General features: G+C 46.0%; 2 protein-coding genes, 1 long non-coding RNA gene and 1 other non-coding gene across 6 annotated transcripts in view; 3 read left to right on the forward strand and 1 right to left on the reverse strand.

The window, feature by feature from the left end:
• The first annotated feature begins 32,288 nt into the window (after nt 1-32,288).
• On the forward strand, nt 32,289-146,260 carry LOC129384962 (uncharacterized). Its single transcript, XM_055070693.2, has 10 exons — nt 32,289-32,469; nt 58,100-58,250; nt 83,801-84,002; nt 88,859-88,962; nt 94,511-94,713; nt 108,645-108,813; nt 111,885-112,166; nt 141,850-141,994; nt 143,558-143,827; nt 146,062-146,260. The coding sequence occupies exons 2-10, from the start codon at nt 58,128-58,130 to the stop codon at nt 146,178-146,180; spliced, it is 1,617 nt and encodes a 538-aa protein (XP_054926668.2). The 5' UTR covers nt 32,289-32,469; nt 58,100-58,127; the 3' UTR covers nt 146,181-146,260.
• On the forward strand, nt 54,332-54,518 carry LOC126532507 (U2 spliceosomal RNA). Its single transcript, XR_007599806.2, has one exon. It is a non-coding gene; the product is annotated as a U2 spliceosomal RNA (small nuclear RNA).
• A 15,021-nt stretch (nt 146,261-161,281) lies between the features above and the next one.
• Nucleotides 161,282-167,401, reverse strand: LOC129384740 (uncharacterized). The gene is made up of 3 exons (XR_008612390.2): nt 166,888-167,401; nt 165,751-165,831; nt 161,282-163,442 (listed from the first exon to the last, which is right to left on the reverse strand). It is a non-coding gene; the product is annotated as an uncharacterized lncRNA (long non-coding RNA).
• An 18,242-nt stretch (nt 167,402-185,643) lies between these two features.
• Nucleotides 185,644-288,358, forward strand: part of LOC126530659 (luciferin 4-monooxygenase-like) — a 110,309-nt gene continuing 7,594 nt past the window's right edge. Inside the window, exons 1-9 of one of the 3 annotated variants that reach the window (XM_055070689.2) lie at nt 185,644-185,870; nt 189,740-189,888; nt 193,737-193,938; nt 210,281-210,384; nt 215,915-216,117; nt 259,699-259,867; nt 275,566-275,847; nt 277,264-277,408; nt 283,699-283,968. In XM_055070689.2, the coding sequence (XP_054926664.2) occupies nt 189,766-189,888; nt 193,737-193,938; nt 210,281-210,384; nt 215,915-216,117; nt 259,699-259,867; nt 275,566-275,847; nt 277,264-277,408; nt 283,699-283,968 (1,498 nt within the window). In that variant the 5' untranslated portion in view covers nt 185,644-185,870; nt 189,740-189,765. Of the gene's footprint in view, nt 185,871-186,950; nt 187,050-189,739; nt 189,889-193,736; nt 193,939-210,280; nt 210,385-215,914; nt 216,118-259,698; nt 259,868-275,565; nt 275,848-277,263; nt 277,409-283,698; nt 283,969-288,358 lie in introns of those variants that run through there. The other 2 variants (XM_055070690.2, XM_055070691.2) reach the window with 2 other exon arrangements.

Genomic DNA, 288,358 nt, shown 5'->3' on the forward strand with positions numbered 1-288,358 from the left:
TGGGTACACAGCTCTTACACAGGTGTGTAATAAGTTTGATGTTGCATACTTTATAGATGGTGACCCACGGCATATTATCGGCTGACCTTACGTAATTTTTCGAAGTAGAATTATAGTCACATAATATAAACTGATCCTGGCCACGTTAAACAGCCGAACTCTTGCGAGTGAAGCCAGTTTAGCAGGACTGTTTGAAGAAGTATGTAGCATTGTTTGGTATATTATTGGACTTAGTGAGTTTAAAAGAACTGGCGAGGTTTATACCTAGTGAGGTGATGTTCTAGGAAAACTGGCCACCCTGTATACGCAATGCCTCATGACCTCGAGCTTACCGGAATCTTGGAAGAACGCCAACATAATCTTAATCCCTAAGAAAGGGGCCACCAAGGACTTGAAAAATTATACACCGATCAGGGGCCCTTTAACGTAAAACTATTCCGATATGTTTTTATTCCAATCTTCTGACGTTAAATTTGCGTAAGCAAGCGCAAGCATCGGGCGGTCACCCGCAGGGTTGTCTCATCAGACCAATCAAACGCTCTCCTCGTTCATAGGAGGTCACTTTTGTTTGCTTGAAAAACGAATATCATTGCCTACACTGAGCGGCTTATCTTATCTAATTGGCTCCCAAGATGCGAGGAGCACAGTCAAGTGGAGAGGGATTCGATGGGGCCGAGCCACTGCACTGAGAATCGAAAATCGGATGACGAGGGTGGTGCCGGCGTCGGTGATTGGTCCGCTTTCCCTTACTCAGCTTCGGTAGCTCGTCGACAATCGCGGCGGCATGCAACGAAAGATTAAGAATCACACTAAAACGGATCCTCAGCAAAGAAGAGTTGGCAGAACGAGGTCGTAAACGTGCCGAAAGTGCTCGAAAACGTTACACGGCAACGCAAAAATTTTAATACACGCAAATTAACTTATGCTATCCGGCAGGTATGAGTAGCCAGTGCCTGAGCGATCAGCGGCATCCATCTTTTATTCCTTTAGGAACGGCGCAGCCTGCGGCTATTCAGAAGAAAATTCAGTTTTGTTCGGCATATTAATGTATTTTTAACGCGTACACATCACACGGACACGGTGAGTTTTTGAGGTTTTGTGATGTCGCGTTACAAGCAGGTGAAATGGGTTCAGCCCGAAAACTCTTGACCAACAGCCGAGGACTAAAGGCGGAAAGGCCTCAAATCAGAAAGACATTTTTTCTTTTGTTCGGAGAGTTCATTCATATACAGTGTGTGCACGCCACATCAGATGGGGAGCTATAGCGGTTTTCCTGACGTCGCGTGAGAGACAGGTGAAGTGGGGGTGGTCCAAAAAAGTTTCTGACCAATCTGGGAAGGCTGATTGCAGAATTGGAATAGAAAAGTTTGGAATAGTTTTACGTTATAGCGCCCCAGCTTACTGTCCGTTGCCTACAAAGTATTTACTCAGGTAATCTCACATAGAATCAGGAACAAATTAGACTTCTGTCAACCAAAGGACCAGGCAGGATTCCGTAAATCTACTTAACAATAGACCATATTCAAACTATCAATCAGGTTATAGGGAAATGTGCGGAATATAACCAACCCTTATAGTTATAATTGATTACGGGAAAGCGCTTGATTCAGTCGAAACCTCAGCAGTCATCCAGGCATTACAGAATCAGGGCGCAGACGAGCCGTAGTTAACAATACTGAAAGATATCTATAGCGGCTCCACAGCCACCGTAGTCCTCCATAAAGAAGGCTACAAATTCCCAATAAAGAAGGGCGTCAGGCAGGGAGATACGATCTCTCCAATGCTATTCACAGTGTGTTTACAGGAGATATTCAGAGACCTGGATTGGGAAGAATTGGTGATAAGAGCTAATGGAGAATACCTTAGTAACTTTCGATTCACTGATGATATTGCTGTGCATAGTAACTCAGGTAGCCAATTGGAATGGATGTTCACTGTCCTGGAGAGGGAAAGCAGAAGGGTGGGTCTAAAAATTAATCTGCAGAAAACTACAGTAATGTTTAACAGTCTCGGAAGAGTACAGCAGTTTGCGATATGTAGCGAGGCACTGGAAGTGGTAAAGGAAAACGTCTACTTAGGGCAGGTAGTGACCGCGGATCCGGATCATGAGACTGAAGTGATCAGAAGAATAAAAATGGGCTGGTGTGCGTTTCGTAGGCATCCTCAGATCAAGAACAGCAGGTTGCCATTATCCCTCAAGAGAGAAGTTTATAACAGCTGTGTCTTACCAGTACTCACGTACGGGGCAGAAACCTGCAGGCTTAAGAAAAGGGTTCTACTTAAATTGAGGACGACGCAACGAGCTATGGAAAGAAGGATGATGGGTTTAACGTTAAGGGATAAGAAAAGAGCAGATTGGATGAGGGAGCAAACGCTGGTTAATGACATCTTAGTTGAAATCAAGAAAAGGAAATGGACATCGTCAGGACATGTAATGAGGAGGGAATATAGCCGATGGTCATTAATGGTGGCGGACTGGTTCTGAGAGAAGGGAAGCGAAGCAGGGGGCGGCAGAAAGTGAGGTGGGCGGATGAGATTAGGAAGTTTGCAGGGACAACATGGCCACAATTAGCACATGACCGGGGTAGTTGAAGTATGCGAGAGGCCTTTGCCCTGCAGTGGACGTAGCCAGGGTGATGATAATGAGGATGATGATGACTAATGGCCACGCCCTCCGCTATAGAGGACTCCCTGAGAAGAAGCAGTAAGCAGTAGGATGCCTAATCGATAAGGACATAACAGGCAAAATTGAAAAATTAAACAGGATAATAGAGAGGGTAACCATTGTCGTAATAAAAATAATAAGAGTTATCGAATAAAGGTAGTACAAGCCTACGCTGCAACCTCCAGTCATGTTGATGAGGAAATATATCAGTTTTATAAGGATGTTGTTTTAGCGACAGATTAGTGCAAACTAAGTACACTGTAGTAATGGGCGAGTTCAATGCAAAGTGAACAAAAAGTTGGCTGGTGAACAAGAAAATGACATTACGGCGTCGATTCTATGAACACTAGAGGAGAGATGGTAGCATTCGCGGAAAGGACTAAGCTGCACGTCATGAACACATTCTTCAGGAAGCTGACCAACAGAAAGTGTACATTAAAAAAATTATGGGGTTATATGTCCCAAAAACACTTTCTGATTATGAGGCACGCCGTATTGGAGGGCTCCACAAATTTCGACCATCTGGCGTTCTTTAACGTGCACCTAAATCTAAGTACATGGGTGTTTTTGCATTTTTCCCCCATCGAAATGCGGCCGCCGTGGCCGGGATACGATCGCGCGACCTCGCGCTCAACAGCCCAACACCATAGCCACTAAGCAACCACGGCGGGTCGAAAGTAGACATAGAAAAGGCCTAAGGGGAAAAAATTCAATAAATGCATATTTTTGGCAATTCCGGCAGTGTGCAGGATGTCGAAGTGTTAGGTAGGTTAAAATGCACCGATCTTATGCAAATGAGGTGTAGTATTCACCTCAATTTAAAGACATAAAGAGAAAAATTAGTCTAAAGGAAACCGACCAACCTACACGCAGTAAGGGTAAAAGCCGACCAATTCAGGCTGGTGCTTGCAAAGAAATATACATCTTTAAAACAACGAGACGAAGATGACACACAGGTAACAAATGAGACCGTAGCTAGGCTGGCTTCGGAAGCTACAATTGAAGTGGGCAGTAAGGCACGAAGAGAACCAGTAGGTAAGATCTCCCAAGTAGCGAAGGACCTAATAAAAAAAAAACATAAAATGCAAGTGTCCAAATCAATATATGAGATAGAATTCACGAAACTGTAAAAACAGAGCAATGATGCAAAACTAAGGAATATACGAAATTATAACGTAGGAAAGACTGAGGAAGCAGTAAAAGAAGGAAGCGGAGTGAAAACAGTGAGAAAGAAAATTGGAATTGAACAACCGAAGATGTATGCACTAAACATAGCCAGGGTAATTTCATAAGCAATTTTCAATATATAATAAAAGCAGCGTAAGAATTCTGTACTGTCCCGTACAGTTCTCAGAGCAGCCACGACACTTCCATTCGAAGTGCTCATATGAAACTTCCTGACGTGCAAGTCGACGGTCTTCCTGTTATATACACTGGGGCGCATTCATCTGTAATGAGCGCTGACCGTCGTAACCGCCTGAAGAAAATAACACCGGTCACGACGCCTGTCCTCCGTGCCGCCGACGGCGGAGGAGTCCGGAAATTGGAATATGTACCGCGCGCGTCTCGTTCCCCAATCGCTCCACTATCGTTCACTTGAAATCCATCGCCCACTAGCCCCACTACATTGTCCTCGGCCTGGACTTCCTCTCCGCGCATTCTTCTCTCATTGACTGTTAGCCAGTACTCGCCATCTCGACCTCCCTGTTCTGGATCCCACTGACTGTTCTGGATCCCACAGAACCACCCACATTCACCTCAGTTCCTGCGACTTCGTTCACTTTCCACCTTCGGCACTGACTTACGCTGACTTTGTGTCATTCCCACCAGTACCTAACGGTCACTGCATCGCGGTTCCCATGCAAGGCGTCTTCCTTACACACCGGCATCAGAGTACCTTATATAGTTTTACCTATTACGGCAAGTAGCGACTGCCTACCAGTGGTAAATTTTGGCTTGACGACCCAAGTGCCGCCACGCGGGATGCCTCTGGGCCAGCTTTGCTCATTTGAGGATCGCTCAGCAGTATCTATTGCAGTAGATGACAATTTGATCGACCCTCGATGCTCTACCGTCGCAGTTGGCAACTTGTACCATCGCCGACTTACAGATAATGATTGCGCCCAACACACCATCTCAGCAAGCTCATGAGCTCTGCCGCGCTTTGTTTTCATACCAGTATATTTTGGACTTTAACAATATTATTTTCGCACAAACTAAGAGCTGGTAAATAGCGCATAAATACTGGCGATGCCCCTCCTCTTCATCGCTGCCCGTATCGAGTGTCGCTGGCTGAGCGCTAAGTTGTTCACGTAGAAGTTCGCAAAATATTTGCCAAGACCATTATTTAACCGTCCTGTAGTCCGTCGACGTCACCAGTTGTGCTGGCGAAAAAGAAAGTTGACTCACGGCGATTTTGCGCGCATTAACGGCACCATAACAGGGTTGCAAAATAGGACGTGTATACGCTACGTCGCATTGATGAAACCATTGACTGCCTCCTACGGTGCTAGCTATTTCTCGTCTATTGATCTTCGCTCCGGGTACTGGCAGGTTGCCATGGACAATCTAGGGCGCGAAAAAACAGCCTTTTAAGAACTGACGTTCGTCATGAATTCAAACCGACGCATTTCGGCTATGTAACCCTCCTGCCACATTTGAACGCAAGATGGACTCCTTTCACGGTTTGAAATGGTCCAGGTGCCTGTTTCAAATGGTCCAGGTGCTCTTGGATGACGCTATGCTATTCTCTCCAACACTCGCTCCGCACCTTGAGCACCCTTCGGAGTCCTGAAGGTTTTAGCCGAGGGGTTCCACAACTCAACGCTTCCCAATGCCAACTTGGACGTCGCCAGATTACCACCCTTCGACATATTGTTGATGCAAACGGAGTGTAACCAGACCCGGGCAAAATGCATCCTGCTATGCATTTTCTTGTTCTTAAGTCCGTCAAGGATGTGCGCAGCTTTACGAGTCCTTGCTCTTACTTTCGCCGCTTCTTCGTGGCCATAGCACGCCCACTCGTTCTCGCATCTAATCTACCTTCTAACAACGCACCCCCATTCTGGCCCATTTCAGTCCTTCTTGGACTACCGAAGTATGTACTGATGCCAGCGGCCACAAAATTAGTGCAATACTACCACAACGCCAGCACGGCAACGACCGTGATATCGCTTGCGCCAGCAGGCTCCTCTCATCCTGTGAGCGCAACTATTCCGCCACTGAGCTCGAGTGTCTCGCCCTAGTTTGGGCGATTGCGAAATTCCGCCGATAGTAATATGGCTGACCCATTTCAATCTCCACGAAACATCACACGTTTTGCTGGTTGTGCTCACTGAAAGATCCTACAGGAACACTTGGTGGCTGGGTGTTACAACTCCAATAATATTCGTATTCGGTCATCTACAAATCTGACCGTCTCCACAAGGACGCGGATTGCCTGTTTCGCTACCCGGTCGACGATCCTGAAGACGCCGACATTAGTACCGCCACTTACATTTTCTCTGTGTCTGCCTTCGTTAACATCGCCGATGAGAAGTAGAGAGATCTATCGCTGCGACCACTCATCGAGCGTCTATACTCGACGCCTACCGCCGCTTCGGTTCGCCAATACGTTCTCCACGACAGCATGCTGATGCGAAAGAAATTTCTGCCTGGTGGATATGATCTTCCTCTTGTCGTGTCCAGACATCTAGAACTGGCTGTGCTCGTTGAGCTCCCTCTGCAAGGCACCTTGGAGTAATTAGGACGTACGACCGCGTCCGCTGCCGCTTCAATTGGGCCGTCGCGCTCGCTATGCAGCTGCCTGTGATTCCTGCCAGTGTCGGAAGACGCCCCAAGAACTACCAACCAGTCATCTCTATCTGATCTCCTTCCCTGTGGAACCATTGTTTTACGTTGGAATAGACCTCATCGTCCCCTTTCCTACGTCATAGTCCGGGAACAAATGTGTAGCTGCTGCAATTGATTACGCTCCCCGATACGCTATCACACGGGCTCTCCCGACCTGTTCAATTCAATTCAGTCTTTATTTTTCTCTTGAACAGAGAAGGAGACAGGACTAAAAGCTCGTAAGCTTGACAGAGGTCCTGCCCCCTTTATCAACTCGGCAGTACAGTACACAGGCAGAGATTATCGATTGTCCAAATAAACACTGAAACTAAATAACAAGACACTTTGTAAAAGGCAGCGCTATGCATTGCAGCACAAACATAGGCATTAGAAAAACAAATAATTGGTCATGGGGAAACGGAAAAATTAATAACAGGTATAGGTTTAAACTGAGTGCAGTATTACGTAATCTTGTTAAGAAAATATAGCTTAATAACATCACTTGAATGCTGAAAGGGGTCAAATAAGTCTCTGTTCAATTTATTTAATAATACTGGAACAGTATAAGAAAGAGACTGCTCGGTATAATATGCCCTAGGCGTCGGCACTAACCAAATTTCTTTGTCTAGTCTGCAGGATATGCGTGTTTTTCTGATGTTTTGCCAGATAATTAATATAATGTTCATCACCTTGTGAAGAGCGTTTATAGATCATTAAAAGTCTATAATTGTGTAAACTATAGATTGGCAGGATTTCATATTTTAAAAACAAATCATGTGTGGGGGAACAATAAGGAGCACAAGCAATGCATCTTACAGCTCTTTTTTGAAGAAGGTGAAGCTTGGATAAATTTGTGACACCCGTAGTGCCCCAAACAGTACAACAATATTGCAAAAGAGAAAGAACTAATGAGTTGTATAGCAATAGCCTTACATTTAGAGGAAGAATACCGCGCAGGCGCAACATGACACCGACAGCTGAAGACACTTTTGATCTGATATAGTCAACATGATCATTCCAAGTCAAATGCTTGGAAAATATAACGCCAAGGATTTTAACAGAATCAACAATTTCAACAGTATCAGAGCTTAAGAACACGTTCAACGGCCTAGAAATTATCTTTCCTTTCGGAAAGTACAATATTATTTTTGTCTTTTTAGAATTAATCTTCAAACAATTTGAGTTTGCCCATGTATTTAATGCACTCAGTGTTTTGATTGCTTTCTCTTCAATGTCACTTTCTGATCTCCCGGTTATGAACACCGAAGTGTCATCAGCGTAGGATACAATCTTTCCATCAGGTACACATTGTACAATATCATTTATACAGATTAAAAATAAAAGCGGTCCCAATATGCTTCCTTGGGGGACTCCTGCATAAATATTTTGTATTGAAGACAACGAATTTTTAAAGTCAACATATTGTGTTCTGTTCGACAAATAAGATTTTATAAGATCATGAGCTTTTCCTCGGACACCATAGTTTGACAGTTTATGTAGTAAAATTCTGTGGTTTATCAAGTCAAAAGCCTTAGTAAAATCTATATATATGCCTGCACCTATTTCCTTATTTTGAAACATATCTATAATGATTTCTTTTTGAGTCAGTAATGCTGTTTCAGTGGATCGATTCTTTCGAAAGCCGTGCTGAAAGTCAAGGAGCAGGTTATGTTTTTCAAAGAAAGATAGTACCCTACCGTGCATTAATTTTTCTATACCCTTCGAGAACACTGGCAGTATAGAAATTGGACGATAGTTAGGAATCAAATTCTTGTTGCCGCTTTTGAAAACCGGTATCACTCGAGCCATTTGCAGTGCCTTTGGAAATACAGCGGTAGATAATATGAGATTGTAAATGTGAGTAACAGCGGGGCATATTAGGTGAAGAACATGTTTAATGGGCACTATTTGGAGACCAGTTGCATCTACTGACTTGCTATTTTTTATATTACTTATGCACGAGAAAACTTCTGTGTAGTTCGTGGGCGCAACGAAAAGGGATGATGGACAGCTGCTTCCCTTCATGAATTCAATGTAATTTTGGCTGCACTCTACCTGACTCTGAGATGCCTGTAAAATAAAGAAATTGTTGAAAGCGTCAGCTAAACAGGTCCCATAAATTCGTTTTCCTTCATGCGGAAAGTTTTCGGAAGTATCACGGGTATTTCGTTGCAATAAGCAATTCAGTTTTCGCCAGATTACATCCGACCGCTGTTCTTCTGGGCTCCAAAATACATTTGTGAAATAGGCGTCTCGAGCCATTCTTAGTTTTGATGTTAGATTATTTCTGTACTTTTTGAATTGCCGAAGCAACTCTTCATCTTTTGATTGTACAAATTGTGCGTACAATCGGTTCTTATGCTTGACCATTTGGAGCAAGTCGGACGTCATCCAGGGTTTCCGTGCTTTTGATGACGTGGCTGTCTTTCTTAGTGGAAAATGTGCATCATATATAGCCTTGAATGTAGTGATGAAGTTAAGGTAAGCGGTATCACTACTATCTTCCTCGAAAACGTGGTTCCAGGTCTGTTGGCTAATCGCAGCAAGAAAGGATTCAAGATTTTTGTTCGTTATAGATTGTGTATAAATTATTTGCCTTTTGTAATTAACATGTACAGCCTTATCAGCTATCATGACGATTCCAAGATGATCACTAATGTCGGTATAAACTACGTCTGCAGTTACTAAATTACTGTCAACATTTGTAATGAATACATCTAATAAAGATTCACTTTCTAGAGTCACTCGCGTCGGCTTTGTTATTACGCTAAAAAAACCATTAGCAGCAATTAAATACTGGAGTTCTTTTTGGGATTGACTCAATGAAAGCATATTTATGTTAATATCGCCACCTAGGACCATATCTACAGATTGATCAGATGCGTAGCTAAAAATATTTTCAAGAAATTCAAAGAAATGATTAATGGCGCCAGATGGTGGCCTGTAAATAACGCAGAAAAGTTTGTTAGAACTTCGTAGAGTGAGCACTTCGTAATCAGCAGTTGTGGTCGTGTATTCTACGACTATTTCGCACGACAATGTTTCTCTAAGCAGAAGTGCGACGCCGCCTCCCCTTTTATCTTCGCGGCTTTGATAGAAGCACTGATAGCCGGGACGGTGAAATACAATTGATGCTGGTGTGTACCAGGTTTCAGTTAACATGATCGCAGTAAGTGACACTCCGAAAGTATCGAGTAGAACAGTTAATTCATCTTCTTTGTTTGTTAAGGATCTGACGTTTAAATGAAAAACTGACAAAACAGATTTTTTTGGTTTCACTATATGCTTAATTTCGTGTGGCTGATAACCCATGTCGAGAAACAAATTTTAGGTGTCTGCAGGTATAACTACACAATTTGAGGCAAATCATCAAACTTGGTGATCGCCATGACTGCTAAGGTATCCGTTCTGCGCACAAATATTTTACCATTCCGAGTCCATATATATTTCCACTGGCACTCCTTTTTCTTTGCATTTGCCGCACCGAACAGTTTTTTCATGGAAGGGCTCAAGTGCTCATTAATGAAGATGGGGGTTTTGGGTTCAAGTTCAATGTCCTCTGACGTTATCCTCAGCTTTCGAGCTTTCTCAAGAAAGCAGTCACGGATTGATCTGCGAACAAACTGCACCACTATATTTGGCGCTTCTGTATTCCCCGTAGTTCGGACGCGGTGACAGACCTCGATGTCTCCACTTTCAAGGGGCATCTTAATAGCCTTCGCTATATTTTTTGTGATATCCATGACATTCTCGTCTTGCGTCTTCGGAACACCTTTCACTTCAACGTTGTGACACCGCATGTGCTGTTCATTTTGTAGAAGTTTCACTTCGTGCTCTTGAACTTGAGCATGCAAAGAGTCTCGTTCCTTTTCTAGTTTTACTACGGATGTTCTTAGCTGTCCATTTTCCAATTCAACGCGGTTCACGGACGTTTTCATTTCTTCATAACTCTCGTTTATGAATCCTAGGCTGTTCTTTATGTCGCGGATGTCCTTTCTTATGTCCCTTTCGAGACTTTCCCGTAGTTCATGGAACTCTTGTTTAAGTTCTCGTTTCAATTCCTCAAAAAGTTTAACAAGTTCCTTTGACATTGCCACTGGGCAAAGGGGAAAGTAAGCTTGCAGTTCGGATGACGCAATGACAACAACAGTACACAAGAGCAAGTACAAGCGACAGTTGGTATGGTAGTTGGTATGACGCAATGACAACAACAGTACACAAGAGCAAGTACAAGCGATAGTTGGTATGCAACAGCAGCAGCAGCAGTCACGGCAAACGAAAAAGCTCCCAGGCTAGTAGGGCAAAATTTCACCAACCTGAGAATGTACAGCAAAGCGCTTAGAAAAGCTTGCGATCGCCGTGACTGCTGCTGCCAAGTAAGGCGTCGATGCGTTCTTCGCCGGCTTTTCTGCTCTCCGCCAGGAATCCACGCAGGCGCAGTACACTAGGCCAGGAAATGCCCTTGAAGTACGTGGTCCGATGATGGTCGTCGTGTCCAGCGATAGCCGAAGTCAAACCGCTCGCAGATATAGCTTGGCCGGCACCTGAGAATGTACAGCAAAGCGCTTAGAAAAGCTTGCGATCGCCGTGACTGCTGCTGCCAAGTAAGGCGTCGATGCGTTCTTCGCCGGCTTTTCTGCTCTCCGCCAGGAATCCACGCAGGCGCAGTACACTAGGCCAGGAAATGCCCTTGAAGTACGTGGTCCGATGATGGTCGTCGTGTCCAGCGATAGCCGAAGTCAAACCGCTCGCAGATATAGCTTGGCCGGCACCTGAGAATGTACAGCAAAGCGCTTAGAAAAGCTTGCGATCGCCGTGACTGCTGCTGCCAAGTAAGGCGTCGATGCGTTCTTCGCCGGCTTTTCTGCTCTCCGCCAGGAATCCACGCAGGCGCAGTACACTAGGCCAGGAAATGCCCTTGAAGTACGTGGTCCGATGATGGTCGTCGTGTCCAGCGATAGCCGAAGTCAAACCGCTCGCAGATATAGCTTGGCCGGCACCTGAGAATGTACAGCAAAGCGCTTAGAAAAGCTTGCGATCGCCGTGACCACTGGCGTCGCAGACTTTCTCTTCCATGACGTTGTATTGCTTAATAGCGTCCCGAGAAAGCTGGTTACTGACAGTGATCATAACTTGTTGTCAAAAGTTGTCACCGAAATAGTGCGCTCCAGCTCAACCCAACACAAGCTAACTGGTACCATTCTTAAACCAATGGATTGACGGAGCAGTTAAACCCTACGCTCACAGATATGCTGTCTGTGTGCGTTTCCACGGACCACCATAACTAGGACATTGCCCTTCCTAACGTCCCATTTGCGAACAATACTCGGCATGACATCGCCAGATTTTAAAGCGAAAGCTTTACTGGCCGCGAACTTGCGATTTTGCCGTGGCGGTGCTCCGGGTAGGCACATGACGTCCCAACGCGCGCACCCTAGCCGCGGATAATTCTCTCTTGCTCGTTTGGTGGCGCATGAACAGTCACTACTGTTCATGCGCCACCTTTAGCACCGAGCCACAGGTGTTCCGCCACTGCGCAGCGTCGCGCCATTCCGCCGCCGCCATTTGGTATGACGTCACACCGCGTTCTTCGTCGTTGCGCTCGCCTGCGTTCGTTTCGCCAAGCTGCGTCGCATGCCCGATAACATGTCGGATGATTGAAAAGGAGAGCTCGCGTGCGCCGCAACCACAGTTGAGGTGGCAGTATGGAAGAGGATAATTCTAATAAGCAGGAGGCCTGGAATCGACATCCTAACGAGATGAAGAGGAAAAGAATCGCCCAGATAACAGACGAAAAGCGTGCTGATCTACTGGCTAACGCTGCAATATAGCTAGACAACCAGACTAACCTGGACATGCAATCAAGTTTAACCAAGGCTAACCATGCTATGCCTTAGCTATCGCTACGTATATCCTAGCGTAGCCGAGCTAAGCCACTGCCAATTTTTATCCATTTTATCTAATATACGGTCGCTAATCCACATTGCCCCTTAATGCCGCACTTCCTCCTGCTGCTACCTCAACAAGCGAGTCTGCGCGCGACGCCATTGCCTTTGCCGACCATGCCCGTCAGCTTGCCCGTACTCAGCTGACAGCCTCGCAAACCACTCAGAAGCGTCTGTACAACATCCGCCTTCGTGACGCACAGTTTTCGTCTGGTGCCGTCGTGCTCATGTGGTTGCCCTCTCATTACGTCGGATTTTAAGAGAAGCTCCTTTCGCGTTACACGGGGCCCTACCACATGCGGCGCTGGGTGGCGCCAGTGAGGTACAAAATTGCTCCTATCCCTTCGACCACATCCTGTACTCTGGAACCTAGTGATGTCGTGCACGCCAGTAGGCTCAGAGCCTACTACATTGCTTCCGAGCGCGGCCTTTAGTTGCTCTGAGATGGCGCTTTTGCCGCCGGGCGTAATGCTACCGACCAGTATTTACATTGACGAAGAGACCAGTAGTGTGATGACGGCGGCGCCGATTAGAGGCTAGCGCCGTCTGTCGCCTCTAAGCAAAGTGCGCCGTATTTGTTTATAAATATACATGTACGTAGCTTCTGGTTTGTGTCCCTACGTAATAATATGAAGGACCATGTAAATAGTGGGAGACCAACATGAACTCATGAGGAAAGGCTTACTGGTTAGAGCATAAAGTAGAAATTGGAAGCTTGAGGAATACTTGTATGTTTAAATAAGGGAATACTACTTGTCGGCATTTGCGCCAGTAAACTTCAATCATCTTCATCATCGTCACTACTTGGCAGCGTATTGCCAAGCAAACACAGTGGAACAATGGGGCTGTGCTCTGAGGAAAATAGTTGGCAGCATGTGCTAAATTTTCCATGGAAATGTGCCTAAATGCTCAATATTACTCAGCCAGCAATGAAATGACAAACAATAAATAAATGAATTCAAGTGTACAGCAAAGGTATTATTGACTACAGTGCACAGTTGTAGATTGTTGGGCTGGATACAAGTCTCGCCGAGCAGCTGTGAATGAAGGTGGGGCTCCTTCATTTTCATGTGTAGTGCGCTCTCGGTGTACAATAATGCTCTTGGTTTCGTAGTGTATAAACGTTGCAATAAAAGCAACTATTTTCTCATGTGTTGTGTGTAGTACCCTTATTGTGTCTTGTTTCGTGAAGTCTGCTGCAGCTCTTCTGAAGGGTAATACGCAGCTACATGGCGAATTTCGTAAGTCAATGTTATAGTGAGGTTGTGTATGACATCTTGCATTCTCAATGATTTAGTGCTATAGTGCTCACGGTAAATTGCAATTTCTAAATTTAGGAGCTAGCAATTTCTCCGACCTTTCATTTGTTATGCGCAGTTACTTAAGCTGTGCTTTGTGTTCGATAACATTGTGAAAGATTGATGCTTCGAGAAGCAATTTGCCTTATGAAATTTGCCGAAATGTATAGGATCCTAATAAATTGTACAGAGTGAACGCTCATAATTTGTTTTATTTTGCTGATACAGGAAGCAATATTCTCGTATAGCCATACGCTGAAATTATTGGCCAAGATGCTCAGACAGCGGAGTTCCTGTTCCTCGTGGTAAATCGTGTACGCTATTCTCGCTATTATGAAACTAAAGGTGATTTCCTGCAAATATTATATTTTTGCAGCTCCAACATACAGACATTTTCAGATGTTTAATCATCTAACATACACTGTTTAGTATATTTGCACGGTTTGATACAATCATTTCTAGCTGGGGTGTATTGTCATGTTTACCTCCCACTCATGCATCACTCCCTGTGCTTAAAAAAATGTGAACTCACACATTTGAAGTTTTATTCGGTGACGAGAGCATGGCTGATTCAATAAATGATATTGGCTCATTTGTTTAGTCCCATGCTACAAGCCGTTATCTTGCATCACTACACCGAGTACATATACTATAGAAATTGACAATGTACTTTACCTAACTTCAACCACCTGTTGTGGCCAGCAGAATACATTATTAAACCGTGGTTTGTTTTTATATACCCCCACAGATACTGCACTTTGCACTTAAGCAGTAGTAAAGGTGGAATGTTTAGGTTTTACAACGGACAATGCCGCGCGTTGCATTACACAAATTTAAATAAACCAGGATTGTAATTTAAAATTGTGCTCCGCAACACTTTCATGCCAGATACATTTCCTATTCACATAAAAAATGATTTAGGGTCAAAGGACATTCCACCTCATTTTCGTAATCAAATTATCGGGGTGCAGATCTAAAATTCGTAATAACGCTCCTGGCTGAAATTTTATTTAAAGCAAGTTCGTGCCTGAGAAATGTTTTGGTCTATCAAGGATGTTGGCCAGCCAAGCTTTACATCGACTTTACAAATGAACATTTCATTATACTTTACCATGACAGTGGCTTACCCAATAACAGGTGTTTCTTGTCATATGCTTGTTCTGCATTTCACGTGCTTCCCTCATTCATCTTTGTAATATGCCATCCTTCGTTGTCATCAAAATTGCATTTTCGCCGTTGCAGCTTAGTAGTGAAAGATCATACATTTAAGTGGCGCAATACATTTCAAGGCGCACTCAGTCTCTTGTAGTGTTACCATATTCTTTCTTCTTTGATCATTTCTTATTTTTAACATACCTTTGTAGGAAATAGAAGTTACCTTGTACTTACAAATGTGTTTAGTGATTGCTTTTTTAGGTTATCTTTATTTATCTATATACTGTACTCTGTATTCTAGCCTGGAATAAACTTATTAACATTTAGTCTGTATTGCTTAGTATACGAGTCTGGAAGTCGTTATAACAATATATGCGCTGCCAATTCTAGAACTTTCTGGATTGTATTCGCGCACCGAAGAGGGAATGCCATATGCGCCTGTAATGACTAACATTTCGTGTGATCCACACATATAAATTTGTGTATGCCGATAGAAGCTTCAAGCTCAGCTCTCAGATGTCGTGTGTGGTCGCCGAACTTCAACATTCTGGCATATAGGAGAGTTACGCGTGGATCGCTGTAAGTGATCGCAAATCAAGGAGTGTGCAGCCGAGACTGCCTTTCATGTAGTGTCAAAAAAAGGTTGTACACACTTCCAACACCCATAAAATGAGTGTAGATATGGACTAGCACCGTAACACTCTAAATTAATTTTCGTTGGGCACCCTTCTACTAGGGTGCTATAATAGCACTCCAGGTGTAGAGCGTAGGTAACAGGACCCGTAGGGCGTCCGTCTGACGACAAACTGTTTTACGCCGTTACGGGTGCTAAAATGTTTAGTGTGTACCTAATGAAGTTTTCAAAATGTGCTCATAGCACGTGTGAAGTCCAAGTGAATTAAAGTGGAAAGTTGGGCGAGTTGGTATACATTCATACTAGGAACAGCGCGAACAAGACGACGACGGAGTGAAATCCCACAATACTTTATTTATCTTTATTTATTGGCGTCATTTCACTCCATCGTCGTCTTGTTCGCGCTGCTCCCATTATGAAGTCCAAGTAGGCAATGTCTGCCTAGAAGCTGCAGCTTAAAATGGTGCATATGGTTACGTCTAGCTGAAGCCCAATGCTATATACAATTTATTTACAGGGAAGCTAACGAAAGGCCAAAATGGCGACGCTATATCAAGCCGGCCCACGTCGTCTTCTTCCTCCTCAGTGCAGCCACACTGGGGCGGCTCTTCCGTAGCATCACCCCCGGCAGTAGAAGCACCGTCCCGTTGCTTAATCTACACATCTGCGGTGAAAGATGTGTGGCATAGCTTTAATCTTGCCACGTGAACGATGTCACTTGCAGCCTACGATGACGCTGAGAGGTCGGCGGGGATGACTTCATACGTGATAGAGGTAACTTGTCGCACCACATGGTATGGGCCAGTGTAGCGCGACAGCAGCTTTTGGAAAGGCCCACACGTCGAATGGGTGACCAGAGAAGCACCAGAGAACCCGAAGTAAAGTGCACGTCGCGATGGTGGCAATCATAGAGGCGTCTCTGATGCTCCTGTGAGGCCTCGAGATGGGTGCGGGCGAGCTGGCGCGCGTGGTCGGCGTGTGCGATCGCGTCCCGAGCGTATTCAGTGGCTGAACGTGTGGCCGAAGGCAACAAAGTGTCTAAGGGCAACGCGGGTGCTCGGCCATATAGGAGGTAGAATGGTAAATAACCGGCGGTGTTGTGACGCGATGAATAATACGCGAACGTCAAATGTGGTAAGTGAAGTTCCCAGTCGTGGTGGTCGGTCACAACATACTTCGAAAGCATGTCGGTGATGGTCCGGTTGAGGCGTTCCGTGAGGCCGTTGGCCTGGGGGGGGGTACGACGTGCTGAACTTGTGCTTTGTCGAGCAGGAGCGGAGGATGTCCTCGACGATTGCCGACAGAAAGCTGCGGCCATGGTAAGTGAGTAATTGGCGCGGAGCACCATGCACTAAAATTATGTCATAGAGCAGAAAGTCAGCAAGGTCAGTAGCGCAACTTGTCGGGAGGCTCTGGTGATTGCGTACCGCGTAGCATAATCAGTAGCGACGGCAACCCGTTTATTTCCGGAGCCCGAGAGAGGAAACGGTCGAAGTAGGTCTAGACCGACACGGAAAAAGGGCTCCGGTGGGATGTCGATCGGCTGGAGACATCCAACTGGAGGTGTGGAGGGCTTCTTCCGGCGCTGACAGGGCTCACAAGCGGCAACGTTGCGCCGCGCGGAGTGGGCGAGACCCGGCCAAAAGAATCGACGTCGTACACGGTCGTATGTGCGCGAGACGCCCAAGTGTCCAGCCAAGGGAGCGTCTTGAAGTTGTTGGAGGACAGTCGAACGCAGGTGTGATGGAATTACGAGCAGAAGGTCAAGGCCGTGTGCATCGAGGTTGCGGCGGTATAATGTCCCCTCCTTAAGGAGAAACATCCGGAGAGAGGCGCCACCAGGCGTTGACTCCAGATGGTCTATGAGGGCTCGTAATGAAGGATCGCGGCGTTGCTCGTTGCCGATTTCAAGCTACTGGGACACAGAGAAAAGGCAAGCGATGGCGTCCGCATCAGCCGGTTCGTCGAAGGGGTAGCGGGACAGACAATCTGCATCCTTGTGGAAGCATCCCGTCATATATACCACGGAAATGATATGATCTTGCAGGCGTAAGGCCAGCGAGCGAGTCGTCCCGTGGGGTCCTTAAGCGAGGATAGCCAGCAGAGCGCGTGGTGATCAGTGATGACACAGAAGGGGCGTCCGTACAAGTACGGACGAAACTTCTCAAGAGCCAACACAAGAGCGAGGCACTCGCGCTCTCTGCTTGAATAATTACGCTCGGTGGGTGATAGAAGTCGGCTGGCATAGGCTATAACGCGATCATATCCATGCTGGCGTTGTGCTAACACTGCTCCTATGCCGTGGCCACTGGCATCAGTTCGAACTTCTGTTGAGGCAGACGGGTCAAAGTGCGCCAGAACTGGAGGCGTGGTAGGAAGAGTAGCGATCTGCGAAAAAGATGCGGCATGGTCAGGTCCCCAAGAACACGGGGCGTCTTTCTTCAAGAGGTCGGTAAGGGGACGTGCGATGGTCGCAACATCCTTCACAAACCGTCGGAAATAAGAGCACAGCCCTACGAAACTACGAACGTCCTTGGTATACTTCGGAACAGGAAAGTTCGTAACGGCTCGAATTTTGTCGGATCAGGTCTCACGCCTCTGGTGTCCACGAGGTGTCCAAGGACGGTGATTTGGAGGCGAGCGAAGTGACATTTATTTATTACAAATACCTACAGCGCCCGAGTTGGGCATTATCGTAGGGGAGTTAATTACAAACATAAAAGTCAACTTCGCGAACAACGGCATCATATCATCTGTGGTACGTATTAGAAATACAATAATCGTAATTATTAAAGAAAGACAACACATCCAATACTAACAACATCCGATTATAAAATTTGTTACACAATGCATAAAATGGCACACTGGAAATATTGTCTAAAACAGATTCACATAAAGTTCTCAACGGCAGATGAAAAATTGGGTGCAGACACTATCTTATCCGGGAGCAAAGTACTCTGCAATAGTTCGCGGGAAGAATGAAAACTTAATTACATTAATACGACTTTGGTAGGCCCTTATTTTCTTGAAATTGTCGCGTCTTTTAGACTGATAATGAGGTGGTTTTAAATATATGTTCTTATCGATTCCTGTGTTACCGCTGTTAATATTGTGTAAAAGCTTTAACCTGATTATATTTCTGCGTGTGGACAGCAACTTCCATCCTAGATTTTCCCTGATTTGCGAACCTCTAATTTTGTAGTCGTAGATGCCCGTGACGAATCTTGCAGCCCTTTTCTGAACACGCTCTAACTTATCTTCAAGAACTTTTGTGAAGGGGTCCCATGCTGCGCAAGCGTATTCTAACACCGGCCTAATATTTGTAAGATACAAAGCTTCCTTCAGTGGTTTTGGCGCATACTTGAAGTTTCTGTGAAAAAGGTGCAAAAGGCGGCACGCTTTAGCGCTTGTTGCGTCAATGTGGGATGTCCAGTCTAATGCCGTAGTTAACGCGACGCCCAGGTATTTGACTTCTTCAACGCATTGTACTAAAACATTATTTATTAAGTATGAACTGGGCACCTTTTTCTTTTTGTTCGTAAATTTAACATGATAACACTTTGCTACGTTCAAATCCATTTTCCATTTAGCACACCAGGAACAAATTTTTCCGAGATCAGACTGCAACACACTCTTATGTTCGGCACAAGACACAGGATGCTACACAACGCAATCATCCGCATACAGTCTGATATTTGAAACACAGCCTTCACTTAAGTAATTGATAAATATGAGGAACAACAATGGCCCAAGGACCGACCCTTGAGGCACACCTGATAAAACATTAACCGTTCTCGACGTCGCACCGTTCACAACCACTTTTTGCTGCCGTTTATACAAATAATCTTTAATCCAACCGTAAAGTGAATCGGGGAGGCCAAGAAATGATAGTTTGTGCAACAGTAAGTTATGCGGGACATCAAACGCCTTTCGAAAATCAATAAATATAGCATCAATCTCTGTGCTATTGTTAAAGCCGAGTGCAACGTCATGTATAAATTCAGTAAGTTGAGTGGTACAGGATAATTCCATGCGAAATCCATGCTGGGTCGGGATGAAAAAATTATGGTCCTGAAGATGCTTAATAAGACCAGAGTAAATAACATGTTCTAGTGTTTTACAACAGACTGATGTCAAAGACACCGGTCTGTAATTGCTTGCCAAATCACGATGACCACTTCTAAATATAGGAGTTACATTGGCCATTTTCCAGTCATTAGGTAATTGTTGAGAATTTATTGACTTGGTAAATAATTCAACCAAGATAGGAGCAATTCTGTGGGAACAGCGTTTCAAGACGTGGTTTGATATATCATCCGGACCATGAGCAGAATGAGGATTAATGTGGCACAACAGAGCCCTAATTCCAGCCTCATTTAAAACGATGTCATGCATTTGAGGTAATTGCTCGCGTAATTCAGGTATCAGAGTATGACGACATGTTGTGAAGACGGTGTGAAAATATTCGTTACAGCAATCAGCTTTCTTTGTGTCATCAGTTAACATATCACTTTCATGCCGGAGAGCCGGAACGCCGACACTGTCTTTTCTGTTGCTTTTGACATATCGCCATGATTAGATCTTATTTTATCAGCTAGCGACGACAAGTATGTTATTTTTGCTGCCTTTAATTCTTGTTTCAAGTTTTTAGTTAGAGTTCTAAGCTTGTCATATAAGTTCTGACTTGGTGCTATCTTGAATGCCTTGTATACTCCGGCCTTCTTTCTTATGGACAGACGCAGTTCTTTGTTAATCCAAGGTTTATCCATTCTACGTCTAGATGATATCACTCTCGAGGGAATGTATTTAGCGACCAAAAACAGGATTTTGTCTCTGAACAGAGCCCATAATCTTTCTATGCTGTACTGACTGCTGTATTCCAGCAATACTGGCAGGAATAAGTGTAACTCTTCGTCTATGGCATTATAATTCCCCTGTTCATACATAAAAATCTTTCTCGGGCCATTCTTGCTAACCTGTAACTTCTTGCACACTATTGTTGCCTTTACGAACTCATGATCACTTATTCCTGGTGCTGCCGTAACGGCTTCAACTAAATCATCATTGTTGCTAAACAACAAGTACAACGTACTGTCCTTTGCTGAACCATAACGCGTTGGGAAATTTACAAACTGAGCAAGTTCATTGTTACGTGTTAGTTCAATGAAGGCCAAGTGAAGTGCCGAGGCGCTCGTCGCTACAGGATAGCGGTCACGCCATACAACGTCAGGTATGTGAAAATCGCCCCCAAGAAGGATAGTTTCCGATGATCAGACCGACAGTGATCGTGCAAGGCTGTGAAATGGTTCTAGGCTTGTTGGAGATGGTGGCCTATAAAACGATCCCACCACAAGGCTGTTACCACCAGAAACCAATATTCTGCACCAAATACATTCTGAAGAAACATCACAGTATAACGGCACACTTCTGATTCTGTCATGTACAAGAATGAACACACCTCCTCCCTGGTGATTACGGTCTTTTCGATAAGCTATGTATTTGAATGGAAATACCGCGCGATCCGATATGCCAGGGTCGAGCCACAATTCTGTTCCGATGACAATATCTGGTTGTTAAATGCGCAGAAGGCTAGAGAATACGTCTGTTTTATTCTTCAGGCTCCTACAATTGATAACGAGGACGGACAGGCGATCCGCCGAGTTTCTTCTGAGCCGCGGCGGCTCACGCTTTGTTTGCTATTGAATGTACTCCCTTACGGAATCCGTTGTATCATCGTAAACATAAGTCTTGCCCTCATAAGTCATCTTGTCGTACTTCAGCTTATATCTAGCTCCAGAGTTCTCTTCCCGCGCATAAGCAATCAGTTTGCTTCTACATCGCCGAACCTGCTGGGAGTAGCCTTTACTCAGTGATATTCTGCTCCATTTCAATTTCGAAGCCGCAGAAAGAAGACGCTGTTTGTCCTTGAATAGTCCAAACTTCACAATAATGGGCCTTGGTTTATCGTTATAATGTTTCCTCATCCTGTGAGCTCTCTCAATTGTTGTCGGTTCAATAGTAAAACACAGTTTGGCGGAGCAGACAGATATAACCTTCCGTTCCGATTCATCCCATGTTTCCTTCTCGTTCTCATCGTCTGTGCCGAAAAACAGTAAATTATTCCTACGTGAACGATTTTCGAGTTCGTCCTGATTGATCAAGACGTTTCGCATAGCTTTTGAGAGCTGGTTATTCTGCGCTTGCACTTCTCTGTCCCCAAGCGCAGACAAAACAGATAAATCCTCAGCTAATTTGGCAACTTTTGACGTTAGATTCCCAATTTTGTCGTCGATTAGCTTGTGCTCAGTTCGCAGTGTTTCTAACTGTTTAATTATTTTGTCTTGACCTGCCAATATCTTTGGTAACGAACGTATTGCTTCCATTAGTTCACGTTCTTGCTTTTCCGACAGAGGGCCAGGGTTCTCTTCGACGTCACCAGCTAATAGTAATCTTATTCTAAACAAAAAATCTAACGCACCAGTACAGAGACAGATACCTGCACGAACAAGCACAAACCGCCGTAACGACCAGGTGGGCTCCGGTACCGAGTTTTCATGCGTGCTAGTTGGCTTATAACGGTAAAAAAGACCAACCTGAAGAAAGAGCAGCTGTGAGTGTTTCGACCGCATCTCGGCACCAGAACCCAAAGGCCTTGTCTGTAGCAGGCGTTTAAATAGTCTTTCCTCGAACAGCGTGCGCCCTCGGTGACCAGTAGTGACAACTGCTTTCACGCTGGGTACTGAAGATACATCCAGATATGGCCATAACCACCAGTCAGTGATTACAGCCAGACACTGTCCTCCGGGGAAGTCGCTGATGTCGTTAGTTGTGCAGGTGTGTGTAAGCACCTGTTGTTCCTGTTGACGCTTCGTCAGTTCATGCAGGCGAGGCCACGCAGTCACTATGTTTCCATTTGGGCATGCGTTGTAGACCTCGCCACATCTTCCCAGGTGTCTTGAAACGAAACCAGTGCCGGACGCTGCTACGACGATCTGAAACAACTGAAGAAAGAGCAGCTGTGAGTGTTTCGACCGCATCTCGGCACGCAGTTCAGCTGGAGACCGGCGCGGCGGAACACGTAGAGAATCGCTGAAAGATGGTCTGGATGCGTGTCAAATGTGGGCGAATAAACGATGACATCGTCCAAATAGCACAAACAAGTAGACCACTTGAACCCCTGAAGCAAAGAGTCCATCATTCGTTCGAAGGTGGCGGGCGCGTTACAGAGACCGAAAGGCATCACCTTGAACTGATAAAGGCCGTCAGGGGTAACAAATGCAGTCTTCTCTCGGTCCATGTCGTCGACGGATATCTGCCAGTAGCCGGACCGTAAGCCGGTAGAAGAAAAATAGGTGGCACCGTAGAGGCAGTCTAGAGCGTCATCAATACGGAGCAAAGGGTACACGTCCTTTTTTGCAATTTTGTTGAGGTAGCGACAATCTACACAAAAACGCCACGCTCCTTCCTTCTTTTTGACAAGTACGACGTGAGAAGCCCAGGGACTACAGGAAGGCTCGATAATGTCCTTTGCAAGCATGTTTTTTACTTCGTGTTGGATAACAGCTCGTTCGGACGCAGAAACACGATCCGGACGTCAGTGAATAGCCTTCGCATCGCCAGTGTTTATGCGATGGGTCACGAAGGACGTTTGACCTAAGGGTCGATTGTCAGAGTAAAAAATATCGCGATAGCTTTCAAGAACGCGGCAAAGAGTTTCACCTTCAGCAGGTGTAAGGTCAGAGGAAACCATCTTCTCAATGTCGACCGTGCGATGACGCCGAGGTACGGGCTGAGCTGTGACGATCTCCCACTGTGAATGGCTCGATCTCATCGCCCTGCAAAGCGCTAATTATAACCAATGAAGTCCCCTGAGGCAGAACTTGCGCGGTTAGCGCGAAATTGACGAGGGGGAGGCAGGTGCGGTTGCCAGTAATTGTCAGCACAGTGTGCGGCACGGTCACACCACGTGTAAGTATAACTGCCGGAATTGGTGCGACCACGTAATTACCGTCAAGTACAGCTGGTGAGGATATCAAGTCGACGCGTGTCACAGAGTGAGGCGGTAGGCGAATAAAATCGTTGCAGCTCAAACGGCTTGGAGGCGGGTCCACAAGGTCGGCAAGAAGAGGCAAGTCAAGGCGAAGTTAGCCACCCGAACAGTAATGAGGGCAGAATGATTGGTAAGGAAATCCAGACCGAGAATTAGTTCGTGAGGGCAATGCTCGATGACGGTGAAGAGAACGACGGTGTGTCTCTCAGCAATGGTTGGCAGAGCACATGCCAACAAAAGTGACAGTCCCTCCGTCGGCGACTTGTACAACTTCGCTCGGGGCGGGCGTCAGAACTTTCTTGAGCCGACGGCGAAGAGCAGCACTTACAATGAACACATGCGCCCTGTTGTCAATCAACGCGCACACAGGAACATTGTCGACGAGAACGTCCAAAAGATTCTTGTTCGTGGGTAAGGTGAAGCGAGGATTTCGTGCCAATGTCGTCATTGCAGCTTCACCTTCAGAAGCTGCACTGTCTAGTTTTCCGATCGGAGGTGCGGCGAGTAGGTCGCAGAAGGAGCCCGGCGTGACGGGGGCGAACGAGATTGACGACGGGAGGGAGAAGGCGAGCGGGAGTAGCGGGGTCGTGGTAAAGGTGTCGCAGGGTCAGATGATAGAGCGGCCATAGAAGGGGCGAAGGAAAAGGATGCGCTCGAGAGGCGAGGGTGATAATCAGGAGAATAGCGCGTTGGAGAAGTCCAGCGGCTGCTGCAGTGGCGAGCGACACGTCCAATGCGTCGGCAGTTAAAACAGATCGGCTTTTCGTCCACGGTTCGGCATTCGGAGGGGTTGCGCTCTCCATAAGAGTAAGAAGAGCGCGGTGGGGACATGCGTAGAGAGAGAGGTTCCGAGCATACGGAACGAATGGATTGCAGGCCGACGTTCGACAACTCTTGACGCAGACGGCCTGGATCAAAGAGATTGTCACCGGAGAATGATCAGGTGACGGGAATGAAGGGGCCGCCGGTTGTGCCGCTTCGACCTCATGACGAATGATGCGGGTCCAGTTGTCACATCGCGACGGCTGGTGGAAGAGGTCGTCACAGAATGACGTAGCAGCTGTGTTGGGAAGTCGCGTGATGTGCTGGGGTACCCAGCGGCTTTCAGCATGCTCGAGACGGCGGCACTCCTTGAGGGTCGTATCGATGCTGGTGACGTTCGTAAACACCAGTAAATTGAAGGCGTCGTGGGCAATGCCTTTGAGGACGTTATTAACCTTATCGTCCTTAGATATGGTCGGGTCAGCCTTGGCACAAAGAGCCAAGACGTCGAGAATGTACGGCAGGTAGGACTCGGTCGACGTCTGTACACGTGTGGCAAGGGCTTTCTTGGCATTGACTTGGCGACCGAACGGATTGCCAAAAAGGTCGCGGAGCTTCTCTTTGAAGAGATCCCAACTCGAGATCTCCTCTTCGTCAGTCTGGAACCATGCAAGTGGAGCTCCGTCGAGGTAGAACAAAACGTTCGCAAGCATAATAGTCGGATCCCACCTGTGACTGGTGCAGACACGTTCGTATAAGCCAGTCGTCAACATCAGGACGGCCGACTTCGTTGAAAACACCAAACTCCCGAGGGGGGGAAATGGCGATGTAGGTAGGGGCTGCAGGCGGAGACGGTTATGTAGATGAAGTGTCGCCAGCAGGAGCCGAAGTTGCACTATCGCCGTTACGACCGCTGCGAAGCTCCATGACGGGTACGGAGAACGTCCACCTCCACCAAATTAATGTTACGTGTAGCTGAAGCCCAATGATTTATACAATTTATTTACAGGGAAGCTAAAGGAAGGCCAAAATGGCGACGCTGTTGTTGTCGTCCTGAGTGGCCGTGGCACATACACACAGTGGGGGATTGGCCAGGAATCGGTTGGTTCAATTAGGTGCATAAAAGTAATAATGATAACAAGGGAGTTAACAATTTGAGCGTTGGAGTTTAGAAGTTAATCTTATGTGTTTGGAGAAAAAGGAAACAATCAGATGAAAACCAGGTGTAAAATAATAATAATAATAATAATAATAATAATAATAATAATAATAATGAATAATAGATAAGAAATAAAAGAAAGCTATGGTTGGGAGGGAGCACGATCAATCTAACATGCAAGTCGATTGATTTCGATGAGGTAATTTTGGATTGCCAAGCAAACATTTCTATGGCTGAACCGAATAATGGAGGCTCCAAAAGATAGGATCACAGGTACTGATAAAGTTAGACCAATAGAGCGAAACGGGATTTCGAGTAGTCGTTTTCTTATAATAGATAAACGTCTGCAAGACAACAAGAAATGATCTATTGTCTCCGCCTCGCCACAGAATAAGCATAATGGTTAGGGGACCAGACCAGACCTGTTCAGGTAGAAGTTCAATGCAGGTATACGGCAGCGCAGCCTAGTGAGGGACACTTCAATTTTCCGTGTTCGGCAAAAATCTCTATTCCAACGGTGTAGGAGATGTCCGTAATCCACAGAGTTAGTAATTGCGGAGCCTGATACAGTCTGTATAATGGCACTCCTGCGAAATCTAGCAGCAGTAACATAAGCAGTCAAAGGGCAGCAAGGGAGAATCGGGCCACTTATCGATGCCGTGGCTAGAGAGTCTACAATTTCATTTATGATTAGTCCTTTATGGCCAGGCACCCAAAGCAAACGCACGCTTCTCAAGTAACCAGGTACCTGTATCGAGCCAGCCCACGGGGTCTTCTTCCTCCTCAGTGCAGGCACACTGTGGCGGCTGTTCCGTAGCAATATAAAGATGTGGCTAAAGAAGTCAAAGCAAGCAGGCGTTGTCTACAAGATACTCTGCGCTGACGGTTGCATTGTTTCCATCATCCAAAGCCGAAGTTTAGAAAAGTCCTTCAAACAACGTATGAAAAATGTCAAACTATACCGCTTCCACTGTAAATGCGGCGTGCATGGTAGCCTTTAATTACTGCATTTACTGGAGCGAAGCTTCAATAATTGCCACAAAATTGATTTGCAATAATGTATCTTACGTATACTTGGCTACTAAAACTACAAAAAATCTGCTGACCGAAGCACTGTGGGAATCAATGTAAGCGAAACTTTCCGTTCTGTTTGGCTAGGAGGACGATAATGAGTAGTGATTTCGATTGCGAATGAATAATTGCTTCAGAGTTTAATAGAATACGAGATTAGTGAGTTGATCTTAAACGTTACCTTGCATTAGCCACTGCTGTTCATCTGCATAGCGCATACAACATACAGCTAAACGTGCTTGCTTGAGGCGTTGTTGTGCAACACCTATAATAACGTACGAGAAGGTTAGCATTCTCATTGCCTCACTCAGCACGCTGTTTGATAGATCAAGTGTTAAAGTTTATCTTAATTATGCGGCTCTACGTGCCAAAAGCTCAATGTGATTATTAGGCCGGCCTTAGTGGCCGAGACTACGAATTAATGTTGACCACCTGTTTTTTTTTTACTTTGCCCCTAAAGGTAAAACAAGAGCTTTTCTGTATTTCACCCCTGTCGAAATGTGAGTGCCACGGTCGAGATCGAACCCGGGACATGGAGCAATGCCATAGCCGCGAAGCTACCACGGCGTGCACTGAAGTGGTGATTTGACGTGCGGTCGCCTCCGTAGTGACGTGACTACGCTACGGTGCGGTAAGTTGTTTGCTATAAAACATACATGGTGTTCATTTTGCTTAAGTTGCAGAAACGCTAGAGGATGTACCTTCACATAGAAATACCTCACTTTGTCCGCAATCGTTGTGGTGTCTAGTCGTAGCGTTTCCTTGCCTTCGAGCTCTGACAGAATAATGCGAAACCTTTTATTCACTCGTTTCATGACTTCGACTGACAGCCGACGTGTTCCTTTCTTCTTTTCAAACGTTTTTACTGTTTTATCACATGAGATGTCCACAAACCATTGATTTCAAAAGTAGTGGAAGGAGCTCACCCACTCTCTTTATAAAATGAAAGATGCTACTGACATTTACGGCCCCCAAATATTTATTTAGAAAAGCAGACTGGTACCTGGCGAGACCATCGAATCAAGGTATTCATGTTCAAGAGCACCGGATACATAGAATGAGCTTAATAGTGGGTCTGCTGAGACACAAACGTCGTCACTATAGGTGCAAATTCATGCCAGATAACTCCAGTAAGAACAACCACTGCAGCGGACGGCACTGCAGCCAAGCGGTATTGGGGAGAAAACAGTGTGTTTCAGTGCGACCACGCTCTTTTTCGGCAACCAAGCCACCATCCCAACGATTCCCAGGTGTCACTCATGTGCACAATACTCTACAGGGTCGTAAAAAAACCCACTTTTTTATGCGGAGAGGAACTGAAAAACGCAGTGTTTTGTAGCAGAGATGGGAAACATTGTACAAAAACGAAAATAAGGATGTTACACAAGGGATTGAATGTTATTCGTGTGAAATGTTGAGCCCCAATTGCAAATAAAAGTGTTAGCTTTTTCGTGTCCCATTGCTCTGTTTCGCGCCATTGGCGCTGACTGCAGCAGGGGAGATGTGCGAGAGATGCGAGCGGGGGAGAGCACGCGATACCACGTTGCAGGCTCAATCAATTTTAAGAAGAGCGGACACTCCCATAGAGCCCAGTGGCCAAATTGACTATAGCGCACCAAGAGGATGGTATTAACACCTTCCGGCTACGATTTTGGGCGCACGCCTTTTGAACGCCAGTTGGTACACGCCACGCCGGCACCGCTGATCGGCGCGGCATTTATTTATCTTTTTATCGCTTCTACTCCTGATCAACGGACTGCCCTGGGGCGGAAACTTTTTATTATTTAGTAAAAATGATTGCCAGCGATCATTACAAGCCTCCACCAAATCTGCCACGTGCAATTTTATAAAGAATACGCAAGACGTCGTGTGAAATGATGAAATGTTTATTTTGCTCTATATAAATGCTCGTTCCGGGCTTCTTGTGGGTTCATCCAAAGTTGTGGCACCAGGTAAGCAGTAGCCGTCGCCGTACGAAGCTCCAGTGGATGCCATCAGGAGAAAAAAAAGTAAATTACAAGCATGTATCATTTTGGTATATTGACCTTACAGGAATATTGCGTGTAGAGGCGAAATGTGCGTAAGTGGTGAATGAGCGTCATTGCAGATAAATTCACTTTTGCATAAATTTCGCCGGAACTAGACCCCTCCGAAACAATGCCATAAAATCTGAAGAAATCATCCGATTTTCAAGCATCCCTCTTTTCCCGGGCATTATTTCCTGCACTTTAGAGGGACACTAAAGCGAAACAATAAATCAGTTAGGCTATAATGAAGCATTGTTTGAGAACCCTGCAGGCAGTCATTTCAAAAATATAGTTTGATTATTAGATGACTAAATGAAGGTGAATGTATCAGTTTTCGAATTTCGCGCCGAAACGGTACGTCAACGTGACGTCAGGGATACCAAAGTATGTTTTCGCATTTGGGCCGCGTTGGCTGAATAAAGGTTCCCGAAACTCGCCATGTTTAATATTTGGTTCCTTTAGAGCACATTATAGTCAATCTGTACCGCTATATGTAATTAGTAAGCCCTAGAAGATGCCATCAAAATCCAAGACGTCACAGCCCCCAGGTGCGGGAACTTAAGTAGGCGTCGCCACCTGTATTTCGTTCTTGCACTTTTTCTGGCTTACCAAACGTCTTATCGTTGTAAGAGTGGTGTTTTTTGTGTTGTAGAACGGTAATTTACTCGTACAGGAGAAATCATTTTTCACTTTAGTGTCCCTTTAAGAGCCACATAAATGGGTGACCGCGCGTTTCCAAAACAACTTGGCCTCAGTCGATGCGATGGTACGCCAAGTAAACAGAGGTAGCTACAACACAGGCTCTCAGCCAGGCCGTGTTACACGCTTGCAGAATGCCTTCTAGTCGCACCCACGAATCAGTCGTGGGCGCAAAGCCTGTTATCAGTCCCTCAGAAGACCGAAATGTCAGGTTCTTTAGCTCCTTGGCGTTATCTTTTACGCGTCCTTCCGACGGAAGCAACACACTCACCTGTTATCACTCTCCGTAATCGGTCGTCGCGTTTTCGACACGCGTGAGTAACGAAATTAGGTATATGTTATTGTAGGGCCATAAAACGCGTCACAAACTTGTCCCAATAGAATTCAGTGCACGCAAAACTAACTCACCACGGCCGGCTGGCTTTTTTCCTAACAGCTTCAGAACCCCAGGTTGGACGAGCATGCCTCAAAAGTATCCCCAAAAGTTACGAAATACAGTAATTTTTGGGGTCAGAGAATGCGTCACGAACTTCTCCCAGTAAGAATCACTGCATGCGAAACGAAGTGCTGTACACCGCCGAGCTGCTTTTCGCTAAGTTGGCCACTACGCCGAGCGCGGCCACTGTGCTTGAAAAGTACCCCAAAAAGTAGCCGAATTGGTTACAATAATGTCTGGGGTCAGAGAAAGCGCCAAAACTTGTCCCGGTAAGATTCAGTACACGCGAAACTACGTCGTACGGCCTTGGTGCTTTTCGTCACAAAGCCAGGTGCGGCGAGCGTGCCGAAATTACCGAAAATTACCGAAATAAATTATAATAATGCTTAGGCTCATAGAAAGCGTCGCAAACATCTCCCAGTACGAGTAATTAACTGAAATTAATTATTCTGGACGGCGGAGCTGTTTTTCGATAACTCCGTAACTATATAGGTTCAGTTTTGTGCAGTAAGCTTAAATGTGCTTGAAGTGCGTCGCAGACTGTCAAACAAAATTCCCCACTTTGCTGTAGTCCAGTAGTGCAGCGGTGCCGTGTAGAAATGCAGACGCAACGCAAGAAAACGCCGGGAGCCCGACAAACGGGCTACATCCAAGATAGACGGGTTGCCGAGCAGGAGAGCTTCACACTCACAGCCGGCCTCGCTCGCTTCGGCGGCATTTCTGGCGAATGCATATATGGCGCATACGCAACAAGTTGCGTACGCTAACTTATTGCTGGTAACACAAGAAAAATGAGTCGCGAAGTATAAGTTTATTTATGCAGATCACTTTTTAGCTGTAGCGAGAAAGAATAAAAAAATAAAACGTTGTAAGTTCATTTCACAATCTTTTTTTCCCGATGCTCGCGTCAAATAGCGGATGGAGTGGAAAGTAGGCGTGACGTGTTTCCTGTTGCACGTTTTTGCTGACTGTCCCCTCTAGTTGAATTTCTTCCTCTATGGCTCAGTTGTGTGCCATTGGAGTTGTTCGCAGGCGCATGCTTTGGCAGCGCGCCCGAGAGCACTTCAGTTAGCTGAAGGGCACGCGTCATCGCGGGAGTTTCGACCAGTGCGAGAGCAAAGTTTTGTCATAGTGATGCAAAGCTCCGTTCCCTAGAACGCCACTACAATGTTGCCCTGCGCACATCACGATTGGCGGAAACTAACCGGTTGCGCTAGCGACCGTCATTATGCACACGTCTCCATCCCGTCGTTATGTCGTCGTCGTAATACTGCCTTTCCCTTTCATCGACGTCGCTCCTTCCTTGTTATTCAACCGTAATCATACAGTTGGCATTCAGTCTCGATCATGGCGCCGTTGTCGTGCCCTAGTCATCAGTGCGTCGTAGTCATGCATTAGTCGTCGTGAAGCCGTTTTCAAGCCGTCGTCGTGATTGTGCCATGGTCGTTCCGTCGTCGTCATTCCAGCTTCATTATCCCAATTTTATTACACCGTCATCTCCCCGCATTCATCGTACCGCCATCGTGGTCATACACTCGTAGTCACCCCTTTGTCCTTAGCCCGTTGTGGTGACACTGTCGCCGTTACGCATTTATCACTATTTCAGAATTATCTTCCGATTCTCATCATACCATCATCACTATACTGCCCTTGATTGCGACAATGCACATATAGTAGGCTCATGAGCATCCGAACATCAGAGAGAAAAGTAGAAGCCTAAGCGAAAACAATATAAAAATTATTTGCACTAAAATGTCACGGTGAAAGCAGGACCAAAAGGAATCAAATGATTCGGCGAGCTTTAAATGGGGAGCGAAAACGAATAGCCCGCTGGACAGCTAACGCTTACATATTTCCGTCACACACTCCGATCGTAACAATCCTGTGACTTTTTTTTTTCTATTACGCAAACAAGGCCTTTTATTTCGTCAAAACAAAGGTATCAGAGTCTCCGTTAATTGTATACTTCCTTGTTTTGCGAGTCTGTACTATGAAAAAATGTACTAGTTCTCAGTGACAAATCTGTAGTTCTCGCCGTATGTTTCCTCTTAACTTCTTGACTACACGGCGAAATACATAAATCACCAAAAACTTGCACGACACCATTCAATGGAACGCCTTAAGTGCTGCGAAAAGCAGCGGCGTTTTGCTAAATATTGTGGACGAGGACAATGACATCAAGAGGACGAAAATAAAAACAGCAAATGTCATAGTACAACGAATGCTCCACGAAGAATGGCGTGCGACCAACCCAAGAATGGAATATTTCGCGAGAGGAACCTTTTTCTGTGACCTATGTTTTAAAAGAATGTGGTGTTTATATCCGTCATGGATGAAAAATAAAATAAAATGAAACCAAGCTTGGATCTTGGACAATCATTTTATTGCAAGAGGCGAATACGATAATTCTCTGTTTCCAGGTACTACAAGGGGAAGAAGCGTTGTCTGGCGCTCCATCCCTCTGTGGGGCGTTATCGCCAAAGCTTTCTTGTTATCGTTATCAGTCCCACCAAAGCGCCGAGTAGTTGTGCGTCCACAATCAGTGCTTCTAATACTTCCAGCTCTTCGGCAGGCAAGAGCGAACTACATACGACCGACGCCTACCAGCTACCACCAGGTCCTAGATCTTTGTTTTTTTTTCTTCGTCTGCCAACAAACGTGTCCGGCTCTACGCCCGCGACCTCAATGCTCTGTGCAACCAATTGTGCCGAGACAATTGACCACTTTCCCAACAAAGGTAAGCGCTACTTTGCTTCCCAGTCGAAGGGAGCGAGAAATTAAATTGGGCGGCCATAACTGGATAACAGTATGATTGCCTAAACAATGTCTAAATGCAAATACCGCATTGTCTGCTTTTGTGCAGTTGTGGCGAAATGCTCGGTGACACCTGCCTTCACGTGTGTTCCTGTAGACGGGTGGCGTGATAATCACATACATAGGCAGGCTAGCATTGGTGCGATGATTTTTTCCCATAGTGTATACACAGCAAACTTCGTATTCGCTCTGTGTGATTTTAAGAATAATTTCTATAGCTTAAATGCAATCTTTCCAATTTCAAACTCAAGCTCTCGCAAGATAATCACGCGCGACCTGCAGATGACTGAAATTTGCCAACCTTGAGTGCTCTTAATTGCCTGGCATATTGTTGTCATCGTTAATTTCGCTGAGGGGTGGCAACGTCTAACTCGTCCGTTTGGCTATTTAAAAAAAAAGCTATTGTCAGTTTTAAAGGATGGGTTGTTAATCGAACATAGTAGCAGCAATGGGTTATGGCGCTATCCCATTCTTCGGTTGTGGTTGTGAAACCCAAGGATCCAAGAACTTTCTGCGGGATTGATGGCGCTGACGTTGAAGAGTAGCTGGCTATGTACGAACGTGTGAGTGGAATCCATAGATTGGACCCTACGCTATAACGCTAGCTAACCTGTTGTTCTATTTAAGAGGCACGGCAAAGGTGTGGTTCAAAAATCATGAAGAGGAGCTGACCAGCTGGGACCAATGTACGGACAAGTTAAGAGAGTTGTTTGGCAAACCGGCCGGTCGTAAAATTGCCGCTAAGCAGGAACTGGCCTCTCGTGCCCAATCCTCCACAGAGTCCTATGTTTCGTACATCCGGGACGTACTGGCACTTTGTCGTAAAGCCGATCATGACATGACAGAAGCTGAGAAGTGAGCGCATGTGCTCAAGTGATTTGATGACGTCGCTTTTAATCTGCTCATGTGCAAAAGTAGCTCTACAGTTGATGTTATCATCAAAGAGTGCCGGCAATTCAAGCAGGTCAAAAGCCGATGCGTCCTGCACCCATTCACCAGAATTTCCAATACGGCCGCAACGTCGATGTCTGAAGATCAGCCCGCACAACAGCATGCGTCGTCATATGAGGACGTGGTGCGAATCGTTCGACGTTATCTGAGTGCGATGGCGCCCGCAGCTCTCTGTTCGCTTAGCCCTGATGCTACGCCTATTTCAGTTCCCCTCGTGCAAGCCACCGTTCGACAGGAGCTCGAAAACTTCGGCCTAGATTCTATCTATGCTGTCACCAACCCCAGAACCAACGAACGCCCTTCTACTATTTTCGCTACACCCCGACGCTTTTCTCCGCATTATCGCAACCCGACTGAGTGGAGAACCGCGGATGGCGAGCCGATATGTTTCAACAGTCGCCGCATTGATCATGTCACCAGATACTGTCGCAACTCGTGGCCCTGAACACCTCGCACGCCGACCAACCTGAGTCGTTTTAATGGAAATTCCCGCAATGTTTCGCCCACCCCCGAGTGTAACAGCGCCGACAATCCTGCTAGGAACACGTGGTACAGCCGCTCACCATGGCCGCGCGGACGCCAGTCTCGCTCGCCGCAAATACGTAGCCCATCTTCCCGTTCGCCGCAGCCACGTTGCCTTTCGTCCCCTGTAGCTTTTGACCGCACCCTTTTCGGAAAACTAAGTGCAGCCTTTGGAGGTGGTGCTGCATTGCCACTACTGCAGCAAATTATCTGTCTGGGCCCACAAAGAGAAGTGTTATTGACGTTAAAATAAATGGCTTACCTGTCCAAGCACTCGTCGACGCTGGAGCCCACGTATCTGTGATGAGTCCTAGCCTACGTAGACGTGTAAAGAAGGTCCTCACCCCAGCAGCTGCCCGAGTGCTTCGTGTGGCCGACGGTGGCGTGCAGGTTGTAAGTGGAATGTATACTGCGCGTATAATTATGACCGGGCGCCCTACTTCTGTTCTCTTTGCTGTGATCGACAACTGCCCTCGCGACATTATCCTTGGATTGGACTTTTCATCCCATCATTCCGCTCTCATCGACTGCGCAACCGGCATTCTTCAGTTGGAACTGCCTCAAGTCGCCGACGGTGGCGTGCAGGTTGTAAGTGGAATGTATACTGCGCGTATAATTATGACCGGGCGCCCTACTTCTGTTCTCTTTGCTGTGATCGACAACTGCCCTCGCGACATTATTCTTGTATTGGACTTTTTATCCCATCATACCGCTCTCATCGACTGCGCAACCGGCGTTCTTCAGTTGGAACTGCCTCAAGTCGCCGATGCTGCGAGCACCGCTCCACCGCGCATATGTTTGCTTCAAGATGTGCGTCTGTCACCTGAGGCCGTCCCTTACGTCGCTTTGACCGCACAGCCACACATTCCCGACGATGAATATGTCCTTCGCCCCATCATCGACGTGCTTTTGAACCGGAACGTTGGTCTTCTGCATACGCTTGTGACTATAACAACATCGTTCTTCCGCTTCTGAATTTCAGCTTGTGCCCTGAAGTGCTTCCAGTCGGCATGTTCTTGGGCAGCGTTTCTAATACTTCAGAATTTGACATTGAAAGTCTAAATGCCGAGAGCGGTTTCTTAGCCCCAATTGCAGCTCACAGCTCTGGTTCCCTAATGGATGACTTGGCGAAGATGATTGCATCTGACCTCACCTTTGAACAGGTCACGGACATACGTCTCCTCCTTGAATCGTGCCTTGACATCTTTGATATCGGCGAGAAGCCTTTAGGACAAACATCTGTTCACCACCGTATCAACACTGGAAACACGAATCCTATTTGTCGGCGTCCTTATCGTATATCGAATGCTGAACGTCGAGTTATCCAAACAGAAGTGGGCAATATGCTCCGCAAAGGAGTCGTTGAACCATCAGCCAGCTTGGGCTTCGCCTGTCGTCCTTGACAAAAAAAATGATGGTACCTGGCGTTTTTGCGTCGATTATCACCATTTAAACAAGATCACCCGAAAAGACGTCTACCAACTACCGCGCATCGATGACGCCTTGGACTGCTTGCACGGAGCTAAGTACTTCTCGTCCATCAATCTTCTATCCGGCTACGTGCAGATTTCAGTTGATGAAATAGACCGCGAGATGACGGCCTTCACCACGCCGGGTAGCTTATATCAGTTCAAAGTCATGCCCTTTGGCCTCTGTATTGCTCTTTGCGACATTTGAACGTATGATGGACTCTCTTCTGCGAGGCTACAAATGGACCACCTGTCTCTGTTACCTGACGATGTTATCGTTTTTTCTCCCACATTCGGCAGCCACCTTACCCGACTCGCTGCCATTCTTGCGGTCTTCCGAAAAGCCGGCCTCCAACTGAACTCCACGAAGTGTCAATTCGAGCGCCGTCAGATTACCGTGTTGGGACACCTCGTTGACGCATCTGGTGTCCAACCATATCCGGAAAAAGTTCACGCCGTACGCAGTTTCCCTGTGCCACGTTCTGCTTCTCACGTGTGATGCCTCGTCAGCCTGTGTTCTTACTTTGGCCGTTTTGTCAAAACCTTCCCCGACGTGGCTCGGCTTTGACCGATCTTCTAAAGTAGAACACGCCGTTCTCATGTGGCCCTCAGCAAGCTCACGCTTTTGCCGCGCTCATTGGGTTTTTGACCACCCCTCCCATACTTGCCCACTTTAATCCTTGTGCACCAACCGAAGCACAAGCTTACAGAAGCGGCCACGGCATCGGCACTGTTCTCGCCCAACAGAAGAACGGTAAGGAGTGCGTGATAGCTTGCGTCAGCCACCTGGTGTCACCTGCTGAGAGAAATTACTCAGTCACTGAGCGGGAGTGCTTGGCTTCAGTTTGGGCTGTCACCAAGTTCCGATCATATCTGTACGGCGGCACGTTTTTGGTCTTTACAGACCACCACGCCCTCGGCTGGCTGTCTTCCCTCCGGGACCCCACAGGACGGCTTGGTCGCTGGGCGTTGCGGCTCCAGGAGTTTTCATTTGTTGCCATGTATAAGCCCGGACGCCTGCACAAGGACGCTGACTGCCTCTCTTGTCACCCCGTGGATCCTCCCGATCATGCAGCGCATGATCCGGTGACCTGTGGGATGGCTTTGACTGACATGACCGACATGCGCGCTGAACAACAACGCGACGCATACTTAATGTCTATCATCGCCAGAGTGCAATCTGGCAGCACCGAGGCACATACCGCATGTTCTTGCTGCATGACGGCATCCTCTACTGCCGCAGTATCAACCCTGACGGCCCTGAGTTGCTCCTTGCCTTCCTCGTCATCTGCGATCTGTCGTTCTCGAACAGCTTCACGATGCACCGACGGTGGGACACCTTGGTGTTTTGCGTACATACGACCGCGTACGACGCCGGTTCTTCTGGCCGGGTCTCTACAGCTCTGTGCGTCGTTATGTCGCAACTTGCGAATTGTATCAGCGCCGGAAGAAACATCCCATGCCGCCTGTCGGCCGACTCCATCCAATTGAAGTTCCCTCTGAATCATTCTTCTGTCTTGGCCTTGACCTGCTTGCCCTTTTCCGACGACGACTAGAGGGAGTAAGTGGATCGCTGTCGCTACTGATTACGCGACACGCTACGCGATAACAAAGGCGTTGCTGACTAGTTGCGCAACTGACGTCGCCAAGTTTCTCCTTCACGACGTCACTCTCCAGCACGGTGCACCTCGACAGTCACTTAGAGACCGTGGCTGTTCTTGTCTCGAGTTGTGGACGACCTCCTGCGCTCTTTTTCCACGGAGCGCAAGCTGTCCATCGCCTACCACCCACAAACTAACGGTCTTACGGAACGTCTCAACCGAACACTCACAGAGGTGCTGTCGATTTACGTTGCCAACGATCATCGTGACTGGGACTCCGAGCTGGCCTACGTGACATTCGCGTATAACTCGTCCCGACATGGCACCGCAGGATATTCACCCTTTCATCTTTTGTATGGTCGCGACGCCACTTTGCCCTTTGGCACCATCCTACGTTCTGTGCCTGGCGTCTCCACTGAGTACGCTCGTAAAGTCATCGATCGCGCTCACATGGCCCGCCAAGTCGCCCGATCTCGCTTATTAGCCTCGCAGTATCTGCAAAAAGAACGTTACGACCGGTGCCATCCTGATGTTCAGTTCACCCCAGGTGTTTTGGCGCTGCTTTCGTGACCATGTCGTCGGGTTGGCCTCTGCCAGAAGCTGCTCTCTCGCCACACAGGGCCTTATGAAGTCTTACGTCAAGTTAACGACGTCAAATACGACATCGCGGCGTTACAGTTTCATCCAACCTCAAGTCCGCCGCCTGTTGACGTCGTGCACGTGTCGCGGCTGAAGCCATACTTCGCTCGCAATTCTTCACCTACCATGTGCTGAGACGGCACTTCACCACCCGTAGGTGCTGTTACGGGAGGATGACAGAAGAGAGAGATAGGAAGAAGAAGATCGCGAGACGCTGGCTGCTGCGTGTGTTTGCTGGTCAGCCATCTTGACCACATTCACTTTGCTTGTATATATACTGTAAATATGTTCAGTCTATACTCCCTATATCGCCGTAACAATATGTGTAATATTTGGCTCTTCGCTGGCTATCAATCATTGTTTGGAATTACCCAAATCATTACCAGGTGGACAAACATGTGTGCTTGAGACGAACTGCTATGGTCCTGACGCGAACGTATGTGTGACGACAGCAGCAGGAAGTCGGTGAAGAAAATTGTGGGACGCCCGTCCTATGAATTCTAATCAATCCGTTCGACGCGCGCTTATGACAGGTCAGGTGAATTTACATTGGTAGTGGACGATCGCAAACATGAGAAGCACGGATTGGGACGTAATCAGCAGCAACGTGTTGTACAACTTTACGTACCTGCGGCTATGTCATCGGGTGTACATTAAAATGATTATATCATTTTGAATGAGCCCATAAAAAGCTAAACCTTTACGATTTCGGCCAATCACGAAGGTGGTACAGCGTAGCACAGTTTCTACATAGCTGTGGCTGTTCTGACAAAGGTACGAGGAAGCACGTACCATGCCGGCACCGAACTGGCCGGTATGGTTTTGACTACGACAATGGTATGGATTTCACGGAGGGGAACCCGAACTACAACGTTTTCAACAGTCATCATATCATTGCTGACAATATTATGAAAAAATAACCAGAAATTGCAGAGCACCTGCTATGTGAGTGCGGCTAGCAGAAGACACGCAGGCAACAGCTTTTCGCGTCTTTGAAGCAACAATGCACCTCAAGACACTCGTGTGATCGATACATTCCAAGCGCATAATTGAATGTTTCACTATAGTTTTTGGGGCATTTGAGTTCGTAGTATTTGCCGAGGGTTTCAAGTAGTTTATCTGAAGCAATAGTTTATGCTTTGCCTTCACTTCCTTCCTGCCTCGGATGGTAGAATAAATGGAAGACCACCGTGCTCTAACACCAGACATTGTGACATACGTGTTTTCTTTGTAGTGCAAGTGCATGTAAGAAATCGCTCCATGTCCTTGGAGAAATACCTTGACAGTCATACTTGCGGGATCGAGCAGATAGTGAACACGGCAGGTTCGTACACAGTTCTGGTTCTAAAGCACTGTCATCACTTTCAGAGACATTTTCTACCCATTACCTAAAAGGCTAGTTGAATATTTACTCAAACAAGGTTACTTTGGCGCACGCGTTAAAACTCCGGAATTTAATCTCCACCAGTCATGCAGTTTTTTTAGAATTTAGAAGTATGATTGGTTTTACGTTGCGAAACCATATTCCGGATATTTGAAGGCCTTTCGTAACTCTTATTCGTATAAGCGGCGCTGCATATCACGTTCTGAAAACTCCATCCACTTCTCCTTTGTCTCACTGTACACTCTGCATGTTAAATGAAGTAATTAAATGGTATTGCGTTTATTACAGCATCCCACTTATGTATTTCCCTAGCCTAGATATCAACTGTGGCACTTCAGCACTTGCACCCGTTTTAAGAAGGAAGCAAGGTAGGTCAGGACCATCACTACACCACAAGGAACAATACTACAGCTGGCACGCCAACCATATTAGTATACGTGCAATAGTGATAAAACAGCAGCGATAAGAAATGCCACATCTTGGAAGCGATTCTGTTAGCTATAGCTATAGTAAAATAACTACCAATGTACTCATCATATAATTGTTCACTGCTGCTGACATGCGGTTGAGGGAGACGCACCTTGCTATCGGGAATGTGGAGGCGAGATACCATAGTAAAGCAGATAAGATATAGACGTACACTCGGCCACAATATATTACGGACCATAAAATCACAGAAAAAGCTGGATATCTCAGCAACCTCACAACGAAGCCTAGTATTTGTATTTCGGGTCTCGACTAGAATATCCTAACAAAATTGTCGCATACAGTTTCACTCGCTACTGCTGCAGGCTGCTTGGGAATTGAACATTTTCTGAGATGGCCTGGTCCGTAACCTTTTGTGGTCGGGTGTACGTCGCATATACGAACGTAGCACCCGTGATACTAAGGCACGACCACTTTCTTTATATAAAAGCAAACAATTAGACTAAATTGGATTCTATGATTCACAGTAGGCGTTTTTTTAAAAAAATACATCAAATGTACAAAAAATAAATTCGGCAGATCCCATTTGCTATAAGATTCAGTTTAAGTGAACCTTTCGCTGATGTTTGCGAAGAACGCTGTTCTTGTTTAGCGATCTCTTGCAAGAAGAGACCATATCACCTCCGTGGACACATTTTCAAAGGAAACTACCACGCTCAAAGTAGGTTTGGTGGGATCAGTTGTGTACACCAGGCATTACGATGAACGAATGACGACAACGGAAGCTCCAGAATGGCATGAAGATTGCTGGAAGAAAATGATGGCATGATGAAGCTGTAATGGTGACGATCGCATGAGCGCACTGACATGGCAACACTGGAAACACTAAGAAAAATGAAGACGATGGAAATAAAACGACCGTATAATATCAACTGCCCAACGACAATGGCACGACTACCATGGGGTGATGATTCTGAAATGATGAAACCATGATGCCGTTGTTATAATGATGATGATGCTATAACGACGGTGGTACGACGATGGTGGATGAACAAATCCACAATAAAATGAGGATGATGGCATGAAGACACTGAAATGATGACAATGAACTGACCACGACGGAATTACGAAAAAAAAATTGCGACTTCGTCATGAAGACCACTACATGACGATGCTTGAGCGACAATGAAGCTACGACGTGTCTACAATAGGGTACTGTAGCTGGAATGATGTCAATGGTCTCAGCACGATGGTGTGGCGGAGTGAATGACGGTGTCGGAATAATGATTGTATGACAACAACAGATTGAAGGTGCTACAATGATTAGAATGGTACAACCATGGGGCCACCACAATGCCATGGCGATGCTGGAACGATGATTATGTAACAAAGATCGCATATGAAGAACAGCAGAACGACAGTGGGCCGACAAATTTAAATGACAATGGCGCAAAACAAAGACGGAATGGGGATGATATCATGAACGCAAATGCATGACGGCGGCATGACGAAGGATTGATGACGATGGCATAACGACTACGAAATCGCAACGATGGAGAGTCGGTGTTGAAGTTCTTATCCGCATTTACATGCAGCCCCTACTACAGCCGGCCGCCTCAATTTTCACAATGTCCAGTAATGACACACACACAAGACTAGTCAGGAGATAGCAGGGGAGATAATCTGTAAGAGTCCACCTAGTGGACATATACATTCCGTCTCCTGTTGAAGGTCTGATTCGCTGGGCTGGGCTGCCATCCACAGCAACCTGGCGCCACAGCCAATCAGCACTTCAGAAGCAAACAGAATGGACAAGTTTTATAGGTGGTCTCTTACAGAATACCTCTCCAGAAACCAGAATACTACGACGACGATGGCTCGCGGACATTATTTAAATGTCACCCATGCATTCTGATAGAGCCGCCATGATTCGCACTTTATCGGGTATTTGCAGTACCTATGGCACCAGCCACTTATCCAAAACTATAGCAAGGTGTCATCAAGGATGACAGTGGCACGACAACGATGGAGTGATGACGACTTTACTTATCATGTAAACCACGTATTGGACAAAAGCTTTTCCGCAAAGCAGCAGCAGCGGGAATGTCGGTGGAAGAGTAAAGAAAGCGTTGGTTTACAATTGTGATGAAAAAATTTATTTACATTTACAATAAATTTATGAGATAGTAACAATTAATGCTTGCAAGCGGGTAATTATGGAGAAAATACATTGATGCTGATCAAGACTACGCGTTCCCAGAGAGAGGCGGCAAGGAAGGATTGCGCCGAATATTAAGCGGCCATGGTAGACCATTATGCCGCCATGGCTGATATTACCTTTAGTGCTACATTACTGCTGGCGCCGCATGAAGCTTGTGCCACGAGTCCCTACATAGTTTGCATAACGTGACTTTACAAAAACGCGAACTCCGGAAGAGAGTCTGCGTCTGGTGGCTGGCATTGACCTATAGCGACAGTCCATCCTATAGGAAAGCACATGGAGGAAACACACAAGCGGATATATGATCAGCAAAGGTGTAGTAGGCATCGTACAATGGGACAAATGTAAGCTAAATAGTGTATGGTCAAACGCTACAGGCAGCTACTGAAAGTTCACAGTCACTTTAGCAAATGCTAAACAGTATGAAGGCAGAAGAAGCCTTGCCGCAAGTGAGATATTCATTACATTACTTGACATTTTTATTCTACGGCGTTGTCACATCCGATCAGTTCTTTTTTCTCACAAAAGGTCGTGGGTTAGGTTGCTTTAATTAACTATATATTAATTGATCCTTCCTAAATTTTCTGCATAACACCAAAGGTCGTGGGCTCGACGCGTCCATCACGATGTCAATTGGAGTCCAACTTGGAGATCTGGACGGTTCGCCCATTTACCTGTTGGGTCGTGGGCTCCAGTGCTTTAATCACTTCGCACTAGGGTTCGACTCCCACCAAGGGTCGTTGCTTTGACTGTCCGCCTTAACATTGTCAGTTGACTATAACACTGAGTTAAAATCCAACTTGGAAGTCTGACCGGTTCGCACATATCTCCAAGTGGGTTTGGCTCCCACCAAATGTGGTGGGTAAGAGTGCCTCAATTAGATACTTCCTAATTAACTTTCCCTGGATTAACCTTGTCCTAATTAGCCCCAAAGGGCGTGGCTTTGACTACCACCAAAGGTCGCGGTTCGACTGCTTCGAGTGTTTTATTTCCTGATCATCATCATCATCATCATCAGCCTGGTTACGCCCACTGCAGGGCAAAGGCCTCTCCCATACTTCTCCAACAACCCCGGTCATGTACTAATTGTGGCCATATCGTCCCTGCAAACTTCTTAATCTCGTCAGCCCACCTAACTTTCTGCCGCCCTCTGCTACGCTTCCCTTCCCTTGGAATCCATTCCGTAACTCTTACTGACCATCGGTTATCTTCTCTCCTCATTACGTGTCCTGCCCATGCCCATTTCTTTTTCTTGATTTAAACTAAGATATCATTAACTCGCGTTTGTTCCCTCACCCACTCTGCTCTTTTCTTATTCCTTAACGTTACATCTATCATTCTTCTTTCCATAGCTCGTTGCGTCGTCCTCAATTTAAGTAGAACCCTTTTCGTAAGCCTCCAGGTTTCTGCCCCGTACGTGAGTACTGGTAAGATACAGCTGTTATAAACTTTTCTCTTGAGGGATAATGGCAACCTGCTGTTCATCATCTGAGAATGCCTGCCAAACGCACCCCAGCCCATTCTTCTTCTTCTGATTATTTCAGTCTCATGATCCGGATCCGCAGTCACTACCTGTCCTAAGTAAATGTATTCCCTTACCACTTCCACTGCCTCACTACCTATTGTAAACTGTTGTTCTCTTCCGAGACTGTTAAATATTACTTTAGCTTTCTGCAGATTAATTTTTAGACCCACCCTTTGGCTTTGCCTCTCCAGGTCAGTGAGCATGCATTGCAGTTGGTCCCCTGAGTTACTAAGCAAGGCAATATCATCAGCGAATCGCAAGTTACTAAGGTATTCTCCATTAAATCTTATCCCCAATTCTTCCCAATCCAGGTCTCTGAATAGCTCCTGTAAACACGCTTTGAATATCACTGGAGAGAGCGTATCTCCCTGCCTGACGCCTTTCTTTATTGGGCTTTTGTTGCTTTCTTTAAGGAGGACTATGGTGGCTGTGGAGCCGCTATAGATACCTTTCAGTAGTTTTACATACGGCTCGTCTACATCCTGATTCCGTAATGCCTCCATGACTGCTGAGGTTTCGACAAACTCGAACGCTTTCTCGTAATGAATGAAATCTACATATATATATATATATATACATATATATATATATATATATATATATATATATATATATATATATATATATATATATATATATCATAAGAAGCCAACAGACACTGACACCAAGGACAAAATAGGGGAAATTACTTGTGCTTAATAAATGAAAGAAAGAAACGATAAATTAATGGAAATTAAAATGGATGAAAAAACAACTTGCCGCAGGTGGGAACCGAACCCACAACCTTCGCATTTCGCGGGTGATGCTCTACCAATTGAGCTACCGCGGCGCTGTTTCTCCATCCAATTTCTTGGGTATTTATGTATCCTAGTAAAACCCTGGGAGTGTTAGTAATCGGGACCCTGGGTTAACCCCCTCTCTTCTCGTTTATATATATATATATATATATATATATATATATATATATATATACATATTCCGCACATTTCTCTATAAGCTGATTGATAGCGTGAATATGGTCTATTGTTGAGTAGCCTTGACGGAATCCTGCCTGGTCCATTCCTTCACGTGAAGTTAAAGTGTTCCTGATTCTATTTGCATTTACCTTCGTAAATAGTTTGTAGGCAACTGACAGTAAGCTGATCGGTCTATAATTTTTTAAGTCTTTGGCGTCACCTTCCTTATGGATTAGGATTATGTAAGCGTTCTTCCAAGATTCCGGTACGCTCGAGGTCATGAGGCATTGCGTATACACGGTGGCCTGTGTCTGTAGAACAATGTGCCTACCATCATTCAACAAATCTGCTGTTACCTGATCTTCCCCAGCTGCCTTCCCCCTTTGCATAGCTCCCAAGGCTTTCTTTACTTCTTCTGGCGTTACCTGTGGGATTTCGAATTCCTCTAGACTAGTCTCTCTTCCATTATCGTCGCGGGTGCTACTGGTACTGTCTCTTAAGAATCATATGTATGCATCTGATTCTTGCCCATTCCTAGTTTCTTCATCAGTGCTTTAGGCTTCCTCCGTTCCTGAGAGTATGTTCAATTCTATCTATATTAGACTTCCTTATGTCAGCTGTCTTATGCTTGTTCATTAACTTCGAAAGTTCTGCCAGTTCTATTCTAGCTGTAGGGTTAGAGGCTTTCATACTTTGGCGTTTCTTGATCAGATCTTTCGCCTCCTGCGATAGCTTAGTTGTATCCTGTGCAACGGAGTTACCACCGACTTCTATTGCACACTCTTTAATGATGCCCACAAGATTGTCGTTCATTGCTTCAACACTAAGGTCCTCTTTCTGAGTAAAAGACGAATACTTGCGCTGTAGCTGGATCTGGAATTCCTCTATTTTCCCTCTTACCGCTAACTCATTGATTAGCTTCTTATGTACCAATTTCTTCCGTTTCCTCCTCAGGTCTAGGCTAATTCGAGTTCTTACCATCCTATGGTCCCTGCAGCGCACCTTGCTGAGCACGTCTACATCTTGTACGATGCCAGGGTTAGCGCAGAGTATGAGGTCTATTTCATTTCTAGTCTGGCCGTTCGTGCTCCTCCACGTCCACTTTCGGCTATCCCGCTTGCGGAACAAGTTATTCATTATCCGCATATTATTCTGCTCCGCAAACTCTACTAATAACTCTCCCTCGCTATTCCTAGTGCCTATGCCATATTCCCCCAGTGCCTTGCCTCCAGCCTGCTTTATGCCTACCTTGGCATTGAAATCGCCCATCAGTATAGTGTATTTTGTTTTCACTCTACCCATCGCCGATTCCACGTCTTCATAGAAGCTTGCGACTTCCTGGTCATCATCACTGGATGTAGGGGCGTAGACCTGTACAACCTTCATTGTGTACCTCTTATTAAGTGTAGCAACAAGTCCTGCCACCTCTCGTTAATGTTATGGAATTCCTGTAGGTTACCAGCTATATTCTTATTAATCAGGAATCCGACTCCTAGTTCTCGTCTCTCCGCTAAGCTCCGGTAGCACAGGACGTGCCCGCTGTTTAGCACTGTATATGCTTCTCTTGGTTTCCTAATTTCACTGAACCCTATTATATCCCATTTACTGCCCTCTAATTCCTCTAATAGCACTGCTAGACTCGCCTCACTAGATACCGTTCTAGCGTTAAATGTTGCCAGGTTCATATTCCAATGGCGGCTTGTCCGGAGCCAGGGATGCTGAGCAGGCTCTGCTGCGTCGCAGGTCTGACCACCGCCGTGGTCAGTTGCTTCGCAGACGCTGGGGACTGAGGGCCGGGGTTTGATTATTGGGTTCATATAGGAGGTTGTGGCCAAGTACTGCACCAGGGTAGCCAATCCTGCTCTGGTGAGGCAGTGCGTTACCGGTTCTGGTCACCGGGATCAGGCCACACTCCAGGCCTGTTTATGCAATTCTATCAACACGCAGATTTTTTTAAGCCGGCGGAAAATTGCGCGGCACCGGGATTCGAATCACGGACCTCTTGCATGCGAGGCGGGTATTCTACCTCTACGCTGCAGCTGCTTTGCACCGGTGCTTTATTTAAACTAGGCTTAACTGACATGAAATGTCATTGGTTCAACTCCCACCAAAGGTCGAGATTCCGACTCTCACAAGTTGTCGTGTGTTCGACTCTGAATGTTTCCGATTTGAAATTGGAATTCAACGTGCATATATTGCCGAACGCCCATAGCTCAGTGGTGGGTCGTGGGTTGGAGTGTCTTAATCACTTTGCCTTAATTAACATGAAAGACCCTAGGTACGTCGCTCACCAGAGGTCAGGGCTTCAACTCCCAACAAGTCCCAACGTTGTGTCGACTCGCCCTTCACGATGTCATTTGAAATCCGACTTGAGGATATGGCGGGTTCGCACAACTAATGCACATATACGTGTCTTAATTAACGTCGTATTAATTCCCACGAGAGGTAGCGCGTTGGAATCCCACCAGAGGTGCTGGGTTCGACTCTCGACGTTTGCGATGGTAATTGGAAACCACTCCCTGCAAAGGTGGTCAGTTCGAGTGCCGTAAATAAGTCTGTTTAGCTAACGGTGTCTCACTTTGCCTTAACACCACAGGTCGTACTGACGGTTCCTTGCGTTGACTTCACGCTTTCTTTTAAAGAAACTGGTGGCCTCATTCTCCCTCATTGACAATAAAGGCCACAGGTTCCACTCCCACCAAAGGTCGATGATTTCACTGCCAGGCAAGATCGTAGGTTTTAACTAATTTACCCTTAATGAACACCAAAGGTAATGAATTCTACACCCAGCAGAGGTCCAGGGGTTTGACTCTGAATTTTGGTGCTATATCGTAGTCGGCGTAACGCCGGACGTTTGATTTTGCGTCCCATGAACCGCATAAGGCTAAGTGTCATATTGAATGAATTAGCCTGGAAGGGCTACTGCAAATAAAGCTCATCAGTTGCAATGCAGCGTGGGCACACATAGTACGAGAAAGTGGCCGCGCGTTGTAGTTCTAGAATCACAAGCCTTAGACACAGTATGCGCTCAGAATGGGGCTGGTTTGCTGTTTAAAACTTGTGTAGTGTGTGGGCACGTGTGTGTTGCATCTACTGTAGGGCAGCGAAAGGGCAAGTTAGGAAGCCATTCGCGTGGACTGCCTTTATTATTAAGCCTTTTAAAAGACTTGAGGCTGACTTTCCGCGGCAATTATTATCCCTGTCATTCTCCTTGGATTGATTTCCGCTGAGCGAAATCCCTGTGACCCTGTGAACCTCAAGCTCGTCTAATTTTCTGCACATACACCACCGACAGTACAACACTGTTACACGCGTTTGATGTCGCTAGAGAGTACGCAAGAACTTCGCTCCCTGGTTAGGAAAGCAGGAAAGCTTAAATATTGCTCAATAAGCTAAACATTTTGGTAGTTCATGTACCAGGGCGATTCACAAAATAATGGCTCCAAAAAAACTATGGTAATTATAAAGCAAACGTTTGAACTAGTTATTACTTTTGCACTGATAATAATGTTACAGAATGTCCCTTGCCTCATCTTTCGACCATTTCTCGTTCCTGAGTAGTGACACAATTCGTGGATTCCAGTGCTGACGTCTGGTGGAAACAGCGGACTGTAACTGAATTTATGACGGCGGAAGGTTCTGCGCCTGTCAACATTTATCGCCGTTACAGCAGCTTATGGGGATGCCTGCATTCGTGTCAGCACCGTGCAGAGAAGGGCAAGCACTTTGATATACCAAGTTCCCGCCGCATCAAATCTCCAGGATTAGCGCCAAAGCGGACGGCCCTCGATGGCCTATGATAAGGATTATCAACATCAGGTGGATGAGTTGATTCGAGGAAATCGCAGGATCAAGCAACACGACATCGCAGCAGAACTCGCCATTTACATTGGTTCAGTGAGCTACGTCATTGAATACCTCGGTCGTTACAAGATAGTATGTGCTCGAAGGGTACGCTTCACCTACTCTTTCATGTCAGTCGTGAGTTGCCGTGGTACTGAACGAGCGCAAACCATATTGTAACGCAGGAGGTCTTTAATGATGTGGTTCAGTGAACCATTGGAAATGGTGAGTGTTGCGATCTCGTGTCGCTTGGTCCTGCGATTGCCCCAAATAAACTCGTCCATCTCATGTTGATGATCCTCATCAGAGGCCATTGCAGGCCGTCCGCTTAGGTGCTGATCCCGGAGAGTTGATGCTGCTGTATTGGTGTCTTTAACAGTCCTTGCCCACCTCCGCATGGTGTTGACGCCAGCACAGGCATCCCCGTAAGCTGAAGTCAAATGGCGACGAATGATGATGGGCGCAAAACCTTCCGCAGTCACAAATTCAATTACAGCCCGCTGTTTCAACTTCAAGTAACCACCGGATGCCATGAATTGTTCGGTTACTAAGGAAGGAGAAAATAGGAACTTGACGCAAGTGTCAATCTGTAACCTAAACATTAGCGTGTTAAAGAAAAAGTGTTCAAAATGTTCGCAGTAATATTGGTAACGTAGTGGGCATGGAGGCCCTACTTTCTGAATCGCCTTCCTAGTTGCGACATGATAAGCTAAACACTTCAAAAACGTGAACATTGAGCGCTTGAGACGTTCCTATGTCACATGAAAAAGAGCTTCGTATGAAGCAGACTCTAAAAATTTTACTACAGAGTGAGTTGCGGAAATAATAACCTACATGACATAAAACCGAAGCGTAAATGAAAAGCTGAAGAAAGGGATCACAGCGTGGGCGACAATTAAGAGCGGTAGGTAGGAGGTTATTATGAAGAGATGAAAAGGCGACGGAGTTTGAGTGTTAACCAAAGAAAAATGAGATCGTTCGCTTAAAGCAAGCGAGAACTGCTGCGGTCCTTCAATATTAAAGTCAGGTCTCTTGTAGCGCATTGGCATAATAACACGATTGCTAAAAATCAGTATTAGTGGAGGCGTCATACAGCATTTTGCCTTAACAATGTTATAAAAGTTTCTTATACATGACGTTTGGCGAAAAATATTACTGATATGGATTGTTAGCGCGGGCGAAGAGCAACGAGACTGTGAGCGATGAGTTCCACACAGACTAACGTTTTATTTTTTCATAAGACGGGGGGGTGCGAGGAAGGGCGCCAACAGCTTTGCCTGATCACGTGCATAACGTGATGTCACAGAGTGGGGCTATGAACCAGCCATTTACACGCACCCGGATAGTGGCGGATGGCGTTCACTACATCCCTCTCTCGCCAGTAAACTGCCGAGACTCTCAGGTCTAGTCGAATGGTCGCAGTGTTTCACCCCCCATTGTGTGTGCGTGGCGTTGTTATTTGGGAGGAAGTTGCAGTTGCTTCATTGGAAGCGCTGGCACGAGTCACCACAGCCGCGGAATATCCCCAGCCAGAATTCTCCGCATGAGCTGGTTTCACGCGAGCAGTAGAGACCACCTCGCGTCGAACGTGAATGCACACAGTAAACTGCGTGTTTGTCAGATGGAACACATTGAATGGCCCGTATCACCATGGCTTGAGAGGTCGCTGCAGTGAGTCACGCCGCACAAACTCATTGGTGCAAGATTAAAGTTTCGAGTTCATGTTTACGAGTACCGGCGCTGCCTGACGCAGTGGTGTAGCACAAAGCTTGCTCATGATCAAGTCGGCAGTAGCAACCGGTGTTTCAGTTCCACAGCGTGTGAAAATTTCGTCAGGCTGTAGCAGTGCGGTTCCACACACCAGTTCGGCGGCGTTTCAGCCAATGTCGGTTTTCATCGTTGTGCGAATACCAGGAAAGTCGAGGGGTAGCGGTCGTGCCCAACTATCCCCTTCTGTTCGCCATGAGAGCTGCTTTCAACGGGTGGTGGAAACGTTCAATCATGTCGTTGGTCTCATGGTGGTAGGCGATATTTCTGCTGCAAAAGGTGCCGAACAGCCGTCTTATCCTGCCGCGGTCAGCCGTAACTGTGGACGGCGCGCTGAAGCGATCCACGCAGTGGTACAGAAAAGCGTCGGCGATAGTGTCAGTGGTGATGTCAGCAATGAGCACAGCTTCAAGCCAGCCTGTAAATATGTCCACACAGGTGAGTAAATGCGACTGACATTAAAAAGTGGTAGCTGTTCGATAATGCCCAAGTGCACATGCTCAAATCGCACGTCCGGTGCTGGGAATACCGGCAGTGGCGTCATGCGGTGGCGTCAGACTTTTGAGCGCGGGCAGGCGATGCACTCGCGACCGCGGCTGGACTCCTCGAATTATACATTGCCAGATGTATCTCGCCGTCAATACTTTTTGTGTGTACCGAACACATGTGGACCGAACACAGCTAGTGCAGTGACTGGAAGACGCTATGACGAAGGCCATAGGAAACGAAAGGATGAGGGGTGTACGTGGATAAGTCGCAGCACACTCCAACTTTTAAGCAGTGCACAGGTTTCAACTTCAGAGCGGTTACTGGTGTCAGCAACTGGCTTATTTCTTGGCCTGCTTGCTGAGGTGAAACCAACTGAGTGAAATCAATTTCCCCCGGAAAGGACTGCATTGTTGACACCGCTCACATGCCGAATGTCTGTAGAGAACTCATGATTTGTAAGTCATCTGACGTAGCTCACGAGCACTAAGCTTCCTCTGTCTGATGTCAGGAGAGGCAGTGCACAAGTGAGAGGTTTGTGCTCCGTAAGCACGAAGAAATCCACGTCTTCCAGATAGTTGTGAAAATGCCGGATGACGAATTAGATGGCAAGCAGTTCTAGGCCCAAAGTGCTGTAGCGCCCTTCTGAAGGGGTCGGCTTTCTCGAGAAGAAAGATGTCGGGCGCCAGATTACGTTGCTCAGCTGCTGTAGCATTGGATCAATAGCTGCGTCTAAGGCATCGACCATGATGCACTGCGGTATGCCTGGCTGCGGCTACAAGAGCAAAGTAGCGTTTGTCAACGCCAGCTTGACCCGATGGAAAGCGTTGCAAGCTTTGTAAGTTGTAAGTGCTCCCTTTGCTGTAGTAGTCTGTGTAGAGGGTGCAACACAGCCGCGCACTAAGCTACAAAGCGGCGATAGAAGTTCACCAATCCAAGGAACTAACGGAGCTGCCGCTTAGTGTTAGTTATCGGAAATTTGCGTGCAGCTTTGACATTTTCTGGGTGGGACAGAATTGCAGCCCAAGAACGTTAGCTCGGACACACCCAGATGGAATTTTTCTGCACTGACAATGACCCCATGGGCAGAGAGACGTCGAAAAATTGTTCGCGCGCGTTCCCCGTGTTCAGATGGAATTGCGCTAGATAAAATAAGATCATACATATAAATGTAGGAAAAATTTAAACCACGTAAAACACCATCTATAAATCGCTGACAGGTCTTTCCAGAGTTGCGGAGCCCGAACGGCGTTCGAAGAAATTCAAATAGGTTGAAAGGTATTGCTGTTGTGGCCCTTAGCACGTCCGCTTGTGCCACTGGTGCATTTACGAGGTCAACCTTGGAGAAAATTTTAGCACCGCGCAAGTTCGCTGTAATGTCAAGAATGTGGCAACGGCTAGTGGTCCGGTACAATTGCTCAACTGAGTGCCCGGTAATCTCCCCACATGGTTGCAACATGCCGGTTTCGGTGTCATGTGTAGTGGACACGCCTAAAGCCTTGACGACGGCCAGATGATGCCAAGCTCGAGCATGTGATCGAACGTTTGGCGAGCCAAAGCGAGGTTCTCAGAGGACATGCGATACGTTCTGGCATGGACGCAAGCAAGTGAGGACTCCAATGAGCCAGAGCTCGGGGTCTTTTGGCCGAAACGGCGACAGCTTGAATTTGACTGCACGCCCGGTAGCTGCGTCAGCTTGGCTTGGTGTGCTCATGTTCGATCACACCACTGTTGGCTGCTAGCGCGGGCGAATAGCAGTGATACTATGAGCGATCAGTTCCAAAGACTAACTTTTTGTTCTCTCACGACAAGAGGAGGGAGGGGGGAGGACAGTGCGCCAACACACTTGCCCGGTCACGTGTATAACATGGTTTCACAGAGTGCTGCTATAATCTAGCCATGTAAACGCGCACCACTTATGGTGGCGGATGGAGTTCACTACAATGATATGACAGAGTGATCGTTGTTAAGTGTAGAGAATTTGGGAAAATCGCCTTTGGCAGATAACATCATTATTATTATTGAGCTAGAAGATTCAATGAGGCGGACATTATTATCACGAGGAATCGAAACAAACATTCAAGTAATTTTATGGAAAATAAATGGGTAAATTCTTACTTAACGTATTTAACTTCTTCGTCTTAACTGTTCGGCACCTATCGCTAATTTCAACTTAGAGCTATTGATTTCGCGCGATGATACCACATGAAATAAATTTTCAGCATGACCCCACTTCCCAGATATGATTCCTCGAAGTTTAGAACGAAATGAATGCGCGTTCCAGTCACTTTTCCGCTACAATGCATAAAAGAGCGTTTTGTCAAAAATTGAGTAGCACAGCAGTGAATTTGTAGAGTGAGTTTGATCCTGCAGTCCTTCAAAGTGGTGTAATCCTGGAAAATAATACTACGTGGATGCGCCTTGCAAACGCAGTGGCCACAATTCGTGAATACGTATATGTACCGTAAACTAATTATATAAAAAGTTCATAAGTGATTTGTTTTAATTAAATGAACGTGAGTTTTAATTTCTCATGCAATCAACGTCGACTTCTGAGCATAATCCAGCTCGAGGATTAAAATATTTTTTCTGCAACTGGCAATTTTTTTAATATTCCGAAGAACAGCAAAATACGTGTTTCGATCGGATGTTGCGTCAGCCAATAAACAGTTATTGTTTCGATTACCTTGAAAAACATCAAAACCAATGTGTTATATCATTGACACACTATTCAATGTGACGCGAACGCAAGAAAACTTTTACAAAACAAAAAGCGAACCCTTCAATATAAAACTACGCACGCGGTAGAAAAGATTTCCTGTTCTCTTTTGGCTGTGCTTAAAGAAGCTTTCACCCCCATTTATTACAAAGAAATTCTACTTGATTGCGGCTGTGACGCAAAAAAAAATTGAAATTCCTAATTCACTTATGGTAAAGAAATGGTGACTGATTACAAATATAAATTACAATGATCTGACTTTTTCGAATCTGCTTATGACTGTCAGTACATTGGACTTTTTTTTTACCAGCGCACCCGTGGAAGGAAATCAGTACGTGTGTCCACTAAAGGGTCCGGTGCGATCATCTTATTTATTTTGAACCAATGTGGACGAGGATGTGTCACTAATTATGTTTCCATAAATCGCGTGCTCACCTGGAAGTCATTATTCTCGGGCATGCGAGATAAATTTTTAGAGCAATATTATTTGTAATTTAAAACACAAATAAACTAACTTTCTTTACTAGCGAATTTCCTCGTTAGCTTCAGCGCGGTAAGTTTACTGTGGTTTTTGGCAAGGTTATCGTTCGTCACTAACAAATACCAGTCTACGTTCCATCATTCTTCAGTAAGTTTCCACAAATAATAATTGAAAAACGGTTGGCAAAATACCCAAAAGAAAGTCAGTGCCATTTCGTTCTGTGAAGGTGGATGACAAGCAAATCTTTCTATGTAGGTCCCTGAATGGAGAACTGTCTATTGCCGTGCGTCAAACGCCGTATGCGAGACGCGGCTAGTCAATCCTCCACGATGTTGAGCCTCGGAAAATAGGGAGGCACCAGGGGCGATACATAACTATGTATTGTTGCGAAAGGCTGTACGACACATTTTACTGATTAATGCCGGCACGTAGAACAGACATGCGCCTTACCACACCCCGAGGGCACAAACTGCTTCAACGCAGACAAGGTGATCGTGCATTGGTCGACGTACCGCAGTGCAGTAAAGGTTGGAGGTCACTCGAAAGCCACAAGGGGCTACACACAACAAAGGCCGCATAAGATATTCTCCCCACAAACTCCCTGTGAAATCTGGTCGTTGATCTGGACAAACAATCCAAGTTTGCGGCATGGGAGCCACATGGTCGATTCGCATTTCTTTCCGCCTCGCCGTCCAGGCGGGCAGAGCGCTTGCGGGAACGCCACGACAACGAGAGCGGAAGGAGACAAGCAAGTGATGGTAACGCAGAAAAAAAGAGGGCGGTGAGAACGAAGACATGGCCGACGCACGTAAAAGTGTAGTATTTGCTCTTATCAGCGTAACTCCTGATATGGGTTGTATTTGAACATAACATAGTAAACTTAATTTTACAACTTGGCGGAGTGCTCATAGCCTACTTCACCTCCGCCACGGGTTGGAGGTCGGTCCACTATTGCACAATCTTCGGTATCAGCACACATTCTCGATCTACACGGCTCGATAGAAGCACGCAAATTTTTTTCCAGAACATAGTCATATCGAGCTTCGATCTAAAAAAATCATTTTCTTTCATGGTACCAAATTTGTTTTCGTTGCGGTTACTCAACTGCTGTAGCACTCGCATACCTTACGGACCAGTGAAAGAAAGCGATGGATGGTGGTCAGTTTGCTGGATACGTATTTGTACACCTTCTAAAGGCTGCCGACAGCATTGACCACTGACTGCTTAACGGTAAGCAAGATGCGAAAAGTAGAAAAGCTCTTCATTTACTACAATACGCAATAAGTTACAAGATAGGTGTCAGGTTGTCCATATTTCTGATGCTTCTTTTGAGCCCGAAACGAAACGTCACACCGCCAGCGCAGTGGGCGCACTTGGCTGTGTGACGCGGTTAGCGAAAAACAGCTCGGCCGTGGCGCGCAGTGATGTTTCGCGCTTGAATGCACTGACAAGACGAGGTCGTGGCACTTTCACTGACCCCAACATTGTTGAAAATTATTTTCGGTACTTTATTTTGTTACTTATGAGGTACGTTCGCAGCACCTGAAAAATACCCCGAAAAGTAACGAAATTAGCTTCAATAATATTGGGGGTCAGAGAGAGCGCCAAAACTTATCGCAGTAAGATTTAGCACACGTGAAACTGCCCCTCAGTTTCGCGTACGCCCTGGGCGACTAGCGTACCCAAAAACTACCGAAAAAAGCTCAAATATTATTGGGGCTTATAGAAAGCGTGGCAGACATCTCCCAGTACGAGTCATAAGTTCAATTTAACTGCGCCGCGATGGCTGTGCTATTTCTAGTTAACTGCGTCGCAGGTCTAGCCTAGGTGCCGTGCCGTAAGCCTAATTGCTTGAAATGCGCCGCAGACTGTCGAACAAAATTTCTCACCTTGCCCTAGTTCATTAATGCAGTACTGCCATGTCGAAGTTCAGAAGGAACACAAGAATTCGATGGGAGCCCACCAAACCAGGCTAAATCCAAACATAGAAAAGCAGGCAGGCGGGTCGCCCAACAGCCCAACGCTCAAATGCGCAGCCAATGTCGCTCGCTTAGGCGCTGTGTCTGACGAATGACGCATGCATCTGGCTCGTCATTCGCCGATTCGCCTGTCGCTAGGCAACGGAAGTAAGCCGCAAAGTTTAATTTAATTTACACGCAGGTAATTTTACTTTTGCCGGCAAATAATAAAAAAACAATTTTTGTTAACCTCATTTCATATTCATTCATATGTTTTTTTTCGATGCTCGCGGCAGCAAACGGGCGGCTTTAATACTAGCGTGGCGCATTTCCTGTTGCCCGTTTTTGTCGAGTGTCCCCTCTTGTTTAATTTCTTTCTCTATGTCGCCAGTTTTACCACCTTCGCCATTTTCCCAAAGTATACCACCCTTCGTCACTGCGTGTAGAACTACTCATGCCTCCGACTTACCGTTGAATTCCACCTGATTATCGCCACAAAGTTAAATGCACATTCTTGCGACAACATTTCTTATTATTATTCCCTACGCACATAACGATTGGAACCGTCTTAGAGTGAAGTATGCCTACCCCAGCTTCTCTTATATTAAGCATGTGCTGAAATGTCTGCGAGTTTCCTCGTAATTTGTTTTCTCCTAATTAGAATGCATTATATGCCCAATTAGGCGAAAATCCGGCGGCGGCGGTGGCAATGGGGCGGAAACATCATGCCAAAAATGGCCAACGGGGCGAATAGTAAAAACACACAAGAAAAAAGCTCAGATTTATGTCAATTTGTAAGGCAGCTTTCTTTAAACAAAGTATATTAATACCTAGGTGAGAAACTTAGGTAAATTTCAGCCTCGGTGGGAACCGAACCCGGGCCTTAGGAATGCAAGACCAACACGCTTACCCGACTCCACGGTGGCTTTTTTATATTTATTGGACGCCACGGTGGCTCTACGGTTATTATTGACTAGATTCGTACCAAGCGCGTGCCTCTTTGCACACGTCACGTCACTGCCTCCATCACTGCCTCCCACGTGTCATTTGCATTTCGGATTTCATCCGTGCTGTGCCTACTGCAATGCACTCCGAAGCATCTCCGTAAGCGTCAGCTGTGAACCATGGTCGCCCAGGAAGCCCCCCCGAGAAGACAAAGTAAGGGAACACAAAAGAAGACGAAATAGTCATGACAGACCTACCATTAGGCATAAAATAGAAATCATTGTTCAGAAGGAAAATTGTCCTAATGTTTCGAGCCTCTTGCCAATGTGTACGCATACAACGAATCAGTAGGAAAAACGTTAATGAATGTCGACAACATCCATTGAAAACATTTCACCTAAGCGATTATAAAGGTTCCGCATTCAGTCCGTCTGCTTTATGTTTTTTTCTGATTTACTGCTAATTCTGGATAACAGGCCATGCGCGCCTGATAACGTAAAACTATTCCAAACTTTCCATTCCAATTCTGCAATCAGCCCTTCGCGATCGGTCAAAAACTTTTTTGGAAAACCTCCACTTCACCTGTCTGTCACGCGACCTCGTGAAAATCACGATAGCTCCCCATCTGATATGACGTGTACACACTGATTATGCATGATTTGATCGAACAAAAGAATAATACCATTAGCCCTCGGCTATTGGTCAAAAGTTTTCGGGCTGCGCCCACTTCACCTGCCTGTCACGGGACGCCACAAAACCGCAAAAAACTCACCGCGTCAAGGGAACGTGTACGCGTTAAAGATGCATTATTATGCCGAACAAAAATGCATTTTCTTCTGAATAGCCCCGGGGTGCCCCATTCCGAAAGAAATAGAAGATGGCTGCCTCCGATCGCTCAGGCACTGGCTACTGGCACCTGCCGGAAGGCCTGGCTTTATTTGCATATACTTCAACTTTTTGCGTGTCTGTGTAAGGTTTTTCGGACACGCTCAGCATGTTTACCACCTCATTATATCAACTCTTCTTTCCCGAGGATTAGTTTTAGCGTCAGTCTTAAGCTTCCGTTGCATGACGCCGCAATTTTCAACCAGCCACCGCCAGCTAAGTATGGCAAAGCGGACCGCTCGGAGACGCCGCCACCACCCTCTTCATCCGGTTATCGATTTTCAGTGCATTGGCTCGGTCCAATGAAACTCCTCTCCACTTGAGCGAGCTCCTCGCTTCTTTTCAACCAGTTAGATAAGACAAGCCGTTCTTTGTAGGCCATGTTATTCGTTTTTCAAGCACACAAAGTGAACGCCTATAAACGAGGAGAGCGTTTGATTGGTCTGTTCCGACAACCCTGCGGGGGAACGCCAGATGCTTGCGTCGGTGGTTACGCAAGTCTGAGGTAACGAGATAGGAATAAAAACATATTGGAATAGCTTTACTTCATAGGGCCCCGTGTTTCTTATTATATTTTGTTTCACATTCATATGGTATGTAACCCACTCCCCTCCGCAATGCATCGACGCTTGAGTGTATGTCAAATAAATAAATTCAGTCTATGGCAATGCACCCGTCTGTGTGTCCTGAACGATTTTGTAAAGTAATGAATTGCACTAATTATAAAGTGATTCAAACGACGGGCAGTGACCGGTGGCATTTTTTTATTTAATAGGCTGGTTTCAACGACTATAACTCCGAAGATGAATGCTCGCATTGAAGATAACGTCATCTACTCGCCCTACCCGAACATCGAAATTCCGGTGTGTTCATTCTACACTCTCGCAAGAGAGAGGCTGCTTCTCAATCCCGACAAGATTTCCCTGGTAAGTGCTGCATTTTTTTCTTCACATTCTTATGAAATGCATATCTGGAGTGTTTCTGTTCTGTATGACTACGGTTGGCCAAAAATAAAAGAAATCTGCAGTTTCATAAAAGAAATGAAAGATTTCGTAAACTATATAAGCTAAGAAGAAAATAGGCAGTGAAACCGAGCCGCCGTGCAATATTCTTCTGCGCTGTATTTTTGATAGTGGAAAAGGAGAAATTGTTGAGGATATGATAAGGCACCAGTGCAGGCAGGCAAGCTGGTTGATATTTTGTGATATTTTGTAAATTTAATTTGTTTATTATATTTGCATCGTCTTCAGTAGTGTGGTGAGAACTAAGGAAGTTTCGGTTACATGGTCAGGAGTGACCGTCGTGTTTCGCTAGACCTTAAAGCCACGCAGCAGCATGCTTCCAGTAACTTCTATCCTGATCGTCAGCCAGAAGATCCGCGCACACATTTTTTCAAGGGAACAGGGTATGCCCTCAACTTGCCATGTATGCAGCCTGTGTATGGGACCTTTCTTTCAGTGCCTGTGTGAAATATAACTTATACCACTCAGCTTACCAGCTTACCAGCTTACCAGAGAAAACGCGATGCGAAAACCCGGCGACATTTTTTCCCCCTCAAGCCTCAGTATGCATTGCTCGGATTCGTATTTGTCTACAACATGTGTGTTCATAGATAAATTAGTGCATTGCCCAGTTAAACAAGACAATAGGAATTCCTGTCGCCACTACAGAAATTTATGTTGTACGACAGAAGTTCGTGGTGTTTCTGTAGTTGCGACAGACATTTCTGGCGTTACGACAGAAATTCTAATGTACCAACAGAATCATCCTGTTGCGAAGACCTAGAGTTCTGAAGTCGCAACAGAAATATTCTGTCAGAACAACAAGAGTTGTGAAGTCATGACAACCGCTTTCTACCGTGACAGCGATTCCGACGTTACGACAGAAATTCTGTCGTCGCAACAGAAAGATTCTGTTGCGAGGACGGATAGTTCTGAAGCCGCAACAGAAACGTTCTGTCACGCCAGCAACAGTTCTGTAGTAGCAACAACAGCTTTCTAGAGACGTACAGCGACTCTAACGTTACGACAGCCATTCTGACGTCGCATCAGAAACATTCTGTCGCGACGGCCAAGAGTTCTGAAGCCGCAACAGAAACATTCTGTCGCGACAACAAGAGTATATGAAGTCCCAACACCAACTTTCTGTCGCAGCAGCGATTCTGACGTCGCAACAGGAACTCTCTGTCGGGACTACACATTTCCTGTGGTAGCGGTAGAAATGTGCCACTTTCTGTCGCAGCAGCATAAGTTCTGACGCCGCGACAGAAGCGCTTTCAGTCGCGAAGCTTTAAAATTGTATGTCAATTTCGCATCGGTGGTGTGCCCTGTAATTTTCTCTTGCGCGGTCATCATCATCATCATCATCAGCCTAGTTACGCCCACTGCAGGGCAAAGGCCTCTCCCATACTTCTCCAACTACCCCGGTCATGTACTAATTGTGGCCATGTTGTCCCTGCAAACGTCTTAATGTCATCCGCCCACCTAACTTTCTGCCGCCCCCTACTACGCTTTCCTTCCTTGGAATCCAGTCCGTAACCCTTAATGACCATCGGTTATCTTCCCTCCTCATTTCATGTCCGGCCCATGCCCATTTCTTTTTCTTGTTTTCAACTAAGATGTCATTTACCCGCGTTTGTTCCCTCACCCAATCTGCTCTTTTCTTATCCCTTAACGTTACACCTATCATTCTTCTTTCCATGGCTCGTTGCGTCGTCCTCAATTTCAGCAGAACCCTTTTCGTAAGCCTCCAGGTTTCTGCCCCGTAGGTGAGTACTGGTAAGACGAAGCTGTTATACACTTCCCTCTTGAGGGATAGTGGCAACCTGCTGTTCATGATTTGAGAATGCCTGCCAAACGCACCCCAGCCCATTCTTATTCTTCTGGTTATTTCAGTCTCATGATCCGGATCCGTGGTCACTACCTGCCCTAAGTAGATGTATTCCCTTACCACTTCCAGTGCCTCGCTACCTATCGTAAACTGCTGTTCTCTTCCGAGACTGTTAAACATTACTTTAGTTTTCTGTAGATTAATTTTCAGACCCACCCTTCTGCTTTGCCTCTCCAGGTCAGTGAGCATGCATTGCAATTGGTCTCCTGAGTTACTAAGCAAGGCAATATCATCAGCGAATCGCAAGTTGCTAAGGTATTCTCCATCAACTTTTATCCCCAATTCTTCCCACTCCAGGTCTCTGAATACCTCCTGTAAACACGCTGTGAATAGCATTGGAGATATCGTATCTCCCTGTCTGACGCCTTTCTTTATTGGGATTTTGTTGCTTTCTTTGTGGAGGATTACAGTGGCTGTGGAACCGCTATAGATAGCTTCCAGTATCTTTACATATGGCTCATCTACACCCTGATTCCGTAGTGCCTCCATGACTGCTGAGGTTTCGACTGAATCAAATGCTTTTTCGTAATCAATGAAGGCTATATACAAGGGTTGGTTATATTCCGCACATTTCTCTATCACCTGATTGATAGTGTGAATATGGTCTATTGTTGAGTAGCCTTTACCGAATCCTGCCTGGTCCTTTGGTTGACAGAAGTCTAAGGTATTCCTGATTCTATTTGCGATTACCTTAGTAAATACTTTGTAGGCAACGGACAGTAAGCTGATCGGTCTATAATTTTTCAAGTCTTTGGCGTCCCCTTTCTTATGGATTAGGATTATGTTAGCGTTCTTCCAAGATTCCGGTACGTTCGAGGTCATGAAGCATTGTGTATATAGGGCGGCCAACTTTTCTAGGACAGTGTTCCCACCATCCTTCAACAAATCTGCTGTTACCTGATCCTCCCCAGCTGCCTTCCCCCTTTGCATAGCTCCCAAGGCGTTCTTTACCTCTTCCGGTGTTACTTGTGGGATTTCAAGTTCCTCTAGACTATTCTCTCTCACCTTATCGTCGTGGGTGTTACTGGTACTGTATAAATCTCTATAAAACCCTTCAGCCACTTGAACTATCTCATCCATATTAGTAACGATATTGCCGGCTTTGTCTCTTAACGCACACATCTGATTCTTGCCTATTTCTAGTTTCTTCTTTACTGCTTTTAGGCTTCCTCCGTTCCATAGAGCCTGTTCAATTCTATCCATATTATAGTTCCTTATGTCCGCTGTCTTACGCTTGTTGATTAACTTAGAAAGTTCTGCCAGTTCTATTCTAGCTGTAGGGTTAGAGGCTTTCATACATTGGCGTTTCTTGATCAGATCTTTCGTCTCCTGCGATAGCTTACTGGTTTCCTGTTTAACGGCGTTACCACCGACTTCTATTGCGCACTCCTTAATGATGCCCATAAAATTGTCGTTCATTGCTTCAACACTATGGTCTTCTTCCTGGGTTAAAGCCGAATACCTGTTCTGTAGCTTGATCCGGAATTCGTCTAGTTTCCCTCTTACCGCTAACTCATTGATTGGTTTCTTATGTACCAGTTTCTTCCGTTCCCTCCTCAAGTCAAGGCTAATTCGAGTTCTTACCATCCTATGGTCACTGCAGCGCACCTTGCCGAGCACGTCTACATCTTGTATGATGCCAGGGTTCGCGCAGAGTATAAAGTCGATTTCATTTCTAGTCTCACCATTCGGGCTCCTCCATGTCCACTTTCGGCTAACCCGCTTGCGGAAAAAGGTATTCATTATCCGCATATTATTCTGTTCTGCAAACTCTACTAATAACTCTCCTCTGCTATTCCTAGAGCCTATGCCGTACTCCCCCACTGACTTGTCTCCGGCCTGCTTCTTGCCTACCCTGGCATTGAAATCGCCCATCAGTATACTGTATTTTGTTTTGACTTTACCCATCGCCGATTCCACGTCTTCATAGAAGCTTTCGACTTCCTGGTCATCATGACTAGATGTAGGGGCGTAGACCTGTATAACCTTCATTTTGTACCTCTTATTAAGTTTCACAACAAGACATGCCACCCTCTCGTTAATGCTATAGAATTCCTGTATGTTACCAGCTATGTTCTTATTAATCAGGAATCCGACTCCTAGTTCTCGTCTCTCTGCTAAGCCCCGTTAGCACAAGACGTGCCCGCTTTTTAGCACTGTATATGCTTCTTTTGGCCTCCTAACTTCACTGAGCCCTATTATATCCCATTTACTGCCCTCTAATTCCTCCAATAGCACTGCTAGACTCGCCTCACTAGATAACGTTCTAGCGTTAAACGTTGCCAGGTTCATATTCCAATGGCAGCCTGTCCGGGGCCAGGCATTCTTAGCACCCTCTGCAGCGTCGCAGGTCTGACCACCGCTGTGGTCAGTTGCTTCGCAGCTGCTGGGGACTGAGGGCCGGGGTTTGATTGTTGTGTTCATATAGGAGGTTGTGGCCAAGTACTGCACCAGGGTGGCCAATCCTGCTCTGGTGAGAGAGTGCGTTACCGGTTCTGGTCACCGGGATCAGGCCGCACTCCAGGCCTGTTTGTGCAATTTTCTCAACACACGGTTGTTGTTTTTTTCTGGTATTTTCCGGTGGAGAATTCGGCGGTCCGGGATTTGAATCACGGCCCTCTTGCACGGGAGGCGGATACTGTACCGTCCCCGCAGGAGGTAAATTTAAAAATAAATTGTGGGCTTTTACGTGACAAAACCACTTTCTGATTATGAGGCACGCCGTAGTGGAGGACTCCGGAAATTTCGACCACCTGGGGTTCTTTAACGTACACCTAAATCTAAGTACACGGGTGTTTTCGCATTTCGCCCCCATCGAAATGCGGCCGCCGTGGCCGGGATCCGATCCCGCGACCTCGTGCTCAGCAGTCTAACACCATAGCCACTGAGTAACCACGGCGGGTCCCGCAGGAGTTGTACGCCTCATTTAATATACTGTGGTGCCCTATTTGATCAGTCGAGGTGGACCAATCTGAGCTCGGTTATACCGCACGGATGGCACTCGGCTAGAGAACCTGGTATTTATGATCTGCACATGTGAGGCCATACAAATTTGAAGGTATATATGTTTCTTTTTTTTATTTTAGGAGGGTTCCCGTACAGTGATAAAATAAAGGAAAAGACATTAAAAGAAAGAAAAAAAAGAAAGAAAAAGGGGCGAAAAAAAAGGAACATAATAGGTGATTTGAACTCGTGACCCTTCGATGTTGCCCGGAAAGATAGCTCAGTCGGTTGGTTCGTCATGCCCCAGGCTATTTTCAAGCGCCACAGCTCCTGCTCCGAGCCTCACACTTACGTGGAAAGGGACTCTTGTTGTCCGTGATAGTCGGTCAACATATATATATATATATATATATTCATCTCATCTATGGGATTGCATGCGCGCGCTGTTGCTTTGTTTCTGCGTGTAGTAGTTAAGAGAGCCAGTTTAAGGGCGGAGAAGAAGGAAGGAAAGGAAAGCAAAAACTGCAGCGCCGTAGTTTTAAAGCGCACCCGTGGCAGAGAAACGGAAGGCGCTATAAGCGTGCGTAGCCAAGATACGCACACGACCAACTACCTTAAAATTTTTAGACTTGAGGGAAAGCTTCGGTAACAAACGATAGCACGGCAATCAGCACTCGAATATAATTATAACCCTAATAATACTTGTAAATAATCATCTCATCTATGGGATCTAATGCGCGCGCTGTTGCTTTGTCTCTGCGTGTAGTAGTTAAGAGAGCCAGTTTAAGGGCGGAGAAGAAGGAAGGAAAGGAAAGTCTCTGAAGCAAAATTGCAGCGCCGTGGTTTTAAAGCGCACCCGTGGTAGAGAAACGGAAGGCGATATAAGCGTGCGTGGCCATGATACGCACACGACAAACTGCCTTAAAATATTTAGACTTGAGGGAAAGCTTCGTTAACAAACGATAGCACGGCAATCAGCACTCGAATATAATTATAACCCTAATAATATTTGTAAATATTCATCTCATCAATGGGGTCTAATGCGCGCGCTGTTGCTTTATCTCTGCGTGTAAGTTGAAGGTGCAGCGGTGGCGTAGAGGTAGAACACCCGCCTCGCGTGCAAGAGGTCCGTGGTTCGAATCCCGGTGCCGCGCAATTTTCCACCGGATTAAAAAAAAAAAAAAAAAAAAAAAAAAAAAAAAAAAATCCGCGTGTTGATAAAATTGCATGAACAGGCCTGGAGTGTGGCCTGATGCCGGTGACCAGAACCGGTAACACACTCCCTCACCAGAGCAGGATTGGCCACCCTGGTGCAGTACTTGGCCACAACCTCCTATATGAATACAACAATCGAACCCCGGCCCTCAGTCCCCAGCAGCCGCGAAGCAACTGACCACGGCGGCGGTCAGATCTGTGACGCTGCAGAGGGTGCTAAGAATACCTGGCTCCGGACAGGCCGCCATTGGAATATGAACCTGGCAACGTTTAACGCAAGAACATTATCTAGTGAGGCGAGTCTAGCAGTGCTATTGGAAGAATTAGAGGGCAGTAAATGGGATATAATAGGGCTCAGTGAAGTTAGGAGGCCAAAAGAAGCATATACAGTGCTAAGGAGCGGGCACGTCCTGTGCTACCGGGGCTTAGCGGAGAGACGAGAACTAGGAGTCGGATTCCTGATTAATAAGAATATAGCTGGTAACATACAGGAATTCTATAGCATTAACGAGAGGGTGGCATGTCTTGTTGTGAAACTTAATAAGAGGTACAAAATGAAGGTTGTACAGGTCTACGCCCCTACATCCAGTCATGATGACCAGGAAGTCGAAAGCTTCTACGAAGACGTGGAATCGGCGATGGGTAGAGTGAAAACAAAATACACTATACTGATGGGCGATTTCAATGCCAAGGTAGGCAAGAAGCATGCTGGAGACAAGGCAGTGGGGGAATATGGCATAGGCACTAGGAATAGCAGGGGGGAGGTATTAGTAGAGTTTGCAGAACAGAATAATATGAGGATAATGAATACCTTCTTCCGCAAGCGGAATAACCGAAAGTGGACATGGAGGAGCCCGAACGGCGAGACTAGAAATGAAATAGATTTCATACTCTGCGCTAACCCTGGCATCATACAAGATGTGGACGTGCTCGGTAAGGTGTGCTGCAGTGACCACAGGATGGTAAGAACTCGAATTAGCCTAGACCTGAGGAGGGAACGGAGGAAACTGGTACATAAGAAGCCGATCAATGAGTTAGCGCTAAGAGGGAAAATAGAGGAATTCCAGATCAAGCTACAGAACAGGTATTCGGCTTTAAGTCACGAAGAGGATCTTAATGTTGAAGCAATGAACGACAATCTTGTGGGCATCATTAAGGAGTGTGCAATAGAAGTCGGTGGTAACTCCGTTAGACAGGATACCAGTAAGCTATCGCAGGAGACGAAAGATCTGATCAAGAAACGCCAATGTATGAAAGCCTCTAACCCTACAGCTAGAATAGAACTGGCAGAACTTTCGAAGTTAATCAACAAGCGTAAGACAGCTGACATAAGGAAGTATAACATGGATAGAATTGAACAAGCTCTCAGGAACGGAGGAAGCCTAAAAGCAGTGAAGAAGAAACTAGGAATTGGCAAGAATCAGATGTATGCGCTAAGAGACAAAGCCGGCAATATCATTACTAATATGGATGAGATAGTTCAAGTGGCTGAGGAGTTCTATAGAGATTTATACAGTACGAGTGGCACCCACGATGATAATGGAAGAGAGAATAATCTAGAGGAATTCGATATCCCAGAAGTAACGCCGGAAGAAGTAAAGAAAGCCTTGGGAGCTATACAAAGGGGGAAGGCAGCTGGGGAGGATCAGGTAACAGCAGATTTGCTGAAGGATGGTGGGCAGATTGTTCTAGAAAAACTGGCCAGCCTCTATACGCAATGCCTCAAGACCTCGAGCGTACCGGAATCTTGGAAGAACGCTAACATAATCCTAATCCATAAGAAAGGCGACGCCAAAGACTTGAAAAATTATAGACCGATCAGCTTACTGTCCGTTGCCTACAAAGTATTTACTAAGGTAATTGCAAATAGAATCCGGAACACCTTAGACTTCCGTCAACCAAAGGACCAGGCAGGATTCCGTAAAGGCTACTCAACAATAGATCATATTCACACTATCAATCAGGTGATAGAGAAATGTGCGGAATATAACCAACCATTATATATAGCTTTCATTGATTACGAGAAAGCGTTTGATTCAGTCGAAACCTCAGCAGTCATGGAGGCATTGCGGAATCAGGGTGTAGACGAGCCGTATGTAAAAATACTGAAAGATATCTATAGCGGCTCCACAGCCACTGTACTCCTCCATAAAGAAAGCAACAAAATCCCAATAAAGAAAGGCGTCAGGCAGGGAGATACGATCTCTCCAATGCTATTCACAGCGTGTTTACAGGAGGTATTCAGAGACCTGGATTGGGAAGAATTGGGGATAAGAGTAAATGGAGAATACCTTAGTAACTTGCGCTTCGCTGATGATATTGCCTTGCTTAGTAACTCAGGGGACCAACTGCAATGCATGCTCACTGATCTGGAGAGGCAGAGCAGAAGGGTGGGACTAAAAATGAATCTGCAGAAAACTAAAGTAATGTTTAACAGTCTCGGAAGGGAACAGCAGTTTACGATAGGTAGCGAGGCACTGGAAGTGGTAAGAGAATACATCTACTTAGGACAGGTAGTGACTGCTGATCCAGATCATGAGAGTGAAATAATCAGAAGAATAAGAATGGGCTGGGGTGCGTTTGGCAGGCATTCTGAGATCATGAACAGCAGGTTGCCATTATCCCTCAAGAGAAAAGTGTATAACAGCTGTGTCTTACCAGTACTCACGTACGGGGCAGAAACCTGGAGGCTTACGAAAAGGGTTCTACTTAAATTGAGGACGACGCAACGAGCTATGGAAAGAAAAATGATAGGTGTAACGTTAAGGGATAAGAAAAGAGCAGATTGGGTGAGGGAACAAACGCGCGTTAATGACATCTTGGTTGAAATCAAGAAAAAGAAATGGGCATGGGCAGGACATGTAATGAGGAGGGAAGATAACCGATGGTCATTAAGGGTTACGGACTGGATTCCGAGGGAAGGGAAGCGTAGCAGGGGGCGACAGAAAGTTAGGTGGGCAGATGAGATTAGGAAGTTTGGAGGGTCAACATGGCCACAATTAGTACATGACCGGGGTAGTTGGAGAAGTATGGGAGAGGCCTTTGCCCTGCAGTGGGCGTAATCAGGCTGATGATGATGATGATGATGATGTAGTAGTTGAGAGAGCCAGTTTAAGGGAGGCGAAGAAGGAAGGAAAGGAAAGTCTGTGAAGCAAAATTTCAGCGCCGTGGTTTTAAAGCGCACCCGTGGTAGAGAAACGGAAGGCGATATAAGCGTGCGTGGCCATGATACGCACACGACAAACTGCCTTAAAATATTTAGACTTGAGGGAAAGCTTCGTTAACAAACGATAGCACGGCAATCAGCACTCGAATATAATTATAACCCTAATAATATTTGTAAATATTCATCTTATCTATAGCATCTAATGCGCGCGATGTTGCTTTGTCTCTGCGTGTAGTAGTTAAGAGAGCCAGTTTAAGGGCGGAGAAGTGGGAAGGAAAGGAAAGTCTCTGAAGCAAACTTGCAGCGCCGTGATTTTAAAGCGCAACCTTGGTAGAGAAACGGAAGGCGATATAAGCGTACGTGGCCTTGGTACGCACCCGACAAACTGCCTTAAAATATTTAGACTTGAGGGAAAGCTTCGTTAACAAACTATAACACGGCAATCAGAACTCGAATACGACGAGAGAAATTATTGAGACGTGGAAAATTTCCTTGAAATAAATATGGTTTGCGAGACAAATGCTTGTAAGTATTGAACCTCTTAAAAGATGAGGGGGAAATATGCGCTCACCGAGAGGTCATCGTCTGCACGGGACCACCACCAGGCACCTTAATGAGATCTTGATACTGATACTGATACTGATATTGATACTGATACTGATACTGATATTGATACTGATACTTGATTGATACTTGATCTTGATACTGATACTTGCGCGGTAATCAATCGTAATTCGCTGAAGCCGGCAATGCTGATAACACCGACACCAGTATTATAGTTGCCGTGGTCAATTGTTATAATTGTGCCGTGACGACGAAGCACCATAAACGCCCTACCGGCCTCCTCAAAATCGGCTGCTGATCAAAACCGTACCATCTGCGGGAATGGCTGCATGTCCGCTTTGTGCTATTTGGTAAGACGTGGCACACAGGCCTGTGGACTTACATATGCCGTTAAACTGACACAGTTAATTTCCCAGAAATATTGCATAAGCTTTTACGAAGCAAAAAAGAAGTTTGGGGTTCTTCCACAAATTTGCGTGAAAAGCTGTCTTGCTCGTGTCTCATTATTCTAGTAAAGCGTTATCGTGAGAAACCAGTATGCTGTCAGAATGAACAGTTATCCATGAATGTTTATGTAGCTATTTTGCATGGAACAAACGAATCATACTCGAGCTCAAAACTGTAAAGAGCGAGAGACAACTGTCGAAATCACCAGTAACAACACTAACAGTGTCCGTTTTTTATTTCTGAATTTCTTATTTAATATGGATATCGTAAAGCAAAATCATTGTTCTAGCACTCCACGATGTAACTGGGGATGGTAACAACACTTGCTCTTCTAGAGATGCGGCAGTTGACGCGGCGGAGTGAAAGCGCATCTTGGCTCTTAAAATGCAAATGTAAACATCAACGCAGACAGAGATTCTTACAGTAGACATAGCTAAAATGTACACTTTCAGACGTGTTCGGCGTGGTGCAGTAGTAAGATGCTGGGCTAGGTTCCTCAGGTTCCAAGTTCGAATCCCCCGTGGCGAAACTATTTTCCAGTTTCTTTTATATTTTTCCTTTTTCTACTAACAAATTTACATGGACTTAAAGAGGTCTCTGTAAATTTTGAATCAAATATTGATCAAGAACTAAAAGAACTTTCGACTACAGCACGCCACCCTGCAGACAACAGAATGTCAGAAAACAGAACGACAGGCAACAGAAACAACGTCCCAAAATACGACAGACAAAAATTTCCTGTTGTGTGTTTCAAGTGGATGCAATGCTTGCAATGATCCTTTAGATGACTTGACGCCATAATGCCTCACCTCATTGCGAAACTACTGAGTAGGGTAATTGCGGAATAATTATTTCTATTCTCCCTCCCTCCCTCCCCCCCCCCCCCCCCCCCGCATTGACCCCAAGAAAAAGTGGGAAAATATTATTTACGCCAACGGCTGTGTGCTGCAAGTGTATAACATGTGGTATGATTCCTTCGCCATGTTCTTGTGCAATTGAGCATGCTGCTGCGTGGCTTTTTAGGGTCTAGCGAAACACGCCGGTGGCTTCTGACCCTGTAACTGAAGCTTCCGTAGTTCTTAAAAACGGTGCGTAGAAGCAGGGCGCACGGTATCTATAACGTGCAGGTGTGCTTATTGAAATACTGCAGTACCCTGGCGTCATAACGTCACAGCGCATACAATGTTAGACGCGCAGAGTGCAGGCTACAAACATTTCCAGTAACTTTTATCCTGATCGTCAGCCAGAAGATCTGCGCACACATTCTTTTAGGGGAGCAGGGCATGCCCTCTATTGCCATGTATTGCAGCCTATGTACGGGACCTTTCTTTGAGGACCTGCTAGGCATAAATGATTCATGTTAGTATCATCGTATTCAGCTATCTGTGTTTTCTTTACTGAAATATAATTGTTATACACAGTGAACTGCACGAGGGATTGACGTTAGGCTAGTTGTTGTATCTTTGAACGTCGTAAACAATGCTTAAGACGAGGGCACATGACCGCTCGGCTGACCGCTTTTCACCTTCTTACAAGTGTTATCGCTCAGCGCAGTACGCGCCCGAATGTATTTGAAATTCCTGGAATGTTATCCATTGTTCTATCTGCTGTCTGTTGTCACCGAATCTTTCGTAATCTGATTGTACTCGAGACGCAAATTGCATAGTACATTCTGGAAGACTCGCGGGCTCCAGCATTTACTCTGGCATATTCCATGACTCACATATAGAAGCCGACGCACTTGACCCACTGATGAGATTTTGATGGCTGTGTTCGCCGCTAGCTCCGTGATTTTAGTGTGGTCTGTATTTCTTGGCACAGGTTCGCTAAATAAAGAGTTAGTTTCGTCATTCGCAGTTTCGCTACTGTGCTCTTGACCGTCACTACCACGTGACATCTGGTGGAGGTGCTTTGCGTCCATGTACCGGACGCCCCCGACAAGCCATGATCAAAGCGTGGACTGAGAAGTAAACACCAACGTCGTCCCGGACCATCGAGCTAACGCAGGCTAGAACACTTGCCCCCGAAACACGTACTTCTGCCTGAGACAGCCAAGCAAATCGCATCCGTTTTCAACCCCAGTGGCAGCTCCAGCGTCCCCCATTGTGCTGCAACATCCCAGAAAGCCGCGCACCTTCCGTGGATCACCTTTTAAAGCCATGGCTGCAAACATTCGAAATGGTCGCTGCATTCAACTGGAACTCCAACGACAAGCTGCGACATGCGACTTTCACCTTAGAAGACGCCGCCATGATGTGGTATGAGAACCGATAATCGAACCTGACTATATGGGGCCTGTTCCTCAGCGGCTTCGCGTAGACCTTCACGTGCGTCCAACACAAAAAGTTAGCCCAAGCTCTACGAGGAACCCGCGTGTAGCTGCCGAATAAGAAGATCACGAACTTTACTGAAGAAATGACTCGCCTATTCTGCCACGCCGACGCCGACATGACTGAAGAAAGTCCTGTTCTTGATGCATGGTGTCGAAGAAAAACTATTCGCGGAATTCCTACGCAACGCGCGGAATATTGCCGGATTTTTTTTTTTTTTTTGAGGCCACAACGATCGAAAAGAGGCTAGAACTGCGCACCAGGCAATGAAACCGCCGTACGCTGACAACAAATTGCGCAGAAGCTCAAGCGCCAGGCGCCGATTACGTGCGCGAGACGATCACACTGGTCGTACAAAAAGAGCCGCACAAGTTATGCCTAAAATCCCCGCCACAGGTGGCCTCAATCACTGACATAGTTTCAGTGGTCACTAGAAGATGCGGAAGCTTTGCAAAACGCAATTTTTTGTTTCCATCAAGATGGCGAAAGGTGACATGCAGTTGCAAATTTTATCCACAGATACTTTTTCTGGTCATTGGCATCTATATTGCTACGTTAACGTTTAAATAAGAAAATGGGCGGTAGCGTTCAGAAGCCAGTGCAATGCATCTGCGATTTCGCGATCCAAGATAGCCGCCATGTCAGCTTGCTGACTGGCTGGCGGAGTGTGCCGTGAGGAGCGTCACAGAAAGGGCCGTTTCACAAGCATCGATTTGACGTTGTTTTACGTTGCGCTGGGTCGCCGTTTCAGAGATTTTCCGACATAATTTGCGGTGTGACGAGCCCCGCGAATCACGCTAATAAGCGGCCATGTGCAACGGCGTTCGAAAGGGATTCGTATCGCCGAATTTTCCCCGCCGTTTGGGGCCATGAACATATTTTGTTCGTAACGCCTGCCCATCGCATTTGCATTGCTCTAGGATGGTGGTGGCATTTTTGTTGTGGGCTATCAATTTTTCAACTAGACACGTCCACTTGAAGTATTACTGATTGAACATTACAGTTCTTCGGCGACTTGTTGCACCTTTCAATGCTGCGTTCGTATTGTAATGAGGACTAATCACTTTTTAGATCATCGAAGATTATGACAACGGCTGCTTTTACAGAAAGAAATGTACGCCAGGCGGCGCCTTGACGTTTCGTCACGAAGGTGTGGTTAAGCAGCGAATTATACCCCTGACACACGGGCACTCTAAAGTCCTTTATAGGTAAGGGGACATCTATTGGAAAGGCGTTCAAGCACAGTGACACACGATAAAGGAGTATCTCCCTTAAGGCAAAGTTCTTTTACCGGAAATGACATCGCGCATCAACTTTTCGAGTGGACAAGGAGCTACTCTCTCACACAGCGTGCACAACTCATCAATAGAAGGAAGCCTGCCACACAACCACGGAGCCCCATAAGTATTTTTTAACCTTGCGAAAACGTGTTAATAGTTCGCGGCAATGCGATTGGTCGAACAGCGAATATTTACTCTAGATATACTCTCAAGCGTTCGCATCAAATCGCTAGTGCCACCATGTTGAAATCCGGCAGTGTCATTTCCTGCGTCGTGTTTCATGTGTTAGCATCGTGAAACCACCATTCGTTGAGCACGTACGCCCACCTTCCGCGCTTGGTGGCTGAAGGGGACACAGCCGAAGCAGTCAACATAAGGCATGCTTATCATGAGTGGACATTTGATGTTTTCCAATTTCGCCTTGGCTGCCTTTATCTCATCTTCAAGAGATCCGAGAGCGCCAAGCGTCAGAGCGACCTCAACTCTTGCTTCAACGCTAGCGTTTAGCTGAGCCATGATGCAAATGCGCAGTTCTGCCCCGCAATCACAATTGTGCAAATAACAGATTGAATAAAACGCGTTACACCTGCACGTACGAAGGAAGGGACAACAAGGACGTGAAAAAGGACGACAGAAACGTGGCCAGCCTCAGAACAAATAGCATGTACACCTATTCTAGCAGACTGCAGCATTGTAAAACACCGGCTCTACATAGTTGCTGGACCAATTTAAATTACTGCTAAGATGGCAAGAACGTGAATCAAACATACTAATATGCACATTGTAAGGCATCAACAACGAAAAACGTTTTTGGATTCCACAGTAGCGAAATGTAATACAAATACACACCTTCTTAAAAATTTTTTCTCCCTTGCTATTTTACACCAAGCAGCGGTATTTTTCTTCCGGCGCTCATCTGAGGGACCACTTAAGAGGAAGCTTTAGCTCGGGCCCATCTCCGACGCGGCCTATTTAAATATATGTAAAAACGCAAAAACGTTTTTCTGAGATAACCCCTGGACCGATTTTAATGAAATTTGTTGCATTTGAGAGAGAAAGTTAAATTCTAGTGACTGTTGGAAGCGGAATTTTGATTTAGGGTGTGAATTTTGTTAAAAGGATTTTCAAAAATAGAGACGTTTGAAAAAAATAGAAGCACGAAGTTTACAAGCTAATAGCTCTGCATCAAGAACAGATATCGCGATTCTGTAAACGGCATCCATTAGACCATTCAAAGCGGACAAATTTGATATGTCAGTTAACATCTTACGTGAATTTGTTACGTTGTTTACAGAGGTTCTGCAAAAGTTGCAATTACACAATACTCCATTTTTTCAGGTTCATGTGTAACATATAAATTTTGTCCGCTTTAGATGTGCTATCAGGTACAATTCGCAGAATTGCGATATCATTTTTTCTTGCTAAGTTACAGAGTTGTAAACTTGATAGTGTCGTTTTCTGAAAATTTGCGATTATTGCCAAAATTTTATAAAAATTTGACAACCTAAATCGAACATTCCAAACCAACAGTCACTAGATTTTAAACTTTTCTTTTAAATGCAGCAAACCCCGTCAAACTTGGTGCAATGGTTGCCGAGAAAAACGAATTCTCCTTTTACATGTATTTAGATAGGAGCACCCGAGCTAAAGCTTCCTCTTAAGGAAGTTAGTGTGCTGACGTGTGCCATCGGCGCTACTCCTTTCTGCAAAGGGTCCTTCAGAGTAACGAAAGGGGTTAACTGCAAAGGACTTAAGTTTTGCCCGTACCTCACGGGCAATAAACAAGAGATAACAGTGCCGGCGCTGGCGCCGCGCAAGCGCTTATCTCCGGCGCGCGCGACGCTGTCGGTGTTATTCAGCAGTTTCTGAGCCAGCCGAGTCGGGTTTAGTCACTTGTGTTTTTGAGAGATAGCGATAACGTGTCGTAGAACATGCGCTCATCGCTACTCGTAGGTCGCGTATATGGTCTCAAGTTAGAAAACAAGTGCGCTGGCGGCAATGTACGATGACTCATCCCGTTTCCAAGGCACATGCATCTTACTTACCTAAAGAAGCAGATGAAGGCTTGTACGCAGCGCATGACGGAAGCGAGACGCGTTTTCGACGGAAGAATTACAGACTTTGAGCTAGCTGCTTTATTTTTACTGAGGAAAATTTTGCTTCATCAAGAGCGGTAGGTTCACTGAATTCATTTCAGTTTCTCGGGGAAAAAGACAAGTTTGCGTCACGTTACGAAAAGAAAGCGGAGCCACCAGCGCCTTCTTGTACCCGTCGCGCCTACGTCACGCCTCGAAGAAAATGGCGGAAGCCCATGAGGTCACTAATGATTCTTATTGCGATAGCAATTATATGGTATTCCAGGCGCAATTTTTCCGCCGCTGTTCCGTATGAAGTGCAAGGGCGATAGCACCGTCACCGCGCGCCGTACGCTGTATGTACGACTGAAAGCACGAGGGGGAAGCCAACGATCGCGGCTCCGCCTTTCGCGCGAGAGGGGGGAAAGATGAAAACAACTGCTCTGGCTTCCGTCACGCGAGACGCCATGGGGGAATGAGAGGCGGGGAGGGAGGAAGAGGAGGCGGCGTTGTTCTCCGGCAGCAACTGGGTATTTCGCGAACGGGCGCAAGGGGAATCGAGAATCACAGCTCAATCCACGCGCGTAAGGGAGGAAAGGGAGGAGGCAACGCGGGAGGCTTTTACGCCGCCAGCAGCTGGCTTCGACTCCGCCAGCAACTGCGTACTTTGCGCGGTCGCGTGTGCCGTATCTCGAAAGCGATCTGCAGACAGCTTGTACCTTTGTGCGTGCTGTGTTCTCGCCCCTCAGTTTACCCTGTAGCGATAGATAACCTGAAGGTCACTTTGCTCGTTGCCGCTGCCCCGCCGACTCGGGAGCCAGAGTTTTGATAAAGAATGTCCGCTGTCATCGAGTGTGATGTGTTTATGTTTGTCTGTGTGCGCTGACATCATGCTTGTTAATTCAGTTATCAAGCGAATCTGCCCAAGTTTACGCGGCCGATGAAACTACTATCCTCACTTCGTATAGCTGTCCATTAATTTGCTACCGCGATCGATGCTTCCCTTTTCAGGCGAAACTGCCACTGTTTTCTTTCTTTATTACACGAGAGTAAAGTACCTAATGAAAAGCAGAGCACTAAGAAATTGAAGATGACTGCCAAAATACCCACGTACCTATCGAGTAAGCAACTGCAAGCGTCCTGTACTGACATCCAGTCCGCCGCTGATTCTTTAGCGGCATACACACTACAAGCGTAAGCAGCACATTCCTTAAATAGCGACCAAGTGCTTCGCGTTGATTCAGTATGGCTGTCATATGTTCTGCTGCACCAAAGGCTGTGCAGCCCTAGTGTTCCCATGTTGCATGGTTCGTCACAGGGATTCTAGAAAGGACGCAAAGGAATTTTGCATGGCGTGGCATCCACATCTCTTTAGTAATCTTTGGAGAATGCCCAAGAAGAATACGACATCTCTAGAATCAACAAACGCAGGTAGCACTCAACAAACAACAAACAACAGCTTTTTGACGACGGCATGACAAAGCCCCGTTTTTTTCTTGTTTCATCGAAGTGTGCACAGAAAGGGATGCCGAATGCCATTTGATGGAAAATACTTCACGCCTGGAGGAAAGACCAATCGATGGACACGCTTAAGTAAATCTGGGTAATTGGACCCTGAGTAAGGTACACAATAAAGAGGAACAGGGCACAACGTGTCTTCAAGTACCGGAGAAATTTCTATGCGGGGCGCAGTGAAATTAGTCATTTTCAAGAGAACCTTTGGAATTCAAAACTTTTAACAACTTCTTTGAAGAAGGCTGAAGTTCGGACATTTCTGGCAGATGATAAACCTACTATTAATGGTAGGACATTGCATAAGGGAATCCGTAACATTTCTCGTACAAATGGCCTACTGACATCGCGAAAAAAAATGCCCAGGAGACCAGTCACCTAATAAGTTAGCCATATCTATACCTTCCTCCAAAGAGGAAAAAAAAGGCTATTACGCCACATGGCTTGAATGCGAGAGCTCCAGAGAGAAACCACAAGCACACGTTGGAAAGCTTGGAACCTCAGCCGTGACAGTGTAGCACTTGAAGGACGTGCCTAAGTCGAGCTGCTAGGAACATATTACAAGCTTCAGCTGGGCTAAATTTGAACAACTTCCTTTGACCAGGAAGAGTCACCGTTGCGTTATTGAGAGAATCGTACAGGTATGCCTAAGTAATGCTTCCAATTAATACCTCAAAAGTAAATTAGCTTCGTATATCCTTAGTCCAATCCAATACACTGAGCTATTTTCTCAGTTGCCTGCTTCGCCGGAAACTGCACAACAAGGCTAAGTTCTCTTCGTCACCGGTTTCTTCGCCCCTTACAAATATCAGCGACATAACAAAAGGGTAGAACTCCAGGTAGATTGTGTAGATTTTTAAAATAGGAAGGCCGCCAAGAGGGTCGATGACAACGCCGCAAATGCGCGTATACTTCCCCCGTGCCAACAACAAATAGCTCTTTCAGATGTTCACCACGTGTTCATTCTTATAATCATTTCTACGCTATTGCACACACCCTGAACGGTAAATTAGATGGAACCAGGCACTAGATTGTATAGCGTGCCCAGAAGGAAGCATGAGAGAGCAGCCCGGTTGCCGCGTGACGCGTTTCTCAGCGTTCGCACGGGTCGGCGCGCCGTGAATTTCGGAGGCAACGCGCAGGTTTGGAGGCAACGCTAGATAGCGCCTAGCGCTGTTAAAGCACGAAAGAGGAATCCTGCTGCCGTAAATCAGAATCAGAATCAGTTTTTATTGAGATCATTAGAAAGATTACAAGTTGTTAATATTCAGAAGGAGGTCCCGAAGTCAAAGACTGGAATAGGACCTCCTTTACAAAGTAAACGTAATTAAACAAAAGTACAGCAGTTTCAACAAATTGTTAACATAGAAGAAATTATAGGTTTGAGTATGAATTTGCTAACATTTAGTATAATAATTTGCTAATTCGAATGTATATGTGAGGCAGAAACAGAAACTTAACGGTATGGCAGTGAAAATGAAATGAAGGCACCCTGAAGGAATGGTTGTGGGTATGAACAAGGCATCAGTATTCGATAGAATGTAATCTATTAGTTGTTTCTTGAATTCATGAATTTTAAGTGTTTTATGTATAATGGTAGTGTGTTCAAGAATGCGATAGATGAAAAATGGACGCTCTGTTTGCCATAATTAGTATGTATTTTAGGTAAAATGAAGTTCCTATTTATTGCAAACTTGGTAATATTAGTATTTAATAGAGAAGATTGTGGTATCAAGCTATCGCATCGTGTGTAATTGATTTGACGGAACAAAAAGGTACCTAGATTATATTTAACGAGAGAGAGAGAGAGGGCTCTTTATTGGAAAAACAGAGAATTAGTTGGGTGACTGTAAGATTGTGATTAGTTCGTAAAAGATATGAGGCGCTGTTGTTATATGGGCTAAGTGTGATAGTACTAATAGCCTGATTCTGTAGGATTTGCAATGAGTTTAAATGGGTTACGTAAGTTTTTCCCCAGCAAGTAACGCAGTAGTTAATGTGGCAATGAATAAATGAAAAGTACAATGATAGTAATATTTTATGGTGAAATATGTTTCGTGCTTTTAGAAGTACCCTAATCCCGTAGGTAATCTTCTGTTTTAGTTTGGTTAAGTGTTCAATAAATTTAACATTGTAGTCTACTTCTATGCCAAGATAATTACATGAAAAACTTGCAGGGATAGGACTTCCGCCCAAAACGATAGGAGGAATGGAGTGAAGTATTCGTTGTTGGGAATTGAATACAACAAATTTTGTTTTCGATGGCTTTATCTGTAGCTGATAAGAATGGCTCCACTGCAGCAGGCGGTGTCAATCGCCATTAAGGTTAGATACTAAGGTTGTAATACATTTATTGGAAAAAATAATAGTAGTATCATCTGCATAAAGTATACATTTCAAAGAGGACAGGCAGTTAGGCAGTTCATTGACGTATAATAAAAATAAAAGCGGACCCACTATGGAACCCTGGGGCACGCCAATATTATTGAACATGGTTTTAGAATGGACGCCTGAAATGGTTACTACCTGCATTCTGTCTGTTAAGTAATTTTGTTGTAACAAGAGTGCTGGGCCGGTAATTTCCTATGATTCAAGCTTACGAAATAAGATGCGGTGATTTATTTTCTCAAACGCTTTGCTTAAATCTACAAATATTGAAGCTGCCTAATTCCCTTCATCGATGGCGAGGTTTAGTTGATCGGTTAGAGCAACTAGAGCCAGCTCGGTCGAGTAACCCGAGCGAAAGCCGTATTGGAATGGTGAGAGAATGTTAGATTTTGTAACGTAATTAGTCAAACGTTTTTCTATTAGCTTTTCAATTACCTTACTAAAGAAAGACAATACACAGATGGGGCGATAATTAGAAATTATAATGTGGTCACCTTTCTTAAAAATTGGGGTGATATTGCTTTGTGTTAGTTCTTGTGGGAAACTGCCTGATTTAAACATGAAGTTGATTATGTCTGCAAGGACATCACTTATTAAGAGAGCAATTAATCTTAAATGGGAAGGGTGTAATTTATCGATTATGGTGCCGGTTATTTTCATGTTGTTTATAATGTTAAGAACTTCCTGGGATGTAGTTGGAAATAAAAGAAAAGCGTATGGCAGGCGCTGGGGCAGGGGATTGTCATGCGCAGGTGACTGTAGCTCGCTGCTAAAGAAGAAATCAGCAAACGCATCAGCTATTTCTTTAGCGGTCTTGTATACCATACCCTGATAAGCAATTTCTGTTATAGCTTCGCAATTATTTGCCCTGTTTAAGAAGGAGTTAACAATTTCCCATTTCTTTTTTTGTTTTTACCGCATTCCAAAATTTTTCTTTCATACCATGTTTTCTTTTAGTTTTTTTCAGTGTGGCAGAAAGCTGGTTAGAAAACTTTTTTTACCGAATGGCTAAATTCTTCTTAAATGGTTGTCGTTTGGTTTTCTTATAAAGATTATCCTTTTTGCGCCTTAAGGCTAAGAGCTTATCTGTTATCCATGGATTGTGAGACGACGCGTACTTCTTTTTGCATTTAACTTGAACGGAATGACGATGAAAACATTGCTGAAGCATAGAGATAAACAGTGCAAATGCTTTTTGTGGATCATTTGTAGAAAAGATGGGGGACCAGTCAAGGTTCTTGACTCAATGCATTATTAAAATAGCAATGTACAATATTATTTATGTATGACTCTGTGAAACCAATACACATTTCGAGTACTTTTCCTGCTATAATCGCTGACGAGATTGACAGTATTCCTAAGCAAATAATTAAATGCCTCATACATACTACATTTCGACGGTAGCAAAACGCCTTGTCGGAATGTTGATTCAAGGGTAAACGCATTACCCTCGATGTTCGTTGCGAGATCGCTTCCGCCAAATGTGAAATGCGTTAGATTTCTTAGGGTAATTCCTGCACTTTTCGAGGGTTCTCCATGTTGGTATGCAACCAGTTTTCGCCTAATTGGGTCACTTGGCAGTCTGTGGTCGAATGGGCAGCAAATAGCAAGCTGCCGTGCCGAGGGAACATAGTTCTAAGCCAACGATCGGACCAGTATGTGTCACTGAGCACGTGGCACTATGTACAGGCGCCGACAAAAGTGGTACACTCCCCGCCGCGGGAGCCGGAGCAACGGCAGACTGCATGGCGGCGCCATCTACAGGCAGCATCTCGAATCCAGACAGCCAATGGGTGCCCTTTATTATCTGCAGGCATGTCGCTTGACTCGTGTCAGTGTTTCGTGCTTCAGCTCGCCAAAATGCTTAGCGACGGCGCTGTAGTAGCAATCTACGTGGAGTATGCCACTTGTGTCGGCGCCTGTACATACGTGCCGCTCTTCAACGAACCTCTTGCAAGCCGACATGGGTCACTGTCGATTTGAGGTTGTTCAGGTACAGCTTTCCATGGAAGCCCTTTCGTGCTGATTTAGTGAACTGAGTATGTGCCACTCGGTCCATACTTGTATTCCGTGCACCTCTTTGATGCCAACTTGGGTCACTGGGCATGTGTCAATAGGCGTGTGCCAGTCTGCAATCAACGTCTTTGACGCCAAATTGGGCAACTAGCGAACGCCGTTGAGATTGCACCACTCTAATGTGACGAAAAAGTTCCCTTAATTTTCTCCTAGGCTGAACAGAATCGAGTCCACGCCGCACGGATACCCCAAGCTCAGCAACCCCACGGTCTATAAGGCAGCGCCATAAATGCGATGGATAAGTGCAGCTTTTAGATGAACATCTTTCACACCAACGCTATAGCTAGTCGCGGCATGAATGCAGTATTTGACGCCCTTCAACGAACTCTCGCCAACTTTACTTACTGAGCATGTTCTACTGTGGTTGCGGCAAGCGCCGGAACCACTCTCAGCGTTCGTAGGCCCTTGCGCGCCACGCTTCTCCTGTCGGAGTTTATGCGCGGACTTCTCGTTACTGACACTAGATGACGCAGTGTGAGCAAAAAAACAGGAGTGCGAGAGAGGAACGCGGTGGCCGCATGAGTGCTTCTTGGCGTTCGCGCACGCCAGCGTGCCGTAGATTTCAGAGGCCAGACGTAGGCTTCGCGGAAGCAGCGCTCCACGGCGCCGCGAACAATAATGAAAAATAAACTGAAACTTGAACTGAATATTCTAAGCTAAGAGCCAAATAGAAGTGCCGGCTGCAGTGCACACCTCATAGAAAACTTGTTTCGACGGCGGTAATGCGTGGTGACACTATATCCCTTTATTGCTAAACCCATTACCGTCGACGGTAATCGTAAGTTGGATGCTGCCATCGCTTTTTAAACAAGGAGCGCTGACATTCAGCTCTACCTGTTCGCGCTAAGAGTCGTGTCCGCCCTCCCTGTCAGCATTCCTCGCGTCAAGTTTTGTTACCTAATAATGAGTTCTCCTTAATAATCAGCAATTATTCCTTGTCTCTCCATGCAGACCAAAAGATCAGTAAGAGCTGGGAAGAAGTAGTTTATGTCTGTGCCACGTGCCGTACGCTGGCGCTGCGTACGCGGGGGGTGTCAGAAAATTTAACAATCATCTCTGGATCTGCGCGTTGTAACAATAGGCCACTTCTCCTGCAACTCCCGGGCCAGCCGTCCGGCTTTCCACGTGTGCGCTGAATGGGAGAGTCTCTCAGCGATCTAAGAAAAACAAAACCACAGACGGCACTCAAAATTACTCCTTCACAACTATAACTTTGTGTTTCAGGTTTCCAACAATGGTACTCTGAGAACCCAAATAATTTGGTTTCCCAGAAGTTGCTCAGCGAGCCACTTGAATAAATCAGGCGTATCACTGGTTGGCTTCGTTAATGTCCAGAACTAGGCATACGTCTCATTTCCTTCCAAGATCTGACTTTCGTTCTTCAATAAAGCAAGCATTCTTATCGAACGCTTTCGCAGTAGTTCTTGTGACGGTTCAAGAATTCTTTTCTAGCACATGCACCTGTCTGGCCTCTCAATTATTATGACGTGTTTCAGAAACAAACCGAACATAAACGAGGTATTGCTGCATTATTCCGCGCAGGTTTCCTCGGGCTACTCTCCTGCGTTGATCACTAATTTCTACAATGTAAAAGCTTCGGTCCTCTCCAGGGGCACACTAATGGGCTGCAAGAAACGACCAGCTCGATGTTCAATCGGAGCTGTCGCATCGGGTAGACGCTCTACTCGTCTGCAACTGAAAATCAAATAACCAGTTTATTAGCCGCAGCAGCTTTAGCATGCCCTATTAGAGATGAATTACCACGACTGAGAATAACAGAGCTGCCTTCCAATAGATCCTCAATAAAAAAAAATTTTGTTGTACTCAATCTAGTTATCGGACCTCAGAAGTGTCCCGTAGTGTTATTTTTCGTCGCCTACATCCCTGTACCGGGAGTGAGTAATTTCAGCCCCTTCGGCCTCCCGTGGATATGGTAGCCGTGTTTCAGGCCCCCTCTCCGGAATCGTACCTTGATTCCTCGTTACCCGTAACAACCAACGAACGCGAGAAGCCTACCATTCATACTTGATAAGGTAGACAATTGAAAGAAACTTCGCTAGTTCGAGGCCATGCGATCAGGAGAAAGCCATTTAGAGTCACCAGATACCACGGGTGAAACCAGATTGACCTTGGTCTAACCAAAGTGCCAGTCCCTCAAAAGGATTCACACTCACGCATTGTGTTAGCTGTGGAATCGCCACAATAATTAAAGTTCTTACAAGTGGTTTAATGAACTATCGCTGATATGATGAGCCACTCGAGGTTACGCCTTATTACGACACACACTTAGGCCTGCATGACCTAATTTTTCACAGAGTACATAGAAGCGAAAGAATGCGATGCGTTGGAATCGGCTTTGCTTAGCGTAAGCAAGGAGAACCGCTCCGATATGTACGCCTTTCGACAGTTGACCTGCTTTTACCTGCTCCACAGCTACATTATTGTTCTCCTCATCAAAATTGTTAAAATAGGTTCCGCTAACTTAATATACTGCTACGCTTACCAATGTTCACGACTAGTGCCTAAGTATGCGCACTTATTTTGTTCGTTTGTTTGTTTAGACGATGCAGTATTTTGCAATGTCACCTGTGCCAGATAGCATAATTGTAGCTCCTTAGTGGTGTCACTTTAAAAGACGATTATTACTCGCACAGGAAATAAAAATCCATAGCCAACAGATCAACAAAGGGTCAGTAATTAGCCTCCTAATTCTTTCTTTTGAGGCACATATTCTATTTAGGAATTATAGGCAGCGAGTATGCAAGGCGTATTCTCATGGGACAAACTGAGGGCATACCTCCAGTATGGAGATATTAATTCCCAAATTGTGCGACCATATACATGTTAATTCCAGTTACATTTCTGCTTCACTGCGTAAAACTGAATTATGTTGATTGTTGAGTGGAACAACGGTGCACTTCTAAGGCAACTCTGATAGCGCAAATGTGGAAACATGTACCATTCTCAAATTTCGTAGCAAGTGAATATGCCTCGCAATGTCGCCAGATACATTTCGTAGATTACAATACGTAGCGCAACATAATTAGCTATTTATTACTAATTAGCCGATTCGGCATGTCGATTTCTTGTGATAATTAAGTACACCACTTCGAGTAATTAGGCTCTGGAATATAGTTATGCTGTTTGCCACAGTTAATCCATAAAACCTTGTGGAAGGTAAACTGCAGCACTTGTCGCCTCAAGGCTTATTACAGGCATCGTAAAGAAAAAAAACTGGAATTTTAGGGAGCACAGTGATGCCTGTTTTCATTGGCGCAATTAACGCGAGTACCACGAGTGTAGGCTAGCAAACCGGACAGCCATCTCATTAACCTGCCTACCTTTCCTCTCCTTGTTTCCTCTCTCTTTCACTCTCTCTCTTTGCAGGAGATGTTTGCGCCAGCTAAGTAGCAGAAACAGCATGAATTACCGCAACACTTGAGAAGTAGCCCCACTCTTTTCTTGCACCAATACAACATAAATAAATGTTGTGTAGCTGAAAAACGCCTGCAAGACTGTCCGGAGATCGTCAAATCTTTGGCGGGAGCAACAATGAAACGTTTCAGTGTTCTCTTTTCTATGTACCTGCAGGTTAGTGATGGCGTGAGCCTCACACGTGCTCAGGTGTTGGTAGGCATGGAACGCTACGCGGTGGGTTTCCAGCAGCATGGTGTGCTTCCAGGGGACCGGGTATGCATTCACGTGGACAACGGAGTGGGAAATTTATTATCCATGTATGGCTGCATCCTGGCTGGAGCCATCGTTGTCTTAGCCAAGACGTCGCTCACCGAACGTAAGTAGGGGAACATGGCATATATTTCCAGTCTATGGTTTTTACTAGACCCATGCTTTGTACATAAACTGTTTTAAGGAAAGTGTCGCTGGATGCCATTTGCCGACGGGCGCACGAGGAAATATTTCGGGAAATGCACGCTGTAGCTTGTATTCAAACCTATTCCCATGCGTGGAACTGTCAATAAGACCTTTTAAAGGATTATCCTACTCCAAGCTGGGCGCGTCCCTTCCACTCTTTTCCTAGCTGACACACTGTATCACCCTTTCAACAGCAACTTATTCGGCTATAAGATGCTCCTTGCACGCCCCATCTATTCAGACTCGCCGTCACGGGAACGCCCTGAACGTGTCTTGGAGTGAAATTATTTTGGAATTATTAAGTGCTACAACGATGGGAGGAATGCTGCAAGGCATTTAAAACTACAATAAAATACAGGACAGATACGCTTGGGGGGGCGAAGTTGTACTGTCAAAAAAACAAACAAAAATAAGCAAGCATAAGTAGTGGATGAGTGCAGAGTGGGTTCAAGTATCGAGCGTTTCTTTCCAGCAGGCGTTCAATTAGCCTACCTCATCAAGGAGGCCACTCTTATTTTTTACGCATATTGAAGTGGGATGAGATATGTCATTTGTTCCTGCCAGTTGTCTATAAACAAGAGCAGCAGTATTGTTGTAGTGAGCTTGGATATGTGATGTTTACCTTACAAAGGAACTGTGCAAGAGATGAATTCTTAGTGGTCGATGCAATTATCCATCAAAAAGCTCGTAAACTTTATGCGAGAAATGTCGTATAAAACAGTTGAAAGCCCGTTAATTGAAGCTGTGTTATCTGCAGCTAAAATATTGACACGCGTACTTGTTTACCCTTATTCCAGAGACCGCATTTCACTCGCAAAAAGCTTTAAAGTTATCGCACAATGCTTGACGCGCCTTCAAGAATTGGAACCTACTCGTATGTCACCGTTGATTCTAGCTGATATCTGCGTTCTCGCCGCACCTTCTGTACTGAGATTGCGTCCGCGACGAGAATTTTGGAAGGCATGCTGGAACCTTCAACGGTTCATGTATATATAGCTCACGCACTTGACGCGTAGATCAGATTTTGCGATGGATGACTGTGCACGGGGCCGTAGTTGTGCTATAGCGTTACTTGTTTTTCTGTGCGCAAGTTCGCCCAGTAATGCACACTAACTGTTGTGCAATTGTTTCATTTGCTCCTCCCTAAAACGTGGCACTACTTTGGAATACCTTTCATTATGGGAAGTCCAGCGCCTTGATGAGTCAGTAGTTTTTTTTTTTAATGGGAAAGCATTATGTGTTCCTTGAGGTAGGAAAGCCAGCGTTCTCCGCAACGAGTGGTAATAAAGGTCATAATCCCCGTCTTCTATGATGTCAGCACTAACACAGAGTGAAAGAAATAGTTATGAGCACTGTCGCTTATGGTGGATGAAAGTGAATTAAGGTAAAGGGAATGAAGGGGAAAATAAGTGGATTAGGGTTGCATAAAGTGAATTAAGGTGCAGTATAGTGGGCACAATTTAGAACGAGGTGGCTTAAGGTGGCTAAAAGTAGATTAGGGTCATACAAATTGGAGAAAAGTGGATAAAAGTGGAGTAAGGTGAATTCAAGTAGATTGACGAGGAAAAGGGTGAAGTAAGCATGGTAAAAATTTGAGCTAGGTAGAATAAGACAGTTGTGAAGGACATGTGACCGTTTATGACGTCTTGTTTCATGGGTGTAACCAATTAATTAGAGAAGTCATAGTGTTTTCGAATTGAAATGACGCAAGGATTGTTCAGTGTACCTCATATTTTTCTTACAGATTTCTTTAAATTTGTTAAATTATTATCCCTTTGTCATAAAAGCATAGTGTATGAGAACCTGGCCTTTGGCTAAAATCAAATGCTGGGAGCTTCTGCTTTCTCTATTTTAAAACTTCCTAAGACTTTAGAATTTCTGGCTGGTAATAATAACCCATAGTCAAATTTCAGCATTATCTTCAGCTGCCTAACGATACTGCTTTGACATTATTGGAGTTGCATCACTAGTCTATCAGTGTAACAGTTATTAGCACTTCTTTCTTTATTGTAAGTTGGAATGAAGCGATTTAAGGTAGCTGTAAATCTAGCACCGCCGTAATTTAATTTAGAGAACACAATTATTCCCTTCCAAGCACAATTCATTATTTTCTCTTGCGCGGGTCCCTGTTGCGCACATATGTCGATCGCTCAGAGGAACAACAAAAGATAGGCAGTTAGGCCTGTAGATCTCCGCGAATTTGCTGCAAGGTTTTGTAGACCCACACACGGAAGCTGTGGTTGTAAACAGAACTTATACTACGCTTCCAGGGATTTTGGTCGTCTAGAAGTTCAGGAAATATCATTCGAATAGTCATAATTTTCTTTGAAGTGTCAATATGGGCTGATTCCTGATTACTGCTTAGCGCGTAGTTTCTTGAGAAGCTACTGTGGTTATTGGGAATGTACTTCGGTAATTTCAGTACATTCAGGACACTTAAGTACAATTCGAAACAATTGGTCCAATGTAGTGAAGACAATATTCTTTTATACGCCAAGCAACATGGTTTTTTAAACGCTTGTCAACTGTAACCATGCCTTTTGAAACAATCCACACCTTCGCCTCTGCAATAGTAGAGAACAAATTGATATAATCGTAATAAACATGTCAAAAGCATTTGACACGGTTTGCGATATTAGACCTATTGAAAAGATGTGAGAAATTGGTGTAGATTTAGAGATTATCAATTGGGTTGAATCCTATTTGCACAACAGGCACCAGTATGTACATATTTCTGGTGCACGTTAACTTACGTTGCCTGTGACGTCCGAACTGCCACAGGGGTCGGTATTGGGAGGTATTTTGTTTCCGCAGTATATTAATGATATCGCAAAAGATGTTCATTTTTTTGTTGATGTGAGACTGTTTGCGGACGACCGTGTGCTATTTACTCGCGTGAAAAGTGCCACTGAACTGGTCTTGCTAAATGCTTCCTTGAGAGCTGTTCAGAAGTGGTGTGAAAATGTGATAATAAAATTAATTTTGATAAAACCACATGTGTGTCTGTACCAAATAAGAAAGAGCTGTTGGTGGTTGCAGTTAGGTCATCTTGTGAGCGGAAATATCATGGTGTTACACTCATGCACACTGGAAATATCTGTGGTCCAGCGGAACGCAAGCTGGGCGTTTTAAGGCGAAAATTACGAGATGCCACGCCTGAAACAAAGCTGACGCCTTATATAAGAATAGTACGTCTAACCTTAGAGTATTCTAGCATGGTTTGGAATCCGCACACTCAAAATCAAAATGAATAGTTGGAACGGATCGAATAATTAGCCGCCAGGTTTATTTACTCATGTTACCCTAGTACTCAGGCACTGACCGCATTCCTCCACAGGGCTAACCTCCAAAACAGTCTACACGAAGACAGATCGCATGTTTGAAATTTTTGTACCAGCTGTATAATAAGATACTAAACTTATATGCTAGTTTGCAGATCAGCTGCGGAAAAGAGCGGTTTGATGAGTTGACAACTCCGCTGGTGCAGGAGCGTAACTCATCAGCAAGGATTTCGCAACCAATCAGAGTCGTTTCGCTTCCGCTGGGGGGGGGTGGAGGCAGGAAAGGCCGGCTTGGCATCCGTTCAGTTCATTGTCGGAAAATGGACGGGGCGGCCCCGCGTTTTGCGTTCCCCCAAAGAACTGGCAACGTTCGACAAGAGGCGGTGAGAAGCTGCCCGTGAAAGGGCTCGCAGTCAGCGCGCCTATCCAGCCGTTGAGGCCTAAATATCGTCCGACGTAGCGTGAATGCACACATAATTCCGTCAGGTTGGCGAGAACGAGAGCGTCTACAGTTCGACCGAAGGTTCGACGCACTGACGCCGCCAACGAAACCGGACGCAGCCAACGGGCTCCGACGCTCGCATGCGCGGCCATGACGTCGGACTATAAACGCGCATTCAGAGCCGCCCGGGCCCAGACAATCGGACAGCATCGAGAAGATTCCGAGCTGAGAGAGCGAGAGGCCGAAGCGATGCGGCTCCGTTACCTGTGCGTTACTTCACCATGGCGAAGGTCAAGTGCACGCAGGACAAGCTTCGCATATCCCTATTTTTCGGTAGGGGAAGGGGTCGTAATTGTGTTTTCAATTTCTCTTGGTGAAGTTTCTCTCTCGGACGACTTCAAGCCAAGAGGAGCAATACACCATAAGATGAGCACATGCAGAAAACATTTCAGCACTGTATGGCACGTTGTGCGGTTACCCAAGCCTATACCAGATACGGGAGCCTCACTGAAAAAAAGAAAGATCACGTCAGGTGTGAAATAAGTAGCTACGCTTGAATGACGCTTGCGTCACCATCCCTTTTGTGGCACTCAAAGAAAACAAATTAAAGCACCTCAATTATTTTACCCCAATATTTCCCTAAAAAATGTTTTACCACTTTCTACGACATAAGTCACACGTCTGGTCAGTTCTTGCTGCGCAGTGTCTGCCGATGAATGCCCAGATACGGCGATGTATATATGCAGGGTGTATATACAGGGTGTCTCATGTGAGTTGAGCCAAACATAAAAAATATGCAAATTCCACGTAGGTGGACCGAACGGAGAAACTGTTGTTGACCGTCACTTGCCGATACTCAGATTATTTCTTCAATTCCGCCTAATCAGATAGTTAGTCATAATTAGTCATTATCAGAAGGCAGCCACCGTGCACGGCACTGGCATCCGAATCCTATTTATCCGCTGAGCAATACACTAGCCACGGTACAATTCTGGCAGGCGCGCTGTGGCGCACAACTGAAGAGCAGTTTGTTGACGTGTCGTATTTTTGCAGGAGAACTCCGCTACCAAGCAGAAGACGGTGATTGTAGGCACATCATCACTGAAGAGAAGTATGCAGAGAAAGTCAAGGCAGCAGTTGCAAATATCAATATGAAAGTAGGTATTCACGTCTTGCCACTTTTGCTCGCCTGCTTATTTTTTTAACAAATGCATGAATGCCTCTGTCTGGTCAAACTAAATAAAACCGTCACGCTATAGTTCAGTTTAGCGGCATCAGGTTTCCCGGGACTATTAGTGATTTCACCAGTCGTGCGATTTAAAATTACTACATGAAGCTCTCGCTTATTTTCTAATTCACCTATAGAAAATTGTTTTTGGTAGGGCAGCATCATAAGTTTTCTTCAACATTTGGCTTAGTTAAAAACTTGCAGCACATGTAAAAAAAAAATTATGGTCAATTACAATTGCAGCCATTGTCTTCTGCAGTGGCTTGCAAGTCTGGAGACTGGAAATATCAGGAAATGTACTTTCCTTTCTCACCAAATAGGCATGTAAGCGGAAATCGCGTGCTAGCGCATGCGCGCTCTTGCTTAACCAATGCATAGAGATAATCACAGATTGCACAGCGGGGCTACAAGAAATTTAAATTTAGAATTGCCGTGGTCTCTCGATGTTTCTTATGGACTGTACATCACCGTTGAAGTAACTGGGAATTATAATTATGATCAGCTTTTATATACGCTGCTGTGATGTTTCAATTAACTCTGCCTTCAGCACAAGATGGCTCAATCTTAGATGGTTAACAGCGTACACGGACGGTGACAGATGGAAGAACATCACACAGGCCTGGAAGTTTTTGTGGCACAGAAGATTAGCTGTCTCCATCGACTGCATCTATTTATCTTAAAACCCATTATGTCACCTTCATAGGCAACCATTCACTTGTTCCTCATCGAAATGCATAGGCGATAAAGGCTCTTAAGGAAAATGTGTAAGATACGGTGGCATCATCGGCAGAGGACAGCGCCTGGACAATCTGGTGAAAGCCTATTGTTTTACTTGGTTGTTTGCTATGGTTTTATAGAGGCTCCAGAAGTTACCTCCTCCGGTGCTTTTTGGTCGTGTGCAGCTCTCCACTCGTTTGTATTCTTCGGCTCCAATTTTCAGTCGTGCATAGGAACACTCTTGATTGCTCAAGCCATACGTGATGGGCTTATTGGGACATGTGCTAAGGGGATATGTTTTACGTGCGCTCGGGGGAAAGAGCTCTAGGTCAAAGTATGTTTCACTGGTAATGGAGGTCTATTTTATTATTTATTCTGTTGAATAGATTTGTGTCCATGAGGGCTTATTATATGCCAACTGAGGCACTTCGCGAGCAATTGTAGTGACTTTCTTAATAGCGATATCTATATGGTATTTCTTTAAAGACAGATGATACATATAGAGAGCGTAAAAATATCAAGATATTCTAGATTCTCCTGGAATAATATTGATATTCCTTAAAAGCCTGCATATACCGGGCGGTGATTTCACCACTCCTATGGCACAAGTAAAATTATTATGCTCTTTCTTTGTGTATTACGAACGCAAGAGGGCAGACGAAGCGATTGCGGAGCAGGAAATTGGTTTGTTGTGTATTTTTTTAATTTTATTTATTTATTTATAGCATACTGCAGGCCGTGTGGCCCAAGCAGGAGGGGCATGGTAACAAATAAAACTACATGTATAAAAGGCAGAATTGCAAAAAGATGAAATTCAAGAAATGAAACACTGTAACACGAAACAGCAATGTTAGTAAGGAAATACTAATAATAGGAGTTTGAATTGATTCAGGTGAGTTCAGATGATGGAACGGGATGAGGTTCCATTCTTCTATGGTTCGAGGAAAGAATGAAAATTTAACGAGGTTTGTCCTGGCAACGTAAGGGGAGAGAGCGAGGGGGTGGGAATTACGGGTTTTCCTGGATGCGGAAAGTGTTATGTATGGACTAGGATCTAAAGAAAATTTACGGTTTATCAAGGAGTAAAGGAACGGCAGGCGTATTATTTTTCGCCTCGTTTGAAGGATGTGAAAGCCATTTGTCCGCTGTAATTCAGAAACAGACTCTTCTCGGCCGTATTTGGAAAAAATAAAACGTATGGCTCTTCTCTGTTTCCTTTCAAGGGCGTAAATGTTGATTTTGGTAAACGGGTCCCAAATAACGCACGAGTATTCCAATTTGGGTCGAATAAATGTGGCATAGGCTAAGGATTTTACTTCATGGGATGCATGTTTAAGCTTATGGTGAAGTAGACATAGCTTTCTGAAAGCAGCGGAGGTGGTAGCAGCAATATGGCTATTCCAATTTAGGTTGTTAGTAATTGTTATTCCAAGATACTTGTACTCGCTCACTTCGGCCAAGGGATCTTGGCAAATAAAATAAGAAAATTTTAGGGGTAGTTTATTGTTTGTTATACGTAGAAGCACAGATTTATCTGAGTTAAGTTTCATGCGATACTTGTTGCTCCACTCAAGAGTGTTGTTTAAGGTTATATGAAGAGATAGTTGATCATGAACAGTATTAATATCGTTAAAAATGATACAGTCGTCTGCGAACAGACGAATATTGACAGGGGCCTCTGTTACTTCAACTATGTCGTTACAATAAATAAGAAATAGTAGTGGGCCAAGGACGCTGCCTTGAGGCACGCCAGAGGTTACTGAAAGAGAATCGGACTGCTGCCCATCAATCACTACGTACTGTTTGCGACGCGTCAAGTAAGCTGAAACCCAGGACAGGATAAAGGCAGGAAGACCAAGGAATTCTAATTTGAAAATTAATTTGTCGTGAGGAACTACATCAAATGCTTTTTGAAAATCCAAAAATATCACATCCACTTGGCCAGCCTAGTCAAGGACAGAAGCAAACGAGTGAATGACTGTGCTTAATTGGGTGACTGTCGAGAGCCCCTTCCTGAAGCCATGTTGGAAAGGAGATAAAATGTTACGCTTGTTTAAGAAATCATTAATGCAGTCAGCAGCAATGTGTTTAATAAATTTACAAGAAGAGGATAATATGGAAATCGGACGGTAATTTAGGACTGAGCTTGGGTCACCTTTTTTTAATATAGGGACAACACGTGCTACTTTCCGATCAAGCGGAAGTACCGCGGAATGTAGAGAGGCCTGAAAGATTACTACAAGGAATTTACTTAAATGTTCCGCATAACGCCGAAGGAAGGTGTTGGGAATGCCGTCTGGACCAACAGATGATTTTACTTTTAACCGGAGGAGCATGTTAAGTACACCTTCATGAGAAATGTTAACGTCAAAAGAGCAGGACGGTGAAGTTCGGAAAGAGGGTTCAGTTGGTGGTGAGAACACAAAGTGGAAGTGGTCATTTAAGGGTTAGCAGCAGCCTTGGGATCAGTTATTGGAATGCTATTGTGGATAATGTTCGTTATGGATTTATTCCCGTCCTTAATAAAGTTCCAGAACTTCTGGGGATCGTCCTTAATAAAATTTGGTAAAGTGTTGCTGAAATAAAAAATTTTCGCTTCTGCAATGGCTTCTGAAAGGGCGACACGAACACTGGTTAAATTGTCAGTAGCTGGGCATTTCTTAGACGTTTGGCTTTGCGTTTTAATTGAATAGTGCGTCTATTTATCCATGGTGTATGTTTAGCTGGCTTTTTAAGTTTGTTAGGTATAAATTGATCAATGCAGAATAAACACATTACTTTAAACTTTTCCCAAAGCTGGTAGAGTGGTTATGCGGTTCCCTTGCTGCGGCATTTTGGGCTGGAGTAAATGGCACATATTGTGGTATGGCTTACGAACACAAGTACACAGTTTTTAGGTATTTTTCAGTTATGTATATTTCTATTTCCGCTGAGTTTATTTTTGTTTCTATAATATAGGGAACACGACGAGCGTGATGTATGTGGCGGTGCAAAATCTGAGGCGCCAAAGCTTTTGCAGTAGTTTTGAAGGGTCGTGCAATAATACACCGAAAAGTGCAGAGAAAAAGAACCCGTGTGTCTAGTCAATTTTGATTGACAAATGATGTCAACTAGTGTTGCCATGCGTTTTGTTGTTATCGTATCTTCAAATTCAGACTAGTATCATAGAGCCCACATGAAGAAATGGACATAGCGCCATGTCTGTGTGTTCATCTGCGCATTATTGTCTTCGGCGGTATGTGGTAAACTATTATAACGATCAGATTTCGGGTTCTAGGGATTGGTGTTGGTCTATTTGTATTACGATGTGTTCGGGAGGGGGGGGGGGTGTTGAATGGAGCTGGTTGTTGCATATTGATTACAATTGAACAGCGTAAAAGACGGGATATGTAATCTCGACGACAGATACAGCACTGACCTGGTTGTCAGTCAGCGATGTCTCTATTGTCTACGCTATCGGTACCATCTGTTGACCTACTCGATTTATTTCACCGGTACGCCCAGCATTTAAGAATGAGTACATGCACCTCTACGCGTGACACCCGGCGTGTGTATACACACGGTTATCACGCAAAAATTGAGCTTTGAAGCCTCCCTCGGAAATTCGGCTTGCTACAAAGTAGATGTACGCGTCCCTTGATGCGGAGTGAGGCATCCTGCAGAGACATGTGATACATAAGGATCGTACAAGCAGGCTAAAGCTGGCATATATTTTCTGGGTGCCATTCGATTTAGTCCTCCAAGGACCATTTTGTCTGTCGTTTTGTGACGAAGAATTATAGAAAAAAACTCTTGAAATTTGGCTTTTGGGTTTTTCGGCTACTGTGATTTACAATTAACTGACGCTGGCACGTTCCCTAGTTTCAGGTACATGGTTTGAAGTACATGGTACATTGACATTGTTGTCGGTTATGTTCTCTATGGTCATCTGTTGATATTCCTTGAGATCAGTTTTCATCTAGGCGTTTGTTGTACCTTCATGATCTGGAGCTATGCTGCATTTTAAAATGTTTAGTGCAGTTTTTAATCCGTGCATGCTAGTGAATATTTGACCTGTCGAGGCCTCGTGTATTGAGGTGTGTACGTAGGTAGCTGAGGTGCAGTTATTATCAACAACAGCAGTTGAAGTAAGCTGATGCTTTGTTAGGTCCATCTTGAAATAAATTTTGTCATAGTGGGATCAAGACTGTCCTGTACGCAAAGTGAACCTGCAGGAAACGTAGAATTTGCCTGGTTGAAGCAGTGTGTAGTTGGCTGTTCAAATAGCCACGGGCTTTTAGTCCGTATGAGCAGGGAGTTGTTATGTGTACACTTGTGGCTTCTTCGTTGAATGGTCTAACTTTCACTTGTATTGTTCGCTTATAGTTTGATCTAATCTATATATTGGAACATGCCAGCTCTCTTTGTCTCCGTGGCTTCCGAGACGATCATATCTCAAGAAATTGATTTTTCGCTCCTTATTTTGATAAGTGTTAGTGTGTATGTTTTATCTCTCTTTGGTTATAGGCACTACGGGTCAGCATGTGGGGCGTCTTTCCTCAGGGGGTGGCTTATCCACCGATGGTTTAGGTTATCTTCGTTACCTAGTAATCCACAAGCCAGGCGGAATCCATAGGTGCATCAGGCAGCATCCCATAGGTGCGCTGTACAGGCAACGCCAAAATATATCTATGGTGTTTAGTCATCTACTGTAAGTGCCGGTAATATTTCATTTCATTTTAGGTGCGTTAGCTCATGCTCGACTTCTCTCGCACATGCAGACCCTGTTTTGCATGGGACATGCAGCCGGCTTCGTGTCAGCTTGCGAGTTTTCGAAGCTGGACGAGCAACAGTTCCGTGAATGTCCCATTACCGACCCTCGGAGCACTGTGCTCGCTGTGTGCTACACTTCTGGAACCACGGGGATGCCAAAGGGCGCGGAGATCACGCATTACAACTACGTCGCCTGCTTCTACACGACGAGGTAAGACATATGTTCATGTTTACAGAAGACTAAGTAATAAACTCAAGAAGGCTGCAGCTAATAAAGAAAACCTCAGCGGATTCATTTCTTAACACGTAGCACAACATATTATAAAATGCAAAGGTGCAAAAGTGCAGCTCAATTCACTGCGAAGAGATGCGCGAAAACCACTAACCCGCCCATTTTCACATAAAAGAGATGGGATTATAGAAGTAATTATGTTCAGTAAACACCTCTTCTATTTAATCGAATTTACTACGGACCTTCTATCACGTCGAATGGGCAGACTGAGCTTTAGCCCAGATGGTGCATTCGGCGAATAAATAGTAAATAGGACGAAAAATAAATAAAGGAGAGTTCTCGTTATAAAATAACGCCGCAGAATTTTAATTTTGTATTCAGCCTGCTAACAAGCTATATGCCGTTTCTTTAGAAGGTCAACGAAAATTGGAGCGGTGTTCTGACATCTTAACAACGCACCTGGCCAAGGGACGGCCGGTGAGTACAAATAGAAGCTGCTCTAACGAAAATTGCGAAAGAAGACTTACGAAATTCTGCGAAGCACGGCATTAGTTATCGTGGACACCATTCTTGACTATATGATCATGAATCATTGACGTGGTAAACTGTTTATTTGTTGACATGAAATCACCGTCATTGTCAACGCTGTGTACACTAGAGTAAGTGCGACAGTTGAGGAAGCCCAGTCATCCACGATCCCTTGCCATTACGCGGGGGTTTGGCTCAGAGGATGTGACGTAGCGCGTCTATATTCCGACCTTGGCTGCCCCATTGCGATGGGGACAAAATAAAAAAACAAAGAACGCCGGTGTCCTGTGCATTGCGGGCATGTTAAACATCCTCTGGTGGTCAAAATTATTGCGAAGTCCGCCACTACTTCGTGCCACATAATAAAACAGTGCTTTTGGCACGTAAAATCACAAAATTCAATTCATTCCGCTAGCTGATAAGATAACGACACAATTAGTTGTGTAGCATAATTCCAACAGCGTTCCTAAACACGTGAATCTCTTGTAAGCGCCATCTGAATGGACTGCTCTTTAAATAAGTGTAGAGTATATGGCCACACATGTCTAGCCTAATGAAATGCGACGAATTCGTATCTGTGTGGTCATATTTTATTGAGATTGTTGGAACTGGAGAAGTATCACGTTATTGCATGGGTAGCCGCAAAATTTCACTAAAGGTAAGCGCAGTAAATTTTCCAGCTGCCAGAGTTTTAGGCATGAGAAGAATCAGGTTTACGCTAAGTTCCTGAGAATAATACTCTTGAATTGGTGCACATTCTGTGAACTATAGTTATTCTTGAAGATGGCTTATTCTTGAAGATGAAGATCAGAAGGTTGCATGCTGTGCAAATTCGCCAGGTGTATATGAGACAAATGTCTCCATATAAGCATACGGAATATGAAGCGCGTTTATGGTCTTCGTGGGAATTTCTTCTCCAACCTTTTTAAAAAAAGGAATTTGATATCATGGCTGCAATAAACAGCGGAAATGCTGTGCCAATATTTGGGGCTGATCCGAGTTAGTGCTTTTATTATTACAATAATAAAACGCTTCCATATTTACCGATACTTCTATTTTTCGGAGTATCCTTATGAATAAAATTTTTCAACTGTCCAAGTCTTATCTGCTTGTACTTCTGCTTTGCGGCAAGCAATAGGTCAACCGTATTAAAAACGCATTTTTCACGTTAGGCTTAGGTTCCTTTTTTGTCACCGCTACATATCTGTGGAAGAATATGGGCCACTCTCCCCTTCTTCTTTTACACAACCGTATTTAGGCTTTCCATTTTCTTACCAAGTCCAAACCTTACTTTCTCGCCACTGCGGTGTTGGCTGTGTCAGCTCAATGTTTGTGAACGCTGCCAAGAAAAACAGCTGGTACCCTGACGAACACGCGTGGCCTTTAAGGGATGTTTGCTCTAGAGTGAGGTTGACCTTGTTTGGTAACTTCTTACTTAATATTTCTAGTCTTTTCATTGCGGAAGAGCAACTAACAAAAGTGTTGAGAGGCAGCATGATGACGCCCACAAGGCTCATAGAACTACTATACTATACTATGCAGCATTTCGTTAAATCCCACACATTTAACATGACCGGTATTCACGTTGAAATTATTATTAGTGCCGACTGTTGTGCGTTTTTGTAATCCATACTCAAGGGAGAATGGCGCAAACGAACAGAGACAAGATAGAAGACACGGACGAACGCGGACAAGCACCAACATTGCTGCTCTGCGATCGTCCGTGTTCTATATCTCGTCCGTGTTCGTTGTCCCCATTCTCATTGAGAAATTATTATGGCTTCTTTGATTGTTGCCTGGATTAGTAAATATTCTGCTGAGACTTTATTTAATGGAAATATGTTCCTTTACCATTCGTTGTACTTCGTTTATAGCGCTAGTAAAATTAAACTACAACATCAAAGCACACAATAATGGTCAGGTATCATTTCGCCACAATAGTGGCCACATTTGATCTACAACAAACTACCAACATACCTATCGGCAGCCTCTTGTGTTGCCAACGTTCACACAAGTTTCCTGTTGGTGTAAGAGACTAGTTCAACTAGAAGTGGTCGCACTTCCCACGTAACTACGCTTTGCACGGTCTAAAACACCGTAACAGCCTTGTAAACAAACAGCTTGGAGAAACCGCGACATCACTGGAAATCTCAACACCACTGAATTCGAGTAATGGGATGATGTTATGGCACAGAGCAATACATGTTTTGATAACTTCTGTACCCCATCATCTCGCGTGCAGTCATGATTTCCAAAAATACATTTTCTTTAACCAAATAGCAAAAATGAATTTTAGCTAGATTGCGGAACAATTCAGTTAAGGAGAAGTTAAAAATTTAGCTACATACCAAAACATCGAAGTCGTTGCCGACATAAACGTAACATGGGCGCAAATAAAAACAACTTACATTTCAGCGAAAACAAAGCAGTACTCATTGCAACAGTACTTTTGCACCGTCGGAATGCTCCATGCTTGTGTTTTAGAGCGCAACCATCACGTGGCCCGTTCCTGTGTTGTCGGCCAACCAAACGTCTTGGCTAATCTAGATTCTTGCTCACTACAGCTTACCTTCCTGTGATGACCAAAGTTTATCTTTGGGCGATAGTTCAAGGCATGGCAAAATTCAAGCCGCAAGGGTTTGATAAAACTCGCCGTCGAGATTTGTACTTCAACTTTCACATACTAAAACAAAACATTTAAAGATATTTAATGGGTTTTTGAAACAGGCCTAATGCGCAAAGAACTGGAAATTTCTATCGTAAGGCTGCTTACAAAAACGGAAGGAGAAGTGGTTACGCAAATTACAGACCAATCGCAATATTGTATGCAATAGCGCATATATTGCAAAATTATGCGGTCTCTGTAACGTAAGTGGTCTCTGCTCACAAAATATAAGAACACAATTGCTCTGCTAGAGTAATTCTCAGTCCATATTAGTACACCGACAGGAAATAATATCGTAGTCTTAGCCGTATTTTCAGACCTGACAAAGGCTTTCGACACGGTGGAACATAAGATATTACTAAACAACCTAAAGAATCTAGGATTTAGATGTCACTTATATCATTTATTTTCTGAATAATTTTACTTATCGATTGCAATGCCTTAAACTAGATGACACCTACAGCGATTTTATATTAGTAAAATGTGGTGCGCCAGAAGGAAGCACGCTAGGACCAATACCCTTTAATTTACAGGCCTCCGATCCCGGCCTTCTGCCACTGAAATCCAAACTTTTTGAGTACGCTGATAAAACTGCGATAGCGCTACAAATGAGCGATTGTTACTAGAAATGCCAGATATTCCTAAGGACATATGAGTAATCGTAGACTGGTTCGCACACAATTCAATTTTCATAAGTCATCAAAAGACTAATCTGTTTCAGGAGTCCACATAAGGCATTTTTATTCAGCAGAAACATATATTTGCACGCGCCACATGGCACCAACGCGGGAACGTGAACCACAACGAGACGGCCAACTCGGCCGCGCGAGGACTAACCAACCGCGCAGCTGCAAGCACGGCCGACTCGAATTGTTGGTCGCGGTGCAGTGCCAAGGACAAGATGACCACCTTCAACGAAATAGTGAAGTGGTACAGACTTAACAGACAGACTATGCCGCCACCTCACCCGGGGCTTACCCGGAAGGAGGCAGTGTTATACAGGCAATTACAGACGGGGTCCCTGCTCACCCCGGTGCTAGCTAGGCACGTGTGTCCGAGCGTGTACGCGAGTGACGTGTGTACACTGTGCGCGAAGGAGAGAGCCACCGCTGCTCACATCTCTTGGGACTGTAGCATAAATCCGCGAGAAGCCAGCGAGAAGACAACGATCCCGCCGCAACTCGAGGCTGCCACGAGGCGCTATGACAAAGAGACACAATTCAAGGCCGTCCAGCTGGTCTCGGCAGCTCTAGAGAGGCAGCGACCGTGCGAATCCGAGGAGAAGGGGGGCAGCACCCCCAGGAAGGGGGTGGCGGCCATCTTGGACCCGCGGAAGTGCGAGCAACCAAGACCTCGAGGAGCACAATGCACGAGACTGACGTAGTGGCCGCGTCGCGGTAAAAGCTTGTCCTCCCTGCGTGGAGGCAGCCTAACCGACTCTGCCGGCATTTTCACTAAAGTTGTTCTCTCTCTCTCTCTCTCCACATGGCACGACATCCATTCGTCAAACATTATAGATTGGGCCTGTGGTCAAGTGTTTAGCAATTTTATTTGATGAGGACCTTACCCGAAACAACCATGGGATACCAATTTGTGCAAAGCCAAGAGGTGTCGCGGCAATGATGTGCAGTCAGCGCAGTCAACCTGAGTTACTACATATGAGGTATTAGCGGAATGTGTAATCGCATATGGTATAACATTATATTGTACATGTTCTCATCATACAAAAAAGCTATTAATCGCGTTTTTAAAAGAATTGTCGATAGCATAGCTAATGGAACTGGGCTAGAACCAGCAGACAGAGCAGAAAACGTTGTTTCTTGTGGTTGTTCTTGCTATTCATCATGGCATTCGAGTCGATCGTCAGAGTGTCCTTCCTGTACTTCCTGGTGCGCATTGCGTTTACGCCACTGATCGCTTGCGAGCCTTGTTCCTTCGATTGCATTTGACAGCTAGCTGCTGGGTACTTCGATGAATGATTAGGATCTGATGTTGCAGTGCAACGATTTTCTCTTGGACGTGTGCGATTTCTCTCGCATTTGTTGATTCGGTGAGAAGCATCAGTTCTGAACTTTTCGAAGATGATGGCGATGAGGTTGTGCTTTTTGGTGTGGTGTGGTACGACTGACATATAGTTATGCAATGTGTGTGCGATGTTTTTGGCCTTCATGGAAGCATTAGTTTTGATCTTTGATGATCTTTAGTTCGGCTAGATCTTGGTAGAATTTGTTCATACTTGTTTGCAACACCAGAGTAAAGAGTGCCGTAATTAATTTTGTATCCAACATGTTTCTAGTGATTTTGTTCCTGCTGTCAGACGCGTAAGTCCTGGGTGAAGACATGGTCAGGAGACATAGAAAGCTCCCTTTGCCTTACCCCATGGACATATTTCATACTTTGTTTTAATGTCCAACATAAGTTCAAATATCGGCCTTGTGCATGGAGAAATAATTGTGTGTGGTAAGTGCTGGTTGTACTTGTGGTGAGAAGGTGTTGTTTTGGTTGGCTGCGTGAGAATGGAGAAGTCATGATGACCAGCTCTGCCGCTTATGGTCAGGTATCATTTCGCCACAATAGTGGCCACATTTCATCTACAACAAACTATAAACATACCTATCGGCCTGCCTAGCGAACCTGCCATTGGCGCAGCAGGTCCGCTGGGGTTCCGGGTAGCTCCATGCCGCTTCAGAGAGGAGGAGATGGATGTTGAGTGAGAAAGCTTCCGCTGCTGGTCCGTGCATAACCGAGAACTCTATCACGAGTGGTGCCAGCGGCTGATCATTTGTGGGGATGGGGTCGTCTTGGTGAGTCAATCAAGGAACTTCTTGGAAGCTGTAGAATGGGGCCCCTGATATAGGGCGCACCCGGTGTGACAGGACTGGTGCACGTTGGGTTCGGTGAACCACAGTGCGCGCACACGTGGACTTCGAGGCTTGGCTATACGCCAGTTTATTGTACACTAGGTGGCGTAGGCGGGAAACCTCACCTCTGTAGTAACGCACGAGGAAAAGTACAGTCTTGCCAGTGAATATAACCACAGTCATTGAGGTTGGTCAGAGCATCAAGGCATCTAAGAGTTCTTGATCAGGTGCGGAAAACACATTGAGGAGTATTTCCATGGAAGTTACTGTGGGAATACCGCGAATAACTCATTTGGCTGCGCTGTCGTTTGCCGCAACTTATGCGATGACAAAAAATATTATTGACTGCCAAGGTGAATTTGTAGCGATGGGACGGATCCTCATGCCTAACTCTTCGTTTGGTGTGCTAGGAATAATGACTTTCTCTACTGGATCGTTTCGAGCAGTAAGGGTTCATACGCGATCAACGGTTGGATGCTGAAAAGCCATCTTGATGCCTTCAGCAACCTGTCGCTTGGTCCAGGTGGCAAGCTCGAGTTTCTTGCAGAGGCGGATGACGACTTTGAGGTCTTATCGGGCGGCAGTGAAAGTGAGTGTAGTCGGGGCACCAACGAGTGTCGGGTTGTAGGGGCGGGTAGCAAACACATCTCTAGAATTTGCGTGCTGGGGTCGCACCTAGAACGCCTATAGGATGAGTAGGATAAGCGAGCTAAACTGGATGGAAAGCTAGAAAAGGAACTCAAGAGCGAACAGAAGCAGATGAAGGAGGTAGAAGAAAAGCTAGCCAACGTAGAAATTAAGCTGAGAAGTGCCATTCCACAAAGCAATGGCAAACGTTTCGATGCGAGCACGGCGGACGGGGCTGGTAACGAAGCGATAGAAAGTAAGAAAGATGAAATCACCACGCCGGTAAGCAGTAGCGGAAACTTTAGTGATGGTTTTGAAGGGGCTGCTTTATACGTGCCGGCTGCGGAAAGTAATAATACAAAGGAGAAGGATGAAATAGAGAGGCAGGGTATCGCGGCCCACGGTTAAGCTTTCGGCGATGAGAAGGAGAAAAAGCGCGGAGTAGTTTTCGATACGGATTGAAACATGCGAAAAGTAGAACCGGTGATAACAGAGAGGGTAGGAGCAGGTGAACGATTGCAGATTAGCGCGCTTCCCGTAAAACCGATTAGGCAGGTGATATTGAAAGCCAAAGAATGCATATGGGACACAATGGAGAAGAGGCACCTAGTGGGATAATGAGCGGAGTGATAGATGTACTGGAAGGACGAGGGTCAGGGAACACGAAGCTAATAGCCAAAGGGGTCGGCAACCTGCCGAATGTTTCAGAGGGAGTAGAGATCGCAGTGTGCGCTGTGCCAGAGGTTTAAAGGTAGGGGTATGCAATTTAATGAGCAGTGTTTGCAGGAAACTGGGAAATTTGAAACGTAGCTAAAGCAATACATTTTACTGTCGTTGACATCAACAAGAAGTGCACCCAGCAGGCCACGAAGGTGCTTTTGTGCGTGAGAGCATATAATTTATACGAAGTGTAATAGCACCGGTTGCACGAAGATCCGGATCTGGGCTATAGCGATTTTAGGATAGCTCCAGGTGATCAGGAATGAGGATTAAGCATTGGATGTAGCGGCACACTACTAAATGGCGAAATCGGACTACAAAGAGTTAGGAAAAGACCCCTAAAGGATGAAACTAGAGAAGGTAAAAGTTGTTACATAAACATGCATGGTGGTCGCCAGCAGGAAAAAGGGTTGGAAATTCAAACGCAACCGAATAACGAAGCGATTAGTGCGTATAGCTTGACTGAAATGAATCTGCGAGATTGGCAGCAGCCTCCTGTTGATAATCTTTTTATGTGGAACGTGCAATAAAATTACGGGGTTAAGAAAAGGCGGATGAGTAAGCATGCTAAGTAGGCGAAGTCTAAAGTGGTAAAAGAGACATATAAGGATCATTTGTTAAATAGTGAGAAAATCATACATCAACCCGTTGGTAGCAACTGCTACAAAGGAAACCCATATGGGTTCCTCGAAAAAAAAGCCTCGCAGTTGAAGAAAAATTCGTTCTGGTCCGGGACACGAACCCAGGACCACCGCCTTTCTGGGGCAGCCGCTCTACTATCTGAGCTAACCAGGCGGCTAGCAGATGGTAGGGCGAAGTCGAATTTGTCGACAACTCGAAGCACAGGCGAGAGTTCTGACGTAATATTTCTGCGGAAACCCGCAAGATGCAGGGAAAGAATTTAATTACTTCTGTGCACCTTGGAGAGAAGTAATTTGGAGAAAAGTACTTCTCTCCAAATTCTAGAGAAGTATTTCTCTAGTACTTTTATAAGGGTCTGTTTACGCTCGAGTCGCCCATCGCCGCAAGCCGCACCGCACGCTTGCGGTTGCGCGAAAAATTGCACGTATCCACCATTTGTGCACAAATTACCGCTTACACTGTGTACACAGTGTATACCTCACGCATTGTAAACCAAAATTTGTGCACATGTGTTTGATACATGCAATCTTTCGCACGACCGCACGTGTGCGGTGCAGCTTGCGGCGATGGGCGGTTTGAGCGTAAATCGGCCCTAAGAAGGAGTGAAGTACTTCTCTTTACTTCTCTCCACCTTGGAGAGAAGTTAAGCTAGGCAGACGCTTATGGGATAATATTTTTGTACTAACTCATTGCATAGAGATTTCAGTAGCTCAGACAAGACCTTTATTGATAGCATTTCAAGATAATAGAAGAGCTTATGACAACGTCGACAGGGAATCGGTCCGAGATATTCTTAAGCACGAAAAGATAGAGCACAATTTCGTGGAGCTGCTGAGGGAGATAAATACAGAGAACCGAATCAAAATTGTATGGGAAGGCCTAAACTGTAATGAAGGGGTGGAAATTCAACAAGGAGAGAGGCAAGGATGTCCTGTGTCTCCAGAGGTGTTCTCGCTTTATGTTTAGGGAATAGAAAGACAGCTGGAAAACAGTCAATTATGATTTGCTCTAGCATACAAGGGTAATGAACAAATGGTGCAACAGGAGGTTCCAGCACTGATGTATGCGAACGACATAGTGCTACTAGCGCACAGTGCAAAAGACGTACAGGCACTGGCTAATATGTGTAGCGACGCAACGACAAATGTTGGCCTTAGTTTTAGCGCATAGAAATCTGGAATAATGATATATAATGAGGAGACGGCGAACTATGAGGTGTCGGTTAAACAGTAAGTCATACCAACAGTCAAGAAATATAAATACTTTGGCGCATACGTAAACATGGGAAAGACGTGCTCAAGTACCCATCAAGACAGCCTGAATATAAAAGGTAAGCGGAATGCAGCAATAATGAAACATAGGGTGCTTTGGGGCCACAATAAATATGAAGTTGTGCGTGGGGTCTGGAAAGAAGTAATAGTGCCAGCGCGAACGCTCGAAAATGTGCCTAATATCCTGTGCTTTTTGATGTGCCTATTCTCTGCCTAAAACAGGATATATTTTAGGTGTTTGTAATTACCTAAGTATCGGTGGGCCGGTTGGCTTTGGGAGTCCACGGCAAAACCACAAATTCTGCAGTGCAAGGGGGCATGGGTTGAGCCTAGTTTGATGTCATAAAGCGCAGAAGGAAATAAGTTTTGAAGAAAAACTTTAGAAGATCACTCAAAAGAAATGGGTGGCATAAGCGCACAAGCGTCTGTACCTAAAGAACGTGGAGATAGACTGAAGGAAGAGGTCAAGGAAGTTGGGAGCCGAAACGGATAAATTAAAAGGATAGATAGACAACCACGAGGAATCGGAAAGAAAGTGAGAGAAACAGAAACAGCGAATTGGATACGAAGAATGCAAGTGAAAAAGAGCAAGCAGATTTACAAGAATGAGAAAAAAGAAATTAGAAAGAAAAATTCGCATGATAACACAACGGGAAGCGCATATCTATTTGAAGCTTAGCTGCTTGTCTAAGGTCAAAACCGTACCACAGAAAACATTCACAATTAGATCAGGCATGTATAGACTGCAGAAAATATCCGAAGACCACTGAGCACATCCTAATGGAATACGAAGGGATTTATCCAGCGAGATCAATATGTACAGTGCACCTTCCAGTAACACTTGGATATAAAGTGGATGGAAGCATCAGCGAGTGAGCAGTTGAGATAAGCAAGATACTTTTATAGTATCGGTAAAAAAAGCAGGGAAGAGATCGATACGACCGGCTCGCATACAGGCATACAAAAGGACACAATGTGGATAAAGAAATCCTGAGCAAAAATAAGAAATAAAGGAAATGTATACAAAATGTGCTAGCATGAAAAACAAGTATAGAATACCTGAATAAATCTAGCAGTATGGGCGACTTTTTGTCATTGCCTCGCTTCAAAGGGGTTTCCAATAAGTCATCATCAAGATAATCATCATCTGCTCACGGTCATTGCGTTCTATGTGCCCATAGGTGTCTGCGACTGCCACACTACGCATGCTTACATAGTCACCTTACGTTTACTGCAATTCAAACTGCCCGTAAAGCTACGAGCCTTATTTCGTGTAACATTGTTGCGATGTCTAAAATGTTGCAATTGCATTCAGTGTGTCGATCTCATGCGGAAAATGTGACGACCTTATATATAAAAATTTCAGAGCCATTTTACTGTGTAAAGGTGGATCACCAGTGGAGCTTTAGATATGGGGATAAATATGTTGATAAAAATATGGTGATTCAAAATAAAAGACATACCCATAACGAATTTCGCTTTCTTTCACAATTGTTTGTTGTTTTATTAAATTACATACACAGTGCTTTTTTGATTTCATCCTTATTTTGTTTGCCTTTTTTCAGATTTATTATTTGGCCACCAAGTGAACTATCGCTTTATGATCACTCTGATATATGGCCAGGGGCTCTGTGGTGACACTGGAAAGACTCTTGGCCAGTGTGAGGTCTATACACGACCGGTGATGCGTCCTGGGTAGACTGATGTTTGTCTGGAATTGAATGCCAACAAATGGCAAGGGAAACGGCACGAAAAAATTTCCGTCTGGCTTTTCCACGTCTATGTTTAAATTACCCATTATAAGGATGGGAGTGCTGTCAGTAGCGGTGATCCAAGCAGAGGTGCATACGCTTGGCATTTGCGGTACGCTCCGTCCGTATTACTTGCCGCCAGCCGTTGCCGCGCACATTCCCGTATCTCTCCACGTTGACGTTATTCGTAGGCGCGTTGTTCTTCCACAGTCTTCCCCGCACGTGGCCTATGCGGGTGGAAGGGAACTGAGATAATGTTATGTGATTTACCCATAGAGCCCGCGAAGTCAAACCGCGGTCCACACTAACCAATATATATTCTGGTTTTCCTTTTTCTATTATAATTTTTTTTATCCTAGAACGTTTTGACACTTTTCGCGATTAAACGTAGCTACGGCATACGCGGCGATAGGCTTTTGCTTTAGGCTTTAGCATTTCTAGCTCTGGAGCGGTCGCCATATCGTTTACCTACGCAATTAAACCGGCAGAACCTAGCGTGTAACAGCTGATTTGTAATAAATGTAATGAAGTTTTCCAGAACACGTCACAGGCGCGAACATACACAACCTGGCGGGCGTGATACTCCAGGCTTAGTTGAGGACAGACTCCAGGCCGGCCCTGTTGCGTTGCGTTGGCGACGTGGCTTCGGGCCACTAATGTACTTCGCTGAGTGGGCACCTTCTCCGATAAATAATTTGTTCTCCCTGTCTGAAGCTGGAGCGGCGCAAGCCGTTTAGGCTAATGTCAGGACAAGTGGTTCCTAATAAGGCTTGAAACAATCGATGTGGACCATTTCACGGCTTGGCGACGGTGATCCAAGCTGGGAGAGGTTCGGTGACATAATTGGCCAGAGAAAGTTCCTTTAGAAACCGCACCGATGATTTTTCGAAACAAACTTCTATAGAAATCTGATGTTGTTGTAGAAGGCACCCATTACCCCACCATAGAGTCAAACGAAAACTGGTGGTACGGCAGTCCGTCGTCATCACTAAATATCTGCTGCGCCTGGTCTAGCGCCGTGAGGGTGCCAATGAGTTGCCGACATTCTTCTTTATATTGGGTGTGTTCTGAAATGCGTGTGTTTGACGATGAGTTGGCCTGGTAAGAAATAATGGTGTGAATTGGAGAAGAAGGTTCTCGGCTATAGAGTTAAAAGGGGGAATCATCATAATCGTATCCTAGTTTTGGCATATAGAATCGTGGAACGTATTTCTTAATTAGCATGTCATCCTGTGCCGAAATGTGAGCTTCGTTCGAAGAGTGTGCAGTAAAAACAAAGTTGAGTCCGATGGTCTTCCCACTACCCTCGAGCGAGGACAGCCGCGCTAAAGCGCGTTGAGCAGTGACTGCACCCCTTGCTCGCCTCCAATTTGTTAAGGAAGAAGCTGACTTTCGTCATCTTTGACTGGAAGATGAATCGCCTTCCAACTTTTTCTTTATTTTCTGTTAGTACAGTATACTTTCCTGCTGAGAAGCTGTGTGTATGCACCGGTCTGAGCAAAACGGGCAACGAACGTCTAGCTCACATTACATAATATATTGTGGCATCTAGCTGTTCGAGGAAATATCAAGAATTCTTTATTGCTAGGCCAATGTTGTGCGACCAATTTTCTTTCTTTGGCATATAACAGTTTTTGTGAAGCATCTCGAACTCAAGGGGGAGCCAGCGTTCTACAAGAACACGGACTGCCATATAGGCTTTGAAGACGTTTTGAATAAAGGCCCGTTCGCTCCAATTACTTCTGTCGGTCGGCGTTAATAAGAATACTAATTGCAGCACACACAATAAACGATTTACGTTTAAATACCTGCTAACCTTGTGATAGTGCGAGTTTACGCCTGAGTGTGGTACTGCTCTGCTCGGTGGGTTCCCGGAATGTTCTAGAGACGCACATTGCGCTCTGTCTGCCCCGGCGCATGTGGTTTTCAATAAACGGCCATCAAGGTTAGTGTGAATCCACACATGTGGAATGACCAGCGAATGTGGCGTCGAGTCCAATTCACTGTGCGGCGGTACTGCCAACCCCTATGAAAATTCTCGTAGATCTGGCGATTTCAGGCTTTGTTGGAAAATAATGAGATTTTCATAGCCGTAGAAAATTTGCGCTTCGATAGGGACGAAAAATATATTGCGATCACACGCACATGTTGGGATCTATCTTATTCGAAGCTTTAGTGAAATATTACGCCGCCAATCTAACTTGATCTTATAGACATCCAAATTATACTTACATCCAAATTATCAAGGTCAAATTACATCCAAATTATCAAGGTCAAGCGAGCCTCACTCGAGCTCAGACAGAAGAAAATTCTATTTATCCGGGGTCACAGATATTTTAACTCAGGCAAATTCTACTGGCAGGCACAGTTGAACTCTGCAATATGTTGGTCAGCCAGCTTCACTCGGACGCACTACAGTCCCAGGGACGCCATGATTGCATCACAGTCCATCGCAGACTGCGTGAGCCTGAGTAAGTTGTGAATGAGTAGGTTTGCTGACCGAACGTAATTATGTGCAACTACTATCAACTTGAGTCATTTCTGAGGCGCGTTTCATTGAGTGTGTAAAAGATCTTGAAAGTCTTCATCACTTATAATTTGACGTCAACCCGTAGAAGCTCTGTTAATAAGGTGAAACTTCTACAAGGTTTGGTGGCTGTAGAAGCATCAGTGTCGCTAATTGCTCTCCTGAATAGTTCATTTGAGTGCAGATACTTGGGTACTGTACATTCATTCAAAAAAAATCACCTGTATTTTTCGTAAAGACAATCATAACTACGCACTTTACAAAGTGATTTAGAATGTCATAGTAATCAGATGCACACTCGATGCCGATTTTTTGCAGGCTGCAGATGCCATGGGGTGAAGGAGGCATCTTCTTTGGCTCGCAGCCGATCACGCACCAGTCCGGCATGCTGTACTTTATGCTAGCTTTGCTGGATGGTGCTAGTTGCACTCTTTCGTCGGCCAATCTCACACCTGCGGAAATACTGGACTCTGTGGATAAGTACAAGGTAAGGAATTTTTCGAAGTCCGGATTTTGTGAACGCAAGCTTACAACATCGGGCACATCGCTCCTTGGCACATATTGATGTTTTCACAATATAACATCGTGAAAACATGAGACCATCCAGAGAACCAATGCGCCTCTGCTGCCTTCTTCTCGCCCCTTAAATTCGCACATCTCAAGTATTAACGTGGCTATCGTTAAATTGGTATATTTTCTCTTGTTTTCGTTATTGCGGAAACGGCAGAAAATATGAAGATTCCACGCGGTGTGAACATCAATGTAAACGATGCTTTTGATGAGCTGAAAAACGCAACAACCCTTCGCCTTTACCCGTTACTATTACTCTTTCGGGTAACTGTGCCTGAACATGACACCTGGCAGTATTTGGTATCTGGGTACATGCAAAAACACCTCCCTTCACTCTACATCGAGGATCCCTTCCGTGTGAGGAACTCTGGTGAAGTCATCCAGTTCCTGGCGACAGGAGCTCCTTGCCCCATGTCCGTGTTTAGCATTCCCGTAGCGGATTTATTCTACTCTCTAGAGCATGAATCTCTAGAGCATGACACTTCCCGTCCAGTGGGAAGTGGTACATTGGCTAAACAAGAAGGTATTTGAATAACCGATTAATTGAGCACAGAGCTTCTTTGGAAGGCAGCCGTCATCTAATCTGAGCCTACATTGCAAAGAATGTAAGTGCAACCCGTTGCTACGAGATAGGAAAGAGCTGTGAAGACACAAAGATAGGACAGCGATTGAGATTGTGGAAACTTTCTTTATTCCTAAATCCGCTGACATGTGCGTGGCTAGGCCATCAGTGCGTCTGCACAAATTAGAAATTGATTCTTTCACTGCTAATCTTTAGGCTAATACATGTGTTTCTGCCAGTGTATATAGTTTGCGTGTTTTTCAAAATAAACTATTGTTGCTAGTCTGCGCTTGTCTGTGCTCTCGCCGCTGTTCGTTTGCGCCATTCCCCCTTCAGTGAGTGGTAGAAACGTGTCGGGGCATTGTGAAATGAAACGTTCTTGTGCATAGAGTAGCGGCGGTTTACACTCGAAGAGACTTCGGGCAACGACGATGACACGCAGTATAACGGAATGGCTCTCTAGGAAAGCTTTGCTTTAGAGCAATACAGATCCAAGTCACATGTTATCAGCTATGTCAAACGATGCTTTCGTGCAGCAGTTAATTTAATGCTACACGACTGATCATCTTCTGCAATGCTTATAACACTAGCATCAGCGTTCTTTATTTGTGCAATATCTGTCATCTCCAGTTCACTCTGCGACAAACGAACTAACTAAGTCAAATATGGCCAAATGATCCAAAAGAAAGCTTCGTTAGAATAACGTCATTGTGCGCTTGAAGGCAGTTGTTTTAATGAGCAAATTCAGGTACGATTTTGGAGGATTCAGAGTTAAGTCCAAGGGTGAGGATGAGAGGCCCCCAGCCCGCATGCGTGTTCTAATGGAGTCGCTTGCAGGTGCGATGGTAAGCCAAGAAGGCTAGTGGCTTGATGTGCGCTGTTGTGCATGGTGATCCCTCGGAACAAACAAGGCTTCACCGGCAAGCGTGCAGCTGTCTCGCGTGCTGTTCACTATTCGTAGTTTACTCAAAGTGAATAAATCAGCGTCACCTTAGTCTTACGAACAAGAAGTCATGCATATCTTCGGCTTTTAGACAGAACAGAACTGACAGGCGAGGCGAATGCCAGCCCGGAATACAATTGGACCGAGGGCCGTCGGTGACGCGTATACAATGACACCTCACTTCAATACAACTCCACGCTCCAACTACCGCGAAGGCCAGTTTCCCAATCTCCATATATTGACCGTCACGAAAAGGACACTAATTGATGAAAGGGCCATTGTCAAGGACTCCCACGAAACGGCGTCACTTCCGGTTCACAGTTTGCCACGTGGTTGTCTCGTATTGTGCAACATTGGAGAACAAGGAGCCGTCAAAGGAGTGGGAGTGCGGCACAAGGTCGGACGTTGGGGCGGGGATATAATCTAAACTGTTCTGCATTTGGGATCGGCCAGTGAATTTCCTCGACGAGATTGAAGTGAACGGCATAAGGAGCAGATCTGTACTGCTGTGAGGAGAGATGCTAGGAAATGCAAGGACTTTAGCATGTAGCGTGCTCGGAGAGCTGGAGCTGTGTTTGTAAAACACAGTCATGTACATTTGAATATAAAACTTTTTTCTCATCCCTTAAACATCCCAGGGGACCTTTCTATCTCCTGGCGCCTGTAAAGGCACAATCCGTGGGACCTTCGTGGACGTGCAGGCCTCCGAATTCAAAACAGCGGCGTCTTTTCCCGCGCCTGATGCTATAGGTTACGATCTCCCCTCAACACTACCAGAATTTGGGCTTGTGGAGGGGAACCTGCGTCTCCTTTACAAGTGCACCTACTGTTGTGTGTTGTTACCAGTGAGGCTAGGTTGTGCTAGAGCATGGCGGACGCATATGAAACCCGCACAAGCTGTGTTGTAGTTCACCAGCTGCGGTTGCCATGTCGAAGACGAGCGAAGTAGGAAGGTGGCCTCATGCTTGCGCTCCTCTTGCGCACTTACTATTGTAATGCACGTTATCATATTTTCGCAATCGCGGCAGAGCTCAAATGGGGAAGCCAGCGACAGCAAAAGACGTGTTCTTTAGGCAAAGACGTGATCTCGCCGATATCGATGGTACTGCTACCGCCAGTGTTGTGGCAAGTGCTCGTGGTCATTGAGTTAAAACTGTTCATGTTTGCAAGTCGACATTTACACTGCGTTTTTAATTAATAAGTGCATATTTCCAACAATTTACACGGTCAATAAAGTTACAAACATAACTTCGTGTGTGTACCGAACACAGTGCTATTACTATCAATGCCTCGGATTTCCTGCGATACTGTGACTTTTTTTCTAGTGCGTCGCCAGCCTTCGTATTCTTTAAGCTTCTTTAGATTACTGCTCTTTTCAAAAAGGATCAGGCACGCAGTATGTTAGCAAAGCTATGCCAACTCGAAAAAAATCCTCCCCATTCCTACGCCCTGATTCATCCTAATTATTTTGATCTCTGTGCAGGCGACGACGGCCTTATTCTTCCCATCTCAGATCAAAGCTATCGTGAGTGAGATGCGACGTACTGGAAGGAGGCTGCCCAGCATGCGAGCAATCGTCGTAGGTGGCAGTGTGCTTTCGGCTTCCACAGCCGAAGCAACGCGTGAATCATTCAGTGGTCTCAAGCTCCTGCTCAACATGTATGGAATGACAGAGTCGTGCGGCATTGTCGCAGGTCAACCGAAGACGTGTGCTGTCCAAACCAATGCTGATGTCGGCGTTCCAGCAACCGGGGTTCGAATAAAGGTAGGCTAGTCTGGAAACTCGTGGTGCAAAAAGAACAATCAGAATGTTTTTTTTTATTATTATTGTGCCGTACTGAGCGTCTGTAGAGGGTCAGAACTAGCGTAGGCATATTGTTAAAAGATTAAAGTGATGTGTCAGTATATAAACACGGGTTTGGCGCGAGTGTATGGGTTCCATTACCTTTTTGCGGATTGCGTGTAGAAGTTTTTACAAATGCCTTAATTGTGTGTGAGTGTGGTGCTTTTTTAAACGCTGATGTTTTATTTTCTAAGCTTTATGTGCACTTTTCGATTTCTAGAAAATATAAAGTTCCATTAGGCAAAATGGTAAGTCATTGTAATGAAGTGTAAAGTCTTTATTACTTCAGGCAATTGGGTAATTTACTGCTGACACTATTCCTCTTTCCCTTCTCCTGCTTCCCCCTCTGAAACCTCTTGAGCCCGCCAGTCCCACGCGTTTTGCCGGCCTTGTTCAGCTCGTGCCCGGCGCTCGGCGACGACAACGGGGTCGGTCGACTCGCGCTCGCTCTGCCACTGTTTGCGTCACTGCTCCACCATTCTCGCTGGGTACTCGGACCCTCGATCACGAGACAAACCCGGCACGTCCATAGCGCATGCGGAACCCGTAGCAACTGCCAGAGGAGGCCGACCCAGCTGGCCTCCACATACCGTCCTGCTCCGCGACGCTTCGCCTCCTTTCTCATTTCCATGTTCGCCCAACGCCACCTAGGTATTCCTCTAGATGACGTTCCCTTGCGGCGCGCTAGGCGCGCTCCTCCGTAGACTCCCCAAGCGCGATACTCTTCTCCACCTGCAGGTGCCTTCCTCTGGTGTTCGTTTCTCTCGCAGTAACACACATAATGTTTATCGATTTCACAGGCGGGGTATGTACGCAAGCACGTAAAAGGGAGGTCTAAACGTCTCCTTCGCCATACCAAAACGTAGCAGTCACGCACGTACCTCAGGCGACTATCTTCCGCTAGAACCCGCGAACGCTCCTCAACATAGATTTGCTGAAGATTTGTCCCCTTTAAAGACGACTCCGATGAGCGTGGTCTGTAGCATCGCAGCGGCCACCTGTTAGAGAAGCACGTGTACGCTTTTGCATGATGAGCGAGCGCTTTTTCGTTTGGCAAAGGCGCAAACTCAGCATGATCTCTTGAACTCTTCAGTGTACCGAAGCGGTAGGCCCGTATGCTGCCGGCCGTCCAAGCTAGCGCACGAGGCACTCTGGTCTAGCGGCTCCGTCGTAAACTAGGACGTGTTATGTCAATGCCCACCCACACCAAAGCGACAGTGCATTTGCGCACTTGGACGCGCTTATCAGACCGGACTCTATTTTACCTGAGCTCTAGCATCGCGGCATGCGCCATCTCTCCAAATGTGCGCGCCGGTGAGCGCGCAGCAAGGCGCCCTAACGATCTCGCACACTGCTCATCATCAGACGCAGGCCGCGGCAATTAGGCGAAATGTCGCTGTTTGTCGCCACATCACACAGCGACAGTAACACAGAGGCTCATACCCTACCCTGTTTTCGATTACTTACTCTCGTTTTTATCAAATCCTCAGTGGCTGACTTTTTCTACGTATTATAGAGATTACGAAGTATTATTTGATACCATTGTCAGGTTCATGCAACGTCTACAAGTCCCCTAGAAGTCCCCTACAAGTCCCCCGTTTCTTTCCTAAAGTTGTTGCAGGATACTCCGATACTCGAAATCAGTCCAAGTCGGCTAAGAAGACGTTGCTTTATAAAATAACTGGTGTTCGGGTATCACCAGCGCGGTCGCCCACTGGCGATGTCGTTGTGCTGCTCCGCTCGAAGTCGCGCGTTTGATCCTTACCGCCGGGGGTGTATTTGGATAGGTGCGAAAAGCCAAAACGCAGGTGCACTTAGACTTTGGTTGGAGTTTCCGTTTTTTTGCACCACAATTCCATTATATTGTTTTGACACAAAAACACATAAAAACAAAAAAGGAGAAAACTGTTATGGAAGGCAGGAAAGAACCTGCGAGTTGAAACGCAGCTTGAGTGGCCCAACCTCCCAGCGAAATAAGGCGACATAGTGTGAGCATTCGAAAATGTAATAGAAGGTTATGAAATATAATACATGTTACGTTACATACAAAGAGGCACAGATTAGAAATACGCCAACAGGAAAAACAGGTCAAATGTTTAAAACAGCAATAAATGCGTAAATACACGTCAACATAAAGTTTATCCAGTGAAAGCAAGCTAAAAGAAATACAAAACATAGCATTGTAAATTGTCTTCTATTACTTTTTACAGAGGGGGGGGGGGGGAATGCATTGCTAACGATGCTACTGTGAAGAAGAAGACGCGCCTCGCGGTACAGACACATCGCCAACGCGCGGCTCGGCTCCGCTCGCGCTGTTGATTACTGTCGCCTTTTTTGGACAGTGCTTCGGGCTGTCTCGCCGTTCCCGGTGGCTGCGTTTTTGCCTTAGGAGCCGCCAATAAACCTCTTCTCAATTGGTGGAGGTGCTGGGACTCAAACCCCGTCGCTTGTAACCCTGGAGCTGCGATCAAGAACGCTATCGCCCGCCATGACCGACAGCTCATCCCAAACGGCGCCGACGCCACAGTCCGTCACTTGCACCGGCGTTGCACGACAACGCGACCCCAAGATCTTCAGCGGTGCAGACGACGAAGACGTAGAAGACTGGTTGGCGTCATATGAACGGGTGAGCGCGCACAACAAGTGGGATGATCCAGCGAAGTTAACCCACGTCATCTTTTATCTGGCTGGTGTTGCCCAACTCTGGTTTCACAACCACGAAAGTGACTTACCCACATGGTCAATCTTCTAGACAACCTTTACAGAAGTGTTCGGCCGACCCGCTGTTCGCAAACTGCGCGCTGAACAACGCTTGCGCGCCCGAGCACAGCAGACGGCAGAAACATTCACGAGCTACACTGAAGACGTCGTGGACCAGTGTAAACGAGTCAACGCGGCAATGCCCGAAGCTGAGCGAATTCACCATATACTGAAGGGCATCGATGACGGCGCTTTCCAGATGCTTCTAGCCAGGAATCCGCGCACTGTGTCCGAAGTCGTCAGCCTATGCCAAAGTTATGATGAGTTACGGAAGCAACGCGCTTCGACTCGGCGTGCTCTGGGCAGCGACGACTTGGTGGCAAGCCTTGACAGCATGCACGACCCATGCTCATTACTTCAACGGGTCAAGGACTTCGTGCGTGAGGAAGTTGCCCGCCAACTTTCTTTAGTCCCCTTCACTCAGGAGCCCACCTCCCGTCTTCCAAACACGCTCCGCACTCTCATCTCCGAAGAGGTCGCTCAAGTTGTCCCTTCCGCACACCATCAGCCGCCTGCAGCCACGAATCTCAACTCTGCTCTGGCAGTGCAGCCTGTCGCGACTCCTCCCACCTATGCGCAGCCAGTCCTGCCTGTGGCCGCGCCTCTTACGTACGCGCAGGCAGTACGCAGACCTCCGCCTGCGTCTTTCGCGACCCATTCCCAACCGGTGCCACCGGAAGCCCATGCTGCATCTTAGACCGCACCGAGAATTAATCCTTGGAGGACGCCTGATAATCGTCCCATCTGCAATTCTTGCTGCACTCCTGGACACGTCGCCCGATATTGCCGACGTCGGCCTCAAGCGTTCGACGACGCCTCTCGACCCTTCCAGTACGGCAGCCAGCCCTTTCGCCAATACGCCACTCCTTCCCCCCAACCATATGCTCGTGCTGACCTTCCAGAATTTCCTTCGCGTCGCTCGCCATCCCCTCGCCGACGCTCGCTCTCCCCAATGCGTCGGCGACCCGCACCACCTGACCAGGAAAACTGAACGTCGCAGTTCACGAGGGAAGAACTGCGCCCCATTCGAACTGTCTAAGTCCTCGCGCCTTTCCTGCTAACGTGGTCGAAATTAGTGTAGAAGGTGTTCCTGCATTCGCTCTTGTGGATACCGGCGCAGCCGTTTCTGTGATAGCCGCCAAACTGTGCCGTTCGCTGCGCACGGTGACCACGCCGCTTTCTGGACTGTCGCTTCGTACGGCAAGCGCTCAGCACGTCACTCCGCACGCAGCCTGTACTGTACGTGTGCTTATTCACGGCATTGTTTACATAGTCGAGTGCATTGTTCTTCCCACCTGCTGGCATGACGTAATCCTCGGGTGGGACTGCTTATCCCGTCATAAAGCCGTGATCGACTGCGCACGCGCCGAAGTTGAATTTTCCCCTTGTGACGCACCCTTGCACGACGATTGTGACCGCCCTTCTAAACTTACCGTGCGCGAGGACACAGATATTCCACCTGGCTCCTTCGCTCTCGTACCCGTCTCTTGCGATGCCATCACTGAAGCAACGGTCCTCTTCACACCTTCCGACGTCTTCATGAGCCGTAAATCTCTCCGACTACCCTTCGCAACACTTGACATGGCTGGCGGCTGTAGCAATATATACTTTTGCAATCCCCTCTGTGCGCCTATTACATTGCTCGTTGGTGAATGCCTTGGCATCGTGGAACTCCTCGACTCTTCGTCTTTGGTTGACGTCCCCGGAGACTCTTTTGATGTTGACTCCGGCCAGTCGTCTTCGATTTCCGCGCTTGAAGAGACGTCCAAGGATGCATTCTCGAGTGCCATCGCCGATACCCTCACACCTGCCGAACGCGCCGACCTTCTTGATCTCCTGCACCACTTTAGAAGTTCATTCGACGTTTCACAACCTCACTTGGGCGGCACGTCGGAAGTGCAGCACTACATTGACACCGGTTCACATCAGCCGTTACGTCAACGACCCTACCGCGTCTTGGCCGAAGAGCGTCGTGTCATTACCACCCAAGTCGAAGATATGCTGCGCCGTGACGTTATTAAACCTTCGCACAGTCCCTGGGCATCGCCTGTCGTTCTCGTTCGCAAGAAGGACTGGTCTATTCGCTTTTGCGTCGACTACCGTCGGCTAAATAAGGTAACGCGCAAAGACGTCTATCCTTTGCCGCGCATCGACGACGCCCTCGACAGTCTTCAGGGAGCAGAATTCTTCTCGTCTCTTGACTTGCGTTCGGGGTAGTGGCAGGTACCGATGGCTGCAGCCGATCGCCAGAAAACCGCATTCATTACGCCTGACGTAATGCCGTTCGGGCTTTGTAAAGCCCCTGCCACCTTTGAACGACTCATGGACAACACGCTGCGTGGCCTCAAGTGGTCCATATGTCTGTGTTACCTCGACGATGTCGTGGTTTTCTCGCCTGATTTTCCGACTCACCTGCTCCGCCTCAGACTTGTTTTGACCTGTCTAACGAACGCTGGCCTCCAACTCAACCTCAAGAAGTGCCGCTTCGCCGCGCGAGAGCTCACCATTTTAGGCCACGTTGTGTCCAAGCACGGCGTTCTACCCGATCCTGCAAAACTTCGAGCAGTCGCTGAGTTTCCGAAGCCTCAGACCATCAAATAACTTCGAAGCTTTGTGGGCCTATGCTCATATTTCCGGCGCTTTGTTCGGAATTTCGCATCGATCATAGCGCCATTGACTCAGCATCTGCGCGGTGACACCACCCTCTCCTCCTGGTCCCCTGCATGTGACTCCGCCTTCGCTACGCTGCGCCGTCTTCTCACCTCCCCAGCTATTCTTCGCCATTTCGACCCGTCAGCTGCAACTGAGGTGCACACGGATGCCAGCGGGGTCGGTCTCGGCGCCGTCCTCGCCCAACGAAAGCCAGGCTACCCCGAATACGTAGTCGCCTATGCGAGTCGCACGCTGACGAAGCCAGAGGCCAATTACAGTGTGACGGAATAAGAGTGCTTGGCCTTAGTATGGGCACTTGGCAAGTTCCGACCATACCTGTACGGGTGCACATTCGACTTGGTCACAGATCACCACGCGCTCTGTTGGCTTGCCAACTTGAAAGATCCCACTGGCCGCCTAGCCCGTTGGGCATTACGCATCCAGGAGTATGATATTCGCGTCGTATACCGCAGTGGGCGAACACACTCCGACGCCGACGCCCTGTCTCGTTCACCTTTACCTCCAGACTCGGCCTGCGGAACAACTTCCGCACACTCCATCTCATCTCTCGACTTGGACTCCTTTGCCACCGCACAACGTCGTGACCCGTGGATCGCTTCTCTTTTCGACTATCTTTCTGGATCATCGACCATCCCTGTATCCCGAAGCCTCCGACGCCAAGCAGTTCATTTTGCCATTCGTGACCAGCTGCTCCACCGACGCAATTACTCTCCTGAAGGCCGTCGGTGGCTTCTGGTGATTCCCCGCAGCTTAAGGTCACAAATATGTGCCGCTTTCCACAACGATCCACAGTGTGGCCACGCCGGAGTCTTCAAGACTTACGAACGAATTCGCCGCCTCTACTACTGGTGCACATGATGCACATACTAATGATGCACATGCCATGATATTCACGTCATTACCTATTAATTGTGTTCGTCATAGGCTCTTGTCATACTATGCCAATTTTGGTGCATACGAAGTTAACGAAATTTACATGACAGCACCAAGACGTAGGCGGGTAGATATATGCTGTCCAAGTGGCAAATCTTCGCCAAGAAATGCTTCGCATTTTAAACAGACTTTTAGAGCACTAGCAAGTACACAGAACATGGCATAAAGTGGCAGTAACAGCAGCCGTAGATATAACAGTCACGCGTACGTCACCGCCTTGTACGTTCGCTTGAGCAGGCACAACGACCACTTGAACGCAAAGTTCGATACCGAGCCAACATTGACTGCATGCGTTGTTTAAATTGCGCACACGTTAAATTACAACACTTATTGCGCACTGAATGCGTACTCCCTAATTAGGTTTTAGGTTTACATACCTTACGTCAACCAACGTGTATTGGGCGATCGTTTATACGCTATCGTCAGGGCGCCTACAGTACCGGTTATGTCCGTCGCAGATGTCTTCGCGCACGCTCGGTGGTGCGTCGTCGCAACCTGAGCGTGATCCGTCATCGCTCGTGTCCGGCGTCACAGGCGGCTCGGCTGACATAACCAAGGTTCAATCGCTCGAGAGGTGTCGCGCTCAGGCAGAGATGGACTCGTGCCGGCTGGCGCTCCTGGTGTGCACCGGCCCCTAAAGTCTATAAACTGCACGTTGGGTGGCTGCAGCCAGCTTCGCTCATCCACGTTCAGTGGCGTGAACGCTGACATATCTCGGCGGGTCGGTCCGGGCGAGCGTTGATTCCGGAGCCGGTGGCCAGCTGCTCGCCGAGCCTGGTATTCGGGAAGGGCGTCGCTGGATCACCATGGCATTGGGGAAGGAAAACGGCCGTCTTCCCAGAGCCACGGTACTGGCAATACGGCAGTTTTCTGGTCGTCTTCTACCGGAATGCTACGTCCAGGCCACCACGCACTTGCATGCACAAGCCCCGTCTCCAAAATGCGTCTTTGCGCGCACCTTTCACTGCTTCCCTTTTCTTCCTCATGTTTTTCTCTTCCTTTTTCTTTGCTTCCACTTGTCACTCCTGACAATGGCCCCCTTATTAAGCACTTTTATGTCGCGTTGTCAGCGACCTTCAAGTGACTTTCAGCCAAAAGCCAGAGCCGTTGTCCGGGCACTCAAACGAGAGCATCCAGGTATTCAAACAAGCACATCCGGACAAGTTGCGAGAAGAAAACGAGAACTGAGGAACTACAGGACGGCATTACATAGCCTAGTTACTACCAAAAAAAGTTACAAAAAATATTGCTTCTGATTTCTTTCTAATGGTCGTTCACAATAGCGCTCAAGCTGTAAGTTCTATGTCGCTGACCTTTTATTTGTAATTTCCAAAAGCGAGGTTCGAAAGGCAGATACAAGGCATTACAAAATTCTATTCTCGAAATGGAATTTTCCGTGGATCTACTGCGCTCGCCGAGCCGCCGTGTGGCGTTGCTCCGGAAGTGCCTGATGCGTGGCTTTGCCTTCATGGAGGAAAGAAAAATTAGGAAAGAGCATTACGTCTCGCAGCTAGCCTTGGTATGCGAACGCTCCGTTAAGCCCACTCTTTGCTCAGTAGCGCTCCAACTAGTGACCCCTTGCATAGAGATTAAGGAGCAAGAATCGAGATTAGTTGACATGTTTGGTCGCGCCTCCTTCAGGCGCTTTTCGTTCTCTGGCTGCGCAGTGCGGTCGGTCTCCGTGCGTCGTCCCTTTCCTGTCTTGCCGACTTCAGCCGGTTTTCTTTTTTTAGCTGGGCAGCATCCATACGAACCAGTGCACATTATTGAGTGTGCTGCTGGGAACATGCACTACACCCATTTGAAGATCACACCTACTCTCGATTACGGGAGCGCCAGTGTTTTCCGTGTTATCGGTCCACGAAAACTTCAATTACCCTTGTTCATCTCTTCGGTGTACACGTATAATACAATTCACTACACCAATGCACAGTTAACTTCAGTTCACCAGGCTCCATGCGCAGATCACTGTACTTCACCACACCAACGCACGTGTCACGTAAGTTCCCGTTCAGTATGAAAAATACGTCAATGTCAACAACAGTACCATTCACAAGGTATGGTTGTGCTCAGCGCGTGACACATTTCCGTTACCTAAAATATCACTTAACTAATAATATCAGCGCTCACGCCGACTCTGCGTTCAGTATTCGGGGCGAGGACTAATGGAGTCGCCATCTTTCGGAAGCGCTTCGCATGCGTTGTATAAGGGATACCCTTACATAGTTTTTTCGTGATCCGTCTACAGAAAAAATCATCATGTGGGCCGATCCTGACGACAGTGCAGAAAAGGTCCAAACGCAATGGCACATACCCCTGTGGGCTAGAGAGAGAGAGAGAAAAACATTTATTGAATTATAAAATGGAATTCTCGCGAATCGAGGTCTTCTCTTCTTCACGCTGTCTTCTCGTCGAAGGGAAGCCTCTTCAGCACGGGTGGTCCCTCAGTCCAGGGCTCCACTGAGTTTGGCCGCGTCCCTAGCGTGCTCCACCATCCTTCTTTGGACGGCGAGTTCGCAGCTGACGAGCCGGCTCTCCCAATGCTCCGCACTCGGGGGTTTATGATCGCGGAATGCGTCGTTTCGTTCGCACTCCCAAGTTATGTGATAGAGTGTGGGTGTAGCCCCGCACCAGGGGCAGGTGTCCCTATACTGCGTTGGGAACATCTTGTTGAATATGAAAAGGTTGGGGAAGGTGTTTGTCTGGAGCCTACGCCAGCCCGTTGCTTCCTCCTTCGTCAGCGCTTTATGGGGCGGTGGGTACTTGAATCTAGTCCCCCTGTAGTGTTGCAGTAATTCCGAATAACTGTCACTGAGGATCCCGGCGTAACTAGCGCGGTACTCCTGCTGCTGCCCAGCCCGGAATCTATTAGCTCGAGCTAGACCGTCCGCCGCCTCGTTACCCCTTATGCCCTCGTGTCCAGGTATCCACATCAGATTGTGTTTGATTTTCGCCTCCTCCGAGGGGTTACCCCCTCTGAGGATCCTAAGGGCAGTTTTGCATATTCTGCCCCTCATGTAGTTGCGACAAGTCTCTTTCGAGTCTGTGAGAATATTTAGCGATTTATTCTCCCTATATCCTTGCATCGCCGCCAGCGCCACGGCGATTTCCTCGGCTTCAGCTACGCTCCGTATCTCGGCCGAGACGCACGAGACAAGCTTTTCCTCCTTGTTCATTACTACCGCGATCGCCTTTGCCTCGCTTCCTATTAAACTTATGCTCGCGTCCGTGAAGAGAGTGTTCTCTTCTCTAGCCACTGTCTTTTCTATGTATTCGGCCCTAGCTTTCCTTCTGCCTTCGTGGAGCCTGGGATCCATGTTCTTCGGTATAGGCTTTACATTAAAGGTTTTCCTAATTCCCGCCGGTCGACGTCTCCTATTTCGAAGCCCAGCCTACCGATCAGGTTTCGCCCCGTGTAGGTCCCCGTTAGTCTTTTCATTTGCGCTTTCCGCTGTGCTTCCGCCATTTCGACGAAAGTGTTGCTCACCCCTAGTTGCATCAGCTTTTCGTTGGAGGTGTTTCTCGGCAGGTGCAGCGCAGTCTTGCAGGCTTTCCTCAGGACGACTTCAATCTCTTCGTTGGTCGTTTTAGTCCTCACTTGGTAGGGTAGCGAGTACATGACTCTGCTGACGATCAGGCTGTTCACGAGCTTGAGAGTGTCTTCTTCTCTCATGCCGTGCCTCTTCTGGGAGACCCTGCTTATCATTCTGCTCACGTTCTCGGTCGACTTCTTGAGGAGGCCGATGGTGTGGTTGCCCTTTCTGCTGCCTTGCAGCCACATGCCGAGGACGCGTATCATGTTGCGTTCGGGGATGAGTTGTCCTTCAAGGCTGACCTCCAGTTTCGCCTTGGTGGGATGTCTGCCGACTCTTAGCAGTTCGGACTTTTCGGTGGAGCACCTGAGGCCCCTCTCCTTCACGTAGTCTTCGACGCACTTGGCCGCATCTTGCAGCGCCGCTCGTTTTTCTTCCAAGGTTCCGCAGGTGGTCCAGACCATGATGTCGTCCGCATACATCGCGTGCCGGATTCCCTGGATCTTTTCGAGTCTCTACGCTAGGCCCAGCATCGCCACGTTAAACAGTACGGGCGAAATTACCGAGCCTTGGGGCGTACCTCTGCTAGGCGTTGCAAAGATACCGCTCCTCAGCTCGCCCGGGCCGACCGTCGCCGTTCTGCCCGAGAGGAAGTCCCTGACGTAGTCGTGGGTCTTCCTGCCGCAGTTTGTATTGTTGAGGCCCTCCATGATGGCCTCGTGGCTGACGTTGTCAAAGGCCCCTTTGACGTCGAGGGCCATGACGACGTTTTCGCCCTTTCTCGGCATTGTAGTCAGGACTTCCTTCTCGAGCTGCAGCAGAACGTCTTGCGTCGACAGGTTGGCCCTGAACCCAAACATCGAGTTTGGATAGTATCTTCCGTTTTCTAGGTGCCGCTGGATGCGCTTGGTGACGATTTTCTCGTAGAGTTTTCCTAGGCACGACGTCAGCGAGATGGGCCTCAGGTTCTCAATCTGGATTTTTTTCCGGGCTTGGGGATCATTACGACGATGGCGTGCTTCCACTCCGCCGGAACTTTCCCTTCTTGCCACAGCGTGTTTAGGTACTTGACGAGCTGGTCTATCGCTCCGTCGCTCAGGTTGCGTATGAGGGAGTTCCGGACTCTGTCCGCTCCCGCCGCCGTGTTCTTGGTGGCCGATCTGATGACCTCGACGACCTCCTCCCTCGAGATGGGTCGGTCCATGTCCGGGTTGTCTTCGCCTCGGTACTCACCGCGGTATCCCTCCGGCTCTCCCGTTCCGTAGCATTTCTTGCGGACCTCCTCGAGCAGCTGCTCGTCGGTGCCTTGGAATAGGTGGATCAGCCTCTGGACCGAGTTGCTGCTCTCTCGCTTGCTCTTGCTGGCGTCCAGTAGGCCTCGGAGTATCTGCCACGTCCTGGCCGTGCTGAGGGTGCCGTTTAGCGAGTCGGTGAATTGCTGCCACCCCTGTCTGGCCAGTTGCGTCGCGTACTCCTCGGCCTTCTTGGTTATCTCCGCAATCTTCTTTAGCTTCTTGTTCATTCTCTGCTTCTTCCAGCGCTTGGTGAGGCCGCGGCGTGCTTCCCATAGCCCCAGCAGCCGCTTGTCCACCTCCGGTGCCTGTTCTGTTCTGTCCACCTCGCGGGTGTAGAGCTCCTGGATTTGCTTCAACTGTTGGCTCCATTCTTCCGGGGAAGTGATGTCGCCGCCCAGTTCTCTGCAGTGTCTTCTGAAGGCGTCCCAGTCCGTCAGTCTGGTCGAGCCGATCTTTCTCTTCGTGTTTCCCGCCTCGAGTACTAGGCGGAGGACGTGGTGGTCGCTGCCCAGGTTTTCCAGCAGGTTCTCCCATTCCGCGTTCTTGGCGTTCTTGACAAACGTGAGGTCGGGGCACGTGTCTACACTGACGCTGTTACCCATTCTGGTAGGCTGTGCCTCGTCGGTTAGGAGCTCGCACCCCGCATTTTCCGCGGCCGTGCTAATCGCCCTCCCTTTCTTATCCTCTTTGGCGTAACCCCACAGGGGGCTCTTAGCGTTGAAATCTCCCGCTATCACTAGGCTGTTGTGTCCCGCTAGCCTCTTGGCTTCGGCAAAAAGATTTAGAAAGTCCCCGTCCCTTTGTTTGGGCGAGCTGTATACGTTAATTACGAAAGTGCTCTTCGATTTCCTTTTGTTGGACGACGAAGTGTGGCGACGGGTCGGATGGGCTCTCCATCTGCTCCGCACAGAAGCTACATTTTCGGCGAAATCACCTCCGCATCCAGATTCTACGTCATCATCGTGTGCCTGAAGTCAGCCAGAGCACGTCAACACCAAACTTGAGGGTGTAAGTGCTATATTTTGCATTTTACGGCCACATCAAGTTTCGACGCGGGGCCGCCCCGCTAAACCTACTTCGCTAGTGGCGAGGCCTAGCAAAGGCTTCGGCCGCCGCACCGCTGCAGATGGCGAACGCGCTGCTCAATGCCGACGCCGACAAAGCCCACCAATCGTCTACCGGGGCCCCGGAGGACGAGGACATGGAAATTCGCGAATCCCAAGGACTTCTTCGGGCTGCTGAGGAGAACGAAGAAGACAGTGAGCCTTGAATCAATGTTACCAGTCGTGCCCGTCGCCGTCGGCTGCAGACACGCTCGACCACGCCCCAACTTTCCCGAACGCCACCGAAGCCCGTTCTCCGCCACAGCCGACCGGCGATGCGCAAGCCCCGACAACCCCCCCTTCCTGCCGATGATTACAAGTTGGCGGTTCGTCCACGGAACGGCCTGCAGCTCAACAAGGTGAGCCCAGGGAAGTTAGTAGACGCCATTACAAATGAGGCAAAGCTACAAATCGGCGCCACCGGATTCAAAATGCGCATCGACGAAGACCAAAACATCCTTGTTCTGAGCACTGCCTCAGAAGCTACGGCCTCAGCACTAAGCAAGATGCAAAAAATCAAAATTGATGCAACAACATATGATATTGCATCATACGGAATTTCCCCCGATAACTCTTGCAAAGGGGTAATATACAACATCGATCACGACACCACGCCCGAAATGTTACTTAAACGCATTGAATCTCCCGGATACGAGGCGCTAACATGTAGAAGACTGGGAAACACAACCACCATGGTGATCACATTCTTGGGAAAAACAGTACCATATTACATCGAATTTTCCGGCCTTCTTCTGCGGTGCTACCTCTACAAGAGAACCGTGCCGCATTGCCGAACCTGCAACGAGACAGGCCACAGAGAGGACGTCTGCCCGCGGCCCCCCGCCACACCCAAGTGCAGAGAGTGCGGCACTTCGCTAGCAACGGAGCAGCACGAGTGCCACCCTCGGTGCTCTCTGTGCGGCGGGAATCACCCGACAGCAGCGAAAACCTGCCCCAACAGGTTCCTGCCGCCCGTCAACCGCCGGAAACCGCAGCAGACCCCGAGAGCAGGCTCCTCGTCTTCGAGGCCACGTGGCGAGCACTCAGCATCCCGCAAGTCGCGGTCCCCGAAACGACGCGGAGCTGTCCAGGGGAGGAGCAGTTCCAGGCCGCGTTCCGGTTCCGGTTCCAGGCGAAGGACCTCATCGCGACGACGGACGCCATCCCATGGCAGGACCTCGAGCCGTGGTCGTTCCGCAAGCGGCAGGAGGGGAAGCAAGGGAGCAGCGCAGGTCACGCAGCAGGTGAGCTGGGCACAGGTTGTTTCTCCCAAAGCTCGTCCCCCCACTCTTGACACAGAACTGGCACAGGCACATGCCCAGATTAGGCGTCTCACTGAAGAAAACGCAAAACTCAAATCAGAAATCACTAGCGTACACGCAGAATTCGTAGCACTTAAAGATGAATTGCTTGGAAAAAATAGCACTACCCCTACACAAAACACTTCAACCCCACCCCCGGAGAAGCGGAAACGGGAAGAGCAGCCAGCTCACACAGTCACTTCAAATCCGACACCGCAACGAGCAACCGTGCAGCCCACTGCACCGCAGGGAGTCATACCCGTCCAATATGCCACTCTCCAGAAGGTAGAAGAGGTAGTAGCAAAAGCTATTCAGAGCCTTCAGACATCCCTACAAGCTACTATGCAGCAACAACTCACAGCTATACAACAGTCAGCGGCACAACAACAACAATTCGCAACTCAACAACAACACTCTAACACTCAGTTGGCGGAACGCATCATGAGACTAGAGGAACGCATACTAGCACTGGAAGCTCGTCAAAGCCGGCGCCCCAAGAAAACAGCTCATCAGACCCTACCAGAATTGCCAGATTCTCTTGGCTCCCCAGAACCCCATCTTGTGCACGCATCACCACCCCTTGATAACCAAGATGGCTCCGCCCCAACATATATGCAGTAAGCGCGGGGGCTCCCCAGGCGAAACCACGGTGTGGCAGTGGAATTGCCGGGGCTACAAGAACAAGTATGGATCACTGATACAATACATCGCTACATCAACAAGACCACCTGAAATCATCGCACTGCAAGAAACGAACACACACGTCCGCCTACCCGGATACGTCACTTATGGCACCGATACAGGGAGCAGCCTTCACACCCTGGTCAGTAAAAAGCTAGTGGCCGTTCAACACCACCTCCAGCAATCCGAAGCGCTTGCCATTCTGCTCGAAATTATCCCACAGGCAACAAAGAAAAAGGGTCCCATGTTTGTTCTAAACGTCTACTGTCGGCCGAAAAGCGCGCCATCGGTCCTCAAACTGGTTTTAGAGCAAGCCACGCACGCAGCAGGCAACCATCCGCTTCTAATTGTGGGCGACTTTAATGCAGCCCACCCCCTCTGGGGTTATACGTACACCAACCCCAGGGGAAACATGCTTCACAAAGTTATTGAGGACCTGGATCTCACGCTCGTCAACGATCCAAGGAATAGCACGAGGCTCGGCACAAGTGTGCAAAGAGACACGAACCCCGACTTAACCCTCACCAGAAGTATCCCCCAAGCTTGCTGGACCAATCTGGAGGAATACCTAGGCAGCGACCACGCGCTGCTAGCCACCACTCTCCATGGTCTCGAATACAAAGCCAGGATAGGCACGGCTCGCCTCACGGATTGGACCAAGCTGCGGGAGATAAGAGAAGAAAGAGCTGCGAACGACCAGAGCCAACAGCTTCAGTCAATTAAGGAGTGGATCACTCAGCTTCACCAGGATGTGAAGGCGCACACCAAAATGCTTGAAACATCCACCACCACTCCAAGCATCGACGCTCGCTTGCTGCACATGTGGGAAGCCCGGCGTAGCCTGCTGAAGCGTTGGAAAAGGCAAAGATTAAATCGCAAGCTCAAGAGGCGAATAGCACTACTCACGCAAGAGGCTGCGGAATACGCTACCACGCTATGCCGAGAGAATTGGCTATCCCTCTGCGACAGCTTGAGAGGAAGACTGAGTACTTCCAAGACGTGGAAGTTATTGAGGTATTTAATCAACCCGGCCAGCAGCAAAACGGAATCCCACCACAATATGGCTCGAGTAATTCACCAATTTCCTGGAAACGAGGCGGACCTCCTTTTGACTCTCAAAGCCCAGTACTTCCCCACACAGACATCGGAGCCTCTGCCACCCTACACCGGCACCCCTAACGAGCTCCTAGATGAGGACATTCATCTACATGAGGTAACAGCGGCGATAATGGGCTTGAGACGCCACACAGCCCCGGGAATGGACCAAATTACCAATAAGGCACTTGTAAATCTTGACAGCCCCTCGCTAGTAGAGCTTACCGCTCATCTTAACGAAGTATGGAGGACAGGAAACCTTCCCGAGGACTGGAAAATAGCCGAGGTTCGTCTGATACCGAAGCCAGGAAAGCCACCAGCCATTGAGAACCTACGACCGATCTCCCTCACTTCATGTGTAGGAAAGCTCCTAGAGCACATCGTTCTCAACCGGCTACAGCCATTCCTGGAGGATTCGGGGAAACTTCCAACAACGATGATAGGATTCCGTCCACACCTCTCAACTCAAGACATCCTACTTCAGCTGAAAGAGGAGGTGATTGTACCAGCGACACGCAACTCCCCCACGGCTATCCTCGCCTTAGATCTTAAAGGGGCGTTCGATAACGTCAAGAACACAGCAATCTTACAGAGGCTAAACGCGCTGGGCTGTGGGGCCAGGACGTACTCCTATATCAGAGATTTCCTCTCAGATAGAAAAGCCATCCTAAAGGTCGGGGACAAAGCCACAAACCCCTTCCTACTGGGCGGGCGCGGCACACCACAGGGCGCAGTGTTATCCCCTCTCCTTTTCAATATCGCCCTAATAGGCCTACCGCCGCTCCTCGATAACATCCCAGGGATCCGGCATGGCCTATATGCCGACGACATTACCATCTGGTCGTCCACAGGGTCCATAGGGGAAATGGAGAACCGCTTGCAGGAAGCTGCAGACGTGGTGAGCGACTATGCTAAGTCATGCGGGCTCAGCTGCGCCCCCCAAAAGTCGGAGCTACTCCTGGTCTCACCTCGAAAGAAGCACACATCCGACTCGCCCACTATCAACATACAACTGGAGGGACATACCATCGTTCCGTCTCAGAGCGTAAAGATATTGGGAATGGTTTTCCAGTCGGATCGCAGCAATACAATATTAATTCAAAAGCTTAAGAATACAACAGCCCAAGTTACGCACATGATCCGGCGAATAACAACCAAGACAAGAGGCATGGGGGAGGCGGACACGCTTCGGCTTGTCCAAGCCTTCGTCGTGTCTCGAATAACTTACGCTATTCCATACGCACTACTCAACGAGACGGAACTGAAGAAAATCAACACAATGATCAGAAAGGCATATAAGCAGGCGATGGGCCTGCCAACCAGTACTTCCACAGAACGCCTACTACGACTAGGTGTGCACAACACGGCCGAGGAGCTGATCGAGGCACATTTATCCAGTCAACGAACAAGGCTGGCGGTTACGGAAGCAGGGAGGTCCATTCTCTTACGCCTGGGGCTCTCTGCCCCTCTGAGCCATCCGCCGCCTGAGACTGTGAACTTACCCCATGCCATCCGGAGAAACATCACCGTACGTCCTCTACCTCGCAATATGCACCCAGTGCACCACGCAGAGCGAAGGGAGGCCCGCGCCCTGGCCATACACAAGCGATACGGGACTTTACCCTCTACAGCCTACACGGACGCGGCTTCTTACTCCAGACACGCAGCCACAACAGCCACCGTAGTCGTCAACAAAGAACATCGGAGCAGCATTTCACTCACACGAAACAATCCCCTCCAAGCCGAGGAAGCGGCCATAGCCCTCGCGCTCTCCCAAACAGAGGTTGAAGTCATAGTGACCGACTCCCAACAGGCGTGCCGCAACTTTGCTAGCGGCAGAATTCACACCACTACGCTCCGGATCATCAATCAAAAGCCGCCAACGAGATCAGTCATGATCATCTGGGCGCCAGCTCATCAAGGCATTCCTGGCAACGAGGTCGCCAACCACGTGGCTCGAGATCTGACCCACCGAGCCGACGCCGAGGAATCTGAACCCGAGCGCATGCACCCTCTAGTCTCTTACCAAGACATCACACAACACTACAAGCTCACCCGCAGAACATACGCACCCCCACACAAGTCACTACCTAGAGAGCAGGAGCGATGCCTCCGAGCTCTACAGGTTAATACATTCCCCCACCCAACCAGAAATCACCTCATAGACCCTACAAAATTCTCTCCGCAATGCCGCTTCTGCGCAGAGCCCGGGTCCCTCAGGCACATAGTAGGGGGTTGCAGAGCGGCTCCATTAAATCCTCCGGACCCTTACCCCACTAACGAGCTTTGGGAGAGAGCCTTGGCCAGCTCCGACCTCGAGGATCAGCAACGGCTGATTGCGAGGGCCCAGGATGCGGCCCGAGCTCAAGGCATCCTGGAATGAGGACGCCTCTCCAAAGCTTCATTCACCGAATAAAAAAGTTTATTCTCTCTCTCTTTCCTTTTGTTTTTAGGAATAATCTCCGTTATCACGTGCTCTATATTTGTATCCTTAATCTCGTCGTGAGCTATGGTGACGATTTTGTTACTTATGAGTGTCGCGGTATTCCCTTTCTCCAGGCACGTGTAGCCCCTAAGTACCGGAGTGTTAAAGGTTTCCCGTAGTAGTATCAAGTCTGGCGCGGTTCCTCTGTGATAAATGAGTTGCTGCAGGAGCCCTTGCTTGCGCTTGTAGCCCCTGCAGTTCCACTGCCAAATCTCTAATTGGTTGTTTCCTGCCATGTTGTTGAGGTCGATGGGTTAGTCGCTCCTAGGGTTTCTGTGCTACCGCCAAAACGGCGCTCGTTAAAGAGTCTTTCTCTAGAGTCTATTATCTTTTGAGTGTTCTGGTTCTTAATGTATTTTCGGAATCCCTGCTCCTGGAGGGCCATCTTTTGTTGGGTATTCTGCAGTTCCTTCTGCATATCCTTCATCTGTTTCTGTGTTTCTTGTTGCATTTGCTGCATACTTTGCATAAAGCTCTCTAGCTTATCATTAAAGCTTAGTTCTCCGGTCACCTGTTGAACGGGGCTAGGGGTCTTCGGTGGCGAAGCTACCCTAATAGGCGAGACGAAACCTAGCCGTCTAATTTCTTGTAGTTCTTTAATTATGTCATTAAGTTGTCTCCTTAATTGTTGGTTTTCTTTCCTTAGTTCCTCAATTATTTTGTCCTTGGTATTGTCTGTGTTTGGGTTTGAGTGCGGAGCATCTGGAAAAAGCGTGATGGGAGGGCCGGCTCCCCAGCTTACCTTAACTCCTCCTTGCTTCTGTTGCTGCTGCTTCTTTGGCTGCTGGCCCTTCGGAGGTGGGGGTGGCCAGGACCCGTCCCGGTCTCGGCTCCGGCTACGGCTCCGCCCCCTCTGCTGGCTCTCGTCACCCTCGTCCGAGAACCATCGTGGACGTCTGGCTCCGCCGCCGCCGTGGCTCTTGCTGCGGCTGCGGCGCTGCTGCTGCGGCTGTGGCGGCTTGCCCCACCGCAGCTCGCTCGCCGTCTTGAGTCTCATCTTGCAGTCCTTGGTGCCGGCCGCGTGGTCGCCCCCGCACAGCAGGCACTTGGGTGTGCACTCGTGGCTTTCGACTGGATTCTGGCTGCCGCACTGCCGGCAGGTCTTGGACTCCGGGCTCGGGCAGACGTCTGTCCGGTGTCCTTGCTGACCGCAGGCGTAGCAGACTTGCCGCGTCGGGCGATACGCGTAGCACCACATCTCCCCGCCGTAATATATGACTTGCTTGGGGAGACGTGGGCCGTCGAAAGTGACGACGGCGGTGCTGGATCGCCCGAGCATTCTGGCTGCCAGGACCTTTACTCCTTGGGTGCGGACGCGGAGGTTCGCCTTCAGTTCTTCGGCCGGAGTCCCCGGGTCGACGCCGTGGATGACTCCACGCAGCGTCCCCTCGGGTGCCGCGACGTGGCTGTTCATTGCGTAGCTCTTCCCGCCAAAAGTCAGCTCAGTGATCCGTCTGATTTTCTGGGCCGCTTCTTCGTCGTTGGTATTGATGATTATAATATTGGAGCCGTTGCGCAGCCGGACTATAAAGTCTTCCGCCTTACAGCCCTGGCCGGTGGCTGCCAACACCGCCCGCGCCACTTGGTGCGTGTGCAAGTCCTTGACTGCGAGTCCCTTCGGCCTCAGAACGATCTTTAAATCTTCGCGCGGGAGCGGCGGCAGCCTCCTCCTCGGCGGCGGCGCTCCTCCTCTCACTCCTTCGCCGGGCGCAGCTGGCGCGGCGCCTGATATTATGGCGGCGTTCTGTGATTGGATGTTGCCATGCGGCGTTCCTGCCAAAACCGGGCCTCCGCGCTGGCGTCTCTTTTGCCGACTAGACATGGCGATTTCCCATTCCGGGTCCGGATCTCGAATTAAATGGCTTACTTGCGGGTTTGATGCCGACGCGGGGGCCGACGTTGTCGCTGGGGTGGTGCCTGGGGTCGGTCGGGGGCCTCCTCCTCGGGGTAGGCCTACCGCCGTCGACGGTGCGGCGACGACGGCTTCGTGCGGGTCTTGTTCCATGAAATCTTGCGCCTCGGTGGCGGTGGTCAGTAGTCGTGATATCGTGAGGTGCTCGTAGCTCGGGATGTCGTGTCGGGCCATCGCTCTGGGTCCGCCTCGCCGCTGGCCGAAGCCGGGGGAAGACCTCGAAGCCCCGTACTCGTGCTAGGCCTCGTTAGGCTTAGCGCCTGGTCGGCCACTCGGAAAATTCAAAGTCCGGTAAATGCGAAAATTTTGGACGTACCGGCTTGAATTTGGTGTCCTCGTGGTCCGCTTCGCTTCCGGCGTCGATTCCCACAAAAATTTGGGCGATCTAATCGGTTTGACCGGGCCAAAACACCCGAAATTCACGGAGCGCATCATGTGACACGCGTCCGCTCGCTTCGGCGCCCTTCGAAACCTTCGGGATGGACCCACGTATGGGGAATGCTCAACACCTGCTTCACCTCCGCCGCGGGTGAGCGAGTATTGCACTATCTTCGGGATCGGCTCACCTATAGGGAGTGCTCAATGCCTGCTTCACCTCCGCCGCGGGTCGGTCCGACGGTAGTGTACGACGTGGGGTGCTGACGGACACTAGCCGCGTCTACACAAGTGACTCGGAGCCCCCTTGACCGAACGAATGCCCACACCTTTATTCCACAACCACATATACAGAACGCATGGCGCGTAGCGCCCTCTACATCTCTCCCCCGAGATACGCGCACAAGAAACACCGAACATTTCACAAGTCAAGTCTTTTCGGAGTCTTGACTCTACGACCAAACCTGGTGACTCTCACTCTACAATCTTTGGAGACTTGTGGTGTTGCTGTTACCGTGGCGTCTGTTACCGTGGTCTGCTCTTCGTGCTCCTCACGGTTTTCACTCCGAGCTGGCTCGTTGAGCTGGCTCATCATTGTGTCTGAATGGCGCACAAGCACCGCGATGGGTGTTTCGACGACGTACGAGCGGAGGCTGGGCTGAGAACAGATGCCGTATCCTTGATGTCTCGAACCCACACCGTATCACCCGGTTGCAGCGGAGGAAGTATGGTCGCGGCATGACGGCGATCGAAGTCTCTCTTCTGCCGCCCTCTTACCTCTTCGTCTTGGCACTTCACATCGTCTGGCGCAGGCCACTCCGGATCCAGGCGGTCTACTGTCTTGGGAAGCCTGGTTCGCAAGCTGCGACCCAACAGTAGCTGCGCTGGGCTGAACCCTGTGACGCCTGCAGTGTCTCTGTACGACAGAAGAGCCAAAAAAGGATCGTCTGCTTTCGCAAACAACTCTTTGATCGTACGCACCATCCTTTCCACTTCCCCATTTGACTGCGGGTAGTTTGGACTTGAGGTGATGTGTTGGAAGCCATAGTACTTCGCAAAAGCTGCAAAGGCTCGTGAAGCAAATTGCGGTCCATTATCACTTCGTACTACGGCGGGAATGTCAAAACGAGCAAAAATGCTTTTGACTGCATTGATGACCGCCTCAGAGTTCGTGCTTCGCATGTAGGTGACTTCAGGGTATCGAGAACGATAATCAACTACTAGCAGATAGTTGTGTCCCTTGTAACTAAACAAGTCCATTCCTACTTCTTGCCACGGCTGTTCTGGAGCCTTCGTTACGACCAAAGGCTCTCTTCTTTGCGCTCTTGTCACTGCACACTGTCTGCAGCGAGTGACTCTATCACGTGTTTGCTGCGAAAGTCCATACCACCACACGGAATCCTTCGCGCTTAGTCGGCATCGGTTAATTCCCTGGTGGCCTTCATGGATAAGTTCGAGTGTATCCTTTTGCAGCAAAGCTGGGATGACAAAGCGATTACCTTTTAGCAGGATGCCGTAGCACAAAGTGAGATCACCTCGATGGTTCCAGTACTTCTTGAGGTGCTTCTTGAGGTGTTCCAGTACTTCTTGAGCCTGTCCCGACGAGGCCACCCTTGAGTGCAGTATTTGACGAGCTGGTTGCATTCCCAGTCCAGTTCTTGGTGCCTGCGAATCTCATCTACAGTAACCAGCTTCCTGTCTGTGACAGTAGCAACTTGAAATTCAACAAACTCCTCTACCACATCCACCATACTGATCGACGGCTTCTCATCCGGAGCCCTTGAAAGAGTATCCGCAGTGGCTAGCTGTTTGCCAGGAACGTAGACCAGGCTAAACTGTTAGCGCATAAGTTTGATGCGAAACCTTTGAATACGTGGGGGCATCGTGTCCAAGTCAGCTTTTCCAAGTAGTGTTACCAGCGGCTGGTCTTCGGTTTCTACCGTGAAGGTTAGGCCACGCACATATTGGTCAAAACGGTACACTGCCCATGCTACCGCCAGCGCTTCTTTCTCTGTTTGGCTGTAGCGCTGTTCCGCTTCAGTAAGCGACCTGGATGCGAACGCTACCGCGCGTCGCTAGCCTGATGTTTGTTCCTGCAGAAGAACCGTGCCCAATCCAAATGAGCTCGCGTCACATGAGACAATGGTATTACGACAGGGATGATACTTAGCGACGCACAGGTCTGAGGTGAGCATCGCTTTTACCTGATTAAAAGCGGTCTCTTGAAGCGGTCCCCATTGCCATGCATTTTTCTCACCTAGCAAGGCGCGAATAGGGGCGGTTGCTTGCGAAAGGTTGGGCAGGAAGCGACCAATATGATTAGCCATGCCGAGGAATCGCCTAACCCCGGCGACGTCCTTAGGTGGCTCCAAGTTGCGCAGTGCTTCGAGTTTACTGAGACTTGGCGAGATACCGTTGGAGTCGATCACCACACCCAGAAACTCTACTTTGTCTTGACGGAAGCAGCATTTTGACTTGTTGAGTTTTACTCCGGCTGTCTTTAGACGTTCAAGAACCTCCACAAGTCGCTTGTCATGCTCTTCTCGATCTTTGCCGAAAACCAGAATGTCATCTATCATGTTGACGGCGTTCGGTTGCCCCTCCAGAATTCGAGACATTTCTCTCTGAAAATATTCCGGTGCTGAAGTCAAGCCAAAAAGTAGACGACAGTAGCAGTAGCGTCCAAATGGTGTGATGAATGTGGTATACTCTTCGCATTCTCGGGACAATCGCACTTGGTGAAATCCTGCTGTGGCGTGGAGCTTTGAGAACACTTTGGCGTCGCCCAGTTGCCCGAGTACCCATTCGACCGTTGGAAGCACATGCTTTTCACTGAGAACTTCTTTGTTGAGCTTCGTTAAGTCCACACATATTCGGATTCCGCCTGATGCCTTCAGTACTGCGACCAGACCGGCACACCGTGGCGTCGGCTCCGTAATGCGCCTGATGACACCTTGTTTTTCCATCTGGTCCAGCTCCTCCTTTACCTGGTTGTACAGAGGAATGGGAATTCTGCGAGGTACACTGAGAGCAAATGGCCTGACATTTGGCTTTAGTCGAATAGTGTACTCCTCCCCTACACTACCAAGACCTTCGAAGATGTCCTGGCCAAGGGTTGCGTCGCTTGCAGAGCTAGCTTGCTTTTCAGGTCGCTGTGCGGCGTCGATGAACTTCACGACTCCCAGTGCGAGGATAGCAGGGTAGCCTAGTAGAGGTGTAGACTGCGAAGGCATGACGCATACTGACTGTACACAGGTGCGGCTCTTCCACTCCAACGTAGCTGTGAATTGGCCTGTTACTTTAAAAGGGCAATTTCCTGGACCGGTGAGAAGACCCTCCGGTTTTTCGAGTCGCGACGGTACTCCTGAAAAAGTGCTTGGAACGACGGTAACTTCTGCTCCTGAGTCGACCTTGAATTTGAGTGGGACTCCATTCACGTGGACCCAAACAAACTTAGCCTTTGCCTCATGACTGCTTTTGACAGAATGCATCTCGATGGCATGTGACTGTCGGCTTTGCGTGCGCTGTTTGGCTAAGCAAACTGCTTCGAAGTGTCCTTTTTTTTGCAAAACTTGCAAACAGCTTTGTTGGCAGGACAAAATTTCCGCTGATACTCATCTCGTCCGCAGAAGTGACACGATCTGTGCGCGCCGACGAGGAGCGTTTCTCTTGCTGCGACGCTTGATTACGTGACGGCCTTCTAGTTGGCCTGTGTTTCGCTACATCAACGGCGACTGGCCCAGATAACTGGCTTTCTCGTTCACGTTTTTCTCGTTCCGCATCTTCGTGCAGCCGTGCATGCAGAAGCGTTTTATCGAGAGTCAAGTCAGAAGTACGGCAGAGTTGTTCCGATAACCTGCTGTCCAGCAGACCAACGGTAAATCGGTCTCGAACGAGCCTGTCCTCAATGGATGCTGAGCCGTAGTTGCATCTTTTTACCATGTTTCCCAACGCGGAATAAAGGCATCGACGCTCTCGTCTTCTTGCTGCGTCCACTTGTGAAAACGATAACTCTCGTGAACTTCGTTTAGCGGGTGCATGAAATACGATGTGAACTTGCTTTTAACAACGCTGTACGACTGAACTTCTTCGGCTGACAAGTTGAAAGACGCCAGAACGCGTCCACCTTGAACACCCATGCAATAAAGAAGCGTTCGTACCCGAACCTGGTCGGTAGCTTGGTGCAATCCTGTAGCGTAGGCATAGTCCTCGAACTGCTCAATCCAGGTAGACCATGCACTTGGGTCGGCGAAGTCAAAGCTCGATGGCTGTTGGAGTCCAGGTACCCCGGCAAACACAGCGCCCGGCTTGTTCGCCATTAGAGAGAGCGAACGGCGACCACTTCTGACACCATGTACGACGTGGGGTGCTGACGGACGCTAGCCGCGTCTACACAAGTGACTCGGAGCCCCCTTGACCGAACGAATGCCCACACCTTTATTCCACAACCACATATATAGAACGCATGGCGCGTAGCGCCCTCTACAGGTAGTGCAATACTAGGCCCACCCGCGGCGGTGGTGAATCAGGCGTTAAGCACTCCCCATACGTGGGTGAAGGAGCTTCCTTTTGTTTGAGAGCTTTGACTGTCGTAAGCTCTCGCTGCCATTCCATCTTCACAGAGTGGAATGGTCTTCAATTTTGTCGCTCATTTTCGATGGCGGTAGTTACCGGCATCTCCTGGGGCGTGAAGGCCAGTTTTCTCATCGATTCGGTGCCCGCGCGATTAACACGAGATGAGTTCAATTGTCACCATCTATTCAACGATTACGCGCATCGCTGTTGCTTTGTTAGTTCAACATTCTTTGTTTAGACTGATCTACGGACCACGAAACGGTTTAAACGGTTTAGGGTCGTAGTCAGCGTGTCTGTATGCTCCAGGAACGAGTTGCGGCAGCAGAAAACGCCAGTTGCGTTATTTTCCTTTTGCTTCATTATTTCCTCGAGTCACGGCTCGCCGCGACGCTGGCAGATCCTCAGAAGCAGACCCGCGATGTGGTGGGTTAGATAAGGCGGAAAATAAAATAATGCCAAACAGCGTCCATCATCTGACTCTGCAATAACCGGTAAAACCATAAATAATATGATTGTCACCCTTTACCTGGTTACCTAACTATAGAGCACTTTTTGTGCAAAATTAGCAACTGGAAAGAAGTGTCGCAAACAGTTGAGAAATTAAGCGATCTACTAAGGGAGAGAGCAAGGCAACAGCCAAACAGGAAGGACAAACGAAAATTAACAATGTTAACTGTTGTTTGTGAAAACATTTATGGGTCGAAATCTCTTTACTTAAAAAGGAAATAGAGAAAAAGCCGCCGGATGTGGAGAATAAAGCCGTGTCTTTTGAATCCCGCTTCTACAGTTATCAGTGGAGCAGCCTGACGTAGCCTTTTCTCTGCTGTGCTAATGTCAGTGTTTTTCTAACCTTCCGCCGTGGGCGCAATACGTCTAGAATCGCAGCGTCCTGCGCTCTACGCGGTTGTCCGGGACTGGTGACCACGCGTCGTTATGCAACTTCCCAAATAGCAACACGGGTCGGTTTTGGCACTTAAAATTGTACGGCAGTAAACGAGGCATCCAAAACAACTGTGATTGTTTCGCAAACGTATGTATTTCACTCTGTATTTCTTCCAGGGGTAATTCAAAAACGCTACTAGAAATCTTTATTTTTTACTTTCGCTTGTTTACTTGTTCTTTGCAGCGTTCTTCCTGCGTTTCTGTCATGCGCGAGTCCATTTGATGTACTTCCTTGTTTGCCAAGTAAAGAAGTGGTGTATCTCACAGACGTACCTATTTCAATTCTCTGTTGCGGATTTACGCGTCTTTATGGCGAATGGTGACTGTTATTTACATTTGTACTAGTAATGCTACATCCCCTCCTCATTTGCATAGGAAAAGCTACCTTGTGTTGGGCACCCTCTGAAAAAAATCCTGGGTACGTGCCTGCCCTGAATATCTGTAAGCAGTAATTAGGCTAATTCCTAACTCTCTTTAAAATAAAAGCGTGACCTCCGATATAAAGCCAGCTGCCGCGTCCTGAAACATTCCGTTTAGTCATATTCGGAGCCCTGTCTCCTGCGTAAATATTGTTTCGTGCTTACATGTTGCGCGCGAGATGCAAAAGTTACAGCGACGTTTCGCTTCGTTAACGCGGGTGACGCGCTAGCGTATGGGTACTATAGGGCACACGACGCTATCGGCCCTCGCTGCGCCTGGACGGCTACACTGTCCGCAAAGCATATCGTATTCACGACATGATTCGCGCGGTTGCACCATACACAGCAGCCGACGGAGTTGAAGGCCCCGTTGTAAACATTCGCCTACTATATAAATCATCTAACATATTCTGAGCGCGCACAAGCAAACATGAAAACGCGCTGTCAAAACGCTGGCGTGAGGAATCGCTGCAGAAGCAGCGAGCGAAGTGACCTTCGTGTTGTCTGTCTCTTGAAACGAAACTGCGCGGTCAGAACACAGGACGCGCAAAGCTACGAGCAGGAGGCCCGCCTAGACTCTGCCCCCACAGCAGATCGTTTTCAGTATCGTTTTCAAGCCAGTGCGACCGCGTCTAACCGCACCCTGATACAGTATAGTGGTGGCTGCCAGGGTAGTGCCGTTCTGTACCGCATGGTGGCACGGTGGTAGGGGGAGAGTTCTCGCATTCTTCCTTGGTGACAGCTAGCGCTTTGAGACGCTGTCAGGTGAGAAGCTGTCGTTGAGACGCTGAGCCTTTGACCGCAGCATCTGGAATGAGGCGGTGGCAGGCGCTGCCACGCGGTTCCTATCGCATTGCGTGAGGGAATGGCGGCGCTCGTAGTACCAGTTGTCTTCCGGGTAAGGCACGGGTAAGGCATGGCAGAGTGCCTTACCGTAACAGAGTGCAATATAGTGCCGCAAATAACCGCTTCCCACTGCATGCTTAACGTATTCTTGAATAGTAAGCCGATAGGTTCCTCACAATGTTATTAGTTTTTTATTATTAGCAAACATTGAAGCAGCGCCATTTGCGAGACATGTGTGTCAGACTTCGTGTTCAGAGATTTAGTTTAAAGGGTATGAAGGGCGCTTAACAACTTCTAACCAGAAATTTCTGCGTTGTCGTGGGACAAAGTGCTAATTTAGGGTACACCAAAGGCTAATATTAAGTCAACGTGGACTGCTGAAATACCATCCCAGAAACCTCGAAACGCTTGTTTCGTGCAAAGAAGCTTCTTTTAAGAGAAAATGCATTCTGACGCGTCCACGTACCTCTAGCGCAGTTCAAGTCGCTCGCCTTCCGATAAAGGAGTGGTGACGTCATGGTCTCATAGTGATGTTGCGCGGTCGGTGAGTAAAACGGCGCCCGCAGATGGCGCTACGGCTTTTCTGCGCAAAAACGCAAGCGCGCGGCCAGAAACAGAGCCAAGACAGAGCCGACAGCAGCGCGAAAGCAGAACTATGGTGGTTAGCGGAAGGAAATGCGCGCGTAAATAAGCTGGTTCTTTATTTTATGACGCCAACTTCGACGCTCGTTGCAATGAACGACCGTGACAACGACACATTGGCTCGAGATGCTGGACTCGACTTCAGCAATTTACGCACTGATGAACGTGACCTGCTGAGTACTACTACGACGTCGGCCTGCTTTGAAAGGCACTCCACACGACTTCAGTAAGTCAGCGTTGAACTCGTAATCCTCCGGACGAAAGTGCAGCGAGCACACTATGCGTTTTTTTGGCTCTTTGCCAACGCGCTTTGACAGAGGTACGGCACGTAACCACTTCAGACGGAGAGGTTCACTCGTTGGCACACAGTGATAAGTAACGTTAGATTCACCGCTGCAACTGCCCTTGGCCAAGTTCGGTGGGCCGTTCGCGCATCCCACGACATCACATTGACGTGACATTCTCGCTGCTTGTTCCAAATGAAAGCTTCACGAGCCAGCAGGACCACCGCAGCACGACGCGATAACAAAACAACTGACACTTCAAAGCGCGCACGGCTTAAAGTCGAGCGCGCAGAGTCGAGCGAAAACGAAACCTTTCGACCACCCACACTACTCAAGGGTAACGTCGAAATGTTATTTTTTCTTAGAATCGAATAGAAGTACACAAGTAGCAGTTTCTTCCGTCTTATTATCTAATGAAATGATCTTTTTATTACGAGTAGTTGAGCACTAGTGAAATAAATTATGACCAGGGGTGCCTTCATGATCGGGCTAGTACCGGAATGCCGCGGGGGAGTCTGAAATCGTGTCAGGCATTTATTTCAATATCTCGGTTAGTAAATCTCTGTTCGCGATTATATTGACGCCTTAGACCTTATAGAGTATTGCTTTATCACTTTAGCTTGCCTTCATAGTGACCTTTATTGTCCCTTTAAATGGGCAGATGAAATTCGGAGAGAAACCGGAGCAAGCACGGAGGCCTTGGCGCCTTCCTCTATCGGTTGCTTCGCGGATTCAAACGAACACCGGCGATTATAAGAGCTGGTCAATTACACTTGCGCATAAAATGCTGCGAGATTAGGAGCATGTGCGCCTCAAAAGGAGTCGTTTCTTAAACTAGTTTAAGGGAATAATCCGGCTCATAGGGTGCTTGGTGCGAACATCTTTCCACACACGCTTTAATTGTTTGTGTACGTGTGTTTGTATGAAAGGCTCTCTAACTTCGCTTGACTCGGCAGCCGCATGAAGTGGCGAGCCGGCGCTATTGCTGTTGACTTCCACTCATCGCAAGTTGTCTTGCCCTGTGTGGGTATCGCAGCCTTTGCAATAATAGAGAAAGCCTGTGTGTCTCGTGTAATGGAATCATCTTAAACATTCTCAGACACTATTCCCAGCTAGATTCATTAGTGTATTGGGTTTTAATTCTGCGTAGTCTAGGTTTTATATCTGTGATGCGCACTATGTATCAAGTTTAATTTATCCAGTAGCATGCTAGGTGTGCCGCGAGGTAAACCTCTCCAGGATTCATGAAAGAGCGTCTCTGTCTCAGTGCTGACTGGACCGATAGAGCTTATATTAACTGACGATTTGTCTACATTTTCTAAACGGCGCAGTTTTTAAAACTTTTGGCGAACAAGATAAAAAAACAATGTTATTTACTGTTTTCTAGGGAGCACCATTGTTTCTTTGGTGCAATGGTCCCACTGAGGGCAAAAAACATCACTAGCTCCTTAGGTTTTCTTCCAGCGTTTCTCCCTTAAATATGTATCCTCGCGCATCATGCAAAATTTCTTATATTCTTTCACGTAAAGTAGTATTGTCCGATTTCTACTTATCTTTTGCGAGATGGCACTTACATATGATTTGCTAAAAGAGGTTCATTGCCCATGCGTTGTCTTTGGCAATAAATTTAAAAAATATATAGTTGGGCACCGTCATCGCACCAAAGTGAGCATACAAGACAGCATATAGACAAGTATCATAATAAATACTTTCTCGTACTTTATACAATGAAATCACCTTTTAATTCCCAGATTGTTGACGTGCGCACACGTCGGAAACTTGGTCCCCACGAGACCGGCGAGATATGCTTCCAGTCGTTGTCCATGGTGAGGGGCTATTACAAGCGACCGAAGGAGACCGCCGAGCTTTTCGACGAAGAAGGCTGGTGTAGGTCAGGTAGGCAGTGTCATAGCTCGGCACTTTTGATGACCCTGCACTTTTAATACCATATAAGCATTTATTTAAAAGCGTGATTGCTAGCGTGTGCAGCTTTCTGCGTTTTCTAGCAAATGTAAATAAGCACACCAAACGCTGCTAGATGTTTCAAACATTTCAGACTTTTAGGAATGTTACGAAGATCGAGCTTTTTCCTCACTCACATGTCTTTCTTGCCTTTTGCTGCATAGGCAACTTGCATAACATAAAGCGCCAATACATCGAACGTTGTCGATCGGCTACAAAAATACGGTAATAGTTAAGATACAAACACATCTCATCAAAATTAATATTAAAAGAAAATATGTGGAAGACGTTTAAGTTTCGCCTTCAACAGTAGAACGCGATAACATTCAACGATCCCTGACTACTTCTAACGTACGCTTCGCGGCAACTGGAGCGTATATAACCGTAATGTTTACCGGGGAACGCTGGCCGCGGACGCTATGCACGAGAGCGGGCTTTCTGGTAGAAATGCGGCCTCTTGCATGGGCCGCAATGTGATGCAGGTGAGCGCGAGCTGGAGGTATTGCAAGGAACCGTGCGCGCCACTCCGTGGCCCCCGAGACAACCGCGCACCGGCGAGCTAAAATGACAGACGCGATCGCTGGTTTATGAATGTAGAAACGCTGGAAAAGTGGTTTCTTTGAGTTTTCGCGTTACATAACTATCTTTTCTCGCATAGTCAAATTACAATCCGTGAGCTATCATGTCTGTAGGTTGTGCGTAAGTCATAGTTTACGATTTTTCTACCTATTTTAACTTGACAAATTCAATTAGTTCACTAAATTCCTTGCGTCACATGGATAGCAAGCAAGTAGGGGTGGTCCCAAAATGTTTTCGCCGAAACGACTTCCAGCACCGACACCAAAATTTTGTGCGACACCGGCTTTTAGCGCTATCGCATTAAAAGCTAATGTGAGACTGCTAAAGCTACTTGATATCCGTGTGGGCCTCGCAGGAGGTCTTACGAGATTTAAAGCCTGCTGCTGTAGTTGCACAAACAGGACAGGATGGTGCTGTTGTTGGTATCCTGCAGTTCCGCCTCGATATAATGGATTACTGGAACGTATCCGATACAATGCACCAGGTTTCTCACAAGGCGTGCAAATACTGTTGCAGGCACAACCTATCAAATAGGGTTCTGCAATCAGGTTGCGAAACGATAATAAACTTTAAGTCCGAAATATTAGGAACAAAGTCACTTGTGTAGACGTGAAGCTCTACTGTTGGGACGAAATTGCACAAAGCAGAAAGGCACTCAAGGCCTAGTGAAGACGACAGAGAAAAATGCTGTACTGATTAAACGCCCAGCTTTTCTCTTTCTGTAGGGTGAGTGTCTTCAGGCTTAGTGATTAAAAGCATACATGGACTGATGCAACGTCTCATCCTACTACAAGCGCTATAAGGCGCTGTAGAGAGAATCGTGTTCAATGTAGCGTTAAAATGAGCATGCTGGTTGCTGAAAAGGCCGAATCATCGGAGCAACGCCTCCCCAATAATATGAATATTATTTTGGCGCAGGTGACGCTGGCTACTACGATAAAGACGGCAAGCTGTACATTCTCGAGCGACTGAAACAGATGATCAAGTGCATGAACAATCAGGTCGTCCCCGCAGAGTTGGAGGAACTGCTGCTTCGCGAGCATGCACTCGAGATTGCTGAGGTTTCCGTGGTGGGCCTTCCGCACTCGGACTATGGTGAGGCGCCTGCCGCTGCCATCGTCCTTACGAAAGAAGGCAGGAGGAATGACCTGCCGACACTCGCCGAGAGAATAAAGGAAACAGTTGCCGGTGAGTTGCTAGAGGAAACAAGTGGTGGTTGGACTATTTTCTGCAGATCACTGTGAGCATTAAGGTAATATTGCGATATCTGACAATCAGGCAGTCCGGTAAGCAATCCTGATAGGCGTCATAGGACGACACTGGATTAACTTCTGTCTATGTCTCCACTATCCACTTTGCTTTTGCACGGGCTCGTTCATAGCGAGATGCCTACTCTGAAACCTGCGATCGCGCATTTGAATTTGTACCTCTGTACTTCAGTTGTAAGAACGAATGTTGCCACTATGCGCAGAGCACAGTTACGATGGTCGATTTATTCCTTCCATAACACAAGCGTACCAAGTGTTCCGCACTCCGCCCACCATATCAGAATCTCGTTTTGTGCCTCTTTATAGGATTGCGCATGGCGTTCAAATGCTCCTAGGAGCTGGGGCTAGATTGTCTCCAGACCATGTGCGCCACTAGGAAGTCATCCCATAAATAGCAGACGTTCCATAATGAATAGATTCACAACCGCCTTGAAGATTCATTGGGAGTTGATTCATTTTTTCTAAAATATTGCCCATTGCTTTGATTTCATTTCATTTATTTTACCCTCAAGGTACATAGTACATTATAGAGCGGAGGAGCTAAGAGAACACAAAGCAAACATCGCTAAATGTAACTCAAACAAAATAAATAAGAGCAGTAGTAATTCCACATTTTGAGTTGACTTCCGATGACAACAAACAGAGGTACAAAAGATACAAATACAAATGTGATGTATAGAATGGCGAAGAGGTTCGGAAAACATATTATGTACAATAGATTTACAAAATGTGTTGTTAACTTTTTGATCATGATGCTGATGAAAACGCTGCAATACAGAAAGCTATATACAGATAGGGAAGACAAATGGTAAGTTTATTACAATAGTTAGTTTTCAAGTGCGCTTCTAAACATAATCGGATTAATTATACCTGTTAATGAAGGGGATTAGTTGTTCCAGCCTTTGCTAGTCATTGGTAAGAATGAATTCGCTCCCATAATAGTATTGAAATGTGATATGCTAACTTTCTGATTATGATCACGGCGAGAAGAAATAGCGATATTAGAAATTTACGGAATTTAGAGGTATTTTCTCACAAATACGAGAATAACGTTGTATATATCAGATGTGCTGGCAGTCGGGCCAGTAAAATCAGACTTATGCTATAACTCGGCTAATGTACGTAGCATATATTATAGGTTCAACACTCGCAATTACCCGTGACTGGGTAAGACTGTTGAAGATCCTACACAAGCGTTTTTCTTTCTTTGTCATCTTACCAAGTCCACTAGCTGGATCGGCTTCTTACTTCCTTCGGACGAAAATCCGACAAATATTCATACATACTGGGCACCTAATTATCGCAGGATGCTACTAAATATGCACGTGTGTGCTCGCATATTTGTCCGTAAAGTTGTTTTGTTGTGACCATTAGAGGGTGGCCGAAACACACAAACGAACGAGTAGTCCGTCTCTGGCGTAGTTCACATAAGACTGGTCTATCAGGGCAACAGCGGACCTGCTTTCTGCTGCTAAACTATATTACCTGACAAACGCCTGTATACAACAAGTACAATTTGATTACACAGCGAAAGTACATGTTTTCTACATTCTTCTGTTCATTTCCCCTTTCTCATTTCCCATCTTCTAAGTTCAACTTTCACCTCCATATTTCATAAAACAAAGTCAATAATTATGCTATCCAGAAATCGCAATTTTATTGCCTGTGGGTATCAGGTTTTTGTTTTATGAAGTTCTATAATCTACAACCTCAAGTGTGAAAGCTTCTTTCGGTATTATTCCTCCGTCTTCCTACGCTGAGTTATCGCATCGTCACACACCTAGAAACATGGAGCGCTGTTGAGGCGCAAAGAGCAGCCTATGACGATTGAGAGAATGCGAATGGCACAGAAACGTCCCCGTTTTAAATGTATGACGCGCGTGGCCACCGAAAGACTGAGAACACCTTTCGCACTTCTTGCGTCAGTGTAATTTATGATACACTGGTAATCTTGAAATAAACCACAAATCAGAGTAATTTCGAGCGTAGATTAGAACATCAACTGTTGCTGTTACATTTGGCTTCGTCTCTGTCTGATTTGCCTTCAGCAGCTAGGCATGGATTGGGCTGCGTAGAATTTCACTCGTTCAAGGAAAACGCATTAACCTACAAAGTGCAATGACTAATTGTGCGTTTTGCTTGACTGCCTTGCAGGTAACCTTGCTGTGCACAAGCATCTGTACGGGGGTGTTTATTTCGTGGATCATTTGCCGAAAACGGAGACATCAAAAATCAACAGATCAGCGCTGGCTCGCACTCTCATAAGAGCCTAGTGTCTGAACTCTAGCCTTATCCATTGTCCAGTGCAGGAATATTTCTTTTTCTCTATCAATAAATATTTTTTGTTTCACAAGTGCTTCCGAGTGTTCCTCTAGGGCGGACCGCGGATATTCATTGCTGAACATTGTTAGGATATGAATAATTCATGGTTTCATTTGCTACTCTAACGAGATAAAAACATAGATGCAATTCTTTTCAGAGTCCTGAAAATAATTACACAGATTTGTGTGACTTAACATAGCATGTTCCACTTAGTATTTGTTTTTGCACATCAGGTGACTTGCCTAAAACTTCTTATGTCTTGCATGCACCTCCAAATTGTACAACGCGCATAATTTTATTTGCGGCAGCAAGGAATATTTATCATCTGCACAGATTTGGGCGAACTTGTACCATAAAAGACAAAAAGAAGCACAAATTTGTGCGCCATAGTTTAGGAGTGAATAGTTGTCATTCGCCAAATGCATGCTTGATTGCGCAATAATCGTGACAGTGCTGCTGGACATTGGAGGGCTTGGCCGAGGCGCACAGGTGGTGTATACATTTGACTGCATTGATTTGGACAGCAGGCACCGATAAAGAGCCACATGCACATCAGGACCACATTTTGTATGAAAAACCTCAACATTATATCGAAATTTTTCAACCACCCTTTCCTGTAAACGGTCTTTGGTTTTTCTTTTTAATTACTTGCCAGCGCGAGGGATGGTTGGCTCAAACTTGCGCGGGGGGGGGGGGGGGGGGGGAACGCGCCATCTTCCGTGGCACGCAAGGCAACGAGGGAGTGAGGGGGGAGGAGTGTTCTATTTCGGCGGCTGCTCTGTATGACGGGGCTGCGCGGACGCCATATTGAGAGCCATCTGCGATGGGATAGACTGCGCCGAGTGCTGATTTGCTCACTGCTACTGCCGTGCTTCTTCACTCCAGCGTTTTGACAGCGAGTTTCCGCGGTCATCCAGCGAGGTGTGTTCATGATTGCTTGTGCGTGCATGACATCATGCTTGCTAATTTAGTTAATGAGCGAAAGGTTACAAGTTTATACGGCTGATAAAACTGTTACCCTTACTTTGCACAGCTGTCTACTGATTCGCAATCAATGCTTAGCCTTGCGGGCGAAACGGCAACTTTCTTTTGTTTGCTTAAAGTTAACATATTCAAAGCAACTGCTGTAGACACAAAGCATCAATAACACCATTGTTAATTGTGAGGATTCGCACAAAACAGGTGGCAAGCAGTGAGGAAGTGTGGAGGAACAAGAGTGGAGTGCGAATCAGAACAGTCTCTCAATAGCCGATGTAATGAAAATTTATAATACATTTGGTGCCGTTGGCTATTCGGATTGACCTTGTGTTAGTGAAAAGGGCAGATGAACTCGCAGCGGTGAAGCTTTACAGGGCCGACGGTGAAGGAAACAATGAATTTGGAAGAAACGTGCACTTCATTATGGTTGCGTGTCCTCATGGTACAGAACACACCCGACAGAAGCGGCGCTGATCGAGAAAGCAGTTGTGAATAACCCTGTTTCTCCTCATAGGTTCCAAACAACGTTCTCATTAAAACCTAATAAATTTATTTGAACAAGGCAGTAACCGAAGCATGGTGCTTGGCTCGACATTACTCTTACAGCAGCAGCGGGCTTTACTGTGGGAGCTGCTACAGCAAGTTGTCAATCTCACATATGACACATTTGAATGCCAGAGTCCATACACTGAGCATGTAGCGCCACATAATTTTGACGGCACCTCAAGTTCAGCAGGTATGTAGATGTAGTTCTACCAATACGCATGCACAAGTCAGTGAGGTTCATGAGAGCATAAAGTAATGAACATGACGCTGATTCTGTCAGCAATTACCAAAAAGTGGTTTGACTTGCGAATTCTGAGTCGAGCCAATGAGTGATCGAACTAGTGGAGAGAACAATTTTTAACCACATTAAAGAAAAATTCCTTTCAGAGGTGGGATGCAGCTCTGATTTTCGAAGAGAAAGAAATGGGCGACTTGACTATTTTTTGAGAAGACAGGATTATTACAGAATGCACAACCATACCTGCTAGGATCTGCATTCGTGTCACTGATAATTCAAGGCTTGATCCATGAACCTCACAGGGAACTGTAGCATCAGCGCCCGAAAAGGATTGCGTACTATATCCGCTGCCTCTAAGACGTGTTTTGTGCGCCTAATGAGGCCTAATAATTGAACAGCCTGTACGTGAAGAGAGTAATATGCACCGAATGGAAATCTCTAAAGCTGAACCAGAAGGAACTTGTCGCAACATAAATTTTGTGAAGGACCTGAACGTGTCTATCTCGTCAACCGTAAAAATATAACTACTCGGACGCTAGTAAATGGCAAAGAGGTGGAAACTTGTCGACACTCTAGCTTCGGTGAGTATCGAGCACCAGGACTTTGCTGACACGAGTGACATTTCTGAAGGAATAGCGATAACTGTTGACAGCTACGATGGAAAATGCAGGATTCTAAAAAAAGGATGATATTATGTGTTGAGTTTAAAGGACATAGTTTCGAAGTCGAAGCTGTTGTCATAAAAGATCTTGAGTTTACTTTCATCCTAACGCGTCCCGACATGACGCATCTTTATATGAATATATCTTGGCTAGATGAAGAGACAATGCATGCAATGGAAAACGTGCAATGAGCCGGTGGTGCCACAGTGCAGGAGCAAGCTAAGGCGTCTCGCATGGTCAGTGCAGCACCTGGCCCATGAGTCGAGCAGTGTCAGGTTGTCAGGGGAGCTTTGCAATGTCGCGTATGAATTGCTGAGTCGTAAACTGTGCTTATAGCTACAACAGCGGCCCACGTGCAGCAACGTTTTTCAGTTTTCCGGCGGGACCATGCTTCAGAGAACAGCGGGAACGCTCGATTCGCAGTGTATGCCGTGTGAAGTGATCGCGGACATCTACAAACTGTAGTTTGCTGTGAATTTACGCACCACGCAAGTTAATTGATATTTTTACAGTGCAGACGGAACCGAATCGCTGCCAGCAAAGTGGTCCCGAGTCTGCAGTCTCCTTTTCGTAGGCGGAAAACTATCGAAAGATCTAGCTAGTCCCTCGTACGCTCCTGCTGTTTTTCTGACAACCTGCCGCAAAACTGCACGTGTGTTCTTACGCATTGACAATTACTACATATGGGTAACCTAGGGGAAACTGACAAGTTGACGGGTACATAAAAAGAGGAGCAGTCAGTTGGACGCCATTCATGAACAAAATAAGCCACCCGCTACGTATCTGCAGACTGCACAGTAACCAACGCGAACAGTAAGGAAGGAGCCCCGGAAGAGTCGCTCAATGGGTCAGGGACCGCGCGAATTTTAGCATTAACTCCACGAGTTTTGTTTTGGCCCCTAATTGCCCTGCGCATGCAAGCGAAGCCACGCCACGCTTGTATTGAGCTACGTCACGGCTCAAAAAGCACGTGCAAAGCTGGCACGCAACGTTAACTTAATGATAGCCGTAATTATAGATAAAAATATCGGCGTAACGTTACGGTTTCAGCTGCTACACAGTCAGATGCGTGTCGAATCCGTTCGGTAGGCACAGATGACGCTTCACGGGGCCATACCGAGACTGAAACAGAAAATCGGAAACGCCACGCTTCACCTCTCTTACTCAAGCACTCATGCCACCCGAGCAACGTCCATAAAGGAGACTAAGCTACAGTAAACGAAACTGCGCACAACAGCTGCGAAACCATTAATTGCAACACCGTTTGGAGATCATACGTTTGACTGACACCTATCGCACTCAATGTGAGATAATCTTAAGATGACGCTTCACCAAATGTCGTACGCAAGTGTCATTGCCTACACAGTAATAAGCAGAAAAAATAAGAATGCATACTAACCTCGATGATGACGGCGCATGCCTCCAGGTTTACATTGGCCTGTCGCATGCATCGCCCTTTTAAAACACTCAGTCACACGTCCTCGTGTCCTTCTGTCACGTCGAAAACATGATTGCTTTGGCATAATTTGTCTCTTCCTTTCAGGCCCTAAAAATTACAGCACTGTTAACTTTCTTGTAACCTATCTGTTTTATTACACCTGTCGCGATCGCGCACTCGCACTTCCATCCAATGCCGGCGCATCAGCAGACGAGGACGGCAGTCCGTAGCACACCGGTGGAAACTGAAGTGGCCGCTCATGGCACTGGCGCACTTAATTGTTGCGCCACCTGTAGTTCCTGCACGTTCCCCATATTTTCTTGTGCTCCTGATAATACCACACTTGTTGGGAATATTTCTATTACGTATGGCATAAGATTGAAATTCCCGCAATTAACCTGCATTAAATGCACCCACCTGCATCAGTTATCTTTGACGTAGATTTCATGCTTTCTGACAGGACAGTTGCCTAAAACTAGTTGTACAGCCATGATAAGAAGTTACGATGGTTTCTCATGATAAGACGCTATGGCTAAAAGGATGAACCACCGAAGATGTAAGGTGCTTCGATTATAAGATCATCTCTGTCGACAGTCGCCTCCTCAATCGCTATCGTGCAAAAAAGAAAAAGAATATTTCGTTTCGACTGGCCAAACAATATCGGCGCAGGTATACCCAGACTGATTATCCCCCTTTCCGATGCATACAAACGACGACATCATAAATGAAACTGGCAGTTCTCATTACTATTCAAGAATATACCTCTCTAGGTGTCATTGGCAACTGCCGCTGCAAGAAGAGTACAAAAAGTTCACCACCCTTGTTACACCATTTTAATTGCTCGAATCTAATCGCTTGCCATACGGTTGGAAAAACTTTGGGCCCTAATTACAGAAGATGATGAATAATGTGCTCAGTTATTTTGCTGAAATGTTCAAAGAATCTACATTGACAATAGTCAATTTATTACCGCACAACATAGAGACAGGAAAGCACATTTAATGTATCCAGGAAGAATTGAGCAAATTAAAATTGAATATCAACAGCAGAACGATGTGCGTTCTTCTAGGAGCAGGTTGTTTTCCTCGGGACAGTTTTCGAGGATGAGATCTATACTACAAAAAATCTTCTGCGCAGATGATTAAGAAGCTTGTGACACCTTACCATCTTCACTCGCTCACTCTTCCTTGGGCTAAGTAGTTATTTTCGCATGTTTATCAAATACTAGGCGTATTATTAGGACTATTATGACTATAATTTGGAGCAATGACTACGTGGAAGGCTACCAGCACTTTGTCCGTGCTATTTCTTCAGACCCAGTAATTGTGCTGCAAAACATTAGCAAGCCGTTTTAATTATGCCGCGGCGCATCCAACTATGGAACTTGCGCTCTGTGATCTATTCGAGAAACAAGTGCGACAGTTAAAAGTGGTCGGTTGTTATTCATGCAAATTCTTTACGGCGCAGCAGCACTACACGACTACCGAACTGAAGCAATCGCGGTGGTCGTGGCGCTTAAGTTTTTTAGAAGTTATTTGTAAGGTACTCAATTTCGACTGCTTACCGACCGCGAGGCACTGTTATGGCTAACTCAGCCAAAAGGAAGGCTGGTACGCTGTATAAGCGAAATATAGCACTTTTTGTTCGATGGGAGTCACAGGACTGTAGACAAAATTCCAGATGTCATATGCTGTCAAGGCTGCACATAACAGGTACCGATGAAGAGTGAAACAAGCATGTGAACAGTTTATTTGAAGGCGCTGAATACAGCGATTGTAGAGTGACAATTTTTCTGTTCCACGAAGTCTAGTGCCACAAATTCTGCGAACATGCCCTGACAGCCCTAACTCCAGAGGCCACGAGGGCTTATGTAAAACGTACTGGAAGATTACGAGCCGCTTATATATATAAGAAATACGAAACAGGATGTACGAAACTACGTGCAAAGCTGTCATTAGTGTCAAGTTACTAAAGGTAAGTACCATCCGAAAGGAAACAGAATGTTAATTTCTGGTTTCTCCAAAGTCCGATACAAAGTTATGCACCTCGACATTCCTAAGCTGAAAAAGCGCGTGTAGGGAAAGCACAAGACTCAAGCCTTCTCATTTCCCATATATGAGTGTAGACTCTAAAAACAAAGAGAGTTCCGGGCACTCTCATTGAACGAGTATCTGTTTGCCCCCTATTTCACTCTTTTCGAGAGTAGAACGACCCTCATTGAGCGAGCGTAGGGCAACTCCTCCTCACAGACTTTTGTTACTCCACCGCAAGGAAGTGTTAGTACTCTTCCGCAGAGTGTTAATACTCTCGCCGCAGGGGTAATAGTACTCCTCCAGACCGGGTACTTCTACTCCTCCAAACCACGTATTTCTACTCCTCCAAGCCGAGTGATTCTAGTCCCACAAACACAGTGATTGTCCTCCTTCAGAACAGAGTGTTAGTACTCTTCACAATAGTGTGAAAGCACAATGTAGATCCATGGTCAGGTTAGAAGGGATTCGCAATACTAACATGTGGGGAATATTTTATTTCTTCCTAACAAGCTCCTGCACTTACGCTTGGTGAATGGAATGTAATCTGTAGCCGCCAAGTTACACAAATGAAAGATTTTCTCTCGTAAAAGGTCGAAATCTCTATTGATCAGTCACAAGACAAACAGAATAATAATTGGAGAAACATACTGACAAATACATATATCCAGATTACAATGATGCCCATGAACTTTAGAACATATCTTGTAATAAAACATAAGTATATTCTCTAAAGTTTCATCAGTATTACAGCGTATAAATATTCTTTAATCTCAATCGGCTCCTTCTTTTCAAAAATAAAGCATACAATGGACAGGTAAACATAGAACAAACGTGTCCAACCTCACAAAGTATTGGCAGTATGATCGAAGAGCAATATGTGCCACATTACTGGCCAGCAAAAGCATTTCTGGCACAAAGTGCATGCACTTCTATGGCAGAAGTTACCAGATGAGCTTTTAAACATGGAGCTGGTAATGTAGAAAAATTGTGCAAGAAATTTTTTTGTGTTCCATATTCAAAGACAGCAGCTCATATGATAACGTCCTGTACAGCGCATGGATGTTCCCAACTGAGTACAGTGTTCTGAAAAATGTGTCGTATATTCTCATGTGAGAGCTGCAGCAGTAGTGAGCTTTGCTTATATTTCATATCGTTATTCATGTATGGGCTTCACCCCATTGTTTCTAATTTTGTCTTGTCGTGGTTCTGCAGCAATATCCTGCCTGGTCTCAAACCGGTACAGAGGCGTATTATAATTCCTATTTGGTTGGCCCCTTCACGAAAGTAGTTTCCGGGTACTGTGTGTAGCAAATGAGTATAAAACTGCCAGGGGCATTGGCATTAGAATCTTTGGCATCAAATTTCTTCTCATATATGGTAACTTTTCAATTCCATTGCGGTAAGAATGCCATACTTATGAGGAGCAGCTTGCATAATTACATTATTAATTTTTGTGACTCGTTGAATATGCAATCTAACTAAAGTATAGCATGGCTTCAGTTGTGATGAATATGATGCATCAAAGGCGACATACGCATAAGAACAGGCAGGGCAGTGCACGAAAAAGACAAACAAAGAAGCAAAACGTAAATTGATAATGGCACTTCCTGTTTCACATATCCCTTCTGTGCACATTGATTTTGCATGCGACGATGCATATACTTGCACAATGAACCAACTACCTAAAACCAAACCTTTTATTTCTACCGAAGTGGTTAACATGGGCTAAAGTAAGTAAAATAAATTATCGAACTTCACAGCAACTTCGTCTCAAAATAAGTACATATTTGTCTAAGGAGAATAATACATCTCCTGACTGTGCACACTATCTTAAGTCCAGAAATTTACGATGTAACAAATGTTTTAATTTTATTTTGCCTTATAAAAATTATGTCTACAGAAGCCACGAAACTACGGGGATCTTGCTTAACACTATATGTTCACATCCGTCCATTGACGAACAAGTGTTCTACTCAGATGCTCTCAGTTCTTTGCATTGAACGCATCTCTACCTCCTCTCGCATACTTGGATGGCACGTAGATTGAGTCACCCTAATCAAAATATCAAATGCCTGCCAGAATCTATCATCTGACTATTTCAGAGAAGCAGAGATCACAATTTTACATTTTTAAAATAATTTTCAATTTCAAGTGACTCTTCGGCTTCTAAGACGTAAGGTGTGCACCACGGTTTACACAGTTAAAGGCCTGAATTGCTCCTTGCTTTCCCTTCGGAAGGCACGAGCGGTTCTAATGAACTGGTTTCTTGAGCATGCACGTAAACGATACTGACTTCTTAGACATGGGACTCTCTTCTCCCAATGCTTCCCCTTTCTGGAACCTAAAACGAAGTCATAATTCTAAACTTAGGTGTGAAAAATAGGTTAAAGGGAAGATATGAAAATCTGTCTGCTTCATGTCAGCATTTAAAATACAGAATCACTGTGGTTTGTATTTGCGCCTTGCATTCACGTGCTGTTAAATGTAAGCTATTAAAGCCGTTAAATGCATGTAAGCACCTTACCAAGCATGAGCTTTTGCTTTTTATAGTGAACACAGTCACCGTGCACATTGCAAGTATGTATCATATCACTTAGCAAATATGCAATTTCATTGCGCCACTATTTTTTTTTATCACAAGGATATATCTGTTGAAGCAAGACCAAAAGCAGTCACTTCTCACAACTAATCAGCTTTTTCTAAAACACATTTGTAACTTTCCAATGGCACTTGCTCCTATGTGTTTGTCTTCAGAGAGCATCCTTCATTTTGATTTCCCCATCAGAGACATCACATAAATATACCATGTTAAGATGATTGCCTAGAGCACATGAAAATTTTCGTCCCTGGTGTGATATACCGTATTCTTATTTTGTTGACATTTAGTCAAATGGTGCACCCAATATACTCACATTGTAGTTTTCTTGTCCAAATTTCACGGCAATGTATTTTTATTCTTTGGCGTGCGCTCCTCTGCACTATGTGAAGTCGCGCTTGGCTGGCTCTTTGACATCCTTGGGTCCTTGCAGCGGCCTTCTTGCGGTATATAAAGCGGGTGCCTGAAAAATATCGTGTGCAAAAATAAACACGAGGACATGGTGTAAAACAACATCAAGACAGTCAAGGCCATGGCACTAAAAGAAAGTCTTAGCTGTTAGCCTTCCTACTGAAATGCATGCGCAACATATAAATGACTGCAGCAGTGAACTGCTGAGCTAACTTCAATTTTTAGATTTAAACAGAAAAGAAAGAACCGACAGTTCATCCTCATTCTGCACCAATGTTAAAATACTGCTTCATGTAAATAGAATATTGGTCATTGCCAGATGTCATAAGTCTGTCATTAGTCTGGTGTGTCGCAAACACTACTGGTGACGCATCCTCTGCACGTGCCCAGTGTGTCCCCCGCATCATCTCTGGTTGTGCGACTGCTCAAGCCATAATTTGAGGATCATATCTGCAAACATGATACTCAGTAGCGATGAAAATATGGTCATCCAGCTCAATGGATACGACTGGGTGTGCCTATAAGAAAGCGTAACAAGGCTTGTTATGGCAAGCTTACGCACATTTTTAAAATAAAAAGAAAGTTCATTGCGGCCTGAATCTAAGCTAACTAAAAGGCATGAACTTATATTCATTGATGAGGTGCGCAATAGAGTTCATTTTTGACAGACTCGACTACTGCTACAGTTTGAAATCTAGCATTTTAAATTCTTGAATGCATGTAAATGTTGCAGTTAGACTGCCGTTATTAGTTTATTAGACGAACTCTTTGTTTTGTGTACGACAGACGACTGGTGACGACTGGTGACGCGGAATTCAAGCAAAGTTTTATTTTGATACTTTATTTCTCCACTAGACATATTAAAGCGATATACACATTTTGATTTGCGATACAGTAGCAAGATGCACACATTACATTGTTAACCCCCAGAGCAAGGGTGATTTAGCTGCTCGTATGATATAACTGAAACGCCAACGCATATTAGCAAATGCACAGGCCTGTCAAAAAGAATGAGCGTATGCTAAGTGCCCCTACAATTTTAATTCTACACAGCAGCCGTTATATTAGATGCCGATGCATAACTCGCTGCTTGAAAATTCACCGAGGTCGTAGACATAAGCACCCTTTCAGATCCGAACCGTGCTCGAAAACCACAACACGAAACATAAAATCAGACATATAGTCACATGATTTCAATACTTGAGCAAAAACAATTCAATCTTAGGGCTAAACACCATAAGAGCGATTTAGTGCGCGACGGCGACGAGCGAGGGCTTCGAGCGACAATACGGGGTGTCGCTTGAACAGATTGCTTGGGTCTGGAAACCTAGAAATCGTCGCTCGTCCCCCGAAAATGCTATGAGCGACTAGCCAATAGCACGAAGCCGGAACTGGATGTAAATCGCTAAAATACTACCGGTTGTCGCGCGGGACGAGCAAACGATTGAATTTTTATACGTGCAAGAATAAGAACCTACTGCAAGACCTTCGGAAATATTTTATGCTACTTTTTAATAGTAAAATACATCAAAGTTTAATTACTAAAGCACACGTCACGCTAGTTTCGACGCGTATTTGCAGCCCTCATACCGGCACCACCGGGAAGACGTCGCTCAATATTGTCGCTCGTACGGAGTACGACTTGTAGGGGACGAGGGAACCCCACAGCCATCTCCATCGCATCGCTTGTAGCTGTCGCGCGCAAGATCGCTTATATGGGGTCTATACTTTATTCAGCACAAAACATGGCTTCCTCATGCGTTTTCAGTAAGTTCAAGATAACACGCCCAATTTACCTCTTACAGCATGCAGCTGAATGCCTGCGGCAAATTTATAACTAGCACTGGTGCTGCACGTACCTTCAGTGGTCGCCGATTCCCCATGGGCGAGGCACCGTCAAGAGCGCAGCTTTTTTATAACGAAAGCATGCCGCCAGCAAAATGACGCCTTCTGTTACGTGACTCCTTATTTCAACATCGTTGCGTACACAGTAGATTGCCAAAGTAAATAAATTCAAACTCACAAAACGCACGCTAGGCACGCTCCACATAGACTCGAAATCGTGGGCTGGTCAACAAACCATTTTAAGCGTCCTCTCGCCTCACGTCCTATTCAACATACCATGGTTCTGGCAGCGTTTGCGACTTTAATGGCACTTACGGATAGCGGCAAGTGATAAAATCACATGCAGTTATCACGACGACTGGCTTTTTCGATGACATCGAGAGACACAGCGCACTTGCCTAGTCCGTTTCCAACCGCATCGGCTAAGCGCAGCGACGACCTACTGGCGATAGCTTGTCATATACGCCGAATGTGCACCTAAGTTAGAATTTCACTGCACTCCGCGTTTTGGGTGAGTAGAACAACGCTCTGAAAAGTAAATCGGCCACTCCACTCCTGCGATACCCTCCCTAGTTTTTAGAGTGCACACGTATGGTGAAATGGTGGAAGAAGATGCGAACTCGGTCATCGTGCTATTGTAGCGAATAATTAACACGTCGCGTTCCGCAACGCGACGAATGGGCACGACTTACGCGAGAAAAACAAGACACGACAGCTGAGCGCAACAGTGTTGATTATTCTGAACCAACTAGCACATCGAAAGTTTTCCTCTTGCAATGAAGTTCATTCAAGGAAAATATCGTGTTGGATAACGTGGCAGCGTTCCCCAGAAATAAACTCAGGAAATTGGCTCATCACATTTTATATTCTCCGTGTCCTATCACCCCGACGGAAATTGACTCCCTGGAAAATGTATAAGGGACTCAAAGACGTTCATCTCACAATACCACAAATTCTGCACTCTAAAAACTAAGGGAGTGCCGGGCACTCTCTTTGAGGGAGTAGCGGCTTGTCCCATATTTCACTCTCTTTTCGAGAGTAGATCGACCCTCTTTGAGAGAGAGTAGGTCAACTCCTCCTGACAGAGTTTTGTTACTCCACCGCAATGGATTGCTAGTACTCTTCCGCAGAGTGGTAATACTCTTCCCACAGGGAGTGCTAGTACTCTTCCGCAGAGTGCTAATACTCTCCCCGCAGGGTTAATAGTACACCGCCAGACCGAGTACTTCTACTCCCCCAAACAGAGTGCTTGTACTCCTTCAGAACAGAGTGCTAGTACTCTTCCCAATACCCTCTTAGCCAAGTCCTGGTCATGCATGCAGGCAGGAAATCAGATCAAATTAGGGCCGCTGATATACTGTTCCCTAGGCGGCTCCTCAGAGACACTGGCCCAATTCCAAGCGGCCTTCAGAATAGGCGTGAGCAAAGTTATGCAGGATTTTAGTCATTTCTTCCTGGCTATTTGCTGCCTACCGTGAGGCGTGACTGCTCTGAAGCAGCCTATGCGTATGCGTCACGAACGCCACTGAGGAGAAAAAAAAGCGAATTAACACTTAATCTGCAAATATCTTCGCAAATTTCACAATCAGGAGTCACACAATCTAATTAGAATACAATTGTCAAGGGGATCACATACTTATCAAGAATCACAATGCTCTATACATCATGTGGATTCGAACCCGCGTACACTCGCATTTGTACAATTCAAAACACACATCATAACCATTACACCACAGCGCCGCCACGCCCAGTCGTGTTCTTTTAGAGGTTATATATATACCAAACGTATTTGATGAATCGGCTGTGGTGGGTGGGGTTTCTCTGCAGTGTGCTGTGCTGTTGTGTACTGGAATACGTGTGCGTTTGCATCATTTACATTCCTTGCTACGACTAACGAAGGAAGACAACGTAGACGACAACGTGAGAACTATTCACGGCTTGTCGTCACCGCAGGAAAATAACAAATGTGCCGTTCAGCTCATGATCGAGTGCTTCTCCAGTCCATGTTCTCTAAAATACGCGGATACAAAGTATTGCGCCAACCATCCAGGTATGTGAATTTAATTCGCGCGTATACTGGTGAGCAACTGCGACGCCAGTACCAGGCATTTCGACGTGCCTCACGCTGCCGTGTAGGCGTTCTTTTCAAGTGCATTAGTTTAGAGTTTGGTTCAGTCCGCTGTGAGCTGTTGTCCTGCATTAGCAGCGGATCGTTAGCGTTTTGAAGCGCATGCATTCCAGCTTTTGGAGACTGCTTATGCCGACAGCCGCGTCAAATGCATTGGCACGCATGTTTAAATGACTAATGTGTCCACTTGTTACGCGTGCACTACTCGTATCCCGTGGCAGTGCTCGTTCTAAAAGCTTCGAAGACCATCTACACTCATGCGTGTGTTCAATTTATATATGCACAGGATGGACTTGCCGGCTAGTTGGTTGAGCATTTTAGAAGAAACAGCGCAACACAAGGACGACGCAAAAACATGCCACACCACGAAGCGCTGGTGTGGTTGATGCTTTTTTTCGTGCTTGTGTTTGCGCTGTTTCTTCTTCCACGATACACGCACACCACAGGTACACGAAAGTTTAGGAGCATAAGTGGTTAACTCTGTTTTCCCCGTTTTCTCTCAGTGTCAATGGCACAGTGCGTTGCCCGGAATTGTGCACGCTTACCCCCATATGCAGAAATGCATCATAACTTGAAGCCCATGCTTGACTTGATCTAAACGACGCAAGTCGTGAACGCACCAAAAGAAAGGCAGTGAGCGTCTTGGGGGACGTTCGCACCAGGCGTCGTTTATATCAAGTCAAGCATGAGCTTTGTATTAAGATGCATTTCTGAATACGGGGGCTAGACATCTGCTTCTTCCAGAAAATGTCGAAGAAACGCCCGCCAAAACCAGGCACATTCGTAAACTTAACTAGGCAATACGAAGCTCCATAGAAAAAAAAGAAGAGTGGTATTAAAAGCTTTCAGTATTTTTCTTTACTCCAAAATAGTTGCGCTCTCGTGGCTTCACTGTACAGAGATAGTGCAGCGTTAGCTAGAAAGCATGAAATTCCTAACTCCATGCCAAAATAAGCTTGTAAAATTATTTAGGTGCTAGAATCCAGGGTTTGTAGCGATCCTTGAAAATCCTTTATTTCTAAAATGCCATTTTCAAGGCATTGAAAACCCTTGAATTTTTAGAAGTACTGGAAAGCCCTTAAACTTGTACACTTGGCTAGACTTAGCAGACATTGCCAAGCGCTTTTTTCCCTTCTGTGACACTCTTTCGCATGTCACAGAAAATTGTCTCTGGAGGTAATAGAAGGAAAGCGACATCCTTAAAGTTGAAATTACAAAGGAGCTGCAGATACCAGTTTTATGCACATGGAACCAGCGACAAATGTGCTTGGAGGAGCAGAAGCAGGAAGCTCAACAGTTGAGGCATTCGAAGAGAAGCCGTGAAGAGTAAATTGAGAGCGACAGACACAATAAAAAGAAATTAGAAATGACTATTGCTTATTTGATGGTGAAAAAAGCTGAGGCAACAGATGACATCACATACACTGTCAAACCAAACAGTATTCAAAAACTGCAAATGTTGCAAGTCCAAGTAGTTAATTGTGCTATTGCAGAAAAACTTTGAGCGCTTTCTTGAAATGCTTCCTTGTGCGCGTTTAGTGGTGGGCGGCGAAAGGCAAATTAGCAGTCTTTCAAATGTTTGAAATCACTGAAATGCAATTCGTTTTGTTTTCTTTTGTTTGCATTAAAGTTAACGGTGTTCTTGAACAAGTTATTGCCTGTCCAAACTACTACACACATTGCACGAGGTCCTTGAAGTTACTGTGTCGGGGCCTCGAAAGTCCTTGAAAACCATTGAATTTTTTTCTTCAATATTGCTACGAACCCAGTAGAACAACTGTCATGGAGTAAAAACCTTGGCTGAACAGGGGCTTATACGCAGAGCACAGGAAGACTAGAAATGCAGTAGTAGGCATGGAGGGCCCTGAAAAAAATGTGTCACATCCGCTCGTCTGCCTTATTTTTCTGCACCGACTGTCGCATTTTTAATAGAAGTGCACTTTCTGTTCTACTCCAACAAACGCAACATTACGAACTCCAGTGTGGGGCAGTCCTTCAGCCAGTGCAGAACTTTTTCTGTACATCCGAGTCAGCTCTCTCATTTTTCCAGCATTGTAATACAACATTTGTTAAACTGGTTTAGCAGAATATGAGCAGTATACTCTTAAATTAGCTGTTTATTTGTATGCACAAGTTCAGGTCCTCAGTTTGATTGCATGACAAATTGCCATACCTCAATAGATACAAGAAACAATTTTATTACAGTTTAATAAAATCCAAACAGTAATAATCACAACAATATAATGACATACATTTCTTTTGGTACGTATACAGCCCATGTCTTGGCAGTGTATAAATTCAACTATACACCGCAAGTACTGTGTCCTGACCACTATTATTCACATGTGTAAAACCATCACAGCAATTCAACTAATATCACAGTAATTAGTGACATACACTTTGTAACTGCTTTACATGAGCATAATGTATACAAATGGTCCCTGTGTACCTACACATGACTAGTGCCACCCGAGTACTATTACTCTCAGGTGTAAAACCAACAAAGCAGTTCTTTAAAAAATATCACAGTGCTTAGTGACGTACATGCTGTAACTCCCTTGTAGAAACTTAATACAAACACGTGAGGACACAGAAAGCTAGCAGAGGGCATACATTGGAATACCACCGCCTCAATACTAATTCACAAGTGTAAAACCAACCAAGCAGTTCTTTAAAGAATATCACAATGCTTAGTGACATACATTTTCTAACTAGCTTATATAAGCTTTATACAAACATGAGAACATACACAAAGCTAGCAGTGCACCCGCATAGAAGTGCGGCCATCTGAACACGATTATTTGCAAGTGTAAGCTCAACAGAACAGTTCGTTATAGTGACGCACATTTTGTAGTAACTGCCTTATACAAGCTTAGTGCAAGCACAAGAATGCAGAAAAATATAAATTAAAAACTTGCTCTATGCATACACAAACAGATCAACACAAATGATAAACACCGCTTTGAAGACAAATGTGACTGTGGCAAAGCGCAGTGCTGTGCCGGTTGAAATTGCCACCCACAAAAGTATTGAGCAATGCTTAAACCACAGGCAATAAAGTGCTGAAAGACTGCGTCTCTAACGTAACTACTTTAATTCAAATTTCGTGAATATAGGGCTCGCTTGCAGATAAGGCATCTGATCCAACTGACCTGATTTTACACCTGCTACATGCATACAATGCACTCAGATATAACTGGTGATAATAATTATAAAAGGCATTTAAAAACTTGATAGTATGATGAAGATGCATGACTAGAAAAGTTCTGTCCCCCTCGTACTTGTTAAAAAGGTGTAAGTACGACACATGTTCTTTTTTTCCTCAATTTTTGCATTAATGGACAGCCGGGAACCTCGAACCGACACAAAAAAAATATACTGCTATGTTAATAGTGTTATGAATAATTTTTTGTGAAAGCTTTTTTACAGACAAGTTGCAGTCTCGTTTCTGGAGGTTGAGCTGTATCTTGCAAAATAACTTGAAAAGTGGTCACATGGGAGCATGACACTATATCATAATGTTAGTTTCAGTTGACTCTCTTGCCCTACAAGTCGCTGCTCACTGTCGCCAGTGATGCAACAGCAGTGTCTGTGTGATTTTCATCACACTTCTGTCCTATGCCATTCTTACCAGAGTTGGCGGCACATAGATACCCAAATTTCGATAGTGTTGCTTTCTCAGGTGGTTGCTTTTGATTTGCTCAATATCAGTTGGCACTTCAGCTGCATCAAACTTTTTTACCTCTTCAACAACAACATCAACAACAATCTTATGACACCTGTGTTGTCCTTCTAGTTGCCTACAAAGACCAGTCAATCTAGCAACAACACTGACAGTCTCTACTATCTTGTAATGGGGGAGAGGTGTGTCCCACCATGTGTTCCACATTGTTGTCACTATGTGGGCTGGCTGGGGAGGCAACAACTGTAATATGTTTGCATTTGCATATATTAAAGTGATGCTTGTACTGTGTTATAACACCCAACTTAGTCTTGCACTTGCTGCACAATAACACTGGCTCACAGTCGTGGTGAAAAGCTTTTGTATGTTGAGCAAATGAGTTGTATCCACTACAAAAAAAGTCACTGATAGCACACATGTTGCTCTACCAGGCCTGGTGTGGTTCCTTCTGACACTGCTGCTGATGCTGACGCGCTGCTGCTTGCCTCGTACACTGTTGCAGCTGCAGTAGACATGGCAGCCTCTGTATCTATTGCTGCCGTGTCATCTGTCATGGTAACTTCCAAGTGGTATCGGGCTCACTTCTGCAACAGAGATGTTGTTTGCTCCTTGAGGGCTCTCATGATCAGGGTCAATAATTTCGTAGGCATTGTCTCCTGCATCGAAGAACCAATAAGAATAGCATGAATTAATAAACATAGCTCTAAAAAGGACGGACATCAAGACTTAACCAGAAGCTTTGCACATAAGTGACCGGGCTTAATGAATAATACTTGCAGGAGGAGTTACACAATTGTTTGTGTATATTACAGTAAAGCCTCATCAGAAGATAATGAAGAGGCACGGGAAACATGTCTCTCGAAACCAAAAATTTTGAGACACTGAGGAGCCAGACTAGATCACTTTATTATGCATCATCACTAAAGTATGTTTCGATATATCTGAAGGAATAAATGCTCAGGGTGGCTTAAAGGGCCCCTAAACCACTTCTCGACATTTTTTGAACATTTCAAGTAAACACGCGTATCGAAATCAGAATGCCGTCATGATCGACGAAGCCAAACGCCAGAGTGCGTAGCACTACCGGAGCACCACAATATGAAGAAAATGTCCCCGTGCGCCTCTCTGGACCTATCCTGCACCCCCCAGTTTGTCCTGACGTCACCAGGCTGTCTCTAATGATGTCACCAGTTTCCGGTGCTGTCGATTGGTCGAACGAAAGTGTTCGACTGCCGGCAAGGCCTGCAAGCAAATACACACACCCCTTCCTCGTCGCGTTGCGCGCGATGCCATTGTGGGCAGCCAATGGGGGCAAAGAACAGAAACGCCAACAGAAGGGTCTCCCTATGAGGCTCTTCAACACGAGTCACCATACAGTTCCGTTGTATTAGCGCCACCCCTCGCAGGACGACGGGCCAGCGCGGCAGCAACAGAGCTCGTTGGTGTTGGCCTGTCCCGTAACATTTGGAGGTGTACTAGGCAAGGAAAAGACGATACTGTCCATATGGCGTGTACCAGATGAAAGAGTAAAATGAGTGGGGACTACTTTTCGATAATCAAACACACGTAGCTGCACTATTACTCCACTATTACTGCACCGTTTCGAAAAATTCTCGTGGCTACCTGTTCATTGCCTTATTGTGTAGAACTGCAATACCGCAACTAAATTTCAACCTCGGTGGTTTAGGGGCCCTTTAAGGAAGACATTCACAGCGTTTTAGTGACTGTAGATTGTGTTAGCTTCCTTCCCAACTTCTGGAATTTAAACACTTCACTTTGCAAGCCTTGTTGCTCGCAGTACCTTTGAGGTGCTCTTAGACGCTCGTCAGCTTCAACTGCCGACACTTTCTGCCCTGCACTGTCCTCGTCGCCCTCCTTTTCTGGTTCATGCTAAAAGAGACATGCGCGATTGACTTGTGTAAGGATTGCGTGATCTTTACGCCCTTCGGAGCAGAATGTGTCTGGGTTGTGTCCCTTCGAAGTAGTGAATACTTAAAAAGTCATCCTTAGTAACAAAGGTGTCTCTTGTATACAGTATTGTTAACGTGGCAAACGTCGGAAAACCAACCAAACCATTTTCAAATGTCTCTTGCAACCAAGTGCATCTTGTAATGAGATTCTACTGTACTGAATATTTTTCAACTATGGATCATCTGCATGTACATATAGTCACAAAGACATGTTGTGTGGAATGTCGAATCGGGAAACAGTTCGTACTCTTACTTTTTGTCCCTAACATAAGCAGCTGATAACAATATGATAAAAAAGCAGGCAATGAGGCTAGAATGGAACATAATCCTTCAGCTCTAAACAGTTTTTTGGGCCCACATCATTCCCTCATATGACATAAGGAAAGAACTTGATTGCAGTAATGGCTGCATGTGATCTGAGTTGATTGAAACAAACTATACGTAAGGTTGTCCTGTATGTAATTTTATCAGAGTGCTTTTTAGATGTCCTGCTGGTGATCCTGGCTGCGCGATGCTTCTCATGCTTTTTGGCATGATTCCTTTTTTTCCACTCCACTTTTTTTTCAGATTTTCTCCCCTTTCCCTTCCCCTTGTGTAAAATAGCACACTTGAAGTATCAAATCTGTTGAACTAACGTGTGTATCAAACCTGTTAACATGTGTGCTTCTCTGTGGTCTGTGTTGTATTTTTGCGCTGCACAATTCAATTCAAGATGAAAGATGGAACGTCCCTGCCTTTAGTTTAATTGTGTGTGTGTGTGTGTGTGTGTATATGTCTCTCTCATGTTTTGAAATATATGTACATTCAGGAGTGCCTGCATGCCCTTCTCTCCTGCTCCAGTGACGAAAAGGAGAGCCTGTTTATGTACCATAGTAAAAAATTCAAAGGTTTTCGCTGTGCCCATTACATCCCTTATCATATGAATCTGTCACAATAGAGTAGCAGTGGTCCATAATACTAGCCCGTCCCAACATAATTATAAATTAACACATACCGACATGCTGCGAAACAGCTGTTGCAAAGCCGCTGGTGAAGGCAATTTCCGCAGCACTGCAGTGGTACAGCCGAGTTCCACCTGTATAGTGACAAATCCATATGCGTGTTAGCCACTCAGTAGTTGCTGATGGTTTCATAAGCTTTACACTACACAATAAAGTAATCTAGACAACTTTGTTGGAACAAATGCACATAATTAGGACACCACTTAAACACTAACACGATTAATTGCCCCCAATCTCTCACTCACTAAGGGATAATACTACTGAAACATCGGTGGAGATCTCAGATTAACACAGCCCATAAAGGACAAGCGTTCTTTGAGGAAAACAGCTATAACAGCGGTTAGTTTTCTTGATCATTTTATGTGGTAGCTTTGATTTAAATGTCATGCAGTACTATAAAATACGAAGTGCCGCATTTCTAGCAGCAGAAGGCGTCGTCAGGCTCATGGTACAACAGATTTTTGCACTGTTTGTCAGTGAGCCGACACATACAAAGAAAACCGAATTCACACATACATATACAGTGTCAAGTGCACTTCTCTTTCTGAAAACGCAGCCACCAGTTCCAATCTTGCTAAAAGGAAAGGTTATATAAAGTGCGAGACTGCATGGAACTGCCACTTATGACTGTAAATGTATGGTCTGCTGATTGCAGAGGTAGTCACATGCTATTTCTAGTCTCTTTTAGAAGCATTACTAAAGAATAAATTAAAATCTATTCATAAGTCACGAATTTCATGCATCCACAGTTTGGCTAAATAACCTGTGAGAAAAAGACATGTTTACCTGGAATAGCAACCTTTTTTCCTGCTGCAAAACTTTCCTTCGAAATAATGAAATAACTTTACAGCGTCATAATGCGTTTCTCGCAACTACTTGCCGGCAGTGGCGAGTTAGTGTTTATATCCGACTCATTGGGCGACAATACTGCCAAACACAAATGCTTCACGAACACGAGAACACGTCCCTCGCAGAGAATAGCAACCATATATGCCTCTGTGAGACATGATCGCACCTTTGTGGTCAAAATGTACATTAGAACGACATCACCATCTCATTAAAAAAAAATAGCCTCCATACAAGGCAGCCGCCAACTGCATAATGTGAAATTGCAACTGCTGTCCACTTACTGGTGGCCTGTGTTTGAGTCACTTTTGGCAGTTGACTGGGTGCTGAGAAATGCACGTCCTGGGTTGTCCCTGCAAAACATACAGGGTTATGTCAAATGTTGAAAATATATATATGCCGGCATTTCATCAGTTGCAAAACAAACGAGTAAACTAATAAACAACTGTAATCTAAACAGAGTACACATTATAAGATAGGCTGTCAACTGTTAATGCATTACGCAAAAAACCTAATGCATAGGAAAGACTATATGTATACACACGAAGCTGACACACAATTTAATTCGCTCTAGGTTTTTCCGTGCAGTATATTCAAATTATTATGTCTCGTGGTTAGAGCAAAATTAGTGTAAATTACGAACTAAATTATCTACCCTGGAAACTTTTCTTCAATATGCACCTGTGCGCGCTTCGAACGAGTAGCGTTGTAAAATTTACGTACATGGCATTTAACATAGTTACTGAACACGGATTTCCTTTGCCCTGTGTCGTGTACAGTGAGCTACATATATCTGCCCCCCCCCCCCATTTTTTGTACTAGCCATACTGCGTGCCACTCCACCTATACGCACGTCAATAAACCTCACGACACAGAAATAAAAAAAGCGCCAATCACCCATGCCTGCATGTTGTAGTGGGCCTAACCTAACCAAGCATGGGCTGTTGCTTTTTATAGTAAACACAGGCACCGTGCTCATTGCAAGTATGTATCATGTCGCTAAGCAAATATGCAATTTCATTGTACCACTATTTTTTTATGACATGGATATATCTGTTGAGAGGCAAGACAAAAAGCAGTCACTTCTCAGAACTAATCAGCTTTCTTAAAACACATTATTAACTTTTCAATGACACTTGCTGCTATGTGTTTGTCTCCAGAGAGCATACTTGATCTGACTTTCCAATCAGAGACATTACATAAATATACCATGTTAAGATGACTGCCTGGAGCACGTCAGAATTTTCATCTTCGTGTAACATACTGTATCTTGATTTTGTTGACATTTGGTCAAATGGTACACCCAATATACCCACATACTAGTTTTCTTGTCCAAATAACATGCCAATGTATTTTGATTTTTTGGCATTGGCTCCTCTGCACTACGTGAAGTCGCGCTGCACTGGCTCTTTCACATCCTCGTGTCCTTGCAGCTGCCTTCTTGCGTTATATAAAGCGGGTGCCTGAAAAATATCGTATGCAAAAGTCAACACAAGGGCATGGTGCAAAACAACATCAAGACAGTCAAGGCCATGGCAATAAAAAAGTCTTAGCTCTTAGTCTTCCTAGTGAAATGCATGCAAAACATCCAAATGACTGCAACAGTCAACTGCTGAACTAACTTCAATTTTTAGATTTAAGCAAAAAAACAAATAAACCACAGTTCATCCTTGTTTTACATGAATGTTAGAATACTCCTGCTAATGAATGGAATATTGGTCATTTTCAGACGTCATAGGTCTGTCGTGAGTCTGGTGCAAACACCACTTGTGACACATCCTAAGCACGTACCCAGTGTGCCCCCCCCCCCCTCACCATCCCTGGTAGTGCCACTGCTGAAGCCATTATTTGAGGATTATAGCTGCAAACATGATGCTCAGTAGGGATGAAAATATTGTCCTTCAGCTCAATGGATATATGGATGTGCCTATAAAAAAGGGCAACAAGGCTTGTTATGGCAAGCTTACCCACATTTCAATACTAACAAGTTCACTGCGGCCTGCATCTAAGCTTACTAAAAGGCATGAACTTATTTTCATGCATGAGGTGCGCAGTGGAGTTCATTTTTGACAGACCCGACTACTGCTGCAGTTTGAAATCTAGCATTTTAGATTCTTGTAGGCATGTAAAAGTTGCAGTTAAACCGCAGTTATTAGTTTATTACACCAACCTATTGTTCTGTGTACGACAGACTGGTAACACGGAATTAAAGCAACATTTTATTTTGATATTTTTTCTCTACTAAAAATATTCAAGCGATAAACACATCTTGATCTGCCATGCTATAGCAAAATGCACACATTACGCTTGTAACCCCCAGGGGAAGGCTGATTTAGCTGTTCATATGACATAACTCTGACACGCCAACTCATATTAGCAAATGCACAGGCATGTCCAAAACAATAAGCGTATGCAAAGCGCCCCTGCAATTGTAATTCCACACAGCAGCCGTTATATTCGATGCCGATGCGTAACTAGCTGCTCGACAATTCACCGAGCTCGTAGACAGAAGCATCCTTTCAGTTTCGCACCGTGCACGAAAACCGCAACAGGAGACAAAACCAGACCTATAATCACACCATTTCAACATGAGCAAAAACAGTTCAGTCTTAGGGATAAACACTGTGAGAGCGACTTAGTGCGCGACGGCGACGAGCGACGGCTTCGAGCGACAAAACGGGCCGTCGCTTGAACAGATGGCTCGGTTCTGGAAATCTAGAAATCGTCGCTCGTCGCCCAGAAGTGCTATGAGCGACTAGCCAATAGCGCGAAGCCGGAACTGGATGTACATACATCGCTCAAATACTACCGATTGTCGCGCGGAACGAGCAAATGATTCAATTTTTATACGTGCAAGGATAAGAACGTACTGCAAGACCTCCGGAAATATTTTATGCTACTTTTTATAGTCAAATACATCAACGTAAATTACTAAAGCACGCGTCACGCGTGACTGCAGCCCTCATGCCGGCAACACCGGGGAGGCGTCGCTCAAAATCGTCGCTCGCACGGAGTACGACTTGTAGGCGACGAGCGAACGCGACAGCCATCTCCGTCACGTTGCTTGTAGCTGCCGCGCGCAAGATCGCTTATATGGGGTTTATACTTTTTTCAGCATAAAACATGGATTCCTCATGCGTTTTCAGTAAGTTCAAGATAACGCGCCCAACTGACCTCTTGCAGCATGCAGCTGAATGCCTGCGGCAAAGTTTCTAACTAGCACTGGTGCTGCACGTAACTTCAGTGGTCGCAGATTCCCCCTGCGCGAGACACCGTCCAGCGCGCGGTTTATTTAAAAAAAAAAAAAGCATGCTGCCAGCAAAATGACGCCTTCTATTATGTGATTCCTTAGTTCAACAGCGTTCCGTACACAGTAGACTGCCAAACTGAATAAATTCAAACACACAAAACGCACGCTAATCACGCTCCGCATAGGCTCGGAATCACGGGCTGGTGAACTAACCATTTTAAGCGTCCTCTCGCCTGGCGTCTTATTGAACATACCATAGTTCTGGCAGCGTTTGCGATTTTTAAAGCTCTTACGGACAACGGCAAAGTGATAAAATCACATGCAGTTATCGCGACGACTGGCTTTTTCGATTGACATCGAGAGACACAGCGCGTATGTCTAGTCCTTTGTCAATCGCGTCGGCTAAGCGCAGCGACGACTTCCTGGCGATAGCATGACATATAGGGACAATGTGCACCTAAGTTAGAATTCACTTACCGTGGAGGATTTGCTGTTAAATCCAAGGCATGACGAACGACTGTCGTGTTCTCGTGGCGACGCGAGATGGCTGACATACGATCTCCCTTGGCTGGCCTTTGCTGCTGCTGTGCTGCTCGGCGGAGGTATCACCTTTCTCCGGTGCTGTATTGTTCCGCGATCTTGAGCGCGCGCGCGCGCGGTGGAGCAACTCCGAGTGAAAAAGTAGAGCCCTCGCTACGCGTTCCTTTGAACTGCGGCGGCCTGTTCTCTTAGAAGCAAAACGATGTGTTCTTTGCTCAGCGTGCATGAATGATACATTGCCATGTTCGGGGCCAGCCACCTACAGTTGAAGCAGAAGATTACGCTACGTTTTGTTTTCTATTGCCGCAAGAGTCTCTCTTTTCTATTGTCGCAAGAGTCTTTTCACTCTCTCTCTCTGAAGGGGAGAGTGAAAAGCACATTTCACTCTCTCCTTGGTGACAGAGTGAACAATGCATTTCACTCTCTTCGACATTTTGCGAGAGTAAAACGACGCTTTGAAGAGTGAACCGGCAGCTTCACTCCTGCGATACCCTTCCTAGTTTTTAGAGTGTGTGGTTGGTGCATGGCGCGTTATAAGCTGCCGTCAAGCGACATAATTACTCCCAGACGACTAATTTAGCATGCAGTCCAATTTTGCTGCATTCAGTCCACTATCACGGTTACCGGCAGATTGCACCTTTTGCATTACTGAAAGTCGGCTTCCCGAAACAGCAGAAAACACAGCAGCAGCTTGTATGCTAGAAGTCCACCATGAAAAAAGGTTACCACCGACAACGCGCCACGAGTGTGCTTGTAATTGTGCAAAACGGAAAGTTTATGTTTCGAGTAGGACCTCACACAGTAGTAAAAACAGTCAGCCAACAAGGCGTCATGAAGGCAAGCTATTGTTTGGCTTCAAACGGTGACATCGAAATAACGACAGTTGCGAACTTTGTGCCTTATCATCTCTGGATAGATGAAAATAAGGGTCCGAGAATATGTGAGGTATCGGAAAAAAAAAAGACTAAAGGCGTCAGTGAGGGTAGAGTAAGAATAAAAATGGAGGAGTAATCAGAAGAGTGTAAATAAAGTATGCAATAAAAAGTTTTTGATATTATTGAGACAGTTCGATGGACAGGCAAAAATTACTGCCTAGTAAGCGATATTTAGGTTTCAATAAATAGGATTCCTTGCTATTAATGAGGTTACTATTCTTTGGGAACCCAGTTTGCGGTATGCTTGCCTATCTATTGCCCGTATCTAACCTCTTTCTTGGCAACTAGCATCACGTCGCAGTCCACGGTATAAGAAGGGGAGCGTCGGCCTGCGGCGCTGAGGATGCTTCATTTGAAATGAAACCGTTTCGCTAACATGATCTAATCGGTCTGACCGGGTTCCTACCACTCCTTATGAACCTCTTTCAAAACCTATTTAGTCAATCGGTATGTGCCATTAGAAGTATACTCTTCAACGAACATCTTTGACACCAGTTTGGGTTACAGGGTGTGTGCCACCGATTATATGCCATGGTTAGGTCACAAAAAATTATTTAAAATTTCGCTCATGCTGGAGAAATGAAACCCGTGTCGCTTATATTCGGACTTTCTTTTATGAGTCTATATACCGACGCGCGCGAGGTGCCAACTTCGCTGCGGTGTGGCTAGGTGGCGCAGCGTGTTAAGCAAGAACCGTGACAGAGGTACTCGGCTGTAGTACACACCGCATACATGACTTGTTTCGGCGAAAGCCATGCAATTTGACATTACATTGCTTAATTGCTAATTACATTGATGTGAACTGTCACCCTGAGATGGTTTCTTCAATGATTTTTTGCTTCACCACAGGAGCATGCAAATCCTCTTCATACAGGTACGCATTAGAAATGATCATTTTAGTTCCTTCATAAGGTCATTGGGGGGTACTTTGATGTAACTGGCACAAATCGGCTCAATACAATACGCTCTGACTCTATTATTCAACGTCTCACAACTCTGTCAAGGTTTTTTTCTGACCCTGTCGTCGACAATTAGGAGCGTCCTGCAGCAGAGCTCCGCGAAATAAAACGAAATGGACACGGATGAAAGTAATGGGCACACATGCGGGGTCAAGAGAGGACAGTGCATTGGCACAGCGATGGCTGTGCCAATGCACAGGCATTGGCACAGGAGACCAATGGCTGCGTCAGAGTGTAACGATACAAAGTCATTCCACAGTGCCCTCGCTGCGGTGACACTGCGCACGGCGTAAATAAACAGCGTTGTTCAGTATATATGTAAGAGTAGGGTTGAGATAGTTGGTTGGACATGAATAATCTAACAGCCTGAAGACAGAGCTTACGTGGAGGACAATTGTGAGAACACCGAGGTCTAACCTTCCCGGTAATATTTTAGCGTCATAACGACAATTTATCGTAATTAGTCTTCTTTATCTATTTTATCCTCAGGTTTTAGGCATTGCAGAAGGAAGTGACATATTACAGTGAAAATTTTAAGCACTTGACACAACAGCCAAGGTAAACAATTGGCACGTTTGCGCAAGAGTACATCTGGACCAAAGCAACAAAAATAATAGTACCAGCGTAGCAGTGCGCGCTCGGGATCCAGAAGAGATAACAAGGCCATTCAGAAGAATAAATAAAGAACAAATGCCATAACACCATCGAACAGGTATATGCATGTTAATAAAAAAACTTGTAAAATGAGTTGTATGCATGAAGAAGTTATTGCTCCTGGTAGCTGATCTCATTCAGAAGTAGCTCTAAGCAATATTCTGTAGAATAGGTCACAGTTTTACATAAAGTTTTGTAAGTTTGTCAAGTGTAGATGATATGAATGAAGGACGTTCAATGAGCAATTCTCGCGCATGATTCTTTTGATAATAATTTTATGGAAAATACGTAGTCGGGCTGTTTTACTCCAGAAGGTAATTTCTGAAACGTTAAGCTGTGACTTGATCAAGGTAACATTGGCCCTGCGGCTATAAATTGATATGGTGAACGAAATGGAAAGATTCCGCACTGCTTTTAGTTCCAATGTTATTGTTGTGCCACCGAAATCTTAAATATTCAAGTGACAGGCAAATATAAGTTTTGTACAGAAGCTTTTGAGTGATAGCGGTTCCACACCGCAGCTTATTCGGAAGTGAAAATGTGCGCGCTTTGCGTTGGCGATGATGTACTCGACGTGATTGTTCCATGTCATGTTGCCTCGGACATGGAAACCGATATATTTGTAAGAAGAAAACGGCTCAAGAGACACGTTATCAAGGGTACGGTGTGGACATCTGTTAATGAGGGGCGAGAAACGCGCCTTGAGTTGCATTCAGAAATGCTTAATTTCATGTCCCGTGATTTCCGCAAGGCAAGTATGCGCGCTATAACGTAAACCTATTCCAAACTTTTCTATTCCAATTCTGAAATGAGCCCGTTGCGATTGGTGAAAAACTTTTTGGACCACCCCCACTTCACCTGTCTGTCACGCGACATCACGAAAATCGCGATAGCTCTCCATCTGATATCACGTGTACACACTGACTATGTCTGCTTTTACCGAACGAAAGAAAAATAGTTGTTTCTCATTCGACGCCTTTTCGCATTAGCGCTCGGCTATTAGTCAAAAGCTTTCGGGCTGCGCCCACTTCACTTGCCTGTCACGCGACGTCCTAAAACCGCAAAATCTCCCCGTGTCAAAGTAACGTGTATGCGTTAAAGATGCATTAATATACCGAACAAACCTGAATTTTCTTCTGAATAGCCGCAGGCTGCCCCGTTCCGAAAGGAATAAAAGATGGCTGCCACCGATCACTCACGCACTGGCTACTCGCACCTGCTGTAGAGCATGGGTTTATTTGCGTATTATAAAACATTTTGCGTGGCCGTGTAACGTTTTCGAGCACTTTCGGCACGTTTAGAACCTCCTTCTGCCAACTCTTCTTTGCTGAGGATCCGTTTTAGCGTCATTCTTAAGATTCCGTTGCATGCCGCCGCGTTTGTCGAAGAGCCACCGTAAGCTAAGTAAGGGAAAGGGTACCAATCGCCGACGCCGGCACCACCCTTCTCATCCGGTTATCGATTTTCAGTGTAGTGGCTCGGCCCCATTGAATCGATCTCCACTTGAGCGTGCTTCTCGCCTCTGGTGAGCAAATTAGAGAAGACAAGCCGCTCAGTGTGGGCATTGTTATTCGTTTTTCGAGCAAACAAAAATGACCTCCTATGAACGAGATGACCGTTTGATTGGGCTGTTCAGACCACCCTGCGGGTGAACGCCCGATGCTTGCGTCGGCGCTTACGCTAACTTGAATTCAGGAGATTGGAATAATATGTTGGAATCGTTTTACGTTACAGGGCCCTATGTTAGGTCTATCTGAAGAGGGGCAACGTAGTCTTTATAGGGTAATTTAGTGTAAATCATGCAGTCATCGCCGAACGGGAAATTATTTAGTCAGATGTTAGCAGGTAAGTCATTGGTAAAGATTAGAAAAAGAAAATGGAGGGCGCTTGAGCTTCGCCTTCAAGAGTGGAACGCGACAGCGTTCCCGTCGACCCGCCAAGGGGTGTAAGACAATGCGCTACGGCGGATCACTTATGAGGCGCCCCGCATCGGACTTTGCACCCACCAATCACGCGGTGAGCGTCGAGCAACGCAGCGTTCGGCGCGGCAACGAAACGTGCGCCTGAGCAAGCGGAACGAACCAAAGAACTCGGTTTGTCGGAGGGGGAACGATGTACGCCAGCCAAACGTCGTGATCGGCACGGGCAGAGAGATAGACAGATAGTGATCTAAAGAAAGGAAGGACGCTTGATTCTGCAACCCGTGGGGGAGCATGGCGAAGCGTCGTCAGGGGAGGGAGTCCGGGACGCGACGCGCCTCGCACCGGTCCCCGCACCGCCACAATGCGCGCGTGGTGCGCCACCTGTCGGGGCAGCGCTGTACATATAGAGGAGGGGGTCTTCTGTGTTTGCCGCAAGATGGCTCTGCGTGTGCGGAAAGCGCAGAAGAAATGTAGGGGAAACGTACTTCGCTACTCGTGAAACTGCGACTTCTGCAAGTTATAAGGTTATAATTACCGATATACACGGCAGTATAACTTTCTACGGCACGTTTTTAAGGCAACACCGCATTCACTAAAGGCGATTTTGTCCCGTTTTGAAGGAACGAACTCGTGGCTGAGTGATTAGTAAGAATAGTAGGTAGGATGCTCCGATTACAGCACAGGACCTTGGCTCAGAGGCTTCCTGCAAGAAGTCGTATTGGCCTTTGACTTCCTACATACGCGCTTTTCATTGAATTACCTTGCATCTGTTAAACGCAAAAGACTGTACAAAGATTTACTTGATGTATCATTGCCTGTGCCTGTCTATCGTTCTATGTACCGCGTTGAACCCAGAGGAAGAAACGTGCTCAAGCGAGTGAAGCGGATGCCGATACGGTCATCCGCGAAAACCTTTTTCTTCCATTTACACAGTGGAACGCTCCCAGTGAAGCCATGGCTAAGAGAAAGGGGAATCTTTGTGCCGTGGTCTGTAAACTGCTCAAGATGCAGGCAACCAGAGACGATTGAGCATATCTTTCTTGATTGTTCAGATGCAATGTTCTTGTGGGACATCCTACAAAGAACGTTGAAAAAGCAATTACCGATAACACCGTACGGCATCCGCTTCTTGCCAACTGAGAACGCAGATATGCCATGTGACATGTTTATGGCAATATGTTTACATAGCCTGTGGAAAACAAGAATGGATGAGCGTCATGAGAGGCTTGTTATTCATCCTGCGAGAGAGCATTTCATTGAAAGCGTGCTATATCTGCGTGAAGCTTATAAAACGAGAACAGAACCACCCGAATGGATGCATATATTGGATGAACTAGCGGTAATCAAGTGTTTTTAACTATTCGCAAGGGCCCAAGACGGTCATTGCTTTTACCATTATGAAGTGTATCTGTTTATGCCGTATGTGTACGTCGAAGACCGGCAATAAAGGAAAAAAAAAACTCGTGGCTGAGTGGTAGCGTCTCCGTCTCACACTCCGTAAACCCTGGTTCGATTCCCACCAGCCCATCTTGCAAGATGTTTTTATTTATGAAGTGCCTTCTGGGATTTATCGCTCACGGCCAACGCCACTGACACCGACGGCAACGGCACCGATTTTTCTGCGACACGAGCTCTTTAACGCTGTGGCGTTAAAATGGGGCGCGCCAGACAGATTTCTGTAGAACAGGAGGGAACAACGACTGGTCAGGGCAATGAGTATCCTTAACGGAAAAGCACCTAATTGATCAAGCTTAAAAAGTAATAAGTGATATATGAATGCAGAGTCGACTAACAGGTGCAGGGCATTAGCACAGATAAGAAGCTGCGTTTAAATAAACAATTTTTGTGGAGGACATGTTGTGAGGCTGCCAAAAACTGATAGCACTCAAGAATGTTAACAAAGCGGGTGGAAATATTTTGTTCGAAAAATTCACATCGAATAGATAGATGCTAGCGAGATTGGACGGAAATGTGAGGGAATGTGTATGACCCCAGAATTTTGCTCAAGGACAACTTTCCCTGTCGCCTAGTTATCCAGAAGGTTAGAATGATGTAAAGACAGTGGAAATGTGCATACAAATATGATCGAATAGTATTCCACAGCGTTTGTTTTGCAGAATTTCCTGGTGAAACTATCCACGTCACATGACGATAAGTATTTAAGGTTGTTGATGACGTCCCAAACATTTTCACAACCGATAACAATGCCGTCAATGTATAATATAACGGGTAATGGCATGAAGTGATTACTGCAGTACCTACAAGACGAGCAAACGCTCTTATAAATCGGAAATTTAAGACAGACGCATACTCTGCTTAAGATACTAGGTCCAGTTTCTGTTCTTTTACAAAAGTGCTATTGTGCTGCGTTCGTTGTCTCGTAGAGCACTCTAAAGCCTTTTCGAATAGGTTAGGCATAGGTGGAAGGGGTTTGATTTAAAAGGAAAACATTTGCTTGTTTTATTTCAAATAAGTAAGAAGACTTCATAGCTTCATAGGCAGACCAATGTTTATCAGACCGAGCGTTGACAGCAGCGCTCAAGAAACGGGTTTTTTATATTAGAAATATGTTTTATATGTGCGTTGTACCATAGGGGGCTCGTATTGAAAAAAAATTATTGATGGCGATGCATTTAGCTTTCAGTTCTGGAATATTACCTTGAAACAAGAACTCATCTAAAGGAGTTGTTAAATATGTGTAGTTGTTTGGTAGCGCCCTTCTAGCGCGAGAATGGTGCACGAGAGATAGGTCTGGGCACGAGACAGATAGATCTGGGCGTCAGCAGATTAGAGCATCAGCACTAGCAAGTATGGTCATGAGTACCAATTCTACAGGCTGAGATTGCAACAGATTTTGGCAAGGAGGGTAAAACTCCATAAGTTAAAATGTGCTAAAGTACGGTTTCCTCGACCCGTTAGATCCACACTGTGGTCCCTGCCAAGCGTATCCGGACCGCATGCAGAAATTATTTGTGGCGAACGAGGTGCCGGACCACAGGAAACGCACGGTCTTCCTCAGCTGCTGCGGCTCACGCACCTACTCGATCCTCTGCAGCCTCTTTGCACCGAATAAGCCGACTCATACTACACTTGAAAGCTGCCTAAAGATGCTGTAGTATGGTAGCCAGCTAGGCGAGTCAGTATATCTGCATTATTATTAATTACCGCGCGCATTTTTGTCTATTTTTGGGCTGCTTGAATGCAATAAACTTTTAGTCGCTCGTGTTTCCTCTCTGTTCTGTGTCCAGTAGTAATAACTATTTAGAACTAATTCAAGGACAGACAAGCAGACTTCAATAGAGTGTTGAGCATTGTGTTTAGATGGCGTTTGTTTAATCGAAGATAAACCATCGGGGATTGGAATGTTGGTGTACAGGGCCGTGACGTCTAGTGTAGCTAGAATTAGGTTTTGGCTTAGTGTGCTTTTAGTATTAATTTCCTCCACAATTTTCAGTAGGTGGGGCTTATGTTGTACAAATGACGGAAGTGTTTTTGGAAAGTCACCAAGGAAGTGGTTCAGGAATGTGGAGATGCTCTTTGTTGGGGTGTTGTTCTTTGATACTATCGGACGGCCTGGGATATTAGCGGTGTATTGTGCCGTGCATGGAAAGTTATGAATTTTTGGAAGGAGGTAGAAGCGCCCGGCACTTTTGTTGCTTGGTTTAAGAAATTTGTATTCGAACAGTGTTGTCAATTCATCAGGCACAAGTGATTTCAGCCTGTTGGTAATTGTCTGTGTGTACTAACATAACGTCGCATCGTTATCTAGCTTACGGTGAGGCTCTGTGTTGTTTAGTTGTCTGTAAACCTCGTGGTTGTATTTTTCTACTGGCCAAGTAACTATACTTCCAATGTTATCTGCTGCCTTAATAACAATGCCATTCTCGCAACTAGGATTTGAAATCCGCCGCAGGTATGTTTTTAGGTCGCTCAGATGTCTTGGAGTCGCTTATAATTTCTTTGCTAATAGTTTTAAGATAAAGGTGAAGTTCTATGGCTTGTTTTGGTTCGATAGTCAAAAATCGATTGGTCTCCATGCGGTGTCCTCCCCATGTCTGGTGGGTTATCTGCGAAAAAGTATCTCATACGCATTCGTCGGGAAAATTCTGAAAGGTCTTTGTGAAGCTCGAATGCATTTATTATGTTGTTTGTCGGACAATATTTCAGGCCCTTGGTGAGCACAGCTATTTCTTCTTTACTTAATGTTTTTGAAATGTCTACAACAATAGACTAGCTTAGTTTTGTGGAAGCTTCCGCCACGTCTGGCATTTCTAGGATCGAGGTCCTTCATGCTCGCGTGAGGCGGCTGTTTTCCTTGAAGGTTGTTTTTTGATTAAAGTCAGCTTTTTTTCATTGTTTTTGAACCGATTTGCCAGACTGTTTTTCTGCGTAATGCTCTAAATCTTTCTTCTCATCCGGTGTCAGAGCTGTGTTCTGAAGTCTGTGGCTAAAGCTTTTGAGGTATTGTTCGCAGTGTTCCTTGAAGATATTCAAAAGTGGAAGTGAGGCATTGTTCAATGTTTGTCAGTTTGCGCGATGGTGTGGTGGGAGCGTTCCTAGAGCTTGTATTTCCTTCAGTGTAAGACCTTCAGGGATTATATGGTTCTCTGTGTAGACTGTGTACGTTTTCAGATGGCAGGTGTAGCTCGCACGTTTTTTGGTAAGCTTTCTAGCCTGTAGATAGATACAATAAACTTTAATATCCAACGAATAAGGTGATCGACCCACCCCCCGACACGCAGGTCAGGGGGCGAGTGCCGCCGCCTCAGATGCAGGCTGAGAGGTCTTGGGTCCCAGCAGCCTCTTCAGCCAGTTGGACGAGCCGGAGCTGGAGCTCAGAGTCCGAGCTGCGCAGCAGGGTCTCCCAGGTGTCTCTGCTACCTATTTTGTGCGTTCCCCCGGGAGAGTACGGACATTCCCATATTATGTGGTCGAGGGTCCCTCTCGCCCCACAAAGATTACATTTATCGCTCCTGGCCTCGGGGAACAGGTGGTTCGCCGTAACCGGGTGCGGATATGTATAAGTTTGTAGTCGTCTCCACGCGACTGCTTGTCTGTTGTTTAATTTTGGGTCTGGCGGGGATACCAGTCTATGAGCCAATCTATAATGCTGCGTGATCTCGCCATATTTTAGCATGCGCTCTCCGCTCCCTCGGTCATCGAGGGGCCCCGTAGCCGCTCGGCGGTAGAGATCTCGAGCCAGCTCGTGGGCCGCCTCGTTGCCGGGGACGGCTTCGTGCGCCGGAGTCCAAATTATTTGAATTTTTCTATCTAGCTTTCTCTGGTCTAGGATTCTGGCCGCTAAGGGCGAGATCCTTCCCTTGCTAAAATTTTGTATGGCAGTTTTGCTGTCACTGATCACAAATTTCGCGTCCGTTCCAGCGAAAGCTAATGCGATCGCAATTTCCTCGGCAACTTCTATGTTGCGCCCGCGCAGAGTGACAGCGGTCACGGGAATACCCCGGCCGCTGACGGCCGTTGCCACCGTAAAACTGCCGCTACCTCCCGCCGCGTCTACATGGGCCATCTATGAGATATTACCGAATCCGAGATATTACCGAATCTAATGTTTAATGCTTCGGCTCGTTTATGCCTCCTGTCTTTGCTATGTTCCGGGTGCATGTTTTTTGCCAGGGGGGGGGGGGGATAATCAGATTTTTTATAACTTCCCTATCTACTTCCACCTTTTGGGTGGGGCCTCTGTCCGGATTTATTCTGACTTTGGCCAATATGGCTCTTCCTGTCCTCGTGGTGCTAAGTCTCTCAATTTGAGAGGTTCGCACCGCTTCCGCCAGTTCTGCTCATGTGTTGTGCACTCCTAGAGCCATCAGTCTCTCTGCTGATGTACACATGGGCAGTCCCAGCGCTCGTTTTACGCATTTTCTCATTAGAGAATCAATCTTTTCTCTTTCCACCACTTTCAAATCGAGATATGGCGTTGCATAGTGCACCCGGCTGAATATGTACGCCTGTATTAGTTTAATGAAATTTCGCTCCTTTAGCCCTCGGCCTTTGCTGGCCACCCGCCTAATTAGGCTCAGGGTCTGTATTGCGTGATTCTGCAGCCTCTTGACGGTCTCGCCATTGTGGCCGTGTGACTGGAGAATCAGGCCCAAGATTCTAATTTGCTCGACTATCGGTACCTCTTTACCCGCCACTTTAATTTTGATCTCCGACGGTGCCTTGCACCTTAAGTGTTTCGGATTGTATATAAACAATTCTGATTTCTGCGGCGAGCATGCTAGGCCTCTCTCGGCCGCGTAATCGACTATGATGCCGGTGGCAGCCTGGAGCAGGCTTTCGACGGCTGAATCACTTCCCCGGTTGACCCAGAGGGTGATACCATCCGCATATATACTAAATTTTAATCCCTCGAGCTTTGCCAATTGCTCGGGGAGTTCTCTCATAGCCACGTTGAAGAGTAGGGGAGACAGCACTGATCCCGGGGGCGTACCCTCACTCCCTAGCTCAATTGTGGGGGATTCTAGCGTTCGGAACCTCATGCAAGCAGTTCTTCCCGTCAGGAAGTCCCTGATGTATCGATATGTCTTGGTACCTACATTAATCTTGTTCAGCCCTTCCAGGACCGCCTCAGGAATTCGGTGCTTCATGGCAGAGAAAAGTTCTGGACTTGCGATGGCTCTCATTTATTTGTATTTTTGCGGGTTGATCTGCGTGGGATGTGTTTATGTTTGGCACGTTTCGTCCCTCAAGCAATCTTTAATTCCAGCTCGGTTTCTCTTTTACTTTGTGCGTGTGCAGGCGGGCATGTCAGTGTTTGTGCGAACACTTCGGTAGTGAATTTTCTGTCGTCTGTTATATTTGTGTCTGTTTCTACTCTCGTTTATGTCGTTTTTGGAGTAGTGTGTGTCTTGTGGCTCTTTGCACATTCCGCTGCCTGTGTTCCGAGTGTTCCTGAGTTGACTGTCGCCGTTCAGTTGTTCGCGGTGGAACGGTCGGACGAGTCGGGGGAGGGGGGGGGTTGGTATCTCAGGTAGACCTAAAGTGTAGTTCTGTACTTATCCTTAATAAAGGATTTCATGTGTTGAGAAACCAGCTGCATTCCTCTGCGGCTTATTTGGAAGTCGTCCCAAGCTAGATGTTCCTGCGGTGCTTCGTGTATTTCTGCGTGGGGCATCGCGTCAACGTTCTTGTGGAATTGTTCTATGTAGAAAATAATGAGTTGAGTTTGCTGGTCTCCTCACTGTGTTTCATCAGTGCGTTAGTTTGGTGGATTAGTGAGCGGTGTTTGTTTTATAGGTGGGGAGCGACAGTTGTACAGTGATGCGTGCGTTTGAGCGAATTGTTTGTATTACGACGTTGATAGAATCACAATTTACCTAAAGACTATTGAACATGGTAATATATTCGACAAGGCAAGGCTGTTGCTACTAAAGAGAAATATCTGTTCCCGTCGCGAGAGGAAATATACGGTATCATGGCTCATACACAAGTTTAAATGCGTACACCCGACGGGAATGAATTTGGCACGTGGCACCTTAGAATCTTTAAAAGCTGGACCTTACATCTAAAATCCTCATATAATCCACCAAAGCACAAAACACGTTGTGCCACCAACTAACAATATTCTTAACCACACCTATTCCTCCATTTCCAATTTTTTCCTGCCTACTACTCAATTTAATACACTCTTTCATGTTTTTACGTTTATATCAACTGCACGACCCCTTTTCCCATGTACACCAGCCCTCGCTTGCTTCTCCTCATGCCACCCTACTATTCTGGTTTCGATTAAGCCCCCTTTTATGCCTGTTTTTATTATATTTTTTAAAACAGCCTCACCTACACATTCCAAAATCGAAGATTCCAGGATACCTTTTTCGGCGCCTCAGCCACACAGGGTATTCCCACTTCTGCATACCGCCGTGATGAGACTTACACTGAGCTACTGCGGTAACGTCCATTGAAAGGCCATGTCACTGCTTTCCAGCCACCCCATGCATTGCACCGCAGACACCTTATCGTTATCTTAACCCTTTCAAAATTACCCGATGCATTGCTGCTACGCTATTCAAGTCATTCTTTCATCATCATCATCATCATCATCATCATCAGCCTGATTACGCCCACTGCAGGGCAAAGGCTTCTCCCATACTTCTCCAACAACCCCGGTCATGTACTAATTGTGGCCATGTCGTCCCTGCAAGGGTCTTAACCTCATCCGCCCACCTAACCTTCTGCCGCCCCCAGCTACGCTTCCCTTCCCTTGGAATCTAGTCCGTAACCATTAATGACCATCGGTTATCTTCCCTCCTCATTACATGTCCTGCCCATGGCCACTTCGTTTTCTTGATTTCAACTAAGATGTCATTAACTCGAGTTTGTTCCCTCACCCAATCTGCTCTTTTCTTATCCTTTTCTTTCTCTTTCCTTCTTTCTTTCTTTCTTTAACATTCTTTCAACTTCCGTCTGTTTCGGTCTTTTTTTTACTCGCGCACTGACCGCCTGACTGGCTATTCTAAAGCCATATAAACGTGTCGGCAACGACACCCCTGCATGCTCCCTAACCTCTCGCTTCCGCAACGCCCGGTATGCCTTTCTTTTTGTTTTCTTGTTATTTTTTCCCTCTTGGTGTCTTTTTTTCCCTCTTGGTGCCTTTTCACTCCCTCGCTCGTTTCTCCCTCTTGAGAACCAGGCATAGACCTCAGGCGACAGTGCTCATTCTCTTTGAAGTCTCTCCCTTTACAACCAACCGCCACTGACAACAACCGCACGTGACATCACTACACTAACCCATTAAAGCTAACATGCCGAGGATGACAAGGCCGCTTGTGACGATGCCCTGTGCAACGCCTCTCATGACATACACGATGTGCAATGGGCATCCTCACCATGTGTATTTGAAGGAAGGACGCAACCTCCCCCTTGCAATCGACGAAATTCGTTCGATAGAAAGATCTTCTGTCGGAGTCCATGGAATGTCTCATTTTATACTTGCGTAGTCAGGAAATTACAAGGTGTAAACAGAAGTTTTATTAGGATTCCGTGATGAATTCTAGTAAAGGCATGGGACAACGCATCAGTATATGGCTATAAAGAGTACTAAAAAGCACTTTTTAGGTGATATGAAATCCTGACTAGTATCTGAAATTCCCTCGCGATGTTTAAATATGGTGCAGGGATACATGGGCGAAAATCTAAAGAGCGAGAATACTTCCCATGACATATTCGCTGGTATTAGAGTTAAGTGACCACTACTTGTATTTACCTAATAATTTATACAGCGATAGCAGTTCCCGAATACGAATACGAAGTCACGAGTTCTAACTTAACCCCCAAAGTGACGTTTTAAGTTAATGGAAGGCTCTAAACATAACAGCTCCACAAATAACGCTCGCAATAGACCGTAGCAATGTTTTATTCTTCAATGATTGATCATAGTGGCGGCATGGTAACATTTTGGATACATTTTAAGCACCTGCAATGAACTGGATACATATATGGCTACCTTTCGCGATTTCCTGGTCACTTTTATTTTTTTCCACCTGCCAACACTGCAGCGTGAGGTCAGTCTGCTGTACCAGCGTGTGTGACGGGGATCAGTGCGCCTGTAAGGGGTGACGGCTAGCGGCTACGAGTAAGGCTTGATGTGATGCTACCTTGGGTGTTGCCCCTTAGACTGATGCCATGACTTGCTTGCGAACAAGGGCTGCTCTCTTCGTTGGTGGAACGAAAGCGTGAGAAGAAAAGTGGCGATGACCACGATATGGCGCCAAAGTAGCACACGTCGTCTGCATTGAAACACAGCGCTGCATTAGCTGAGTCCTGTCTGCGGTGGCTTCTGTGAAACGCAACCACGCGTCCCCCACACGCAGCCTCTCGGGATCTCCCGATTAGCGAGGAAAACGCGCCACACTTCACTCCGTTTGGAACGTGCCGCACAAGACAGATTGTCCGCGCCAGCCAATATATCGTGAAATCAAAACGCATATAAAGCGGCACTGAAATATTGTGTTAGGGAGTATAGTAATTGCTGCTGAATAAAAAAAAAATCAGTAGTAGAGTTATGAACAGTTTTGAATTAGAGAATTAACAAAAAACGAAGGCTTACTCCGAGGGTATGGAAAAAGTCGCAGAATCAACCTACTGCAGTACCCATCCGGGAAGTTTTCCGGTTGACCACATGGTATCGATGCAGAGGTTGCACTTCCATCGCGTATGTTCGCATCTGCTAAGGGCAAGTACCTGCATCGTCCCCGCGGCTAACTTGGTTAGACGTGTAAGACAGGCGCGTCCGGCGAGACCCGTGTGATCGGGCCTCAGCACAGCTTGTTCAATTCAGTCATTGCGGCATAAACGCTTCCCTATTCGCAGTTTACATGTCTTCCGCTCGCCGAAACAGAACATATGCCCTCCTCTCCAATGGAAACGAAAAGAAAGTTAGCGCCTTTGCAAGACGTCGGTGAAATTTCACCGTAGGAATGTACGTGACCCCAATTTAGGCGCACCACCTTTGCCTTATCAGAAGAGCTCTGCGACTTTCGAAACGTTTGGCTTCTAGAGATTGTGATATAAAGTCTCATGAACATTGATAGCGAGCGCCTACTACCACCCAAAAGCGTGAACGCTCGAGTAGGCTCTTATCGAGAAAAGAAAAATGCTACATAGAAAGGGACGAGCAGAGAAACTAGGAGGGTCCTCTGACAATCCTTCTCTCTTTGCGCTAGCCAGATAAGATACGGTTTGAAGCGCAGAAGCCAATAAAACACGATAATACCGTGGCTTTACTTTGACGACGCCTCTTCTGCGCAAAGTCCTTAGATTAAAGGCGACTGCGGAGATTGGATGGGCGTCATCATGCTTGATTAGGTTTACGCTTCCAGTGTACCATCAGCAGAAGCTGCTGGCGCTGTATTTTCGGTAAGCTCCATCGAGGCCGTGTTTTCTTGTAATTCACGGCTTCCTTGACGCTTAAAGCCAAGCGAACACACGTCGTGAACCTGACGGAAAGGTGCAACTCATTGTTTACTGGCGGTTCACACGCAGGTAAGTCTTCAACACGCTATTCAATGAATGGAGCGTACGCAGAATCGACGCAAGGTATGAGCGAACTCAAGTGCTATCATACCTATGTTAATATCATTGTAGATTTTTGTCTATATTACTGAGTTGCAATTATGTGAAGTTGTATAAGTAGGGGCTACATTTAGGAGATACATGTTGGCCCAAGACGCACCTTCGTATATGTTATCACCAAACCTATACTGAAAATGTTTGTATGAGGTAGCACAAGCCAAGCGAATAGTGGTGTGCGCTCTGGAACCAACGTCAGAAGCAGCAATTACGCTTAATGTGCGATGAGTCGTTAATGCAGAAGTTAGCAGACAGGTTTAGTTACACGTACGTAGAGGCTTTGCGTACGTAGAGCTACTACGTGTGAGCAATGCGCATGCGTAGAACGTAGCGGGCGCGCGCGCGTCTCACGGACGTACGTGAGATTCAATTCTTTGCGTGCGTTTCTTGCGCACGCAGACAGCTTCGCGAGGGAGTTCCGCGAGATCACGAACAAGCGATAGTGGGCCGCGCACCGGCAGACGGCTCGCATCGAAACACGGCGACAGGATTGAATTGGCTACCGCCGTGTTCCCATTTCCCGATAGATGGAGCTTCGGGGTCCCTCTTGGCGTGCGTCGCGTACGTGTAGCTAAAAGCGTTTAAGATGGCGTGCACGTAAGGTACGTAGGCTTTTCACGTTTGCGTACGTGAAGCCTCTACGTACGTGTAACTAAAGCTGTCTAGCAGCGGACAATAAATAAAGCACCCTTAGTGGCACAGAGATAACTTAAGCTGTCGCTAACTGTCTGTCAATGTCGAGACCATCACTTTAAGTGGTCCGTATGAAGTCTCCGTAACATTCGTTGCTCCTGAAGAAGCGCACGAATATTCAGTTGGCAGAAGTAACAGAACTAGGCCAACCTATTGAACATGATGCGTAAATGATGTTTCATTTCACGCCGGCAGGAAGTTCGGGTGGTATCTTGGCGGACATATTACGATTGGCTCTCGATAGTGATAGATGATAGTCTAGCTTATCTGAACAAAGCAGGCGGCTTGCCTTGTTGCTGGCTGCGATCGCTGTGGCTAAAACGGCCATACGGTCTTCTTAGCTCATGGGCACTCGGGTTTTACTTTTCTACGTAGAATAATACTGCATCACACGAGTAGGTAAGTTTGTTTTGTTTTGTTTACCAACAGTATTTTGTGGAAGGTTTTAGCGGTTACACAACCTTCGATTATCATTTTTTAGCAGAACAGTATTAATAAGTTGAATCGCAGAAAACATGAGCCAATCAAACTTCGCTATGTATCTAGAGGGGTCCAGTCTAGCTGTAGATATCAACAGGTGGAAATAAACAGTGGAAATCGTGAATTCGTAATATGTTGAACTAATATAGCGCGGCATATTAACATGCTTCTACGGCAGTCACATTGAAGCGGATGTTTGGCGGCCTCTACATAACGGCAGCTCAAATCATCAACTGTATCTGCTAGGTCGGAAGAAGGTAGACATTTCATATAGGCAGCGTGCTACAGAATATATGGTACGCTATATTACAAGCCGAGTCACTCTTATGACGCAGGAAAAGAAGCCGAGAAGCTGCATTTTACCGCTTCCACCACCTGTCAATTTACAATATCCACGAGCGACCCCATAACGTCGCGATGGCGTAAATCCAACTTCTCGGTGCAGACAGGCTGCCAAAAGTATCAAACTGCCTACTATACCATGAAAACGAGACGCGGTTCCTGGAACCGGCTGGCGCATTCGTAGGGAAAGTCAATGTGCAGCATCCAAACATACGCATACAACTACATAATATATAAACACGTTGGAATCAATGAATTCAGAGAGGCGCCACAGTCTTGCATTGAGATCCCTTCTAAAATCTATGCGTGGGCCATTCCCCGATGGCCGCTTCATCGATTAGGAGGAAACGACACACGCTCTTACCAACCACCAAGCAGACCGCAGCGCGCGTGTACTCGTTGGTTTCAATGTACGAGTACACGAGTACGGGTATCAGTACCAGAACTGCATAATCCCTATCCGACGTATCACAAAACAAAGCCTTTATCGGCACACCGACGGAATCTCAACGGCACACACGCTGTATTTTTCCACAGGTAATTGGAAGCCACTTTGACGTCGTACGTAAATTTTGGTTGCCCTGTAAGACATGAACTGAGAAGCATTCAATATGCACTGTATACTCAGGAGGAGTTCTTGTTTGTCTATTTTCTCTATAGGTGTTTTTATATCTATCGTTCATCTTACCGGTGACCAGAACAACAGTTTAACCTTGGTATTTCGCCTGTGCCAAACTTCTTGCCTATACTGCTGTTTTTAATTTACCGCATAACTTTATCCTAGTTTTAAAGATATGCAATGCAATCTAGGAAAACGTGACCGATAGCACGTTGGTTACTGTATGTAACAGTTAGCACAGTTTATTAAAGTGACTCTCTTGAATATTTATTCAAGAATAATTACCCTCTGCAAAAGTGCCGAATATAGGGTAAAACTTCAAATGAGAAGTTTGTAGGGCCTTCTGCGAAAAATTTCACGCAGTGCCTTTTAATTTAATAAGCAGAGTTATGGAGTGGGGCCCACCATTCCATTCGCACGGTGTTGCGGAGTGCGGAAATGTTTGGAAACTCTTTAGAATTATTGGAGTTTGACCATTCTCAATCTTTAACTGGCCTAGCTGACCGATTCTACTCCTACTTTACAGTAAATGAAACGCTTTCTCTATAATGGCTGAATATTTTCGCTTACACGGCCCGTAACAATAACATACCCTTGAAAATTTAACAATCTCACCAATAATAATGTGTATAATTGTTACCGCGTACGTACTATAATTTTGTCACTTCGAAAAGCATTCTTGTTTGTCATGACAATATCGCGTTTTATATTTACTGGAATATGCTAGGAGGCATTATTTTTTCCAGGCCACCTTTGTGACCACCTGTTATCCCGCCTTCTCGATATTAGGCAATGTGAAAAAAAAATGCGTGCTTAAAATCACCATGGACTGGCGCAGGCTGTAATCATATGCGACATTGTCTTCGGCCTCAAAGTTTCTGTGGTCATTATAGAGTGGTCTTGAGAAATCGTATCATTCTTGGCAGCTAATTCGTGCTGACTTTAAATGCACGCAATCCCTGTAACGCAGAAAAGTTTCATGGTCTCCAGAAGTGCTGAATCTGTAGAATACCGTTTTGTTGGTAATTATTGCGGCAGAGGCAGTCACCTATGGAAGATACTGAAAGAGCTGTGATTAAAAAAAAACGGAAACCTGTAGGAAATTGGCCAAATCTAGTTTAGAGAAATTTACAGATATAGTGTACTTGTAGTGCTGTTAAAAATGAACGTTTAGCGGTCTAGAATAATGTGCTCATTTGATTCAAATTCCATTCCGGAGTTTCGGTGTTTAATTCCTTTTCCATTCCATCTGCCCGACAACTATTCCGCTGGTTGGAAAACGTGAAATGATTATCATTTCAGCTTCGCGTAGCCACTGCGCAACACTAGGAGAAAGTCCGCAATGTATTAAATAAATCAAGCGACACGCCTGCTTGTGTGCTCATTTACAACAATCTCAATCATGTCATGTAAAATACGAGAGTATGGCGATTGTGCCTGAAGCAGCATAAAGAGGCAGAGGTGGTTAAACTGCTACAATACATTTCCCTAAGAAGCCCTACCGTACAGAACTATTTCGTGCGGTTCCTGCGAGTGCATAACGGCATCCTTGTCCGTTGCACGTAGAGTTATGGGATTAGAAATCAGGAATATTTATTTCAGAAATGTCGACAAGCTTTTATCGCTTCAATTTTGCTCTGTGATGCAGGGATCCCGATAATATTACCCACAAATATGAAGGCTCGTATCCATGATCGTGTCATCTACTCGCCATACCCCGGTGTGGACATTCCTGAGTGCTCTTTCTACTATCTGGCCAAGGAGAAACTGCTGGTGAACCCTGAAAAACTACTGCTGGTGAGTACACAGTAATGTTTGTTTCGGGATCGCATCACATGTACATCCGGAGCCGTGGCTGTGTTGCAAGTCACGGTTGAGTTCTTGCAACGGTGGCACACCACATTGCATTTCAGGTACATTGTAGACAGTCACACGAAGATAATCATCTAGGAAGTCATTAATGCACCAGAGGAAGATAGCAGAGCAGGCCAGGATTCCTGATGCGGACCAGTAAGCGCGGGCGCGTCCAATCAAGGTACAGAAAAGAAAACTCGGACGTGCTCTCTTCCTTGTGCTCTCTTCCACTCATCGAAGTAATGTAGTTGTCGAGTACAGTTTTCAATTCGTGTGGGACAGCTTTGCGCGAGGAATGATGCGCTATGTTTAAACTATACGGCGTAGCAATGAAAGATATATGTATTATGGTAACAAATACTTTACAAAAGCTCATATTTCCTCCAACGCCAGATTGCGTGGCACCGCAGTTTCACGCCTGTTTCACGGAGCAACTGTTATTCAGAAGAGCTGCAGTTTTTTGAAAGCTGTGACGCCATGCAAGTGCTATCTACGGGCAAAGAGTAAAAGTCTACTGTCCTAGACCCGTTGTGAAAAGACGTACATTCTTTCTAAAGGAGCCCATGCATACGTGTACCTGTTTATGCGCGTTTCAAACAACCACTTTGTGCCTGTAAGTGGCCAGTCAAAGAACGATCGCTCCAGATTGATAAGAACAGAAATTTGCCTCTGGTGAAGGGACTCCACCTTTATCATTCTTGTTTGGTGGAAAAAAATCGCACGTAGTAAATGCTGGGAAAGTGTTACATAGAAATGAAGTTCGCCTGAGTGGATGCCTGGGCACCTTGGTAATAGTCTGCTATTATCAAGAATGTCAAAATAACACTGGAAGCGAGATGAATGTTTACTGTTCTGTACATTTCTTCTAACATTGTTACAAGGATTAAAGCCATCCCTTGTGTAATGCCTCCGGGCCTTTAAGGTGAAAATAAATGAAATCAAATGAGATACCCCGGCTATATATTAACTGAAAAGCCCGATGAAAAGGTGCGAGATGTAATGACCTTGGAAGGATGGTTGTTGTGACTAGAAAAATGTAGAATTTTTTTTTTATCTTTCAAAAGAAAAGGCCTGAGTATGAGAAAATAAGTTGTTCTTTTGTATAATAGGTGAGTACTTGCAGTAAAGAAACGCTGTATACAGATGTCTCTAAGTCAACACATGTTACAAATGAAGAACACTTCGCAGAACATTGCATCAGGTTAACAACCGACCATTCCACCACCGGAGATGACTTCCGAAATAGAGAATACAATAGGAATACCGATGAAGCTAACAGGTGTTGACCAAGGCAGGTAACTAAGAAGCGAGAGGCATGATAATATTTATTGGGACCAAGCGGCCTTTGCGGTCACTGGCTTCTCTATTGGCGGAGCTCCACAGCTGGAATCACGCGATAGCAAGCGACCATGCTGCTCACGCGGTTTCCGGTGGTCCAACGAGACTACCTGAAATTCACGAAGTAGGCTTTTTCACACTATTTTATTCCGCGGTATGGAACGGCCGACCTCCTGATCACGCACCATTGTACCGAGAGTAAGCTTGCAAACAGTTATGATGAAGTAAGACAAACATTATGGCTAAGATAGCGGCTAAAGCTTCTGTGTGTCTGACTTATTTTTGGTCGAGGACGAAGTCCGCCATCATGCGTGGGTCAACGACATGAGTGAAGAAGCACACTTTGAGCATTTCGCAAATCGTCTACTGCACCTGTGGACGGTTCGCAAACTGCACTGAGAACTACTACAAAGGTTAGCCTACGTAAGGAGATTCACATGTATGACGAACGAAAGGCTTACTGAGGTCATAAGGAGCAAAACAATAAGGTTCTACTACCTTATTGTGAAGACCATTTCGCAGATGAAGCTCGCTGCTTCGAATTAAGAGTCGCAGGCTGCGAAGGCAAAGTCAGCGCCAGTAGCAATACATGGCAACGTGATGTGCCTTGTTGTGTGAACAGAAAACGTTATTTATCAGGACACATTACATAGACCCTCTGCGAGTGGGCTGCTGGCGCTCAGCCCTATATGTCGTCAGAGCAGGTACCGGTTTATTGCTACAATCATACATTCGTGCACATGTTGAAGTACAGGTAGCAAATTTAGCCGACCATCTATGTAGGCATGTGTAGAATCGAAGTAAGGTGTATATATATATATATATATATATATATATATATATATATATATATATATATATATCTGCGTGTCGACTAAAACACTTTTTTCTCTTTGTCAACACCATCGCTAATTCCAGGGTTCCCAGTGTTTCATTGCAGGTCCTGTCGTTTGTGCTCATGATTATTACGAGACAGTCATTTACGCATGCGCATGTTCATCGCTGAAGTGTTGCAGAAAGTGTTTGGCTCTGAGCGGCAGTCGCTATCCCCAAAAAGTGACATCAAATTACACGTTCTCTCCGCACATCATGTATGTAGGACGCTGTTTGGACTTTCATAAAAGAGCATTGACTGAATATTATATTGAAACACCTCTACGCGCGTACTTCGCTCTCTACACGAATAGTAAACAAAATAACTTTAAGATGTCGTTTACAAGCCTTTAGGTGAGTCACGCACCTTCTTAAAATAATTTATGCAACAAGAACAAGAATAAGGAAGAGCAAGAACAAGAACACGAATGTCTCTTGCAATGGCCATGAATTCCACGGTGATACCTGAGGGAAGCTATTTGCGCACGCAGCAAGTGAGCCACAGAGACGCAGCGCGAATGCCCAGCAGCGACCAGCCATATGATAGGAACTAGCGTAAAACATGTTGCGCTGGGTGAAAAGGAGCCTTGAATCCGTATCGATACTCCATTGGTTTCTGTTTAAACAAATAGTATTTCTCTGCTAGAATAACGGCGCAACTGAGAGAAAGACGCTACTGATTCATAGCTTAAATTCCAGGTGTTTCTTACGCTGTGCGGAATGACAACTAATTGACAACTTACAATTAATCAAATATTCGCGATAACTTTTCAAAAGGGTTTCCAGCGTTACCATGAGCGCAATCAAGAAATTCAAGCTCTCTTATGGAGTGCCCTGTAGGGGAGTTCTGCTTCACAACTGCATGAGTACTACGCCCTTCTGGTATGAACTATGTTGTGTAGCGTAGCCGCTTACCGGAGCGAGATAGTGTCTGTCAACCATAGTGGGGCGTAGAAGTCATTGGCAATATTCGCCAGACTATAAGCGATTACATATTAGCTGGTGGCGTAATAACAGTGTCCGTCAGCCAAGTCTCTGCTGGAAAACTCTTCAGTCGGTGAATGCGGAACTATTAAAGTAATAATACCAAGGGGATGGCGATAACAGTTTGAAAACTTCTTTGTCTAGTAACCTACTAGGACCTAGCCTAGGACCTTTTGCTCCACAATTCCCATATACGCAGAGTACTCTGTGCAACGTAAGGACGCTATATCCCCGCTAACATGAACATCGTTGTAGCACCTGCACATTCCAGCATTCATCCCCGTACGTGTGGGCACCTTCTTAGAATTTTTGTAGGCAATGACATGCTATCCTTATCCCTATAACATCATATGGTGTCTTTCGGTTGCAACTCAGCAAGTGGTAGATATCGTGTCGTCCAGGATTTGGAAGCATGGGTCTGACTCGGAGGTGGCTCCAATGGTCGAGCTGCTAAATTGCTCGAATGATAGCCTGCTTCAGGACAATGAGAACCACATAGTTAGGTCAAGTAAACGTCAGATGGCAGATGGTACAATTGTGCCATGCGGTGCATTAGTAGAATGTTGCAAACGAGTGAATGTTACGACCATTTGCAGGTTAGCGATGTCGTCAGCCTCACCGGAAGCCAAACCTTGGCTCACATGAAGCGTTATGCTGTTGGTTTCCGGAATAATGGCGTGGTTCCTGGAGACCGGGTCTGCATACACCTGGACAATGGAGTGGAAAATCTAGTAGCCATCTATGGCTGCATCCTCGCTGGAGCAGTGGTTGTCTTAGCCAGGCGTTCAGTTACCGAAAGTAAGTGGAGCACAATTTTCCTCTTGTTTGCTTGCAATGGAGGAACGAAGAGGTGAGGGGGGGGGGGGGCGTAGAGGTGTGAATGACCGTGAAAAAGCAAAATTCTGGGTACAGAAGAAGAGTAATCGAAAATTGTGTACAGAAATTTATGATTCTGCACAAATCACTGACCGTAAAGCTTGTTTTCTGCACCTGCTCTCTTGTTCTTCTCTTCGCCTCCCCTATCTACCACCCCAAGTGTAGGGTGGCAAACTAAACAAGGTCCCGGTGACCTCCCTCCCTTTCCTTCCTGCCTTCTCTATCTCTGTCTTTCAGCAAAGCAAACAGCTCCGCATTGGCAGTGAAACCGCTTTCTCTGTCTGTATAAGTACATAGTTTTACGTTCGAAGAGACAAAATGTATGTAAAACTAATGCTGGGTGCTCCGAGACAAACATAATGAATTGTTAGGTGAGACCACCACTCGTCTTATTTGTAGTTCTTTCAGTATCTGTCAGTGTGTGTAGGACATCCGCTTAGCAACATTTCTGCAAATACCCTACAAAGAAATGCTTTAGGGAAATTGAATGTTAAATAATAGCTACCGTGATTAAGTAAAAGCTACCTGCTGGGATGCGCTGTTATCACTTTTTAAAGCCAAGCTTTCTTTGACTCTTCCTTCGACTATCCCACGGCGGTGACTGCTGCTATTGTCTTAAACACCACGTCAGGAGGTGCTTCAGAGCATGTGCTTGCATGACAGGAGTGCGGCAGAGAGGAAAGGCAACGCGAGAAACTTGTGAACCTTTGCACTGTGGCGAACGTGCACTATGCCCTCTCGAGCTCCCTGGGCGTCGCCGCATTAGCCTCGTGACATCTGTTAAATCTTTGATCCCCGCCAAACACTGCAGAAATTCCAGCGCTGACCTCCCTACAAACGTGCAAGTGCAGAAGGAAACTAGATAGAATCATAGAGAGGCGGGTGGAGAGAAGGCAGAGAATGAGTAGAATCGACACAGTCGCGAATCGAGTGAAGAACCGCCTTGCCGCGTTTCGCTTGCAGTTTCCATTCAAGGTGGAGGTGGGGGATAAGGAAAATGTGACCTGAGAAGGCAAGGAAGCGCTACACATTACAGTGGTTGCATGCAAATGGGTTAAATATAAGTGCAAGATGCCATACTGTACGATTCTGGTGTTTCTGAAAAATAAATGCCACATATATTTGTCAAGTGCACAACTTACGCAGATCGTGCAGAAGGAGAGCCGCATTCAAGCACAGCGTATGGTCTGGCAACACTGCGGAAGCGGTCACACGTCACATCAACACTTCTGTGCCCAGTGTTTAAGTTTTACAGCTATGACATTGCTCGAGGTCGTGGGTTTGGTACCGACTGCGGCAGCCGCATTTCGACGAGGGCTAAATAATAAAACGCTCGTTTTATGGACACATTACAGAACACCACGGTGTCAGAATTGACCGCCACGGCGCCGTGAATCATAACATATTGTGGTTTTTGCACATGCACACCCATAGTTACCTAAATGTTTATTACTTCTGTCGCGATCCGTTGTGCCATGTAAGGCTATGAATAAGCTCGAAAGCCTCAGAGGTTATAAAGTATTGCGCACAACAACACCTCAACGAAACACCTCCCCATGTGCGTTCTTTTTACTAGGCGGAGAAACCGCAGTAGTACACGCAAGGTAAAATATAACATCAACGCGCCGCCCTCGTGTCGGCTAAGCGTTCAATACACTAAACATTCGCCGTCAATATCTTAACTAAGCAAAAAGCGCAGAATGATTCGGTTACATTGTTTTCCACAGCACGTGGGACCCTCATAACGTTTATTTCTTTTATTTGGAACCTTGTTAAACGTTGTGAGTGCTCTTGCCTATGCAGACAGAAACAAAGTTGCCAATTTAGGTCTGACAAACCTTGTAGTGCTCCGACATGTGAATAATACGCGCAACGACGAAGGATTGATAACAATGGAGTAATGATGATAGAAGTATGGTGTGACTAGGACGAATTGACGATGACGGCATGGTGACAATGCGATGACGCTGAATAATGGTGATGGAACGATACGACGGCATAGAAATTACGGGAGGTAGAATGTCTCGAGTTAGGTGCCTGACCGACACCGCAGTGCATTGTCAGTGACAAGTGCTGCACCTCACCGATAACTCGAAATGATGCTCAGACCTGCCGTGTCTTGCACCGTACGCCTCACCGACGGTAATAGGTATCCAGTCTTCTTGAATTGTAGCCGAAAGTGACAGACACAGAGACTAGAAGCAGGCAGCCCGAGTGCTCCTCCTTTCTGCTCCTAATATCTGTGTGTGTCACTTTGCTCTACAATCCAAGAATATTGCCACGACCTTGACACAACTGCTAGCCACTCGGTGCAGTTCGGTGCCACATGCTAAGCATGTTGGGTGGCACCGAGAAGAAAACGACGAAGGTGCAAGGATAGCTATATGAAAGATCTGCAGCATGGGCAGAAGTCTTTTGTGGCTTTGTCTGTAACAAACTGGTGGAGTTGCCAGGTGCGCGTCTATGTACTCTGACCCCCAGGAACTGGCAGCGGACAACCTGCGCAAAAGTCGACGGCTTTAAAGACTGCAAGACGGCCTGCAAGATCTGCCGAGGTTGTCCACCACAACCACAAGCAAGACACATGAGAGATACGGTACGGGACAGCCTACTGCGTCGCTAGTTCTCCACACGCCACGCTGGCAGCGGCTGTTCCATGATGAGCTTTTCGAGGACGTGCAAAACTGGCTCGAGGGCTTCGATCGTGTGGCTGACGTCAATTATTGGGATGAACAGAAAAACGTAACGAACGTGTACTTCGCCCTAGAGGACTCTGCCCGAACGTGTTTCGCTAACCGTGAGCCATCCATCACCACCTGGCAAGAATTTCAACGGCAGATACGTGATACGCACAACAGTCCAGCAAGAAGAGAGCGAACAGAGCAAGCTCTTCAGAGTAGGGCTCAAAAGCCGAAAGAAAGCGTAGCCATGTTCGCAGAGGACATGTCGCGGCTTTTCAAGCGTGCTAACACTGGCATGACAAAAGCGAAGAAGGTCCGCCTGCTGATGCGAGCAGTGAAAGAGCAGCTGTTTGTTGGACTGATGTGAAGGCATCTAGCTGCAGTAGCTGAGTTTGTCATTGAGGCAACTGCAATGGAGCGAGCCCTTCAGGAACGCTTCTCGGCCTACGATCGCCAAATCAGCCTGGGATCAGCATCTCCGCTCTCATTGCCCCGTGAAACCTGTGCGTTTCGAGATCTTGTGCGTTGTGTCGTGCGTGAGGAGCTCGATTGACTACAGGGAGTGCAATTTCAACCGACCCTAATATCAATCACAGATATCGTCCGCGAAGAAGTACGCCAGACGGCACAGCCATTCGTTCAAACCAGACCTGAAGCCACCACCGTACTGACTTATGCGCAAACAGTGAGGCTACGTGCCCAACCCGTGAACCACCCCAACCCACCTTCTCCTGAAGAACCGCTGTGCCACTTCCAGGGCCAAGCTGCACATACAAAGATGTGCGGGTCCACGAGCACCCGAATCAATACGCGAAAGTCAGACGTGTGGCGCACACATATCAGCCACTCTGCTTTCACTGTGGCGAAGTGGGAAATTGTACCGTGCCAGCTACTACCGAAGAATAGGACTCCAGGGCTATCACCCAGCGCTCATCACCCACGGGAGGGAGAGCGACCGAGAGAAATGCAGCAATATCTCGCCAGTCAACCTTCGTCGCCGTACGCGCAGTTCCCACCGGTTGAACAGTCCCTGCTAATGACCCGATCTCCGTCTCCGCAGAGGTGCCAGTCACGATCACCACCTCCTCGACGTTGGTCGTCACCTAGCCGCTACACTACGTTCTCCGCTTCCGTGGGCAACCGGGTTGTGAGCCCAAGTCGGGGAAACTAAGAACAGCGACCTCCGGGGGTGGGGCCGCTGTCCAACGCACTTCGAAAGATCCTCCGCTGCGACACCCCGACGATGACATCGACGACAATAACGACGATAACGACGAGGACAACGACGACTGCGTACCTTCGGCACCTCCCTTCGACAACCGTGAACCTGTTCCATCCGACATACTCGTTTCTGTAGATGACCTCCCGGTAACCGCTCTTGTCGATACTGGTGCCGATTATTGTGTCACGAGCAGACAACTGCTTACTGCGCTTCGTAAGGTGATGATACCGTGACCAGGACATAAGCTCCGTACAGCCGGCGGTCATGTTCTCACGCCGATCGCCAAATGCACTGCGAGGATACAATACAAATTTGTGAGGCTGCATTTGTCGGTTCATTTATCATAGTGTCAGAGTGTTCTAGGCAGGTCATTCTCGGCATGGACTTTCTTCGGGAGTACGGCGCTATCATAAAGCATCGCGAGTTGCTTCTCAGTTTTTCCAGCGAACACGCAACTCATTCGGACGACTATCACCCACAGTCCACTGTGGTATACGTTTGCGGTGACTGCTCTACTTTGCCACCCCGGAGTACTGCTTTGACCACCGTAGAAACAGACGATCATCCTCCCCATCTTAGAATCGCTGAAGGCAATCTGTCAGTCTTGTTGGCTCGACAGCTTTGTGTAGCCCGATGCATCTTGCAGCTGTGGTCACGGACTGCTCAGATTTTAGTGCCCGATTTCCGTCGTGAATACCAGCATTTTGCCCTACGAACTGCCATCGCCTATTTGGAGCCAGTCAATGAGTATTGCTTGTTTAACTGTAGGACACAATGATCGAGATTCTAACTGTGACGTAGCAGCCAACAGTAATATTAATGTGAATTCTAAATTATCAGGCGAACAAGATAGCATTCGAAGCATTTTACAGTCTTTTGCGGACTGTTTGGCTTCATCACCGAAGGGAACAAAACGCCTATTGCGAAACACAGAATTATTACAAGTCCCAATGGAACACACGTGCGCCAACGTGCCTACCGTGTTTGTCATAAAGAGCAAAACGCCATCCCAAAGCAAGTCCAACAAATGCTTATCGATGACATCATACAGCCCTACACCAATCCATGGCTGCACTTGTGGTTCTGGTGAAAAAGAAAGACGGTACACTGCCTTTTTGCATTGACTATCGCAAGCTTAACAACGTTACGAAGAAGGACGTTTATCCCGATCCCCGCATCGACAACTCTTTGGACCGCCTTAGACTTGCTCGATACTTCTCATCGATGGACCTTCGCAGCGGCTACTGGCAAATAGAGGTTGATGACCGTGACCGTGAGAAAACCGCATTTATTACGCCTGACGGACTCTACGAATTCAAGGTCCTTCCTTTCGGAGCGTGCTCTGCGCCTGCTACTTTTCAGCGCATGATGGACACGGTTCTATCAGGTCTTAAGTGGCACTCACGCCTTGTCTATTCAGACGATATCATTGTGTTTTCAAAACATTTAAGCAGCTCCTCCAGTGCTTACCAGCTGTTCTTGCGCAATTTGTACTGCTGGCCTGTCTTTAAATCCTCAAAAATGCCATTTCGGGTATGACGAACACAAATTATTAGGCCATGCCATTAGCTACGAAGGCATTCGACCAGACTGGAAAAAACCATTGCTGTTGCTTCGATTCGAACACCTTTGAACAAAAACGAACTCCGCCATTTTCTACGGCTTTGCGCATATTATTGACGCTTTGTGGCTAACTTTTCAAGGATAGCCGAACATTTGCAATGGTTAACAAAGGATAATGTTCCGTTTGTCTGGGAGCAGGACCAAAAAGAGGCCTTCTGTGGACTCCAGGAACGTCTGCACACATCTCCAGTTCTAGGACACTGACGAAGACAGTGACACCGATTCGCACATGGATGCCAGCAACGCTGGCCTTGGTGCCGTCCTTGTACAGTGGCAAGATAGAGCCGAGCACGTCATTGCGTACGCAAGCCGCACTTTGTCTCAAGCTGAAAGGAACTATTCCACTACGGAGAAGGAATGCTTGGCCGTTCAGTTGGCAATTGGTAAGTTCCGACCATATTTGTACGCCCGATTGTTTCGAGTTGAGGCATATCACCATTCATTGTGCTGGCTCGCCAGACTGAACCATCCATCTGGCCGTCTTGCAAGCTGGAGTCTTAAGTTGAAAGAACACGATATGAGCATAGTGTTCAAGTCCGGGCGTAAACACACCGACGCCGACGGCCTTTCACGGGGCTCCTTTTCACCCGTCGCATTCGACGTTGATGAAGAGGACGCATTTCTATCCATTATCACTGTATCAGACATCAGCAAGCAGCAGCGCGATGATTCACAACTCCGGCCTCTCGTAGACTACCTTGAGAACCGTCCACCAGAGCCGCCTCGTATGTTCGTCCGCAAGTTATCCTCGTACTTTATCTGCGATGGCGTCCTCAACAAATTCGGTTTTCAGTCGTCCGCAACCGCCTGCCTTCTTGTAGTGCCGTCTTCACTACTTGACGACATCCTTCGGGCTTCTCACGACGGGCCATCTTCGGGCCACTTGGGATTCGCACGGACGTCTTCACGCGTAGGCCAAAAATACTTCTGGCCTAAACTTCACCGTAAGGTAAAGCAATACGTGAAGACATGCTGCGACTGCCAGAGAGGCAAGACACCACCCATGCTTCCCGCTGGACTTCTCCCTCCCGTGGATCCTCGGCGGATCCCTTTTCAGCAGGTTGGAACAGATTTGCTTGGACCATTCCCCATGTCGAGAGCTGGTAACCGTTGGATTGCTGTTGCCACAGACTGTCTTACACGTTACATAGAAACCCGAGCTATCCCACGACGCACTGCTAATGATATTGCAAACTTCTTTGTACATCGTATCGTACTCCGTCCCTGTGCTCCAACAGTGGTTATAACCGACCGGATCACAACATTTACAACGCAGCTCACAGAAGATACCATGCTTCTCAGTGGTACAGTTCACCACAAAGCCACTGCTTACCATCCCCAGACGAATGGGCTCGCAGAAAGACTAAGGGCCAAACAATGAAACTTTCCTTTCCTTCGAGTGCTTCCTAACCTTACGTGAGGCTTCCTTGCAGCGAAGGACCGATGGAGGAAGCAAGCGTACTCTGAAAGCTCCCTTCGCCCATCCTCACGTAAGGAGCGGTTGTCGCATGCCTGGGTTCGAGATGATCTCTTCAAAGCTTTACGCGAACACCATTATTCCGTAAAAAATGTTGTGTCGTCACACAATTTTCAAATTGAAGAGCTAATACAGAGATGCCTGGGTGTCTTTTTCTAGTTTTGTTCACTAAGCGTAAAAAAAGTACCATATTACAGTGCAAAACTTGATGTGCTCCAGCAACGCTGGCACGCCGGCGTCGTGCAACGCCTAGCAACGCCTATCACCGCTTTCATGCCGCGGGCGTGACTGAAGCGAACATGCCTGGCAACACGTACCAGGCTCGCGCTTCTCCGCAGGTGGACGACAGCGCGCATGCGCATGGAAACCAAGTAGCTACGCGTTGGGGTGAAGCGCTCGTTCAGGGCCAGGAGTGGATTAAGGACGCATGAAGGTAGCTTCGTATATAAATCCGAACGTGCACACCAAGGTGCTCACTGCATGTCTCGACATAGAGCGAATCCCCCAACGTCGCAGACAGGAATTTGCATGTTGATGACACCACATTTCGTTGCTGCGCACATTAAGTCTATCACACTCTATCGACTACATGACGAGCCTACCACTAGGCACCGCAGCATTACCCGCACCTATGACTGAGTCTGCTTGTTTTTTCTGGCCCGGTCTTCAGCGTCCTGTGCGCCGATATATTTGCGCTTGAGACGTAGGCCAACGCTGCTGACTCCCTTCCACGCTTCCCGCTAGTCTTCTTGATCCCATCAACATTTCTCCCCAACGTTTTTTTTTTTTTTTTTTGGTGTAGGACTCGCTCTACTTGGGTCTTTTCCAACGTCCAGTGTCGGCACCAAATGCGTGTCTGTTGCGGGCGATTACGCCACTCCCTCCACCACTACACTATGCTTGGCAATCTGCTAGGCCACGGTATTTCTTCTGCACAATGTTTCGTCGCACCAAGAAGAATGCGTATATCCAGTGAATTTTCGCCGGTGAAAGATAATCTGCTGGTGAAAATTAATCTGGAGTTTCCACTATGGCGTACCTCATAAACAAATCGTGGTTTTCGCACGTAAAAGCGCATAATTCTGTTGCACTAAGGCGCTCGTCGCGTGATGCACATGAATCACGAATGCTGCTACTTATCTAAAGTCATTGAATAAGTTCATCAACCAGGCTATACTGCCCGCTTAGTCGCCCCTGCTTATCACCAGCAGGAAATGGCCTTACCGAACGCCTCCACAGAACACTGAGTGACATGGCTGCTCTGTATGGCGCCGTAGACCACCGCTACTAGGACGTAGTTCGGCCGTATGTTACTTTTACACATAGCCCACACGCCATGAGGTAGCTTGTTAATCGCCGTTTTACGACTGTTTCGCCGTGATCCTATTTTGTATCTTGGCAACGTATATTGCAATGCACTACAGTCGACTAGCGCTTATCTCCAATAAGCACTATATTTCGCTGCCCAGGCTTGTCAGATTGCACGCATCCACCTCGCAATTCCGAGGCTTACCGAAAGTCCCACTGCAGCAGGCGCCACAGGGACTTTTAGTTATCGTCTCGTTCCCTCGTTCGCCTGTGGTCAGCTTCTCGTCGTTTTGGCCTACCAAAATCATTTTTGTGGCGTTATTCAGATCCCTACAGGATCCTACGACTACTTTCCGATGCCAGATATATTGAAATTTATGCAGCCGACTGTGCTGCATCGTCAGTTCAACCAAAAGCGGATGTTATTACTGCTGCTTGTTTGAAACACTACATGACAGTGGCTTGCTCACGAATGGCGTCGGATTCCCGGCGGCGTATTCTCGCATGGAAGAAGCCGACTAGCAAACTAAAACGAGGAAGACGGAGTTCGCTGTCGTGACCTAGCGGCAGCCGGTGCCACATTTTGAGACTAAATTGTACCTGCTGTGCTGGCCGTATTACTTCCGTTTGCGCTTGCTTCTGCGTCGAAGCAATATTATTGAGATGCTTTATCAGATTTACAGTGCTTCCATCTTTTCTTGCCGCTTTTTTTGCGGCGTACACGTTCCCTTTTCAATCCTACAACTTATAACCTGCTCCAGATGCGTTAAGTGAATGAACCGGGGCGCCCCATTATTTCTGGTATAGGCACTGTAATTGAAAACGTATCTACGTATGTAGACTGTGTTGTTAGTACCTGGCGCTATAAGATAACGCTCTCTCACTTTTTTTTATCTCCCAATATGGCAATCAGCCCTTCAAGATTGTTAAAAAAATTTTCAGTCCACCGCCACTTCGCCTGTCTGCCACGCGACGTCGCGAAAGCCGCAATATGAGGTTGGCACCTTAAATATATATGACTACCACGAACGAAAGGCAAATAATTAGCGCTAATTTTACGCCTTTTTCGCCATTAGCCCTTGCCATTTGTCAAAAGCTTTCGCGGTCTGCCCACTTCGCTTGTCTGCCACGCGACGTCACAAAACCACAAAAGCTCTTCGCGTCAAAGGTAACTGAACGCGTTAAAGACGTGTTAGTATGCCGAACAAACGTGAAATCTGTTCTAAATAGCCTAAGACTGCCCTCTTCTGAAAGGAACAAAATATGGCTGCCGAAGAACGATTCTCGCACGGGCTGCTCGGAGCTGCCCTGAGCATCGATTTATTTCCATGTAATAAATCCTTTTGCGTGACAGCGTTACATTAACCAGCCCTTGCAGTACATATGCGATATCGCTCTGTCACCTCTTGACTATAACAATAACTTTATTGAAGCGTCCTGATGAACTAGACTTGAAGGATCTCAAGGCACCCCAATCAACTAGGTGACTCCGCCCAAGTCGGCACCGGGAGGTGGTTACTCTCTGCGACGTCACGGGCCCTCTGGACGGCATGTAGTTGGGGCGTAAATTCCGCGCTCTTCAGCAAGGCGTCCCACTTGGAGTTGTAAGGATGTCCGAAGCCTACGTTGTACGGGCACAGCCAGAGCATGGGGTCAAAGGTACAGCATGCGTGACATCATTTGGAGCACGACTGTGGCAAGTTGGTGTCTATCCAACTAAGCGGTCTTGGTGTGAAGTGCGATCTTGTTTGTAAGATTCTGAAAAGAGCGGCCTGAGGCCTGTTCAGTTTCAGGCTTGGGGGAGGGAATTCCCTCCTGCTTTTTCTGTAATGCGACGTAATTTCATGATAGGTGGTAATAGGATCTTTGAAGGGGCAATCCTGTGAGTGAGATGGACCGATATCTCTGGCGCGGTTCATAAATTAGCGCGCCAGGGAGTTGGCCCGCTCGTTATGGTTCCAACCCGCTTCCTTAGATATATCGTTCACATGGGCTGGGAACCAATTGCTAAGCTATGGCCCTGCAGCTTTCTCGCTGGTAGCACTACGAAAGGATCAGTTGACGATGCCGGCTGCGTGTTTAAAAAATAGAGTGGACGAGAAAGCCCTGACCGCCGTGCTCGAGTCGGAGAAAATGGTCGTCGGGACTTTTGAAGCTTGAAGAGCCAAGGCTATCACGGTTTCATCCGCCTCGTTCACGTATTTACTCCACATTAACGCGACACTGGTAAGTTATAGGCGCGCGTCAACGACCGAGATTGCAAACCAGTTTTCGCTGCCGTATTTGGCGGCATCGACAAAGAATGCGTATGCTCTGTAAGGACCGATTCCCTGAAGAATGGTTCTAGCTCGTGATCTTCTGAAACCTTCGTTATATATCGGGTGGATGCGCCACGGTATGCGCTCTACCTTTATACGCTCGCGCGCTAATTTTTACAGGGGGTATCTGTTGAGCAGTGCTTGTATAGGGACCATCTTCTTCAAGAATCCCAATGCCCGACTTAGTTGATTAAAGCCTGGAGATCTGAACAATAAGGTGTGCTCCGATTAATTCACGTCTGGTGCTGTGAACTCCGAGTTCGAGCAGTTTTACCGTGCTGGTAGACTGTGGAATACTCAGTATTATTGTGACGCTGGACTTGATGAGCGTGTCGAGTTTGTTCTTTTCGATTTTGCTGCATTTTAGGAACGATGCTGTGTAAGTAATATGACTTGTGAAAAAAGCTTGGAAGACCCTGAGTAGGTTGTCCTCCTTGAGTCTTCGCCTTTTGCTTATGATTCTAGTGACAAGTCTTAGTATATTGCTCGCCTGCTCACCTAGCATGTTTAGAACTTCTGCATTACAGCGCTAAGCGTTCATTAAAACTTCGAAAATTTTGATAGAGATCAACCACGGAATGGGGTGTCCGTCTCGTGTCGTAATTCTGACTGGCCGCATTTTCAGAGGCTCGAGGTTCCCTAACGCCCTGCCTGGACTGTCTGTAGAGAAGGAGTTCGGATTTGGTCAGTGAAAGCTTGCAACCCGTGCATGTAAGGAATTATTCGGTTACCTCTATAGCCGCCTGGAGAGGTTGCGCTAGATCAGCAAGAGATCCCCCGGGGCCGAAGCCTGCGTGGCTCCGTAGTTGCCCAGCTCGTAACGGCTGCCCGAGATCGTCCCCAGTCGAAGGAACGCTTTCCTTTCTTATAGGAACCGAAGCGTTAAATTAAAGAATTTCCGCCCCAGGTTCAGAGAAGAAATTTCGTTCAAGATGTGTTCGTGGGCCAAGTTATCAAAGACCTTTGCGAGGTCGAGTGCAATGGTTCCTTGGACGTCCCGCGTCCCGTTGTCCAATGCGGATCTTTTCAGGAGGAGCATTGCGTCCTGCATGGAGACTCTCTTTCTAAAGCCTATTAGATTAGGCCTAAATAGTTAGTGGTTATCTATGTGAACGACTATTCGATTGTGCAATGCGTGCTCGGCCACTTTGCAACTACACGATGTTAGAGATATGGGACGCAGGTTATTTATGTGCGGAAGTTTCCCTGGTTTGGGGATGAGCACCACCTTGGCAGTGCGCCATTCCTACGGGACCTGTCCCGAGCTCCACACGTCGTTTATCTCTGCCGTTAGGATATCGATGGCCTTGGCGTGCAGGTACGAAGGAGTTTCTTGGTGACCACGTCCGGCCCAGAGGCCGCCGACCTTCCATTTAGGCTAAAGAGCACGTGTCTGATTTTCTAAATTGTGAAACCTTCGTTTAGTTTTGGTCTCTCAGGCCCCGTGTATGCCACTCTCGCGTTTCTGCCTTGTGAATCTTCTTCCTTGACGGCTAGGTAGGTTTGCGTCAGGTCGTTGACAATTAATTCGTTCTTGATGCCCGAGATGACCTGCTTACGTATGAGCCTATCGACGGCGATATTTAACGCACTCCTTGACTGTTTGTCGTTCAGGAGGCCTTTAAGCAGATTGCACTTCCTATCTTTTTTTCATACAACCATCCGTTCCGTTGCACGTCTCGTCCCACTGTTGCATGCCCAGCTGCCTTGAATACCAGTCTATTTCCTCGTTTACTGACGTTAGTTTTGCTCGTAGTCGGCGATTTAATTTCTGCATTTTCCACCTATCCGCGAGAGTGTGTTTAGCCTCCGCGAGATGCGCTAACAGCGAGTCAGTTTTGGGGACTTCAAGATGTGTGGTGATTTCATTGGTCGCGTTTTTGACGGCCTAGTTTAGATTGGCAATTAGATCTTTGAAGGATTAGCTTGAAGGGCCCGTTTCGGCTCGACCTTTCCGGAAAACATCCCAATTGACAGATTCATATTTGACCGGAGGTTTGGGTTTGACCTGCACCGCGATTTCGAGAACGTAGTGATCACTACCCAAGTCCTCCTGGAGATTATCTCACTTGCCCCCAATATTTCGGAAGAATGCGAGGTCTAGTGTTGTGTCTCGACTGACCGAATTACCTCTTCTGGTGGGAAACCTAAGATCCGTAAGAAGCGTGAGGTTAGAATCGACTGTATATTCGGCTAAATTTGTGCCCCTCTTGCTGTTAAAGCCGTATTACCATTCCGTGTAGGGAGCGTTGAAGTCCCTGCTATTAAGACGGGCGTGTTTCTGGCTGCACTTATTGCGGAAAGGAAGCGTGCAAGAAAGTCTCTGTTCCTATGCGCAGGTGGGCTGTGGACATTAACAATAAAGACATTCGCGTTGCTGGATCTACTGGGCACGATCTCGATCAGTTGCGCTCCTAGTCCTCTCCAATATTTTGGAACAGTGTGCTCCACAAAGGAGACCTTCTTTTTAACTAGGACGGCAATGCCTCTCCCTGTTTCGCTTTTGTACTCTACTTGTACGATAGCTCGATAGAGTGGTCTCCTTCTCGGCGAGCCTCCCCTGCAGTAAGATGACTTGTGGCTTGTCTGCCACCAACCTGATGAGCTGACCTAATGGAGCCTTGCGCCCCTGGAACTTAGCGCAGTTCCACTGTCATATTTTGACGGTGTTGGTATTTTCGATCGCCATCTTGTTTACCTTGAAATTTTCAGAAAACTTTGGCACCCCCGTCTGTATTTGAACCGGTTGGGAGCGGTTCAGAATGTGTTTGTTCAGTATGCTTAGAAATAATCAAAATATTATATGCCTTATTTGGGCATACGGTGTCTTCCTTCGCTTGCTGCTAAGGCAGGGCCACCGCCATGACCAGGGCTTGAGCTAGCAGTACTATGTCTGCTTTGGATACGTCGAGGCCTCCCTTAAGGTGTACGATAATATTGATCTGTTCCTTGGGGAGCTTCGGAAGACGCGAAGCTGCAGTGACTTGCGGCAAAATAATTTTAGCCAGTCCCTTGTCTGTGTGGTAGCCAGCCGGCTTGTTCACGGTGCCGCGTTGGCCATCTCGTAATGGCGAGCTCTTCGTCTCCTGATTTTTACGGTTGCTAAGGGCAGTGATCCACCAAGCACCGTTGAGATCTTCCTGCCAGCTCTTCCTAGCTAAAGACCAGTTCTAGCTGCACATTTAGAGTACCGTTGCACACCGCCATTATTTTCGACGAGCCACCGCAAGTTAACTAAGCAGAAGCAGACCAATTGACACCGGCACCACTCTCGTCATCCAGTTATCTGTTTTCATTGCTCTGGCTTCTCCCCATCGGAACGCCCTCCACTTAAAATTGCTCGTCGCTTCTTGTACGCCAAGGAAATAATGAAAGCTCATCAATTTTGTCACTGCTAATAACTTTAAAAGTAAACAAACGTTAGCTCTTATAAAAGACAAGAGCGTTTTATTGCGGTTTTGAAACGACGCTGTGGGTTACCGCCCCGTGCTCGCATCGGTGGTTCCGTAAATTTTACGCCTGGACATCAGAATTGTTTTATGTTATAGAGCCCAAGATTCCGGATACTTTTCATTATTTACAATGGATAGAAATAATTTCATGAAACTGATTTTGGACGCCAATATTCCCGCAGGTAGCATTCTGTTGACAGCTTAATTCACGTCCCTGTACGCAAGTATGCCGCACAGCGAAGCCCTTACGCTGTCATGAAGGCATATGCGGAATAAGATTTCGATCAACCCATTGACGTTGATATTGTTACTATTCTCATGAAGCTCATCCTCTAATTAAAAAAAATTGAATTCAGTAATTCAACATACGTTTTAGTCAAGAGAAAATCTGTTGGCCCTAGGGTAAACTTCAACTGCTGAGACAAGCTTACGAAGTTGGAATGTCAACTACAACGAAGCCCATCCGTGCGTTACCTTTTTTCGTCATCACTCATTACCAACTGTAAATGTTTTTGGCGTTACTCTGATAGCCTTCAAAAGATGGCTATCCACAAAGCTTTCCCGTAAACCGACCTACAGGTACCCGCTCTTAAGCTTTCAGAGCAGTCATATCCGGCATTGTCAGATGCGAATACACTATAGCAAGACGCATTGAATTAACAGATTATGCTCCAATCGTGATGACTTCCTGTCAAACGGCCAATAACCAAAATACGTCTTCGTTTTGAAATATTGACCGCAAATAGTTGATACGGCCATAAAGCGTGGTGACTGGCTAAATCAGGTCGATGCCAACGCCATTCGCGCAACTTCGAACACATCTGAGGTGAAACTCATCTTGGCTTACTCTAGATCCGCGAAAAAATTGACTGCCACATTGAGACGACATCACAATCATAAATCTCACGCCATAAGAGTTCCCAAACTACTGCCATCAAAGCATGTCAAGGTGTCAGGTGACTCCATAGATCACATCAGAGCAACTATGCTTAAATCCAGTTTTTACTGGCATCATGAAATGAAGGGAGAGTCACGAATCTTAATTCACCTAAAAATTTAACACTCGAGTTCCGGGCACAAAAGAGGCAAACTCGCAAGCCTGCCGACCCATACCTAACCTCAGTTGACTGCGTCTCTCGATATTTCGCAGGCATGATAGGGCAGCTAACTACAATAACGTCATGCTAATGTCAAGTTTATAATGACATGTTCGCGTTTCCATGGAACTTCGAACAACTTGTTTGTGTTATCTTATGCATTCAGTACCCTTTACTTATTTTTCATGCACTGCATTGCTACAACTTTTGTATTTGCTTCCAATCCCATGGATTTGTTCACCTGTGCTTCCCTTGGCATATGAGTTTCTGTCAATTTTTTTAATGCAACACAAATGTACGTGCGCACTTCCTGTATAAATTATGTTTGATGTACGTACAGGCTCATATGGCGATTAGCGTTTCACGTTGTGCTTGTGATTATTTCGCACGTGGTTGAATCTTGTATTTTGAGTATCCTCGGCATCCATAACCATAACACTGCAAAATTCTAGGGCATTTCAGCAATATTTTAGAAATAGTTTAAAAAGCCTGCGCACTACCTTTTACTTGTCATTCTGATGAAGGCAGGTCCACTAGCCGAAACCTTTGGAAAGTAAAAAAGGCGTATACCCATCCAACGTTATTATTTTTGACGGTACACCAACGCAGCAAGCCTGCTTTTACACATTCACATGCACACAGGCACACACACACGCGCATATATGAGCTGCATCCGTGAGAGAGGTGGACATCACTTGGACGAGAAATCGGAACACATGTTAAACTAATAAAAAATTCCGTAACATTTTTTTAATTATTAGCTTTCCGTCACGTATTTGAGTTTACGAATCGTAGTCGGTAATATTTCCAAGCACGTGCACTTGGAATTACGTTCCAGAAAGATACTAGTTTGGCGATATGCGCCATCATTCGTTCCGTAAAAATGAACTGTTGTTCTGCAATTTTTTGTTTACCAATGCGCTTTTTTATGCATTGAAGTGCAAAATTAACTCAAATGCCCATGTATATTCCATACTTTGGGATATAATATAATCCTAAGGAATGGTTCGCTCGTTCGTATAGACAAGCTATGATGTTATCTGCGAAGAGTATTGACCTGATCACCACTCCATTGTCTTTTTGAAGACGAGCTACGTTACCTGGCCGAAGACAGCGACAGTACACAGATTCTCACCGATCAAAAGCACATGCAAAAAGTCGTCAAAGTAGCGAAGGCACTGAATATGAAGGTAAGCAGCAACATGAAAACCGGGATTGAATAAAATTTCAGCAATTCACGCAGTTATTATCTGAAGTTTCTGTTCAAACGAAGCTGCAGGTTTGGGCTATTAGTAACAAACAAGCACGTACATGTTGTTCCTGCTCTGTTGCATTACGTCCTTAATTCTTTCTTCCTTTCTGTTTTTTTTTTGTTTCTTTCTATTTTCTTCTTTGTTTTCGAAGAAAAATGTACTACTTCATACGTGCATCAGGCTGGCCGTATTATAGTATAATGTGCGCTTCTGCGCCAATAATATGCTGATGTTTATTTTCATTTTAAGAATATCCGTGTTCAGCTAATCTTGTATGCGTATCGCGGTTCATTGCTGACTGGTTTATTTTAACAGCGCCTGAAAGGTGCGTCATATAAACGACACCTTTAATTGCTTGAGTGCAAATACCTGACAGTGCCGAAACTATTTTTCATGTAATAAATATTTTTTTTCGGTAATTGCCTAATTCAATACCCAGCAGCACAAATGCCAATAACGAGATTTGCCAGGTTTGATGCATTATGTTTGAAGGTGGATGTAATTGTAGATTTTGGTTAAACGTTCATACTCCAATAATTAATATAATAACTATGCACGAGACGACGATGTTGAAGTTTACAAAAGCAACGCCAGCAGGCAAATAAGAAGCCATCCCAGTTGAATTAAGTTCCAGAACGCAGCAAGCTCAGTTAACTCTGCAGAGTAATTGTGTGTACGTATCTGCGCGGCATATGACGTAGACGGGTAGAGAGCGGAATCGGACTATTTCGTGTACATTCATGTTGTAATGCACTGCGTTGCACTGATCGCATTACAAGATGAATGAACACAGAAACACCACTACACACAGGTCAAACACAGAGAGCATGCTAACACAGAGAACAAATGCAAAGAACACAGGGGCACTACTAATGCAGATATTAAATAGGCTAATCAAATCAGACACACGGATGGTGAGCCCTTTATATTAGACGCCGTGCTCAGTTCATTTCAGCACATTACAAGACGAATGGCATAGAGGGACCTGTCAAGACTAAGTATCCCAAGCATGGTCCTCGACCATCACAGGAGTTTTGAATTGAATTTGTAACCGTTCACAGTGTATTGACACAGGTATCTTGCTGAAATATTTCCAGTAAAGAATATTTTGAATATATGAGCTTCGAGGATTGCTTATTTGCGTAAATATTTGTATCATAGAAAAAAAGTTACTTGAAAGGTATTGACAGTTCATAGTGGAACTGCTAAAGTTTACCTGAATCATCCTGACAAAAATTCTCTAGAAATCAGCTATCCGAGGAAAAGTAAATAAGAAATAAACTCAAAAGCATCAATAGCACCAGTGAATAGTTTACAGCTGGCGCTTACAACATCACCTTGGGTAGGCTGTATGGTGGCCGTTCAAATGCAGGATGAGCGTTGCCATAGATGGAAGTATGCCATGCATTTGCTCTTAAGAGTGTTATGGTTCAACCAATTTTGAAATCTCAGTCATTCGTGCAGTAAATAATTCAAGCTTATTTCGTAAACGTGAATCATTAGTATGTGGACTATGTCGCGCGTGGAGCAAATACTATGCCACAGAAAAAGAATTCGAAAGGCTCGCAAACAGAGAAAAACTTTCCTTTTATTCATAGACGCTGCCCGCTATGTTACAAACTAACCCCCAAAAATTCTCAAATACCCTATAACCCTAATAACGCCCAACCATTAGCATCGTGCGAAGAACAAAACCATCTAATTCCCGATCATGAGGCCGCCGAACAGCTTAACCACTTTTTTTCTGCCATGTTTACCGCCGAACCTGCCCACAACTTACCTCCCTTTCCTTATCTTGACTATAACTTGATGCCCGACATAACATTTTGTCCGAACGGCATTGCAAAACTAATAGACTTGTTAAAACTCAATCTCCATATGGCATGAGCGGTGTCAACGCGAAAATGCTCAAAAACACAAAAACGAATACTTCTGTGATACTAGCCCATATTTTCCAGCAGTCACTATCAACAGGGGTGGAACTGGTAGGCTGTAAAGTGGGAAAGAGTGTTCCATTAACCAAAAAAGGTCCTCCACCTTTGTGCAGCAGCTATCGTCCTATTTCACCTAGTTCGTCCCTAGTTTTGAATCATCTCTTGGGAAGCACTCACATAACCCACTTACGCTCATTGCAATATTTGCAGAACCAGGATTCTAGGTTAATTACATTCACGTAGTTCCTGTAACCACAGTTATATATATATATATATAATAAGCTGACCGGTGCTATCAGTCGAGCAGGTCGTTAAATACATTGTTGCCAGCCATTGGCATATCCAATGGTTATAAACCAATGGCAACAATCCTTGGTATACTTTTTTCACAGATATCAATAACACACGATGCGAGAACTTGATATGAGAATGTTCATAAGTGAACACAAACTTTACGAGCTGCTCATTAAGCAAGAACTTCATTTAACCCAAAATATATATCTATGGCGTCAAGCAGATGGCCCATTTTTCAATCGTGGCTTTCTGAAGCACCCCAAAACTGGATGTAAAAAATTGGAGTTGCACGAGTACAAGAGAAGGATTAAAGAATATATTTTATCTTCTGCCGATGCCTAGTGATATTGTAACTCATAAATGTTATTTCGATCAATATCATATGACTTCATTTAGTTTTCCTTATGCTAGAATGTACATGCAGCTGGCGTGCCTACTGTGCAAATACTACCTCCCGCAATTATTAGATGAGTGCCCCATGGTAATCATTACCTTTATATTTCATAGGCATCTAACAAGGTAATCTAAAATCAGTCGCTAAACGCTCATTCTTATTTTTTTAGCTAACTACTTATATGATAACCCGTGTACGTGTTGATCCTTTTCCGGTGACCGCTTTGCCACTGCAAACAAATGGAAAACGCTATCCCTCAGCGCAGGACGTACCTACATGTATTGCAACTTTCTAGAATGTCATCGGTGGTTCTGTTCGTTGTCTGTTATAACCGGACTTTGTGTAATCGGACTGTATGCCCGACGCGTTGTGTAGTACTTTCTTTATGCGGGCACCAGTGATTACGCTGGAACCTTCACCCAGTCATGTACAAAACCCGTCTCGTTTGACCTGTTGATCAGATTTTCGATAATCGCTAACTGTGCTCGCCGCTGTCATTGCGCTTGACTGTTGCTTGCTTTTCTGGCCACACGTTCGCTCAATAAAGGGTTACTTTCGTGATTCAGTTTTTGCTACAGTATTAGCAGAGTCCTTCCATTCTTTTTTTCTTCTGGTCACGAAACTGCCGCCTCAGTTTCATATAGAGCCAGCGCCCGTCGCTAGAGGCGCAACCGTGCATAAGAGGGCATGCGATCGCCGCTACCACTGTGGTTGTATGTGGGGCAGCCCCGGTATTCTAGCTTTCTCAACTTCCTCAACCGTAGCTTTAGTTTCACGTAACTATTTCTAACATTGAATATGCTTAAATTAGTGCCTGAGTGCGGCTTCTGCCATGATATGAGCGCCCGGGACGAAAAAAAAAGCCGCTCATAACATGGAGCTTGCGGCGGTCTCAGAAAAAAAAAAAAAATTTAAATCTGGGATTTTAAGAGCCAGAACCGCGATGCGATTATGAGGCACGCCGTAGTGGGGGACTCAGGATTAATTTTGACCATCTGGGATCCTTTAAAATGCACCTAACTGTAGTTAAACGTAAGGACATTGCTGAATGAGGTTTAGGTAGGATTCATGCAAGACAAACTTCGCTACTAAATGTCTTTAAAATGCACCTCAATTTAAATAAACGGGTGTTTTGCATTTCGCCCCCGTAGAAATGCGTACGCTGTACACGGCCGGGCGGTCTCGGCCCAAATTTCATCGTCGCTGCTCGCCTCAACACTTCCGTGGGCTCCACTTTTTCATATTTGCCTGAATTTAAACGCCGCGCATTCGCAACAGAGCGCCAGTGGTTCCACTTATCACTACATGGAAACATATGGGCTGTTGCACCCCCGCTTACCCTTAAGTAAGCTCCAACTCTCCGTTGAACATAGCGCCAGATTGTTCGCCGAGCACAGCTGTTCACTAAATTTCTCTTAAACAGTGGCAGAGAAGGACTCTGACTGTGGGCAGTACCTTATGAGGAGATCAAAAGAATGAAATTGTTATTGCAAAGGGCTGCTACCGTACCGTAGAATAATTAATGACAAAGAAAGGGAAATTGAGCTGCTCCGTGCGCTCAAGATTTCTCTGCAAAGCGATACCATTTCTGAATGAGATTTAGGTAGGATTAATGCAAGACAAACTTCGCTACTAAATGTCTTCGGTGTGGCTTTTAGCAACGGATTAAGACGAACGTGAAGTGTTAGGACCTGCACAGTTGAAACTAGCTGTATTTTAATTAGGCAATTGCCTTAGCAAGCAGTCGTTTAGAACCGTCAGTACGTAAGCCCAGCACTTATTCACGCTGCTCGTGGTTTCGACGCAAAAAGGACGAGACTAGGTATTTTGGTTCTTAATGCGCCACTATTTGCAATATGTTAAAAACTTTATAATTTGATTAAGAAAAGAAATAGAACGTGGTGGTGCAAAAGCAACAAACAAGCACGATCATTTATTTATCATGTAAAATAAGCGGAGCGAAATACACACAGCACAGAGGCGTCAGGTCACGAATGGTCCACCATTCACAATACAAGAAGTTTGTTAAAAGCATGACACTGATATAATAAGCATAAAGAAATAACATCAAACGTGAGAGATATGCATTGGGGAGCAGAAAACAAACACCAGCAAACGAATGGCAATAAATACAGAATACATAATCGATTGTTTCTATAAAAAAGAAAGTGTAAAGCATAAGCATTTCATAACACATGGCAAAGCAGCTCTCAGACGAACACAAGTAGCCATATCACAAACACAGAATTCAGCTGTTACACAGAAGAGCTCAAACACAGAACACAGAGCTGTTATTTGCAACACGTGTTCGGCATCGTTGTCCCACCCCGCCGCTTCAACTAAACAGCCCAGCACTCGAAAAATAACGCAGCACATGTACAGAACCCACCCGATCCCTCAGCTCGCCTCACACTGCGCACGCGTTTCGGTACGCAAACGATGCCCTGTGTGGCACAGTGGCGCCGCGTCGCGGCACCTTTGGGCAGCAAATGAACCTCTCCCATAGCGTGACGGTGGAGTTTCGTGACGAGAAAAACATGGAAGGACTCTGGTATTAGTCTCCGTCACTACGACGTGCCAATATGTCACAAACATTTCATTGTTGCTTGTTCAGGAGTAGTTTCAACTGCTGACATGTACTATTTTCTTATGTTTATTTTTGAAAAGTGCTCCCCAGCTTTTTGCTTCGGTATCTCGTGTACGTAATTATTCCGTAAAGCTACGGTTTTGTCAAAATAACGCATATTGTGACTCTGGTGACTTAGGTCACCAAGCAACCATGTCATATCGTAATAAATTCCAAGAAGTTGTGGCGCAAACTTAAGCAATACTCCCTTCTCAACAGGGTCTTTTCTGCATGGGACCTGCATCCGGCTTTGTCTCAGTCACCGAGTTCTTAGACCTGGACGAGCGAGATTTCGTTGAGTTCCCTGTCAGCAACCCTCGCGACACAGTCCTCGCTGTATGCTACACTTCTGGAAGCACCGGCTTACCGAAGGGAGCCGAGATCACGCATCACAACTACGTGGCCGCCTTCTACACAACAACGTAAGTAAGCGCCGAGGTCTTGCACGCACCTCATCAAGATTATTATCATCGTTGTAAACATAATAATCTTCTTATTGTATGGGCAAGGCCTAACAACGTGTAATATACAACCTTCCTTGGCAGGTTTGTTGCGAGCAAGAGTGAAATGTGGCAGTGTCTCGGCTCTATTGTACTCAAAACAACTTATGGAAAAAAGATCGGTTATTCTTTGTCTCACGAATAACACAACTGGCGCAAAATGTTTAATCGAATAACCGTGTGTCCTTAAATATTAATTGGCGTCTGAAACAACAAAAGGCCGCCTTCGCCAGGTAACGGCTGCTGAAGTTTCGTTAACAACTTTACCAGTCCAATTTATAAGCTATTCCCCGCCGGGGCGTCTGCGTAATCAGGCGTTTGGTGTGTTGCGAAACCAGGTATGCGAGCACACGGGGGCAGGACCCCCCTGCGTCTAACCGCGCCCGACTCAGCCGTGCCTGGGGAAAGGGGGATACTGAGGGTTGAGCTGATGCTGAGAGTCTGGACCTTTAAGGCCCCTGGGTAGAGGCAACAAACCAATTTGGCCTCGGCTTCACGTAGACGGCACATCCGGAGTTACGCATCTGGGGCAAAATCGGTAGCTACCTTTTCTTATCCTCCTCTACACTCTTCGCCTTTCTCTCTCACTTTTAATCTTCTCTGTCTTCGCATCTCTTCTGCATTACTTCCGATTTTCTAGGCAGCAAGGGTTGACGCTGTTTGAGTAGCCATACTACGTTATGTCATATACAGTTATAGTGGTTGCGTACATCTGCCATTTGCAGGACCTGTTTTATAGATCATGTAGCGTCCCTTTGTAGGGCTTCACGGATGGTGGCTGGAGTTACTCGAAAAAATACCCTCTCTTATGCCTTCTTCTTTCCCCTCATGTCATATTCGGTTATAGTTGTGACGTACAGCTGTCATATGCACTGCCTGTTTCATAGGTCCTGCAGCATTCCTTTGTTGGGCTTCACGGAGGGTGGCTCGCGTTACTGCCGAAAAATACTCTCTGTTATGGCTTGTTCTTTATCCCCACTACCTGATCGCTCCCTGGAGAGGGGGCGCACCGATGAAGGCTTCGATTATTTTGGTCGTCAAAAAGAATCGTTTCCTCGTTTCCATGCCATTCGATCTTGAAAAACAAACGAACCAGGCCGAAAAATCACACCATTCCTCCTTTCTAAGTCGCTCACCGAAGTTTATAGTACACCATATAAAGCAGCCAAGATAGCAAGCGGTGATCTCCTCTTGGAGCTCCGCAACTAGAAGCAGTATGAAAAACTGCCGAATGTACTGTCATTTGGTGATGCCCAGGTACCAGAAATTCCACACGGCACTATGAATACCACCCGTCGCATAGTCTCACATAGTGATCTGCTGGAGTTGAGTGAAGTTGAAGTTCTGGAGGGCTTCAGTGAGCAGAACGTCACCCAAGTAAACCCAATTAAGATGAGGCATGACATCAAGGAAACCCAGACAAAGCCCCTGATACTAACTTTCGACTCATGTGTTCTGCCTGAGACCATCGACGACGGGTACATCAAACTTTGTGTTAGGCCATACGTGCCGAATCCCCTCGGGTGCTTCAGATGCCAGCGTTTTGGCCACAGCTTTTAGGTTTTTAGCGCACCAAAAGGGATGAGAGACAGAGGTACGACGCTGGCACAGCGCTAACTTCCAACAATTATTTTATTCTACGAAGCGGCATGCATATATATACGTAACGGTCAACAGCGTACGCATGCGCATCTGTACTGGTTCCTAATTAAATGAGACAGCAACGAGACATGTGTAATGGAAAGTTAACATGATATCGAAGGTGAAAAAGCGACCATGCATAGGCGAAAGATTTTTTTGTACTTGCAAGATTAAAATGCCATCTCCATCAAGCCACCCTGTGTGACACGTTTAAAAAATCGATTTTTTTTAAAGATCGATTGAAAGCGCGCTAACACAAGCGTTCCCCAAACTAGCGACCTTCGCCGCTTCAATAATCTCACGTGTTGGTTGCGTTGCGCTTCTTCCTATCAAAGTGCACTGATTATAAATAGGACTGCACCCATGGTTTCTGCAGTGAAAAGCCAGATGTCCCACTCCTCCAGTTCCCACATAATTTGCGTGTTCACGCAACCTATCATTTACGCACCTTCCCGTTTGGCCGATGTATTTTTTGACGCCTGACAGGGGCAGTTCATGCACGATATTGTTCTCACAAAGAACATAGCCTTCCTTGTGATTTGTCCGGCAACTGGGCTTCTCAGAACCACAGTAGCTGGCCTTGCACAAATTGAACAGCTTGATTGGCGCTGAAAATATGACGCTTACATTTGCGTTATTGCCAATCTTCTTCAGTCTGAGATATCGTGGATGTACGGTATTCTTGCGCGTTTCTGCTTTACTCGCGCAATTTCCGGTGAAGTGAACCGCTCATCCTGTGTTTTGCGCTCTCCTTAAGACCCATGACCCATCATGAACATCCATGATCTAATACCGTTAACGATATGACGTGTGCTACACTTTTTCATAATCGTCCCTCTGTAAGACAGCCTTTCTCGCTGCGTGTGAGGAAGCTTAGCAATTAAATGCATGTCCCCCTCCTTGAACATTCCTTAATGCATCCAACCAACTTGTTACCTCCTTTGGAGTGGCACCTTGTAGAATGTTTTGTATGCATTCGAGAAGTTAGAAATCATGCTCCATAGCTTGAAATTCCAACGCATTTCCAAGAACTCCAGTGCAAACACTCCTGCAAAGAGTTCTACGTAAACGCTTCGAAGTCACACATCGGCATATCTTATGCATCCTTCGGTTCATCCTTCTCGGAAGCCGCTGTACACCACCCGGAAACAACTATCTTTACGGCTGAGGCCAGCGTTCTATTGTCGGATGTGAAGCATATAGGGAAATTACAACTTCACAATACAATTCTATGTAGGGACTCCGTAAGCCACGTAAAAGCCTTGAAATCATCTTGTAAACAAAATTATCCGTTACTCATTGAGCTCTATTCAGGTCTCTGCAGAGAGTATTCCATAGACTAATTCGATACAAAGTATTCATCAAACTCGACATGAACTCGATCGTCTATGCACTATTGGTGAAGAGTATTTCTCGCAATAAAACAAATTCACTGATTTTGCAGCCGTTTAGGAAAATCGAAGCTATGGGTATCACTGATCAAAGCGACTACAAATCTCTGGAGCTATTCCACAAGATAATCAGCAAATCTAATGGTAGGTATAGCGTTGCGCTAACGTAGGAAGAACAGCGCAAGCATCTACACGGAGATAACTGTGATACGGCTCTCACTCGCCTACGCAAGTGGGCTAAAAGCCTATCGCCACATCACGGCCAGCTACAGCGATGCGGCACGGAAATAGCGCCCGAAAACTTTCCTAATGGAAGAGCTATCTACTATGTCCCTTATAGAAAAGTGATAAGATAGGAATCGATGCCACAAAGCTTACAGTAGTGCTTAACGAGTTGTCGAATGCGCACAGTTTCCCCTCCCTTATTGACTTTTGGACAAAGGGGAAAACCAGAGTCCCATGTCTTGATAGCATTTCTCTAGTACCCCATAACCATTAACACAGACATAGGAAATCGAGTTACATGAGCCTCATTGAAATGTATTCCACTTTGGTTTGATACAGTTCCCATTAGCCAGGACATAGTAGAATGGCGTATATCTCCGGTGCGCTTTGGGTCAACATCTACTCCGTTTCAGCCAATGGCGACTATTCACTCACTTCGACACCGCACGTAAAGGCAGGGCATTAGCCTACACGATGAATATTTTTGACGTCGATGATGGCTTATTGATGCAAAAATTTTCGAAGAACGTTTAGACATCTACGAGAGGTGGCAGACAATCATGAGGGACGCAGGCGTGAACCTCGGTAAGTGGAAAACGAATGACGACAGCAAGCGGTGTTTGATCGCAACGATGAAAAAGTAAGAGGTGCACAAAGAGCGTCCGTTTAGGTGTGTACTGGGACACGGCGAATGACCTCTTCGAATCCTCTGCGAATTCCCTATTCGATAGATGAATCAAGCCCATCGCCACACGTAACGCTAAAGTCTAAACCAGCTTCACTGGGACAGTAAGTCACGAGAGGAGCAAGGCTGTGGCGAGCCAGCCTCAGACATTTGGTGAAGGGTGGCAATAGACCGTGCTGTAGAACAGTCAATAATGAGATGTCTTGTACTTGACACAGCGCAACAGTTTCAATAGTGAGATCACATGAATCTGCCGGCGCAAGGCTGTAACTACTCTCTCAAATGTATATAATCTGTCGCGAGGACAAGGGGATTCTAATAATAGTGCCAAGTTCACTGGTAAAACTGGGTGCTATTATGTTGCTATGCTAATAAGCACAGCAAAAGCTCGTGTACATATTCAAAAAGTTCATTTAACAACTCCAAGTGAATAGGCAAATCGGAGCAAGACCCCTGTATTGAGAGCCACCTGAGCAGTAATATGAGAGGATTCATTTTGCAGAATTCACTTATGGCTGTTAACACGGGCAATTAAATATTTCTAATGTATTGTCACTGGGGACTGGCGGAGAATATATCTTTCTGATCAAAGTAACACTCCGCTGTCTGTGTATTATTGCTGGTGAAGTGTGAACCAGCTTGCGGTGATAATGAAGGCGACTTCAAAAGATGTGGCAGCCATCTCTGCCATCAAACGCGGAACACACCATGATAACTCCTGTTTTGGATAGGATTAAAAAAGGCTTCTTATACATTTTAAAATCACTGATGCACTTGACGGGGCGTTAATTTTGAATTTAAATGACACGAGTAGTTCATTCCCTATCTTTCTTTCATTCAAGAGAAAATACCAAAGCCTCGCATTAGCGACATCTGAGCATTGCACATTATAAAGGGGAATAAAACAAATTGTGAGGTTTTACGTGGTGGAGCCACAATATGATTTTCAGCCATGTCGTAGTGGGGGACTGCAAAATAATTTCGATCACTTGAGTTTCCTTAGATTGCGCGAAATCCACAGTACATGTGCATTATTGCATTTCGCTCGCTTACACACTTTGGAACATTGCGGAGAAAAAATGTACGCGTTTTGAATTCATTGGCTCCGCGGAGAAGGAAGAATACAAATTTGGCGCTGAAACATGTTTTACTGCTAAAGAGGGGCACGTTCGCTAGAACTTGAAACACAGCTGCTCGTGCTGTGCTGTAGTCGAGTGGGACAGCAACACTAAAACATTTCGTGTGCTAGAAAACAGTTCTCTTGGCTAGAAGTCGGCGGTCTCAGAATAGTATAAATGGCGGGCACAGATTACAGACTCCATGCAGTACAACCGAGTGGTATATTATCGCGATGTCACGCAAATATCACAATAATGACCTGTGCCGACACACACTGCGCATATTTCCGCGCAGCCTCCGCCTTATTATCATCCGGCCCAGCGTAACACGGCTACACGCTGGACTGTGTTATCAATAGAACACAGCGCCACCACTGCATCATCCGAGGTATGCATCAGCGACGGTGGCTACAAAAGCAGGCTGCCCGGCTGGGAAGACTTGCTTTTTCCTTCCGCTACCAAGACGAGCGTCGCGTTGGTATGCTCGTCCGCTGCCATCGCTAATCGAATAAACAGTTGTTACGTTTTTATGTTACGATTCATCCTTCAGCAGACACGACATTACCACAGGTCGAATAATTTGAAGTAACAATAGCAAAAGCTTCCCGTGGTAAAACAATCAGTATAACACGGGGAAGTCAGGAGATGAAAATTCAAGAGGATGACCAAAACGAGAACAAGGGGAAAGCAGCCGCCGAAATTTCGACAAGTGGACTTGTCTTCCTTAAGGCGACATATGGTTTCCTCGTCACAGTATATATAGTGATGCATTTGGTTGTCGTTTTGATCAACAATCATTATAGCAATATATATTTATATTTACTGCTTGAAAAGGCTAAACGAAATTTGCCTAAATAATAAATAATAAATAAATAGATTTTTATGCGCACCTTTTAGCATAACACTTATTTCTCGTATCCATCTTGCACAAATCGCTGTTTGCTGTCCCTTGACACATCCGGTTGTTTCTTTCAGATAGCTTAGACAGCACCAAGTATTTCGTAAATAACTCTTACATAGATTTATTCTCACATTAAGCTGTTTTCTGTGGAGGTGTTTATTAATTATTAATTACTTAATTTCCGTCCCTCTTGGGAGGTTGCAGGGCTCGTTCACCAGAGAAAAAAATTTATTTAATACAACGTGTGCAAGCGTACCCACGTGCACTTGAACAGTAGTCCCTTTTGTAATACCACCACTATCGTGTTTGAACAGAGCAGATTGCGCTCCATACGACTGGAGCGCAGCTCCAGTGGTATGAGTCGCACAGCTGGGGCATCACAAGATGACTAGTAAAATATACGACGATATGTCGGTCGACGGCCTGCGACCGCTGCGGTGATATAATACATTGAGTTACCCTGTACTTGGTTGCCACTTTTCTTGACCTCTTCTTTCATTCTCTCTCCACACTTTTCAGGCGTAGATACCTGTGCACTTTGGCCGCCCATTTATTTTAATCAATGCTACTGAGTGTTTCTTCAAAACTTACCCGGCGCTTCTCGGACTTCACAAGAGGCCTAACCCATGTCACCCTTCACTGCCTCTGTTGTAGTTTTACCGTGGGCTCCCAAAGCCAACCGGGCTATCTGTCTTTGGCTAACTTCCAACACCGACAAGATATCCAATTTTATGCACTGAATTACATTTGGTAATGTTAGCGCTGGCACCATTACTCATTTCGACATTCCATGCACCACCTCATCTTTATTCTGGCCACAAATACTCTGTTTCATTATTGCTGCATTCCGCTTCCCCTTTCTTTCCAGATTATCTTTGGCGGGTGCTTGAATAATCGTTCCATCCTTTATGTATACTTTGAGGTATTTACATTTCTGGATTGTGGGTATGATTCGGCCTTCGTTTGACACCACGTAATTGCTCGTCTCTTCGTTAAAGAACATGATTCCCAAGTTCTCTCGGCTAAACTTAAGGCATTGGTTTGTCGCTTCGTTGCCATTGATATTGACGAGTGTCCGTAAACCTCTTGCATTATCCGCTAGTAGCACTTTGTCATATGCATACTTCATTCCGTCGACCTTCTCTTCTGCCATTTGTTGATTACGCATGTGGTATAAGTAAAACACTAATTCCTTTTTTCTAGTCGTCTTTCTATACGTTTAACATAAAACGCGAATATTGGAGACAGAGGATATCCTTGCTTCAGTCCTTGAACTTCCACCACTTCATTGTATTTTCGACCTCCCCGTACAGATCGTACTCGGTTGTCTCTACATATCTCCTTCAGCAGCTCCACGAAATTGTCCCCATATGCCTTAATGTTAAGAACATTCTATAGCAATTCCCAGTCAGCGTTATTGTTGAGTCCTTTTATATATTGAAATGCTGTCCATAAAAGTCTCTTCTGCGCTACTGAAATCTATGTGCACTGAGTTAGTAGAAGCATAATATGCAATGCGCGTCCGGCTGGTCCCAACCCATTGTGTAGTTCCCCAAGTATTTCATTTTTCTCCAGCCACTTCGACGGTTCTAAATTTTTGGCTTGCATTGCCATTCTGTATATGACCGACGTGGTTCTAACTGGCATGTGCGAGCTCGTCTTATTCATATCGCCTTCGTCTTTGGATATTGGGTTGATCTGGCTTTCAGGTCATTCAACCAGAATTTCGTTCATTTAGAGAGATTGCTCTAAGGCATACCTAATCAGCAGTGTCTTGCTCTATGGACCGAGTTTTTTATTTATATATATATTTATTTACCTATTTACTTATTTACTTATTTAGTATTACTCTCACGGCCAAAGGCCACAACAAGGGGAGTGGGTTACACCAAATAAGCAAAAAAACAAATACAAGCAGTTAGAACGTTTAAGCCGAAAGGCTTCCGATCATACAGGTTTAGCTAGTGTTAATAACGTCATCATAAATTGGTAGCAAACTGAGACAACGTGGTAAATACAAGAGTACTGAAGTTACAATCATACAGTAAACAACAAGAACAAGAAAATGCTTCAATTACACAATGTTAGCTAGAACTGCTCTATCGAAATCGTTGGTTATCGTTAATGGATACGACTTCACTAGGAAGGTGGTTCCATTCCGTGGATGACCGCAAAAGCACGACTGAAGAAAAGTTTTAGTGTGACATGATTCAACACCAACTTTATAACAGTGATCGATTTGAGGTGATACGTATTGTGGCTGAAAAGTGAATTCGCTGTGGTGTGTTGAATGATGGTACAATTTATGAAAAAGGACTAAACGTGCGATTTACGACGAGGAGAAAGTGGGGTAAGTGCAAGATTGGTTTTCATGGCAGACAACTTGCAGTTCTGTTGTAATTACGTAAGATGAAACGAACTGAATTATTTTGCATGAGTTCTAATGACCTAATTAGTTTGTAAATGGCAGGATCCCAAACAGCGCGTGCATATTCAAGTTTCTGACGTATGAGGGTAGTTTAAAAAAGCATTTTTAGGGATGAAGGGTCAGTTGAAAAGTTACGGCGTAACTAGGCAAGCATGTGGTTAGCATTGCGAATTACGTAGTTGACATGAACATTCCAAGATAAGTAAGCAGAAATGTGCACACCTAGGTATTTATAAGAGTCAACTATTTCCAGGGGAACATTATTTAGGTAATATGTATGCACGCTGCTAGTTAGTCGAGATAACCGCACCACTTTACATTTGGCAACGTTTAGTTCCATTAGCCAATGTTTGTACCAGTTTGCTACACTAATTAGATCAGGCTGAAGCTGGTTATCATCCTCTGCATCAGCTATTTTACGAAAGATAACACAATCATAAGTAAATAAGTGAATGTTAGTTGATAGTGAAGAAGGGAGGTCGTTAATATGAATGAGAAACAAAAGAGCCGCGAGTACTGAACCATGAGGTGCACCAGAAGTTAAGCTTCGAGGTTCGAAGTTATGGCCGTTCGCAGTTACAAGTCGAGAGCGATTAGATAGGAAGCATTGAATCCATTTTAGGATGTTAGACTCAAAGTTCAGCTGACCTAATTTATAAAGTAGAAGTTTATGACATACCTTATCAAATCGTTTAGCGAAGTCTAAAAATTTACTTCGTTCTAATAAAAATTGCTTCTATTCAGATTACAGCGGGCTCTTCAGCCGTCTTATTAGGGAGATTTTTCTGTGCTTTCTTTTTTAGTAACAGATTCGTATACTAAATTTTGATCTCTCAGTCATCTCTTTTGTTCCTGTATCATTTTGTGTATGAAGTATGCTTTCTTCCATGTAGAAGCGTTCTCTATTAACGTCGGTTATGTACCGCCTCGCATCGTCTTCTTCGAAGATGTTAGTGTCTTTAACCCTTATAGCCGTTTGGGAATATTTTGTTGGAACTTCGAGTGACCTTACCAATGGTTTGTGTTTTGAATTCGTATCTCTCCCAAATTTTAAGGTTAAACGTTTGTGATCGCTACATAGGCTAGTTTTCTGTGTTCGTATGTTATCATTTTGTTTAGCTGTTCGTAGACAATTTCTGAGGCTGAGGCGTTGCCGATATATGACGGCCAGTTTCCACATTGCCACGTTACCTGTGTATGACACCTATTCCTCTCTTGACTGCTGTAAATTTCTTTTCATCACCCGCATACAGTATTAGAGAACCGTTGAATCTATATACCTGTCTGAATTCTCCAGGTGCGAATTCATATGTGATGCTAATACCACCTGGCCTGCTTTCTTGAACTCATTATTATCGCTTCTAAGTGATTTATTTTATTCTTTATTTTTATGTATGATGTCACTACATTTGTTTAACCACTAAGTTCTTGTTTAGGCGCGAGCTTGTGTCATCTAGTGGCATTAATACCCCGAAAAAAAAGGGAAATCATCCTCGCAATAAACAATAAACTGAAAAAAATTGGGCAAGTCATCTACGGTGAATCGCAATCTAAGGCGAATAGCATTCTCTCGAGATGTAAACGAATTTCTTGTACACTTATTGTGTGTTTCTTATTTTTTATGTACTTCACACAGTATAACGACGACATTAGGAGAGTCAGATAACGAAGCTGGAATGACAAAGACGGCATCAAGTCACAAGCACATACCTTGTGGTCCGAGCGGTATACAACTTGAGTCACTGAGTCAGCGTAAGATAGATAGATAGATAGATAGATAGATAGATAGATAGATAGTAGATAGATAGATAGATAGATAGATAGATAGATAGATAGATAGATAGATAGATAGATAGATAGATAGATAGATAGATAGATAGATAGACAGATAGATAGATAGTAGATAGATAGATAGATAGATAGATAGATAGATAGATAGATAGATAGATAGATAGATAGATAGATAGATAGATAGATAGATAGATAGATAGATAGATAGATAGATAGATAGATGTAGAAATATGTTGTAATCACATTAAACGTTCTTTCTTTTGCGTCAAATATGAACAAACTGTACTGCGGAATACGCTTCGCTATTTCACTTCCGATATTGTTACTACAAAGAAAAGATTCTGCAGGACTCCGGATTAATTTGGAACACTTGCGGATCTGTAACGTGTACGCACTGCACGGTACACGGGCGTTTCTGCATTTCGTCCTCGTCAAGATAGGGCCGAGGAGGCCGGGATTTGATCCCGCGACCTCGCACTTAGCAAGCGCAAAGCCGTAGCCACTATGTATCTGCGGCGGGTTTGCCACAAAGTGCATGCCACCATGAAATTTAATTTATTGATTTATGTGTTTTTCACAACATACAAAAGCGAGCGGTGTGTTTGATGTATTCACGTAGAAAAGGAATGTATATAATCAACATGTATGCGCGGTATTCTCTGCATAATAAACTAATTTAGAGAACGTTCTTAAATTTTGCGAAAGCTCGATACGTGTCTAAGCGTAAAAAAAGAGACATATGGACTTCATTGTTAACCGCACCTCCGATCAAAATCTGTCCCAGGAAATTCTGATGACAAATAACTGTTAAAGCGATTCAAACTTTTGTGTTGTCGCCACCCTAAAAAAAACGTCTTGTATTTAAGCTCCCCAACGCCGGACTACATTAGGCATTCTGTTGAATAGAAGGGAAGAAGTCCCGCGAAGCTTAAGATGGAGCTGTGGTATAGCTCTAATGTGATCCCAGTCGAACGACATGCGTTAACTCCAAGTGGTGTTGCCGGCATCGAGACGACGTGGCGTTTTCCAGAATGGCCTTCTAATTCACTAACGCAGGGTGGCACTTATTTTAATGCGTGAAATTGTACGGCTAGGTTCCCCGTTCTGCTCCGTTCTGTTCACCCTTTGGTTCGTGTCCCAAAACACGCGTGTCACCATCTAAGCTCTATTAGGTGACTTTCTTTATGCTTACCGCCATGCACATGTGGGCCCTCGAAACTCCGATGCGATAGCATGTCAGTCACCTTGGGAGTCATTGTTAGTTTATATATTTGCCTAAACTTCGTCCTTCTGGCCTCAAAGCACTTTGTGAATTTGTGACTGAGTTTTCTCTACCCTCGCGATGATTTTCATTCAAACGCATCTAAATTGTTCCAATTTATGTTTCTTTTTTTGGAGTTTTGGCATTTATGGGATTTTAGAAGGTGATAAATACGCGGTGTAGTTGCATACTTATTTCTTTAGATTGCGAAAATCATTTTCAGTAATTGTCAGAAATAAGTTTTAGCTTCATCGCATTAGCTGAAATGGCCAAAAGAACCCTGGTTTCGGGGTCACTCAGAAGCAGTTGCTGGAAAATCGAACATTGGCAATTTGTGGAAAACGTACTTTTGGTGACCTTAAATAAACTTCCAATGGGCCGATAGTATTTTTGGTGTAGATTTACCGAGAGTTCCTTGTAGGGGTTCAACGCGGTAATATTCGAGTGAAAGGCCTTCAAACCTATAAAACCTGCAGGTCGTTAAAATACGCTTTGCCTTTTATTGAAACAATATTTTTTTTTCCAGAAATCCGTGCTAAGTTTCGCAAAACAAACATTGATTCCTTTCTACACCGACCCATTGCGACCTGATATAAAATTTCGTTGAAAACTAAAAATAGCCGGGAGTCCCCTTAGTCTTACCTTATCAGAGCACACCATAACTGTTCTGTGAATCAGATGATCTGCAAATTAGGCAGTTGCCTGGCCATGCTGCGTGGAGCTCAATTTCAAAACGTCATTCATCAGCTGGAATACCAATGTTCTTTCTTTGTTGGCGTTAATATATGACGGATCAACGTGTTGAAAATGGTGTGGTTTGGAAAAAAATCCCAGACCATTACGATACTCTCTAATGCGAAATTAAAGCGCAGCTGTATACGCGTCTTCATTTCGCGATATATAGTCTGGCGATGACAATCTGCCTCAAGCACCACGTTGAAAATGGAGCTAAGTGTGGAGGGACCTTGGGAGTCATGGTTAGTTTATATATTTGCCTAAACTTCGTCCTTCTGGCCTCAAACCACTTTGTGACTTTGTGACTGAGTTTTCGCTACCCTGGTGATGATTTTTTTTTTCAAACGTGCTGTGTTTTCAAGGCTTATCGATGATGCCAGAGGCAGCATCGCTGCTGCAGCAGCGCTTCCACATTGCATCGTTTTGACAGCGAGTTTTCAGAGTCAGAGCGAGAGAGATGGGTCCATGATTGCTTGCGTGTGCGTCAGACCATGCTTGGTAATTTAGTTAATATTCCAATGTTTGAAAATTCATACGGCTAAACTGGAGACAGCTAGAGGCAACGCGTGGGGGACGCGGGGACACAATTCAGACCAGCAGAGAACCCCCGCTTATGCCAGCGCTTTGCTTCCATACCCTTGACGCGCGCTACTCTGGCGCCGTCTCGTAGCCATCGTCTCCGCAATGCCCCTCGTGCGCGGCACTACGCTTTTCTTCTCACGCTTTCACCATACCCTCGTCTCACGTTTTCTTCATCGTGCTGTCTTCGCTCTACCTGCTTTTATAGTGATCGCAATAATATGGACACTCACGGTGTATTAACGTCGTTGCCGTCACCATGAGATTCCGTATGAAGTCCAAGCGCCGTATTTTCTGTGTATACATCATACTGTGTGAGTGAGGGAGCCATTGCCACTCCCCCCACGATAGGGTGAGCCGGCGATCGCCGCTCAATCTCGCGCATGCAATGGAGCAAAGCAAGGCGGAAGCGTGCCGTGTTCCGTTGCGCGAAAGCCTCCGGAGAGAGGGGAGGTAGAGGGACGCGTTCTACTGGGGGGAGGCCGGGTGGCCACGCGTGCCCGCTCGCCTGGTCCTTGTATCTTGAAAGCCATATGTGACGGGGACAGAGTCCGCCATGTGCTGTGTTTTCACGGCTTGTCGATGATGCCAGAGGCAGCATCCCTGCTGCAGCAGCGCTTCTACATTGCATCGTGTTGACAGCGAGTTTTCAGAGTCAGCGAGAGAGATGGGTCCATTATTGCTTGCGTGAGTGTCAGACCATGCTTGGTAATTTACGTAATATGCCAATGTTTGCAAATTAATACGGCCTATAAAACTGCTATGCTTGTTTCGTATAGCTGTCGACTAATTTACTATCGCCATCGACGTTTGGCCTTTCAGGCGAAACGGGGACATCTTTTTCATCGCCTCCTGTGCTGCGTCTTCGCTCTAATTTTTCGCTGTGTTCGTTCACTCGCTTACAAGAAACCTCGCTGACGCCGATGCTCGCCGCAGGAACGGGGGCCTAAGAGCTGTGGTCTAAAAGCTGAGCCACTTCGTAACCCGTCGCACGTCGAGTATTTTCGTTTAGGAATAGTGCGTTAGGCGGTACATTAGATAACGAAACTGCCGCGATGGTAGCTGTGGGTCAGCAACAAGTAATCCCGACAAACTTGTAGTTAACGGAAGTAGAGCTGCCAATAAAAAAAGTTAGCTCATTCTTTTACACAAATGCGGCTGTTTTCCACTGGAGTAAATGTAAAACAGGACTGAATACACATCACCCACACAGCGGGCACGTTTCTTCATTGATTGCTTTACGGAGAAGAGAGTGTGAGCAAGAACACTCTCATACACAGTGAACCGAGTACTGAAGATGACGGGGCTAACGACGATGATAGTAAAAATTGCACTGGTGAAAAAACCACTTGTAGATGACGCTGAAAGATGGAGGCAAGTAGGCTTCTATTGACGATGTATATAATTGTATATAATACATATAATGAGAACTAGTGTATACAAAAGAAGACATATGGGTTACGGCCCAGCATTTTGATGAGATAGCCGAAACACTTGTGGAACCACAATGAAAAATTAAGTTCTCTACGTTACCGCAGAAGAACAAGGAAAGGCGTGCAGAAGGAGCGCACCACATTAACGTCTCAAATTGCCAACATCTTTATAAACTGCAGAAAAATAAAGCTTGCTATAAAACCTAACGCATATCAAGGGGAGCTAGTTGTAGTGATTATTTCTATTGCTCGTAACGCTCTTCAGTAGCGAAGAAGGTTACCGTTTCGGAAGGCATGGACTACATTATGCAGTACGGAAACCAGGACATGTTGTTAATGAAACAGTAAGATGCCCAATGCAAACCAACTTGAACCTGATGGTAATTCACGATGTTGCAATGTTTCTGGTTATGTGAAACGATGCACATTACCAGAAAAAGCCGCAGACGCAAGAGCGGAGAACTTCGAAGCTACAAATTTTGACATAGGCCATCTCTAGTAGGCGCAGAACTCAGCAACGAATATATGTGAATGGATAGCCATTGCGAAGCTAGAAGCAAGTAACAGGCTAGAGGCCATTATTCTTCAACGCTGAAAGACAAGAGCTGTTGACATCAAAATAAGGCAATGTCCCCTTGGGCGCATTAGTGTGGAGTTTGTTATTTATACTGTACTATCTTACGAATCAGCCTACATTTCTGACATGATTAGCTCCTGCATAAGCCGGTATCTTTCGATGAGTATTGCAAACATTAAAACCTGGTTTTGGACGCACGTAGTTTTAACGAGCGAATATGTGTTTCATTTATGCGTCGTTGCATTAATACATTATTAGTGATGCGTGCAGGGCCATAACTTCGTGCGTCGTTTTCAGTACAAACTTCATTTTGATGCCTTTTTTGTTGTCTTAATTTACGATAAGCCTGCGAAGTGTCGATATTGATTAGAGGCAAGTGTCGAGACACCAAGATCCGCAGAACACGACATCGATTTGAAGTCTGTGAATGAGTCCTTGTCTACCATTATGCCTTAAGAAAACCACCTACTTAGAAAGACCGTGGAACACAAAGCAACATGGCTGTGATGTTTAGCAACGTACCTAAAGGAACAGCTGAGTTTTCACTGAATTGTAATGAAATCAATGTTATTCTCCAGTTTACACAGTGGATGGCCATTTTCGGCTAAAAACTACATACGTAGCTTGATGTGACCTAGAAGACCAGACAAGGCAGTAGCGCAAGGAACAGTGTGTGCAGATATACGATACTTCACATAATTCCTGCGATAGCTGCAATTGTTGATGAACGGAAATACTGAAACATAATTTCCATCATGGCGAGTTACCAGCATTTAAAATTGTTACAGCACAACGAATTTCCCACAACACTACCATCGCAATACTGGATATACAAAACAATGGCAATGGTATACAAGGCAATGTATGTCTGAATAAACTGAAACTAAACTGAACTGAACACCAGCTAGGCAACGCAGCATGAGAATTATTTTTAGAAGATGAGCATTTGCTGAGAAAAATAAACAAGTTGTAAATTATACATCCATGAAGGTACACTAAGGCAAAATGATAATCACATGGAATACATTACAAGTGAACAAAGTATGAGCGGAGTTCTTTACTACTGATGTTACCAATATGCTTGTATTTGTTCAAAGTGAGTGGTAGTTTATATATTAACGACTGATGTTTATACAGTGTTCTGAAATATGGAATTCACCATACTCAATTGAATTATGCGAGAGTTTGATGAAGCGTTCGGTGACATAAAGAAAAGTGAGCCAGTCACCTGTATGTGTGTTTCTGCTATGAGACTTTGTGTAAAAATTCAAAAACAAAAACAAGAAAAGGGCGCAGTGGTGCATTTGCCGAAAGGAAGTTTGAGAAACAATGTGAAAATGGTGTACCTAATTTTATGAAACTACTTGGTCTTTATCTAGAATCACTTTTTGGAAATATGTGTGTGTTTATTATACGTGCAACGAGATGGCATTCGCATTGAATATTACCCGGACCAATACTCTGTAATCATTCTTGCAGATGTCCCCCAAACATTCCTAGCATTGTTGAATGAATTGCATTTAAAGGCTTGCTTTACGTTAAGAAGAATTGCTCTTCCTTTTATCTTTTTGAAAATAAAACAAAGTGTATCTTTAGGACAGCCATATTGTAGTGTTTAGGTGAAGAGATTACTGGGATAGCATGCATAAATACCATTACGCCATACATAAAATTTTGGAATGTTAACAGAAGGGCAAAAAGCAATAATAAGATACAATTCCGCGCACTGAAAGCTTGTCAAACAAGGAATGGCAATTTAGTGCTTATTGCAAAGCACAAAAATGCATTTTCGTAGGGGTGCGCGAAGTCTAAACGTTCAAGTGGAAAGACTAAAGAATAGCCTGTTCTGTGACCCCCTAATTTCGTCATGACATGAAAAACTGTTAACGGCAAAGAATGCCGAGAAAAATGATCACTATGAAAACTAATTCTATATTTTATTTCATGTCATTGATGCTGGCGATGCAATCTTGACGGGGACGATCTTTTCAACACAAAGTAGAATTATTGCGAAAGACAACATTGCAGACTTACATAATCATAATGATGAGTTTATACTGTATACCAAAATGTGAGAAAAGAAAACCTAAACTGAAAGCACCAAAGAGACTGCCAGGTAATAAACCATGACACTATTTGGAGCTTTCATACCTATTAGCCCCGAGAATGACCTAGAGGGGCGCTGCGAGCGCCGCTCGCGTGACGTCAGGGCACGGACTCGCGCCGGTCGTCTGCCATAGTTCGGGTGGTGTCCAGACGCCTTCTGCAATGTTTCCGTTTGTTCGCTCTCGTTCCTAATGCTTGTATACTTATGACGGGCCTCTCAAATATATATTTTACGACGTCTTCGTTCGCGAAAACGGAATCAAGGAGCTTATTTCCTAGACAACAACACATTTCTCGAAGGCAACGCTATAGTGCCACTCGAGGGAGCTCAGACCAGCCCATTACGGCTTTTTCATGGGAAGATCTACACATTCCAGTGGTAGCTCACGTGAATAATAAAAGCATAGATGCAAAAGCACAACACATAAGAATCTAGTTAAGATTCCATACCCACCATGGTGGAATATGCGTGTCACAAACGCTGACTATATATGACTTCTACAACATTTATCTTAATTTTAACCCACTAGAAGATTTTCGCTCACGACGAATAGTTCACGGTATAATAGCCAATTTTTCTATTTCTTCACAAGAACCCTAGGCAGTGACACGAGGACTCAACTACCACTGCAGTTTAGATTCGGCCAGCACCACTTGCGTTTTTGACTGATTGTCAAAATTACGCCGCTATTCACCGGTTAAACTTAAGTGGCAGTAACTTGAAGCAAAGCTGATTGACGTTTACAGCTGTTTGCAGCACACGGATAGGAACCCTATTGTAAAAACCAGCGTCTTCCAGTGTGAAACCAGCGCGCTTTTTGGCGCTGGGTCGCACTGGGTACGCTGGCACTCGCTCGGACTCACTGGGACACCAGTGTGAACGCTGGATAAGAGCTGGGTCCCAGTGAAAGAGACGCTCGTTCCACTGCCGTGATGCTGGGGTGCACTGGTTTGTGCAGTACAGCCACTGGTTCTCGCTGCAGTTCGCTGGTTCGCACTGGAAACTGCGCTGGTTGTGTTTGTGCCGCGCTGGTTGCAGTGCGCAAGGACGAGCGCTGCTAAATATTAGATGCTTTATACAATTTCATCGCTTGATACTAGTCTCTTGTCCTAAATAACGCTATATGTTGGGGTTATAAAACTTTATTTCGTGTCGCAGCTTGGAATAAAGGTGCGTGAGCTGCTCTTTTTGTTCATGGACATGTGAAACTGAAAATCACTTTCGTTTTGTTTGTTCATTTTTCCTTTTGACTGGGTGGATAGCTAAATTCTTGAACGAAACCACGTAAACGCCGAGGGCGCCGCGTTTTTTATTAGTTCGCACGTAACATATGACTGGGTGTTGCCGCCGTTGTCGCAGTGTTGTGGAGTGGACATGAAATGCAAAAGTCGTTCAGACGCGCGCGAACGGACCCCAAGTTCGAAGCCTATCGCTGACTGATATTATCGCACCGATAACAAAGCTGATGTGATTCGTGCGCTTCCACTTTCCCTATTGTACTAAAGATTGTTCTGAGGCTCCAATACACACATTTTAGCTTTTGCCAGCTACCCGCGCGGAGATCGGTCTCCACCGAAGCTTAGCCCTAGCGTATCCGCCGAGTCCGTCCTCACGCTATCGGCGCGTATAGGCTCAGGAATCAAGAAACCTAACAAGGATAAATCACGCTATATTTCAGCTTTCGCATCGGTGTTCTTAAATAAAAAATAAATTTTCGTGTCTACAGTGCCAGAACAAGAAGCGATGACCGCAGATGTGACGGGTCATAAACACAGGTATATGTACTATCGCCGAAGGCTCGCAGCACTAGCCTGCGCTTCTCTGACGAAAATATATGACTAGACAGGCGTGTTGACTGAAAGGCATCACTGAACTAAGGAAACGTTGCATATCCTTTACGTGAAGAACAAGAAACGGCTATCGAAATCGGCAGTGACAGCCCATACACCGTCCTGGGTCGGCGGTTCATTTAGGACTTTTTTTTCGAAGTTAAAATAGCAATCGCAAGCGAAAATCGATGTTGTGGCACTTCCAAGCATACTGCTGAATACGGACCGCAACTTTTTCTTTCTAGTACAGGCGTGAGTTTTAGTTGCTGGGTGATAGCGCATCAACCATGTCTGTACGAGACGCAGCTCTGCGAAACGAACTGCTTCTCGGCTTTGACATGGCAAATTATCCGTGTATTTCCGTCTGCTGGCGTGACGTAGCGCTAAAGTGCTAGGCTTGGGATCTGTAGGCGCGCTTTGCCAGACTTTGTTGTTTCAACCGAGACACTCACGGGAGGCATTTTTGGATATTTTCGAGAAGTTGTCGCAAGTGTACGATTCCTTGCAATGAGATTTTCAAATGAATATTTATCTACTGTCAAAAAGAAAAAAATTGTTGAAGGATTTGTGTGACGTTGTTCTTCCGGAGCCAATGTACAGAGCCTTGTACAGTGGAGGCCCTGGTAGGGACGTGTTAAAGAGAGTAAAAAAAAATGCAAGTTGCGCCAAGGGTTAAAACCCCTTTTTTATGTTACTCACTGGAACGTTGCCAGTAAAAATGTTTTTACAGGAAAGGGCTTATTTATTCCATGGGGATGTCACTGCCTTATCTGCAAACAACCAGAAACGATAGATCACGTTTTTCGTTATTGTTGGGGAGGGGTATTTTTTTGGGACGTACTACAAAGAACGTTAAAGAAACAATTTCCCCTCGACCCTCATAGAATACGGTATCTACCCATTACTAACGAGGATGGTTTTCCGTTTGATTTAATAATGTTAATTGGCCTCCACAGTATTTGGCGCTCTCGAATAGCAGGATACTACTGCGATCCCGACGCACGACCTACGCGAATTTATTTCCGTGAAACTGTGTATCGGTTTGTTGAGATTTTGAAGGCCGGTGGCGATACCCCCGAGTGGCTGGCAAGGGTGGAGCCATTGATGGCTCTAAATGAATTTTAATGTGGCGAAGCCAGCCCCCTATCAGGCTGTTTATGTCAATACGCCGTGTTCATTGTATCTTTTATGTTTTGTTTTGTGTATTACTATTGCTGTTCTTTCTTTGTCAAAGTCCGGCAATAAAGAAAAAAAAAGTAGGTCGTGCGCTCAAATCCTCGTCAGAGCAGTTTTATTTTTACGTTTTTCTTTCCTGTTTTTATTGCACTAAAACGCTCTTTGTTGCTTTCTGTATACAAAAAATATATATACGGTGTCCAGGCACCGCATATTTAATGCGCTAGAGCTGTTTTTCGCACGAGTAGCCAGTGCCTCCCAGCACGCCGCGCCTTCCTAGCGCCCCAGCATCCAGCGCCCTGCGCTGGGCTCGTTATGCGGCGCACTGGGTCCCAGTGGCACTGGGTCTTGCAATAGGGAATGTACCAATATTTACTTCCTTTCTGTGCTACACGTTCAGCTCACTTGATGAATTTGCTGGTGCTTCTTGCTTGAGAACAGACGTGATGAATCTGTTTGGAGAACTGACACAGGCTGCTCCGGTCAAATATTTGAGTGAAATATGCTTTTCGGACCGGTTCGCTGCAGCCAGCAAGAAGCCGAAGGCCCGTTCATTAGTAGTGTTGCACTTATTGAAGATATCATTGTTCCCCAGTGGTGACCAAGTGTTCATGCGAGACTTGTGGTCCCTTCTTTAAGAGGCGGGTACGCGATGCTTTCTTTTATGCACTGACGAAGCAAATAGTTTTCAGTCTGTATAATAAAACAACGCAGGATCGAGACATGTTGAGGCAGAATGTGTTTGCAATTTGCATTTCAACGCAGCCTAAGCTGCGCTGTAGTGCCTCCAGTATGCTATAGGCATTGTAATTGGACCTGTGAAGAGCTACTTCATGGGTTCAATTCGAGGTTGCAAAGAACTGCTGGGTTTCGCGAACAATGTGCGCCTCGCCATAAGGACAGTCGGTTGCTTCCGTTGCGGGAGCGGTGTGCCATATCGTCGATGAAAGCTACTGAGGGTGACTATGACCCGATTCATCACTTGCATTTGATCGCTTCTCGATCTTAAACGCCACATTTTCTTTCGTGTGATTGCTGTTATGGTATTCGTAAAGCATATATATATATATATATATATATATATATATATATATATATATATATATATATATATATATATATATATATATATATATATATATATATATATATATATATATATATATATACAAACACACGATACACGATGCGCCGCCGTGTTAACAGCCAATGCGTTTCTAGGTGCTTATTTCAGACAACGGCGAAAGTAATACCAAACCTTTTCACACAAAATGCACGCCTACCTCTTCCATTTAGGCCTTAATACAGTTGCCACATTTGATTAAAACAACTCAACAGAGTGATAAGAATTATGATGAAAGATTCGCTGGGCAGTGTCTTTCTATCACGGATTTGTAATGTTGACACCAAATATCAAGTTATTTCTTCCATGTAAAATGCTCTGTCTCTCATACTTAAGTAATAAGGGAATGTTAATTGTTTAGAGGAGCATCATAAATAACTCCCCGTGTTGAACTTGCAGACGTTATTTTTAGGCAAAATTTATGAACAGCCACGGTGCATATATGCATTGCAAGACCGGTAGACCTCTTCAGCGCTACTTAGCTTGCAATAACCAAGTCGCAAATTTTTATGATTCACGTGGTTTCAAAGAAAAAACTGCGGTCCACGCATATTGCTACGGAACAATATGTGCGATCACGAAAATGCGAGCAGTGTGAAGACGACGACGACGATGAGAAGCTAGCGCGGGCTGTTGCCTCTTGGCCAAGCGCAGCGTATTTTCTTGTAAATATACTTGTACTTAGCTCTTCGTCTGCGTCTTCTTACGTAACATATCTGGAGGAGGTGGACGTTCCCTGTACCTCGTCACGGAGCTCCGCAGTGGACGGTACGTCGAGCTTTCCTTCATGGCTCCCGGCGACGACAACCGGACTCCCCCGGCTCCGACACCTGCTGCCACTTCGACGACCTACATCACTGTCCCCGCTCCCCGTGATCCTGGCGCATTCTCGGGCAAAGATGGGGAAGACGTCGATGACTGGATCAGCCTGTATGAACACGTCAGCCGCAATAACCGGTGGCAACCTACTATTATGCTCGCCAACGTAGTCTTTTACCTCGATGGCACACCTAGAGTTTGGTATCGCACGCGCGAAGATGAGCTCACAAGTTGGGATTCACTTAAGACACAGCTTCGGGACTTGTTCGGCAACCCCTACGGTCACCAACTTGCCGCGCAGAAGGCGCTTTCCGGGCGTGTGCAGACGTCAACAGAGCCAGAGCCCTATCTCACGTACATTCAGGACGCCTTGGCTCTGTGCTGCAAAGTTGACACCCACATGACTGAGTCAGACAAGGTTGCCCACATCCTCAAAGGCATTGCCGATGACGCCTTCAACTTGCTCGTTTGCAACAACGTAGCGACGGTGGATGCTGTTATAAAAGAGTGCCGCCGCCTGGAACTCGCTAAAAGTGACGTATTGACCAGCAGTTTGCCCGTCTGCCCAACACCCCAGCGACATCTTCCTGTGCCGACACTCCTCGTCCCAACAACACTGCCGATGTTACCGGGATCGTCCGGCGTGAGATCGAGGCCGCCTATCCGGCTGCCTTCGACTCCAGTCCCACCAACACATCTGCAGTCACAGTCTCACTGATCCAGGCAGTTGTCCGCCAAGAGCTCGAAAAGATGGATCTTCACACCATCTGCTCGGCCCATCGTCCTGATACCCGCCCGGCTTCTTCGATTCCGCCCCGTCCCACACCTTCTTACCCACCACGTTTCCGCAACCCATCCGAATGGCGCACTGCTGACGACAAGCACATTTGTTTCCACTTCCATCGAATCGGGCACATTTCTCGGCACTGTCGCAGTCGCTGGAGTTCCCCGACCCGGTCTACTTATACCGCCCACTCTCGCCCCCCAGGTGGCCCTTCTCGTCCCTATGCCGCACGCTCCGATAACGCCGCCGCTGATTCTCCTGCACCGAACCGCTCCTATTCTCGTTCGCCTTCGCCCCAACAACGACAATCTCGCTCTCCCCAGCCCCGTCGCTCCTATTCGCCGACTCCCTTCGGACGCCGCTCCCAGCCGGAAAACTAGACGATGCAGCGCCTCGAGGTGACGCTGCATAGCTCCCTACGCCGCCAAATCCTCTACTGACGTTGCCCACTCATCTGAACTTTCTTGACGTGCTAGTCGACGGTGTTTCTGTGTCCGCACTCATAGACACAGGGGCGCATTTGACCGTAATGAGCACTGACCTTCGTAACCGGCTCAAGAAAATTATCACGCCCGCCACGACGCCTGTTGTCCGTGTCGCCGATGGCGGAGCAGCCCCCGTAATTGGTATGTGTACCACCCGCGTCTCTTTCGCCGATCGCTCAACAATCGTGCTATTCACAGTCACCGCCCACTGTCCCCATGACATCATCCTCGGCTTAGACTTCCTCTCCGCACATTCTGCTCTCATCGATTGTTCCGCCAGTACTCTCCGCCTTGACCTGCCTGTTCTGGATCCTGCTGAACCACACCCCAGTCGCCTCAGTTCCGTCGACTTCGTTCGCTTGCCACCATCGGCACTGACCTACGTTGACCTAGTGTCTTCCCCACCAGTCCCCGACGGTCACTACATCGCGGCTTCTATGCAAGACGTCCTCCTTACACACGGGATCACAGTACCTCATAGAGTTTTATCTATTACGGCGAATTGCGTCTGCCTGCCAGTGGTCAACTTTGGCTTGACGACACAAGTGCTGCCACGCGGGATGTCTCTGGCCCAGCTTTGCTCATTCGCGGATCACTCAGTAGCATCCATTGCAGTAGACGACACTTCACAGGATGATCCTCTGCCATCGCAGTCGGCAAATTGTACCATCGCTGACTTACAGAAAATGCTTGTGCCCGACTTGCCGTCCGAGCACGCTCGTGAACTCTACCGCGTTCTGTTTTCCTACCACGATATTTTTGACTTTAACGATCGTCCTTTGGCCAAAACTACAGCTGTCAAACATCGCATTAATACCGGCGATGCCCCTCCTATTCATCGTCACCCGTATCGAGTGTCACCAGCTGAGCGTCAAGTTATTCACGCAGAAGTTCGCAAAATGCCTGCCAAGAACATTATTGAGCCATCATACAGTCCATGGACGTCACCTGTTGTACTGGTCAAAAAGAAGGATGGCTCATGGCGCTTTTGCGTGGACTATCGGCACATTAACAGGGTTACCAAAAAGGACATGTATCCCCTACCTCGGATTGATGACGCCCTTGACTGCCTCCACGGTGCTCGCTATTTCTCCTCTATTGACCTTCGCTCCGGCAACTGGCAGATTGCCGTGGACGATCTCGACCGCGAGAAGACTGCTTTTGTAACACCCGACGGTCTTTATCAATTCAAAGTCATGCCGTTCGGTCTATGTAACGCCCCTGCCACTTTTCGAACGCATGATGGACTCCCTTCTTTACGGTTTCAAATGGTCCACGTGCCTGTGCTACTTGGATGACGTTATCATATCCTCCCCAGCGTTCGCTACGCACGTCGAGCGCTTCTCAGCAATCCTGGACGTTTTTCGTCGAGCCGGTCTGCAACTCAACGCATCGAAGTGTCAATTCGGCCGTCGCCAGATTACCGTCCTTGGACATTTCGTTGATGCGACCGGAGTGCAACCGGACCCAGGCAAGATCCATGCTGTTGCGCACTTCCCTGTTCCGAAGTGTGTCAAGGATTTGCGCAGCTTCATCGGCCTTTGTTCGTACTTCCGCCATTTCGTGAGAAATTTCGCCGCCATAGCACGACCACTAACCGAGCTTTTCAAAAAAGACGCCCCTTTCCAGTGGGGCGATAACGAGGCCTCTGCATTCTCACATCGAATTGACATTCTCACAACGCCTCCCGTTCTGGCCCATTTCGATCCTTCTGCGCCTACCGAAGTCCGTGCTGATGCCAGCGGTCACGGAATTGGCGCAGTACTGGCACAACGCCAGCATGGCCACGACCGTGTTATCGCTTACGCCAGCAGGCTCCTCTCACGCGCGGAGCGCAACTATTCCATCACTGAGCGTGAGTGTCTGGCCCTAGTTTGGGCGGTTGCGAAATTCCGCCCATACTTATATGACCGACCCTTTTCCGTTGTCACAGACCATCACGCGCTTTGCTGGTTATGCTCACTGAAAGATCCTACAGGAAGACTTGGTCGCTGGGCCTTACGCCTCCAAGAATATTCGTATACTGTCACCTATAAATCTGGCCGTCTACACAAGGACGCTGACTGCCTGTCTCGCTACCCGGTCGACGAACCTGACGACGCCGACAGTAGTAGCGCCAACGGCATTTTCTCTGTGTCTGCCTTCGCTAACTTCGCCGATGAGCAGTACCGAGACCTATGGCTGCGAGCACTCATCGAGCGTCTGCGCTCAACACCTACCGACGCATCCGTTCGCCGATATGTCCTCCAGGGCGGCATTCTCTATCGAAGGAACTTCCTCCCTGACGGCTCTGATCTTCTTCTTGTCGTGCCAAAACAGCTACGACAGACTGTGCTCTTTGAGATGCATGACGCACCCACTGCCGGACATCTTGGGGTAACCCGCACGTACGACCGCATCCGCCGCCGCTTCTATTGGCCTGGTCTCGCTCGCTCCGTTCGACGCTATGTTGCTGTCTGTGATCTCTGCCAGCGTCGGAAAACACCTCAGGTGCTACCTGCCGGTCATCTCCAGCCGATCACCGTCCCTGTAGAACCGTTCTTTCGTGCTGGATTAGACCTGCTCGGTCCCTTTCCCACGTCATCCTCTGGGAACAAATGGGTAGCCGTCGCGACTGATTACGCCACCCGATACGCTATCACTCGGGCTCTCCCTACCAGTTGCGCCACTGACGTCGCGGACTTTCTCTTGCGTGACATTGTCTTGCTTCATGGCGCCGCGCGACAGCCGCTTACTTACCGTGGTCGAAACTTCCTCTCTAAAGTTATCGCTGACATTGTGCGTTCCTGCTCTATTCAACACAAACTAACTACCTCATACCATCCTCAAACCAATGGCCTGACCGAGCGGTTCAACCGTACTCTTACCGATATGCTGTCCAAGTACGTTTCCAAAGACCACCACGACTGGGACATTGCCCTTCCTTACGTAACATTTGCGTACAATTCTTTCCGGCACGACACCACCGGCTTTTCTCCATTTTATCTACTGTACGGTCGCGAACCTACCTTGCCCCTAGACACGGCACTTCCTCCTGCTGCGATCTCAACAAACGAGTATGCGCGCGACGCCATCGCCCTCGCCCACCATGCACGCCAGCTTGCCCGTGCTCGACTGACGGCCTCACAAGCCACTCAGCAGTGTCATTACAACGCCCGCCATCGGGACGTACAGTTTTCGCCTGGTGCGCTCGTGCTCCTGTGGTCGCCCTCCCGTCACGTCGGACTTTCAGAGAAGCTCCTTTCGCGATACACAGGGCCCTACCGCGTGCTGCGCCAGGTGACGCCTGTGACTTACGAAATTGCTCCTGTGGGTTCAACCTCATCCTCTCTTCTGGCATCAAGTGATCTCGTGCATGTCAGTAGGCTCAAGGCCTACTACACTGCTTCCGAGTCCGATCTTTAGTTGCTCCGCGACGGTGCTTTCGCAGCCGGGGGTAGTGCTACGGAACAATATGTGCGATCACGACGACGACGATGACGATGACGATGACGATGAGAAGCTAGCGCGGGCTGTTGCCTCTTGGCCAAGCGCAGCGTATTTTCTTGTAAATATACTTGTACATAGCTTTTCGTCTGCGTCTTCCTACGTAACAATATCAAGAGAAATAATCCGAAATAACCTTCTGTATGTACGGTTCAACCCGCGAATACCCCAAGCACGCACGAAGGGAACGAGCGCGCGCGGCAGCCGAGTGAGCCGGAGTGAGCGGCGCCCTGGCCATGACGTGACTCGGGAGAGGGCGCTACTCCAAGTTCTCGCCGCTAACACACCGCACAGCTACAAAATGACAGGAGACAAGGAAAGTAAAGAAAATTAGAACAAGAACTACCTTATGAGTTTTCGTATCTAAACCCTGATTAAGGAATGCAGTAGTTTTATCTGAGCACTTCAGCACCATAGTTAGTATGAGAGCGGAGTACTTACCAGGCTTGCTATACAGGATGTCCCACATAACTTGAGCCAAGAATTTAAAAATGAAAGGTGCGTCCGAAGTGAAAAAACCAAACGCCTACTATTCGCAATAGCCAATAGTAACTCAGACATTTTTCGTTTTGTTTTCCCCATAACTGACTGATTCATTAGGTTAATTACCCAAATTTTTAATTATTGGCTGACCACACCAAGTATGATACGCAGATTTGTAGAAACCACCGATCGAGTTGTTTCTTTTTCGATACGTCTCACGTAGTTCTTGTTTTCTGGGTTACAAAGAAAGCCCGTGAAATATGAAAAAATCCACGTGACGGAGCGCTTGCACAGTGGTATCATGCTGCTCTCAAGCATGCGTTCGATGAACACGGACGCCTCCCATCGGATGACGGTCAAAATCCATGCTGCTGGCCGAGCGCTGCCGATAAGAACAAGAACGCCCTGCTTCTTCCTCGTTGCCAGTCGCGATGCAGCCGACCTTGTTCTCCGGACGCACGCTTGAGAGCAGCACAATAGCGCTGCGCAAACGATCCTTTACGTGGATTTCTTTTTAATATTTCGCGGGCTTTCTTTGCAACCCGGGAAAAAGAACTACGTGAGCCGTATCGCAAAGGAAACAACTAGATCGGTGGTTTCTGAAGATTTTCCACAAATCTGCGTCCCATATTTGGGGTCCTCAGTCCATTATTCAAAAGTTGGGTAATTAGACCTAAATAATTAGTGCGCTATGGGGAAAAGAAAAATATGTCTGTGTTACTATAGGCAATTGCGAATAGTATGCATTCGGTGCAATTCGCTTCCGGCATGCCATTAATTTTCAAATTATTGGCTCAATTTCTGTGGGACACCTTGTACGTGACTTGGACAAGGTTTCCCATTACGTCTCACGCCGGCTGCTACATTAATGCAGGGCCTCCTGCTTTTACCTTTTCTTTCATATTTGAGCGTGAGTGCTCCGTCAGAAATACTCCGCAAATATCGATATACATCATCATCATCATCACCATCATCATCATCATCAGCCTGGTTACCCCCACTGCAGGACAAAGGCCTCTCCCATACTTCTCCAACTATCCTGGTCATGTACTAATTGTGGCCATGTTGTCCCTCCCAACTTCTTAATCTCATCTGCCCACCTAAATTTCTGTCGCCCCCTGCTACGCTTCCCTTCCCTTGGAATCCAGTCGGTAACCCTTAATGACCATCGGTTATCTTCCCTCCTGAATACATGTCCTCCCCATGCTCATTTCTTTTTCTTGATTTCAACTAAGATGTCATTATCGCGTGTTTGTTCCCTCACCCAATCTGCTCTTTTCTTATCCCTTAACGTTACACCTATCATTCTTCTTTCCATAGCTCGTAGCGTCGTCCTTAAGTAGAACCCTTTTCGTAAGCCTTCAGGGTTCTGCCCCGTACGTGAGTACTGGTAACACACAGCTGTTATACACTTTTCTCTTGAGGGATAATAGCAACCTGCTGTTCATGATCTGAGAATGCCTGCCAAACGCACCCCAGTTCATTCTTATTCTTCTGATTATTTCACTCTCATGATCCGGATCAGCAGTCACTACCTGTCCTAAGTAGATGTATTCCCTTACCATTTCCAGTGCCTCGCTACCTATCGTAAACTGCTGTTCCCTTCCGAGACTGTTAAACATTACATTAGTTTTCTGCAGATTAATTTTTAGTCCTACCCTTCTGCTTTGCCTCTCCAGGTCAGTGAGCATGCATTGCAGTTGGGCCCTTGAGTTTCTAAGCAAGGCAATATCATCAGCGAATCGCAAGTTACTAAGGTATTCTCCATTAACTCTTATCCCCAATTCTACCCAATCTAGGTTTCGGAATACCTCATGTAAACACGCTGTGAATACCATTGGAGAGATCGTATCTCCGTGCCTGACGCCTTTCTTTTATGGGGATTTCGTTGCTTTCTTTGTGGAGGACTTCAGTGGCTGTTCTCTCCTAACTTCACTGAGCCCTATTATATCCCATTTGCTATCCTCTAATTCCTCCAATAGCACTGCTAGACTCGCCTCACTAGATAACGTTCTAGCGTTAAACGTTGCGAGGTTCATATTGCAATGGCGGCTTGTCCGGAGCCAGGGATTCTTAGCACCCTCTGCTGCGTCGCAGGTTTGACCGCCGCCGTGGTCAGTTGCTTCACAGCTCCTGGGGACTGAGGGCCAGGGTTTGATTGTTGTGTTCATATAGGAGGTTGTGGCCAAGTACTGCACCAGGGTGGCCAATCCTGCTCTGGTGAGGGAGTGCGTTACCGGTTCTGGTCACCGGGATCACGCCACACTCCAGGCCTGTTTATGCAATTTTTATCAACACGCGGATTTTTTCTTTTCTTGTTTTCTTTTTTTCTTTTAATCCGGTGGAAAATTGCGCGGCACCGCGATTCGAACCACGGACCTCTTGCACACGAGGCGGGTGTTCTACCTCTGCGCCACCGCTGAACTTGTCGAGATACAAAATACTCCTAAAAGGGGCCTGTCGGTGAAAGAAACGGGATGTTTGCAATAATACCGTTACGCTATGAATTTACGCTTAGGGTGCTGGTAGAGCTCTGTTGACGACATTGGCTGCGATAAGACGGGCTCTATCAATTTAGGGTTATGCCGTTTGTACTTAGCATGGCTCCGTCTACAGTGATATGAATGATAAACTCTTAGAGGTTATAAATTGCCAATCTGCCTTTGTTACCGTGACGACGTCATTGTGTTTTTCCCAATGTTCGCGAGTCACCTTACACATGCACAATCTATTCTAGCTGTCTTTTGTCGATCTGGCCTGAGCTCTACTGCTCCAAATGTCATTTTGGCACACGACTTGGCCATTGGCGTCCCGCCTGGTCCTGACAAAATCCATGCCACCAAAACTTCCCGGTGCTGTGGTCCACGAAATATGTCCTGACTTTCGTTGAATTAGTCTTCTACTGTCAGCGTTTTGTGTGAAAGTTTGCAAATATTGATCGGCCTTTTGCGGATCTTTTAAAGAAGGACATGCCTTTCTCATTAGACCATGATTACGCCACCGCATACTCCGTGCTTATCGATTTGCTGACATCAAAACCTTGCTGCCTTACTAAGACCCGTCTGCACCCACGAAAGTTCGCACCGACGCCAGTGGACATGGCATAGGTGCTGTCCTCGCCAATCATCAGCATGGCCAGCAACGAGTCATTGCAATGCCAGCCGCCTTCTTTATACTCCGGAACGCAGCTTTTCAGTCGCAGTCTGGGCTGTCAGAGAATTACGCTTGTAATTAGATGACCGGCCATTCTCAGTCATTACTGACCACCCCGCCCTTTACAGGCTGTCTTCTCTCAATGATCCGAAAGAACGGCTTGGTCGCCGGGCTCCCCAGCCGTTGTTTATTGTAAAATACGAGTCCAGTAGTGAAATGGCGAGTCAAATGACGGCGAAAAGGCCACTTGCGCGCGAGAACAATCGATGATGGCGCTATGATGTGACAAGAAGTCCCACTCGAGGATGAGATTATGAGAACAAAAGGTCAACACAAAAACTCGGTGGTGTACAAAACGTCCTGGATGACTACACGGGTGGTGCATACAGCTGTAGGATGAATGCGTTGCGTACTAGCACTGCCGAGTGCCATGACAGATGGAGAAGTGGTGACCTTTTTCAGCTTGTGAAAAAAATTTCATGGATGACAGAAACTTCAGCCCCTGTATCGATAAGCGCTTGGGCAAATGCTCCCTCGACATGGGCGTAACTGACATCCTGAGGTGAAAAGTGAGGCCTTAGAAAGTTCGATGAGCTTGCAGTTCTTGCCTCCTGAACTGCCCTAGTCTGTTTCCCTCGGCAGCAGGTGGTCGACGACGCATAGGTGACAGCGACCATCGAGGTGGAGAAGGAGAACTCGATGTTGCCATTCGGCACACTGCTACTTTGGCCTCCTTGCGTTCCCAGCTCATATGCCTTCGAAGTTGTTGCGCGAGACCAGATGGCTCGTCCGGCCACTATTATGCGGCTCTACGTTACGCAAGTGCCCGAAAAATAATGCAACGAGAACCGCAACCACGACTTTGGTTATCCTCCTGGAATTCTGGTTTCACCGAGGGCGCCCTGTCGCCGCCAAGACCTGTACGAGAAGCTATTCAACCGCTACAGCGCGCGCTACACAGTTATTCGCAATATCAAAAACGTCAACCACGTGATCACTACGCTGTGTCCGTGAACGTAGCGCATGTGTCGTATCTCCTACTTTCCTTCCGAGGGACGTAGCGCATCTATCTCGCGTACAACCTTACCACTCCGGCATGTTCACTGCAAAATTAGCAGCTGCAGTGACGGTGCTCAGTATACCGGGTAGTCATGTTACGCGCTGCATGCACAGGAACGCGACAGTGATTACTTGAGCGCGAAGGCAAGGAGGTGAAGATGCGCTGCCTGAGCTCGCAGTGAGCTTGGCTGCTCTGTCCCATTGTATAGACTTTGGATAGCAAACCGGACACTCATATCTCGTTAACGTTCTTGCCTTTCGTTTTCATTCTCCCTCTCTTCCTCTCTCTTGCAAATACACAATCTTGCTGTTCCTTGCTGTACGCGTAATCCCCGTGTCCATACACATAGCTTTGTTTCGTTTTTTCTGCAGCAATTGGAACCATACGATTTTAGATGATGTTGTGGTCATCATCATCATCTCGCACTGGTTACTGTTTATTACCTCTCTCATGCGCTAGCTGATTCCAACTTGCAACTGTAAATTTCCTAATTTCATTACTGTGAGCCTGCGGTTTCAAAAGCGCAAGTTACTTGCTTAATTTCAGATCGGGAAGCTTGAAATTGACATTTTCCTGCCTTTTGGTCCCGTCCAAGGGAAAGGATGCAGGGAAACGATAAAAAGACGGCTATCTGCATGTGACCGATGAACCTTGCTTGGTGAGCAAAGAATAATAGGACAATTGAATGTCAGCGGCTGGTGGCAATGGCGATGACGGCACAGAACGCGTATACGCCGTATTCATCATTCACTGCCAGCACTGTGCTCATTCTTCGCACCTCTTTCTCAGAGGATGGCCAATAGACCGTCGTGTGAAAAGCTTTTCTGAGGAAGCATTTACTCGACAACTGTACCCGAGCCAAAGGTACCACGTTGACGATTTCCGTTTGCATACGGCGCGCAATTACTACGCTATCAATTTTTCCAGGGGGCTTACGCAGGCACGAGCGGGGGACGGGGCGACATAGCTTAGGTACAGCACCCTGCCGCCTTACCTTGCACGTGCTGCCTGTGTCTGTCTCCATTCACTGGAAGCGTCAAGTGAACGTATCGCCGCTATCTTTAGCGGTAGTATCCTTAACCTGCGGACACCATCTCTGGCGGTGCGTCTAGGATGCCCAAGTGACGAAATAAAACCTCTACTCTCGAGACATAGCAGAGAGAGATAGCAGAAAGTAGTATCCTTACTATCACACCACTCATTAATTTTATACCGTCAACGACTACATTTCTCTTCTCCTGGCACCAATTCTCTAAATCTAATGGTCCACTGGTTATCCATCTTACGCATTACATGACCTGTAGAGTTTCATTTTTGCTCTTAATATACGATAGAATATCTCTCTCAATATCTCTCTGTTTTATCTCTGATCCACAACTATCTCTTCCGAGCCTTCAACGTTACGCCTAGCACCGTTTCGTTCCATCACTATTTACGCGGTCATCAGGTTGCTCTTGAGCTTCTCTGTTAACCTCCAAACTTCTGCTCCTCATTTAGCACAGGTATAATGCAATGATTGTATAATTTTCGTTTCAATGACGGTGATAAGCTTCCAGTAAGTATTTCTTAATGCCTAACGTATGCATTCAATCCCATTTTTATTCTTCGGTAACTTTCCATCTCATGATAAGTGTCCCCTGCGGGTAATTGGTTTAGACAACCGTACTCCTGCGCAGACTCTGGGTGCTGAGTGGCGATCGTGAATTCTTTCCTAGACAGGCTATTGAATCTACCCTAGGCCTTCTGCATAGTGATCTTCATCCTTAATATTACACTTTTTTGGTTAAGATCCTCAAACATTTCCTGAAATTCATCACAAGTGTTGCTGAACAGGACAATGTCATTTTCAGACCGATACTTGTTCTCATACTCACCGCTGATCATCACTCCTAGGCATCCCTAGTCTAATGGTTTGAATACTGTTTCCGTAGCATGCAGTGATTGAGCATTGGAGAGATTCTGTCTCTTTGCCTGAGCCCTTTCTTTGGCCGGCAACTTTGTACTTTTCTTGTAGAGAACCAAGGTAGCTGTGGAATCTTTGAAGATATTTGCGATGATATGCATGTATGACTCCTGTACACCTTGATAACGCAAGGCCTCCATGACTGCTGACGTCTCTACTATTGCAAATGCATATTAATATTCTATGAAAGCCATGCAATGAGCTTGATCGTACTCCGCAGATTGCTCAATTACCTGACTGATGACATGAATATGATACATTGTACAGTGTCTCTTCCTGAAGGCAGCCGGTTCTCATGGTTGACTGAAGTGAAGTGTTGCCGTTATCGTATTGAAAATTACTTGGTGAATAGATTATACAATAATGGAAGCAAGCCAATGGGCCTATATCTCGTCAATTCCTCAAGGTCTCCATTCTTATGAATTAGCATAATTTTTGCATTCTTCAAGTTCTCTGGGGCATTTGAAGACATGAGGCACTTAGTATATTGGGCAGCAAGCTTTTCAAGCACAGTATTTCCTCCATATTTGTTGTTAAGTGGCTGTGATGCTAAAAACTAAATGGCTGCATATGACATGGAAAACAAAGAAGGCGTTACAAAAAATGATGTCAGTATTAAATGCAGGCAAATCGTAATTTGCACACTATGCTAATAACCTTTGAAAGTTTTACAAGGCTAGTTACATGGAGAACCCGCGACATATTTTCATGGAAAACCACGCGAACGCTATTTATTGATGGTACAAATTTATTTTTACCACAACCAAGCATAAATAAAGATAAATAGTATAGTGTCTCGGTTTTCGACTAGCATGAACAACCTTACTTTACTTTTAGTCAATTTGTAACGAGCATGGCGCAGTCCACAATAAAATTTTGTAACGTTTTGCTTGCACGTGTAGAAGTACCTTTAATTTTCACTGCCCTAAAGAATAAGCTAGCATCGTCTGCTAAATAACGAAAACAGCGCGATCATCAATTTCAATTTTGTCAATAATGTTAACCTGAAAAAGCGAAGTACCAAGTATGCTGCTCGAGAAAGGTGCTAAATTTGATATCTGAACGGATGTTTTGTTTTGCAACTTGTCGCCAGATGTGTTCAAGTTACGATAATACAAAGTTTAGGAAACAACATCGCAGATCAAAATGCTGCAGTTTTTCTTCAGAGAATTGTGTGCGTAATTCTATCAAGTGCTTTTGATAAGGTCTTTCAGCAAACCGAGTGTATAAAACTAATTGCAAACGAGTGTACCGTTTTTTTTTTATTTTTCAGTTACCAATGCTGCTTCAGTTGATTAACATTTAGTCAAGACGTGCTTTGCAAGTGGGAGAACTTTTATTTTACTAACGAACATATATTGACGTTTTCCGGTTATCCACATTGTGCGCTTTTAAAAGATCAAGAGGATAGAGATAGGCCTACAATTTGAATGTATATTCTTATCGTAACCTTTAAATAATACATCTTTTGCTACTTGAAGTTTTCATGGAGAAACACACGGTCATATCTCTTCCTTGATAGAAATACCGTTGAACAAATTGAACACATATATTCCTTTCAAACTCATTTTCATACTATTACCTTTATTTGCGGATATGAGTGAAGACAGAGTTCTTGTACATCATATAAATTCGCACACGCTAAAAACATAGTAAGTCTAATGTTGGACGAGTGTTCACAGCACTGAGTAAGCTGGCTCGAATATTTAAGTTCTTGATTGCTTAGAGCGGACAAAGTCATAAAAGCAAAGATTGCTGTGTTAAGCAAGTGGAACAGTTGGCACATTGTGAAAAAGTTATTTGTAATATTCCTTCGATCTGAGAAAAGAAATACAAGTGGACCGATCAAGAGGAACATGAATACAGGGCTAAGAGAGCACCAAAATAGCTTCCACCATGTCAGCCATCGACGTAACCTACCATCACATGTGTTCGGCCGTACGTGTGCAGTGCCGTACAAATTTTAAGCAGGCTCAGATCCAGTTCACATCTACGTAATGTGAACCATGCTTGCTTTGAGAGAATCGACATCATGATTAACGTGACTGTTCTACAGTGAAGAGATAATCATAGTACGACGTGTCGTAAACTGATGCAGATTGCAGGTTTCCTGCTTTTTGTTCTCGTGATGCCCCCTCACACAAGCTGGACAGAAAGATGTTAATTGCCGAGCAGCACATATCCAGTGGCATATAAAAAAAACTGGCATCGAATACATTCACTGAATAGCGTCGTATATGAAGTAGAACTTACCCGCGGTAACGGGCCAAATTTTGACACTGACTGGGCTTTCTTGATCGACCTGCAACTATACACAGCTCTATGTTTGGGATCAGCACGAATTTTCGGACTCTGCGGCCTTTGGTAGCAGTCCACGTATCTACAGTGCACTATCTTCGGTTTCTGCCTCGAAATATGGCCAGATATTTCTTTCTGAAAACTCGATTGACCACGTAAGGAATGCATTAAAAAACTACTTAATTACCGCATGTCCATATTAGAATGGAAGAGATATAAAGGGCGGCATATGGAATGTGAAGTGCACGAGGAAGAGAATGCGTCAGTGTGCCTTCAATAATTATGATTTGAAAAGAAATTTGGTTTATGCAGGGAACGCAAAAAAAAAGCAACTGCTGATCACAATACATGCATGATTTAGAGGAGGCACCAGAAACACACATGCGTTCTGTACATGTACATTTATGTTTAGTTGGGCTAGTGATTTCGCTAACGTGTGTAGAATTGAGTATCAATAAAATCTTCTGGTAAAGGCAGTTGCTACTTCAAGGCCTGTGTGGTGTGCCCTCCATTCAGTTTTCAAGTCGTCCCTCTTCAGACCAGTAGGTGTAAAAAAAAAAAAAACAACTTAGCGTGTACTGAAGGCTGGCTGCAGTGCTGTTGAATGTCGTCATACCCCATAGAGCGGATAAGGCCCGAAGAAATTCATTGCTACAGATTGTAACCGTGTCCCCCAGTGAAGCAGCGTTTACTGGCCGGTCATACAGAGTGAGCACTCCTTTACCATCCTTTGCATCGTAGGGGATTCGGTGAAGAATTCAGCGATGGTCTTCGGGGGGGCATTGAACAAGGCCAGCGAATCGCTGCTCCTAAACCCCCCGCTTCAAGCGGTACAGATTTATTTCACTGGTACGTTTCGGTTCGTTTGAGGAAAGAGGCGCGTCACTACAACGTTTGCGGTCAAGTTTCATTTGGTGGGTGGATGCGTCAGTGCTTCGTCCGTTCCGTTCATTTGTGGTGATGATTGCTGGTGTAGTTTAGCTGCAGGCGACGCCGGAGCTGCAGCCCCCAGGAGGTGCGTTCTTCTCGGTTCTCGTGCATGGTACGAGAACCATCCTTCAAGCGGAATTCGACGCTTCTCAACCCGGCCGTATCAGCCAACCGGTGGAACCCTGCGGCATTCTCAAACTCTGCGTTCGCGAAGAGGTCATCGTGGAGTACATTCGGCACTCGTTAATTTTGAACAATCTTTTTTTGGTTGACGTTGTGGCCCTTCGTAGGGACACCGGCGGAGTCCGGGCTCTTGGGACAATGCTCGAGTTCGCCTGCTGGTGCTATAAATAGTTCTGCTCAGTGTTTACTAGGGATAGCTCCGCCTGGCACTCCGGCTACCAGGAGGGATTTGCGGCATGGGATGAATCGTTTCGCGCACCGCCACTTGTTAGTCACAATTTATAAAGAGCCGCAGTGCTACATCGGTAAAACAGCGAGCTATACAAGATGACGCGATGACTGCGACCGCTTCCTAAATTTTTTGTCACCAGTAAATACTTGCGACACCGCATGTCTGGGAATCACGCGTGCCGTGTAATAGATGCAAGAACAAATAAGCAAACTACCGGGCATGAAAGAACGTCATTAAAACTTATGATTTTAACAGGACAGGTACGTTGCATGAAGAAACTGCCAGCGTGCACTAGCACGTTGCCATCAAGCGAGATAGTGATAGACAATAAATTTTAAAATTATGTGCATATTCAAAGAAACACGTGAAGTAATAATACTTAAAGCTGTGCAGGTCAACCGACCAACTACTCACACAAATGTGTTCTTTTCTTTCTAAGTGTAATATGGCTCCATTAAGTCATGTTCTAAATAGTGTTTTCTTGCTGAGTATGGGAGCATTAAAACAAAAGACTTGGATCCGGTTTGCAGGAACCACAGTGTATAAGCAAATGTGCGGAGCTCTATTTATTCATTAAAGACCACTGCTTGCTTGTCCAGGTAATAACGCAACTACCCACTACCCTACCACTGTTGAGCAGAATTTCGTAGACCATGCTAACTGGCGCAAGTAATATACGGCCTAGCATGCTTCTTGCCACATAGGGACAGCTTCTCCAGTATTGACAACCGAGGACACATGTCAGCGAGCTAGAGTGGTGCCGCGAAAGCAACAGATATCATCTCCAGCCTCGTAGCAGTGCACACTGTTGCCTCTTCTACGGTTACGGTGAACAACCGAGTACGAGGCCGTGCTCGGTGCAGCCCCATTGGAGCTACCACGGCTTTGATGCGCAAACCTGCGCTAGCGCAGGGATGTTTGGAAGCTTGGATCTGTATCGTCTGCTACACTGTTCGCGCGCGTGAAGCCTACACTACGGCCAATGAACTTGGAAGCTGAAGAGTCTGTCGAATTCAATAAGACACTCATATACGGATGCGGGAACCTTATAAACCACGAAGGTAAAATTTTGGGAGGGATTTTTCACTTAGGAGCGATGCAATCGGCGGTTAAAATTGCTCTGTAGCTCCGCCCCCCGTCGAGCGCCGCGCGCTGCTGCTGACACTGACGATGCGAGCGGAGACCGGAAACTGCGGCTTAGTGACGTCAACACTGGTGTTCCGCTCCTTCGCACTCTCTGCTACCGTGCCTGACCGGGCTTATTTGTGCGTGCGTGCCGTCCTAATCTGCTTCGCTCGACCCTACATTCCTTTATTTGTGTGTATATAAGAGTGGTAGTTGACGTGCGCAGCATCAATTGAACTTGTACGCCGATCATGCCGGCGTTCTGTGCAGCCTACGCTTACACGAACACCAGCGGCCGCGACGATGTTCCGATGTTCCATTAGTTCCTGCAATACAAGAAGCTTTCAGCTAAATGGGAGGCTGCTGTGAAGCGAAACAATTTCAAGCGCTCAAGAACAACAGTGTTGTGCTCTAACCACTTCGTGACGATTACTACCGGAGTTTATCAATTATGCGTGCTTTGGGTTCTCCTAAAAAAATTGTTAGAACGTCGAACGGAAGGTGCATGTTTATCGCCCACCCTTGACGCAGATTTCATCGCCAAGCACCGCGAATTTTCTATTCGCACGTGTGTTGTGAAACAGCCTGCATGCAGCTACCATAACGCAGTGCAAGCGTAAAGTTTGCATGTGTTGGAAAGCCTGCTCACGCCAAGACGCTGCGCTCCCCCTTCTCTCGCACACATACGAAACCGACCATCTCACGTAGCCGACGGAATTCGCCGGTTACGAGTAGCGTGCGGGTGGCGCGTTGATGAAGGTTCTATACTACACGTGCCACAACAGCCGGTATACTTTTCCCGCGTTTAAACCGTCTGTGTAGATTGCCGACAGCTTTGGGGCAGCGCAGAAATGCTGAAGATCGCATCACCACTTACGTTCTACGAGGAGGCATGCAGGATCATAACACTACAGCTGTTTGCCCGGAAACGTACTCACTGAAACGCTGAATGCAGCTTAGCAAAAAACATACTCGCCAACGAACATTTCCAACACAAGGAAATGCTAACACTTCGCCTTCGTTCGCGTGGAAAGCAGTGCTTGCACAAGCATTTTTTGCTTCGTGGAGAGGCCGGCGTTTCGCAATCGGCTCGTACATGTTGTATGTACACGTATGTGCGTATATGTAGTATGTACAAGTATGTACGTATGTGTAGTATGTACAAGTATAAACCCATTACAAGTGATCTTGCACGCGACAGCGACAGCGCTACAAGCGAGGCGATGGCTGTCGCGTTCACTCGTCTTCTGCAAGCCGAACTCCACGCGACGACGGCTTTGAGCGACGACTTCCCGGAATGAGGGCAGCAATATACGCGACGAAACTAGCGTGACGCATGCTTTATTAATTTAAGTTGTTGTATTTTACTGAAGAAGGAGCACAAGATATTTCTGAAGGTCTTGCACTAGGTTCTTATTTTTGCACGTGTAAAGTCCAATAGTTTGCTCGTTCCGTGCGACAAAGAGTAGTAATTGAGTTATGTACATCCAGTTTCGGCTTCGCACAATTGGCTAGTCGCTCATAGCGTTTCCGGGTGACGAGCGACGAGTTCTAGATTTCTAGAAACGAGCGATCGAGCGAGAACACCGAGCGATTTGTTCAAGCGACGGCCCGTTTTGCCGCTCGAAGCAGTCGCCCGTCACTGTCGCGCGCAAAATCGCTCTCGTAGAGTTTGGACTTAACGTCGAGCTCCTCAGAGAAGCGCAAGCTCTCGAAAATTTCCATGACCGTCTCAGCAAAACACCACCAAACTACTTTGCACCGTGCTTCGTGTGTAGCGGCGGCAGTCGGTCTGGACGAACACCATTGTTGACGTCACGAGGCGCCCGACCAATCACAGGCGGAAACGAGGAGCGCGAGCTGGGCGTGTCTGCTGCTGCACTTTTCGTCGAAATAAAATATGTTTGCGCTTTCTTTCGCTCAATTTCGATGCGATATTCGAATTCAGAGGGTTGAAAACCACGGCGTACTGCTCTTCAATCATTTTTTCTGGAAAAGCTTTCAGCTTCCCTTTAAGAGGCAAAGTTAACCTTGAGTTAGCGCGTCTCAAAAATAAAGGACAGATGATGCCCCACTCGAGGCAAATGGACAGCACCGCCTCCACCATGTGCCGCCTCCACCATAACCATGTGCTTCCATTTCCCCGTTCGAGTGAAATGGTAGCACATGGTTTCCTTTCGTAACTTGCTGCAGGTAACGAAAGGTACCCTTTTTTGCGCCAGATAAGTTTACTGCCAGCGGTTAAGTCGGTTATTAGCAGTATAACTTCCGCCCTTCTACATGTGGTAAACAAGAATAAACACACGCAGGCAAGTACCGAGGCAGGACTGAAATCGGGAACGAGGAGTATCGGGCCCTCTGTCTGGTTTTCTCGCGTTCGTTTTAAAATTTGAAGGGGTGGTACACAAACGCAAGGCTAAGCTTTCCGCGAGGGCGATATGCTACTGAAAGCGAAGCTTGTAGTCGAACCTGCAAAGAACCGGCTTACCGAACCGAAATCATGTTGCACGCAACACGAAGCCACGATTCCAAGCATCACTGCGTCTGTGCAGGTTTTCCTCCATGGGTGACCACGCTGCATATTGTAATATACAACAATACACAAATAATCACATATTGTATATCGCCAAGGATTTCTAAGAACCCATCTCAGCTTTCTTTGTTTTACCTTCTTTATAGAGACTTCGCCAATATTGCCACACGAAGAACTATCACATAAAGTTGTATAATTACCAAATATTGTGTATAACCTCCCACCTCAATTTCCCCTGTGAGTTATTGTGTCCCCCGTTGCCCTCTCTAATGTCAAGATGCCCTAATAATAAATAAATAAGAAAATAATAAATAAGAAAATGAATTATGTCACACGGTATTTATTACCGATGTAGCCTTATAATCCGGCAACCAAAGCGCTACCGACAACCTGAAACGCTCATTAGAATTCAAGTTTTCTACACAAAGTACACATCTCGTCAATGATAATACGTGACCGTCCTGACAATACGCGCCGTAACGCACACCACCAGATTTGACGGATAAGCAACCAATGGCTTGAAATTTCGTGTTGCTGTAGCTTACGCAAACAAGTTTCTTTATTATATCCATCGAGCGAGCTTCCTGCTCATGTGCAGTGGAGTACGAGAACATAACCCACGTGATACCGGACTGCTCTTTATACGCCCATCAAAGACAACAGCAGCTATTGAAACTAGGAGCTCAGGCACATCGTTCATTGTGCTTTCGGACAATAAGTTAGTCGTTGTTAAAGAACGGCTCTCAGAGCATCGATACACTTCGGACCCATAGCGAGGATCTCCTCAAGCAGGGGGTGCATAACACTGCCGAGGAGATCGCCGAAGCCCAAGAACGCGCGCAACTCACTCGCCTGAGCACCACAGCGGCAGGTAAACACATCCTCGAAGAGCTGGGTTACCAACCTGCGGGATTCCCGATGGTCACTACCCCGATCCCTAGGTGCATTTGAGACAAGTTCGAAGTGGCTCCTGTGCCCCGAAATGTCCATCCCGTCCATAACGAGGGCAGGCGCAAGGCCAGAGCAGCAGCCATCCTGAAACGTATCAAGCAACGAGGCATTACAGCAAGCTTCGTCGACGCCGCGGAGTACAGCGATGGGAAGACTTTGCCATCGTTGTGGTCGACTCTAGCGGCAAGATTTCCATTTGCGCCTCCATTCGCACTTCAGACCCCGGAGTCGCCGAGCAAGCCGCCATCGCCCTCGCCCTGCTAGACGGTCGTGGGTCCGAGACATATAGCGATTCCAAAACGGCAGTTAGGGCTTTTCAGAAGGGTTGCATCGCCAAGCAAGCTGCTCGTCTTCTTAGCAGCTCGAGTCGATATGCTCTCACGCATCATTCAATCCACTGGTTTCCAGCTCACGTAGGGTCGGTCGAGGGTGCTCCCCCGAACCTCAATGAGTCTGCTCACGAGGCTGCGCGTGAACTCACCGACTGCGCTTCCTCTGCAAGAAGCACCGACTCCCCTCCTCCCTACGGCCACAGGGACGCTCCCGCTACTCACAACGAGATTATTAAATTCTTCTACATGTCTAGAAGGGTCTTTCCACCCCCTCACCCCAAGCTGAATAGGGCGCAAGCCGTTTCGCTTAGGCTTCTGCAGACCAGTACGTATCCGTGTCTGTCCGTTCTCCACGAGGCTTACCCGGACGTGTATCGCGACGACGCCTGCCCCTCCTGCGGGCAGACCTCCACTCTAGCGCACATGCTGTGGGAGTGCGGGTCGACATACCCCAAGTTCATCAAGGAGGCGTGGGACTCGCTTCTGCGTAGCCCCGCTCTAGAAAAGCAAATCCTGGCTGTCCGGCGTGCCCGCGACCGGGCCGGTGGGCTAGACCTGCCGGTCCCGACGTGGGACTAGCCAGGTGCGCGACGAGTTTGCGTCCTCGCCGGACCTGCAATAAAAGTTTCTTCACTCACTCACTCACGAACATGTGATCGAAATAGGAAAACGAATTTCCTGCACCGATTCGACTTTGTGGTTAAGTTTTGCGTGGGTGCTCTTTTTTTTTGCTCTTGAATGTGTGAATGTTCGCACCTTCTAAGATTTATTTTCAAGCGAAGCTTGTATTGTTTCACTCGTGTCGGCGTGGATGTTGCCGTACGAAAAAACTCAAGCCACGCGAAAATAAAAATTGCTTGTCGGGCTGCGGAGTGGAACCTCCGGCCCCCGGGTTGCGAGATGACCACTCCAACCGATTCTGCAAATGTTGGTTCATCCTACTTACCCTTCAAAGCTGGGTTTTATATGCATAAAGAAGTAGACGCAGTGCAAGGCGCGAGCCACTCACTGGTGTTCCCTTCTGCCGTAAGAGGGAACCGCTAGGATCGCGTGTTCGCTCGCCTCGCGCCCGCCAGTTCCCAACAGTTCAAGTCCGGCACTCAGATGGGGAGGCCGCATTTGGTTGTTTCTGCCGAAGAGCAGGCTGCGTTGAAGAAACAGCGGTGGGAGAAGGCCACGCGCCATGCGTTCTGCCGAAGAACAAGCAGTGTTTGATCAACGCCGCCGGGCACAGTCTCGAGAAGAGGGTCATCGTCGACGTGTCGACCTCGTTGTGAGGAAGCGCGAAACCGAGGCGTTCCGACAACGAAGAGCCGCGCCTCCCGAGCTTCGCTTGCACCCCTCTTCACAATAGTTGACGGGTGGTAAATTTTTTTATTATCATTTAAGTAAAAAATAAAAGTAAAATGAGTTGACAAAGGCGCACCATTCCAGCCTTTTCCGTTCAACTCCATTTGCCGCTATGAACGCAGCACGAAATTTCCAAATGTATGTTACCATTGCTTCAACATGTTCGTGCTCCGCTGAACTGTGGGGTGCCCCATATCAGCAGCCCCATCTCGCTGCATCCTTACGTTCTAACCATTCATGTCTGCGGTCCCCAAAAGTGTTAGTGTTTCTGTGTAATTCGTGATAGAAGGGCATCTTCCTCTCACTTACACAATATTTGTGCCGCATATTATGCAGGTGGCCTATGCTGGAGGAAACGTCAAGTGTCCTGCTTGCTTCCCCTCCAATTACCCACCAGGCGGGCATGATGTTCACCATGTTGGCTGCGCTGGCCGGCATCACCTGTGTCTTGGTGCCGACCATGATGACGCCTGCACTAGCTGTAGACACCATCGAGAAATACAAGGTTCTATATTTTTATGTCTCGTTTATAATGCGGTACCATTTAAGGTGGCCCTTGCACACTTTGAAGGTATCTGCCTGAAAAGAAGGGCGGGCGGAAGCTGAATGCAGTGTAATAAGAAATAGGTGTGCCGATCCAAAGGCAGATCAATGTATCGCAGCGTCTCAAAGTGCCATCTTTCACGTGCGAATGATGTGAGCAACTGGCACGGGATACAGACAACAAACAACTTTGGTGTTTTTTCACAGAAATCTGAGAAGCGTCTTCAGCGTAGGCGATCGCAGAGCAGTGTGCGCAAAATCGCAAAGGTTCTAGCCCGCCCACGATGCACGCGCGCGTGACTACTGAAGCGTTAAAATGCAGTTCATTTTTCATCAGAGACCATCAAATGGCCCATGAGCGAAAAAGCCGGTGTCCGTACAAGCGAAACTGCGCTAAATTCATATTACATTCGCTGCGACGTCCCGTCGCTTGCGCGCCTCGACGAAGCAGAGCAGGCGAAAGCGTACAACTGCTGCTGTGCCATTTGTTGTTTAAGGGGAGAGGGCATAAACACGACGCCAGATCACCCTCGCTCTCGGAAACCTGTGTCCGTTAGTCGCACAATATCCAGCCTGCGTTCTAATTTCGCCTCGGTATTTGCTTCAAAGGAATTAATGTATAAAAACAGAATAAATTGAAAAACAAGAACGTTTGTTGTAGTGAGTTTCGAACCTACGACCCCCTGGTCAGAAGCCGAATGTCTCACACTTGGCCTAAGCCAGCGCCTCCAACACTGCAAACCTGTGGACTCTGTTCAAAGCCATCAGGCTATTCGGACCACAAATTCCACTGCCAAGCCCAGCTTAACGAAAGCAGAGACGTCAAAAAGAGCGCGGCTTACTCGAGAGCATCCCCATTACATTCTATGACAATAGGGCGAGGTAGAATGACGTCACGGATCGGATTGCACCGGCCTTGGTTTACCTGGGGAGCGTTGGCCAAGCTTGCCAATGCGCTCCCTCGCCCACGAGGAGTTCATAACTCAAAGGACCGCTCAGCGGCATTCAATTATGTACGTATGCTTTCTTATTCAGTACTAATAAGTGCTTAGGCATCCTGTTTTTTTTTTTTTTTGTACGGTACACCACGTTTTTTATGTGTAAAAGCATAATCAAGTTCCTTGGCACTTGCCATTCGCTTTCGCCAAGATGGCTTTTTCACAAGCTGGTCAATCTCTCTACGTACGTATCTCCGAGACCCTCAGGATCTGCATTCCATTACGGTAAGATAACAAAGAGTGCCAAATTGGAAGTGATGAAGATGCACGGAACAGAGAAGCATAGCTTATGTACCATTTACGGTGCATACAATAGCATGATATCCTCAGCATTCTCCCAGTACATAGCGCGCTTGAATACGGCCTTATCATTACTTGAGAGAAATTTGTTTTTCATATTTGTTATTATAGGTTCGCCAATTGTACTATCATTAAACCATGCGGGGAAATTCTGACGGCGAAAACCTTATCGCACAACAATCGTCCGGTGACCGGTGTCAGTACTCGTACTTGGTAGTCCCCTAGGCCGTATTCGTAAGCAATATGCCGTATTTGGAAACTAATCGTAAAGAAACTGTAATATCCATGTAATATCCTGTAGGACAGCCTGCACTCGCGTTCAGTTAGAAATTTCTGCATGACCCCTTTCCTGCCAGTTGCGAAAGAGGGCACTTTGCACAGGTAGTCTAAGTCGAAATCTAAACGACGCGAAGGAAGGCAGAAGCAAGAACAAAACCAGCAAAGCGCTGACCTTCAGCTCATAGTTAATGCCTACTGCAGGTGTAAAATAGACAGGAAGGGGAGAGCACAAGCCAAAGGGAGTCTTGACAACGTTATTACATGTCGTTGCCTATAAAGAGCCACAGCTGCGCTGCACCGCGAACACCAATCTGGAAATCCGAGGACAGCCAAGCAAGAGGAGATGCCGCTGAGGAGTCCTTCGGTTAGGGACTCCTCCTGGGCAGGTGATGCGTTGACGCATCATCTAGGAGGCCAACGCCTCCTAGATAGTACAATGGCGGTGCACTTCGATCCATGACGTCATGCTAGCTTGCCCGACTGCCATAGAATCTATTGGGGACGCTCTTCAGTAATCTGCGGTGATCTTTTACGTGACCGTTTTCGTACCCCCGGGCTTGGAAGTGGAAATTTCGGTTCAAGCAGCCCGATTTCATGAAGCAGAGTGCACTGGCCTGCTATCTTGGAGGCGCTGCTTTAGCCGAGTGGGCTAGACAGCCAGCTTCTAAGCTTGGGGTCCTGGTTCGAAACTCGCTACAGGTAACGTATTTCCTTCCGACATTATTCTGTTTTCTTATACATTATTTCTCTACAACTATTACCGAGGCGAAGTCCGAAGGCAGGGGAGACCTTGCGTGGACAAGGAACGCCTGGTTCCAGACGGGGACGCATGAGCGGAAAGCGCTGCGAAGTTCGCAACGGCAGACCGACAGCCGCCGCCTGCGTCCAGTGGAGAAGATATGGCTGGCATGCCGCATTTGAAGCCCCGCACTGGCGAGAAGCTGCAGCCAATGAGAGTGGGGAGAGCGCAACGTCACGATGACGTTGTAGCTAAGTCAGCGGCGCACCTCAATAAAACAAAAAGAAAACCAAAATGCGCTGCAGAAACATGTTGCCATGGAAGGTCATAACTAACCTTGCGGTAAAGTTAAGCGTCTTTTATTGCAACAATCCTGGCATCCCACACTGTGCGCCTGAGTTCATTTTTAATGAAAGACGATGGTACCACAAGGTAATTGAACGTGAATTGCTCATATATTTCCGATTTCTTCAAGCTCATTCCAAAGAAGTGAAGAGCAATCTAGTAACATTGGATACAGGCGGAGCTTCACCGAACCGGAGCCGCCGCCGCGCCGTTGCTGCCGTCGCTCCCATGGGTCTCCGCCGGCGGTGCAGCAGCAGTTCGCAAGCGGTGACCGGGGCGGCGCGCCGGTCAGGTTTCCGCTCATGTGTCTCCCGCTCAGGACAGGCTTCGAGAGTGAGGCTGACGGTGCGTCGCAGGGATGCCCTCTCCCCTCACGCAACACTTGACAGCAATGTCTCCATTCGCCCGGCTGTGCCCCATCGCTGCGCGCACATGACGCGGCGGCGCCGCCAATGGAAATTCAGGTGCTGTTTCGCTGCTACAGTCCGGCTTTCTCATACAGTGGACCAAGCTGCTTAGCATCAAAACGTGTACCTGTTTGAAGAAAAGATTTCGCTTGTATGTTTGATAGCTCTACAATGTTCTTTGCACATTTTACTAGAATAGCTGCATCACTCAGATCTCGAGAACACCCGCGACTCTTTGCAATGAATTGCGAGTCTTGCTGTCGGTGCAGTTATTCAAACATTCGCGCACTTGCGCACCCGGTGCGTAAAGCAGCGGCCAGATTATACAATGTATGACCAGCCACATGACATAGGGCTCTCAGAGAAAACATTGTTGGTACAGGCGTCATACTTTTTCTGGTGTTTCTCAATGCACTAGGAGGCCTCTCATCTGTATGAGTTCAAAAATGTGCACATATTCCTCAAATGATATAGCGCGCAGAAAACCATTCGCACACCACCGTAACCCGCCGCTCTCTTGAGCGTGTGTAACACGTTGTTCACTGATTGAAGCACAGCCGTGCGCATTGTTCCCCTTTCTTGATGCGCTTGCGCAATCGTTATCTCTCAGTAGCGTTTCCACATGGCTTTCAAGGAACCACTCTGTAGGTGCTACTTCTAGCAGATCATGACGAGTGTCGAAATCGTGTTTCCCCTTATGCTGGCACGAATAGATATGAGCATTTCGCAGCGCTGCCATCGCGATGCCTCTCCTATCGACCTTCGAATAGGACGGCAAAATTGTCCGACAGTGTTCTTTAACTGCCGATCGTAGCACTAGTAGGTGTGGTGCCACCCCATCCTTACGAAACGGTCCAGGAAGTGGAGCTACTCAGCGACAGGTGACTCGGCTGGGAAGCTTGAGGCACGAAAGTTTTCTTTATAAATGATGTCCGTCATTTTGTCTACTGGTGCGTCAGCGCATGGCAAAACGGCCAGGCAATCACGTAATGGGAGACGTTAGGGCTTCCCACGGCGTTGAGATTACAGGCCTACTGCAAGCTGAGGCATGCCAAAGAGAAAACACTCAGCACGAGCGCGAGGCTTGACACTATGCACACCCCTCTTTCTGAAGCTTACAGCCATTCGGCACAGTTCTGACTGGTGTTTGAGAAGTCTGTTGCCTGACTGTAGGGTTAGTGTTGCCCGACTACCTGCCAAATGTAAGAGGGAAAACACCGTCAAATATAACGAACGGAACAACGCCGTTTCCGAGGCGCACAGTGTCACGAGACCGGGAGCTTAACACATGCGCACTCTCAAAGCTCGAGGTAGTTCCATACTCCAAAAGCTCCCTCCTCCAAAAACAAGTGGTAGTGTACACCGATGCGGCAGAGTACCCAGAAGGGCACTGCGCAGCTGTACCAGTGAGCGACAAACGCGAGCTAATCTCGACCTCTAGCGTGAGACACTCTTCACCAGAGGAGGCAGAGACGGCGGCGCTTGCCCTGGCAAACACAAATGCAAAAACCAGAGTAATTATCACCGATTCTAAAACAGCAATGAAATCCTATGAGACCAGCAAGGTGTTCAAAGAGGCCGGAAATTCTTCAAACAGACAAGGAGAACGTACCCAATGACCTAATTAGAATAATATGGGCGCGCGCCCATAGTGGACTCACAGGGAACGAGATCGCCAACGAGGTCGCCCGAGGACTCACACACCGGGCCCCAGCGCAGGCAGACTACTCCCTGTCCAATAAGCGAGGCTTAACGACATACAGAGAAATTCTAGAACACTATAGAATGGGCAGGAGAACCCTCCCTTCCCCCCGCCCCCCCATAGATGTCTCACAAAGAAGCAAGCAGTTCTCTGGCGAAAACTGCAGACGGGTACTTTCACAAAACCGTATATCCTACACAAATGGCATCCTGAGGTGCACTCTCCTAAATGCAAAAACTGTGAAGCCTTAGCAATCCTAAATCACATGCTCTGGGCTTGCCCAGCGCTAAACGGTCTACATGGGAACAAAGTGTCATGGGAATCCTCCCTCCGTAGCCAGGAAGAACAAGCCCAAGAACATGTCATCGGTAAAGCACAGGCCGACGTCTAGGGGGGAGGTAGGCGGTGAATGGGGGAGCTGCGTCTCATCCCGATCATCCATACTCTCTGACGGGTGCAAATAAAGTGCTTTCTCTCTCCCTCTCTCTCTCTCAGGGCAGACCCAGTTCACCAACGGTACGAAGCGCTTTTTTTCGCTTACACACGGGATGAAGCTTTTGAAACGTGTTGTCGAATCTTATTACGCGCGATGGCTGCTGCGGGACAAAAGCGATTGCTTTCCCTTGCATCGACTATGAAAACTACAGCAAGAGCAGCGTTCTTATTCGTGACGGCACAAGGCGTTTACTTTCCCTTCATTAGCCTCGGGAATATCTTGGGGGTATTTTTCTGCTCGCGTTTCGGACACGCGTCCGAGAACTGTCGGATAACTTGGCGGCGTGCGCTAGGGCTCTTCCGTAGGCGTTGAAGCCGTCGCTTGATGTGAAACTTAAACGCGTCGTAGGACACTCTGGACACTTTGTTTTTCGCTGCGCTTGATGGTTGCAACGGCACAAAGCGTTTGCTGTACCGTGCTTCGCATCGGGAATATCCCGTGGCTTTCACTGCCCGCATTAGAGGCTTTTCTAAAACGCTTCTCGAAACGACCTGGCCGTTTTTTGTTTTTTTTTGCGTGCGTACGCAGTTCCTCACGCAACTGTGTCGCGAACCAACGCGGATCTGTTGCTACCTGCAAGTTATTCTCACTTGTACAATAATTAGTCTTGTCTGTCTCCAAGGGCTGCAGCTTAAGCACTTTCACCGCTTTCCGTCATCACAGCTGCATATTTCTAAAATATGTAGTAAATGCACTTGCAGCGTATTGCAGTGCAACCGAGGTATTTGTCAGGTGAATAGGGTAGCGGCCGCTGTAGTTCGAAATTTCGTATCTCTGCCTATGCATCGTTGGAGTGACTGCAGGGAAAGACGTTTTCGAAAAGAAAGAAAATCGACTCGATAAAGAGGATTTTCCACGGCAGGGGCTGTCAAGCAGCTCATAGAGGTCGTCTTAGAGGAGGTTGTAAGCGGCCAAATCTCGGTAGCCACCTTGCTTGGTGGAATTGTAGCCGAGATCATTGCAGATGCCGCAGTGCTACACCGCCACCTCCCTATATAATTCCGCCAGCCAGTGCATGTGTTGTTACTCATCTTGAACACTTTCTGAACCAGCTTTGTAGTGCTCCTCGCCGAGAGCCCCCTCCCAAGAGCGTATTTGTGCCAGATTTTCTCCCTTCGAGTCGGTTTCACATTCGAATCTCCAAGCTCATCAGCGGAAGCAAAAAATGAGCCTAGCTTTCCTTGCTGCCCGCGTAGCGTATCTGTCCCGCGGAGCTGAGAGACTTGCGTTCTGCATCTGTTGCATTTATTGCTTGACTGGTACTTTGGGCACCGGTGACTTTAAGTCTCCGCACCTCGGTCGCATCCTCGCTCGCTGGGATTGAAGCTGAGATCCTTGCAGATGCCCCAGTACTTTGACATCGGCGAGTGGCCTTACTCGTGTATGCTCCTCTGAAGTCCATCTGTCGGCGCCGGCACGGCAGGACTTCATGCACGAAGCCCCCTTCCACGGCACTGTCTCCCAGTATGTCAGAAATGTCGAAGATGCTGTGGTCCATTCATGGCGTCGCCACGGCTGCACCTACCGATAACTAGAAATCGCTGCGATATTAATAGAAGTCGCTACGTGGATGCACAAGAGAACGACTCTGATTAAATGGTGCCAAATAAAAAGATTTCGAACGCAGCCACTAGGTGAAGGCGAGGCATACCCCATCACGTGATCGTTCGCGTCATCCAGGTTGAGTCGACTTTTTCTGATATGGCATGGTTTTGTTCGACTCGTATACCTCGTGACGACGACAATGTTATCTGCTCCGCCTTCATGTCGCAGCTGCATTCGATATCTTATTTCGAGCGATTCAATCTGAGTCGTTCTCCCTCGCCTCCACGTAGCGGCTACATTCACTGTCTCCTTATTTGGTGTCGTTTCACTCGAGTTGTATGCATTCCATACAGCATCCACGCAGCACCTTCTATAAATATCACAATTTGTATATGATAAGAAGCCAGCAAACACTGACACCAAGGACAACATAGGGGAAATTACTTGTGCTTAATAAATTAAATAAAGAAACGATAAAGTAATGGAAATGAAAGTGGATTAAAAAACAACTTGCCGCAGGTCAGAGCCGGTCACAGCATTAGCTTTGCAGACCGTGTAACAGGGGTTAACACACAACGCATCAAGAACAATTGACCGAAGGCGAAGTACTGACTCGCTCGGAACGGCAACAAAACCTCACCGGATCTGGTGAGACCGCACCTTGGCTAAATGTGGTGGGTGTCCGCCAACGCGCGACCGTGGATCACATACTGCTTCCTTCGGCTAATGGAGGAAGTCGCCCACGGGTACACCCTCTAAGGCGACCTCGTACAGGTGCTTCACAAACCCTACTCTGGAAAATCCTCTCCTATGTCTCTGTTTTGATTGTTTTTGAAAATGGCTCTTTTTAGAGCCACTCCACTGATGCATCGGCAGAGTTGCGGAATTTCACGCTAGTCCTGCCGCGACCTTCTCCACCTGTAAAATTTCTCGGTAGCACTGCAATGCAGTCCAAGCGCAATCACTGCATAATCAAGCGATTTGCAACTGTGAAGACTGACAGCTGGGAAAGTGCTTAAGCTGCAGCTTTTGGTAACAGACAAGAACAAGCATTGTGCAGGTAAGAATAAGTAGAAAGCAGTGACAAACCCACTGCGGCGCGCGACCCAATTGCGTCAGGAACCGCGCGCATAGCGAGAAAAAAGTCCCGTGGCTTTTGCGACGCGTTTCAGAGAGGCCTGCAATGCGCACACCGTATACCGCGGGAGATCGCTGTCCCGTTGCAGCTATCGCGCCCGGCTAAGGAAAGCGCCATTGTTGTTCTGCGACGCGGCTCAGTTTCACATTCAGCGAAAGCGTTCACCCGTACGAAGGCGCCGTAGCGCGCGCACTCAAAACATTTTTCCGAGAGCACTGCGACGTGTGTCACAAACACGCGAAGCGAATTCCCGAAGAAATATGCCACGCGAGGCAACGCACAAGAACCCCTTCGTCTCGTTTCAGCTATCGCGCGCAGCTAAAGGAAGTCCATTATTGCGCTGCGACGTGTTTCAGCGAAAGCTTCAACCCTATGTAACGACCCAAGCGCGCGCAGAGGAAAACGTTTTCCGACAGTTCAGGGACGCGGGTCGCAAATGTGCGAAACAAAAGCCCCCAAGATATTCTCGGCGCGAAGCAAGGCAAAGTGACCAATTCGTCCTGCTGCGAAAGAAAGCGCTGTTGTAATTTTCACGGTCAATGCAAGACAAACATATCGCTTTGGACCCGTTGCAGCCATCGCACGCTATTATCAGGACGAGTGCATGTCCCTGGGCCCTCCAATGAACCCTGTCCTGTGGCAACCGATTGCAGATAGTGCTTGCGAAATTCCTTATTCCATCACCCTACCTAAGCCTCGGCCATCCTCAACTACTCTTCGCTTCTCTTAGCAACCATTTTGTAACCTTAATAGTCCACTGGTTATCTAACCTATGCATTACATGGGCTGCCTAGCTCAATTTTTTTCTCTCAATGCCAATTAGAATATCGGTCATCCCCGTTTGGTCTCTTATCCGCACCACTCGATTCCTGCATATTAATGTTAGGCCTAACATTCTGCATTCCATCGCTCTTTGCGAGGTCCTTAATTTGTTCTCGTGCTTACTTGTGAATCTCCAAGTTTCTGCTCCATATGTTAGCACTGGTAGAATGCATTGATTGGACACCTTTGTTTTCAATTATAGTTGTAAGCATCCAGTCACGATCTGACAATGTCTTATATGACATGTGCACTCCAACGCAATTTTATTCCTCTTTAAACTTTCTTCGCACGATAGGGGTCTCGTGTGAGTAATTTACCGAGGTAAACGTGCTCCTTCACAGACTCTAGAGGCTGACTGCTAATACTCAACTCTTGTTCCCTTGCCAGGCTCTTTATCATTATCTTGGTCTTCTGCACAACAATCTTAAAATTAAAAATTAAATTACGTGATTTTACGTGCCAAAAGCACATTCTCATTATTAGGCACGCCGTAGTAGACGACTCCGAAAATTTCGACCACCTGGGGTTCTCTAACGTGCACCTCCAATTAATCTTCAACCCCACTCTTACACACTCTCTGTTAAGTTCATCAATAATTTGTTGCAACTCGTCCCCAGTGTATCTGAACAGCACAATGTTATCTCAAACTGGAGATTGCAGAGATATTTGCCGCTCATCCTCACTCCTAAGCCTTCCCAGTTTAATACCTACAATACTTCTTCCAAGCGCGCAGTGAATAGCATTGGAGAGATTGTGTCTCGTTGCCTGACCCCTTTCCTTATAGGTAGCACTTATAGGTAGCTTTCTACTTTTCTTGCGGAGAAGTAGGGTAGCTGTGAAATCTTTGTAGGTATTTTCCAAGATATTTACATAAACCTCCTGTGCTCCCTGATTAGGGAATGTCTCTATGACTGCTGGTATCGCTACTGAATCAATTATGTTTTCATAATCTATGAAGGTTATATAGAGAGGCTGATTGAACTCTGCAGAATTCTCGATTACCTGATTCATCGCATCGACGCGATCCATTGTACCGTGTCCCTTCGGGAAACCTGCCTGTTCTCTTAAGTTGGCTGCAGTCAAGTGTTGCTTTTATTCTATTGCAGATTATCTTGGTGAATCTATTATACAACAGTGGCATTAAACTAAAGGGCCTTAATTATTCAATTCTTTAACGTCTCCGTTATGGTGGATTAGTATAATGATGGCATTGTTCCAGTTTTCTGGGGCCCTTGAATTCGTGAGAAATTTGATATAAAGGGCAGCAAGCTTTGCAAACATACTGTCTCCTCCTTGTTTGGTTAAATCGACTGGTATTCCATCATGTCCGGCTGCTTTTCTCCGTGTCATGCCTTGCACGGCTTTCTAACTTCATCGCAAGTTATAGCAGGAGCCTCTGTAACCTATTCATTACTACTTCGAATGGAGCTATCGTGGCTCCTCTGGGTACTGTACAGGCGATACATAGAATTCTACCTCTACCTTTACTATATCTTCGAAATTGCTGATGACATTACCCTGCTTACCTCTCAGTGCATACATCTTGGTTTGGCTTATGCAAAGTTTTATTCTCCCTGCTTTTATGCTGCGTGCATTTTATACTGCTTCTTCATTCTTTCTTAGGTGATAATTTGCAATATTCATTACTTTCTTTTTGTTTGTCAGTACTTACAGTTTTGCGAATTTTGTCAGATTTCTTGAGTTGGACACTTTCATTCTTTGCTATTTCTTTATTAGGTCCTTCGTTACTTGGGAAAGCTTAACTAGTGGTTGTCTTTGTGCCTCGCCTCCCACTTCAATTGCTGATCCTGAAGCCAGCCTAGATAGGGTTCATTTCATTCCCTCTATGTCATCTTCATCTCTCTGTTCTACAGCTTCATATTTGTTTGCAAGTACCAGCCTGAATTGACCTGCTTTTACCTTTACTGCGTCTTGGATGGCGTGTTTCTTCTTGACAATTTTTACTCTTTTTCTCTTCATATTGAGGTGAATCCTAGACCTTACTAACCTATGGTCACGGCGCTTTATTATAGTCAACACTTCTACATTCTCCACAGTACTAGATTGGCAGAAAGTATGAAATATATTTCTTTTCTTGTTTAACCAATAAACCTTTTCTATTACAAATTCTGTTGCTACGCTTGCTGATGAACGTGTTCATTATTCGCAGCTTATTCCGGTCCGCAAATTGTACCATTTTTCCTCTTGTGTTCAATGTCGTAGTTGCCAATTCCTTGTTAACCAGCTTGCGCGTTCGCCACTTTTGCACTGAAATCACACATGACTAGAGTATACGGAGGTTTGAACTTTTCTGATCAGTAATTCTACATCTTCATAAAAGTGTTCTATTTCATCATCATCGTGACTGGAGGTTCGAGCGTAGGCATGTACTACATTTATTCCATACCTCCTATTTAGAAGGCTTGACATCCGGGCCAGTTGGTACATAGTTGAAGGAAAACAAACAGTCACAAGAGATAAAGAACAAGAAATGTTCACACCACAACGACTGGTCGTTGTAATATGAACATCTCTTCTTGTCGCTTTTCTTTTGTGACTGTTTTTTTTCTCGTATTTAGTTTTATTGCGACTACAACTACCCTTTCATTACTGCTGTAAAATTACTGCTGTCCTCGTGGATTAGGAATCCTACCCAATATTGCTTCTTATCTCGGAGTCCTCTATGGCAGAAGACGTGACCGTTAGTCAGCACTGCATAAGCCTCACCAGTTCTTCTAAAATCACTAAGGCCACTCATATCCTAAACAATGTCTGATAGTTCCTTCAGAGTCCTGCTAAGCTAGCATCACTAGAGAGGGTTCGAGTGTTTAAAGTACCCAGGGCAAGCTTCCCGTGGTGGCATGTGCGGGTCCAGAGACTCTTAGCACCCTCTGCTGCGTTGCAGGACTGCCCGCCGCCTTGGTCAGGTGCTCCGCAGCTGCTGGGGACTGAGGGCGATTGGTAGATTGAAGGATTCACTATATAGTGAAGTGGTGGCCGAATACTGCACCAGGGAAGCAGCATTCCTCTTCGGGTGAAGGAACGTCTATTGTTTGAAACGTAGTGGGCCTTCCTCAATTAGTTGTACCTGGATTAGTCTAGCCTCACTAACTCTCAACATTTTTTGCCGCTGTGAGACGCAATTGCAAGCTTGTAGACGTGATGCACTGAATGTAAAGTTGAGCTTACCCCATTGAGATTAAAATAAAGAAACGAGGGTTTGAACTTCTGTCTATTGCAGCCGAGCGACCGAGATAGCTCCTTCGGGTAACCCTGTAGATGGTGAGGCCATCTTAGGGCAGAAATGTCTAGTCTAGAAGGTCCTGCATGTTTAAAAACTCGCTGATCAGGATAGGTAGCACAATATATCAGTGCTAACATCTATTCACGCATTAAGTTCGCCGAATATGTTTTCGAGATAGCATTAAGTAATCTGGATGTAGGTAGCCTTAAGAAGCGAAAATCTTGTCCTCTTAAAGAGAACGCCATCTCGGCATGTATACTAAAGGAGGTCCTAGGAATTTGTCCACTTTATATTATGTTTCCGTGCTGACTAGAAAGTGCCAGACTTATGTCCTTCTCGCAAATGTTACATGCCTGAAACCTCGCTTGATTTGTTTGCGATAGACGGGTTTTGCTGATTGCGATAGCCAGCACAAGATTGCATTATTTCTAAATGGTTCTAACGTCGGAGTGCCAGAATCTCACGTACGCAGGTGACCGTGAACACGGCTAGATACACGAGACGACCTTTAACAGCCCGTAAAACGAGTAGGGGAAGGAATGGCGGAGCTGGCCGCCTCGCTCAGCCAAAAACCCCCAGTGTCGTACACATGGATGTACGTAATGTTCTACAATGCGTTTGAAAAGCTTCATCCCGTGCGCACCAGCCACAGTGCGCGCAGCTACAGAAAGCGCTTCTTACCGCTAGAGAACGGGTCCCGCAACGCGAAACTTATTCGAAAGCGAGCGGATTCTGCAGCAACCTTAAAATATTATCTCGAACTGAGGGAGCGTGCGTGTGTTAAGCTCCTTGTCTGGTGGCACTCCGCGTCTGGGAAACGGCGACTTTGCGTTTGCTAGGTATGATAGCGTTCCTTCCAGTCAAATCTGACAGGCTGTCTTGCAACACTGACCCCAAAGTCTGGCAAGAGGCTTATACCACACCAGTTATAACATAACATAACATAACGACGAGAATGGAGCGGTGGTAACACAAGACCATTTCCAGAAATTAGTGAACGCTTACGCCACTGGCAGTCTGGAACTTGGCGTTGCTGGATCCGTGAATGGTTTCCTTAACATTTCCTTTTAGAGTACAACTCTTAGACACCTGTTTCTTCATTGAGCGTCGGCCCCGGCGTAGGCAAAACCAGCGAAGGAATGATAAAAAAAAGAGTGAACATGGAGCGCCGCGAAAGGCGGAAGACTGCGATAGCGTGGTGAGCGCGAGAGCGATAGCGGAAGACGAGAGTATGGCGAAAGGCTGACGAGGAACGAGGAGTAGTAAAGGCAAGGCGCAGAAGACCAGGACTCAAGAAGAAGAACACAAGCGACAGGACCGGCGCCACTCACAACTAAGTTTATTTTCGCAACAAGCCTGCCTTATGTAGGTTATTCACGGTAAGTCGCGCACAAAACTTTAGAAGTAAAAAACAATAATTTTTGAAGTTTGGAAAAGGCAGGTTCGAGCGTTAAATTGTGGAAGCCTATTTCAATAAAAAAGAGGGAAACGTATGCGTCAGCAGGCCGTCCATTATACTTAGTGATACGGAGATGACTTTTTAGAAGGTTTCATTTAGGCCTCATGTTAGAGTGATTTCATTTGGTTTTACCGTCTGTCTTCTTTTTATTTAACTAATTTTTATTTTGTTGACGATTTTGTAGTGGCTCTTAAGCTTTTGTTGCACTTCATTGCTTTTTTTTTTTTTTTTTGACGCAGACGCTGTTCTTTAGACCTTTATTGTTCAACACTTCTGTCCATTTCATTGTTTGTCACGTGGTTCTCTTTTTTCGCGCGGTCACATGTTTTATCAATTTTTTAGGTGAGTGACTATTAGAGATTTTAGTTTTGACGCAGACACTGTACTTAGACGCATTTTTCATGTTTTTTCCGTGTAATTCGTTGGTCATTATTCCCATAGTCGTGCGGGTTTTATCACTGACTGGGCCTTAGGCGTTTGAAATGTGTAATGTTGTGGATAGTTTGGTAGTGAATCGTAGACGGTACTTTTTATGTCTGGTTTTTGTCCCCGTTGGCTTGGAAAAAGACTATACTAGATCAATTGCCTCCCGTGCTGATCCTCGTGTGGTTCTTGTTTGCTCATTCGATATTATGTGCGAGATAAGATTCCTGGGTGGTCGATAGATTGCTGTTTTTTACTTCTAAAGTTCTGTGCGCGACTCGGCGTGAATAACCTACATAAGGCAGGCTTGTTGCGAAAATAAACTTAGTTGTGAGTGGCGCCGTTCCTGTCGTTTGTGTTCTTCTTCTTGAGTCCTGGTCTTCTGCGCCTTGCCTTTACTACTTTAGGCATGAACCAACTAGCCCAAGCAAGAGTTTTACTTGAACGAGTAGTTCCGCTCGAGACGTGCTCCACGGCGGTGACCCGCGACGAGAAGGCGACATAGTAGCTTGCGCCTTCACGCGGTCGCCGCTTATGTCATTACTAAGGCATGCGGCTAGCGGGTCCACCAATGCCATATGTAAAAACAAAGCGATTGCGTGGGTTTCTGACCCACTGTGCATGAGCTACTTTACCGGCGCCGCCGCCGCTGGAAAATGCGCGCTTCGCGAAACCCATGTTCCCGTGTTCGAGCTCTCATCCTCGGCAATCGGTGACGTAAACGATTGAAGTGCTTCTTCTTCTTCTGCTGCTGCTGCTGCTGCTGCTGCTGCTGCTGCTGCTGCTGCTGCTGCTGCTGCTGCTGCTGCTGCTGCTGCTGCTGCTGCTGCTGCTGCTGCTGCTGCTGCTGCAAAACCAGCTGCCCGAGCAGAGTTTCAGTGCTACCACCGAGAGGACCCTGACCTTCGGATCCGAATTATTTTCCTCACTACATCGGGAGTGGGAAACTTTTGACCAGCTTCGCTCAAATTTCTCAGGAGGGAGTATCGTAATAGTCGATGATATTGGGGGAGCCAATTGTACAGGCCCTTTTTGTTGAGGAAGCCTTCCAAGTCATGCGAGTTTGCGTCTCGCAAAAAACATCCTATGCAACTTCTCATGCAAGGTCACGCTATCTCTGCGACGTCTGACAACCGTCCATGACATCCTTCTGTCATGAGGCCGATGCTAAATTGGACAAACCGGTCGCTGCATTAACCAATGGCTGATGAGACGTTCAAATTCCTCAGGAACTGAAACCCACAGCAAGGAATGCGGATTCTCTCAACGTCTGAAAGATAGAACCTTTCTAAAGAAGCATGCAAACAAGAAAATCCGCAAAATGTCTGAAGTATAGGAAATAGCGGGTTAAAATTGGGACAGAGTTCGCGAGCACACGTCCACTTAACATTTTAAATAGCGAAAATTTTCATACGGATGTCCACGCGTGAGGATGTATAGTAGTACGTAACATGAGATCGCATGTAATCACATTGTTGCAATTCTCTTCCTCTTGTCTTCTTTCCTACATGTGGTTTCAGAACCTGGGCGCACCACACCATAATTGTTAATTGACGGGCAGCTCCCTGTAAATTTCGTTCTTGCTTATTTAGTCCTACTCAATGCTTAGTTTCCGTGTGTAACAGCTAGCACACTTCATCAATGCAGTTTGGTATGGTCCAGGTAATGTGCGAAATTACATTGAAATGATGGCATGTAAATTATGTGATATAGTCGCAGAGTGTACTTTGTCGACATTTATCACTGTACGAACTCACCGACAGGTGACGATGGCCGTGCTGTTCCCATCCCAGCTGCAAGCTGTAGTACGCGAGCTGCGCCGCACGGGACCTAAGTTACCCAGCTTGCGGACTATCGGCACAGGTGGCAGCGTGCTCCCGCCATCCGTAGCAGAAGCAGCCCGCGAGGCCTTCGGTAGTCTCGAGCAGTTGTCGAGGGGCTATGGCATGACGGAGTCCTGTGGCGGTGTCACGAATCAATCGAAGATTGGCGAGCACCTGGATAGCACAGATATTGGAGTACCATCGACAGGGGTCACAGTTAAGGTACAGTATGCTTTAGATTCCTAATACCACATGAAGCTGCTATGCCACCGGTAGAAAAAGTAGCGAAAAAAAAGCCTGCAGAAGCACCTCTGGGAGATATCTATGTGTACGTAGGTGTTGTGCCACTTGCTCATCTGCCGGCAGCGCGTAGGTCATTAGCAATGTTATGAAACTTGCTCCGGCCAGTATAAACGACCGCGCCGTGGCGTTACGAACTAATGCGGTGGGCGGTGCAAGGTGAATTGATGACGCCAGCAAACTACTGCAGGTTGTGGAGCCAGGCGCGCTAATGACGTTCCCACCAATATTAGCCATTCTCGCTCTTTAGCGTCTTGTTCATCCGTGCAGCACCATTAACTACCATGACAAACCGTACTCCAGTGGTGGCTGTGCACTGTATTCTTGCCGCTTAGGCCGCTGTGTATGGTACGACTACGGGGGCCCTTTCTGGAAGGCAATCTGCGATGGGGACATTGTGCGCCGTTTCTTGCCGCCTGACTGTTTTCTGCTGTTTTCTTGCCGCTTGACTCTCGCAGAAGCGAACGCGCGATCCCCATATTAAAGGCGATCTCATTTTACGTGACGGACGGACGGACGGATTTTCTCGTTGGGTAGCCATAGAAATGCTTACGCATTTAAAAAAGGTGGCGCACTGTGTTCTCGTTCACAAATGCTCCAAATGTTTAGCTCTTAGCACTTCGCGAATGTGACCTGGAAGCCGGCTGTGTTACGTTTTTCGAGAACATGTTTGTGGGTAAATATGCCTAGTAGATCGAAAGTTTTATTGATATCTTAAATCGCAGTGACGGTGCAAGCATCACATTGCACGCCTGCACAACACCATTCAACTGCTAAATCATGCTGCTTAGTCGTTTTATGAATGCGATAAAGACTAGTATGTACAATAGCTTGATATGTTAGCAGTATTGAGTAGTGGAACACGTGAGTGCACTTGCTCCTGAGTGCTCATTTTGTTAAAAAAAAGGGGTGGCTACTGTGATATGCGTAGAGTAGTTTAGTACTAAAAAAATACACGAGGAGATGTCTGAGTATTCCTGATTTGCTGCAAGCACGTATTGAAAGCCTGTATGTGGCTTTCAATTTGTAAACCTTTCTAAAGAGATTTCATTGCAGTAGGAAAGAACCGCATTGAGTCTAAACTGTGCGCTCAACACTTCGTGCATGGTAGCAAACTCCAAGACTTTTTAGGAATGCTAAAGATTACTGATCAGTTATGTATACTGCACCTTCATGCTACTAGAAAAAAACAAGAAACGTGAAAGGCTTTTCTGTTTATTTCTCGTAGGACCTCACTTTTTTATGATTTCAAAGTATTCTCAAAGTGAATACAGTATCATGCCTAAAAGTACCTTCTCTCACATATAGAAGTCAGCAGTGCTCTGCTTTTATTCCTAGGTGGTGGACGTGCGTACACGCGAAAAGCTTGGCCCACATCAGGTAGGGGAGATCTGCTTCCGGACGTTGTCAATGGTGAGGGGATACTACAAGCGACCCAAAGAATCCGCTGAGTTATTTGACGAAGAAGGATGGTGCAAATCAGGTGAAGAGTAACATCAACACCGCTGTTTCTTTTGGCATAGTAACTCGCATTGCTTTTTTGTGCGCGTCACAGCGTACCGTGCAGTGAAATTCAATCTGTTCGAGTGGTGATTCCAAATGTGGTGATATGATGCCGCCTTTACGAGGGACGAACATCGTGGGTGAACATGGTTGGCTTTGATCTAGTTCCGCTGCCCGCCACATTCTCAACGCAGCAGTCATGAAAACATCTGATGCTGCTACTTTGATGGTGCTTTTAAAGAAGCTCCATGTGATGCCAGCGGTTTGAATGTTTTTCGAAAAGTTCTCTAAAGCGCGTTTTGATCCAAGGTAAAATTTTATTTTGTTTTAATGTTATTGTGGAGTCGCAGTTTTAGTTTTATTCATCATGCAGCAAAGAAAAAAAACACAATCTAGGCATTCCAGCGTCGATAGCTGACATAACCCAGTCCAGTCACATACGCTCCTTCGTATACCCTATAAATGCCAAAAACAACCTAGAAATGCAATCGCGCATGTAATAGAGGGTGTTTCAGCGACCACTGGAAATTTTTGAAAGGTTGCCCGTGGCAGATAGCTCAATTCTAGTTCATGAGCTGGTCTAGGGGAAGCGGCGGATGCTACTTGCACAAATAATTAAAATGCAACATTAACTAATTAACAAGAATTCACTCATTATCTTTCGAACTAATTATCGAGTGGCCCATATTGCAATGTACAAATTCTAGCAGTGTGCTTCCCAAATCCACTTGTAACGAATTCTCAGGGTGTCACCGGTAGCGAGACATAAATTCCTGAACTGTGCGGAAGTCCAAAATCAAGATAGGGGCTGACAGATGGAATAGCAAGCACACTGTGGTATAAAGTTTGTAAACAGGGATAAAAACCAGCCTTTCTGAGGCACTTTATCTCTGCCCACATACTTTATACCACAGTGAACTGTGTGGAGAAATGCATTTGCGTTCCAGTTACTTGAGTGCTTGAGTGCATGAAACGACGTTCTGTCAACAAATAACCTGGAACGTCAATGCATTTCTCAGCAAAGATCGAGAATTTAATCTCGAAACTGGTGACCTCTTGAAAATACGTTCCAAGCGGATCCGCCTACCGAACTCCACGCCTGTAATTTGTAAATTGCAATATGGGCCATAAGGTAATTAGTTAAGAACTTAATAAGTGAGTTATTATTAAATAGTCGCTTTTGCATTTCCGTTTATCGCGCATGTATTGTCCGCTGCTTCGAGTAGACCAGCGCATCAAATAGAATTCTGATATCTGTCACAGGCAACCTTTAAAGATTTCTGAAAGTGTTCACTGAAACAGCCTGTATGCACACACGTGCACACACACACACACACACGCACACACACACACACACACACACACACACACATATATATATATATATATATATATGCGTGTGTGTGTGTGTGTGCGTGTGTGCGTGCATGTGTGTGTGTATTCACTTCGATAAAATATTGAAATGGTTACAAAGTAGTTTAAATGTTACTTTTACGGTGCAAGCGCGTAAATTCACTCACGAGGCGGGGGTTCGGGTTGTCGGTCACACGGTGAAATCTAGGAGTGGGCGAATATTTGATAATTTGCAATAACGAATCGAACAATCCCATACTTGAGTTGGTATTCGAATCGTATTAACCTCTATCTATGAACAACACATAGTATTCGATTAGTTTTGGGTTATTTCAAATTGCTTCACGTGCGCGATAAAACATAACATTGGAGCAACAGTGCGCAACAAATTTATCCCTGTGGCCATAGTTGATATAAAACACCGGGAACTTCGTAGTAGAACAGGAAAAGTGACTCATCAATGAGTCCAGACTATGCAAATAAACTCATCAGTAAACTCATCAAACTCCAGTTATGCTTTTAATTAACAATGCTTCATAACCTACAATGAGATGGCCGAAACTTCCTAAAGTTGCGAATATACCAAGACGTGAAGACAGTTACATAGTAATGGTAAGATCAGCTGGTTAAAATAATAAATCAATTGAAAAGTACTGGATTTGATTCGATTCGCTTCTTTCTCTATTTCATTCGTATTCAATTCCGTGTCAAAAGTACTATTCACACAACCCTACTTAAATCCTGAATTAGGTGACCGGTCCAATAAGACAGGACAGATTCGAAATTCAACCTATGCTTCGGAACTTTAAGTCAAATTATAAAGACCACATATATGTGTGTGTTATATATAGGGGCATTCTAGAGCGAAATCACGTAGGCCCACTCAATTTTGAATAAAACCTACTAAGTATTTTCATATTATATTGTTACACCATATGTATTAGATTTTATCATTGCATAATACCTGGTTATGGAATTTCCTTTGTTTGCTTTCGTGTTCTTGTAAAAATTATTGTCTAGCACCCCTCATATAATACTCCTACAAGAAGCCTTCGAGGTAATTGTAAATAAATAAATAAACATCCAGTTGCCTTGTCAAGTAGCGCTATTGCGCTGCTTGTTCCTAGCCAAGGTATGTGACGCGTCGGGGGACAACAAACTTCGTCGTTTTGCCGAGAACGCGCAGCAGAACTTGTTGAATGAGTTTTCAGGATGATTTCTGAGACACAATATTTGAAGAATTTTGGAACAGTGTGGTGAACGTTCTGGCCAACATAATTTTGTGCGCGGATTTTGGATCGTATCAATGGGATTCGTAATTCATGAGCAGTGGGGCTTGGCTTTGACCAGCTTGGGCGTCTAGGCCCAAGGTGTTCGTGGTGTTTGCATCATCATCACTCCAGTGTTATCCCCCGACTCGCGTCATGGTGTCATGACGACGTCATCTCAGCCATACAATCTTTATACAATCGTTCCCCCGTCGCCGTGGTGCTGTCGTGGTCGTTCCAACGTCAGCACTCCAGCTTATTCATGAACATCCTGCCTAACACCCAAGAACTGCAGTCTTTATCAGAGAAGTTATTGGCTGCACTCTGCAAATACTACTTGAGCAGCAGCCTTACCATTTATGAAGGAAGTTTAAAAGCGCTGAAAAACGGTGAAAACAATGAAAACCGGTGAAAAACGCTGAAAATCAATTTATTATAAAAGAATAGCTTAGAGGTAGGAATTTCAAGACAGGTGTGCAAATATACAAGCCTGTTGCGTTCGTGGTATTGAGTCGTAGCTGCAGGACGCGAATTGTAGTATGAGGGTTACCCACGTCACACGCCTTCATCCATATCTGCCGCCAAATTTAGTTTCTCAAGGTTTTCTCCTTTGTTATTGTTTGTTTCGCAAAATCTAAATGATTACATGCAAGCGGTAACTAAAAAAACCTGCGACTCGGTCTGCCTGACATTAGCAGAAGCAGTAGTGGAAAATCCGAAGAAAGAGGAAACGAAAATTTCGATTTAAAACTATACGTGCTTTTGGTGCGGTGCTTAGAGTGCTCGCCTACAACACGGCGGTCCTGGGTTCAAATCCTGCTTTACGTTGTGCACAGTATCTGTGAAATAACACGGTGTGCTTGTGTACAAACCCTTGTGTACTCGCTAGCGCGGGTTTACTTTCGAAAAACAGAGGTTGTCACATTTTTTTTTAAGAAGCTGGAACTACGGCCCGCATATTCTTGGGCCGCATAGGAAGAGCTGCTATTTAGTACTTTCGTGCCACATACAAAATGGTCCATTTCCTCGCCAAACTGCGTGGGAGGCAACTTTAATTTGAACTTTAATACCACGTAAGTATTACCCATTTATACGATTGGCGGCTTCGTAAGCACCGCTCTCTTAATATCTGCTTCGGCTGCTAATAAAAGCTTCATCTTTACGGGCCATATAAATGGGACTTCTTATACTGTTAGTCCCATGTATTTGAACTGCATAGTAAGCGTTGTTATCTTCAACTGTTCTCGTGGATATAAGCCAATATTATAAGCGGCACTTAACTGAGAGTCTGCTGACGTCCTGCCAAGACGTTCTACTTTTATGGCTGTCTTCATTATTTCCGACTGTCTCTTTCACCCATCATCGGCAGTATAAGAGTAATAGGTATGATGGATAAACGTTTCCACTTCAATCATATATTTCTGAATTGTCGCCACATTCTGTTTTTCATGCAGATTTCGAGTAATGAAGGACCCACCTTTCGCGGCTAAACTAATGGCGCTGCGTTTTTCGGTAACTTTTTTGAAATCCTAGTGGCTAGCCTCACACGCACATCGGAATGTCAAACATAAGGGAAAACGTTAATCGGTTTGTGGGTATCTGGACACCAGAACCATCGTCTCGCAGGGACCTAACATCAGCAGGCATTCAGGACCACTTGTGTAAGCGCTGCTTAACGCCAGGAGTTCACAAAATAAACTTATGTGGGGTACACGCAAGAAGGAAGCAAAAATTATCATGCTTTATGCGAAGTTAGGGTGCAAAAAGCGGGTTCGACTAGACATAGGTGCGATTTTTCGTCAAGTACTACTCCGGACTACATACGACCATAAGACGTTTTAATGTTAACTACGTTACCGCTTTTTCGTAACATAAGGTCCGTGTGCATCAGCACATTGATGACATGTGCTTTGGTGGCTATTCAGTGCCCGTTACACGGTTTATTTAAGTGCTAAGTAGCCGTTTGTTAAATTCCGGCTGTCAAAAGCCCCATATTCATCGGATAGCCACAACGAAAACTTAGAAGCAATACAGCTAGAAGTGTTTCGGCTGTGCTTGAGTCTTTTCAGGCGTCGAAATAATATGTAATGTACGTGTATGAGCCATACCTTTCTTGCTTCAAGTGTCTCAAGCTTTCCTGACTCTTTTGCGACAACTGAATCAGTCTTCGCCACCTAAGGACGTTCACCGGCATGTGCATGGCAGGCCTCGTCCACATATTTATGCAGCTCTGAATAAGCGCCTTTACGTAGCGTTTCCCCACCTAGGTAAAATATAAACGCGCTCTAAACCTTCGAGTTTTTTTCCAGCACCATACACGCACTGCCGCTGCATTTAAAAGCTCTAGCAATATTATTAGGCAGTCTCTCATTTTAGAGTATTTGACTTGGACTTACCGGCATCATATCTAAGAGCACACACACGGGCCTCTCAAAGAAGAAGCAGACTTCTGCATCACCTACGTTTTGTATGCGCACTGTCTGAGGCCTGCTTGGTCTGGCTGACAGAAACGCCTGGTCTGGCTGATGGTTGCCGAGGCTGTGGCAATACGTGTTCCACTACGCAAGGATGTTGCCAATTATGGTTGTAGTCCGACTCGATGGTTGTACTTCAGGTCATCTAGATGAAGAATGATCCCAACGGCGCGGTAAATGACTATTGCACAGCTTTGAAAACCACAAAACCATTGAAATATTTACCTTTATTTCTCAATAACTACACAGAGTCCTTATAGCATCGTACCCAAGTGCGGCTTTAATAGGAAACATAAAAACATTGCACCACGAATTCATATAATTTGAATCTCAGACACATAGGTAACATTTTACACTGAGTTAGGCGCCCCCAGTGGTATGACACATATTTTGACAATACTGCGATGTTGCTCCTGCATGTGCGGCCGGCAAAACAACCCATTTCGGAATAATTTTAGCGGCAGCTTCATGTGCACTATCCTCATTCAAAATCAGTGACATTACTCATATACACATGCATCAAAGGTCATAATTCATCTTTTCGGTGTACTGTTAGCCCTGCATACTTCATTAACTAAAATATAAAACTCCTTTTCCATCACAGTACCTGATAATGATACTGTTCTGAAGTCAGGCTCTTGTCTGCCACTGCCAGTATTGGTTAGCAATAAATGAACGGCTTTATAGCCAAGCTACTCCGCAACACAAACATACAGCAAACAATGTAATATGCCAAGCGGGTGTAGACTACATTCTGCGTATGAGACCCAACAAGGTGGATGGTGACGACTTCCTAAGCTGTCAAGAAAAGTATGGGCTTTCGGTCATGATTGCTTGGACCCTTTCATAGCTGTTTAGTTAGAGGCACCAATTTTAAATGTGGACGTCTTGCTAAAATGTTAGTCAGAGCGAACTAGGATTACGACAGCGCTATCAGCGGCAGCTGTCCTATCACTATCTTGTATGTTATGTCTCTTGTGCTTACTATCTGTTCATACGAGTATCTGCCTCTTTAATATATTGTATGTTTACTTCGTAAACTTCAGAAATGACTGCTGCGTTACTGAGGACAAAAAAGAAAAACTAACTCCCTTAGCCTCCTGGGGCATACACATATCCTGCATTCTGCCATCATCCTTCTGGCACTGCTAATACTGTTCGCACGCTCTCTGCAGGGGACGCTGGATACTACGACGAGGATGGTCATTTGTATTTCTGTGAACGCCTCAAGCAAATGATCAAGTGCATGGACGACCAAGTTGTTCCTTCTGAACTGGAAGATCTGCTACTCCGCGAGCACGCCAATGAGATCGCCGAGGTGTCTGTTGTAGGCCTTCCACATTCCGAATACGGAGAAGCTGCTGCCGCTGCAATCGTTGTCACAGAAGAAGTCAAAAAGGAAGACTTGACCACTCTTGCTAACCGGATACGGGAAACTGTTGCAAGTAAGATATTTACATAGACAAAAAAGTCCGCCTTCCGGTTTAACCCCCACCTGTGATTACAGGAGTATGTTGGGTGAAAATCTCCAATTACACCATGAAAGAAACACCCGGCATTTGTTTGGATATTGCACAGCGGGGAAGCACACATTATACAATTCCTTATAAAAACGTGCCATACATACAAATAAGTTTAACGTGTTGGCTTAGCTGCTCTTAAAGAGCCCCTCACGAAGCCGCGTAGCAAGTTTTGTTTATACGCTGGAAGTTGTTACGTGTCCTCTAGGGAGCGTTCTGCCGGAAAAAGTTTTCAAATTGGCTCATTAATACCGATATAGAAATATGTGTGTGTCGCGAACGCATGATTTCAGCAGGCTGACTCCATAGCCAAGCAAGACGCTCTCTCCACTCGTCCCGTCTAGCCTACGCAAGTGAAATTCCTGCCCTGCGTTCTCCCATACCGGATCTCGACGATCCGGCGACGCATACGTCACAGGCCCCGCCTTCATTTTCGTTTTTTTTTTTGCTGTTCGATTTATTTTCGGTGCTACGCACTTCCGCCGACGGCGACGCGCGCAACAGTTCTCGTTCGCGCATAGCACGATTTTGCGCGCTGTGCACGAGGAAACATGACTAGCGGTACAATTCAGCGCTACACGAATACTGAAGCAGAACAAGCGGATCGCAGAGCGTGATCACATGCTGGAGCACGTTAGGAATTGGCCTAGTTTCGGTACCAGCGCACGTGACCGCGCGACCATGGGAATAAACAGACGAAGCGGAAGTACATCTATCTCTCTTGCTTCTGTGCGAAGTAAAACAAAAAACACGCAGATATTTCGTTTGTGCGTTTTATTATTTCTCTAAACTTCAACTCGTCAATTCAAGCAACAGATCGCACGGATAACAGATGTTGTCTTGAATAATTCTAGAAGTAACGTGTCGCCACGAGTGACGTCACACTGCGGACACGATTACGTAGGCGCAGGGGCAAGATTACGTCACCGTCCGGCTTGGAGCGCGGTGGCCGCGAGTGAAGAGGGAAACGGAGTTCGGATTGAAATTTCAGATCTTTCCGCGGCGGGCAGCGATGTAATACTTTGCAGACACGATTGTTATCGCACAGTGTATGCTCTCCGATTGTAAGCTCGAAATAACGAGACCTGGTGAGCGGCCCTTTAAAAAATTATGGAGTTTGGGGAAATAGTTCAAAATTTCCGGTGCCCATTGGCGGCCGGTGTGGGGATTGGAGTGCAAAATGGTGTGTGTGTATATATATATATATATATATATATATATATATATATATATATATATATATATATATATATATATATATATATATATATATATATATATATATGGTGTTTCGTATAGAATGTCGAACATATTGAATATCCCCTGTGCCAGCGAGTGGAATTCTAATCTTTGCTATAAGTTATTCAATTGCAGCCGGCGCGGTATCCACTTGAAACAAGTTCTCTAAACTGTTCTAGTTTAGCGATATTATTTTTTTTACAATGTCCGAGGAAATGCACTGGTGTTCCAATTACTCTTGCGCTCCAATGCATAACAAAGCGTACATATATGTATATATATATATATATATATATATATATATATATGTATATATATATATACATGTATATATATATATATATACATGTATATATATATATATGTATATATATATATACATGTATATATATATATATATACATGTATATGCGCGCGTGTGTGTGTGAACGAACGAAGAAGGAAAACTGAGAGCCCCAATTTTTATTAAATATCATCATTGAAAGCCCACAGATAATGAAGCCAAGGAAATCACCAATGAAGTTAGCTGTTCTCCAAATTGAACTCACGAAAATAAGGAAGAAGTGGGAAATGAGAGTAGAGAAAAAAATGACTTGGCGCTGGTGAGAGCCGAATCCACATCCTCAGTAATACGCGTGCGTTGCACTACGAGTGGTGCTACGGCTTCGGTCATCAATCCGTCGACAAAACGGGGTATCTTTTGTTTACTATATTTAGCACTGGGAGTGTTAGCGAACGCGACTCAAAGTTATGGTGGGCGGATGTGGAAGATCATTTTTTTTTGTCCGGTGGCGTCGCGTAATACTTCGACTTAGGAGAGCAGGCTCTTAACGGGAAAAACCCTCGTATGTACCTATGACATTAAAGCTGCCAGATTCGAGACCCTTGCGGAGAACGAATGAGAGAAGAATAGAAACCGAGGAGCTCTATATTTAATAGTCATAAAAATAGAAACCCACCAGGAAATTAGGCCAAAGAAAGCATCGGCAAAATTAGGTGTGCTTGAAGTTATATATAGAAATCTTTTAATAGTCTGCGGAAGATACCGTAACTCTAGTAAATTAGCTGAATTACATGTAGCGGTGAACATTACTTGAACGAGAAATTGAAGTGCATCACCAACTAATTAACTTTCAAATTACTTTTTCGTGGTTCCTATTGCAATTTGCCAATTCTAGCCGTTCAGTTCGCAAGGCGTATCGACATTAAACAACTTCTCAGGATCATACGGGCATCGTGATAGCAGACGGGAAATTTGCTGCACAAATACACTATAATTCGAATTTTTACCAAGCAGCCTTTTTGTTCTCTGACGCTGAAAAGTAGCTGGAATACCGGCAAGTTTCGGGAATTGATACCTAGAAACTTGTTTCGCTCGTTGGCTCGCAATCTCATTGCTTCACAGACATCTTTTCCTGTACTCTGTCGTTTATGAAAATCATGCCTCGTTCTGTAAAAGAAAGAGTTTGGTGCTGCATTATGGAATGACAAATTCTGCCTTGATATCTGTGCCGGAGTTTTTGGATGCACTGCAATGCATTTCAATTTTGTTCCCTGTTTCTCTGGCATGCAGATCAGTGCCTTCATCTATCCATTTTTTTTTTATCTTCACTACTGACGCCTGTAAGGGACAAATAAATAAACACAGTGCCCACATACCTGTAGCTCGCTTTTATTTGACATCACATATGTTATTTTTTTTTGCACACTGAAACGGGCGAAAAGCTTCGCAGAATGTGGCTATAGTAGCCCATGTAAGTGCCGAAAGAAAAAAATGCACAATCTTTGCAAAAAAGCGCCCGAATGCTGAGACAAGTCATTCGCAAACACATGGCCTAGAGCGTTGCATGTTTGTCTACCACTCCCTTGTCCCGTCTTCTGCAGTGTCCCTTCCAAAGATGTTGCCTCAACCAACAACTCCGTACTCAGATTTGTTGCAACCAAAGTGAGCTCCTGAACCAGCATGTGCATCATCGTTCAATATACGAAGCAAATGTACGAAGTGGTAAATAGTGTCACGCACTAGGGGCGATATAAGCAGTAGTGACGATGATAACGAAGTCCACGTGTCGATAGCAAGCTATAAATTCGCCATTTATTTAATGATTCATTATTACTGTAGAAGGAGGTGCCGGAGTCATTAAAAACAATAACGGTCAGAGGGACCTCCTATTGGTAAATTAACACTATGGAAATTAATACATTATGGCCAGATAGCAGTGACAGGCATCAGATTACACGGAGGTATTGAAGCAGATAATCAAATACAAGAAACGTGCTTACAATAACTAAAGTTCAAGTGAAACACAAGCAAAAGAAAGACAGATACTGCGTATCAGTAAATAAAAATTTAGTAGTTGACACAATAAAGAAACATATGAATGACATTTTTCAAATGCGAGGTTATTGTTGCCGATAATCAGAAACAGAAATATGCTTACAATATGCGAAGTACAAGTCAAATATATGCTATGCAACGAAAAATATACAATTTCAAAAAAAGCCAAAGACAATGGCAGATATAGAATAAAATTAATGTATTAGGCAAACACATAGCCAATAGAAAACCTAAAATTTCTGAGAAGACACAAATTAAAGAAGACAATGCGAGATAGAGAAGAAAAACGATAGGTTAGGCCAATACGGAGGCAATAAAAACTAGAAAATAAATTTGTATACAATGTATGTATGTTTGTAGTAATGAGTGTGTAACAAGGAGTGCGCCTAATAAATATGTCTTCATATATCTCTTGAACGTTAATGCTGTGCCGCAGGCACAGCATTAACACTGATATGGGGTGGTAGTTTATTACAGTATTTAATGGCCGTAAGAAGGGCAGTAACCATTCCGTAAGTAGTGTTTATTCGAGGCAGTAAAAATTGTTTTGCGAGGAATGTCTCATATTGTTAATGCTGATAATAGCATGTATATAGATGCATCAATAAATGATTTCATTGTTTAGTGTGCAGCATATCAGTAAAACAAATTTGAGCTCGATCGCACATTGTAATCGTAGGATTTTAAGGAAGGGAAATATAGTACTGCATGCGACATGTCACTAGATAAATTGATGAT

Source organism: Dermacentor andersoni, chromosome 4 (genome assembly GCF_023375885.2).
Source record: "Dermacentor andersoni chromosome 4, qqDerAnde1_hic_scaffold, whole genome shotgun sequence".
Taxonomy (NCBI): domain Eukaryota; kingdom Metazoa; phylum Arthropoda; class Arachnida; order Ixodida; family Ixodidae; genus Dermacentor; species Dermacentor andersoni.

What these genes read in the sequence shown, in the direction of transcription:
- LOC129384962 (XM_055070693.2), top strand. Translation starts at nt 58,128, where the DNA reads ATGAATGCTCGCATTGAAGATAACGTCATCTACTCGCCCTACCCGAAC. An exon ending in GCCTGCTTCTACACGACGAG is followed by an intron (nt 94,714 to 108,644) that starts GTAAGACATATG and finishes GATTTTTTGCAG; the next exon opens with GCTGCAGATGCCATGGGGTG. An exon ending in AATAAAGGAAACAGTTGCCG is followed by an intron (nt 143,828 to 146,061) that starts GTGAGTTGCTAG and finishes ACTGCCTTGCAG; the next exon opens with GTAACCTTGCTGTGCACAAG.